Raw genomic sequence first — 288,358 nt, forward strand, 5'->3', positions numbered from 1 at the left:
CTTGAATAGAAGTGGCATGAGTGGGCATCCTTGTCTTTTTCCTGATCTTAGAAAAAGCTTTCAGTTTTTCTCTATTGAATCTAATACCTGCAATCTTGTCATATTTGGCATTTATTATATTGAAGTAGTTTCCTTCTATTACTAGTTTTTGAGCAATTTTGTCATGAAAGGGTATATCAAATGCTTTTTCTGCATTGATTGAATGCTCATGTGGTTTCTGTCCTTCATTTGTTAATGTGGTATTATATTGACACGTGTTTGTATGTTGAAGCATTTTTGCATTCCAGAAATAAATCTCACTTGGTCATGGTGTATAATCCCCTTATATGCTAGTGAATTTAGTTTGCTATTATTTTGTTGAGGAGTTTTGCATTAATATTCATCAAAAATATTGGTCAATAACTTATTTTTCTTACAGTATCTTTGTCTGGCTTTGGTATCAGGGTCAGGGTAATGCTGGCTTCATCATATGAGTTTGGAAGTGTCCCCTCCTTTCCAAATATTAATATTTAATTATTCTTTAAATTTTTGGTAGAATTCTGCCGGGGTCCAACCCCAGCGGGTCCAGGGGTCCCCAAAGGTGTGGACGGAGTCGGCGAAGAAGGAACGATACAGAGATAGCGTTCAGTTGATCATCATAGCCGGGTTCGCTTGTCAGGGTCTCCAGCCAGGTTCTGTACAGGTACTCCAGTCAGGTTCAGTGTCCAGGTTCCAGTCAGGTTCTCCTGCCAATCTCTGTAGTCAGGTTCAGTCCAGGATCCCTTGCCATGTTCTCCCGCTAGGCTCTGTCTCTAGGCTCCAAGGCCAGTCCCTCTCCAGGATCTTCTGGCATGCTCTCTCCAGCGAAGTTCTTCTGTCTCTAGAGAACGTTCTGTGTAGGTTCTGAGCCTAGGCTCTGTCTCTCTTGGTCCTGTCTTCCAAGCCCTGTGTTCTCAGTTCTGTGTTCTGAGTTCTGTGTGTTTCTGTCTTGTTACAACTGTATTTATACCAGTTGATTCAATCCTATCAATCTCTATTACAAAGGTTAGGGCGTTTCTTATCTCCATTCCAGGGAGAAAAGATTATGTAGTTTAAGCATGATTGTTCATAGTTAAAGTGATTAATTACCCACCTGGCACTTAGTTGAGGGGTTTTATTCCCTCCCTAACTTCAGGGGAAAATCCCTACCTGGGGATTCAACCTTTCTAGGAGAGGTGACCTTGGTTAAAACACAACGCCAAGAAGGTGAGCAAACATATAAAGAAAAGTATGCCATATATGCCAGGTCCCTTGAAACAGCAAGGATGGACCGGCTCCCGGCAAATTCCCCCTTTTTTATTTTTTAAATGCTCACGCATGCAAATCAGTGGCCACCTCTCAGATTGGGCCATTTAAGTCTCGGAAGAAGAGTGGCAAGCAATGATAGTGAGCATAGCTATAAACATAGTGGATGGAGCGCAGAAGGAGCCCCATTCCTGTAGAAGGTTGCCAGCCTCTTCAGTCAAGGGATTTCAGCTGTCCTCAAGTTATTGGTTTGATTGTCTTTGTTGGTCTGGCTAGCGGGCGGCGTCACTGGCGACAGGCTTCCCGAAGCGTCAGCAAGTTGAAGGGCTGCATCAAATGGTCCATCAGGGCTGTGGTTGATGGTGGTGTCGATGTCCGAGGAGGAGTAAGCTGTGCCCTCTGGATCCAGCTGATATTGAAAATGGAGGGTAGTAGAAAAAGAAGAGAAAGCAAAAGAACTACAAGGCATGGAAGTGTTTAGAAAAAAGAGGGAGAAGAAAGGGAAGAAGGCAGCATCCTGACACAGCCCTTTCCTTCAGCTTCCCCTTTCCCTGTGGTCCCAGGTAGAAATGGGAAACAAGTCCTATTGCAGTGAGAGGGCAGCTGCTGTCAGCCAGTCTCTGTCTTTACCTGGGTCCCGATCTGAGCTGGGCATGGGAAGCAGGGAGCAGCCATGGGGACAGGAGACCTTCATCAGAAGGGGCGAGTGTTCAAGCCCCTGCACCATTGGGGAGGGGGGTCTGTGCCCCACCTTTGTTGCACCCCAAGTTTTCTCCTACTGGCCCCCGACTGTGCCTGTCTTAGGTTGCCCCACCCTGTGGACTCTTACCCGTCGTTGACTACCAGCCATCTCTGGGCCAAGTAGGGTGATGTGAGGTTCAGTTTTGTCTCCTTGATATCCTATGTCCCTCTGGCCTCCATGCCCAGCAACTGCCTTTGGATTCCCTCGCCTGCTGGCGGGGCTCTGGCATTGATCATAGGGAACTCAGGTTTCTTCTCTAGAGAGGGCCCAGCTTACGCCATTGGGCCAGAGACAGATCCATGGTACCAGCCACCATGAGGCTTCAACCTCAGCATGAACAGAGAGCTCAGGCAACAGCTATGGGCAATTGGATTGTAAGAAGAGGGTCCCTCTTGGCACAAGGGTAAGAGGCGCCAATACAGGACAAAGGAGAGTCCTGGAACAGGGCTTTCTCAGCCCAGGATGTCAGGCTCTTGGCACAAGACAACTCCATGTATGGGACATATACTAGACACCCCCTAGTCATGGCAGAAAAGGGAGGTGCCCTTCCTGGAACAGTAGGGTAGGGAGATTCTAGAAAAGGCTGTGTTCAGGAAAGAAGGAGAAAGGCCAAAGAACCAGCAAACAAGTAGTTAGATTTTTAAAAAAAGGAAAAAGGAAAGGAGATGTGGGGCAAAGCTGAGACATGTGGAAAGACAAAAAGGAGGCACATGTGATCCTCCCAATGGACAGATTGTTCCAGCTCAGGGCTGCACATCTGCTGCAGACGGGCACTGGTCAGGTGTGCTATGATGAGGCAGAGATGGCGGGCGGTGAGACATAAGGTCGGACTAGACGGTCTGGAATCCACACAGGTGAGTCTGCGTCCTGTGGAAATATACAAGCATATCCTCTCCCCCAGGTTAAAAGTACATCAGGTCCCTTCCAGGCTCCTGTAAGCAAGTCTTTCCATTTGACGAGGGCTTTAGGTTTAGATAGATCAGGGTTCCAATGCCTGTACATCGGGGAATTTCCCTCAGAATCTACATTTAGTATATTAATTACAAATTGAGCATGTTGTAGAACATGATGAGGAGAGGAATATTTAAACTCATTTTCTTGTAATTTTTTAATTTGTGTTTTTAAAGTTTGGTGAGCCCTTTCTACTATTGCTTGGCCTTGAGGATTGTAGGGTATTCCTGTAGTATGTGCGATGCCGAATGTAGAGCATAAGTTTTTAAAAGCTCTAGAGGTATAGGCAGGCCCATTGTCAGTTTTAAGTGCCCTTGGTATTCCTAGGTAGGAAAAGCATTGGAATAGATGTTGACTTACATCTTTAAAGGCTTCTCCTGTACGTGCAGAAGCAAGGATAACATGAGAAAAGGTATCAATACAAACATGCACATAGCAAAGTTTGCCAAAAGATGGGACATGAGTAATATCCATCTGCCATAAGTCACAGGGTCTAAGTCCTCTCGGATTAACTCCAGTAGCAGGGCTAGGAAAATGAGTAGGACAATGGCCGCAGTCACGCACAATACTTCGAGCAGCTTCTCTAGATATGCGATAATATAGACGGAGAGCAGAAGCATTTTGATGGTGAATGGCATGAGACCGCCGGGCTTCTTCTAGAGCTGTACAAACTACTGGGCGAGTTAGTAAATCCGCCTGATAATTTCCTTCACTTAAGGGTCCTGGTAGGCAGGAATGAGCTCTAATATGTCCAATATAGAAAGCCTTTTCTCATTTGTGAATGCAAGTTTGTAGCTGAGTTAACAAAGAGAAAATGGCTGTTCTTCCTTGTGGGAGAGAGGCGGTCTCAATATGAGGAAATAATTTAACTATATATTGAGAGTCAGTGTACAAGTTAAAGGGAACCTCTTGCAATTGTTCAAAAGCATAGATGACTGCCAAAAGCTCTGTTCTCTGAGCTGACGTCTCTAGAGTTTGTTGAACATGGGTTATTGAGTCAATGATTGTTACTGCCCTACCATTAGAGGAACCATCTGTGAATACTAAGGAGGCAGGAGGTGATAATGGTTCTTTTGAACATTTAATAGGAAATATAAATGGATGTAGGGAGAGAAATTGCAATATAGGTGATCTTGGCAAATGATGTAAAATTTGTCCTGGGAAGTTACCTATAGCTATTTGCCACTCTTCTTCAAATTGTAATAGTGTGTCTAATTGTTCTCTTTTATAAGGTATTATTATCTCAGTAACTTCTCTTCCAAAGAGTTCGATACTGCGTCGTCTACCTTTGATAATGAGAGTGGCCACTAGGGAGGGATAGGGTGGTACAATCTTCCTAGGAGTGACAGGTAAATGTATCCATTCTAATGGTCCTTCCTGCCACAAGCATCCTGTAGGAGTATATTTAGTGGCTAGAATAATTAAGGCCCAAGATTTGGAATAATCTAGATACTGTAGTTGCTGTTTATTGATGGCCTGTTCTATTTTTGCTATAGCCTTTTCTCCTTCTACAGTTAATTGTCGGGGAGACTTAGGGTTAGAATCTCCCTTTAAAATGTCAAATAGAGGTTTCAAGTCAAGAGTGGTTATTTTTAGATATGGCCTGACCCAGTTGATATCACCTAATAGTTTCTGATAATCATTCAATGTGTTTAAATGATCTTTTCTTAATTGTAGAGGCTGATGGGTGATAGTAGAGGTATGTAATATTCTGCCTAAGTATGAAAAAGAAGGTTCAGTCTGAATCTTTTCTGGGGCTATTTTTAGACCATGTTCTTCTAAAGCAAGGATGGTCTGAGTAAGAATTTCCTGTAAAGTAGCCCGATCTTTATGAGCTAGTAAAATATCATCCATATAATGAATAAGATATAGATCTGAAAATTTCTTTCTAATAACTTGCAATGCCTGATCTACAAACTTTTGACATAATGTAGGACTATTTTTCATCCCTTGTGGGAGAACCTTCCATTGGTATCTCTGATAAGGCTGTTTAAAGTTTTCTGATGGTATGCTGAATGCGAATCTTTGACAATCAGCTGGGTGAAGAGGTATAGTGAAAAAACAATCCTGTAAGTCAATAACAACAACACAATACTCCTGTGGAATTGCCACAGGGGAGGGCAATCCAGGTTGTAAGGAACCCATATCTTCCATGGTGGCATTTATGGCTCTTAGATCTTGCAAAAGTCTCCACTTGCCTGATTTCTTTCTTATTACAAATATGGGTGTGTTCCAGGGACTATTTGATGGCTCTATATGTCCCTCTGCTAATTGCTGATCAATTAATTGTCGGGCTGCTGATATTTTCTCAGATGTTAAGGGCCATTGCTCAACCCATACTGGTTGTGACGATTTCCAGACTATGGGATCAGCAGTCCTAAGGGCAATGGCCCCAATTACAGATCCTGTCGAGGAGTGTGAGGTATTACTTTCCTTTCCTAATCCCTTTCCTGGATTAAATCTCGTGTCTAGCATCTGTGATGTTACTCTATCACTGGGGCTATATAATACAACTCCCATTTGAGACAAGATATCTCTTCCCCATAATGTAAAGGGGATAGTCGTAATTACATAGGGACAGAATGTTCCTGAATGTTGATCTTCATCAGCCCAAGTTAGAATCTGAGAACTCTTTTTTACATTAGATGCCTTGCCTAGTCCTACTAGGGAAGTGGAGGTGGTGTGCGTGGGCCATGAAGAGGGCCAATCCTTCTCTGCTATGCAGGAAACATCTGCTCCTGTATCCAATAGACCTTCAATTGGTTTTCCCTGAATTTGTAAAATTTTTGTAGGTCTAGTAGCATGGATTTCTTGTATCCAAAATGCTGCATCACTAGATCCAAAGCCTCCAGCCCCTCTAGCTTCCTGGGTAACAGCTGTCCCTATTTTATGTATTGGTAACAGGAGTAATTGGGCAATTCTCTGGTTGGGCTGAATCTGTATAGTTGTGGTGGGTGGGGAAAGTAAAATCTGTATTTCTCCTGTGTAGTCTGCATCAACAACTCCTGGGATGACTAAGATCCCCTGTAAGGAGGTGGAGCTCCGCCCTAATATTAAACCTACGGTTCCCTCAGGCAGCGGCCCAGACACTCCTGTAGGAATGGCTGCTACTGGCGAGTCTGGGGTTAGTATTGCGTGGGTGGTTGAGTGGAGGTCCAATCCTGCACTGCCTGGGGTTGCCCTGAAGAGGTCACTGACTGATCGAAATTTGCAAAGGGGTTGAAGGTTGATGCCCCTATTATTGCAGGGGCCTGGGGCTGGCCCCTTCTCAAGTTTCCCAATTGAGGTGATGGGATATAACCTCCTTGGGAGCTATTTGTAGAGTTTAAAGGCCGACCATTTTTATGGTATTTTGATCTACATTCCTTTGCCCAATGGAATCCTTTCTGACATCGGGGACAAATGGTTTTTGGAGGATTAATATTATTCCCTAACGTATTTCCAGGCTGTCGAGGAGCTTGCCATCTGGCCTGAGTATTATTATTATTTTTATTTGGGCATTCTCTGCTAAAGTGCCCAGATAAGCCACAAGAGTAGCAGTTCATATTTCTTTTATTACCTATATTATTGCTGGCTTGTCCTATAGCCTGTACATATTGAGGGTATGTCTCCCCTTTGAGAGCTGCAGCTATAGCTACACCCTGTATAAATGCTGGACTTACATCAGCACACTGTTTTATAAAATCATTTATAGTTCCTGTTCTGCGAATCGGCCTTAATAAAGCCTGACAGGTATTATTAGCATTTTCAAAAGCCAGTTGTTTGATTAGGATATCGGCTGCCTCTTTGTTATTGATTACTCTCTTGACTGCCTGCATGAGGCGAGAAAGGAAATCCTGATATGGTTCCTCGACCTTCTGTTTAACCTCTGTAAGGGTGGTTGTTTTTCCTGCTGTACACGGTAGGGATTTCCAGGCACTTACTGCACAACTGGTTACTTTGGTAAGTGCCTCTGTGGGCATATTCATTTGCTCCTCAGCCGTGTTAAAATCACCTTCTCCTAATATCATGTCTAGGGTTATTCCTTTTCTGGTTTTTCCGCTAGTGGCTACAGCTTTCTTAGCAAGATCATCATATTCAGTTTTCCATAATAAGTAATCGCCTCCTGAGAGACAGGATTTACAAACCTGTGACCAATCATAAGGAGTCATCCATTTACTGGCTAGGGTTTCTACCAAGGTTTGTGTGTAAGGAGCTAGAGGTCCATATTCAGAGCAGGCCAATTTTAATTCTTTAAGCACTTTGTAAGGTATAGGCTCCAAGGTGGGGTTTCTATTCCCACCAGACTCATTCTCATATGTAACTGGGAAGCAGAGTGAGAATTCAAGATCTCCATTAGCTTCAGCTTCTCTTATCGCCCTTTGAAATTTAGACATGGAGCTCCTAGGAGCCACAGGACCTGGTTTAGGCTTCCTTTCTAATTTGGGGAGCCTGTTTTGAATGGGAGGGCCACTCTCCTCTCTACTGACTGGAAAGGACCAATGGTCATGTTTATGATATTTATTCTCCTCCCGATCAGTAGGCATAGCTAAATTGCTTTTAGATTGAGCTGAAGACAATGATGATGTATCCTCTCTGGGTGGAGCTGAGGGACTATTTAAATTTTGAGAAAGTTCAACCGTTTTTGCCTCTGGTGCCAAGGTGTCACAGATTGATTCCCAGAGGGAAAAGAAACATGGCAGGACCTCGTCAGATTCATGGTGTTTCTTTAATTGCTTTCCTACTTCAACCCAAGTTTTTAAATTAACAGTTCCATCCTCTGGAAGCCATTGACATACTTCTTCTATAAAACTTTCTGTCTCACTGGGAGTAACCTTAACTCCAATTCTGCTAGTAAGCATATGCGTTAAAAGATTAATACAAAGTCTTTTTTCTTTAGACTCAGTATGACCCATCCTGTCAATCTAAGTTTTGTACTAACTACCCGCTTAGGCTCGCCTCTCCTCCGGGACCTCCCCAGCCCCGCCGTCCGCGTGGGGGAGTGGACTTAGCGAGGAATACCGGTCTTCACCCGCAAGCGCGGGCTGGCGCTGGCGCTCCCCTATTGGTGGGGGGCTCTAGGCTACTTTTGCCGCTGGGCCGCGCTCTGACCGCTGGGACCCGGGGTCGGGCTCGGGTCGGTCCAGTCCCTCGCCCTGCCCCCACCCCGGTCTCTGCCCCCCCTTCTCCGAGGCCAGTCCCTCTCCAGGATCCTCCGGCATGCTCTCTCCAGCGAAGTTCTTCTGTCTCTAGGCTCTGTGTAGGTTCTGTCTTCTTGATTCTGTTCTAAGTTCTGAGTGTTTCTGTCTTGTTACAACTGTATTTATACCAGTTGATTCAATCCTATCAATCTCTATTACAAAGGTTAGGGCGTTTCTTATCTCCATTCCAGGGAGAAAAGATTATGTAGTTTAAGCATGATTGTTCGTAGTTAAAGGGATTAATTACCCGCCTGGCACTTAGTTGAGGGGTTTTATTCCCTCCCTAACTTCAGGGGAAAATCCCTACCTGGGGATTCAACCTTTCTCGGAGAGGTGACTTTGGTTAAAACACAGCGCCAAGAAGGTGAGCAAACATATTAAGAACCGTATGCCATATATGCCAGGTCCCTTGAAACAGCAAGGATGGACCGGCTCCCGGCAAATTCCCCCTTTTTTATTTTTTAAAAGCAAGCATTAAAAAGAAAAACCCTGAAATGCTCTCTTGTATCCATTTTAAGAGTAGGATTAGCGCTTTCCGCTATTACCTGAGTCCTGATCTATCAGACCAGGGAGAGCTTGCCAATCCTGCACTTTCCCAGGGTGGAAAGGCTGCAGTGGGGTTAAGGATAAGGCTCCTTGGGCCTACCTTCTCCCATGCCTCTACAGTTACCTTTCCGGCACCTTTCCTTCCTCAGAAAAGCATGGACGTATTTCTTGTATAAAATGTTCTTTCTGACTGGGAGTAACCTTAATTCCTCTGCTAACAAGCATATACGTTAAAAGATCAATACGGAGTCTTTTTTCTTTAGACTCAGTATGGCACATCTTCTTAATCTAAAGATCAATACAGATTCTTCTTTCTTTGGACTCAGTATGGCACATCTTCTCAATCTAAGAATCAATACAGAGTCTTCTTTCTTTGGACTCAGTATGGCACATCTTCTCAATCTAAGTTCTGTACTATCCACCTTCTTACCCTACTTATCCTCTATAGGGGGGTCTGTAGCACCCTGGTGGAGTCCTATCCGTCCCGAGTGTGGGGTTCTCAATGGTGGGGGGGCTTACCTAAGGGAATCCTGCTCCAGGGGTTCCCAAAGGTGTGGACGGAGTCGGCGAAGACTATCCACCCTCTTCCTACGGTGGAGTCCGTTCCGTCCCGAGTGTGGGGGGGCTTACCTAAGGGGTCCCTGTTCGGGCGCCATATGCCGGGGTCCAACCCCAGCAGGTCCAGGGGTCCCCAAAGGCGTGGACGGAGTCGGCGAATAAGGAATGACACGGAGACAGTGTTCAGTTGATCAGCAGCCTAGCCAGGACCTCCAGCCAGGATCTCCAGCCAAGTTCTGGTCTGGATCTCCAGAGAGGTTCTGCTTCAGATCTCCAGCGAGGTTCTGTAGCCATGTTCCCTCGCTAGGTTCTCCAGCCAGGTTCTGTCCAGGCTCTCCAGTCAGGTTCAGTGTCCAGGTTCCAGTCAGGTTCTCCTGCCAATCTCTGTAGTCAGGTTCAGTCCAGGATCCCTTGCCATGTTCTCCCACTAGGCTCTGTCTCTAGGCTCCGAGGCCAGTCCCTCTCCAGGATCCTCCGGCATGCTCTCTCCAGCGAAGTTCTTCTGTCTCTAGGCTCTGTGTAGGTTCTGTCTTCTTGATTCTGTTCTAAGTTCTGAGTGTTTCTGTCTTGTTACAACTGTATTTATACCAGTTGATTCAATCCTATCAATCTCTATTACAAAGGTTAGGGCGTTTCTTATCTCCATTCCAGGGAGAAAAGATTATGTAGTTTAAGCATGATTGTTCGTAGTTAAAGGGATTAATTACCCGCCTGGCACTTAGTTGAGGGGTTTTATTCCCTCCCTAACTTCAGGGGAAAATCCCTACCTGGGGATTCAACCTTTCTCGGAGAGGTGACTTTGGTTAAAACACAGCGCCAAGAAGGTGAGCAAACATATTAAGAACCGTATGCCATATATGCCAGGTCCCTTGAAACAGCAAGGATGGACCGGCTCCCGGCAGAATTCTCCAGTGAAACCATCTGATGCTGGGCTTTTCTTTGTTGTGAGGTTTTTGTCTATTTATTCAGACCCTTACTGGTTATAGGTTTGTTCAGATATTTATTTGTTCATGATTCCATCTTAGTAGGTTGTATATTTCTTGGAATTTATCCATTTCTTCTAAATTATCTAATTTGTTGGCATTTAATTGTTCTTAATAGTTTCTTATAATCTTCTTCTCCCCCTGTAGAATACAACCCCTGTTGCAATGTCTCCTCTTTCATTTCTGATTTAAATTATTTGATTCTTCTCCCTTTTTATCTTAATCTAACTAAGGGTTTATCAGTTTTATCAATCTTTTTTTAAAAAACAACAACTCAGTTTTATTAACTCTTTTATTGTGTTTTATTTCTACTCTCCAGTTTATTTGTTTCTACTCTAATATTTGTCATTTCCTTCCTTCTGTTAATTTTGAGCTTGGTTGATCTTTTTCTAGTTCCTTGAGGTGTAAGATAGGTTACTGATTTGAGGTTTTTGTTTTCTTTAATGGACTTATTTATCACTATAAACTTACCTTTTTGTACTGCTGTCATGACATCCTATAAGTTTTGGTATATTTTCATTTTTATTTGTCTCAAGATGTTTTCTAATTTTCTTTTTTTAAAATATATTTTTATTGATTTCAGAGAGGAAGGGAGAGGGAGAGAGAGATAGAAACATCAATGATGAGAGAGAAACATTGACTGGCTGCCTCCTGCATGCTCCCTCTCCGCACCCCCCCCCCCTTCACCCACACACACACACTGGGGATCGGGCTCACAACTCAGACATATACCCTGACTGGGAAGTGAACCATGACCTCCTTGTTCATAGGTCAACACTCAACCAATGACCCACACTGGCCGGGTTCTAATTTTCCTTGTGATTTCTTTTTGACCCATTGGTTGGTTAAGAGTGTGCTATTTAATTTCTACACAACTTTTAATTTTCCAGTTTTTCTTCTGCTACTGAATTCTAGTTTCATTCTATTGTGGTCAGAAAAAGAAATTTTGTATGACTATTATGAGTTTAAACAGCCAGTCTCCATAAGTTAGATAGATACTGATTTCATTTATGTAGCCTTCTAGAAATGACATTACACAAATGGAGAACAGAACAGTAATTGCCAGAAGTTAGGGATAGTGTGGGAGGGAAGTGAATGTGGCTATAAATGAGTAGCAGAAAGGAACCTTGTAATGGACTTTTTTATTTTCATTATATCAATGTTGTTATCCTGGTAATGATATTATACTATAGTTTTCAATATATTGGGGAAATGAGTAAAAGGTACACAGGATCTTCTCTGTATTATTTTGTATAATTGTATGTGAACCTATGATTATTTAAAAATTATAATTTAATTTCCAAAACCTTTAGAGAGGCAACTATAGCAGTTGAGAGTACAGAGTTTGCTGTCAGGCAAAGCAAGTTTCCAGTTCCAATTCCATCATTAACAGTTGTCTGACTTTGGCTAATGTCTTAACTTCCCTGTGTCTTAGCATGAATATGTCATATGCATAAAGGCTTAGCATGAATATGTTATATGCATAAATTATAATGAAACATAAATACATTTATAATTAAACTAAGCCAATTTTATGAACTAGAAACAAAATTACTGCCCAGGTTAATGCATCTTTTTTCTTTTTAATGAAACAGAGAACCAATTAAACAGCCTGAATAAAAGCCTGAATGCGCATTAAACAGAAACACAGAAGTGATAAAGGTAATTCCTTGCTAGTTTCTCAGTTGCTAGCAATACTAAGAAAATCAATTAAAGTTTTCCTAAGATGATCTTTTCTCTTACTTAGAAAGAAATTTTGAGATATTCCCATTTATATGAATTGAATCCCCCAGGTTTTTGTGTTGCCTTTCTTTAAAGAGGATTCTTTTCAAAGTCAGGAGCACTGGAAGGTAGTCAAGGTATGTGGGCCATCTCTTTTTCAGCATAGTGGTGGATGGGATAACAGTGCAAATTTGTTTAGCAATTGTTTTTGTATTCTTCCCTACCAAGGAGCTAACCATGAATTAAATGGAATGATCAGAATTTGCATATTCATTTAACTCTGATCACCAAGTGCTTAAAAGGGAGAGAAAGAAGCACTCCACGTGTGGATAAAATTTAAGCATCTGTAGAGTCATGGATATCATGACATTCTTTCTACTTTAAACCATCATGGATTCAAGAATCCATAGAACACAAGAATCCTATCTAATAAAAGAGAAACATGGTAATTGGCATACGACTGCTACCCTTCCCATTGGCTAATCAGGGCAATATGCAAATTAACTAACACGAGGCTTGCTTGCTTCAGTGACGGAGGACTCCAACGTTCCCCGCCTGCCACTGCAGGCCTCTGAGCTGCAACTCTAAGCAACTATGTAACAAATATAGAAGCTAAACAAAACCCCAGAAACCGGCTTTAGTCTGCCAGGCTTCAGCCAGCAGGATCGCAACATTGTAAGCAAAGGCCAGAAACCTACTTTCAGCAGCGGAGGCCTAAGAGCTGGAGCCAAGCCTCAAAGCTAAAGCTGGCCCAGAATAAAAAAAGAAAAAAGATAAAAAGGAGCGGTTGGGAGCTTCAGTCACCCCCAGCCTGAAAACAGCCCTCAGCCCCTCAACCAGACTGGCCAGGCACACCAGTGGGGACCCCCACCCTGAAGGGTGTGTGACCAGCTGCAAACAGCCATCATCCCCTCACCCAGGCTGGCAAGGCACCCCAGTGGGGACCCCCACCCTGATCCAGGACACCCTTCAGGGCAAACCAGCCGGCACCCACCCATGCACCAGGCCTCTACCCTATATAGTAAAAGGGTAATATGCCTCCCAGCACCGGGATCAGCGTGACAGGGGGCAGTGCCCAAACCCCATGATCGCCCTGCACCTCTGTGTGTGACAGGGGGTGGGACCACAACCTCCCTATCCACCCTGCTCTGTTCATGACAGGGGAAGGCGCCCCAACCCCCTGATCAGCCCTGCTCTGTGCCTGATAGGGGGGAGCTCCCCAACCCCCTGATCTTACTGCGGCTCTGTGTGTGATAGGGTGTGGCGCCCCAACCCCCTGATCGGCCCTGCTCTGTGTGTGACAGGGTGCGGCGCCCCAACCCCCCTCCCCCACAGCCCTGCTCTGTGTATGACGGGGTAGAGCCATAACCTCCCCATCGGCCCTGCCCTGAGTGTGAGAGTGGCGGTGCCCCAACCCCCTGATTGGCCCTGCTCTGTGGGTGATAGAGGGCAGCGCCCCAACCCCCAGATGGGCCCTGATATGTGCGTGACAGGGGGCAGTGCCCCAACCCCCTGATTGGCCCTGCTCTGTGCGTGATAGGGTACAGAGCCCCAACCCCTCTGATGGGCCCTGCTCTGTGAGTGACAGGGGGCAGTGCCCCAACCCCCTGATTGGCTCTGCTCTGTGCATGACAGGGGGTGGCGCCGCAACCTCCCCATCGACCCTGCCTTGAGTGTGACAGGGGACGGTGCCCCAACCCCCAATCGGCCCTACCCTGAGCGTGACTGAGTGTGGCATCACAACCTCCCAATCGGCCCTGCTCTGAGCCCGACCAGGGGCTGCACCTAGGGATTGGGCCTGCCCTCTGCCACCCGGTCGTTATCTCCCGAGGGGTCCCAGACTGCGAGAGGGCACAGGCCAGGCTGAGGGACCCCCCTCCCCCCTGAGTACACAAATTTTTGTGCACCGGGCCTCTAGTTAAAATATAAAACAAAGAACAAAATAATCCTGCATAGCAAGGGGAATATGATTTTCTTCATGAGATTTTACTATTTATGAAGATGAATTTATTACCCTGGCGCAATAGAAAGAACACAGTCATTGGAATCAGGCAAACTTTTGTCAAATCCCAAGCTCCATCAATTATTTTCTGTGTGACAAGTTATTAATCCTTTGAGCAGCAGTTTTTCATCTGTAAAACTGGGGTTAAAGTAGCCATGTGTAGTAGTTCTGCCACCAAGTGAAAGTGTTAGCATAGATAGTTAGTATTGATAAAGGAAAGGAGCAAGTGGACTCAGATATTAAGCCTAATAAATTGAAAGCTGAATCAGATACTGGGCCTGCTTCATTAGGAAGTTAAGGCATTCCATTGAGCTTGATTTACTAAGAAGCCATTGCATTTATAGGCTCATTCACAAACTCCAGGAGACTGTAGTGTTCTCTGTCCTCAGGGCTTAATCCTTGAGGTAGGCAGGAAGAGTCTCCCCTAGGTGCAACTAGGGTGGTGTCAGGATTATGGGGAGCAGAAGAGGGGAAATTCCTCTGGGTACATGAGCAATAGAAAACAGATGACACAACAGAACTTTTGGATATAGCAGTCAAGATGGCACATGGGGAAATGCTTCTACTTTGAGGCATATGCAGTAGAAGCCAAAATGATGAGATGAAGGAGCAGATTCTAGCCTGGGAAAATCTGAGAAAAGGATTGGATTGGATTGGATTGGATTGGATTGGATTGGATTAGGACATGGAACCCCAGAACATCTAGGAAAGAGATTGGTTAGGGGGAGGCCTAACTCAAGCCCAGGAGAACTCAGGAAGTGGGTTGGATTGTTGAAATGACAGCTTGTTCATTACCAAGAACCAAGAAAATATTTGGAGGATTATCAAGAGACTCATGGCAATTGCTGTAGAGCCTACCCACCCTTTGCCTCCCCAAGAGTGCACTATTTCTCTTCATCCCAATACAATCTTACCACTACATTTAAGCTTCTCCACACATGTGCCCTTTGAAATTCTTTTCTCAACACACCGCAAAAGAACCCACTTTCATCAGCTACAAAAGCATGTGAATTACGTGCCTACCTCAGCACTAACTCAAAGTAGGAGCTAAGGATACTGTCAGATCCTTTCTTTCCTTGCTCTTTTACCTTTTGTTTCTCTTGTTATTGTGGCTTATTATAGGCCAAGTTACTCCAAGCTTTTAATTATGAAATTGTTCGTTAAGGACAGAAGCCTGACTTTGCACGGCAATGCTGAAGGTACTACATATGATGTCTGTCATGTCTCGATATTCCATTTCCAAGTGATTATTGACAAGTAAATACTTCTGAATCAATTGCAACCCACACATACCAAAACTCACATAACATTCACTCTGTGTAATATTAAGACAGAGATAGGAGGCTGGAAAAGAGCTCAAATTTACCGACAGGAGGCCCTTCTTAGACAATGGGTTCGTTCTCGTGACCTTTGGAAGTGAATGGTCTCTTCTGTAACCTGAAGTGAAGGTTCCTGACTGATGCCGAGAAGCTCAAAGGTCTGCTTCTAACCCAGTCTCAGCCACCACAAATTCAAAAAATTGCTAGTGGTAAAGTGGTTGTCTCCTTGAAAGAAATAAAGAAAGTAGTAGCTGTGGGTCAAGAAGGAGGAATCTGGGTTTAAGCCAAGGTCTGAGGCTCCTTTGGCTTATTCATTTTGCCTTTACTTTACTTATGATTAACTTTTTCTCAATAGGGGCAACATACCATCGTAGGGCATGTTCTGACATGTGAGCAAATGTTAATAATAATGAGCATGAAACAGTTAAGTCAGAAAACTCGAATCCTTTTATAAGCTTTTGGTTGTTCGTTTTGGTATGTATGACAGATTGTTACAATAATGGCGTCCAATGAATGACGTCTCCCTGTGTCCATTTTCTTTGAAATGTGGCTTGCTACTCTTCCTGTCAAGAAGTAGAATCCATTTCCCCATCATTTGAATGTGGGTTGGCCTTGTGACTTCTCAGATCAATAGAATGTGATGAAGTGAGTGTGTGACTTACTCCCAAGGTGAAGCCTGATGATGCCTTACAACGTCTGCTTTGACCCTCTTAGAATACTTTCCTCATCATGTAAAGTAGCTTGATTTATTGTAATAGAAGATGAGAGACCTTGTGGAGAGACCCAGCCAAGATTCAACACCAACAACAGGAAATGGGAATCTAGGAATGATCAGCCCCTATTGATCAACCAGCTATCCGAAAAGGTGAATGAGCCCACCCAACACTAGAGGAGTAGGAGGATTCCCTAGCTGAGTCCAGCTTTATGATTTTGCGATTAATAACGAAACTGACAGTTAACAGTAAACATGTTTAGGTATCATATCATAGAATCTAGAGATGTAGGTATAAACTTTAACTAAATGTTTCAGTTGTTTGGTTGTCAGGTAGCAGTCAAAGATAATAGAAAGTATGTTAGTCATGTCCTCGAGGCCTGCCTGTAAAATAAGTTCCAGGAAAAATGTTTAAAAGTACACTTTGCTTAGATAATAGAAAAATGTAGCTAGTTAAGCATAACACAAAGCTAGCTTAAACAATGATGGTCACAAGATGTTTGGTTTCTGCCTTTGCTTTAAAGATAACATCATGGACACACAATCAGGAGAAGTTTTTCAGAATTTTGGTTCCTCAATGAGGTTAGATCACCCAACCACAGTGAAGGCTCCAGACAAGATGACATCAGACTCAGGAAAACCACTGAAGCTTGCACAAGGACTCACTAATCAGCTTCACTGGTAACCCCTAACACATAACCTTCAATCTCGGCCTTTAAAAACCCTTGATTGAAAGCCATCAGGGAATTCTGGTTTTAAGCCATAGCTTCCCGTTCTGGCTTGGCACCCAGCCAATAAACCGCTTTAGCTTTTCCACTGCTATACATTGGGTTCAGTAATGATAAGAAGAAATATGTATTTGGCTGTCCTGTTTCTGGCACAGAGCTCCCAGAACCTTTGGAATTTTCTGATGTAAGCTATAAAGGAGTCTTTTATTATGTTAATGAGGTGCCTTTGGAAAGCCCCTAGGTAACCTAAGGATGGGTGCTGGTTGCCAGGGAAACTGACCATGTAATCGCAGAATTGGAACTTTCAATCCCAGCCCCCTGACCTCTGAGAGGGAAGAGGGGCAGGAGATTTAGTTCAATAACCAATAATTTTATCAACTGTGTCTGTGCAATGTGGCCTCCAAAAAACCCAAAAGGACAGAGTTTGGAGACCTTCCCAGTTGGTTAGCCTGTGGAAATTTGGGGACAGTGTTACCCTAGAAAGCATGGAAGCTCCATACCCCTTCCCCATACCTTGCACTATGCATCTTTTCTATGGGCTGTTCCTGAGTTATAGGCTTCTATAATAAACAGGTTATCTAATAAGAAAAGTGTTTCTCCAAGCTCTGTGAACCATTCTAACAAATTAATCAAACTGAAGGAGGGAGTGGAACCACCAGTCTATAGAGAGTCTGTCGGATGTGCGGGCGCTGTTGGCATCTGAGGTAGAGGGAAGGGGGCAGTCTTGTATTACTGAGCCCTTCACCTGTGGAACCTGATGCCATCTTCAATAGCTGGAGTCAGAATTGAGTTGTATTGTAGGACACCCCCTGGTGTCACAGAATTGCTTGATAGTGGTGTTGGGGTGGGACCCACACATTGTAATTGAGTACAGAATAGTAAGCCCAAATTGCCAATGCACACAATTGTGAGCAAATACCCAGTTACAGTTTTAAAGCACTACCTCGGTTTCTTACCCAGCAACAGATGACTGACAGACTAGGTAAAAAGACCTTCATTAAGCTTTTGTTACAAATAAAAGTGAAGCACAGAAAACCTGTCACTCCCACATCCCATTTTTGTTATATCCAGTTGCCTTTCCTCTATTCCTTTATTCCTTGCATTTCTGTAACTTTGAAGTTCCTGACCGCCCTCTTTCTGAAATGCCTTCCTTGATTTTCTTCACTGCTCTTTCCTGGGCATTCCCTACCTCATAGTCTCCTCCTTCTCAATCACTTGTGCCAGTTCCTTTTCCCCTGTATTTTTAGCATACCAGTTCCTGACCCTCTGCTTTTCTCTCCGTGCCTCATTCCTTTGGTGAAATCTCTCACTCTTATGGCTTTATCCTGAGAACTATTGTATTCTAAAGACACATAGGTGTTTATCTATAGCCTTGATCTATGTATATAATTGATTTCCAATAAGTACCTGTGAGCTACTTTTTATATGAAAAATAAAATATGCGCATTGACTGTGATTCCCAGAATTATATTTGACAAAACTAAAAACATCTGGACATTTCTTAAGCGATCCTGATTTCAAGAGATTTCCCACATCATAGCAAGTTTGCATATTTAATTCATGTCAAAATATTTCTCTTCCTCAATGACAAAGCAAAAAATAAAAAACAATGAGAGTCCAACTCTTATTGTACATCCAAGGACAAAAGTTAAATGAAAGATCACACATTAAATGCTCACATGTAACTGCTGCTTAAATACCTTTTGCAATCCGCACTTAAGCTTTCAAAGGTGCTTCTGCCTCTTCCAAATAGGAATCTGCATGTAGCTTGGGCTTCAAAGAATAAAACGATAATTTCACTTTTATAAGTCCTCAGAGTTAAAACAACTGAGACGTAGCCTTTTTCTGGCTGCTGTGCGTTCCAGTCCCTGCAGGCCAATTAAGTTCTTTCAAAGCCCCAGCAAGGGCTTGAAGGTTAATTAAAATGTGTGCTTTAGGAAAAACTGAGGTTAGTATAGAGTGCACATACTCCACCAGCTGTCTTGGAAGCAATATTTAATTAACCAGCAGTGAGGCCCAACACCTACTTTTTCCCCATTTCTGCACAGATACCAGGGATGCAGAGGATGGACCCAAGTCTCCGAAAGGGATGTTTGCAAAGACAGTGAAGAGAATGTCTCTCTGTTCCCCACTCTTACTCAATTTTCTCCTCTTAGACAGGGTCCTGCTTTTTGGTGTCTTTATCATCATGTTGTCCTAAGATTTCCTCCCACAAATAGCAGATCCTTACTCATTGATCCTCACAGAGAAATTTTTCTCTTGCCCCTCCTCCACACACAACTTCACAACTTGTCCATCTATTTTCTGCCTTTCACAGTGGCAGCTACTTAGTTAATCAGCTAAGTACTAGTAATGGGCCGTTAATATGCTAGCCTCTCCAGAAGCACCTGCCTTTTAACTGAAGGCCCATAGGACATGAAAGCCCATTGGGAGAAAGTGGTAGCGAACCTCAATGATAACCCCAATGACCTCTACCCCCAGTATTCACATCGTTATATAACCCCTTCCCACATTTTATCAGGGTTGGTTTGGGTGTTCAATAGTTTACAGTGTGGGCAAGAGTAGGTTTACAGTTGTGAGTATGCAAAACACAGACTTTATTATTGTATTATTATTTATTAATCATTGTATTACTTTCCATACAAACGCCTGTAAACTTACTTTTGCCCCACCTTGTATAATAAAAGTTCTAGTGTGTCACTTTCAAGATTAGGATATTTAAAAATAAAGTAAAATTAAAAAAAAACTTCCATCTTGGGTTTTCTTTCTCCTCTCTCTGACTAATTGCTCTGGGGGAAATCATACGGTATTTCCCTTCGTAGGAAGGAACTGAAGAGCCATGTGAGTGAGCTTGCAAGTGGTTCCTTTGGCCTCGGGTAAGCCTTTGAAGACTGCAGACTTGATTGATCGCTTGGCTGTGACTTCATGGGAGACCTTGATCTAAAACTAACCAGATTCCTAACCTATAGAAACTGTGAGATGAAAATTTTGTTGTTTTATACCACCAGATTTGGGGGTAATTTGTTATGCAGCAATAAGATAGCAAATACAAAAGCCTGGGTCCTTACCACAGGATGGAGCCAGTGAGCAGCACATAAAGTTGACTTGCTGAAGCAGAGTGAGCTTAGCGCCCATTTCTGGGAGCTTCTAAGGAGAGGAGAGCTGACATTTCAGGAAAAGTGTCACATGGAGGGTGGGACCAATAGGAAAATATTTCTGGGCAGAGACAGATGGGTTTGGAGCAAAAGAGCTCACTCACTGCTCAGGAGTCCAGGGTTTCCCCTTGTCAGGCTAGGCTGTGAAGCCTTCTCTGTCCCGCCCTTTTGTTACCGCTCACACTCGGCCACCTGAGGCTGTCGCTGGCTCGGGCTGCTCTCAGCCTGTCCGACTGTCCATTTCACATAATGTCTGTGAAGGTGTGTATCTCCTTTCTCTCTCTTAAGTTTTTCTTTGAGGTGAGGATACTCATCTTTGTTTCTTACCCATCAAATGAGCTTTCATGTGGTTATCCACAAATAGATAGGAGGAAGAACCCTTAGCATGTGAGAGAGGAACAAGATACCAGGCCTATTTGGTGGACTAACTAGCAAAATCATAAGTTTTACTCCAATGTGCCTTTCTCAGTCCTATTCATGCATTCATTCATTTAACACATAGTTGTCAAAAGGTTTTAGACATTGGTGTACATGCCTGATACGAAAGCTTTCATCACAGGTTTTTATTCAGGTCTGACTCCTCCTTCTGTAGTTCTGAGGTGTCCCCAGGCCTAATCCAAATTTAGACCCAGCGCTGTGATTTCATTTTGTATATATTCACTCTTTGTTATTATGACACATTTGATATTTACTACAGAAACCACATATACAAGTTATAGAATACAGTAATAATCTGAATGCCTGTGACCCCACCACAGACTTATGTCCTAAAGCATCACCAGAACTGTCCCATCTACCTTTGCTTTCACTTCTCCCCTTCTCCTGCTTCTGCTGACACAGACCCACCAAAGGTGAATTTCATATTTTCTTGTTTTGTTTTTCAAACAGCTTTATTGACATATTGTTGATATACAAAACACTGCATATATTTAATATATTAACATTTGATGAGTTTAGACATATGCATTGACCTAGGAAACCACCACTATAATCACTGGACATTTCCAATACCTCCCACAGTTTTATTGTGGCACTTTGTTGGGGGGAGTGGGGGGTGGTGGTGTGCGTGTGAAGATCATTTAACTTAAGGTCTACCCTCTTAACAAATATTTAAGTGCATAATAACAGTACTGTACACAATATGCTCTATGTTGAGAGCAGATTTCAAGAACTAATTCATCTTGTATGACTGTGACTTTATACCCATTGAGCAGCTACTCTCCCAATCCCCCTCTTCTTTGCCCTCTGAATATATATATATATATATTCACAACAATCCTATAAAATTCAGGGAACCTAGTGCCCTACATGGCAGGCTCCCATTGCTGGATGGCAGGGATCTGTCCTCTGAGACAGGACAAAGCAGAGACAGCTGGAGCCCCTCTCTGTGCTGTGCTCCTGTCCTGCAGGGCTTTTAGACCCTCCGCTCCTCGCTGCCCTCCTCTACCTGCTCGCAGTTCTTCCGAGCTCTTTCCAGAGTGTCATGCGCAATCACCGGAGCCTTCCAGGTGTGGCTGAGTAAACTAGGGACTAGGTATGCACTCACAAAGAGTGACTCTGTACCTTTACCGACACAGAATCCCATTGTGTTAGGCTGTTTTATCTTTTCTTGTATGTAATATTGTAAGTTCAAACTTATTTGGTGCTAAATATAGGCCTTTATCTCTTAGGTGTGACCTTATTAATTTCATTCCAGTGTTCCATTGGTTCTACTCACAGACTTTGAATAGTCTCTATTTTTTTTTCCACTTTTGTGTCAGCTACAAAGCTACAAACCAGACAAGAGGCTTTCATCCAAGCCATGTGAAACAGAGCATTTTCTTTAACAGCTGCTAGCAGGAGAGAGGAGCACTGCTCCGTCTCAGCGTGTGGAACAGAATGGGGGTGTTGGGCATCCTTGGGACCCACTTATCCTTGGATGGTTTAGCTTACCCGTGTTTTCATTGTTGTTAATAAAAATGTTTGATTTGCGTTTTATACAGAACTACCTGAAGTCTGCATCATGACTTGTTCCATTACCGAGGGGTTAATAGACAATGTGTCCAACTCAGCAGCATGGTTCTGGGAATTAGGGATCCACAGAAACCCAGGCAGGAGTCGTGAGGGGAAAGGCGCACAGCAGGGCAGTATTTCAATTCTTTCTTAAAGAAAAGGCAGTAGCGCATTCTGAGTCACTGAAAACCTGTGCAGATACGGCTTCTAAAACAAACACTATGCTATGAGCTCACAGGAAAAGGGCAGGATGAAGACCTTCACGAAAAAGGGACACATTCCTGTGGCAGGGGATGAGGAGGGAGGGTTACCGTCATCTCTGCAAACCAAGGAAAGCAGTTGATCAACAGAAAAATTAATTAGTTATTCACTCATTAGGGAGAGGCCTGGAGAAATACCCATGCTGAAATTCACAGTGAGCAAGAAATGACCAGTATCAGATTCTCTTTGAGAAAATGTTTTCTTGGAATAAACTGAATGGATTCTGAACAGGGTAGGAAAAAGTGATGCAAAACAGGATAACTGGAAACATTCAATAGAAATTGCAATTACTTCACAATTGACTGGGCTCTACGAATACAAGCAGGATTTCTTTCCCAGTAATCTTGGAGGAAAAAAAAGGCTTTTCTATCTTAAGATAAAGACTTGCAGGTCACATGATTTACACTTTCCATATATGCAAATAACTAAGAGATGCAAAAGACATAAATTCCTTAACTTAGGGATTTTTTTTTAATTAAGGAGAGCAAATTAAAACATGTAAATTGAACATGATAATATTAAACCACAACAAGAAGGCATGGGAGACAGAAAAAGGGAAAATGGGAAGGAAACCAAAATATTAGTGGGAGCTTATTCTATGCTAAGTGCTTCCCATACATGATCTCTTTCATGTTTTCCCAAGATTCTTTAATGTAAAGAAAAACAAAACAAAAAACAAAAAAAAAACAACACATTTTAGTAAGTGAGAAAACTGATATTCAATGAGTTTAACTAATTTTCTCAAGGCACACAGGTAATAAAATGCCAAATATGATTCAAACTAGGTCTGCCTGCTTCTAAATCCTACACTTCCTCAATACAACCATCACCTCCATGGTTTACAGACGATTTGGGGAGTATATATATATATATATATATATATATATATATATATATAAACAATTATGCCAGAGAGAATTAAATTGATAAGTTGATTATTGATAATTTTGTAGCATAGATTAGAAATAGTTTTGGGTATCCAAAAACAAAGAAAACCAATGAAATCTGGAGATGTAAGAGAAGGTGGCTTTGCAGAAGACCTGACCCTATGTTGAGCCTTGAATGATGGGTAAAGAACTTGACTGGTGAGGGAGGGGTGGGTAAGGAAAACAGAAGCCATGTAAGGAAGATAAGGAGAATTATTCCTTAGGAAAATGTGTTAAGACCCAGTGTGGTGTATGATGTGGAATGTGAAGAAAAGAGAAGAAAAAAATTACAACTTCAAAGTATAATGGCAGTACCACTAATAAGAGTCAAAGGAAAAGGAAAAGATGCTTTTAAGTGAAAGATGATAACTTTTGGCAGGGATTGTTGAATCAAGGTGATAATGAACTATAGAAACTAAAATCTCAGTAGAGGAAATGACTAAAACTGATAAGAAAATAGGGCTTGGAATACTAGTAGAAATTTAAGAGGTACTCCAACATAGGTAATATTTGAATTTAAGGATGTTATTTATGAAGAGAAGAGCAAGGATAGGAGACAGAGTATTATTGAAAATCTATCTATATATATAAAAGGCTAGGCGACTGTTTGACCGGTCAACTGGAAGTTATGATGCACACTGACCAACAGGAGGCAGAAACTCAATGCACTGGCATGGAAACATGGAACAGACTGATGAATCTCAGAGGTAAAGGGGTAGGGGAAAAGGTGGGAAGAGATTAACCAAAGATCTTATATACATACTAGAGGCCCAACTGGTGGGGTCCATCGGCCTGGCCTGCGGAATCGGGCTGAAACTGGCAGTCCAACATCCCCCAAGGGGTCCTGGATTGTGCAAGGGCACAGGCCAAGCCAAGGACCCCACCAGTGCACAAATCTGTGCACCAGGCCTCTAGTAGTTATATAAATAGAAGATCCAGTACAAGGTCACCTGAAACCTTATGGGTCTCAGAATGGTACAGTCACAAAAGGTAAATTAGGAGAGGGTCTCAGGTGTGGCAGACTGAATTAATGACTTCAATGCTCTACCACTGCCTACATCCACACCTTGGCCATGATGAGTGTACTTCTCTGCTCCCAAGACTTTGGATTTACACATGTGACTTGTTTTGGTCAACAGCATGTGGGAAGAAGTGACAGTGTGCCAGCTCCAAGCCTAAGCCTTAGGAAGCTTTACATGTTTCCTCTAAGCTTGTTGTGTCTCTGGCATTATCATGATAAGAACATGCCCCAGCTTTCTCTCTAATTATAGGAAGGGGTTGAGGGAATGTGCCGAGTGTCTCCCTGGCCGTCTTTAGTATATAGCAGAGGCATCCTAGCAGCCACAGCCTGAAGAAAGTGCCACCAGCCAAATCCATCCTACATCAGAGGAACCCTAAGAACCTGCAAAATGTGTGAACTATATCTGATATTGTTTCATATCACAGAGTTAGCGGTTGGTTTCTTATGGCAGTTACAGCAAAGCATTAGGTTAGTTGACTTTGGAAGCAAGTAGTCACTTGATCTGTAAGAATAAATGATGATGTTTCAAGAAAATTGCAAAAGCAAAAATTAGATTTCAAGGTATTAAGAATAGCAGAAGAGGCCAGGATATGCAGTTGTAAGTATAGATTACTTACTTGAGAAGTCTTGAGGTTAAAATAAAGGAAGTAATAGTTAGCAGGAAAATCAACAGACACATACCGGGCATATTTGGATGCGTAGAAAGAAGTCTGTGGGGAGGGAGAGGAGGGCATAGGGAAGCTGATGATGGTGGAGCCCGAGAGCCTAAGGACAGGAGGAAGTGTCCACAGAAATCAGACAGGAGTGGGGCACAGCACAAAGCATAACATAAGAGACTCTGCTCTCTCTAAGGGGACATAATGAAGAAACTGAGGTCAGCTCCTGAGTCACAGGCCCCACTTCATGGAGGAGGAATTTTTCTTTTTCTTTGTTCAGTGAAATTCCAAGACTGTGTCAAAAGCAATTATGGGAGTGTTGGCGAGTATCATACACTTGTGTTTGAAATTTCTGTTTCCCTTACATTGAATAGAATTCTGAAGAGTCAAATATCTAATCAAGAGATGTGGTGAGGGAAAGGAGTCGACATTCTACATAAAATTCAAGCCCGTGGCTTTGAGTGTTTCAGGATTCAGGGTATCTCCAAATGACCATCATGGTGTCAAATGAGGAAGTGAAAGCACCTGGGTCACTCTGGGAGGAGAGCTGCACGCTGTGTTGGTGTGAAAAGTATAAAGCAGGGGAGCTGGGAGCTGTTACTAGACCACTCTGGGCTAACAAGAGTGGGGCGATCCTTTTGTTTTGTTAGCCAGGAGTTCATGAGATTTCTTTTGTTGGCTTGACTTCACAGTCTTCAGCCAACTATGTGACTGTATCTGTCTGGAGGCCTTGTAGAAGGACATAATAGCACTATGGAAAATGTCTGTGAGCAATTTATAGCTGAGGCCGGTTCTATTTTTGAATACTTATTTGCAGTGATGTGCCCCAAACTAGCTGAGACCAGTGTGTCAGAGCAGAGCCCTCTGAGCCAAATGGAATAGCAGCATCTTATAAAGGTCTCTTCCTGGCAGGGCTGCTGCTGGCTCACCGGGTGAGATAGTGAGATCCACGGCATCCGTGCCATCACGGGGAGCCATTCTGCTCCATTTCTGCTCTAATGGGGAGTCAGGACAGTGTTTACTTTGCTCACTCTGAGCCCATTGGAGTGTTAGGAAGGCTTCCCCATGGTGCAGCGCTCCCTGCCCCCCACCCCCCACCCTGACCTCAGGCTGTGTCTAGATTGCCAGTTGAAAGTTGAGACCCAGAGGCTTGGTGCCCCTGGCACATTGGCTACAGTCACACCTGTGAGCAACTGAAGCCAAGGTTGTTTCCAGAGCACCCGCCAGGTGGGAGCAGCATGCATTTTAGGGAATGGGATAGTACAAGAAGGTAGAGGGAAGCATCACTTGTGTTTCCCAGGGAAGAAAGAACAAATATTGTGTGGTTTGAGGAAATTGCACAGTATTTGACTACACAAATATTGTGTAACTAGAGGCCCAATGCACAAAAATTTGTGCACTCGGGGGGGGGGGGTCCCTCAGCCCGGCCTGTGCCCTCTCGCAGTCTGGGACCCCTCAGGGTGACCACTTGCTGGCTTAGGCCTGCTCCCCAGGGGATTGGGCCTAAGATGGCAATCAGACATCCCTCTGGCAGCCCAGCAGCCCTCAGGGGATGTCCATTTGCCAGCGGGGAGCAGATCTAAGCTGCAGTCAGACATCCTTAGCGCTGCTGAGGAGGCAGGAGAGGCTCCCACCACCATTGCTGTACTGGCAGCCATCAGCCTGGCTTGTTGCTGAGCAGAGCTCCCCCCTGTGAGAGTGCACTGACCACCAGAGGGCAGCTCCTGCATTGAGCGTCTGCCCCCTGGTGGTCAGTGTGTGTCATAGTGACCAGTCATTCCCAGTCCTTCTGCTGTTAGGGTCAGTTTGCATATTACCCTTTTACTATATAGGATAGAGGCCTGGTGCATGGGTGGGGGCTGGCTGGTTTGCCCTGAGGGTGTCCTGGATCAGGGTGGTGGTCCCGCTTGGGTGCCTAGCCAGCCTGGATGATGGACTGATGGCTGTTTTCAGCTGGTCACACCCCCTTCAGGGTGGGGGTCCTCACTGGAGTGCCTGGCCAGTCTGGGTAAGTGGCTGAGGGCCGTTTTCAGGCTGGCAGGCGACTGAAGCTCCCAGCCTCTTTTTTTTGTTTGTTTTTATTATTCTGGGATTTATTTACCTTCTATAGCTGTCACTGGAGCTGAGAGCCGGCTCCAGCTCTGAGGCTCAGCTCCAGCTCTGAGGCCGTGGCTGGCTGAAAGCAGGTATCTGGGTTTGTTTAGCTTCTATAATTGAAACATTTTTGTTTCCGGAGCTCAGAGCTGGGCTGTGGCAGGTGGGGAACCTTGGCTTCCTCCATCACTGGAGCAAGCAAGCCTCATGTTCGCTTCAGCTGCATGGCTGCCAGCCGCCATCTTTGTTGGCAGTTAATTTGCATATCCTGCTGATTAGTCAATGGGAAGCATAGCAGAGGTATGGTCAATTACCATGTTTGTCTATTATTAGATAGGATTCAGTAGTCGGGCACACTGGACAGTCAGTTCCAGAGGTGCACTTGGAAGTACTGCTTGGGGCAGGGACAAGGCATGTGGAATGAATCTAGTGATGTGTGCTGGGATACCTTTAGGGACCCTGAGTTTACATTTTAAAATGTGCCATTGCAGAATATCAGGTGGCTTTCGATGGACAAGCACAAACTAAACCCTCCATAAATTAGTTCCCTAACCAATAAGTAAACCTTCTGTGCTGGATTTTGTTTGTTGAAAATCAGTATCTTTCCACCTTTTGAAGCTCTCCTCTGTACTGCAGGGATGAGAAGCTCAAAGCCACAGCTCCAAGACGCCCTTGCCAGGAGGCCCACTTAGATTGGATCAGTGAGAAGCATTCGTTTAAGATTTTTGCAGACAGAAGAAGAGCCTTCCCCCCAACCTCCAAGTGGCAGCTGCAGATCAGGATGTGGTTATCTGCAGATGACAGACATGGCAGGGCTGTTACCTGCGGCTTTCATACATCCTCCTGAGAGTCACCCGCTTCTCGGGCACAAGTCAGCTGAGGTCATGGTGTTAGCTTACTGTGTGATAGCCTGGCGATAGCCTGCTCTTCCCGGTCTCTGGCTGCCCTCACTCCCCCAGTCTCCAACTTCTGGCTCCAATTATGCAAGACTCCAGTTCCCTGACTGATATACAATCTATGCTTCTGACTAAAGAATGTTTGCAAATATGGTATTGCCTGGTCCTTGACCCAAACTAATCCCCAGCAAGCCACATCCTCATCTGGGTTGTAAAAGCATAGCTTTTGCTCAAGAGTCCATGAGCAGTATGCCTTCATCCATGAAGAGACTGTTTATTCAGAGCATCTGGGTGTCAGCATGGCTTTAGTAGAACAAGAAGCTTACACTCTAGTGAGAGGAGACAGATCATAAACAAGTAAAAATCTATAGTGTATCAGAGGGTGATGAATGCTATAGTAGAAAGGAAGAGAGACCATTGATTTTTATACTGAGTAAGATGAGAAGCTGCTGGCTAGTTTTGAGTGCATACTATTTTTGTACTAAGGAAAAAACAAATAGGCTTTATTTTTAAAACAACAGAACCTTAACAGGCATCCCACTAAAGAAGATACACACATCATAAATGAGTATAAGAAAAGATGTTCCACTCGTATGCCATCGGGACAATTCAAGTTGAAACAACAGTGAGATACCCCATGCCCACTCAAATGGCCAGAATCGAGAACACTGACCCAGATGCTGGAGAGGATGTGGAGACACAGGAACTCTCATTCACTGCTGGTGGAAATGTAAAAGGCACAGTCACTTTGGAAGACAGTTTGGTGGTTTCTTACAAAACTAAACATACTCTTGCAATACAATCCAGCAATCACAAACTGATGCTCCCACAAAAATCTGCACACAGGTGTTTATACCAGTTTTATTCCTATTTGCCAAAATTTGGAAGTGACCGAGATGTCCCACTATAGGTTAAAGGGTAAAAACTATGATATACCGTGACAATGGAATATTATCCAGCACTAAAAATAAATGAACTATCAAGCCACAGAAAACATGAAGAAACCTTAAATGCTGATTATTAAGTGAAAGAAGCCAGTCCAAAATGGATACATACTGCATGATTCCAACGATAGGACTTTCTGGAAAAGGCAGAACTGTAAAAAGTTCAGTGGGTTGCCATGGGTTAGGGCAGCGGTTCTCAACCTGTGGGTCGCCAACCTGTGGGTCGCGACCCCTTTGGGGGTCAAACGACCCTTTCACAGGGGTCAGCTAAGACCATCGCAAAACACATATATAATTACATATTGTTTTTGTGATTAATCACTATGCTTTATGTTCAATTTGTAACAATGAAAATACATCCTGCATATCAGATATTTACATTATGATTCATAACAGTTGCAAAATTACAGTTATGAAGTAGCAACGAAAATAATTTTATGGTTGGGGATCACCACAACATGAGGAACTGTATTAAAGGGTCATGGCATTAGGAAGGTTGAGAACCACTGGGTTAGGGGGAAAGAGGGATAAATAGGTGAAGCAGATAAGATTTTTAGGACAGTTAAGTACTCTGTGTGATATTATAAGGGTGAATACATGTCATTAGACATTTCTCCAAACATGTAGAAAATGCAACACCAAGAGTGAACTCTAATATAAGCTATGGGTGATAATGATGTGTCATTGTAGACTCGTCAGTTGTAACAAACGTACCACTCTGGTGGGGGATGTTGATAACTGGGAAGGCTATCCATGTGTGGAGGCAGGGAATAAATAGAAATTTTAGAACCTTCTGCTTAATATTGCTGTTTGCAAACTTAAAACTACTCTAATAAATAAAGTCTATTAAAAAAATAAAGCATCAGAAAACACAGACACACCATTCTATGCTCAAAAGCCACACTGCACTACACTTTCCACTGACCAGCTACTCTTCAAATGTAATCTGGCTCCTTGGTTTTTGTTTGAAAACACCAGTTTTTGCCATCCTAACAACCTGGCTTATAAAATGATTATGAATCCTACCTACATCAAGCTCTTAGAATTTTCAACAAATTGCAAAATAAAGGCTTAGTTACCTGGATGGCTACAAGATCATATTGGACATAAGGAGAGGCAAGAAGAAAAAAAAAATAATAACAACTCAATGAAAAGGGAGAAAATGCCTGTAATTTGGCTGAGAGATTTCCCTGGGAAGAACGCCCACTTGAGAGTAGAGAATGTTTCATTGGAAGGGGCCCCAGCACAATGAAAACTGTTCAAGCTTCCAGCTGCACTCAGATTCCACTGTGCTGAGGAAGACATCAAAATAAAGAGGCATCTCTTCCAAGGAGCTCACTTCAGTCCTTGTGAGCTACACAAAGACACTGTGCTAAGTAAGAAGCGCCCATGCTCAAGGCCTCCAGCACAAAGCAGACCCCTGAAACAAGCAGCTGAAAGCCAACTGCAGAGACATAAGAAGAGGAGAGGAGGGGCATATGAAGGGGGAGAACGGAAGGTAGGAGAAGAGGGGAGAAAAAAGAAAAAGAAAAGGAGAATTTAGCCCAGGTACCTCTCAGGGTTGTTGTGAGAGAAAACATCCCTCAAAAAAAAAAAAGAAAAGAAAAGAAAAGAAAAAAAGAAAGAAAGAAAACCCACTGGGAAACAAAGGACAGAAAAATATTTGAGTTGCATTAACTGACCTTATTCAGAGAACTAACACAAAGAGGAATTCTAGTCTGCCTTTAGAAACATTTTTACCTGAAAGGATGAGAGGAGTTTTTAGAGCTTCTATTTCTAGTTTGGTTCAATCAAAGCCTTTTCACAATAAGCTTGCCACCCTAAGCTTCATTTGGGAAAATAACATAGCGATAAAAAATTTCCCAGCTCTGTGTAGACATAAACATAATTTAAAGCATCAATGGTACAGTCAGGATTCAGAGGTGCTGTTAACACGCACCTTTTAAAAAGTCATTCCTGGCTCTAATAGCTTACCTTGTCAAAACCTTCCTGTCCCCCTCTGCCCTCACACAAAGCACATCACCTCCCTTCTCTCCTCCCACTGGCTTTGGGTGTCATCTATATGCTCAGTCACAGCCTGTCCCCTCATCTACTTCAATGTCTGACACAGGTTGAATGGGGTTGTTTAATGTCACGGGTGGTTTTCTGACTCTATAAGTTGAAAAGCATTGCTAGGCCCATGCCCCAAAGTATGGCTTCTGCTCATCTTTTACAGATTCTTGCTATTCAAAGGGGGTACATGGATGTGCCACATCAGCATCACCTGGGGGCTTGTTACAAATAAAGAACCTTGGTTCCCACCCTCAGAACTATTGAATCAGAATATGTGCTTTAAGAAGACCTGCAAGAGTTCTTTGTGCAATTGAAACTTGAGAAGCACTGTTACTCAGGGCCCCACATTTAAGCCATGCAGAGCCCCTCAATGGACAAAAGTGTTGCTCTCTTAAGTGTACTAACTAGAAAGAGTACTGGGCCTTCTTTGATGTCTTCTCTCTGGTATCAACTTACTACGGGCTGTAGAGTAGGCAAGTGTAAGAGATGGAAAGGCAAGCTGCACACGTAAGTTTACATTTCCTAGGAGCCCCATTAAAAAGTAAAAGAAAAAACAGGTGACAATTTTAACAATGCATTATATTTAACTCAACCTATATAAAATATAATTACTTCAACATATCTAAAAGCATAATATGCTAATTAAACCAGAAGACCTTCCGGAAGAAGCCAGGGCTGTGAGGGAAGCCCGGGTCCCGGGTGCCAGAGGGAAGCCGGTGCCAGCAGCCAGAGGAAGGAATGCCTACTCTTGCACAAATTTCGTGCATCGGGCCTCTAGTAGTTAACATAAGAACTTAATAAAAAGATAGTCTATAGTTTTTTGTACTGTGTCCTTGATATTCAGCATATATTTTATACTACAGCACATCTCAGTTTCAGCTAGCCATAATTTCAGTGGGCAATAGCCATCTGTGGCCAGTGGCTTTAGTATAGCCCTGTGTATCTCACAAGATTGCTGTGTATGGTGGATAAGTTATGTGAACACACCTTATAAGCTCTAAATGCTTCATGTGGATGGAACTCATAAATAAAGAGATCTAATTATGTATGATATACCATGTATTATACCAACTCTCATGGGTCCTATTTTCCCTTCGTACTTTCCTCTATGACAGTGAGCAGTGAACAGGACATACAGACACATGCAGTTGTATCTGCTATCACAGTTGTGGTCTCATGGACAGAGCACAGTCTGTGGAGTCAAGATACACAGGGTGGGGGTTTTTTACCACATCCTCGCTCTATGACTTTGGGCAAGTTCCATTTCACTTTTCAGCCTCAGTTTCCTTTACTGTAAAAAATAATATATCCAAAATGACAATGAGATACCATCTCACACCTGTCAGAATGGCAATCATCAACAAATTAACAAATGACAAGTGCTGGTGAGGATGTGGAGAAAAAGGAACCCTCATGCACTACTGGTGGGAATGCAGACTTGTGCAGACACTGTGGAAAACAATATGGAGTTTCCTCAAAAAATTAAAAATAGAACTCCCATTTGACCCAGTAATCCCACTTCTAGGAATATATCCCAAGAAATCAGAAACATCAATCAGAAAGGACATATGTACCCCTATGTTCATAGCAGCACAATTTACAATAGCTAAGATTTGGAAGCAGTCTAAGTGCCCATTAGCAGGTGAGTGGATTAAAAAACGGTGGTACATCTACACAATGGAATACTACGCTGCTGTAAAAATGAAAGAACTCTTACCATTTGCAACAGCATGGATGGACATGGAGACCATTATGCTAAGCGAAATAAGCCAGCTGGAGAAAAATAAGTATCACATGATCTCACTCATTTGTGGAATATAATAAACAATATAAACTGATGAACAAAAATAGATCCAGAGACAGAGCATCAAACCTCAGAGGGAAGGCAGGGGAGGTAAGAAATCAACCAAAAGACTTGTATGCATGCATATAACCATAACCAATAGACACAGACACTAGGGTTGTGAGGGCATGTGTGGGGGTGGGGGTGGCTGGGGAGAGGTCAATGGGGAAAAAAGGAGACATATATAATATTACATGTAATACTTTAAACAATAAAGAATTAAAAAAATAAAAATAAAATAAATAATATCTCTTCTATCCATCCCACAAAGTTGTTGTGAAGATAAATAAATATAACATGCACAAGTAAACTATTAAATTTATAAAATGCTGAATGTTGTCATTCTGGTATTTACTAAACCTAACACACCCTCACATAATTGTTGATTAGGTACTAGGTACCTAATTGCAGATACAGTGGGGCCTTGACTTACGAGTGTCCCAACTAACGAGTTTTTTGAGATACCAGCTGTCTCTCGGCCTATTTTTAATTGAGTTGATAGAGAAATTTGAGTTAATGAGCTCCTTAACGAGCTCCTTAAGGAGCTCAGTCTCGGAACAAATTAAACTCATTAAGTCAAGGCCCCACTGTATTTCAAAATTTAAATAAATTTCCTATTCATTGCCTCCTCTAGCATGGAACTCCTGGTAAGGGTTGGGATGCTGAGCTACACTGTCAAGTGTGATGCCTCCAAAGGCCCCTCTGCTGGGTAATGTGTCCCTGTGTGGACTGTTTCTGCAGGAGGTAGAGAGGATGGCCAAGGCAAATTCGGGTTAGAGTGATGTTATGATGTTAACAACATGCGTTTGGCGTCAGAAAGAGCCAGGTGAGACTAGCAGACCTGCTACTCCCTCTCTGAGTTGCTGTCCTTTATGAACCGTAGTTTTCTCATCTGTGAAATAGGCTACTGCCTAGAACTGTTGTGACGCTTACAAGAAAAAATACAGTAAAACATTTAACACTGTAAGTAGCCTGTAGCCCAGCCCATTCAATGTTAACTGCTCTAATCATTATCTCAGTGCTCCAGATGCCTGACATCCATCCCAGGGGAAAAAAGAGCTGTGGTGACATTCCAAAGTGGCCTCGCCATTCACCTTGTTTCGGGGGTTGGTGTGCAGGCTGTCGGCAGGTTTGTTTAGCAGGGACTGAGCCCTCAGTTGGCACTCAGCTTTATAACTTCAAGCCATTTAGTCACATCCCGCTGGACAGACTCATTCTTCCTGAAGAGCTAGTGAAATAGCTCACAAGATCAATGGTTCCTCCCAGTCCAGCTGGCTCGCCTGGGGCCTTCCTCACAGCATTGGCTTCTCGAGGAGAACCGTTCGGCTTGATCAGCTGGACAGGTTGAGTCCTGCCTCATGAGTCTCACATCAGACAAGCGCTCTCTGAATTAGTGATAGCACTGGTCATCATTCTCCTTGGATATTTGTAAGACGTCCTTTCACCCCAAAGGCTCTCAACTCACTTTCTATAGCTCGCCTCTCGTGAGAAGCCTTGTCTAGGAATGATAGAATCCCTGGGTGCCAGTGGGAGCACTGCAGGGAATGACACGGGGCCAGAGAAGTGACACCTAGCAGCATTTATAGTTGTAACTAACGGTGCCTTGATGGTGGAAGGCTGGGGGACCAACTGCCTCAGCCCAAGAGGCAGGGGGTTGCCTTGAATGCAAAACTTAAGCCAGATTACTGAGAAATCTAGACAATAGGTCTCATCATCAGGGGCAACAGGATAGAGTAATGCTTCTCAAACTTTAACGTGGGTACTAGTCACCTGGGGATCTTGATAGAATGAGGATTCTGACTCAGGAAGTCTGGGGTAGCACCTAAGATTCTTCATGTCTATCAAGCTAAGCTCCCAGTAATACATACTGATGCTGTCACGCCATGGTCACACTTTAGTAGATCTTTATGAGGACTTGAATAGCCCTGGTTTCCATCCTGGCTATACCTGTTCCTAGATGCTAATTCTTTGAAGTTCACTTTCCTTATATCCTCTTCTGCTGCTGTCCCAGAGGATGTCCATTCAGGCCACTGTTTTCATTCACTGTTCAGGCCATTCAGATTTCTGTGTTCCTGATCTCCTAAGCTTCTAACTCCCTATGCAGTGCCTACCCCTTACTGTCTCTTTCTCTTTTTTATGTTTATCTTTATTTTTGAAAGTATTACAAATGTCCTCTTTGTTTTGTTTTTGTTTGTTGTCCTCTCCACACCTGCCTCTCCCAAGTCTTCACCACACTATTATCTGTGTCCATGGGCTATGCATATAAATTGACCAGTTAATAACCCCCACCTGCACCCCCCCCCCACCTTCCCTCTGAAATTCACCAGTCTGTTCATGGTTCTATGTCTCTGGATCTATTTTGTTCATAAGTTCATTTTGTTCATTAGATTCCACATATAAGTGAGATCATGTGATACTTATCTTCCTCTGGCTGGCTTATTTCTCTTAGCATAATACTCTCCAGGTCCATCCATGCTGTTGCAAAAGGTAAGAGCTCCTTTTTTACTACTACATAGTATTCCATTGTGTAAATGTACCACATCTTTTTTATCCACTCATCTGTTGATTGGCACTTGGGCTACCTCCAAATCTTAGCTATTGTAAATTGCACTGCTATGAACATAGGGGTGAATATATTCTTTCTGATTGGTATTTCAAGTTTCTTAGGAAATATTTCTAGAAGTGGGATTACTGGGTCAAATGGGAGTTCCATTTCTAATTTTTTGAGGAAACTCCATACTGCTTCTTCACAGCAAAAGAAACCCTCAACAAAGTGAAAAGAGAGCCCACTGTGTGGGAGAACATATTTGCCAATAATATATCCAATAAGGGGTTAATTTCCAAAATATATAAAGAACTCATACAACATAACAAAAGAAAGACAAACAATCCAATTAAAAAATGGACAAAAGACCTAAATAGACAATTCTCCAAAGTGGACATACAGAAATCTAAGAGACATGAAAAAATGCTCAAAGTCACTAATCATTCGAGAGATGCAAATTAAAATGATAATGTGGTATCACCTCACTCCTGTCAGAATGGCTATCATCAACAAATCAACAAATGACAAGTGTGGACGAGGGTATGAAGAAAAGAGAAGCCTAGTACACTGCTGGTGGGAATGCAGACTCCTCCCTAGTTATACAGGTACTCATACTTTCTAGTAGGGTAGCATATGATCATGCTCAACAAATACAGTTTTCTCTTCCCACTTCTCACACCTCCATTAGTGCTGATTCAAAGTTATCACTGTTCAAATTTCCCTTCTCCTCAACCTTACCCACTTCACCCATGTGCCTCAGGACATTTAGCCACAAACACTCCCCTCAGGCATACAGTGCATTCTAGTTGTTGGTTTTCCCAGAGATAGGCAGAAATCTAAGATGGCCCCCAAGATTCCTGCCCCCTGGTGATATGTACCTTCTCCCAATCAAACACTAATCTAGGTGCTGTTCCAAAGGGATTTTACAGATGTAAAAAATTTTCCTAACCAGTTGACTCTAAGATAGGGGATTATCCTTGGAGGGCCTGACCTAATCAAATGAGTCCTAAAAGAGACTGGACCCTTCTTGGTATAAGAAATTGGAACTCTGAGGAGGCTCTGATGTGAGGAGGATTATCCATAGCTGGCTTTGAAGATAGCGGGTGCTATGAGGTAAAGGGCTACAGGAGACTCTAGAACAGCGGTTCTCAACCTGTGGGTTGCAATCCCTTTGGGGGTCGAACGACCCTTTCACAGGGGTTGCCTAAGACCATTGGAAAACACATATATCATTACATATTGTTTTTGTGATTAATCACTATTCTTTAATTATGATCAATTTGTAACAATGAAAATACATCCTGCATATCAGATATTTACATTACGATTTATAACAGTAGCAAAATTACAGTTATGAAGTAGCAAAAAAAATAATTTTATGGTTGGGGGTCACCACAACATGAGGAACTGTATTAAAGGGTAGCGGCATTAGGGAGGTTGAGAACCACTGCTCTAGAAAGTAAGAGCAGGCCCTGGCTGACAATCAAAGAAACAAAGACCTCAGTCCTCCAAACATAAGGAACTAATTTGGCCAAGCATCTGAATGAGTTTGGAACCAAATTCTTCCCCAGGGCTTCCAGATAAGAACTTAGACCATTCAACACCTTGATTTTGGTTTTTGAGACCCTAAGCAGAGAATTTAGATAATCTATGCCCAGACTTATGAACCACAGAAATTATAGATGATTAAATGGACATTGTTTTAAGCCATCAAATTTCTGGCAATTTGTTATGCAGCAATGTAAAACTAATTACACTAATGTACCTACTCAGATTACCAAAACAGTAGAAAAAATGACTGTGAGTCCATTTGGCTATACTTTCTCTTGTATAATTTTCCCAGGAATCCAAACACACTGGGACAAAGTATGAATACAATTATATGCACTCAGCATATAAAAGAAATATTATTTAATTTGAGAACCATGATTGAGGACACCCCCTGATTCCTCTCTAATCTCACCTCTTACCATTTTTCCCCTCACATCCCCTATTCTCGCCCTACTGGCCACTCTGATTTTCCTCAAATGTATCAATTGTGTATCTGCCTCAGGGCCTTTGCACATGCTGATCCCTCTGTTTCCATCACTCTTCCACCAGATAGCTGCATGACCCTTCCTCATGGGCCTCCTCATCACTTACATTTATGGTGTACATGATTTGTTATTTATATGCTCAGGTCTTCCCTAACCCTACTGTTAATATACAGTATCCTCCAACCCTCCTCCATCAATACCCACCAACAATTATACACACTCCCTTTCCCCCTGCTTTATTGTCTCTCCTTTCTTTTTGTCTTTCCCAAGCAGTTATTTATTTAATTTACTTATTTATTTTTCTTTGCCTCCCTCCACTGGAGCATGAATCCTGGGAGGGCAAAGAGTTTGTCTATTTATTCGCTGCCATGGAGTGCCTTGTAGAGTACCTGACATATGGTAGGCCCTCAATAAATACTAATGAATAGATGACTATTGTAAACTGTGTGACATATTCAAACCTTTAATATAGGAAAATACCCATAATTAGCTAGATTGATGCACATTTCAAATACAAAAAGAAAATGCGTCCTGATTCAAAGCCCTTTGTAAATTCCCTCACTACTTATAACTTCAGCATATGGAATTAAAAATGCCCAGGCGTCTATGAACTGTCACATATGTTTTTGGGCACACACATATGTTCATACACACACATACACACACACACACACACACACACACACACACACCCCTTAATAAGGAATACAAATAATATGCAGAATAAATGTGGGTTTTGTGGGGACAAATGAAATCTGTGAACCATGAATGGCATAGCACTCACTATTTTAGCACAAAGTAGTAGAAACTCCTATTGCAAGGAACAGTGGTTCTGTGACCATATGGCTCTTCAGATGTACACCTGACCAACTCAGTGCAACAGGGATGAATTCACCGAGTCTCTGCATCATGAGAAAGAGAGGAGAAAGTGTGTTTGCATCTAAGAGGTGTCCTGACTGTTTCATGATGGCCTTAATTTAGTGTTAATGGTTTAATTTCCAGGTTGCACGTTCTCTCTCCTTAAATAGCTCTTATTGTAATTGATGCCGTGATAATCACTGTGTCGGCCAAGGAAGTGTCCACAGGGCAGAAACCACATGCTGGTTCACCTGTACTTAAAGAGGAGAATGTCACGCATCTGAAGAAACAATGCCACCTGAAAATAGTGCTGAGTCTCAACGCTTTGGGGAAAATAAAGCATGAAGCCCAACGTGGGAAAGAGACTTAAATTTGCCACTAAGAATTCAGATGAAGATTAAGGCAACTTCTTTTTCTTTATATTAAGTAGTTTCCAAAGTTATAATAGGTATGTATTTTTTAATAATTATTGACAATGTGGTATTATGTAAAAAATAATACACACTATATGGAGCATATTGCCAATTTTAGTTGGGACTTGTCTTAGTCCATTTGAGCTACTATGACAAAATGCCACAAACAATAGAAATTTAATTCTCACAGTTTTGGAGGCTCAAAAGTCCAAGATCAAGTTACCAGAAGATTCAATGTCTGGTGAGACCCCATTTGCTGGTTCACAGGCTGTCTTTTCTCTGTGTTCTCACATGGCAGAAGGGGCAAGAAGGCTCTCTGGGGCCTCTTTTGTAAGGGCATGACTCCCATTCATGAGGGCTCTACCTTCATGAACTAATTGTTTCCCAAAGGCTCCACCTCTTAAATCCATCACATTGCAGGGTAAGCTTCAAGGTATAAATTTTAGAGGGACACAAACATTCAGTAATGGCAAGATTCCAAGGAAATACACTAAAATGTTAGCAGTAGATATCTCTGAACAGTGGAATTATTGTGAAATTTTATACCTCCCCCCCCTTTTTTTCTAGATATTTGACAGTGAGTATAGGTAATCTTTTTAATAAATAAAAGAGAAAGATGGTAATTAGCCGTACCTCCGCTACCCTTCCCATTGGCTATTCAGGCGATATGCAAATTAACTGCCAGCCAAGATGGCAGCTGGCAGCCAGGCAGCTTGAAGCGAACATGAGGCTTGCTTGCTTCAGTGACAGAGGACTCCAACATTCCCCACCTGCTGCTGCCGGCCTCTGAGCTTGCAGTTTGAAACATTGTTACAAATAATGAAGCTAAACAAAACCCCAGAAACCTGCTTTCAGCCAGCCAGGATCTCAGAGCTGGAGTTGAAACAGTGTTTCGATTATAAAACCCAAACAAACCAGATACCTGCTTTCAGCAGCCGAGGCCTAAGAGCTGGAGCCAAGCCTCAGAGCTAAAGCTGGCCCAGAATAAAATTTAAAGAAAAAAAGAAAAAAAGGAGCGGTTGGGAGCTTCAGTCACCCGCCAGCCTGAAAACGGCCCTCAGCCCCTCACCCAGACTGACCAGGCACCCCAGTGGGGACCCCCACCCTGAAGGGTGTGTGACCAGCTGCAAACAGCCATCATCCCCTCATCCAGGCTGGCCAGGCACCCCAGTGGGGACCCCCACCCTGATCCAGGACACCCTTCAGGGCAAACCAGCTGGCTCCCACCCTTGCACCAGGCCTCTATCCTATATAGTAAAAGGGTAATATACCTCCCAGCACCGGGATCAGCGGAGCCGCAAGGCCTCCCGGCACCAGGAGCAGCGTGACAAGGGGCAGCGCCCAAACCACCTGATCGCCCTGCGGCTCTGTGTGTGACAGGGGGCAGGGCCACAACCTCCCTATTGGCCCTGCTCTGTTCGTGACAGGGGAAGGCACCCCAACCCCCTGATCAGCCCTGCTCTGTGCCTGATAGGGGGGAGCTCCCCAACCCCCTGATTGCCCTGTGGCTATGTGTGTGACAGGGTGCGGCGCCCCAACCCCCTGATCGGCCCTGCTCTGTGTGTGACGGGGTAGAGCCATAACCTCCCCATCAGCCCTGCCCTGAGTATGACAGTGGCGGTGCCCCAACCCCCTGTTCAGCTCTGCTCTGTGGGTGATAGAGGGCGGCGCCCCAACCCCCCCCCCCCCACGGGCCCTGCTCTGTGTGTGACGGGGTAGAGCCATAACCTCCCCATCGGCCCTGCCCTGAGTGTGACAGGGTGCGGTGCCCCAACCCCCTGATCGGCCCTGCTCTGTGCATGACAGGGGGGAGCTCCCCAACCCCTTGATCGACCCTGCTCTTTGCGTGACAGGGTACGGAGCCCTAACCCCCTGATGGGCCCTGCTCTATGAGTGACAGGGGGTGGTGCCACAACCTCCCCATCGACCCTGCCTTGAGTGTGACAGGGGCCGGTGCCCCAACCCCCCAATCAGCCCTACCCTGAGCGTGACTGAGGGTGGCATCGCAACCTCCCGATCTGCCCTGCTCTGTGCATGACAGGGGGTGGTGCCACAACTCCCCAATCAGCCCTGCTCTGAGCCCGACCAGGGGCTACACCTAGGGATTGGGCCTGCCCTCTGCCACCCGGGAGCAGGCCTAAGCCAGCAGGTCGTTATCTCCCGAGGGGTCCCAGACTGTGAGAGGGCACAGGCCGGTCTGAGGGACCCCCCCACCCCCCGCCCCTGAGTGCACAAATTTTTGTACACCGGGCCTCTAGTCTTTCTTTTAAAAAAAAAAGCTGGTTTATTTTCTAAAAATTGCTATCATCCTGTTTTTTATAATAACTAAGCATTTTATTTGTTTATTTGCCTGGGGTTTATTTTAAACAGGTTTCATCTCTTAGTCCTGGCATTACATTAAGAGGGGGAAAGTTTTTGTCTTGGAGAGGGAAATGGAGTATTTCTCTTAAAGTGTATAATTTTTAAAATTTTATTTATTTTGTGTATATTTTTATTTATTTCAGAGAGGAAGGAAGAGGGAGAGAGAGATAGGAACATCAATGATGAGAATCACAGATCAGCTGCCTCCTGCACACTCCCCACAGGGGACTGAGCCTGAAACTTGGGCATATGCCCCAACTGGGAATCGAACAGTGACCTCCTGGTTCATAGGTTGATGCTCAACCACTGAGCCACACCAGCCGCCAGACCAGTGTATCATTTTTTTTTTAAAGGAATCTTTCCATCCTGCCCTCTCCTCAGATTTCCCCGTTGTTGAAACAGGGTAGGCATGGAGAGCAGCACCCCTGGCCTTCCATTCCTTTGAATCCAGGGCTGCAGTGACCTTGGAGATCAACCAGGGCCACCGTCCTCCTTCGTGGAGGAAACAGACTTCCTGAGAGAGGACGGGATTTGCTGTGTTGGTGACATCCTCACAAACCCAGGTCTAGAATCCCAGAGAGAACCTGTGTGTCTAAGCTGCTTATTCTTTGGACTCAGAAACAGAATCCTGCTGAATGCCAAGCACAGTGCCTTGTATATAGTAGACCCTCAATAAATGAAGGTTGGAAGATTAGAAAAATGTTTTGAACATTAATGATCAATATGTTACATGAGGAGAAAAGAAGCTCTGGAAGTAAACATCACCCCCCCCCCCCCCGCCACACACACACACACACACTTTTTTTTTAAAGTTGATGAGAGAAAAAAAAGCAGAGACAAAACTATCTTAAAAGTAGAACACCTACCACTGTCTACGACACGTGTTGACATCAGAGGCCAAGGCCTGTCCCCAGCGAGGAAGTCAAAATGACTCTGATGATGGAAATGCACAGGAAGGCCTGCACAGGGCTCTCTTTGGATTCAAGGAGTCCAAAGAATTGGGAAAAAATGTAAAAATGTCTCTGTCTTTTTCTTGGTGGGTCAAGAGAAAACCTAATTCAGTGGCCACAAGGGAGTCCAGTGAGCAAATGCCTGCAGAGCCTCCCTGCTCAATGGGATATCCCTCAGCTCAGCAAAAACCAAAGCAGCCAACACATGATGAACTTCAGGTAGTAAAGGGAGCTTTCAATGTGCCCTGGAGGCAGTCAAAGGAACAGAGAGGATATTTAGCTTCAAAAGTAGGGACAGTTTTAGAAGCAAAGAGAACATTTTCAGGATTTAGTAAGGCTTACTAATAACAGCACACAGGCTTCTTCAGTGACAGCTTGTACCAAAAAATGCAGGGCTTGCTTTGCTTCTGTCATCGTTCCATCATCGGAGCCAACTAGGTCCTCCTCAGGAGCCTGGCTAGCTCTGAGCAGCAGTCATCCCACACAGCTCCGCAAACCACGGCGCTCACAGCACACAGCGCTGCGGAGTCCACGGAGACTCCTCTGTCATCCGCACTAGGAAGGTCTGCAATGCTGGTTTCCATATTTTCCCACCCAGGGATGCCTTATCTGAAGATTCCAAATTGTCTTTTTAATCTGTCTTCACCCCAGTGAGCAGCAACGCAAATATGATAACCATGGCATACCAAGCAGCCTTTCTTTGAACATTTTTCTCACAATTCTGAGACGAGGGATTGGAATTTTCTTTATGGGATGAGAAAACAAAGATCACTGAAGACTATTATGGGCTGGATGCAATGGACACAGATGCGCACCTGGTAGAGCTTCCATTTACTTAGAAGCTTCCCTTACTGGAAGAGAGTCCCCTCTTCTCAAGATAACCTCTGTTTCTTTTCATTTCCTGAAACCATTAACTAGATTTATTTTAATAAAAAGATGGCTTTCCAGACAGAGTTGTTCATACTGAAAGGAAATCTATCATGGGCTTGCATCTTTAGAAAAAGACCTTACACACAGAAATGTCTTAATATGCGTTCATTAGAGAAATAATCAGTGGAAGGCAGAATAATGCCCCCCGAACCTCCACCAAAGATGGCCATGCCCTAATCTCTGGAACCAATAAAAATGTAACCTTATATGGCAAAAGGGACTTTGCAGACGTGATTAAGCAAAGGGTCTTGCAATCGGGAGATTGCTCTGCATTTTCCTGGTGGGCTCACTGTAATCACAAGGGCTCTTAGAAGTGACAGATGGAGGCAGGGTGTTCAGAGTAAGAGAAAGTGGGAAGATGCTACTCAGCTGGCGTTGAAGATGGAGGCAGAGCCAAGAGCTAAGGAATGTAGGCAGACTTTAGATATTGGACAAGGCAAAGAAACAGATTCTTCCCTAAAGCCTCCAAGGGAATGAGGCTCTGGAAACAGTTTAATGTTAGCTGAGTAAGACCCATTTCAAACTCGGACCTCCAGAACGGTAATATACTAAATCTGTGTTGCTTTAAGCCGCTAAATTTGTTATGGAAGCAATAAGAACCTACCATATAACCCAAATCAAAGGAATATTGGGAATCCCCAGTCAAATGATCCTTCACTCTTTTCTTTAAAGAGATGATTAATAGACAGGAAGACTTCTAGTGTGGACTCTTCCACTAACCCTTTCCAACAAAATCCTGCCACAGTGGCCTGCAAGCATGAGCACGCAGAACCATGGACACCCTCACTCTGGCTAATATGCATTTCACAAACCCATATGCAATCAGAACAATCAATTCTAAATTATAGAGCTTTTTGTCCCACAAATCAGCTACCCGGCCTCCTTTTCACTCCCGATTATAACAAATTCAAATACGACAGTAGCACATGAAACAAAGGCATTGCCTAATGTGTAATTTGGGAGGGAATTTAATGATACATCTGTCTGTTTGACAAAACACAGTCTTGAAGTATATATTTAAAATAAAATCAGCAGATTGGCAGCGATTAAAAATGGGAGGCTATAATAAGTTTAGGGGAAAAAAAGCATTAAAGTCTAATAGCTCTTGGTTTATGTGCCAGTACTATAGTAAATATATCCAACACCAAATTTTTCTCCTAAAATATCATCATTAGCTACTGAAAAAAAAAAAAGGCACCATTAAGCACATACCAAAAAAATTATCTTTTGCAAAGGTTAGGCAATGAGTCCATCAGGAATCCAGTAAGACTGGGTATGCATAATATTACAAAATCTGCTACTGGACATTGCTGAGCATTATCTTTCAAACCAGTAAGGTGGAAACAATATGTTATTGCTTTGTATAAAGATTGCCTTAAAATCTTTTTTATACTATACTAATGTTATTTTGCCTGAACAATTTGTTAATGAATTTTGGAAGTTTGTGAGATTGGGATATTTTATTTTATTTTATTTATTTATTTTTTAATATTTTTTATTGATTTTTTACTGAGAGGAAGGGAGAGAGATAGAGAAACATTGATCAGCTGTCTCCTGCACATCTCCTACTGGGGATGTGCCCGCAACCAAGGTACATGCCCTTGACCGGAATCGAACCTGGGACCTTTCAGTCCGCAGGCCGACACTCTATCCACTGAGCCAAACCAGTTTTGGCAGAGTTTGGGATATTTTAAATAATCGTTTGGAAGTATACTAATGGCTATAGATATATTGATATCTATTTTCAAAAGCTTTAATATAGTTTACACCTTAAAGTAATAACGTAATGACCAGGGATAGCTACTACAAGAAGAAACTTTTAAGCAAGGTTAGTCATGAAATTGCAGGAATTACCATTGACTGAATGACACCTGTAAGATTTCCAATGGTCAAAGCTACTACAGTTGAAACAGCCTCGAACCCAGAACCCTACCCTGAATCACATCTCAATGCAGCCCTTAGTTTCTTCCTGAGATTAATCTTCCTTAATATCCAGCTCCAACCATTCTTAATGTCCTCTTAGGTCTCCTGCTTCCTTTCTTCAACTCAACTTACTGAAATTGTTGGAGATTTGGAAGAATCCAACCTTACCTTATATATCTCTTATCTGGTATCAACCTGGTGATATAAATTATCGTGCACAAATTCCTTATGCTATGCTAAAGCCTTACACTCAGTGAGTCTCCCAAGAACAACAAGATTTCAAAACAATTCTGTAGATTTATAAAACTACTTAATACATAAATGGCTAGAAATGACTTATGTCATGGCATGGGACTGTGCAAATGTGGACTTTTAATACCTCTATTATTATAACAACTTCTTTAGCATATAGTTGTCCAAAGCTTCTCCAAAAAGAAAATAAAGGCAGAAGAGAATATAATCAAGGGAATCATGTTTATTTATTTAATATTTATTGTATATCTACTATACACTGTCTTGTGCTAAGTGTTGAAAATACAATGGGGGATAAAATGGACACAGTTATGGCCTTTTTTCTCATGGTCTAAGGTAGCTGTTAAACTCCAGCCATCACAAACGCATTTTAGGCATGTCTCTTCCCTTTAAGGGAGGAATTGTCCACATTATCACTTAAATCTCCTTAACGAAAACTTAGTCACATAGTCATACTGAGCTACAAGGGAGCTGAGGAAAATAGATTCTTAGCTGTGTGGTCTGTTCCCAGCTCCAAGTTAGTATTCTTATTTCTAAGGAAGAAGGAGAAATGGATCTTGGAAGTTAACTAGTATACTCTGACACAGTATCTTTATTTCTTTTATATTCAATGGCATATAGCCTGACTTCAAGCATAGAAAATTCTCCATTTAGTTTGAATAATAATTAAGTGTGACAGTATGAGAAACAGCTTTGTAATGTATAAAGTGCCACATAAATGTAAAATATTATCATTGAAGATAAAAATCTACTAGCTGTTAATTCAGGAAATTGGTTATTTTAACACCCAGAGTCTGAAAGGTGTTATAGGACAGGACCAAGATCGATTCCATAATATATTGACTTCTCTGTTAAATTAACAGTATTTCAATTTCAGATTTATCTGTTACTAATTTTTGTAGAGTTATTTCTAGTAACAAATTGTTTTCTTTTTGATGTATTTAAGTATTGTTCTTATGTAAAATATCTCTCTTCAGAGTTTCTTTTTATAATTCACTATATACTCTTTTTATTTATCAAAATGATTCAGAAATAAATTCACTCACTCAACATGTCTACTGAAGGCCTACTGTGTGCCAAGCGCTATTCTAGGTCCCCGGTGATAGAGCATACAATATAAAAATAAAACCCCAAATGTGCATTCAGAGGGCTTATATTCTATTGGGAGAAGAGAGAAAACAAAGAGCAAAGAATATCTTTCGCTTTCTAGTTTTGCAATTTCCGTGAGTGATGCAAAAACAAAGAAATAAGCTAACAAAAACCACTTAATGCCCCCTTACTTCTATAATGATGAAACAAGAGCGAGCGATGAGAGAGAGAGAGAGAGAGAGAGAGAGAGAGAGAGAGAGAGAGAGAGAGAGTGAGTTAGAGTTGCAGGGCTGAATGAACCACAGTTGAGTAGGAGGAGACTTTAGGTAAGGACAGGAAAAACAATTTAAAAAGTAAAATGTAGATAAATGTTAATGGAGGAAATAAAGCTCACCCCCAATCAATGGAGATAGTGCACAGTATTTTGCTGGTGTGGTTCATTTGGAATGATGTGGGTTCGAAAGTTTCAGAAGCTTCCCAGGTGAAATCAGAAACTGCTCTGCACATGAAGGACCAGGAGACAAGCCACTCCACACTGAGAAGTGGTGGTTTTAAAAAGCAAGGCGCTTACAGGGAGGCTTGCCTTGGCCCCGCAGGACAAGTAGATCTCCGTCCCGCCCTCTGGAATCTTAAATGTTTATTTAGAGGCCTTACCTGGGCTCAGTCATGTTTTCAGTCCGGCTGGTCTCGACACCTTGCCCTCCAAGCCTCTCTCCTGTAAAATGGCTCCAGCCGTGGGGCCTGCGCACAGAGCGCGCATTTCAAGGACACTGGGTGGGAGTGAGGAGCCTCCAATTGCCTGATGGATGGGGCTCGCGGGTCAACCGGAGGTCACGTTTTCTCCACGACCGCCCCCAGGGGATGAGAACGGCTGGAAACGGTAGTTTCTTTTGCCCTGTGGTATCTTAACAAACTAAAAAGTTCCTGCGCCAAGTGAGCAGAGGAAGGCCTGCCCAGTGCAGAAGGAGTGGCACCTCCTGAGGAATTACTGAGTGGGGATTCCCAGTCAGTGCAATTCATTCATTCATTCATTGTGCTGCTGGGGAAAAGGTAAGCCAAACAGACATGGTCCCTGCCCTCATGTGGTGTGTGGTCCAGTAAGGGTGGTAGGCATTACATGGAAACAGAAATAAAAAAAATATCCATAAATCACACGCTGAAGGAAAAGTAACGACTGATGAGAAATTGACAGGTGGTCCTGTGTTAAACTGGGGGAAAGGGCCTGGGGCGGGGCGTTGGGAGGAGTGGTCAGTGGAAACTAAGAAAGAGACATCTGTGCCCAGACAAAAGGATGAATGTTAGCTGGGGAAATAGTGGGCTAATTCCAGGAAAGCATTCAATGTTAGAGATTACTGGTGAGAAACAGACTTTGAAGACTGAAGTCACTCAAAAACTCAGTGTCCATGTGCAGATGACTCATTTGAATTTTAAAACATATTGTGGAACATTTTCCATTAGTTAAATTTAGTACGTATATTCCTAACACCGGTGTGCTGGAGCTAGCTCATATAGGCTCACTAGAGCCTATTCTAAGCATCACTCCCCAAATATGCATTCAGTGACATCAAAGAATAGCTTGAAATTGGCCATGGTGGGAGTCTTTACATCACAGAAAGGGGCAAAGGCTACACATCAGGGTTATTTTTTTTCCTTTCAGAGAGCTGGTTGTTAAACATTTACCAGCATATCATTGCTCTCTTGTCAACTAATGCCAGAATGGCTAGGCAAGAAACACCTGGAAGAAAGCAATAAAAAGCAGTAATTTAATTAAGCCATTCTAATTAAAAACTTGATACAATATTTAGATGTTTCTCTACTGGTTTAGCATCTTCATAAAGAAAGTATCAAGGTTATTTTGGTAACAACATGGAATAATTACACATTTAGTTTGCTGTGTCTGTTGTAAGTTGCTTAATAAAATTGTTCTAGAATTGACGTGTCTGAGAGCATCTAAACACATTACTTCCAAACAAAAAGTAATTTTTTGGAAAGTACAAAATATTTCACTCATTCATATTACTTTTTATTTATTCAACTCTAACTATTAGAAATCTGTTTTCTGATTACTAATTATCAGAAAACCTCAGCAAGGAAAATGCCAAAGGAAAATAAGAATCCTAGGATTAAGAGAGTTTTCAATGTCATTGAAATGAGGAGATTTTTTAAAAATAATTTTTATTGATGGCAGAGAGGAAGAAATAGAAACATCAATAATGAGAGAGAATCATTGATTGGCTGCCTCCTGCATGCCCCCTACTGGGGATTGAGCCCACAGCCAGGCATGTGCCCTTGACTGGAATCAAACCCGGGATCCTTCAGTCCCCAGGCCAATGCTCTATCCACCAAGCCAAACCAGCTAGGGCAAATGAGGAGATTTTTAAAATAAGAAGTAAATATTAAAATACTACAACTGTTAATTAATGGTCAAATATTATGAGATGTCAGATAAAGGTAAGCATTGATAAATATGAGAGGGAGGGTGATGTCACTGACAGCTTGAATTGATCTGTGTTATCAAAGGTGTGTGGAATCTTATTTTATTATTTTAAAACCAATCTAACGTATTGCTGGTGGGAATGTAAAATGATGTAGCCAATCTTGACAAAGGAATGGGATTATTTTACAAAACTAAATATGCACTTATCATAAAACCCAGGAATTGTACTCATTTATCCCAGAGAATGAAAACTTAAGTTCACCCTAAAACCTGTACATAGATGTTCATAGCAACTTTATTATAGTAGCTCAAAACTGAAAAGAAAAAAAAACCACCCCAGAGATTGTTAATCATTTACTTTTCATTGGATTGAATGCATAAACAAATGGTGGTACATCTATACCATGAAATACAACTTATATAAATCTCAGGGAAATTATGCTGAGTTAAAAACCAAGCTCTAAAGGTTACATACTGTATGATTCAATTTATATAGCATTCTTGAAATGATGAAAGTGTGGAGATGGAGAATAGATTAGTGGTTATAAAAGGTTCAGGAGCGGGGAGGAGGAAGGTAGCTGGAGTCATAAAAAGGCTAGTAAGAGAGATCCTTATTAAGATGAAATTGTTTTGTATCTTCATTCTAGTAGTGATAATACAAATTTATACATGTGAAAAAATTGTATAGAAGTAAATGCATACACACACACACACTCACATGCACAAAAATGAGTGCATATAAAACTGATGAAATCTGAATGAGGATCATGCATTGTATCAATGTCAATTTCCTGTTTGTGAGAGTGTATTTTAGTTTTTTCAAGACTACCATTAGGTGAAGGGTGTGTAGGGAACGCTCTGTATTGTTACTTTCAATTGCATGTGAATCTATAATTCTCTCCAAATAAAATGTCTATTCAAAATGATAGCATAAGAGTAGATAGGAAAGTGAAAATAATCTCCATAATGCCATCACACTATTATAATAATGGCCATTTCTTTTATTCGTGTATGTAGTAGTTGGATAAACACAAAATAGAATAGGGTTTATTAGAATATCTCAAATAATGAATGACTCTACCAAGATAAAAAATTTCAGTCTTATTTACACTGTAAATATGAAATATGAGAAGAAAAGAATACAGCATTGGATTGCCAACTCAGTTTCCTCTCTTTTTATCTACTAGATTTATCTACTAGAGGCCCAGTACACAAAAATTTGTGCACTCGGGGTGGGGGGACTCCCCTCAGCCCGGCCTGTGCCCTATTGCAGTCTGGGACCCCTCAGGGGATGACCACCTGCTGGCTTAGGCCCGCTCCCCAGGGGATTGGGCCTAAGCTGGCAGTCAGACATCCCTCTGGCAGCCCAGGATCCCTCAGGGGATGTCCACTTGCCAGCAGGGAGCAGGCCTAAGCTGGCAGTCAGACATCCCTCTGGCAGCCCAGGATCCCTCAGGGGATGTCCACTTGCCAGCAGGGAGCAGGCCTAAGCTGCAGTCAGACATCCTTAGCGCCGCTGAGTAGGCAGGAGAGGCTCCCACCACTACCACTGTGCCGGGGTCCAACCCCAGCAGGTCCAGGGGTCCCCAAAGGTGTGGATGGAGTCGGCAAAGAAGGAAGGACACGGAGACAGTGTTTAGTTGATCAGCAGCCTAGCCAGGATCTCTAGCCCGGATCTCCAGCCCGGATCTCCAGCCCGGATCTCCAGCCAAGTTCTGGTCTGGATCTCCAGAGAGGTTCTCGGAGTCGGCGAAGAAGGAATGACACGGGGACAGTGTTCAGTTGATCAGCAACCTAGCCAGGATCTCTAGCCCGGATCTCCAGAGAGGTTCTGCTTCGGATCTCCAGCGAGGTTCTGTAGCCATGTTCCCTCGCTAGGTTCTCCAGCCAGGTTCTGTCCAGGCTCTCCAGTCAGGTTCAGTGTCCAGGTTCCAGTCAGGTTCTCCTGCCAATCTCTGTAGTCAGGTTCAGTCCAGGATCCCTTGCCATGTTCTCCCGCTAGGCTCTGTCTCTAGGCTCCGAGGCCAGTCCCTCTCCAGGATCCTCCGGCATGCTCTCTCCAGCGAAGTTCTTCTGTCTCTAGGCTCCGTGTAGGCTCTGTCTTCTTGATTCTGTTCTAAGTTCTGAGTTTTTCTGTCTTGTTACAACTGTATTTATACCAGTTGATTTAATCCTATCAATCTCTATTACAAAGGTTAGGGCGTTTCTTATCTCCATTCCAGGGAGAAAAGATTATGTAGTTTAAGCATGATTGTTCGTAGTTAAAGGGATTAATTACCCGCCTGGCACTTAGTTGAGGGGTTTTATTCCCTCCCTAACTTCAGGGGAAAATCCCTACCTGGGGATTCAACCTTTCTCGGAGAGGTGACCTTGGTTAAAACACAGCGCCAAGAAGGTGAGCAAACATATTAAGAACCGTATGCCATATATGCCAGGTCCCTTGAAACAGCAAGGATGGACTGGCTCCCGGCACCACTGTACTGGCAGCCATCAGCCTGGCTTGTGGCTGAGCAGAGCTCCCGCTGTGGGAATGCACTGACCACCAGGGGGAAGCTCCTGCATTGAGCACCTGCCCCCTGATGGTCAGTGTGTGTCATAGTGACCAGTCATTCCCAGTTGTTCTGCTATTAGGGTCAATTTGCATATTACCCTTTTATTATATAGGATAGAGGCCTGGTGCATGGGTGGGGTCCAGCTGGTTTGCCCTGAGGGTGTCCTGGATCAGGGTGAGGGTTCCGCTGGGGTGCGTGGCCAGCCTGGGTGAGGGGCTGATGGCTGTTTGCAGGCTGGCCACAGCCCCTTCAGGGTGGGGGTCCCCGCTGGGGTGCCTGGCCAGCCTGGGTGAGAGGTTGAGGGCCACTTTCAGGCTGGCCACACCCCCTTCAGGGTGGGGGTCCCCACTGAGGTGCCTGGCCAGCCTGGGTGAGGGGCGGATGGCTTTTTGCAGGCTGGCCATGGCCCCCAGCAACCCAAGTTCCCAGTGGAGCCTGGCTGGAAGCAGGTATTTGGGATTTATTTATCTTCTATAATTAAAACTTTCTTGCCTTGAGTGGAGGCCACAGCCGGCCAGGGCAGGCGGGAAGCTTGGCTTCCTCCATCGCGGGGGCAACCAAGCCTCCTGCTTGCTCCAGCTCCTTGGCTGCCAGCCACCATCTTGGTTGGGTTAATTTGCATATAGTTGCTCTGATTGGCTTGTGGGCGTGGCTTGGGGTGTAGCAGAGGTGTGGTCAATTTGCATGTTTCTCTTTTATTAGATTAGATTCCACCTTTGATAAGTATATCATCCTACCTACATCATCTTTGGCTCTCCTATGAACCACCACCTTAGGAGTCATAGCTACATCAGACTGCCATTTAGGGCAGAGTGCTCTGCAAGCCAATTGCTCCTTTCCCCATCCCTCTTAATCTCTTAAAATACAGCGACAATCAGTGACTTTGCAGCAGAATGGATCCCAGGGTCCTGGCCTGCTGCTGTGTTGGATGTGAAATTGCAGGCTGAGTGGCAGTGAAGAATATTTTTCATCGGATAAGGAACAAACCTAAGCAATAATCTAATTGTAAGTCAGAATTGTAGGGTTTGGATATTTATGTATGACACTCTACCAACACATCCAAAACATATACATATTTTAAGTTCTTCTTGTAAACCAATAGAAAATTATGTAAAATTTAATGATGAAACCATTATAAATGCGATATTTGAATGCTCTCTCCTGAATAGCCCCAGATAACATCCAAATGCCACAACTTAATTTTAGACCCATAGTGAAAGGTTTATGACCATGTTATTCAAACAAACACATGTTGCCATGATATACCACCCTGACCACACCATCTGTTAAATGCGATTTCATTTAGTACATAGATCTGACCGATAAACCAGCTGCTTTTTGGCATAACGGGCCTGCAGAGGAGCCTGTAATTCAGCTCTTGCTTATCACCGGTCAAGCAAGAAGCCTGAATGAGAGTAGAGGGGCAAATAGCTGATTGGGAACAGCAGGCAGGGTCTATATTTCTCAAATCTTGCTAGAAGATCCTTCAAGTTACATTAGATACACAATTATACGTATGTCTCTGATGCCTGTATGACCCAACCAGGTATTATCTTGGAGATATTGATTACCGCTATGTTGTTCTGTTGTTATGCTGCTCAATAAATATATCATGTGATACATTTAGTGTATATATGTGTATGTATATGTATGTGTGTATATATATATATGTATGTATGTATATATATATATATATATCTCCTATCTAATAAAAGAGAAACATGGTAATTGGCGTACGGCCGCTACCCTTCCCTGCCGGGGTAGAACCCCAGCAGGTCCAGGGGTTCCCAAAGGCGTGGACGGAGTCGGTGAAGAAGGAATGACACGGAGACAGCGTTCAGTTGATCAGCAACCTAGCCAGGATCTCTAGCCCGGATCTCCAGAGAGGTTCTGCTTTGGATCTCCAGCGAGGTTCTGTAGCCATGTTCCCTCGCTAGGTTCTCCAGCCAGGTTCTGTCCAGGCTCTCCAGTCAGGTTCAGTGTCCAGGTTCCAGTCAGGTTCTCCTGCCAATCTCTGTAGTCAGGTTCAGTCCAGGATCCCTTGCCATGTTCTCCCGCTAGGCTCTGTCTCTAGGCTCCGAGTAGATTCTGTCTTCTTGATTCTGTTCTAAGTTCTGAGTGTTTCTGTCTTGTTACAACTGTATTTATACCAGTTGATTCAATCCTATCAATCTCTATTACAAAGGTTAGGGCGTTTCTTATCTCCATTCCAGGGAGAAAAGATTATGTAGTTTAAGCATGATTGTTCGTAGTTAAAGGGATTAATTACCCGCCTGGTACTTAGTTGAGGGGTTTTATTCCCTCCCTAACTTCAGGGGAAAATCCCTACCTGGGGAAACAACCTTTCTCAGAGACCTTGGTTAAAACACATAGTGCCAAGAAGGTGAGCAAACATATTAAGAACAGTATGCCATATATGCCAGGTCCCTTGAAACAGCAAGCATGGACCGGCTCCCGGCAAATTCCCCCTTTTTTATTTTTTAAAAGCAGGCATTAAAAAGAAAAACCTGAAATGCTCTCTTATATCCATTTTAAGAGTAGGATTGGCGCTTTCCGCTATTACCTGAGTCCTGATCTATATCATCCCAGGGAGAGCTTGCCAATCCTGCACTTTCCCAGGGTAGAAAGGCTGCAGTGGGGTTAAGGATAAGGCTCCTTGGGCCTACCTTCTCCCATGCCTCTACATTTACCTTTCCGGCACCTTTCCTTCCTCAGAAAAGCATGGACGTATTTCTTGTATAAAACGTTCTGTCTGACTGGGAGTAACCTTAATTCCTCTGCTAGCAAGCATATATGTTAAAAGATCAATACGGAGTCTTTTTTCTTTAGACTCAGTATGGCACATCTTCTTAACCTAAAGATCAATACAGAGTCTTCTTTCTTTGGACTCAGTATGGCACATCTTCTCAAACTAAGAATCAATACAGAATCTTCTTTCTTTGGACTCAGTATGGCACATCTTCTCAATCTAAGTTCTGTACTATCCACCTTCTTACCCTATTTATCCTCTATAGGGGGGTCTGTAGCACCCTGGTGGAGTCCTATCCGTCCCGAGTGTGGGGGTTTTCAAGGGGGTGGGCTTTACCTAAGGGAATCCTCTTCCAGGGATTCCCAAAGGTGTGGACGGAGTCGGCGAAGACTATCCACCCTCTTCCTACGGTGGAGTCCTATCCATCCCGAGTGTGGGGTTCTCAATGGGGGGACTTACCTAAGGGAATCCTGTTCCAGGGATTCCCAAAGGTGTGGACGGAGTTGGCGAAGACTATCCACCCTCTTCCTACGGTGGAGTCCGATCCGTCCCGAGTGCAGGGCGCTTACCTAGGGGTCCCTGTTCGGGCGCCAGATGCCGGGGTCCAACCCCAGCAGGTCCAGGGGTCCCCAAAGGTGTGGACAGAGTCGGCGAAGAAGGAATGACACGGAGACAGCGTTCAGTTGATCAGCAGCCCAGCCAGGATCTCCAGCCCGGATCTCCAGCCAAGTTCTGGTCTGGATCTCCAGCCAGGTTCTGTGGCCATGTTCCCTCGCTAGGTTCTCCAGCCAGGTTCTGTCCAGGTTCTCCAGCCAGGTTCAGTCACCAGGTTCTAGTCAGGTTCTCTTGCCAATTTCTGTAGTCAGGTTCAGTCCAGGATCTTTTGCCATGTTCTCTTGCTAGGTTCTGTCTCTAGGTTCTGAGGCCAGTTTCTGTCCAGGATCTTTTGCCATGTTCTCTCCAGCGAAGTTCTTCTGTCTCTAGAGAACGTTCTGTGTAGGTTCTGTGCCTAGGTTCTGTCTCTCTTGGTTCTGTGTTCTAAGTTCTGTCTCTTTCTGTCTTGTTACATCTGTATTTATACCAGTTGATTCAATCCTATCAATCTCTATTACAAAGGTTAGGGCGTTTCTTATCTCCATTCCAGGGAGTAAAGATTATGTAGCTTAAGCATGATTGTTTGTAGTGATTAACTGCCCGCCTGGCACTTAGTTAAGGAGTTTCATCCCCTCCCTGACTTCAGGGAAAAATTCCTACCTGGGGAAACAACCTTTCTAGGAGAGGCATCCCCTCCCTGACTTCAGGGAAAAATTCCTACCTGGGGAAACAACCTTTCTCAGAGAGGTGACCTTGGTTAAAACACAGCACAAAGAAGGTGAGCAAACATATTAAGAACAGTATGCCATATATGCCAGGTCCCTTGAAACAGCAAGGATGGACCGGCTCCCGGCACTTCCCGGCACTTGGCTAATCAGGGCAATATGCAAATTAACTGCCAGCCAAGATGGCGGCCAGCAGCCAGGCAGCTTGAAACTAACATGAGGCTTGCTTGCTTCAGTGACGGACGACTCCAACGTTCCCTGCCTGCCGCTGCAGGCCTCTGAGCTGCAACTCTAAGCAACTATGTAAAAAATATAGAAGCTAAACAAAACCCCAGAAACCTGCTTTAGTCTGCCGGGCTTCAGCCAGCAGGATCGCAACATTGTAAGCAAAGGCCAGAAACCTACTTTCAGCAGCGGAGGCCTAAGAGCTGCAGCCAAGCCTCAAAGCTAAAGCTGGCCCAGAATAAAAAAAAGAAAAAAAAAAAAGGAGTGGTTGGGAGCTTCAGTCACCCCCAGCCTGAAAACAGCCCTCATCCACTCACCCAGGCTGGCCAGGCACCCCAGTGGGGACCCCCACCCTGATCCAGGACACCCTTCAGGGCAAACCAGCCGGCACCCACCCATGCGCCAGGCCTCTACCCTATATAGTAATTTTTGTGCACCGGGCCTCTAGTACATATATGTATATACTAGAGGCCCGGTGCACAAAAATGTGTGCACTCGGTGGGGAGGGGGGTCCCTCAGCCCGGCCTGTGCCCCCTTGCAGTCTGGGACCCCTCGGGAGATAATGACCTGCTGGCTTAGGCCTGCTCCCGGGTGGCAGAGGGCAGGCCCAATCCCTAGGTGCAGCCCCTGGTCGGGCTCAGAGCAGGGCCGATTGGGGAGTTGGGGCACTGGCCCCTGTCATGCACAGAGCAGGGCAGATTGGGAGGTTGCGATGCCACCCTCAGTCACACTCAGGGTAGGGCCAATTGGGGGGTTGGGGCACCATCCCCTGTCACACTGAAGGCAGGGCCGATGGGGAGGTTGCGGCGCCACACCCTGTCACGCACACAGCAGGGCCAATCAGGGGGTTGGGGCGCACCACTGTCACACTCAGGGCAGGGCCGATGGGGAGGTTATGGCTCTACCCCATCACACACAAAGCAGGGCCCGTGGGGGGGTGGGTTGGGGCGCCACCCTCTATCACCCACAGAGCAGGACCGATCAGGGGGTTGGGGCACCGCCACTCTCACACTCAGGGCAGGGCCGATGGGGAGGTTATGGCTCTACCCTGTCACACACAGAGCAGGGCCCGTGGTGGGGTGGGGGGGTTGGGGCGCTGCCCCCTGTCACACACAGAGCCGCATGGTGATCAGGGGGTTGGGGCGCCTTCCCCTGTCACGAACAGAGCAGGGCGGATAGGAAGGTTGTGGCCCCAGCCCTGTCACACACAGAGCCACAGGGAGATCAGGGGGTTTGGGCGCTGCCCCCTGTCATGCTGATCCCAGTGCTGGGAGGCCTCGCGGCTCTGCTGATTCTGGTGCTGGGAGGCATATTACCCTTTTACTATATAGGATAGAGGCCTGGTGCACGGGTGGGTGCTGGCTGGTTTGCCCTGAAGGGTGTCCTGGATCAGGGTGGGGGTCCCCATTGGGGTGCCTGGCCAGCCTGGGTGAGGGGATGATGGCTGTTTGCAGCTGGTCACACACCCTTCAGGGTGCGGGTCCACCCTGGGGTGCCTGGCCAGTCTGGGTGAGGGGCTGAGGGCTGTTTTCAGGCTGGCAGGTGACTGAAGCTCCCAAGTGCTCATTTTTTTCTTTTTTCTTTTTTCTTTTTTTATTCTGGGCCAGCTTTAGCTCTGGCTCCAGCACTGAGGCCTCTGTTGCTGAAAGCAGGTATCTGGTTTGTTTGGGTTCTATAATCGAAATACTGTATCAACTCCAGCTCTGAGATCCCAGCTCACTGAAAGCAGGTTTCTGGGTTTTTTTTTTAGCTTCTATATTTGTAACAATATTTCAAACTGCAAGCTCAGAGGCCAGCAAGGCAGGCGGGGAATGTTGGTTTCCTCCGTCACTGAAGCAAGCAAGCCTCATGTTAACTTCAAGCTGCCTGCCTGCCAGCCGCCATCTTGGCTGGCAGTTAATTTGCATATCGCCCTGATTAGCCAATGGGAAGGGTAGCGGTCATACAGCTAATTACCATGTTTCTCTTTTATTAGATAGGATATATAATGCCCACCCAAAGATATTTTTTTCATTGATTTTACTTTATTCACTTTTTAGAGAGAGTGGATGGGAAGGAGGAGGCGAAAGAGAGAGAGAGAGAGAGAGAGAGAGAGAGAGAGAGAGAGAGAGAGAGAAACATCAATTTGAAGAGACATATTGATTGGTTGCCTCCTATACATGCCCCAACCGAGGCCAATGATCTAGCCTGCAACCTAGGTACTTGCCCTTGATCAGGATTCGAATCTTGACTCTTCAGTCTAAGGCTGATGCTTTAACCACTGAGCAACCTGCTAGGGCTAAATATATATCTTAAAACTAAAAATTTGGAGAGCCAAACAAACTGAGATATTAGATAATTTTCCTGTACTTCTTAGTGTAGGGTAGTGGAAGGAATACAAATTGGAAATTAAATGGGAACATGTTCAAACGTCCACTCTCTTTCTTGTCCACATGTAACTTGGGCAAGTTACTTGCTTCACCTCGCTGAACTTCTCCTCCCTGAATCTATTTCCACATTTGTAAGACACGTTCTCTGAGAATTGACCCCCAAACGGGCACTGAGTAGGTGCTGGATAAATGCTCACTCAAGTCTTTTACTGAGATTTTCTTGGGTAACAGGGTGGAATCATTGAACAGGAACTGTCATCAACACAAGGCATCGTGTGTAGTGGTTCTGAGTGCAGATCCTGAGTCCAGACTGCCAACCTGTGAGTGCCAGCTCCAGAACTTCCTACTTAACTTCCTTGGACAAGTTATTGCACCTCTCTATTCAGGAGTGTCCTCATCTGTAAAATGAGTAATAGCGGTATACCTACCTCATGTGGATTAAATGAGTTCATAAAAAGCACTCAGAGCAATACCTGGCACGTGGCAAGTGCTAGATAAGGATTAGCTGTCAGCATCATTAATACCATGTGTTGTTTTAAAAATTATATTTCATGACCTGTAGTTATTAATTTCAAAGACCTTGTTTTCCTGTCAGTCATTTAATTAAACTATTTTCTTTTTCCATCATTTTACATTAAAAATACCTGCTCAAATCTGGCTCTCTTCCCTCCTGCCTTATCAAGTCTTCCTGGGTGAAAATATGCTTCAAATGAGGGACTCAGTGACCTTTCTGAGTCTGTCTGAAGGGGGAGCCAGATCTAAGGTTCTTTTGAAAGGTCTGAAAAAAGGTGTGGTTTTTTGTGTGCTTTTTTTCTCTAGTAAATCTACCCTCAGGCTTGACATTCTCTAGGGTTCCTTCCTTCATTAGGATTCTGTGAGGAAATCCTTTCCCACTCTCAGAGATGATTAGGGAGAAAGAAACAAGTTTATCTAAATCTCTACGGGAAAGAAATGAATAATAAAAATGGAACATAGATACTCTTACTCCCTCTTCTTCTTCAATAATGAGTCCATTAATATGTTTCAAGGCCATTCTATTACAATAGCTTTAAAAAGCTCCTTTTTGCTTTCCATGTTAATGAAACAGCATACTTAATTATATTAAATAAAAACTTCTACAACCCAGAGTGGCAGTGGTCTCCTTTGCAGAAAGGATGTGGCACTCTTATTCTCCACCAGCAGGACAAGTGTTTTGAGGGAATTTACATGGGGATTTGCACCCTTCCTGAATGCCTTCATGCTCTGCTTCTCTTTGAACATGGTTTTCTCCAGGGCCAAGGCATAGAGCAGAGCTGCCAGTCCACTCCAGCGAAGTCCTGAGTTGATGGCAACCCTTCTGTGCTTTACTGACTCAAAGACAACAGAAGCCAGAGGAGATGAGGGAATAGAGTGTGTGTGTGTTGGGGGGGGGGGGGGGGTGTGTGTGCTCATCTCATTCAGTTTAGCTATCTTCTAAAGTAAGGGAACCAAAACAGAGAACCCTCTTATAAAAGAACATCCTGAAACTCTGTCTGCACTCTCACCCTGCTTCAGATCCTGAGTCACATCGCAGCATCCGTGAGGCATGTGAACCCTCCTAGAACTCATGAAAGACAGTTCACAGTTCAAAGAAAGAGTTCGTAGTCACGAGGCTGACCTTATCCTAGGGAAGGGGGTGCTTACCCACCTCGTGTAGCTCTAGAGGCTGGGCGAAGCCCCCTGAAGTTCCTCCTTTCTTGCCTACTCCCCCATAAGAATTTGTAGTTTGAGATCAACTGTAGTTGGTCTTTGAAAAAATTAAACTACCCCTGTAAACACAGAGAGGGCACATCTGCTTTTATATTGCTTATCAGATATATAGACTATTTTAAAAACTTAGCATCGAAAATACTAAAACTCCTTTATGAGTAAGACTGGAGATGGCTGAAAACTTGCTAGCCTATTAGTTCCTAGGCGGCCAAGTCATTCTGCACCAAGTCCTCACTGGGAGCAGGAGCCTTGGAGGGAAGATAGCACGGCTGCCCACTTAGGGCGGAGTCACCCCACCGGGGCTGGGAGGGAGTCTCCGGGGAAGACCTGGCTGACTTTCCATGGCTTCCCTGGGACAAGCAGCCAGGACAGTGACCATAGAACCAGATGTGCCGCGACAGCTCAATTTCATGCATTTTTTCCTTAATAGAAGCATTTTACTAAATATAACTGAATATGATCTAATTTTCATATTGAAAAGACTTTTCCAAGACAAATTGGGGGAAAGTTGTCCTGTCCCACATGTTCTGGTTTGAGGTTAGGAAAATATAGCCTTTATGGTAAGGAATGCATAAGTCAGAGCCGGGCAGCTTGGTGCCGAGGGGAGAGAAACGCTGCTGAGAGCTACCAAGCCAAGATGAATGCAGGAGCTGTAGGGATTGTTTCAATCAACTAGAACCTGAGAAAGAAAGGTAAGGAGTTTCCAAAGTTGACCTGTAAGGCCTTCCACCTGGAGCAGATCCCCTGAAACCGGGAGGAAGGTAGTATCCAAAAGCGGCATTTTCCACTCCAGCTGCACTGTGGTTCAAGAAGCCCAAACCACATGTGGGCCCGGCCCAGAAAGGCATCTGAGGTTTGCTTCCCTCCGTACTTGCATGCCTGACTCCTCCATCCAGCTATCTAGTCTCTTCCTCCACAAACAAAAGACTTGAGAGCACTTACTCTAGGAAGTTACTCCAAGAAAGTTTGTTTCAAGGAAAACAAAATTTTTACTGGTAATTAGAAGATGCCCGTTGTTCTAGGAGTCCAACACTACTTTCAGTCTTACTGTATCTATTCTGAGTTTACTCATGGTTTCTTTAGTGGAAGTGCCCACAGTTTATGCCCACACTTTTGTGTTGATTTTTTTTTTTTTTGCGGGGGGGTGGGGAGGGGAGGTTCCAGCACAGTGGGCATCATCTGTGAACAGTTCTCTGCAACTCCGCGGGCATCGGCAGGACTCAGTGGTCACAGTCAGCTGCTCAGCTCAAGCTCCAGCACTTTCACTGCATGGGTTTCCTCAGTTAACACATTCTATACCATTGGGATTGCCCTGTTCAGTTGTTCCTCGCACACGAGGAAGCGTGAGTTACACACATAAGTTAGGATGTAATTTCCCAAGCAATGTAACAGGAAAGCCTGCTGACAGATGCACCTTACTCTTCTACCTGCATGAGCCATGCTAAACAGCTCCAGTCGCCAAAGTGTTTACACTGAACTCAAGTCTAATGACCTGTGTGTTTTTAATAATATTGTTAAGACTATAAAAGTAATATATGTTTATTATAGAAAATCTGAGAAAACATAGAACATAAATACAAAATAAAAAATCATTTCTAACCCCATAAAGGAGCATTAATATTTTAATGCATTTATCCCAACCGTATTTATATGATACATATTCAAACACATATACACACTGCAGTCCTTGTGACATAATTGAGATCACAGAATATAGTATTTTAAATCTTACTATTTTCACTTAATAATATATTAATATTTTCCTATAATTTAGCATATTCCCTGAAACCATTACATTGGAAACATTACATTTATACTGTTTTATATTATAAATGCACCATTATATATTAACTTTTCTCCATTAATGAGTTTTCCTATTTTTTCAAATATTTGCTCTTTTAAATAATTGAATAAACATCTTAATACATGAATCTTTGATTATTTTACTATAACTATAGGGTAGATTGCTGAATGGGAAATGATTCAGTCAGAGAGTATGGGTTTATTTTTAGAAAGCTGCATTAGTTTATATTCCTGGAAACAGTGTATGAGAGTGTTATTTTATTATCCTGTTTTCAAACTGAATATTATAATTTAAAAATTCTTTATTACTATAAAGAGTAAAAATGGCATTTCATTGTTGTTTCAAGCCTCCTGGTTTTTAAGAGGTTTCTTCTTTTCTAGGAGAAATGAAGGGTAACTACATGGATGGCATATTTATTCACAAGATCGATAGTAGGGCTATCCACAGTGCTTTCCATCATAAATGGAAGCATTTGGTGGTGACTGATATTCTCAGTGTGTGCTTTGCAGCATCAGCATGTCAGAGCACTGGCTGCAGAAAGGAGAGGAAGAAGGGGGCAGGTCTGAACAGGTGGGGTGCTCAAGCCCAGAGTGGGGCCCTGGGAAGGGCAGACGCCCTCGGAGCGGCTGAGGCAGGAGGACTTTGCACACTGGGAGAGGAGGTGCTCGAGGATAGAAAAGCGTGTTTGAGGATGTGACGGTGTTGAGACTGACACTGTCGAATAGCCATCTTACCGAGATGTTCCTATTGAGAGAAAGGGTGCTGAAGTGGGCAGAAATCATTAGCCATGCTTACAGCAGAAATGAATTGTCAGACCTACCCATCTGGTGAGCAGCCTCCTGTCAAGCAAAGTGGCAAGTGGCAAGATGGCCATCCAGGAAGGCAGAGTATGCATCCAGGGTACAAGGTGGCAGCTATTGCTCAAGCAGACAGCACCTGGCACTGAGGAGTGCCTTGACTGACTCCTGGTGGGGGTCACTGACCTTGATGAGACAGAGAGAGCTAAATACATCGTCTGCACAAACGCGGGGCTAGATCAGGGAGTTGCAACAGGCAGAAGCAGACTGTGGGTTGTTAGCTGTGATTCAGGGAAGGACCAGCAATGTAAGGGGGTGATCTGAGGATCTGAACAAGTTAGGTCAGATCCTTGAACCCTGACACCCAAACAGGAAGCCAGTTGCCAAAGCTTGTGTGCAAGCTGTGGGCTGGATGGAGAGATCCTTGAGATCTATGACACTGACTCCATAGGATCTTCAGGCAAGGTCTGAGATTGAGCCCAGATTCTGCCTCCAGATGGGGGTGGAAAGGTCTCAGTGATGGGGACTGGCAGACGGAGTTGGCAAGGAGCCAGGAATGTCATCACAGAAAACAAGCAGAGAGCTCAGGAGGACACCCCGAATGAAACTCAAAATATCGCATTTCGTTCTCACCATTCAGGTTCGTGAACAACTGGAAACTTCAAATAAGTTGCAAGAGATTTATGGGTGAGGGGAAGATATATATGTATTAGAAGAGGCCCTGTGGGGAATGAACAAAACACATAACCGTAAAAGTGGCCTAAAAGGAATAAAATGAGCAGCCACAATGAAGTGTTTTGATACCAGCAAGGGGGAACTAAAAAGCAGGAGAAGGATTTGTAGGGACACTTTTTTTTTTAAGCCAGCTTGTCGTAAATCAAGAGCATGAGATTACTGATGACTTTAAAATGGCTAAGGTATTGAACTGATTTTCTTAATCTGTCTTTAATAAAAGAAATGGAACCAAGCAGCCGTTTCAATTAGGTGGTAATATAAAGTTTGCAAAAATGTCCACAGCTGGTAAGAAAAACCTGGAGACTGTATAAATACGCAGCTCAGCAGGTCTTGATGAGATTCATCCTTGAAGTGATGCCTGCAAATATTACACATTATGCAGGGAAAGGGGTAGGCAGAGTGGGGGTGGAGGAATACAGAGGGCAGGCAGCCAGCTACTGAACCCCTAGAAGAGTGCCATGCAGGGCTGGAGGAGAGGTGGGTCATATAAGAGATGTGTGTAATGTCCTCATTACAGTGGTAGGGAGCAGGCACTAATGTGTGTTACCACTCCCGAAAATACCCAGAGGGTGAAGGAGTTAGGAACACCGGTAAGGAGCTGTAGGTAGTGGTCAACAGCATCATGCTTTCCCACATGTCTTTAACACATTCAAAACCATTTGTCAGATTACTACCAACGGCATTTTTAGAAAGAGCTACCTTCGTGTTGAAGAGCATAATGTTATGTTTTGTTCAATCCAGGAAATATTTGCCAAGTACATATTACGTGCCTCGCTTGTGCTGGGGCGGGGGGCATGAAGAAGACAAAAATATATTATAGCTCGTCTCTGCCTTTGTGGAGCTTATGCAGTCATAGAGGCACCAAAAAACAAATGAGAAAATCATGCAATATGGTATAAGCTAGATGCTCAGCATATGAGGGGCAGGCCCTATGGGGCAGGCCAGAGAACAGACTTTCAACAATATAGAAGACGTTAAGAAGGCACTCAAAATTGGCCTTAAAGATGGGAAGGATCCAGGCAAAGAAGAGCATGAGCTGCCCTTGCAGAGGTCAGCATAGTGGGTCATGTGTGTTGGGTGGATAGTAAATCAGCTGAGAACTGAGAGCTTGTGCTGGGAAGTGGGAGGAGGTAAAGCAGATAGCATGCCACATTGCAAAATGTTAGAGCGCTTGTCAACTGGTGTGCCGCAAGGATGTTTAAAACATGCAACACCTGATTATTTAGTTCAGGGCACTGACCTCTTTTCCTTAGATGTCAAGTAAAAACTGACAACAACCAACATGACAATAGCCACCTGGTGTGAATGAATCAAAATTATACCTATTTTTTTGTCAGATTGGCAAAAAATATATTTTTTGGTGTGCCAAAGAATTTTAATAATTAGTTTATGTGTGCCATGAGATGAAAATGGTTGAAAATCGCTGCACTAGAGTGCTATTTTTTCTTATTTTAAGATTTGTTCAGCGAGGAGTTATTTTGGTATTCTTCAGTAAGAGTGACATGAGAAGCATGGAATTTAGAAAGAGGTTCAGCTTTGGAGAACACAGAAAGAATAGAGCATGGGCCATATGCCTTCAATATTAACATTACTTTTCTTGCCACCACTCTGATCTAGCCACCACACCTCTCCCCTTGCCCCACTTTGGTCAATTTCAACATGGCAGCCAGAGTGACCTTGTTGAAGGATAAGTGGATTATATCACTCCTCAGTTGAGACCCTTCCAATTGCTCCTAATTCACGCAATAGATAGCCTAGTCCATATAATGCCTCAGAAAGCAGTGTTATCATTGTATTAGCTATCATTAATATTAATGATAGTGAGAGAGCAAAGGGGAGGGCAGGCATGTTAAGCATGGTCATCTGGACAGCTTCACCAGGGAGCTGCAGCTTCATGCTCCCCAGGGGAACCACTGGTCCATTCCCTGCAAATCACTGGGGGAAGGGGTCCAATAAAGGGGAAGATGGGCGCGTGCGCATAGATTGGTGAGGGGGTGACCCCATGATTTCAGAAGCCTGTGAAATCTTGGATAGTTAATTGGTTAGTTTGAAGACGCTCTTGGTTAAAATCCCCAAACAAAGAGTTTCCTCTCTCTTTGTTCTCTCTTGTTCTGTGACCCCTACTCTCCCTGTGTGTTCGCACATTCTCTCTCCATAATCATGTGGCCTTAAGCAGCCACATGGCTCATGGCCATGCCTACCCCATATACCATGGGCTACACCTGGGAACACAAGCTAACCTGGCCAGATACTGGACTGGACTGGACTGGACATTAATAAGGAGAAGAAACTATGGACATTGACCTTTATTCTGGCCCTGCTGAAGACGCTGCTGGACTTCTTCTATGGCAAGATTGTTAGAAATGGGACTGTGGAATGGAACTCCCTTAATTTTACATCATCAATAAAACTTTCCATGAAACTCCATCCTCCAGTGGGAGCCTCAGAAAATTTTTTTCCAAGTGGCACCCCAAGAAGTCTACTTCCACTGATAACAGTAGTATCCCATCCAATGTCCACCTCTCTCATCCCTTCCCAAATCTCATGTTCTACTTCTTTCTCTTCCATCACTCATTGCTATACCTCAAATGCTCTGCTTGCATTGGAGCTTAACTTGGCAGACACTCAAGCCTATGTATTGGATGGATGGAGAGATAAATGGATGGATGGATGGATGGATGGATGGATGGATGGATGGATGCATAAATATCACAGAAAGCTGAAAAGGGTAGTGTGTGTAAAGTGAAAGAGTGCTTAAGAATGGAAAAATGGGGTATTACTGAGGAGAGATAGCATGAAAATGCCAGAGTCTTGAATTTACTGAAGGAATAATTAAGGAAATGCATTCCCTTGCAGCAGAAACCCTGCTATTACTCAGTGTGTCTGAAACAGCTGATAAGGTCAGAGTTTTATGAATGGGAATTATCTTTAAAGCATGATCAACATCTGAATGAGACCCATTAGATGACCTGTGACATGAATAAATCTCAACTTTTTTTTCCCCCAGGATATTTTTAGTGAGGTTTTGAAACATGTACTTTTTCTCTTCTAGCTTTAATTCTGCTTGATATTAATGCAAATAAAATCCATTTTAATACTGGTCAAAATTCTAAAATCAGTTATTAGTAAATTCTATTCATTTTCAGAGCTCATTTTTAAAATAGCATTTTGAAGTTTCTAATGACAAATAGTTTAATCCATTGTTTTACAATGAGAGCTCTCAAAGAACCTAACATGTGGACATTGAAAATAAGGAAAACATATAGAAGTGATATGAAGAAAAGGAACATAAATGTGAGTGGGGAAAATGAGGATAGAAACAAGAAAGGGATGGAGTTAAATTTTTTCTAAAGTGCTGCTATTAAAAAAATACTCATGGGCTAGAGGTGAGGTTTGATCAATACAAGAACAAACAAATGGTGTGGAGGTGGGGTCGGTGTGGGCTTTGAGATGGATGAGAGAGGGGCTGAGGGAGGCTTTGCATAAAGCGCTTAACATCCTCTCAGCATCCACCTGGCAATATGTGGTCCAGATGGTCTAAGGACACAGAAGGTATGTCTGGACGGAACGGAGAGGCTTCGAGGACCTGAGCAATTAAGAGAAAGCGGGGGGGGGGGGGGGGGGGGGAAGGGGGCTGATATGATTGAGGTTTTGTTTTGTTTTGTTTATGTTTGTTTTTGTTTTTTTTTACTGTGCAAAGCAGTCCATACACATAGGTGTGCAAGAAATATCACATCTCTTTATGTTCGTCTAATCAACTTCTAAAGCCATGCTTCCATCCCAACTGGCAAGTTGGAAATTTGAAGCTATTCTTGCAACATTCTTCTGTTACCTTTTCTATTTCCAGGTTGTTTCAAAGTCCTGGAGTTCTATACAGTACCAATGTGGTGGTGGCCGTGATTGAAAATTCTGCCCAGACACCACTGTGTCAGCACGTGGATCTCTAAGCCCACCACTCCGCTGCTTCTGAGCCAGGACCCGGACACGGACAGTCCTGCCTCCCATATTCACTGGGAAACCATTCTCTCGGATATCTGCTACACATACAGGGAAATACCACAGACAACAAGTGTGTCTGTATTCCTTATGGGACCTACCATTCTAGAGCATCTTTTTTAGTTTGAAATAAATGGCCTTCTCTTCAAACTCTATTCTCAGCATACTAGTTTTTTAGGTTTCCAGGGGAAAACCCAGAAAAGAGTGGAATTAAACTCCCCTGAAATGGGGAAAGATGAGAGATCACTGCCCCAAAATAGGGAAGGAGTAAGGTAAAATTAAGGAAGAAAACATAAATTAATAACTTAGATATTATCTTGCCATTTACATAGATTCCCTGCCTACTAGTATAAATAAATGAATAGTAAGAAATCTGAATAAAAGTCACCAGCTTCCTTCCTGGTGTGGGCAGGGGAAACACACTGCCCACATCCCCTTTCGAGAAAGGAATGGCTGCCCCAGCTCTCAGCCTGGAGTAGACCCTGCGCAGAGGCCTCCTCACTCAGGAACATGCCCAACCCTGGGCAGCTCACATCCAGTGACCGAGGGAGGCAGGGTAGGGAAACCCGGCCATTTCAGCCGAATGGGAGATAATGCTAATGGGCCATATGTGCTCCAGACCTCCCTGTGGGTGAACTGAGTGTTTTTGGACCTGCACCACTGTCCTTTCGCCCTCTCCATTCCACAGGTGTGCATCTCTAAAAAAGTGCCCTGCACACCAAAATCATCTCCGCATCTGCTTCCAGAGAACCCAATCTACAGCAATTCATCTAGGAGTGGTCCCAGACAGCAGTCAATAAAACAGGAATCTGGAGTCAAATCACTAGCTGCCAGGCAGGCAATGAGGACCCAATTGGTGGTAGATGGAACACAGTATCCCCTGGCCCAAGAAGACAGTGTGTTGGGTGGTAAAATGGAAAGACATATCCATGGGAAGGAATGCACTAGCAGGTGAAATTCATCAGGTGTTTCCCTAACTGGTTTGGCTCAGTGGATAGAGCATTGGCCTGCGGACTGAAAGGTCCCAAGTTTGATTCCAGTCAGGGGCATGTAGCTTGGTTGTGGGCACATCCCCAGTAGGAGGTGTGCAGGAGGCAGCTGATCGTTGTTTCTCTTTCATCAATGTTTCTAACTCTCTATCTCTCTCCCTTCCTCACTGTAAAAAATCAATAAAAAATATATCCTATCTAATAAAAGAGAAACATGGTAATTGGCATACGACCACTACCCTTCCCATTGGCTAATCAGGGCAATATGCAAATTAACTGCCAGCCAAGATGGCGGCCAGCAGCCAGGCAGCTTGAAACTAACATGAGGCTTGCTTGCTTCAGTGACGGACGACTCCAACATTCCCCGCCTGCCGCTGCAGGTCTCTGAGCTGCAACTCTAAGCAACAATGTAACAAATATAGAAGCTAAACAAAACCCCAGAAACCTACTTTAGTCCACCGGGCTTCAGCCAGCAGGATCACAACATTGTAAGCAAAGGCCAGAAACCTACTTTCAGCAGCAGAGGCCTAAGAGCTGGAGCCAAGCCTCAAAGCCAAAGCTGGCCCAGAATAAAAAAAAGAAAAAGAAAAAAAGGAGTGGTTGGGAGCTTCAGTCACCCCCAGCCTGAAAAAAGCCCTAAGTCCCTCACCCAGACTGGCCAGGCACCCCAGTGGGGACCCCCACCCTGAAGGGTGTGTGACCAGCTGCAAACAGCCATCATCCCCTCACCCAGGCTTGCCAGGCACCCCAGTGGGAACCCCCACCCTGAAGGATGTGTGACCAGCTGCAAACAGCCATCATCCCCTCACCCAGGCTGGCCAGGCACCCCAGTGGGGACCCCCACCCTGATCCAGGACACCCTTCAGGGCAAACCAGCTGGCCCCCACCTGTGCACCAGGCCTCTATTCTATATAGTAAAAGGGTAATATGCCTCCCAGCACCGGGATCAGCGGAGCTGAGATGCCTCCTGGCACCGGGATCAGTGTGACAGGGGGCAGCGCCCAAACCCCCTGCAGCTCTGTGTGTGACAGGGGGTGGGGCCACAACCTCCCTATCCACCCTTCTCTCTTCGTGACAGAGGAAGGTGCCCCAACCCCCTGATCAGCCCTGCTCTGTGCCTGATAGGGGGGAGCTCCCCAACCCCGTGATCGCCCTGCGGCTCTGTGTGTGACAGGGTGCAGCGCCCCAACCCCCTCACCTCCCCTCACGGGCCCTGCTCTGTGTGTGACGGGGTAGAGCCATAACCTCCTCATCAGCCCTGCCCTGAGTGTGAGAGTGGCGGTGCCCCAACCCCCTGATCGGCCCTGCTCTGTGGGTGATAGAGGGCGGTGCCCCAATCCCCTGATGGGCCCTGCTCTGTGAGTGACAGGGGGCAGCACCCCAACCCCCTTATTGGCCCTGCTCTGTGCGTGACAGGGGGCAGTGCCCCAACCCCCTGATGGGCCCTGCTCTGTGTGTGACAGGGGGTGGCACCGCAACCTCCCCATCAACCCTGCCTTGAGTGTGACAGGGGATGGTGCCCCAATCCCCCAATCGCTCCTACCCTGAGTGTGACTGAGGGTGGCATTGCAACCTCCCGATCACCCTGCTTTGTGCATGACAGGGGGCAGCGCCCCAACTCCCCAATCGGCCCTGCTCTGAGCTGGACCAAGGGCTGCACCTAGGGATTGGGCCTGCCCTCTGCCACCAGGGAGCGCGCCTAAGTCAGCAGGTCGTTATCTCCTGAGGGGTCCCAGACTGCGAGAGGGAACAGGCCGGGCTGAGGGACCCCCCTCCCCTCCGAGTGCACAAATTTTTGTGCACCGGGCCTCTAGTCAACACTAATAAAAGAGAAAAATGGTAATTTGCGTACGGCGATACCCTTTTCATTGGCTAATGAGGGCTATATGCAAATTAACTGCCAACTAAGATTGGCAGTTAACTGCCAACAAGATGGAGGTTAATTTGCATATGTAGGCACAATGCAGGGAGGTGAAAGGGAAAGCAGGAAGAAGCCCCCTGCCACTGACAGTGATCAGAAACCCAGGGGGGAGCTAAGAGCTGGGGGGCAGGGCAAAGGCGGCCCTGGGGCTGCCTTTGCCCTGCCCCCCAGCCATGATCGGAGAATCAGGTGCCTTTTCTGCCCTGGCCAGTGAGTGATAGCAGGAAGGAGGGGTGGAGCCAGCGATGGGAGCTGGGCACAGTCGAAGCTGGCAGTCCCAGGAGCTAGGGGTCCCTTACCTGGGCCTAAAGCGGAGCCCACGATCGCAGGGCCGCTGCAGCTGCGGGTCCCCGCTGCCCGGGCCGGACGCCTCAGCCAGAGGCGTCCTGCAGGGGCAGGGGCGGAGCCTGCGCGATCGCGGCGCCCCCCGCTGCCACTGCAGGTCCCGGCTGCCCGGGCTGGACGCCTAGGCCAGAGGCGTTAGGCCTGGGCAGGGGCGGAGCCTGCAACCGCAGGCAGCTGGGGGTCCCCTGCCCAGGCCTGACACCTCTGCCGGAGGCCTCAGGCGTGGTCAAGGGGCCGATCCGGTGATTGGTGATTGGAGGGTGATGAGGGTCAACTCCTCTGGCCGAGGCATCAGGCCCAGGCGGGGGGCAGAGCTGGGGATTGGGGGGATATGATGGTCCCCTTGCCCAGGCCTGAAGCCTGGGTCAGAGGCCTCAGGCCTGGGCGGGGGCCAGAGCCAGTGATCGGGGGGAGATAGGGGTCCCCTGTCCAAGCCTGACACCTCTGGCGGAGGCGTCAGGCCTAGGCAAGGGGCTGATCAGGCGATCGAAGGGTTATGGGGGTCTACGCTTCTGGCCGAGGCATCAGGCCTGGGCAAGGGGCAGAGCCAGCAATCGGAGGGGTCTGGGGGTCCCCTGCCCAGGCCTGATGCCTGGGCCAGAGGCATCAAGCCTGGGCTGGGGGCAGAACCAGTGATGGGGGAAATGAGTGTCCCCTGCCCAGGCCTGACGCCTCTGTCAGAGGTGTCAGGCCTGGGCAAGGGGCCGATCCTGCGATTGGAGGGTGATGGGGATCAACGCCTGAGGGCTCCCAGTATGTGAGAGGGGGCAGGCTGGGCTGAGGGACACTCCCCCCTCCACACACACCCAGTGCACGAATTTCGTGCACCGGGCCTCTAGTATATATAAAAAAAGAAATTTATCAGGTGCTGAGAACTAAGGTAGAACTGTAAGGACAATGGGATTGGGTGAGTATTGCCAAGAGCCATTGACATCCTAAAAATAATGAAAAGCTGCAGGCAAGTAACAGGCAATTGAAAGCCAAATATGAAAGTCAGAGGATCTCCCTGGTAGTTTACAAGGAGGTTCCCATAATTTGCAGTTGAGGTCCAAGCCCAGGACTACATCTAGTGATCTCCAGAGACAATTAAATTTCCAACCCAGAAGGCCCGTTATCCCAGCCTAGTTGGGAAAAATGGGACCCTGACACACACTTGGGATAGAAACACCTATTTTTGAATCCCCAGACTCCTAGGGAGACCAATTGTCCTGGCCTCTGCTGATTGAGGGGTTTCCTGAGATGTGGGACTTTCTCTGCTAAAAGCTATACAATCCTGGGCAAATCGGGGCTATTGTTTGCCCTATAAATCCTGAATTCTCTTGGAGATAGCATGTCCCTTTTGCTTTGTATCAATGCAGTTTCCCCCCTTACAGACAAGCATGTGCCCCACGTAAGATCTCCCTCAACTTCTCCTCCTGGCTTCTAGGCCCATAAGCAGAATTAAGTCACAGCATAATCACTGCAGGACATGCTGGGAGAAAACAGACTCTACACCAAAGGAGCAGCAAGGCCCAGCCAACATATACAGGCAGGTGCCAGGGCAGTAGCAGGGCAACTAGAGTCTGAGGCTGCTTGAAGGAGAGAAGCTGGAACATATCATTGGACAAGGGAGAGTTTACTAGTTGGGGAACACTCTCCTGCGATATACTTTGGCCAGACCACTAGGAGCTGGCGTCTGTCCTCTGTTACTAGGACGATTTCTAGAAGCATGGAAATAGCAATGGCCCGTACTAAGCAAAGTTGGAATGGCAGAATTGTCTTGGGAGATTGAGGAAGAAAGGATGAAAAGGCTCCGGGATGTGGATAGGCTGAGGCCTGAGAGCAGCCAAAGGACGATGCTCCACAGAAAGCACAGAGGACATCCCAGTAACCAAGGCCATCAGGAGCGGCCATCATGGACATGCTGGCGAGGGCTCCAGCATCACTGGCCTGCTTAGCCATGATGAAAGCACAACAAATGGCAATAGGTTACGAGCCCAAGTGATAGGACCCCAAAATAAGAGGGCACGCGTGTCATGCCTGAAGCAAGCCGGGGGGGACACAAGTTTCCAAACGAACAGCAAGGGCATAGTAGCAACCAAAGGTGCTTGGCCTGCAGAGAGCTGTGTAGATTGCAGGGGTCCCCAGAACAGCAGCCTACTGGATCCAAAACTCTTGGGGTGGAACCCAGAAATCTGTGGCATAAAAGCTCTCTAAGTGATTCTAATGCAAGCTCAAGTTTGAGAACCACTGAGTTCACAGACCGCCGGTATGATGGAACTGACTTTGGAAAGCAGGAATATGCCAGGAAACCCAGGAAGTCAGCATCAATCACAGCAGGTGACTTTTATGCTAGAGTGTCCTTTGCATTTTAGAAAAGGCTTTGCTTTCTCTAGCCAACAAAAGAACAAAAAGAGTTACAAAGAAGTCACAGATTCTTCAAGTCACTTTGCCTTATGCCTCTCTCTCTCTCTCTCTCTCTCTCTCTCTCTCTCTCTCTCCCTATTTAATAAAGGTTTATTTTTCAAAATGTACAGCCGGTGAGATCTGTTGTTCATGCATCTCCTCCAGCAGCTGGGGCGGCCGCATCTTTGGTGTTTCTGGTGTAAATCACCTGAGCTCTGTGCTTTGAGACTCCTTTAATAAGTCCTTCACTAAGGAGCTCCTGAAGGGCTGCTCTGGCCAAGGAGCCATGAATCTTTAGCCTCTGGGAGACCACAGCTGGGGTTCCAAGCTTGTAGTTGGGAGCTTCTTTACAGAGCTTGTCATATGTGGCTTTTTCAAACAAGACCAGATTAGTGAGCTTGTCCTGAACTTGGACCACTTCTTCTGTTTGCCCTTGGACCACTTCCTCTATTTGCCCTTGCCCCCCGTGAACAAGGCTTTGTCTTTCTTGGCCAACTTTCCAGCGCCTTTCTTCTTGTCGTCCTTGGGCGGCATCGCCGGACTCGGAGAGCAGGGATGTGCTGCTGCCTTGCCAAGATATCAGCCCGAGAGGCCTTATGCATTTCTACTTAGGAAATGCCAAGCTGTAAAATTAGCAATTGGGAGTCCTGAGCAATGAATGGCTCCCCACTCTGCTTCACTGAGCAGGGGAACATGATGGCCACTTCTGCCCAGCAAAGCTGCTTGTTTCTTTGCTTTGACTTGTGCTGATAAATACAAGGCAAAAGCATTAGTCCTACACTGTGGCTTTGGGCTTTATTATCAGTAGGAAGGAAGAAGTTTAGGAAAAGTAAGGGGAACCCTAGCTGATTTTGTACAGTGGATAGAATGTCGGCCCAAGGACTGAAGGGTCCCAGGTTCAATTCCTGGTCAAGGCATGTACCTTTGTTGCAGGATCGATCCCCAGCCCTGGTCAGGGTGTGTGCAGGAGGCAACCAATCAATGTATATCTCTCACATGGATGTTTCTCTCTCTGTGTGTCTCTCCCCCTCCCTTCCACTCTCTATAAAAATCAATGGAACTATATCCTCAGGTGAGGATTGGGAAAAAAAGTAGGGGGAGGCCCAGGAGATTGTGGACAAGACAATGGATTATTAAACACAGTTCATGAACTAATACCAACTTGGAAACATAGTAGACTTATTTTGTGGATGAGTCACTATCTAATTTCTCTAGAGCCTTCTTGTAGCAATTTCAAGGGCTATGGAAGGAAAATTTTTCTTTCCCTTACAAGTTTTCCTTTTTGGTGAAAACATAAATCTAAAGTTAAGGCTTTTCCCAAAACCTCTTGGGAGAAGAAACAGAGAAAATATCTGATTGCAAGAGTTTACAATTGCATCTCTAACCAGAGACATAGCCTTCCCATTTTTTTTTTTTTTTACCCCCATCTTGGAACTCTTGCACAAACCATTTATATGTGTAGAATGTCTGCTCTTCTGTTTACCTGGACATTTTTTATCCATTCAACACTCAGCTAAAATATATTTTCCAGGACGTCTTCTGGATGGATCAAAGTATATCCCCCTTTATTTCTTTGAAAAATGAATTTGACTAAATCACAATCAAACATGTTTCTATAATGAGGCTTTGACTTTATTCCAATATGTTTTTGACATTCTGGGAAGGGTGCATGTGGAAATGTAGCTATGATTCCAAAGCAATGATGGATGAGAAAGAGCCGGAGGCTATTTGGAAGTCTAACAATACAATGGGTGGGGACAGATACTCTCCTTTCTACTGATTGGTTGTAGGGGTGGAGGAGAAAACCAATGAAAGCCCCGAAGATGGGAGCTGTCTTCCCTGATTACTCTATGTCATACATGCACAATTAGAGATGTTTGACGTCAGTGATGTGCTGGTCAGCTGGCACCACTGGCAGTGTGAATTGTGCATGTCCTTTTCCAACTTCAGGTTCAGTGCTGTCCTGTCATGAGCTCAAAATTGTCCATGGTGTGAATATTTATAGCATCAAACTCAACAAATGCTGCAAACAAAGGTTCCTTATCTAATCCAGTGAGCAGACTTATTAGCACTCCACTGTGCACGTTATTTTATTTTAAATATTTTTTATTGATTTTTAGAGAGAGGGAGAGAGAGAGAAACATCCATATGAGAGTGAAACATCCATTGGCTGCCTCTTGCACACCTCTCACCAGGGATTGAGCCTGAAACCTGGGCATGTGCCCTAACCAGGAATCAAAACAGCAACCTTTTGGTGCACAGGTCATCGCCCAACCAATTGAGCCACACCAGTGAGGGCCACACATTCTTTTTTGATATCCCATATCTACCTCCAACAGGCTCATTCTTTCCTCTACCTTCTTGAACACGGTGTATTTATAGTACCATTTTAATGCGTTTGTCTATTAATTCTATCCTCTAAGTCAGACGTTGGCTAACTGGAGGGCAAATCTAGTATGCAGCCTGTTTTTATATGGCCCAGGAGTTAAGAATGGTTTTACATTCTTAAAGGATTATAGAAAACAGACATCATTAGCCATTAGGGAGATTGAAATAAGAAACAATGAGATAGCACTTTCATTCTTACTAGGATAGCTATAATCTAAAGACAGATAACAAGTGTTGCTGAGAATGTGGAAAAACTAGAACCCTCCTACACTGTTGGTGGGAATGTAAAATGGCGCAGCAGCTTTAGAAAACAGTTCTTCAGAAAGGCTATGTCATAGAGTTTCCATATGATCCAGCTATTCCATTCCTAGGTATAAATGCAAGTGAAATAAACACAGGTTCACACAAAGACTTGTATGTGAATGTGTATAGCAGAATTAGTCATAATAATTCATAATTACTTCCAAAACTGAAACAACTGGACTGGTAAATGAATAAAATGTGGTATGTCCATGCAATGGAATGTTATTTGGCATAAAATAATATTACTGCATGGATGAGCCTTGAAAGAATTATGCTAAGTCAAAGAAGCCAGGCACAAAGGACCGCATATTATATATGATTCCATTCATATGAAATGTCCAGACTAGGTAAATCCACAGAGACAGAAAGACTGCTGGTTGCCAGGGGCCGGGGAGGAGGGTTGAGCATTGGATAAGAGTGGATTTCTTTTTGGGGTAATGAAAATATTCTGAAATTGATTGTGGTGATGGTTCCACAATTCTCTGAATATACTGAAAACCACTTAATTTTATACTTTAAAAGGATGACTTTTATGGTATCTCAATAATTTTTTAAAAGTGGTTTCCAGACTTTAGGATATTATAGACCAGTAAATTATTCATCCCTGAAAAAAAAAAATTAGGGGTCTACCATAGGTGCTAAATTTTCTTGTCTTTCTTTCTTCCTTCTTCTTCTTCTTCTTCTTCTTCTTCTTCTTCTTCTTCTTCTTCTTCTTCTTCTTCTTCTTCTTCTTCTTCTTCTTTTTTTGTAAATAACCACATGAAAAGTTATCACCTAACACCAAAATCATTTCATAAAAGGACATTTTTGTGGGGTGCGGCTACAGTGTTTTGGCCAGGTTCAAGCTTCGGACTAATGAAAGGACAGGGTCCTCTCATTGCCACATGCAAGTCCTAGCTGGAGGGCAGCGCCCTCCCAGCACAATCATAGCCAACAGCTATGGTTGTAAGCTTGAACCTATGGTCCAAACATGTGGCCCCACGTGCCTTGTGCTAGAGTTCAGGTGCATGTAGTTGAGTAGGGCTGAAACTCATGAGAATGCTGTAAACAACTTGATCACACCCCTACTTTGCCTCGTGGCATCTGCTATAAAATAAAGACACGGCTTGTGGGCGCTGGCGCTGTCTCCTCATCAGGGAGCAGCGTCCCACTGAGACCCAGCTTTCATTCTCTTGTCTGTCTTTTCTCAATCCTTTCACTCCCCCACTCAGGATCACCTTTGGCCATAACACATTTTAATATCTAAAGATTAATCAAGAATTAAGTAAACCAAAGAACTTATATGCGTGCATATTAGCATAACCAATGGACACAGACACTAAGGCGGTGGGGGCTTGCCCGGACTGGGAAGGGAAGGGGGAGGGGGTCAATTGGGGAAAAAGGAGACATATGTAAAACTTTAGACAATAAAAAAAAAGAATTAAGTAAATTTCTGTAAGTGGAATAAATTTAACTTCATTGAAAAATGAAGCCCTGTCCAATGCAGTTTAGTTGGTTGAGCATCATCCCATGAACCAAGAGTTCACAGTTCGATTCTTGGTCAGGGCACATGCCTGGGTTTCAGGCTCGATCCCCAGTAGGGGGTGTGCAGGAATCAGCCAATAGATCAGTGATGGCGAACCTTTTGAGCTCGGTGTGTCAGAATTTTGAAAAACCCTAACTTAACTCTGGTGCCGTGTCACATATAGAAAAATTTTTTGATATTTGCAACCATAGTAAAACAAAGATGTATATTTTTGATATTTATTTTATATATTTAAATGCCATTTAACAAAGAAAAATCAACCAAAAAAATGAGTTTGCGTATTACCTCTGACACGCGTGTCATAGGTTCGCCATCACTGCAATAGATGGCTTTGTCTCTTCGATGTTCTCTCTCTCCCTCTCCCTTTCTCTCTCTCTCTCTCTCAAAATCAATAAAAACATTTTTTAATAAAAGCATTATAATATGTAACTTGTCACGTTTTAAAAAACATTTCCAATACTGCTTATGTATAAAAGTACTTTTGCTACTATTATTAAAATACTAGAGGCCCAGCGAGTGATATTGTGTGGCCCCGCCCTGCTGTGCTTTCAGCCCCGCCCACCCGCCTACACCTACTGCTCTCACAGCCCCTCTTGCAGCTGCACCCACATCACTGTGCCCACCCACCTGCTGCCCCGCCCACCAGCCACCAGCCTTGCTACCATCAGAGCCTGTGGGCCGTGTGGGAGGGCCCAAGAGGTGCTCCATGCATCTCTTGCTGGCTGGTCGTTTGGTCATTTTGGTCATGACGCCTCTTGGCCTTTTATTATTATGATTTTTTCAAAAGGATTCCTGTATTTTTTCTATTTTTGCCATTTCTCAATTTTTCTGCATTAACACTTATTATTTCATTATAATGCTGTTTGCTATTACAAAACAGCAAAAGGACTCCTGTATAAAAACTTACCATTTCTATGAAAGATGTTCTTTGAATCTTGAATTTTAATTACTGTACTTAGGTTATTAAATTTTCTATGTATTTTAATCACAATTGATTTATTGATAATAATGTACATGAAAAATTTTAGTTGATAAAAACTTTATTCAAAATATGTCAAGAACCATAGAGTTCAAAACTGTAAAAATAAAAGGCAATTTTTGGTGACTTAAAAATAAAGAATATCTAAAAACCACCACATTAACATCTACTATTTATAATGCAATCTTCAGAATCAAAGGTAACCTTTCTATTTCTATATTTGCAACAATTGAGCTAGAATCCTCCTCCTTATGACACTACACTGTTAGGCAACCCCTTCAGTTTTAACACTTAAAATACAATTTGGGTATTTTCTGACAAGCAATAATATATACTATTGATTTCCTCCTATACATCAAGAGAAAAATAGATTAAATTACTAGAAACTAATTTTCACTAAAAAAAAGAACATATTAGTAAAACATTTCTTTTGAAAATAAGTGGATTAGTCTTCTTCTCCTTTTTTTTTTTTTTTTTTTTTAATTGTGCTACACTAGAACACTCTACCTAAAGACTCTCCCGATTTTTTGCAACACATTCATACAGTACTGGGCATTGGCAAAATGTGTTTCAACATTTATTAGTTAGGACTCACAATACCTAGGTGCTGTGATATTACAGAACTAACCCCTTGTTAATATGGGAAGAACCAAGGCACAGGGTGAGATTTTGCCAGGGCAAGAGTGAGACCTCATTAGCTTCTGGCTTCTTGTTTCCAGAGCCAGATGCATCTTTACAGACGACATTCATTTGTTTAACAATGGAAGCAAAAGTACATGGATTTGTTGTGGGAGAGTTAGTTTTGGCTTTGTAAGTAAATCCTTCAGAGTGTGCATAAGGTAGAGAGAACAATTTCAGTGTGAAAGGGTTAATAGGCAGAAAGTTAGAACCAGAGACTCTATTCAGACAGAAATTGCTTTTCAGAAATAAAAATAGCAATACAGGAATAGTAAAAAATACAATAGCTATAGAGTTTCTCATTTCTAAGCCAAGGTTTTTTTGTTTTGTTTTGTATTTTTATAAAATCACTTTAAAAGTAAGTTCTCTCTTGAAGACAATCATTAAACACCTTCTTTTTCCCTCCATAAAACTCCTATGAGGTAGAGTGCGCTAACTCCCAGGAGTGAAACTGAGAGGTAAAGAAGAGGTTAAGACCACATGGAGAGTGAACAGGCTGGAGCAGATGTTATGTCTTAGAGCACTGGCTTAGAAATAGAAACAGAAGGGAGAGGATAAACAGGAACTTTTCTGGATGGACAAGTGGAATAATCCAGGATCCAGTAGCAATACCAGCTACTTAACATTTTTTACAAAAGACTTGGAATTTCAAATACACAATGAAACCTAAGATGACAAATGCGCTTCTGGGTATTAAAGTGCTCAGTTGATGGGAATATATGTACTAATTCCTCATAAGGCCATGTGAAAACGCAAAGGCATACGTAAGCCACAGTGTGGGCAAGGGCAATCTGGTGCATTTAGTGCAAAATACTGCTGCCTATAGTTAAAACATGATGGATGCTGAGCCATCAACATAGCGTAAGAGAGGAATTTAACTTAGTTGTGTTAGGGTAGATTTAAAAAAATACTGGTGATTGTTAGAAAGAAAACCAAAACAAGGGAACCCGTTCACTTGGAAACTCATGTGCAATTCTGGGCATCATAAATCCTCTGTGAGCTATTAAGGGACAGTGTTTGTGTTTGAAGTACATTCCTGACCTCTGGAGGGGACACATAAAACATCTCCTCGTGACTGTCAGGCATATTTTGTAGCGGGAGAGGCCACAGTTCCAAAGCAGTGTAGAAAATCCAATGTTCTGGATTCCCAGGAAGGCTTCCCTCAAGATCTCCTCTAATCGACTTTCACAGTTAAATCCCAGGCCATGGTAATAAATACACCCCATTTAGGCCACAGGGAACCTGTCATAAAGTCTTTAATGGTAGGGCTGGAGAAAAACCCAAGAGGGCGGCTATTGGTGGAAAGACGGGAGTATCTCTGACTGCTGCTTTCTGTTCATTGAAAATAGTTTGGGACAGCAGTTATAACCCAATAATAATGTAAAGTCCGAGAGTATATCTCCTTGGGTCCAACTGACATGACTCCTGTGTAAAACGCTTGCAAGTGGCAACTGTAAAGGACACAGCTACAGAGTGTGAACACTTAGAGGGCAGGGCCGTCCCCACTTTCAATTCATGGAGATGTTACCATTGGCCATAAATAGTCACAACCTCTGTTCCCCTGAAATTGAGGCATTTATCCCTACAGCTCACAGCCACAGGATACAGACTGTAACTAGCACATGTTGGTGCAGGGAGATATGTAATTTGATACAGATCATGGCCTTAAACTCCCCCAAAGGGATTAGAATATTCTGGAGAATGAACCCATGGAAGGGAATTTTCTCAGCCTATAGAATGAAGAACGCTTTAATTGTCACTGGTGGTTTCTCTCCCCCCTGAGATACAGAAGGCAATTCCAAATCATGGTCTCAATCGATAACGTCTGATAAAAAGGTGCTTAGTATGGTCTGAATTTTTGACATTCTCTCCACAATTGCAATTTAAGAAGAAAATAACTATCTTAATATTGGAAATAGAGTAAAAAAAAAATCCTGATGTTTTAGATATGTTGGCTGTCAAGGTAAATATGGCCTCCCTTTTCCTCTAACCATTTTTTAGAGATGTTAAAACAAATATAATAAAATGGGCTTGAAATAGTGAGATGTTTGCACATGTAAGGGTTCTCTTGTATACATGAATAGCAAATTTTTATTCAGTTGCGAATGTTAAGTAGTCCTTTTTTCCCTCTCACATACCACACACACAAACCCCTAAGAAGGAAAAGGCTGTCACTAAGGAGAAATGCCAGTGACAGTCTACTCAGCAGGTGGCTGACTTTACAGCAGTGAATACATCTACCTCAGCCTAGTGTGAGGAATCCTTAACAAATTGTTCCATTCCATGCATTTTAATTATGTGGGCATATGTTAATTAGTCTTAATAAAGGAGTAGTTATTTAACCTTTGAAGTATCCCGAGTTGGAAACACACCCTCCAAAAGTTGTTATATAGCATTTGAAAATTCTAGTCCTGGGGTGGGAAATTTTTTTTTTTTTTTGCCAGTGGTCATTTGGATATTTATAACATCATCTGCAGGCCTTATAACATTATCAACTTGAAAATTAACCTGCTATATTTGGTCAAACATTTAATTAACTCACCCCTAATGCCTTAGCATGGCCAGACATACCCCACCCCTGCTCTAGTCACTTCAGAGGCTAATACAAGAGCTTTATCTGTAGCTCTAGAGTCTACACAATAGGTTTTGTTAATGAGTAATCATTTTCAATGGTCAAATTGGTGGTGTTAAAGGTACATGGATTGACCCAAATACTGTAGGGCACTCCAGCCCTTCCTTGACAGGTAGGAGACTCTAGCAAGCCCACTAGCCCTGGGACCCCTAGATTCTGTGTCTAGAATTTAAACAGAATTGGGTGCCTAACACTGAGTCAATATTACTGGATTCATTTCTAATAACCCTTTTATTTAAGATATTATTGGATTCCTTAATAGAACAGAGTTGGGACTTTTTCAAGCTTACAGGACAGGTTGACTGTTACAGGATGTCCATTCTAGTGCCTGCTTACGTATAAACATGGATGATGCAAAATTTGGTCTAAAACCTCATGTCGGTGTAAGGTTTGGGGGAAGAATATCTACAGCCCTCACCCACCTCTACTTACTAAAGGCCACTAAAAGCAAATAATTGCAAGTGGCCAAGTTGGCCAAGTCTAGCTTACAACAATTTTCTTTAAATGAGGAAATACAAATGCCTTTTCAAGTGCCATAAGATTAATCCAGTCATATCTACAGCTGAATGGGCTTGCAAAAGGCAGTTTTTAGTTAACAGAAGAACTGGAAGTCCCTGGTTCTCTTATAAGATCTGCAAACAGGCCAAGGACAAAAGACCTTGTTAGTTAAGCACAGGAACAAGAGAAGCACAGAACTATGACATTTCTACTTCACACCCCTCCTCTTCTTCTGGCTTTCCACCAAAGCCAGCTCTCATTCTTGCTGTCCAGTGTAAGAGCGCCACCACTCCTGGGAGTGCAATGAAGGTGAAACAAACTAAACAGAGCAATGAACTAAGTTGAGCAAGAGGTGTTAGAAGTTTGTGCCACTAAAACTGAACCTACTGAAATGGAGTGGTTTTAATTATTTATAAGACTGGTTATTTTTGCTGCTATGGTTAATCTAATGGGTCTGAGCATTTTGAGATGTTCAAAAACTAAAAATGAGTGTGTGTGTATATTCTTGCTGTCATCTTAATAAACATTTCTATGGTTTTGTCCATGTTTCCTCTTATAACTCTGCTTTAAATTTTTCAAGAAAACCTCTTCTCTAACACCATTCCCCAAAAATAGATTTGAAAGAATACCAACGATAGGCATGATCCGTGGGAGTGCAGTATGGGAGTGTGAGCCTTTCTGTCCCCACAGGGACTGCTGGAAAGGGAAGAAAACAGGAGTTTGGTTCTAATCAGTGAGATGATTCATGCAAGGTTCTTGCCCTAGAATCCAGTCCACGCTACGCACTCAGTAATGGTAGCTGTCATTAGTAGTAATTTGAAAAACAAGAGCAACTACTGGTCATGGTAACATGTACTTTCAATTCTAGGCAAAGCCTGAAAGGCTAAAATCTAGGTATCAAGTTTTCTATATGACATTTATTATAGTAAAAGGAATGTCTTCCTTATATTCAAATCAGGTCTGAAATTTTCATTTGCCACTTGGTTCTCCCTGCGGACACTATGGTATTCAAAATGCTGCAAAGGTTCAACATGCAACAATAATAGAGACATAGGCATTTTCATTTGAAGAGAACTTACAATATTCCATCCATTGTTATAAGTCTCACCATATTGCTGATAGGGAAGGTGTTATAATCTCTGCTTTATGGCCATTGGCAACTGATGCCCTGGACTTGTTAAGTGACTTGTCTAAATTTCCATGGCTAAGAAAGGGCGAAGCTTGGAGTAGAACCTGTTCTTTTGATTCTTGGTATAAAGGTCTATCCTCTATGTCCCCAGGAAGTAAAAGGTTTGAGGGGAAGGCTCTATTGTATGTAAAGAATGGCACTAGGAGACCAGCACAGTGCAGGGAAAGACTGCACAATGAGAAACAAATAGTAAATTTTAGACTACTGTTAAAGAGGACTTAGGCAATCATTCTGAAAGATGGACAAACTGCACCATCCTTATGAGTAAACAAGGCCATAAAAATTAATGAGGGCACCTGTTAATGCAGTTTGCAGCACCTTTCTTTAGTATCTACTATAGGCATGTCACAGGGAAGCCTGGCACAGGTAAGACTTTTACATTATGTGCCCCAAAGAGCATGCACTTCTTCAAAGCTAGAACGCATACGAAGGTCAGGGATAGGGGACCCTTATAGGAGACAGAGCAAATCACCATTAAAGATGTAATCTAAATTCTTATCTCATTACGTGGACCAATCCTATGTGGCACAGCTGCTTTATTTTAGTGTGACCTGCACAGAACTGGTTATCTGCTACGGTAGCAACAGGGCACACTCCTGGAGCCTGGGCGGCCCACACGACAGGCAACGAAAGCTGTGTGTTTAAAATGGACACACATACTCCCCCTTGAAATGCAGAGTTGCACCATAAGTGGGTAAGTGCTCTGGGATTCATTTCTGTTTCAGTGTGTTTTAGTAAAACCAGGAGAGTCTCCAGTATCAGCTGTGGCTTACATCCCTAAGCCTCACTTACCGACCTTTAAGAGTCTAACTTCCAATTTTAGATAGCCACCGTCAAGCAGTCTAGGCTCCAAATTTGGAGATTGACAGGCTAATTTTGGAGGGTATATTTTGGTTGAGGGGGCTGGTTGATCAAACCCTTTTAAAGCTCCTTTCAATTCCACTCAGTATTTGGAGAGAACAGATGGGATGCAATTATACAGCTTACGTGACCCATGCAAGGGGCCAGCAGCTATAAAATCAACCATTTGTTAAAGAAATACCATACCTGACAGAGAAGCAAAAAGGATATTGAACTGCCTGGCTGTGAGGGAGGTGTCCACATGCTGAAATTCCTTTTCCATAACTACACTGAGAATCTTACAAATGCAACACTGGGTTCTTCTTGGTAGGGAAGGTGTTATAGAAAGTCAAAGGGCTCCTCAAACCCAGTGCTTCCAAATGGCCTTCCCTTGTGCAAATGAAGACATCTCCATTCCCCACTGGGCCCCAGGTGAGCTTCTGAGACACTGATCCAACAACCTGCTTCCCTGCAGGACCATGGAAACCACCCCCCATGTGTGGGGCGTTTTTAGCTTTCTAAAGGAGGCCATGCCTCACAGTATCTCCTCCTCTGTAACAGCCAGGATTTTATAAAACACTGCCCTGGGAGGAACAGCTCCGACCAGAGGCATGTTTCTGTTGGAAAACAATTGCAGGGATTCTTGTACCTTTAGTTATACCAACTTACTGATGGGATTCCACGCAAAGCAATAAAATCAAATATATCCTTTGTGTGTCAGCTTGCTACAAAGGGCAGCAAAGTCTAGCTCTGTGATACAGCTGTGAGGAGCCTTAGAATTTATCCTTTGATCCCATATCACTTTTAAATTGCTAATTACCTAGCCAAAGCACTGAGTTAGAATTTCCTCCCAGAATAATAGGTCACCCAGGCCATGGGGGTAGTGTATTACTGCTGTAAAACAACCAGGTGATTTCTCTGACCAAGGAAACTAAGGAAAGGAAACAAACGCAGGAGCAAAAACTAGAGCCAGCCCTACATGAATCACCAGGTATCGTTGGTATCTCATTAGAAATCTGTGTTAACATTCTCCCGCCCCCTTGAAGCTTAAGTTGGAAATATGTAATATTTTATAGCACTATGCCACTCTTTCCTAACAGATGACAAGTCTGTAGTGGTGTGTTTTTTTATATCAGTGGCACACCTCTAATCTTCCAGAACCCACAATAAAACAATGCTTCCTCGTGCTGTGAGGGAGGATGATCGACATTTGTACCTGTGCTTCCTCCTCTGCTCACCCCACTCTAATTACCACCTTGAATCTCAGCAAGGAAAAGCTGGCAAAGGGAAGTGAGAAAACTCAAGACTAACATCGACAGGCACCAGAGTGGTGCAGGATACACTGGTATGTTGGTCACTACATTCCTGGCTTTTGTTTTAGCATCTCTTTATTCTTGCTGTTGACCAGGTAACGCAGGGGAGGAGGGATCAAAGACAATTTGTGGGTTCAGCACATATGCCACATTGAAGTGGCTCTTTTGTGTTTTTTTTAAGTTTTCAAATTTTCCACCTGTCATTTCAAAACAGGAGTTATTTCACAGTGGTTTGCCAGTAGGCTTTTCTGAGGTGGATAAGACATGGACAATATGAAGTCTGAAGAATGCAGAGTGGGCAAAGGCCTGTGTGCATGGGATTAGTTTGAAGGAGATTTCAGTAGGGAAAGCTGAGCCTGTCATATACAATACCACAGAAGAGGGAAAAGGCTCAAGGCTGTCCACCATTTAAACAGGGTCTTTAGAATTTAATAGGTGAGAAGTAAGCTAATCTGGCTAGTAAAGAACAGAAGTGTGGGAACAGGGACAGAGCAAGAGACGGACCTCGGTTAGCACTCTGCTAACCAACACTAGGCAGATACCCAGCCTAGGCAGGAAATATGCCCCTCAGGACCTCAGTGATCAAGAAGGAGCATCTCTTACAATGTGGCAAGAGTCTAAAAGCAACCAACACGCTGGAAGGTTTAACTGCCCTTTGTTGTTGTTTTGTGGATAAAGAACAAATTTTGCCTCTTTCCTCAGGCCTCTTATTTGTACACAGGTGTTGCGATTATATTAAGCATATCAGGGAAAGCCAAATTCCAACTAAATAATTAGTGAAATGGATCTTGAACTCCTTTTTCTGCCCGTTTGATTGACGGATGAATAGGCTGGCCTGCCTGAGACCCAGTGAGGTTAACACTCCCAGCTGGGGCCTTTCTTTCTGGAGAATCACTGCTGGCATCCCAGGCAGATGCTCTACTTTAAAATGAACATGCCACTGTAGGCCAGATGTTAGTAGTTAAACATCATCACACCATCGTCACAGAAACACACAAAGCTGCAGTCAAGGTCACAGACACAGCTGGTGGTGAAGGAAGTCTTACTGGAGGAAAGACATTCGCCATTGGCTCCAAGTCATTCATCACGACTTCTGATACTTAGAGGGGGACCGTTTTATATGAGAGAGAGCAAAATAATAACTATTGACCTTGGTTTCTCTCCCTAATCTGGGAATAACATTCGGTAGAACACCCACTAGAAGCAGAGCCGTCACACGTAATGCTCTCGGGGGTTGATGTAGACTCTCTCAGGATCGTTGCTCCTATGATGCTTGCCAGGGCTCCGGTCTTGGTAGCACATCTGGTTGTAGAGAGGGCACATCTGCTGAATCCCATCTTCCCCCACTGGATTCTCATCTTCATACTCAAATCTCCTGCTATTTAGTCCATTCTAAAAATTCAAACATTGCTTACATTAGCAGAACAGCTGTTGGCATTTTTCTAGCACTTCGGTAAAAACAAGCAAGAATAGAATTCATTACAGTCTGTTCCTGATTCCTTAGCCCACACACTATTGAATGGCAAGGTAAAGTTCAACAAATTTTCATTTTCTAGTCCTTCGTTACTTTCCATACCTGAACAAGACTGGTGGTGTCTTCTAAATAGAAAATTGTGACTAATGACTGGAGACTATAGTTAATTTCAGTTTTTGAAATTTGGAATTAGTATCAGTTAAGGTAAACTGGTGAAAAAGAAGGCTGCGAACTTCAGGTGTCCCTCAGCATGACTCAAGCTTGGAATGACTGCGTGAGATATACAGGGTGTTCCCCCCAAAATATATACAGGCTCTAACAGCTGATGGCTCAATTTAAAAAATGAAATGTATTTTAATGAACACTGCCTTTATAATTATTCCAAGTGTGTATATACATTTTTTTGGGGACAAACAAGCAAAAACAATGAAATACAAAAAACAGAATCCCAAAAGAAACCTCAAGATTCAGCACTGGGAAGTTAGGGAAGACACACAGAAAAATGAACTGTTTTTTTGACCATACGCCCAACTTACTGAGAATAAGAAATACTATAAAAAAAATACATGTATTCTTTTTCTCCTGACTGGTATGGCTTAGTGATTGAGTGTCAACCCATGAACTAGGAAGTCACGGTTTGATTCCCAGTCAGGGCACATGCTCGGGTTTCAGGCTCAATCCCCAGTGTGGGGCCTGTAGGAGGCAGCCGATCAATGATTCTCTCTCATCATTGACGTTTCTATCTCTCTCTCCCTCTCCCTTCCTCTCTGTGAAAAAAAAAATTTCTCCTGTATTTTTTACCTTCCTTCCTTCCTTACACAGCTGACACTATAAAATGAACTCCATGATGATCTCTTTGTCTGGATCTGATCCCTCTACCTGGTTATTGGTTTCATAAAAGTTGGTTACTTCTAAGAGGAATAAGCAAGAGCAAGAACTTTATAAAATGATACTGCAGATGCTTAGATATCAGAGAGATGAATAAAATAAAATTTCTTAGAAATCAAGTGATATTTTAATAAGTATGGTGGCCACCGGCTCCACCTCAACAGAAGAACCTCAACAGCAGGACCGAGTTACTCACAGAGGGCTGGAGACCGCCAACCTCTCTTCCTTTGAAGTGACTCTGCAAAGGCAAGCATTCAGTCTGGAGGAAGAAGAGAGAAAAAGGTATGCCCTTTAAAGCACCAAGCACATGGCAAAACAGATAACCAAGACCACTAAGACCCCTGTTTTTATGAGAGGCAACCATGTCTTGTGAAATGTTTGCCAACTAAACAAAATGCTCTACATGAACATGGGGAAAACAGCGACATTACTTGAGAGTTTTGTCTCTCTTTCTCTCTCCTGGCTCCAGGCTACTTCTGGAAGGAAGAAGAGACTCAGAACATCTGCTGCAGAAGTTCTCAGGCAAACTTGTTTACACCTTACATCAGCACCGAAGGTCTCTCACCTTTTCTCAGGGAAGAGTTCCATTTTAAATCGCTAAAAGTAGTTTCATGGTGCTAATGAAAGGTCATTGTTTTGGATTTCTCCATAGATGGTTTACATGGTCACCCTTCTCTTCCTGCTATTACTCCCTGCGGCCAAGCCCCACAGGGATCATAAAGGGGACTTACAGTTTTCAAACCCTGAGAAGGCTCTTTCTCAGTGGCCCTTTGGCTTATACACACATACTTACCCTTCAGCCTCCAGGTCAGATATCACCTCTTCCTGGAAGCCTAGCACTAAGTGCTCAGGCAGACAGCCACTCTCCTTTCTGTGCTCTCACAGCACGTATCATCCCAATTATTTATGTACTAGAGGTCCGGTGCACAAAAATTTGTGCACTTGGGGGGCGGTCCCCTAAGCCTGGTCTGTGCCCTCTCACAGTCTGGGACCCCTCAGGGGATGTCCACCTGCTGGCTTAGGCCCACTCCCTGGGGGATCAGGCCTAAGCTGACAGTCAGACATCCCTCTGGCAGCCCGAGAGCCCTCATGGGATGTCCACTTGCCAGCGGGGAGCAGACCTAAGCTGCAGTCGGACATCCTTAGTGCTGCTGAGGAGGCGGGAGAGGCTCCCACCACCGCTGTGCTGGCAGCCATCAGCCTGGCTTGTGGCTGAGCAGAGCTCCCCCTGTGGAAGCGCACTGACCACCAGGGGGCAGCTCCTGCATTGAGCATCTGCCCCCTCGTGGTCAGTGTGTGTCATAGTGACCAGTCGTTCCCAGTTGTTCTACTGTTAGGGTCAATTTGCATATTACCCTTTTATTATATAGGATATGCCTGTCTCCTCCTCTAGAGTGGGAGTGCTGGTTGGAATATTTTACAAACATCATTTCATTTCATCTTTATAATAATTCTACGAAACTAATATCTCTATTTTACAGATGACTGAAACCAAAGCTCAGAGTGGTTCAATTGTCCCCAGTCACACAGCTGGGAAGTGGTAGACTGTGATTCAAACATGGATTTGTCTGATGCCTAATCCTGTATTTTTACATCATCTGCTTTTATATCAGTGGCTGGAAAATAATGTTCAATAAAGATAACAAAAGAATGCCTAGCCCTGACCAGTTTGGCTCAGTGGAGAGAGCGTCGGCCTACAGACTGAAGGGTCCCAGGTTTGATTCCAGTCAAGGGCATGTACCTTGGTTGCAGGCACATCCCCAGTAGGGGGTGTGCAGGAAACAGCTGATCAATGTTTCTCTCTCATTGATGTTTCTAACTATCTCTCTCCCTTCCTCTCTGTAAACAATCAATAAAAAATATATATATTTAAAAAGAATGCCTAAAAGTCACATAACTATAAACATGCTCTCCATTTTACTGCCTTTCTTATACTGTCCTTTTTGTCTAGAAGGTCTGCCCCTTAGTCTCTGGTAACTAAAATACTACCTATCCATCTTGCCCTGACTAAAGTCATTTTTTTCTCCTACAAGGCTTTTCCACATTGCCCACCAAAGTTAATTTCTCTAGTCCCAGTTTTTCTATTGTTCTTGTTTATATCTCTATCAGAGCACTCATCGAGATCTGTTTGTTCCATTCATAGTTCCTAATGTCTTTATCTTTCAAGGCCATCATCCTCTATCCTCACACCCTGTGGTTCTGTAACAGGAAGAAGTCAACAGCTGACCAATGAATTTACTGAATTCTAAACTATCGATTCTTGATATCACATTCCAGGGTTATCCAAATTATAAATTATCTGTGCCCCCCCCCCTCCCCCGGTCTTATTTTGCATGATTCTGGGTGCTTTCCACATGATCAGTTCATATAGACAGTACACTAAAGTCCAATGCTGGGCCAGTCTCAGGGACGAGTGACCAGTCACACAGGACCTAGTGCTCACCAGGGTCCCACTTTGGGGTTTAATGCTCTGTGGTTGGCATCTTAAGTTTCTTCATGTCACTGTGGGTGTGTATTGGAAGTGATCTAATGTGATAAAGGAGCATGTTTCAGGGACTTGTAGCCTTGGCTCAAGGGTGTCCTGCCACCCGCTGCTGGTCACTGATTTAGTGCTTGGCCACCACTTACCCACTCTGGTGCCATATCCCCTCCCTCTACATACCAGTACATAGGATGTCCCAAATATTTTAAGGACAGTGTTTATTAAAATATATTTTATTTTCAAAATTGAGCTATCAGCTATTAAAGTGCATATGCATTTTTAGGGGACATCCTGTACTTTCCCCTCCTGCCCCTGTCCAGTGACTGCTGCTGCCTTCTGCCTGGCAGGGGCCTGAGTACTAGCACAGGGAAGGCTGGGGTCAGGAGTGCATGCCCTTCTGCTTCATCCCCATCTGGGAGGTGGCTGGAGAGCACGTCTCATGAGGGCAGACTAGGTACCTAGTCTGGACATCTTGACATTCTTAAGCTTAAAGCAAGGGGCCCTGCATTTTCATTTTTCCCCGAGCCTCTCAAATTATGTAGCTGGTCCTGGTCCAAGGAAAACAGACTCAGGGAAAAATACCTAAAGTTAAAATTCACATTTTGTTTGGTCTACTTGCTGTTTTAGACGGTCCTGCTGCTGTTCCCCTTCCATTAATGCAGGTCACTGAGAAATGATTCTACGTTACTGCCGAATGTAATTTGCCAGGAGGCAGAGCACTTAGACGCCTCTGCAGAAAGAGTAAGTGCCCTCTCCCGCTGGTGGAAGTGTGTGGAGAGCAGGGTACAGTCCATATGGAAAGAGATCATGTTCCAGAAATACAGTGATTAGGACCTCAAGAGTTCAAGAGAAGACCTGGTTGAAATATGTGCTGCTTAATTTTTATGCTATAAAATTCCAAATGGTAAATTTAACATGACCATATAATAAATGATCATTCACACTTTACTGAACACTCAGTAAGATCTGCATTTGGTCATTACCAACAAAATACAGTACAACCTTAAGTTCTCCTTAGAAGCCAGTATTCATGGCGGACACTGGATGGCACAGCGTCATGAGTAACAATATAACCAGTGTTAGTTTAATAGTATTGGGCAATTAGAGAGGAAGAAAATTCTATTCTGTTTCAATACAAAGAGATTTCATAGATCCATGGCTTTATAAGTAATGAAAGCATTGCTACCTGTTTCTCATAATAGGAGATATAAAATTAGCCAGAAGCAGTACGCTTGACAATAAAGGACAAGAAAAAAGGGGGTCCTAGACTGGAATGATCTTCACATGCACTAACTGGACAATAAGCAAATACCCAAGCTCATCTTCTATACCCAATATTGTAAACCTTCATCCATACATCACTATGCCTCCCACAAGCCCATGAATTTTTAATTTTGTAATACAATATTTAATCAAAGAGTTTATATAGACAGGAGCCCCACATATCCTAGGGATGCACCCACCTCACCCCTACAACCTGCCCCAGAATCAAGGGCTATTGAAAAGCATGCTTATCTCTATACTGTGTGGCCATCCAATTTCTCACAACATACATGAGGCATAATTTATTCTAACAGTGGGTGGCTACATGTGTTCTCTTTTTGCTAGTCCATAAACTACCTGAAATGTTGCATATTCTGATTTATTTACAAAGTTACTGATCACAGTATATAGAAAACTGTCTTGCATAATACCTCACACATTTGGTGTTTAATACATATGTAATGAATTAATCTATAATACTTTAATTGTTGGATTCATGGCATATATTATTCCTGAATGTTTTTCCTAGGACGACTTGGGCTACTCTGAATCTCTAATACATATTTCAGTTTCCCTATTTACATGTATCCACTATGTTAGAGCCATTTCTATTGAGCTACAACCCATATCATTTTCCTAATTTGCTAAAGTCACAGAGACTTTCATTCCTGGATTCCAAGGTGCTAACAACACTAGTTTTTCAACTTTTATTCTATGTGATCTTAATAAACGTTTTGCCTTTTCTGGCTCAAAATATAAACCAACATCTTCACTTTTTACTATGTATTATATTTTAACCTGTTTCCAAAACAAAGTTTTCAGAGTTGTTGAGGTTTATTTTCAGTAATGACAGAGCAAGATTTCAAGCCCCTATTGCCATGAGGTCAACAATAACTGGACACTCAGCTCACTCCGGCAGTGTTCATGTAGATCCATTATTCCCACTTCCCAATCTGAGTCTTTTCGGCCTCCTATCTTGTTTCATAATTTCATCTTTAGAGAGAAATGAAAAGATAATATCCAGTAAAAATTCAACTTCAAAAAGGTCCTTAGCTTACCTCCCTAAACCTCAGCTTAACAAGTTACCTAAAACTCATTACATCCTGAAGGAGCATCTGTCTTTCCTCTGTTCCTATTGTGAAGATATTCTAAGCACTCCACAACCTCACACCTGCTGTGTAATTGGTGGCTCCTCCACTGCTACTTTCCCAATTCAAGCATTTGCTGCGCTTCCCTATCACATCATTTGGTAACTTTCCGCTGCCACACCAGACATATTAAAATATTTTAATGTGCAGTCACTACTTCATATGGAACCAGAAAATCTCAGAGTATAGATTACATGAATAATGTATGAATAATAAGTTTAATACTCAATTACATTGATTCTGACTGAAATCTTGGCTGGTTCTCTTAGAAATGGAGCAAATTATTACACATTGCCCTATTATGCCTGTATAGAAACTCTGAATCTTAGATAATACAACCTTTTTATGACTCTCTACTTTTTAGTTTGCTTCTATTCTTTTGTTATTTTCTCAATTTCACTGTTGAGCAGGCGAATCTTACCTCCTTCTTTCTGCATCAGAGCTTCAGGTTAACCCAGGATTCACATTGAAATTACCTTTCATTAGACTCTAGAGAAGGTTCTGGAATTGCTGGGTTGCAAGACCCTAGTCATTTTCTCTGAGCTGAGTTCTTGCTCCATGACCTACAATATTTTCCTGGTTTACCTTCTACAAGATGCTCTGCATCCATTGACACACATTCTCTTCCAATTATGCCTCCTTAAAGCTTTTAAACGGGCTTCATCCTATCAACATATTTTACCCTAATGCTTTTTCCTTATACTGACAAGTGACACATTTTTACTTCTGCTTCCAGTCATGATGGAGAACTAATACCAGAATAGCCCTCCTGTCATAAATTACTGAAAAACTGGTCAAAATATATGAAACAACAGTTTTCAGACACTGAACATTTTGCTGCATAGCACTGGCATCTCACATAATGGGAACACACACACACACACACACACACACACACACAAACATACATGCATAGGCACACACACGCACATGCACATGCACCCCTGATTTGGGAAGAGGAAAACGCAAGAAGATCACAGGGTATTGCTGAGCTGAGGAGTAGCTGAGGTGGTTGTAACTGTGGGACAGAGCACGGAAGTGAAGAAGAATCCTCACTGAACAGGTGAGACATTCAGTAGAGACCCCACCATTATACCAGAAGAGCAAGGCTAAGGGAGCTCTAGAGGAGAGACAATTCTAGAACCACCCTAGTAAAGCAGTGTCCAGCATCTAATATAAATATACTGAACATGACAGAAAGAAAAATATAAGTAAAGAGAAACAAAGAGGCTGAAATCGGTTTGGCTCAGTGGATAGAGCGTCGGCCTGCGGACTGAAAGGTCCCAGGTTCGATTCCGGTCAAGGGCATATACCTTGGTTTGCGGGCACATCCCCAGTAGGAGGTGTGCAGGAGGCAGCTGATCGACGTTTCTCTCTCATCGATGTTTCTAACTCTCTATCTCTCTCCCTTCCCCTCTGTAAAAAATCAATAAAATATATTTAAAAAAAAAAAAAGAGAAAAGTGATGAAAATGTATGATAGAATTAGGAGATAAGAACTTTAAAAGAGCTCTTATAAATGTTTGTTTAAGAATATAAAGGAAAATATAAACATGATATGAGAATTGAAAACTCTGAAAAAGAACCAAAGAGAACTTCTAGAACTGAAAAAAATATATATCTTAAATGAAAAAGTCACTGCATGTCCCTAACAGGCTATTTCAAAGTCAAATTGTTGAAAAGCAATGATTAAAAAAAACCAAACAAACCCTGAGATGTAGCCAGAGGAAAAAAGAAGATACAATATGCACAGAGGCCGAAACCGGTTTGGCTCAGTGGATGGAGCGTCAGCCTGCGGACTGAAAGGTCCCAGGTTCGATTCCGGTCAAGGGCATGTACCTGGGTTGCGGGCACATCCCCAGTGGGAGATGTGCAGGAGGCAGCTGATCGATGTTTCTCTCTCATCGATGTTTCTAACTCTCTATTTCTCTACTTTCCTCTCTGTAAAAAATCAATAAAATATATTTTAAAAAAAATATGCACAGAGAAATAAAGATAATAATTATCAATAGCTCCTCAGGAGGAAAAAACGAAGGCCAGAAAACAATGAAGTTAGAATTTTAAAGCACTAAGTGAAACAACAAAGTCAAACTAGAATTATATATCCCATAAAAGTATTTTTTAAATGAAGGTAAAATAAAGAAATTTTAAAACAAAAGCTAAGAGAAGTTGTCAGCAGATCTACACCATAAATAATGCAACAGAAAAATTCTTCAAGTCAAAAAACACTGATTCCAAACAAAACATCAATTTTTAAATGTTTGAAAAATACATATTATAGCCCAAAACAAGAATGTAAGAATGTATTTTTGGGTTTATAACATGTATGAATATAATGTATAAAAATAATAAGAAAGAAAGTGAGGAAATCTAAGTATCTGTTAAAGTTCTTAATGATAAAATAGTATAATGTTATATTAAGACTAGTGGCCCGGTGCACGAAATTCATGCACATGAAAAGGGATTAATTAGAGGAAATATTTTAATATTGCTATTTGCCCTTTCTCTATAATAGAAGTGTCAGAGATGAAAGAAAATTAGTAAAATGTATATGAAAATCTCCCTCCTGTCAGAGTCTAGGGAGCACTGCGGGACCCAGAGTCAAGTCTCCACCGACCCACACGCACCTCGAAATCACATGAGACCCAGACCTGGCCGACCCCACCCACATTGGGCAAGGCCCAGACCTGGCCAGCCCCACTCCCTTTAAGCCCTGGGGCTGGCGCAGAGAGCAGAGACACGAGCCTCAGGTCCTGGGGCCAGCACTGGGAGCAGGGACACAAACCTCATGTCCCCGGGCCTGGTGCCGGGTGGGGAATGGGATGCAGCTTCATGCAAGTCCCCGATGCTGTAAGTCCCTGCCCACCCGTGCCTGCTGCGCAGGCAGCCTCCTACGGATCGGTCGTGACACGTGAGGGTGTCATGACCATTAGCAAATTAGCTTTTTATTATATAGACTAGAGGTCCAGTGCACGAAATTCATGCACAGCGGGTGGGGGGGTCCCTCAGCCTGGCCTGCACCCTCTCCAATCCGGGATGTCCGACTGTCTCTTGCAATCCAGGACCGTTGGCTCCTAACTGCTCACCTGCCTGCCTGCCTGATTGCCCCTAAACCCTCTGCCTGCCTGATTGCCCCTAACTGCTCCCCTGCTGGCCTGATCACCCCTAACCGCCTCTGCCTCACCTTGCACCTGGGACCCAGGATTCCTTCCTCCGGCCAGTCACAGGCACCCGGGACCTGGGCTTCCCTCCCTCTGGCTGGCCGCAGGCACTCAGGACCCAGGCCGGCCCCAGCAGCAGGGGACCATGGGCGGGCAGCTTTACCTGGGCCGCAGGCGCCTGGGACCGCAGGGCAGGGAGCTAGTCCCTCTCCTGAGCCATAGGCGTAGGTGCTGGTGCCCAGGACCATGGGTTGGGTAGCTTGTCCCTCTCCCAGGCCGCAGCCTGGCTGGTCCCCATTCCTCTCTCGTGAGCTGATTTGTGCCTGGCTGGTCACCATTCCTCTCTCCCCAGTGTTGAGTGTCTGAGCAGTTCTGGTGTGAGGACCATTTGCATATTAGCTCTTTATTATATAGGATAGTGGTAAGTTAAAAATGTACATACTAAAACCCAGAGAGATCACTAAAAAAGTAAAAACAAAGAGGTATAGTTAATAATTCAATGGAAGAGGTTAAAATATTAAAAATACTCAGTTAATTTAAAAGAAGGCAGGAGAAGAAGGAAAAAGGAACAAAGAACTGATGGGACAAACAAAACAAGTAACCAGGCCCAAACATAACAAGAAATGTATTAAGAATAGACTAAACTAAAGTGAGGGATTCTGAGACTAGGCAAAAAAGGCAATTCTCAACTAGATGTCATCTATGTGAAATGCGATCCTATATAATAAAGTGATAATATGCAAATTGACCATCACACCCTCACACAAGATGGCCACCCCCATGTGGTCACAAGATGGCCACCACAAGATGGCCAGCAGGGGAGGGCAGTTGGGGGCAACTGGGCTGGCAGGGTAGGGCAGTTGGGGGCGACCGGGCCTGAAGGGGAGGGTAGTTGGGGGGACCCGGCCTGCAGGAGAGGGCAGTTAGGGGTGACCAGGCCAGCAGGGGAGGGTAGTTGCGGGGGGACCAGGCCTGCAGGGGAGGGCAGTTGGGGGTGATCGGGCCGCCAGGGGAGCAGTTAGGCGTCAATCAGATCAGCAGGGGAGTGGTTAGGAGGTGATCAGGCTGGCAAGTGGTTGGGAGCCAGCAGTCCCGAATTGTGAGAGGGATGTCCGACTGCTGGTTTAGGCCCAATCCCACAGGGGCCGGGCCTAAACCGGCAGTCAGACATCCCCCAAGGAGTCCCAGATTGGAGAGGGTGTAGGCTGGTCTGAGGGACACCCCCCAGGTGCACCAGGCCTCTAGTAAAAATATAAAGATAAAAGTAAGAGGATGGAAAAATGCATACCATGAATACATAAATAATAAAAAAGTTTAAAAAACTGAAGCAGCTATCTTAATAACAGACACAGTGACTTCAGAAAAAGGAAAATTATCAGAGATAAAGAATAATCTTTATAATGATGAAAGGGCCATCTTATCAAGATGACATAACATAATAATCTTAAATGTACATGTACCCAATAAGAGGCTACAAAAAGACATGAATAACATTAAAGGAGAAATATATGCATTTATAAATATTCTTGGAATTAATACTCCTCTTTTAGTAATTGATAGAAATATAGACTGAAAATCATTGTGTATAAAGAAGACTTGAAAAACACTAGGCCAATGTGACCTAATTGACATTTATACTTATAGACTACTATATTCAACAATAGCAGAATATACGTTTGTTTCTGTGTTCATAGAATATTTAGTAAGATGGACCATATGCTGGGAAATAAAAGAAGTGTCAATATATTTCAAAGGATTTAAATCTTGTAGATATATTTTCTAAGTGTTATGGATTTAGTAAGAAATCAATAACAAAAACATATTTGGAAAACTCATGTTTGGAAATTAACATACTCAGTGGGCAAAGAAGAAATAAGAAGAGAAGCTAGCAATTATTTTGGAATTGAATGGTAATGAAGTCATAACATACCAAACTTTGTGGGAGTTCAAACAAAAAAAGAGCTTAAAGAAAAATTTATAGCTTGAAATGCTTGCATAAGAAGAAAAGTTCTCAAATTAATGATGCGTCTTCTTTAAGAAGGTAAAAAAAGAAAATAAAATTAAGTTCAAAAAAAGTAGAAAGAAGTAAAAGAGTGAAAAATCAATCAATAAATGGACAAATGTTGAACAAAATAAATGAAACCAAAAGTTGGTTTTTGCAAAGATTAATAAAATTGGAAAATCCTTAGTAAAAAATAAGAGAAACATTGCAAATCAATATCAAAATGGAAATGATGACATTAAATATTGCTCTCACATAAATTAAATGGATAAAAAAAGATGTGCTATAAATAATTTGATGCCAATTAATTTTGACAACCTAGATGAAATGAACAAAGGTGTGAAACACAAAATTAAAATCCTTCCACATAGGAACTCCAGGCTCGGTGGACTCACTGGTAAATTCTATCAAACATTTAAAGGACTAATACTACCCTTAAATTCTTTCTGCAAATGAGAGGAAAGAGAACACTCTGGAACTCCTATTAGATTAGCATCACCCTGATACCAAAACTGGACAAAGACATTACCAAAAAAAAGAAAAAAGAAATCTAAAGATTCTTATTCACAGTATCCTAAAACCTTAAACCAAAACAGACCTCAACAGATGAATAAACAAATTATAGTATACTCAGAAAATGGGAAACTACTCTGCAATAAAAGGAAATTTATTCATGCAACAGTGATTCCCTTTATGTGAAGTTCTTTTAAAAGGGCAGAATTAATATATTGTGATAGAAATCACATTAATGGTTGCCTGAGGCAGGAGGTGTGTGTGCGTGGGTGGGTGGGTTGGTGGTAGAGGGTTTATGCAAGAAATTTTATAGGTAGGTAATTTTTTAGAAATGTTCTTGATTGGGGTAGTGGTTACATCAGTGTGTACATTGGCAACGCTTATCAAACTGTATACTTAAAGTGGGGCATATGTATCTCAGTAAAGTTGAGTTTTTAAAAAACTGTATCTTTGCATTTTATCATAGTTATTGCATTTTGGAGGAGTATGCATGTGGAGGTGAAGTAGCCACTGAGAGTCCAGAGTCTGACATGATATAAGTACATGGTAAATTCTTGATAGTTTACAACAGATTGTCCTTGATGCATGAGGTTCTCAGCTATTGTATCTGATTGTCTATTTGTGTTCTAGTGACTGCATTGCAAACCTATAGAAATGATTTCAGCACACTAAAGGAGTAAGATTTAAAAAAATGGCTACCACACATAACTCACAAAATATGGATTCCTCAAGGCATAAAGATTATTACATTCCTATCCATTAACTACCTCTGAACAAATTTATAAAACATTATTAAAATTATGAACCAAAGGTCAATTTTCCTTTTCACTTTTTTAAATAGTTGTGAGAGTTGCTGACCATGTTGCATAAGAAACAACTATAAAGACTGTGTTCTAACCAAGCAAAATTTATAACATTAATTAGGCAATTGTTTAATGAGATCCATAATTGTTACTGTTCTCCATAATAATTACCCATAAGACTAAGCTATTCACATGAATGTCTCTATTATTAAAGTAGACCCTTGCCATTCACAGATTCAACATTGCTGGTTTTTAACTACTCATGAGTGAGTTTAAAAGGTTATGACAACTACTAATTTGTAATTTTGTTGAGACAAAAATGGAAATCAAGACCTGGGATGTTTTTGCAATGGGATAATTTTTTAGCTAGTTAATGAGCTTAGCAATTGCTCAATATCCATCTTTCAATGTGTCTTTATCATTATCAACCCTGAGTTTTAAAAAAGATGTGGGCATTTAGAGATGTATTAGTAACATTTTCAAAAACCTATGCATGTCAAGGGGGGTACTGTATTATTAATCAACTTTTTAAAAAATTATAAGCAGTTCCTTATTATTTTTTAGTTAGCTCTTTGTTCTCTAGTGTCTGCAATCACTCATGATGGACACAGATTGCCACTACACATTGTACAGGTTAAATGTACAAAGTCTGTGTGACCTTGTCCCCCAAGAATTGAGATTTCCTTACAACTCCTCTTTCTGAAAGTCTGGGAAGTAAGGTTCACGTCTATGTTCTGTGCATGCATTCCATCCTATAAATCATTTCCTATGGACCCCCTAAAGGTTGATAGGGAGGTTCCCCCAAACCTCACATGTTGCTATCACAGAGAAGATGCTCAATGAACACTTGCTGACATACTATCCATGCACAGGAGGTTTTGGTGCTGCAGCATGCTGGGAAACCTGTGCCCGTTGGACTACAAACCTTGGGGCCTGAATCCCTAACTGCAAGGACCACACTCTTCTGATCCCTGTCCCTTTGGTGAGGTGTTGTACAAGATGCTTTATATGGGCTCCTATTCTTATACTATCTCCTTGAAGGTAATTTTATCACTGGTGCCATCATAAAGATGAGGAAAAGCTAAGGCTTAGAGAGATGAAGCCATGATCCCAAATTTATAGAGCTGAGATTCAAACTCATGTCTATGTAATGCCAAGGTCTGTGTCTTAAACCATCACACAAGACTGCCCATCTTGAGTATAACCAGTCTCTTGCCAACTAGACGACAGAAAGGGACTGAAAAGCAGGAAGATGAGCATATCAAAGGAGAGAGGGCAGAAGACTGAGGGGAAGACTGGCCATGCTCAGTACTCGCCAGCATTGCCACCTGCTCTGGGTTCTCCGCATCTGCACTGGCCACGTAGACGCTCTGGCCTGCATTACTCCATCCCCTGCTTTCGCTCCAGCCTCCACTAAAGGAGAACAAAGGCAAGGCTTTTCGTGAGCAGTCTGAGACTCTCAGAGATTTTTTTCTTTTAATCTGCCCCAGCCCATGGTCATTTGCTAGAGGATACTTCAAAAAAATTAATTTAGAGGGCATTTTCCCTACTGTTCTGTTGTTGGTTGATATCCTGCAGTGATGTAGTTGGCACCTTAGAATGCAATGTCTAGTCCCCTCATTTATAATATTAAAGATTGCAATGAGGCAGTAACAAGAAGACAGGGCTACAGAATGTCCTAGTGGCAAATTTCAAATGTAGGCTTAAGACATGAGGTTGATTTATAAACAGAAGAATATTGGATATTTAATCCCACAAGGCAGCACTGGAATTTTCTCAAGTCACTGCAGAATTATAACAAGCCTAGTTGTTGAAAATCTGGTCTTATCCAAAAGGAAGTCGATGTTCTTTCTTATCAATGATAAATAAATTTCATTACTTCTACAGAGTATACATTCCAGATTTTAATTTTCCAAAGTGAAATTTGATGACACATTTTAATAAAATTTCCTATCTTGGTTTTGGCCTTGCTTAATCCTTACATTAAAGTGCACAAGAAAATGATATTTCACCTAAATTGTAATATGTATGCAAAGCCAAATATCTAATTAAAGCAGACAAATGATAAAGGTGATGGAAAATGATTTACAGGCAAACTAGAAACACACAAAGAAGCCTAAAATGTCCCTAACAATAAATCCTAACCGTTTCTAGGTCACAAATCAAATGATTATGTATTCATATGCACTATTTCCCACAACAAGTAAATACCTGCACATTTTAACATCAGAAGGCTACTCTGTCCTTGTCACCTCTGTGCTCTTCAAACCCAAACCCAAATGCTGCACCGGATTACCCACTTTATCTCCAAAATTGCCCACAAGGTAAACTTTCAATTCAGAGCTGATCATGTAGTTTAATCCATGTACCCAAACACCCTCAAAGGTGTTAACCGTCTCTCTGTATCCGGCACAGTATTGTATCCCAAGCCACTATAATATACTAAATGTAGAACACCATTCTCCTTATGTTCTTTCCTATTGAAAGGTGAAACAATACAGGATTGACTTCCCTTACCAATAACCTACATTTTCTATTGAGGGTGTGACTAAAAAAGGTAGAGAATGACATATGGGAGCACTGGTAAATAAATTTCTTTATCTGTTTGCTTAATGATTACTATCCCATAAACTAAATAAGGAATCTCTTGAACATATTTAGTTAATAATTGCATGTATTTTCTTCAGGGTTTTAAATTTATTTATTTATTTACTATTTTCCTGAAAGGAAAAAAAAATAGATAACATAAACTTTTTCTCCTTCTGAAGGAAGATAATCTAGTAACAGCACAGAAAATGAGACAAAGAAAAATCACCTGCTATGGAAAGCTAATATTAATCGCAGGGACACCAATTCTGTACATAGAAAATCCAGAGTAGATAGTTTTACTTGAATTAGAAAAGTAACTATAATCCCAGTTTGGCATTTCCCTGCACATGGTTGCTAAAGTCTTAAGCGACTTGCACAAAGGCACCAAGTGGGAATCCAAGCTCATGAGATAAGCACAGCCAGATGATGCCTCAGTGATTAGAAGGAAGGATCCCAGCACTGTGGTTTGAGGAGGAAAGTGAACCAGAGGATACAGAGGCAGAAATCCTGTCTTGAGATCTGATGGGGATTTTGTTCTGCTGTCTATGAGAACTGAGCGCTACAGAGGTACATTTAAGTCTTCTCTAATGGACTAGAAATTAATAGTCTGCCCTCTGAAACACCCTCACCATGAATAATACTCTACTAATGCGGATGCAAAAGAACTTATGGGCCCCTGCTCTCCAGGAATTTATAATCTCTTCTTCAGTTTGAATGCAACCTCCTTAAAATTGGGAAGCCTGTCCTATGTTTTTACTCTTTCTTTACTATCACCATACCCAGGTCACTGCAGGGATATGAAAGCTGGTGATCTGATCTGCTTAGATGTCCAAATCACTACAGATCCCCAATTTTTATCTGAATCTTTTAGGGATGGATATATTTGGAATTCAGAATTTTTCAGGTTTTTAGAAAGGTAATAGGTACTTATTCCATATATTTATAAAACATCTCTGGTACAAAATCCCATAACCAAGCATATAAATATTTTTGTAGTGGAAATATGAATATCCTCCATTAAGTGAAGAAAGTAGTGGATATATATAATTTCAGGGGAGTCAGCAGTTCAGATCAGATTTTGGTACAAAATGAGTCAGGAAAAACATCAGGTGCTTGGCAGTGTTGATAGCAGATTGTGGAGCTGTAATCCTATCACAGAATGACAGGACTTCAGAGGCCACAATAAGCAAGGTAAGCTACGGAGAGGTGGAGGCTGAACAGGATTAGCGAGGAGCCATGCCTTTACTGGTGAGATGGGGAACCCATGTGACCACACTGAGGACACGACTAGATATGGTGGGGCCCAATCCCCAAGGGCCAGACCCGGAGTTCCAAGTCTCCAGAACAGGGGTGGGGAACCTTTTTTCTGCCAAGGGCCATTTGGACATTTATAACATCATTCAGAGGCCATACCAAATTGTCAACTTAAAAATTAGACTGCCATATTTGGTCAAACATCTAATTAACTCATCCCGAATGCCTTGGCAGGCTTAGACCAACTGATTTTGCAGGTCTTATACGGCCCGTGAGCCAGGCGTTCCCTACCCTTTCTCCAGAGCGACACAGTGAAAGTGGGCTTGATAAATATTAATCTGACCAATGATGATGATGATGATGATGTAGGAGAATTTAGCATTTTACTACTAATAGTAGGGAACAGAGAAGGGGACATGAGAGGAGGCAGAAAACACCAACAGACCTATAGGACTAAATCAAGGCTGCGGATGCTGCAAGCATAGCCAAAGAGAGAGACGAGGAGGGAAAAAAGGAGACATGTAGGCCACATACTTCATTACAATTTTATGGGAGAGAAGTATGTTAATCTGTGAAAAGGAAAAGTGTGGATAACAGCAGAGGCTGTTACTATAGATTGAGTGGAATTGTGAAAAAGGTCACACCCCACCCAGGAAAACAGAACATAGATTTTTCAGAAGCATGATAAAAGGAGAAAGAAATATCAGCCTAACTATAGGAGGGAGTATATACAGGAGCTGGCTCATCTTGATGAGAGGACAGAGGCTATAAAAGTCTCCAGGTAGCTAGTGAGCAGTGCATGTTACAGGTATTGAACCAGTTGTGAGGTTCGGGAGGAGTACAGGGATAGATAGTACCTGGGGAAAAGTGGGTAGGACTTTATGGGCCCCAATGAATGATAAAGGCAAATCAGAGTTGAATCAAGACATTCTTATTGAAAGCATCTGAGTGAAAGATCTAGAAGAGGCGAAAGTTGCTCAAGGCCTGAAAATGACTAGATGCAACAGAATGGGAGGGGTTAAATGTTATCACATGGAGGGAAATGCATGTGGAGATGAGGAGCAGCTGGAGTTTCAGAAATAAACCTCCTTGTTCACAGAGATGAAGCATGTTGTATTAAAGGAGAGTGGCATGCACTTGGAAGAGGAGTCATGTTTTCCTAGCAGACCAGCATGGGTAACCCATCAGAGAGTGAGCACCATCTGTGTATTAAAGGGAAAGGCATAATGTTTGCTTTTGATTGTAGCCTGGTTTAAAAAAAAAAACAAAAACTGTTGCATTTCTATGTAAGGTGCTTAGAGGAGAGGAGGGAAAGAACATATATAATGTAAGTGGCTTCAAAAGCTGCAAACATTTTCTATTACTTTTCCTCCAAAGAAGCTGGGAGTGCTTCGCCAGAATCTCATTTTTAGTTTAAAAGGATTTGGGGAAACTCAGCAATATGGGTGGAACAAATGTTCTCAGGAAGATCTGTCTGGATTTCAGAGTAAGTCTAGGTGCTCTGCTGTGTTAACAGAGCACATGAGGGCTCCAACCAATGTGTATTCCAATTGCAGATCAAAGAAACTGGCCAACAGGACAGATACCCTCCTGGTAACAATTTGTGGGTGGAGAATTCTCTAACAGATATTATGACACCATTAAAGATGAAGGTTTTACTGCTTAGCCTGTTCGATTATTGAACGTAAAGACCCTCTTTAATTGTCTCCTTCTAAAATCAATTTTGAATACTATTAGCATCGTATATTTAGTATGGTTTGGGGAAATATAAAATTTTTAAAACGAGTACATAAGGAAGCTACTTAATACATATTTCTTTTCTGTGACACAGAATCCAGGCTAACTTTAGACCCTTTAAATGTGTACAAGTTAGATGGAAAGGTGTATATTTTCAACCATCCTCATTTAGATTTAAACATGTTTATGACATTTCAAGCTTATCTTCATTGATGAATATGCATTTTAACTTAGCATGATTTAGGCTTTTGCATCAAAGTGACAGGGCCCAGAAGGACACACAATGTGGGGTGATGTGTGTGCACATGCATGTGTAAGCTGAGGTGGGCAACGGTGGTGAGACTCTAGAATAAGGAAGAAAAAAGGATTATGGAAAGCAGCAGCTGCCAGACGCACAAGGAGAAAAGATCAGCACTAAGATTAGAGGGCTTAAAATCTACTTGTAGAACTCATAAAGAAAAGTCATAAAATATGGCAAGTATTCAGGCGAAGGATGTATAACAGTACACCCTTTTATTTTTAAAATACCATTTAGCCCTGGCCAGTGTGGCGCAGTTGGTTAGAGTGTTGTCTGTGTACTGAAAGATTGGGGGTTCAATTCCCAGTCAGGACACGTGCCTAGGTTTTGGGTTCGATCCCCAGTAAGGGCACATACAGGAACTGATCAATGTCTGTCTGTCTCTCTCTCCTTTCCCCTCTCTCTAAAATCAATAAGCATATCCTCAGGTGAGGGTTAAAAAATACTAATAAAATAAAGTACCATTTTAGTTGAATTTGTATTCAGTTCAAAACAAGAAGGGCTCAAAATATTTAGATGGTTAATGCCAACCAAAATGTCTGAATGTTTCCCTACTTTGAAATGTTGGCGGGAGGGGGGCGGGGGATCTACCTCAAGTACTTGGCTACAAATCTGTGCAACAGACTTTAAACAGGCAAGTCGGATGACGAAGTGAGCTGTTCTGAGAAAATACATGCACTTCACATTGTAGCTAAACTCTTTTATTTTTAACTTAGTAGGGGATGACATATATTTCAGCTGTTTTTAATTTAAGAGGTTTTTTTCTCTCCCTATGAGGTTCCACCCATATGTGCACTGGAGTCATATGATATCTCCTTATAAATAGCTTTCAAATGGCAACATGCACTGCATATGGAGCCCTGTTCCATGCAGATGCAAAGGCACCTGATGTGTTGGGAAAGGATAATGTATTAAATTGCAGCAGCTGAGCATCTTCTGGGTACAACCCCAGGGGCTGTGGGCTAACACAGCTACAGAAGTCTAAGACTGTCCTTAATAACTGATGAATCCAAAGCAGCAGACTTGCTTAGCCCTTTTCACCTGAAGAATTCTAAAATGTCAGTGCAAGAGGGCTTCCGCAGTTATTCAGAAACAAATGCCCGTCTTTTACATATGAGGAAACAGAGTTCCAGAGAGAGAGGTATAGGGATTTCCCCAAGGATTCATTCATGACAGAGCTGGGCACGAATCTGGATCCACATTTCTTGACTCCCAGGCCAGGGATATCTCCGGGATTTGCAATGCGGTGGACACTCGATGTGGTGTGGACTCTCAAATACCGGAGAGATCCCTGGTTCTAATCATGGCTCTCCTAGCTGGGCAACACTGGTAGTTATTTGATGCTCTGGGCTCCAGTGTGCTCATCTGAAAGTGGAGGATAATACTAGCATGGTATTACAAAGTTGTCAGGAGGACCACTTGAGTTAATGCATATAAATCACTTAGGACAATGCCTTGCATTTAACAAAAGCTAAATAAATGTAAGCTCTCATTAGTAAGTGCTACTATATGTTCTCTCAAATGGTAGTTAACAGGGAATAGAAGAGCCCAAACTTAGAAGCCCTTTCCTGGAAATGACCTTGGGGAAAAATTTAACCCATCAAAGCCTTCATTTTCTCATCTAAAAAATAAGGAAAATAGTAATTCCTACCTGACAAGGTGACTGTAAGGATTAAGTGAGATACTTCATGCAAAATGTTTACAGTAGTGCATGGCATATAAGTTGTGCTCAATAATTAATAGGTATTATTCACAATACAGTAATTCAATGAAAGCTTTTACCAACCTACTTCCTCCTTTTCACTACCTTTCACCTGTCTCCATCCCTATGCCTCAAAAGAAGAAGAGAGTAGGGGATTTTTTTTATTCTTCAATATTAAATAAGGGAAGGAAGAAAAAAGTTTCAAGAATAGGATTTAATTTACTATATAAACAGCCAAATTAATATATCAGTGGCTAACAGCTGACATTTGAAGATAGGAAAAAGTGGATGCCTGAGCACACTTTCAACTCACCAGCATGCCATTTAGGGCCTTAATGTAGCATAGCATAATTTTGCTAAGTGCAGAACTAGCCAAAAAATGAACAAAAAGACATGCTTTCCTGTCACATGCTGTTAGTGACAGTGTACACTGGTATAAAGTATAAATTTGTTGGCAATAACCATCAAAATAAAAATCCATATACCCATTAATTTTTCACTTAGAGAATTAACAAGTATGCTTCCATGTGTATAAAAATTTGTTTTTACAAGTTAATCAATGCAGCTGAATGTAAAACTGTTTCCCTAATTCTTAGTTCAAGATTCTTGGCATCTTTCCAGTCTCTAGTCATATGTACCTATCATCGAGGATTTTAATGCAGAAGTGATATCCTCCCATTAGACCTTAGAAGTTAAGGAAATGGAATAAACAGCTTTAAAGTATGCTATGCTAACCATGCTTACAATATACTAATTTTCTGTGATAGTGCATTTTACTTACCCTTGAGCACAATTTGCTACAGGAAAAACATATTTATTGACAATATCACAAGATCATGCTGTATCATGCTTAATGTCAAATTTTAATTCTATAGTATCAAACATTTGGGGGAGTAGTGCCGGGAGCCGGTCCATGCTTGCTGTTTCAAGGGACCTGGCATATATGGCATACTGCTCTTAATATGTTTGCTCACCTTCTTGGCACTATGTGTTTTAACCAAGGTCTCTGAGAAAGGTTGTTTCCCCAGGTAGGGATTTTCCCCTGAAGTTAGGGAGGGAATAAAACCCCTTAACTAAGTGCCAGGTGGGTAATTAATCACTTTAACTACAAACAATCATGCTTAAGTTGCATAATCTTTACTCCCTGGAATGGAGATAAGAAACGCCCTAACCTTTGTAATAGAGATTGATAGGATTGAATCAACTGGTATAAATACAGATGTAACAAGACAGAGAGAGACAGAACTTAAGAAGAGAGCCAAGAAGACAGAACCTACACAGAACCTATAGACAGAAGAACTTCGCTGGAGAGAACATGGCAAAAGATCCTGGACTGAACCTGACTACAGAAATATGGCAAGAGAACCTGACTAGAACCTGGTGTCCGAACATGGCTGGAGATCTCAGACAGAACCTGGCTGGAAAACCTAGCGAGGGAAATGGCTACAGAACCTCGCTGGAGATCCGAAGCAGAACCTCTCTGGAGATCCAGACCAGAACTTGGCTGGAGATCCGGGCTAGAGATCCTGGCTAGGCTGCTGATCAACTGAACACTGTCTCCGTGTCCTTCCTTCTTCGCCGACTCCGTCCACACCTTTGGGAACCCCTGGACCTGCTGGGGTTGGACCCTGGCAGAGTAGGAAAGCCCAGTCTTCAACCCCCATTAGATGAACAATTAGACATCCATCCACAAACAAAAACAGCTCAGGGAGTGCTCAGGAGTCCATTTAAGAAACTTCAGCAGAACAAACCACCTGAGGACAGCCGCGGGTAAGCACAGGAAAAGGGAAGGAAGGGCGGCTTCATCCTGCCTGCATCACTCCATCCCCCAGGCCAGTGCTGTTCAACGAGAGAGAACTTTCCAGATAGAAAGAGTTCCCCTTCTTGGAAAGGGAGGGTGGGGTGGACAGCCAGATTCCCCAGCCTTTTGGGACACCCCACAAAACTTTGGTTTCACCCCACCCAGAGACTGGCAAAGCTGAGATGTATAGAGACAGCCAGGAATAAGGAAGAGTGGGGGCTACCAGTATCTGCCCTGCAACCCATGCAACCAGTTCCCAGTGACCAGCTCTGCAGAAAACCCCAGAAGCTTCCATCACCAAAGAAACCAGAGCAAACACAGCCACCAAGGAATCACTGCAGATTTTACCAGTTTTCACTCCCAGTATTCATGTTTGCAGATCACCAGCCACTTACCCATTCCTCAGCCTCCCTGACTTCATTGTAGCCTGAGGTTCCCCTCAACAGCAGCCAGCCCAGGCCTGTGTGGCCACATGAGTACAAGGCACCAGCCTAGACCTCTGTGGCTGAATCCCACCACAATGCATGCACCTGGAGGTAATTCCTCAAGCTGTGCACTTGCATACCACCAGCTCATGCCCATCACTGGCCTCCACTGCTGTGTATGCGGCCCTGGCAAGATCCTGCAGTCACAGACGTACACACTGACAGTCAAGGCCTCTCACAGATGCTTGTGGCCCAGATTCAGCTCTCTCCTGTGTCACTGCCCTATACCACTGGGCTTACCCATAGAACTTACGGGACACCATTACGGTCAACCATCACATATGCATCCCTGGAATCCCAGCAAGAAAAGAGAGAGGGGCAGAATGCTTATGTAAAGAACTAATGACTAAGAAATTCTCAAACCAGGGGAGATTTGGGCATCCAAGTTCATGATGGTAATAGGTCACCCCATCATTTCAATTCAAAATAATTTTGTCCTAGTCACATTAAAATAAAACTACATAAAATCAAAGTCAAAAAGGTCTGTTGGAAAAGCATCTAGATTAAAAAAAAACACACATATGTGCTTGATAATTGCAGTTTAAATGACTTAAAAGAATTTTAGAAATCAGAATCAGGACTAATTAAGTTGATAGTTTAGATTTCTGATTTTCTAGCCATTTTGGCTACCAAAAATGAAATATACTGCATTGTGAAGTAGTTAAGTTGTTTATGCAAGTGTTTTAATTTGACACTGGATGAATACCTTCTTGGAATACTGAAGAAAATTTTGCCTTGAGTGGGAGGAGGAGCTGTGGAACCTCAAATGGTGTTTCAGCTGCAGAGCAATGACTCAGATTTGCCATATGATGCCCTAACAACTATTCACATTCCTCCTTTTAAAAAATTAAGTATGATGGATCATGGGCAGTTAGTTCATTATGGAAAAAACTACCATCCAGAACAGGATTACTCAGTTGTAGAGAACTTTAAAATCGTAATGGGCATGAGGGTGAGAGATTACTCTCTGAAAATAATTTTGATGCTTCTACTTCTAATTACATATAGTATTTTGAAACAGAATGACAGAAAATAATAACTAAAACTAACCTAGTACAAACTGCTTTCATAGAAACTAAATACAAAAGTAGACTTATACAAGGTAAATTGAAGTTATTATTAATTATAATAACAACACTTAGTCAGTCTTTTTTAATCTTTTTTAAAAAATATATTTTATTGATTTTTTACATAGAGGAAGTGAGAGGGATAGAGAGTTAGAAACATTGATGAGAGAGAATCATGGATCAGCTGACTCCTGCTCACCCCCTACTGGGGATGTGTCTGCAACCAAGGTACATGCCCTTGACTGGAATTGAACCCGGGATTCTTCAGTCCCCAAGCCGAAGCTCTATCCAGTGAGCCAAACCGGCTAGGCAAGTCTTTTTTAATCTTAGTCAACCTAATGGGTGTGTAGTAGCATTTTATTGTGGTTTAATTTGTATTTACTTCAGGACTAATGATGCTGAGTATCGTTTTCCTTTGAGCATCTTTTCATGTGCTAATTAGCCAATAGCATATCTTCCTTAATGAAAAGTTTATAAATAAAATATTTCTGTCCACTGAGCTGGCATGGCTCAGTGATTTAATGTCAACATATGAACCTGGAGGTCATGGTTCAGTTCCTGATCAGGGCACATACCCAGGTTGCACACTCTATCCCCAATGTGGGGCATGCAGGCGGTGGCTGATTGATATTCTCTGTCATCATTGATGCTTCTCTGAATCCTTTCCTCTCTGAAATCAATAAAAATATGTATTTTTAAAAATTCTGTTCACTGTTTAAAAATTGGGTTTCTGTCTTCCTGTTATTGTATTTGAATTGTATCTAAATACAATTCCTTTGTCTGATTTATGTGTTGTAAGTATTTTCTCCCAGTCTGTTGTTTGCCTTTGTTCTCTTAATGGTATCTTTCATAACTCAAACAGCTATGAGATTATATTATAATTTGCATTTTAATAAGAACTTTTAACTTAACCAAGTTAAATTTATTATTTTTTATATCTCATTTTGTGTTATAGTACAATTAATTTGTTTGGTGTGTGTGTATGCACAGGCACACATGGTTTCCAGTTTTATATGTAGTTCACATCTCAGAAAGATGTGAAAATTTTCAACTTTGTAAATTACCCTTTCTTTTTATTTTAATATATTTCAATTGATTTCAGAGATGAAGGGAGAAGGAGAGAGATAGAAACATCAATGATGATTAAACAATAAAGAATTTTTTAAAAAAGAAACATCAATGATGAGAGGGAATCATTGATTGTCTCCTGCATGCCGGCGTCTCCACCAAGGAGAGAGCCCACAATCCGGCACGTGTCCTGACCTGGAATAGAACCAGCAACCTCTTGGTTCTTGGGTCGCCACTAAACCACTGAGCCACACCAGGCCAGGCTACCCTTTCTTGAATATAGCCTGTAATTTCTTAGGTTCTGCTTAAAAGTAAAGCTACCATGGAAACACACACATCAGTAATAAGGCATTTAAAATGTTTCAAACAAATACATTTACATGGCATTTCTTTTAATAAATAGGAACGATGGCCTAAATAATTACTGCCCACCAAACATTTGAAATGGAGATTATTATCTTCTGTAAAGTATCAATGCATTTAAAACAGGAATCATTAAAAAGTTGAGTATTTCCTTTTAAAGACCTTTAACAATTCTTATTCTTCCAAAGTTACCTATGTGCATGAAATATTCTGGTTAGCAAGTTTATATCTCATCTAATAGGCACTGTAGTTAAAGCTACTGCAAGGATATCATTCAAAGTGTAGTTCAAGTTTTAGTATTTATGTGAGAAAACAGTCATAATTGTAAACCAAGATAAAAAATGTATAATATTTTTCTTCAAAAAACAGTAAAAAAATTTGAAGTAATTTTTGCTTTTTATAAAGACAATAATATCTGTAAAGGGCAAAAGATCTTGAAATGAAACTTAATTAAACTATGTATAGAATCAGTTACCTCTAAAATACATGCCTTCTGTAAATATTACACTTAGAGTCACATTGAGATATCTATAGAGAACATTGGCTCCTAAGTAACACCAACGTTATTTTGCACTCTACCATCCATATTATTTTCTTAGGAGAAAAAGACTCAAGAGACAGGATGAGAAGGGGCCTTCAAATTCAACATTACTCCAAGTGCAGAAATGATTCCTGTAACATACAACAAAGGTGGCAGAGTCTTTAAACAAGGCCATTAGGAACTATGTATTACTTCTTGATGTATCAGCCTCATTATCAGACAGATCTAATTATTGGAAACATCCTTTAAATGAAAATAAATGTTTTTATTTTTTAACTTATCTTTATGGTTGAAAGTATAACAGATCCCCCTCTTTTTCCCCCCACTGACTCCCTCTACCCTGCTCCCACCCTCTCCTTCTGCCTTCACTGCACTATTGTCTGTCCATAGGTTATGCATATAAATTCTTTGGTTAATCTCTTCGCGCCCCCCACCCCACTTCCCTCTGAAATACATCACTCTGTTGAATGCTTCAATATTTTGTTCCTCAGTTTACTTTGGACCTGGAGAGTATTATGCTAAGTGAAATAAGCCAGTCAGAGAAAGACAAGTATCACATGATCTCACTTATATGTGAAACCTAAGGAAACATCTTTTTTCTATTGAGTATTCAAATCTATGTTCCTATGACCTTCACTTTCTAGTCCTGCTCTGTTTTCTAAAACTACAAAGAAAAAGAATACTTTCCAAATCAGTGGAACAATAGGAAATCATCATGGATAAGCAGCCATGTCATCACAGGAGGGCTAAAATGAACTCTAGCTGGGTCTCCTGAAAAACAAGTAGGCCTAAAAGAATTCATTGTAAGGGATGATCCTGAATGTGTTACACATGTGTTTGGTATTCGTCACCACACAAAGGTAAGGAATGTGAATTGTGACATCTTTGTAAATATGTACAGCAATGATTTCCACAGGCCTACTGATTTCTGAAAAATATTGATAAGGTAGCATCATGATTCAAACTGAAGTACCATTCCAGATACATTGTTCCCTCCAAAAAGTGGGTTTAATGAATTCATCAATGACAAAATGCTTTTTAATCTGAATTATACGATCAACGTTTTAATTTACACGCCCAAGGAAACATATATAGCACTTTGGGGCTTCTTTCTTCTCAGAATCCGAGTCCCACATAGCAAGCCACATATTCAATATAAAACACTGGGCCAACTACTTGCCTGGCACACGTTCCTAATTACGCATAGTTCAGTGAAGCAAGCAAAGGGGGATTGCTGTCTATAGAACTGAGGAGACGAACATCTTGGTTTGAGAATATGTGTCAAAGAATCAACAAAATAAATATGGGATCCTGCCACAACCAAACTTAACCGGTGGTGAAAACATGTCTCAGGGGAAAGAGAGTGGTAACTGTGTCTACTCTTATCCTAGGAACAGAACATTTGTCCTATGGTAGTTTGGTAACTATGGAAACTCATCTGACAAGTTGCCAAGGGCAGACTGGGAGAAAGATTCCCATACTCACGTAAGAAAATGAAATAATTTTGTGGCTCTAGCTCAAATGACTAAGGTTAACTCATCCAAGGATAACAAACCTTTTTTTGTTTTGTTTTTTATATACTGATTTTTTTAAAATTTAATTTTTGGCAGTTTAAAGACTTCTAAACCAATAAGCATCTTGAAATTAACTGAGTATTTCTAGCTGATTTCTAACTTGTAGCATTCAAAAAATTATGGCCTCTGCTTTATTGTTGTTTTGTTAAGCCAATAAACTCTTCAGAAACATTTAAATTAATTCATTCAAACATGCTTTCCCCATATTTAAGAGGTTTCAAACATAAAATACATAAAATTTTATTTTAATGAAAATGTATTCTAATTTAATTTCATTTAAGACATCTGAATAGATTCTAAAATAACCGAAAGTGTATTAAGTATTCAGTAAATCTGTCATTAAATGAACTTTGTTTTAAATGAAGTGATCAATTACCCATTTTCTAGCTCTTCTTAAAAATATATTACACTCTTTTCTAAGTACTCCATCACTACATGAAAGAGAATTAAAGTAAAATATTAAACATATGATATACTATTATACACAGCACATCACAATATTAGAACCCAGGCTGCACTCCAAATAAGATCACCATTTCCAATTACACTTTGGAAACTGACTACATAACAAATACTTTACCTATAGTTCACATTGGTACATTATATTCTAAATTCGATATTCCAATTAGCTTAGGAAATTTTTTTAGAGGTTAAGATATAGGAGTCATTTAATTATGGGAAGAAGGTACTTTGAATTGGAATGATCAGAATTGAGAAAAGGCATGGGGTACGAGTGAGGGTTAGGGATGTCTCTTAGAGAAACAGCAGTCTCAAAATTAGGGGTAAGTGCACTTATATGCATACTGACACTAGGGTACAACTAAGTGAAATCAGGACCAACCTTGAAATTATAAATATAAGACTGCTATACCAACACACAAGGAGAATTCTGATATTAATCAACAGCCTGAGATAGCCTCCCCATCATGTTAACAGGTGATAGTAAAAAATATTACTAAATGTTATCTCTATTAAACTCTATTGTAAGTCTCTATGAATCTATTATTCTCTGATGTGAGGCAATGTGGCAGACATGAGGCCTCATTGGCATTACACACATTACAACATGAAGGTAGATACCCAAAGCAACTCTCCTTTTAGCTCAGTTCAATTTGACCAAGGACTCCATATTGAATTAACTTTAAAGGAGTTTAAAAATAAATCACTATAATTCACTAAATGAATGAATTAATTCTTTAAGTTTAGATGTATGGGTAACATTTATCTTAAATAATATAGCATTTACATCTTTCTCTCAGAAGTCCATATGTGGCCTTTATCATTTATTTTATTTTGTTTTTTTTTTAACATGTCAAAAGAACTTCAATCTGCCAGGACTAAAATCAAGAATAAGTAGCCAAATTTAGAGTTAAATTAGGTTGATAATGTCTGTGTGAAACGATGTACAAATAATGAAAAAATGCATTCTCTGAAAACACTTTAGTTGCTTTGTTCTGAAAATTTACAATAACTCAGCTCTCTGTCCAGACTTCTCTGTACTTAAAATGAATCACTCCCTGAACAGAAAATTATGAGTGCTTTTAAACAAAGAAAACTATTAGATCCTCATAAATTTGGGAGGAAATTTCATTGTACTTAGCTGACTGTATTAAACTTCAATAGTTCTTCTACTTCTACTTACTCATAAGTCAATCAAGAGTCACCTATAATTAAGACTTCTACTTCCTTGATGGCAGTGTGAACTTAACACAGGTCTCAAGTAAACCACTCAAGATTTAATGTTCTGATTGCATCTCAAGTATGAATAGTCTGAATTTAATTCTTTAAAAATCAAGGCAAAAAACATAATTTAAGTAAGTTAATAGTTATAATAATATCTTACTGCATGAATTCCCAAGTAGCGTTGAGCCATTAAAACAGTTTTCTTCCCCAAAGTTTAGCTTTACATCTGAGTTAATGTTTCAGCTTTAACATGGCTTATGAGATGCTTTACAGTATTTTGGCAGTAATGTTAAAAGAATTGAGGTCTGTTTCCAGTTATTATGAGTTGATAGTGATAATTCTTTGGAAATGATATTATAGATTGGCACTTTATCACATCATCTTGTTCAAAGACAATGATGGACTGGCAATACACTTTCCAAATTGTTTAAAATAAATTTCCTAAATGTTACACATGCAGAAGGAGGAGGTGACACTGTCCGATGTCTTCCCTGTTCACCACCAATTCCTGCAATTACCCTCAACAAGCTTGAGAAACTGTGATTTTATAAATAATTTTACTGTAACTGAATCTCAACAGCAATTTCTGAATAGCCTATGTGCAGAGCAGCTTATTAAATATCAAGAAATGTTAGAAAGGCAGTCGTAGTCATGGTTTCCACTTCTAAAGAGCTTATAATCAAGAAAACAGAAAAACAGGAGAACCACAAGTGCATACGTATAAGTACAAATAGTATGTAATTTTTATAATGAATCAGTTATCATAACAGTGCTAAGGATTCAAAGCAAAGACAGAAGATGGGATGTTTTAGCATAGATCGAACCAGGAGGAATTATAATAAAGTCTTACAAAAAGGTGTGAATGCTCAGAACATCTTAAAAAGCCAACATTTAATTCTTTTATTTCAATCATCTACTTTCTTTTATTGGGGACTAGAATGAAGCTAGCTATTTTAGATAATTTAATCTCCATAAAGTAATTCAATCAGTTTGAGAAATAGCTGTGAAGGAACTATTGCATAACTTAGTTTCGTATTTTTGTTTTCCTTTCTTAAGACAGTCCTAACTTCCCTACTCAGACAGTTCAGCCACAAATCAGAAACAGGTAGCAATGAGAATTGAGGTCAAAGGATTTCAAGTCCTTTCTAAAAATCCCACGATTAATGCACTGATGCTGTTGATACCATTAAAAACACTGGAGATGCAATACAACTTGGAAGCTTTGTGTCTAGAAATTACCACTACAGCTTCCCAAGACTATTGTTTTATATTGATTTATTTATATTGATCAATTTATATATATTGATCAATATATATTTATATTGACTTATATATTTACAGTAAGTCTAAAATAAACTTTGAATATTTTTACAATTTTCTGCAAGTCAAATTCATTGGATCTCAATCTTCTTAATTATAACAATATTGTTAGATCACATTTGATTCTACTGAAGATAAGAGTTAACAAGACTCTAAAATAATTGTCCTTCCTATAACTCATTTATGTCCTATTTTAAATTTTTTATTAAGCTTCTTCTCTATGCTAATTACTATGGCTATACAGAGATAAATAGAACATATAAAGAGATACTGGCTACTTTAGTGCCACAGGTTACAAAACACTATTAGAGGTCAAGTCTTTCTAATAATTCCCATTTTTCAGGTGAGATGAGAATTACTCATACTGTTTCTATCTCCTAAGCATACAGAAACTGAAGGAACTTTAGTAGCCAATTTAAACCACTACTGTCTTTGAATTCACTAAATCTCCTTCTTTATAAAATTTACACAGGAAAAATGAAATGATGTATTATAAAAACAACTATTAATAGCAACTGTATTAATAGCAACAAAAAAAGTACTAGTTCCCCATTCCAGAAAGAAAGCGTAGCATTACATTTTCATCATATAAGTTGTACTTCATCAAAATTAAGAACTTCTGTCCTTCAAAAATCACTATTAAAAGAATGACAAGCAAAAGAATGGAAAAATATTTCCAAATCATCTATATCATAAAAGTTCTGTGGTTGTGACGCTGTTAACGGCAGAACGACCAAACAACTGGTCACCAGGCGGTGCATGGAGCACCTCTCACGGGCCGGGACTTGTGGCTTGCCCAGGGCAGGCTGGGCTCGCGTGGGGCTGTTGGGGCTCACACGGGGCTGGCGGGGCTGGCATGGTAGAGGCGGGCCCACAGCCCACACAGGGTGGGTCTAGGGTCCTGCTGCTCACGCAGGGCAGGTCTGGGGTCCCACCAGCGCGGCGGGTCTGGGTCTCACGCCATTTCGCGTGCTGGGCCTCTAGTATATCTGATAAAGGACTTGTATCCAAAATGTCTTTACTGCTAGGGCTGCTATAACAAATTGCCATGGACTGGGTGGCTTAAAGAACAAATTTATTTCTCACAGTTCTGGAGGCTAGGAAGTACAAGCCTCATATTTGTCTAAGATTTTGGCTCTTGGTGAGGGCCCTCTTCCTGGTTTATAGACAGCTGTCTTCTTATATCTTTACACTAGAAGCTCAGCATGCGAAATCACGCGGCCTTGCCCACCCGCGCACATAGCCTGCTGGTGACCAGTCTTTGGTCGTTCTGCTGTGACGGCGTCCCAACCAAGGGGTTTTTATAATAGAGATGGCAGAGAGCAGAGGGAGAAAGGAGCTCTTTCCTGACTCTTCTTAAGAGGGCACAAATCCCATCATGAGGGCTCCACCCTCGTGACCTAATTATCTAACAAAGGCTCCATCTCTAAATACCTTCACATTAGAGATTAGGGTTTCAAAATATAAATTGGGGGGAGGGGGATACACAAATACATAAAGAAATCTCAAAACTAAAAAATTAAAAAAAGAAAGAGAAGTAAATATTTAGACAGTATCTTCACCAAAAAAGATAAATGAATCATAAATCAGCAAATGAAAGAAGTTCTACATATTAGTAACTAAAAAAAAAATTAAAAATACAAATTAAAATCATAATGAAGTACAAACATACATCTATTAGAATGCCTAAAGTTTAAAAAGTCTGATCATAGAAAGTGGTGGTTAGAGTATAGACCAGGGGTGGGCAAACTTTTTGACTTGAGGGCCACAATGTGTTCTTAAACTGGACCAGAGGACCGGAACAAAAGCATGTATGGAGTGTTTGTGTGAACTAATATAAATTCAAAATAAACATCATTACATAAAAGGGTACGGTCTTTTTTTTTTAGTTTTATTCATTTCAAATGGGCCGGATCCGGCCCGCGGGCCATAGTTTGCCCACGGCTGGTATAGACCAACACATGCAAGCCTGGTGGGAACATAAATGGAAAAAAAACACTTAGGATGACATTTTAGCATTTTCTTTAAATACATTTTGCTGGGGTCCAACCCCAGCAGGTCCAGGGGTCCCCAAAGGTGTGGACGGAGTCGGCGAAGAAGGAAGGACACGGAGATAGTGTTCAGTTGATCAGCAGCCTAGCCAGGATCTCCAGCCAGGATCTCCAGCCAAGTTCTGGTCTGGATCTCCAGAGAGGTTCTGCTTAGGATCTCCAGCCAGGTTCTGTGTCCATGTTCTCTTGCTAGGTTCTCCAGGTTCTCCAGCCAGGTTCTGTAGCCATGTTCCCTCGCTAGGTTCTCCAGCCAGGTTCTGTCCAGGTTCTCCAGCCAGGTTCAGTCACCAAGTTCTAGTCAGGTTCTCTTGCCATGTTCTATAGTCAGGTTCAGTCCAAGATCTTTTGCCATGTTCTCTCGCTAGGTTCTGTTGCCAGTTTCTGTCCAGGATCTTTTGCCATGTTCTCTCTAGCGAAGTTCTTCTGTCTCTAGGTTCTGTGTAGGTTCTGTCTTCTAAGTTCTGTCTTGTTACATCTGTATTTATACCAGTTGATTCCAATCCTATCAATCTCTATTCCAAAGGTTAGGGCGTTTCTTATCTCCATTCCAGGGAGTAAAGATTATGTAGCTCAAGCATGATTGTTCATAGTTAAAGTGATTAATTACCCGCCTGGCACTTAGTTAAGAGGTTTTATTCCCTCCCTAACTTCAGGGGAAAATCCCTACCTGGGGAAACAACCTTTCTCAGAGACCTTAGTTAAAACACATAGTGCCAAGAAGGTGAGCAAACATATTAAGAACAGTATGCCATATATGCCAGGTCCCTTGAAACAGCAAGCATGGACCGGCTCCCGGCAACATTTTAAGTTACCTTTACCATATGACCCAGTCATTTCATAGCTAAGTGTTTACCCAAAAGAAATGAAGGCATATCCTATATAATAAAAGCCTAATATGCTAAGTGTCCGGTCAGCCGTTCAACCAATCAAAGCATAATGTACTAATGATATGCTAAGGCTGCTCAACTGCTCGCTATGATGTGCCCTGACCACTGGGGGTAGATACTCCAACTGGTAGGTTAGCTTGCTGCTGGGGTCCAGCGGATCAGGACTGAGCGAGATAGGTCAGACACACTCTGGAGCCCTCCCATGGTTCCTCCCTGGATGGCCAACCTCCCATGTTCCTCCCCAGCCCTGATCATGCACCAGTGGGGTCCCTCAGCCTGGCCTGCACCCTCTTGCAATCTGGGACCCCTCGGAGGGTGTCAGAGAGCCAGTTTTGGCCTAATCCCACAGGCCAGGCCAAGGGACACCACTGGTGCATGAATTCGTGCACTGGGCCTCTAGTATTTACACAAAGACATATGTAAGTGCTCATAGCAGCATTGTTTTGTAATAGCCCAAAACTGGAAACTATTCAAATATCCATCCACTAGTAAATGAATTTCAAAATTTAGTATATTTACAAAGTACACATATCTAGAAGAAATAACTATTGATCAACACAACATGAAGGAATCCCAAAATCATTATGTGGCAAGACCAAAAAAGAGAACGTAACTGTATGATCCTATTATATAAAATTCAAGAACTTGTAAACTAATATATGTAGCCAGAAAGAAGATCAGTGTTTGTTTCCCTAGGGATGTGGAAGGAGAGCAAAGATTACAAAGAGGTGCAATGAAACTTATGAAAATGATGGATCTCTGCATTATCTTTTTTATGCTGATGTTTCCTGGGTCAGTTTGTCATGTATGCATGTATCTATGTATGTGCTTATGAATAATACGTAAAATGTATCAAATTCACACTTTAAATATGTATAGTTTGTTGTATGCCAACTACTACTTCAATAAAATTATTTTTTAAAAAGATGTCATAGTAGGCATTTATTTGTCACTAAATATATGAGTTCCATAAAGACATTAACTTTTTTATTTGCTTAGTTAACTAAGTATTCCCAGTACTGGAACATATTAAGCATTCAGGAAATGTTTGTTTGATCAATGAATGACAGTGAAAAAACAAAACAAAACAGGACTATGAATAAAAAAATATAACTCCATACATTTTTATTTCATTTCAAGCATTACTAAGCTTATAATAAAAGTATAAATAACTTACAAAAGAAGTAGAGGCTGAGTTTATATTAGTCAAAGTAGTATTAGTTTTATTATTCTACTATATATATAATAATAATTTCACTGCTTGCTCTCTTCAATATTTTTATTGGGAATTATATATTTTAACAATAATAATAACATCAAATATATAGAGTTCACTAGATTTCAGGAAATTTTCTAGGGTGTAACATTTGGTAATTTATTAATCTCTATAAATAATCTTATAGAGGAGGTTTATTTTCTCATTTATAAGAATGCTGGAGGCCCACTACACCAATTTGTGCATGGGTGGGGTCCAGCCAGTCTGCCGTGATGGGAGACGATTGGGCTAGGACAGTGGGGGGAGGGGATGTGGGAGGTTGGCTGGCCAGCCCTGACCCTGATCGGGGTGGGGGAGTGATCGGGGGCAGGGCTGGCTGGGGGAAGGGGCAGGCTGGCGGTGGGGTGCTGATCAAGGGTCGGGTGGAGGGGCTGCAGGCCGGTTGGCCGGCCACAGTGCGTATCATAGCAACCAGTTGTTCTGGTTGTTCTAACGTTCAGGTCGCTTGGCTTTTAAATATACAGACTAGAGGGCTGGCCCACGAAATTCGTGCGCAGGTATGGTCCCTAGGCCTGGCCTGCGATCAGGGCCATCTTCCCAGCTGCCCGTTTCTTCCCCCCGTCGTCACCTACCCCCGGTTCCCTGTTTGCCATTGGGCGATCAGAGCCTGACGGCCAGAGAAAGGGACCAAAGGTCAGCTGTTCCACCTGCTCGCCAGCCCCGTCCCCCACCACCACCCACCCCAGTTCCCTATTTTCCATTGGGCAGTTGGAGCCTGCCGGCCAAGGAAAGAGACCAAGAGGTGGTCAGTGTGCCTCATTGTGACTGATGAAGCAGTCATTCTGGTCGTTCTGGTGTTAGGGTCTATTTGCATATTACCCTTTTATTATATAGGAAGAGAGGCCCAGTGCACTGGTGGGGACCAGCCGACCTGCCCTGATGGAGGAATCGGGGGCGGGGGGTCCCTGCTGGGAGGTAGAGCCAGCTGGGATGAGGGCGGTTTGTAGGCTGGCCACACCCCTGATCAGAGTGGGGGTACCCACTGGGGAGCGGGGCTGGCCAGGCAAGGGGCTGTGAGCAATTTTCTGGCTGGTCACACCCCCAATCAGGGTGGGGTCCCCGCTGGGAGGCGGGGCCGGCCGGGGCGAGGGGTAGTGGGTGGTTTTCTGGCTGGCCACACTCCTGAATGGGGTGGGGTCCCTGCTGGGGGAGTGGGGCCAGCCAGGGTGAGGGGCTGCAGGCAGTTTTCAGGCCAACCATGCCCCTGATTGTGGTGGGGGTTCCCGCTTGGGGGCGGGGCCGGCTGGGGCAAGGGGCCATGGTCATTCTGGTCTCTGGTTGTTCTGATCATTCTGCCATTTTGGTCACTGGGCTTTTATCATATAGGATTAGTTAGAGCTTTGATTTAATAAAAATACCAATCTTTTATACTTCAAATGTTGCATCTACAGTGCATTTGAATATGTTATTTCAATATTATCCTATATAATAAGAAGCTAATATACAAATCCACTGAGCAGCGGAATGACCAGTTGCTATGATGTGCACTGACCACCAGGGGGCAGATGCTCAATGCAGGAGTTGCCTCCTGGTGGTCAGTGCACTCCCACAGGAAGAGCGCTGCTCAGCCAGAAGCAGGGCTCATGGCTGGCAAATGCAGCAGCGGTGGGGGAAGCCTCTCCCTCCTTCACGGCAGTCAGACATCCCCCTGAGGGCTTCCAGACAGCAAGAGGGTGCAGCCTGGGCAGAAGGACGCCCTCGTGTGCACAAATTTCATGCACCGGGCCTCTAGTTAGTTTTTAAATCACTATTTCATCCAAGCTTTCTTGCTCACAGAATAAGGCCCCACAATTCTTTGACTACTTGACTTATTAATTGCCACTGCCTATTAAGTGGAGGCAACATGCAAGATAAAACCCTTTTGCTAATCAATGCTAACAATACCCATTTACTTGAAGAATCCACTCAGTCATATAGTTTCCTGTAATTTGGAAGAAAAATGTTAACTCTTCTATCATTTTCCTTCCTCTTTCCCTTCTTCCTGACACCCAAACGGGTAACTACTGGTAGTATCTGGAAACATGTTAAAATATTCAGATCCTGGGGAAAAACCAGATCATCGATGATGATAATTAACACAAGAAATTTCACTCAAAAGTATTATTGGAAAATGGCAGTTGATGTGTTGGAAAGATGAATTTTAAGAAGAAATAATGGGAATCTATAAAACTATAGAGTAGGGGGGTATAAGTAAAAAAGCTTGTAAGTAAAATATGGCATGAATAGTAACTGAAATTAAGATACCCAGAAGGCATATCTCTAACTCTAGAACTTGGTAACAAGTAGGGACATCATGTGTTTCTCAACCACACAGCTTGATAATGTTCTAGTTCTAGTCATAACACAGTTATCCATTTTTATATTCTTATTTTATAAATCAGTGGGATGATATAATTCATCTTACTAAACTTTCTGTATCAAGGAGCAATGTACATACCATTTATGCTAGAATCAAAAAAGGTTTCATATTTACTTAAAAAATGTTTAAATGGCCATAATTTTGTCCAACAAATAAGCACACACAAAAATGACAGCATGCAGAAAAAAAATGACCTTTTATACACTTGTAAAGATGCTGAAACTCACTAGTAATGAGGTTGCAAAGTTACAATAATATCTGTACATACTAAATTTTTACCTTTTAGATTACCAATAACAAAGCAAAATACATATGCTATTGATGAGGATTTAGAAAAGCAGGTACTTTCAAGCATTACTCAAAGGAGTGAAAATGGTACAGTATTTATAGAGGACAATTTTATGGTACTCATCAAAAGTATAAATGCATTTAGTATTTCATGTAAGCAAGATCAAGTTTAAAAATTACCTGCAGATTATACTTGCATAGATGCAAAACACCACATATACAAAGCTATTCACTGCAGTGTTATTGGTTTATTAAAATATTCTGACATTAGAAACTCTGTGGTACATACTCATTAGTATCCTATGCAGACACATGGAAAAATGAGAATGCTCTGCACCCCAATAAAGAAAGATCTCCAGTATATCTTAGGAGTGTAAATATGTTATCTTTGTATAAGATAAAATATGTGTGTGTGTGTGTGTGTGTTCCCTTGTCTATTCTTAAATAGACCATAATATGACCAACAAGAACTCTATAAAAAGTGGTTTTAATGTAGGAGGTGGTTTGGATAGGGTAAATAGGAATGGAAATGGGAGTGATACATTAGAAACTACTCTTTTATATTGTTTTGTATGTATTATCTACTCAAAATAAAATAAGTAGAAACAATCTTCCTTCATAACACTCTGCCATGAACACTTACAAAAATGTGCTAAGGAATGTGATATATGACAGTGAATTATTGGGGGGAAAATCATAATTTTTCCAGACAGTAAATTGTGCTTAAGTACTGCCATAACTCCAGTCTGACTGATTAAACATTCCAGTCCAGTAATTCAGTTCTCAAGAGATCTGTATTTTCCTATGCTAAAAAGCCACTGACAGAGAGGAGAAAAAGCACTATAGAAAACTCAGAAACTATAGAAAAATATAACATAAAACATGATATTCACTTAAAAATCTAATACAAAGATAGTCACTGCCATCACTTTGGAATATTTGTAGAGGGTCTCTTGTTCCATTTTTCATACAAGATATATTCATATTTGATACATGATATTAGATGTATTAACCTTAAATATACTAAAACGTAGTCTCTGGGGTAAGAATATCCTAGAATAAGCACTGTAGAAATTTTGTATACATTGAAAAAAAAGAAATGAATATAAGACCAAAAGATTATTGTCCATACCAAAAAGTTGCTAAAAAAATTAACAAAATTCAAAAAGTAACTGAAATTTTTAAGAATTAAGCAAATAGGTAGGTTACAGAACAACAAATAGGCAATCAATTATAAAACTTTATCAAGTATTCTACACAGCTTTTAAATGAGCTATTTTTTCAATTTTATCAAACTGGCAAACAAAAAAGTTCTACTAAACAGCATTAGAGAGGGAAACGGATTTTAGTATACATAAAACCCATTTTCCCCCTTATCATGGGGGATACTATTAGAGAAGGAAATGTGTTGTAAGATACATAATCACCCCTTTTCCATGGGGCATATGTTTAAAGCCCCCCATATCAAGTGGATGCCTGAAACCACGGATAGTACCACAACCTATATATACTATATATTTTTCCTATACACACATATCTATGATAAAGTTTACTTTATAAATTAGGCACAGTAAGATATTAACAATAACTAATAATAAAATAACTACAATAATATATTGTAATTATTAAGTACAATAAGTGACTAATGGACGAGTACCTTATACAGAGCTGATACACTGGACAAAGAAATAACTCATGTCCCAGGTGAAGCGGAGGCGAGATGAGGTTTCATCACCATACTCAGAAAGAAACACTATTTAAAACTTATGAATTGTTTATTTCTGGAATTTTCCATTAAATATTTTTAGAATGTGCTTACCCTGGGTAACAGAAACCATGAATAAGGGGGACTACTGCACTATTTATCTATATATATAAAAGCCTAAGCGACCTTTACGACCGAACGACTGAAACAATCAGTCAACCAGTTGCTATGATAAGCACTGATCACCAGGGGGTAGATGATCAATGTAGGAGATGCCCTCTGGTGGTCAGTGCACTCCCACAGCCAACCTCCCACAGCTGGCCAACCTCCCGCGGTTCCTCCCCCTGACTGGTCCCTCCTCCTGGCCAGCTGGCCAACCTCCCATGGTCCCTCCCCCTGGCTGGCCAACCTCCTGTGGTCCCTCCCCTCGGCTGGCAGGCCCTGATCAGCCCAGTCCCGATCCTGGCCCCAGTCAACCCTGATAACCAGCCAGGTCTAGGAACCCCACCCGTGCACGAATTCATACACCAGGCCTCTAGTGGGAATATAAATTGATATAGCTAGTTTGGCCAGCACTGTGGCACCTATTTACATGTTAAAAAATCACAGCAACTCTATTTCTTTGCATATATTTTATGAACACATGTGTACTATAAAGTATATAGAAGCATCCTTACTGCAATAATTATAGTTATGGGAAAATATTGGAAACAACCTAGGGAAATAGGTAGGTAATTTGTGGTATGTCAACATGATGGAATACTACTTCAGCCATTAAAATGGATACAGAGACAGCAATATATCTCAAGCTTGAATGTGCATTTAAAATTCACCTGATGTGCTAGGTAAAATGTGCACTGCCTCCAGCCCAGAGATTCTGATTTAGTAAGCCTGAAATTGTGTTAAAAAATCTTCATTTTTAATAACCCAAAGGATTCTAATACATGGTAACATTGGCCACTCTGAAAAACATTGGTCTGTAACAGAGTAGGAAAAACAATTTCTAGAATAATATGTATTGTATGACTACATTTATGTTTTTTTAAGAATATTTGTAGATTTAAATATAAATGATAGATGCATGAAAGTAAATTTGTGGAAAAAGTCTGAGATCACAATGGTGATCTCTGAGGAAGGAAATGATCTATGAGGGGAGGATAAATAAAGGAGGACTTTCACAGTTTATAGATTTCTGTAGTATTTGATTTTTTTGGTACCAAGAATATACTTAAGTATTAAATAAATAATGTTAAGGAAATACAACATAATAAAAAGGTAAAATACATTTTAATGTCATGCGTTAGTATCTGTTTCTTAAATGAAGTTTCACTTTTGTAGTATTATCATCTAAAATCCTGACAAGCTGGTGGTGCTTTTTAATTACTTTTTGACAACATGCAAGACATTCCTTTTTATTTCCCTCATACTTACGCGTGTCTCCATACATTATCTCAGCAATACAGAAATATTCCCATTCAAGGAACTATTCACAATATCAGGCCTCCTTCTCCTGACTAACATATTTAGAATTATCGGGGATGAATTTGGCACTATTCCCACAAAAGCAACGGTTAAGCAGGGCAAATGTAGGTAGTGAGAAACTGCTTCCTGCTGTGGTTTCTCAGTGGTGGAAAACACTGATGGGCAGAACATTTGGGAGCATGGCCTGGCTTATTAGGTCACCAGGCCTAGTTCTGAGGGCTGAGGGCTAATGCCTTCAAGTAGGAATTAGTTTGAAGTTGACACGTTGTCTATTAAGTAGAACATTAGAAGACATTTATTATTATAACATGCTATCTTCGCATGAAACTAATTAGATAGTAATTACACACTTACATATTGATTTCTTAGTAACCAGAAAACAGTTCTATGTAATTTATATTTTGATATCACAACATTACTTAAAACACAAACATACAGTAAATATCTGACATTATAATGCATGAATCATAAATTATCTTGCTGATGGATAATGAGTTTAGCCTAAATTTTTCTTAAAAGCTTTATAGTATTAAGTTATTACATCTCCAACTCAAGTTCTGACTCTTCTAGGCGGAATGATAGCAACTAGTCTACAATTAGCAATATTTTATAGAATGTTTACAGCTAGAAGAGAAAAATAAACAATTACGTTTTTCATCTGCTTAATTTTATAGATGAGGACAAAATCACAATATTCCTAAATGGTCTCTGATTGCCAAAGCCCAATGTTGTTATCCATTGCAGGTGCAATGTTTAATATACCATGACTAGATAATATTTTGAAACAAATGATATATACTGATTAGTACCTTTTATTTTATTCCATTTTATTTTAAGTGCACTCATGAACACTTACCTGATATAGAAGGTCTTTTTGAGGCAAAGGGGGGGATCTTTTTTCATACACAGGCGGTGGTTTATGTGTGGGTGGAAGGTCAATCCTGCATTAAAAAGGTTAAAAAATGTGACTGCCATATTTAGCAAAAATAAAAAAAAAAGAGAAGGGGAAAAACAATCAAGGTTCTCTTAATTTTTGAGGATATTTTCCTCATTCTAACATTTATATATCACTGTGCATTATATATTTAATTTGCTCTATTTCCACTAACCTATCATAGATGGAAAATAAACTAGTTTTAAAGGTTTCAACACTTAAGACAATCTAATAGATGCATATTTTAAAAGCAACTCAAATAGAAACATTTCCTCAAATTATTACTAAGCAAGCAATATAGTACATGGCCAATTTATTTATGTATTGCATATTTTTACAACTACATGCCTACCAACATTTTAAAGGTTGTAAAATATGTATGTGATGGAAGGTACTTGCCCCTAAAGTGTCATAAAAGTGATTTAAAAGACTATATTTTAAAATGATAATGAAAAAAGTTTAGATGGTATTTGGAAATACTTCTAAAACTAATTTTTTAAAAGCATGGCCACTCTTAGAATATTCACAATGCAAATTAATATTTCCAAGCTACAGACCATTATAAACCTTGCAACCTGGAATAAACAAAGGCACCTTCGGGGACCTTCGGTCGTTTCTTTTGCCAAAATGACCTAATCTATTAAAAAAAATAGTATCATGCATGTTAAACACTGTTAAATTACAATAACATTAAATATATCTTGTAGCTTTCTGCATTTTAGAAGGTAATTTTTATATATTCTCATACTCTTGAAGATCACAGGTAAATAATTTTCAGTACTCATAATTAGTAAATCAAATAAGAATGTCACCTATATTAAAGGATAAAGAGAATGAAAACTATAGAGGCCAACGTAATTAAAATTGCAGTCTAATAAACTTCTCAATGAGGGCATGAAATCATATTTTAAATGAACAGAATTCAAATAATAAAATGGTTACATGGATTTACTAGTCCATTAGTAAATTTTGTTTTTGAAATTATAGAAAATCCTGAGATAATTTGGGAACTAAGATGAAGTTAACCACACCCTAGTCACTTGAAATGTTATAAAACTCATCTTATAGGTATTGCACTGAAAGAGTATTTTACGGTCCTTTTATCTAAATTAATTACTTCCTTTCATCTAACAAAAATATCAGCAAATTTATAGCTCCAAGATGTCATAGGTCATTTAGGTGAGAAAACTGAAGCTCATGGAGGTCATGTGAGTTGTTCATGTTCATACCACTAATTTGATCATGATAAAAGATGAGACTAACTCCCAGGTGTCTTCAAAACAAAAAGATCAGTGCTATAACTGTGCCAGATTAGAGGCATATGCAAAACATTTATAAAAATAAGAAATCTATTCTTTGAGAGCCAGCCTATGTCCTAATATGAAAACTGTAATAACACACAAGAAATAATGCCATCTGTGTAAAACTTCAGAGTCTATAAACATTTTATTCTCTGATCACAACCAGGTGAGGTAAGTAGGACAAGTAATTCTCATTTCACAGATGAAGCAACAAAGCTGTTGATGCAATTACATGAATTGGAACATTAGTATTTTAATTTTAAATAAGTGTTTGTATTGATTTTAGAAAGAGAGGAAGGGATAGGGACAGAGTTAGAAACATCAACGAGAGAGAAACATCAATTTGCTGCCTCCTGCAGCCCTCTACTAGGATCAAGCCCACAACCCAGGCATGTGACCTGACCAGGTGATCAAACTGGTGACCTCTTGGTTCATGGGTTGATGCTCAACCACTGCGCCACACTGGCTGGGTGAGACATAGTCTTTTAATTCTACACGAAAGTGCAACTTCTGCTTTATAATTCTATCTCAATGATTAGGCCAAAACCACTACTTTCCCTTTAAATAAAAAAATGCCCATTTTATAATTCACCAAAACAAAAATTCTTTAAGGATAAAAGTTTTAAAATTAGATGTGTTTAATAACTACTGTCAGTTGAAAGTTAAATCATATCTATACATAAGACAGGCATATATAGTCTAAAAAAGCAATTACACTTCTAAGATTTTTTTTTATGTCTATCTTTCAACTACTTCATTAAGAGCTACATTTTTATTCAGAAGGCAGGACAACGTAGAGTGCCATTATGTTACCATATGGAAAGGTGTCTGATGTAGTGTAGGTGAAAAAGCTGTCTAATATACTTGTTTCCAGCAGCCCCTTGACAGTTTATTTACTGAGATGTAATTTGAGACGTTCTGATGAAACCCTGGTCATCACACAAAGATCTAACAATACTTTTATGCACTTTCATCCCTGTCCCTTTCCATATGAGTAGCTATAAAGGTAAATACTGACACATACCAAATATTCACAGCTGAAAACAGGCAAAAAAGTTACCTACACTTTGTCAAGATAGGATGGTCTCTTTTTTCGAGGAGTCAGCAGCACAGTCGCAAAGACAGCAATGATGAGAAGGGCAAGGACAGCTCCAATTACAGCTCCAGCTATGGCTATGGAAGAGGTGGGCTTAAACGGAACATCTGCAAAGTAATAAAAATTTGGCTTTTCAAACAATTTTAGAGTTCTTAAATTTGTGTATCCTAATTTTACAATGTGCAAAGGCTATGTGATCGAAGTATGTCATTCAACAGCAAGCTCAGAGGATCCCAAACTTGATTCTTTTGTAACATTATACTAATACCCTTCTTGCTCTCAAGATACCACCTTAGCAGGCCAGCTTTGCTTTTCTCAAGTTATGAAAATAACCCAGTCACATCTCAACAAGTACATCTGCTCTCTATGGGCAAAGACTATCTGGAGGAGAAAAGGATGAAAATTTGTAAGTTCTGACTTTAAAAGGTGCTAAAACAAAAAAAATTCAGTATTGTTAACCAACAATACAGACATTTACTATCTTTATTCTTTTTAAAAAAATATATGTTTATTGATTTCAGAGAGGGAGAGGAAGATAGAAACATCAATGATGAGAATCATTCATCAGCTGCCTCTTACACGCCCCCTACTGGGGATCAAGCCCATAACCTAGGCATGTGCCCTTGACAGGAATCAAACTTGGGACCTTCAGTCTGTAGGTCAACGCTCTATCTACTGAGCAACGCTGGCCGGCACCATCTTTATTCTATTTAAATATAAAGATATCCTATTAAAGGAACCAAAAACCTTCAAGAAGGGGAAAAACATCAACAACAAAAAATCCCACTTATTTAAAATAGGCAAAAAGTCACATTGTAAAACTTAAACATTTTAAAAATACAAATATTATTAAAATAGAACTGTTATAATTTCCCTTGATAAATGCACATTTAATAAAAAGTAAACTTTAGTATCTCTATTACAACATTAAATGAAAATTCATCCCTGTCTCCTCACTACAGATAACACTAACATTTCTGAATACCAATTTTTCTTCCCCAGCCTTCACCACAAACTTAGGATTTTTAAAACATAGTATTTAACGGTTAGAATTTCACATAATTCCTAAAAATCAAGTCACACTATTTTATTAACTCCCAAATAAGAAAAATTACTAAAATTACTATATATATTTTCAAATATAAGTATTATGGTGACAAAACCACCAATTCTTAATGTGTATTATTTTGACAATGTTAGCCACATTAAATCCAACAATTAAATTTTGTTACAAAGTACCTTCAATATGCATATTTTGTTTTATCTAACTAAAAAGATATTTAACATTTTATCAATGCAGACATTCTTCCCAAGACCATTAAATCCGTAAGTAGTAAAGAATACAGAATAAAATAAAATGAGGTTGGAGTAGGATGGAAGCCTCTATCCTTAAGTTCTTGTTGTGAGAGAATGTTTTTTTGCAGCATCTAATGTAGATGCTCTTTCTGGATCCCCTACTTGATAATGAAGAGCTCTAAGTTTTTAAACTGACATCCACAAGTACTCTTAAATAATTGAAATTACTTTTGGGATCCAGATATGGCAAATTTAACCAGAATTAAAACGCTAACAATTTTGAAATATGTTTCACCTACTTACCATAGTAGTCCATATAAATAAATATTTAGAAATATTTTCCAACTGTTTTTTATTAAAATGTATCATGTGGTGCTTTAGATTGCTAAAAAAAAAAAAAAAATGCTTTCTATCCAATTGTAAAAACTTCTTTACTGAACTAAAAAAAAATTCTGGGTTTAATTGGTCACTTTATTAACTTCATTCTAGAATAAAAATCTTACACCAGTGAGTGCCAAATAACCCATTTCAATCACCTTCTAAACATTGAATATAATCTAACAATAGTAAAACGTACAATTATCCTATATAAAAAAAGCCTAATATGCTAAGTGTCTGACTGTTCATTTAAGCAGTCACTATGACGCACACTGACCACCAGGGACTGGGCAAGATGGGCTGGACATGCCCTGGAAACCTCCTACAGTCCCTCCCTGGCCCTGATCATGCACCAGTGTGAGGGACCCCACCAGTGCACAAATCCGGGCACCAGGCTCTAGTCTATATAATAAAAGGGTAATATGCAAATTGACCCTAACAGCAGAACTGGGAATGACTGGTCACTATGACACACACTGACCACCAGGGGGCAGGTGCTCAATGCAGGAGCTGCCCCTTGGTGGTCAGTGTGCTCCCACAGGGGGAGCTCTGATCAGCCACAAGCCAGGCTGACGGCTGCCACCACAGTGGTGGTGGCGGGAGCCTCTCCCACTACCTCAGCAGCACTAAAGATGTCTGACTGCAGCTTAGGCCTGCTCCCCACTGGCAAGTGGACATCGCCCGAGGGCTCCCAGGCTGTCAGAGGGATGTCTGACTGTCAGCTTAGGCTCGATCCCCTGGGAAGCGGGCCTAAGCCAGCAGGTGGACATCCCCTGAGGGGTCCCAGACTACTAGAGGGCACAGGCTGGGCTGAGGGACACCCCTCCCACCACCAAGTGCACAAATTTTGTGCACTGTGCCTCTAGTTTTAAATAATATAACTGGCTGTCATTCAGGATGTTACCCTCATTTACTACTACATGCCTAGCTTATCTTCCTTGTGTTGCTCATTACTCTACAACCTACTATATCTCCATTTGAATAAGTGCTAGATGAGAAAAAGATTTGAAACCTAGGCCAGTTAAATATTACTCTGGTCTTGCAAAGGTGAGAGATTTGGGATGACTTAGGGGGGTAATCTATTCTACACTATCACTTTTGCCACCATGAAATTATAGCCTTGTATTCAGTCTTTAACAGTAGGCCAATTGAAACCTATTAAGGTTACGTGATCAAGCTCATTTGACCAAGGTCATACGTCTTGGCATTGGCACAAATAAAAAAATCTCAATGTGTCAAGTATGCTTGTTACCTATTTCACACTAGTTATTCTAAAGATATCCTGTTAATGGAAATTTTTCTTTTGCTAAGGGAGAAAGTAGCCCGATGATATTTTGTCCAAGTATACAGAATTGAAATGAATATTGTTTTGCTGATAATGTCAAAGTTGATACTATATTTATAGTAATACTTCTGAAATTATGTTTGAAAAACTCAGGTTATTCTTTTATGTAATTAGTCCAAAGTAAGATTCTGAATGCACAGATTATAAATTCAAACCTCACACCTCAAAAAAAGGTTTTCATTTAGTCTTAGCAATATTAAATTTGTTAGTGCTTTGTAAGTACTAAAACATAATCAGACTTTTAATATCCTAAAGTAATTCCTGACTCTGAATATATACTATTTTTAATATCCTGAATTCTAAAATCCAAATAAGATACAATTTTCTAAACATTTAAATTACGGTCTACTTAAGGTAGCAGACCTGTCCAATTAGTCTTATAATTTATAGCTCTTGCATTCCTTAACTGGGGGCTGACTGTTTGTATACCATAACACTTCCTTCTATCTTAATTTGGGTGTATTTATTTCACCTGGGTCCATACACTATTCATATTTATCCTCTCTTATTTGCACACCTCCTCTGAGGATCAGAGGCTGGAAAGTACTGAACAGCACAATTGGAATGAAAGCTTTCTCTTAATCTGCTCTATATAGGTAAATCAATTGTTAAACATATACATGGGTTATGTTTCATATTTCCACTTTTTCTTCCTCTAATTGACAAAAAAAAGAAAAAATAATATATTTAAGGGCATTAACAGATGATGAACACTAGTATGAAGTGCAAAGAGCTGAAATATTTCCATTAAAGTCAAAGAATTTTGGTGAAAATTTAGAATTTAGCCCAGCTCTGCCTCCCCTATAACCCTGCCCACATAACCTGTATAGACTCTATATTCAACAGAAAGGCCTACATTGAGAAAAAAATTAAGTAACCAATCATATAAAAATGTGGACCTTGAAAACATTAAGCAAGTTTACTGACATGAAGTAACATTACCATCACCTGGGGAGATGATGTACTAAATCTGAGCCTGTGATGATAAGCAGAAAAGAGAACATTAAAGTTTTTAGTATTAAAAAACTAGTGCATGTATCTCTCAAAACAACAGTTTCTTGTCCTCACAGCATTTATATGAACTCAAATACATTGAGAACTCACTTCCAAAACCAGAAAAGTAACATTCCCCCAAACAACTTAAGTACACCACTCATAATTAAAGATATCATGCATATGTCTTATGAGAAAAAATGTTCAAAAATCAGTTACAAATCAGACTGGAAAAAAAAATAACTTTCATTACTTTTTGCAAAAAATACATACATTGTAGATAATAAACTAATATTGTCTTTATTACAAATAAAATATGTGAAAGCTATTCAAACACACGCTCACCTTACATCTGAAACTGACATCTGAAACATGACAATACTTTTAAAAATACTATTCTAGAAAAAACCAAGATGGCGACATAGGTAAACACTGGAAATTGCTGCCTCGCACAACTACTTCAAAAATACAACTAAAAGACAAAACGGACATCATCCAGAACTACAGGAAGGCTGGCTGAGTGGAAATTCTACAACTAGAAGGGAAGAGAAAAGCACACTGAGACTCAGAGGTGCGGGAGTAGAGTGCAGAGGTACAGAGGCACACTTGGAAAGGGCTGGCAACTTAGGACACGGTTGTCTTTTTCAATCAGGAGGGAGTCTCAAGCTCCCAACTGCTCTGAACTCCAGTTCCAGGCAAGTCTCTGGGGACAAAGACTCATATGGGGAGAAACTGGACTGTCTGGCATCGGTCGGAACTCGAGGGTGGCTTTCTCTCAGAGGTGGTTGCAGCGATTACCGGGACACTGACACGCGGGGCCTCTTAGGGTAGGTCTGAGGATCAGCCATAGCTGTTTGCTCCACCCTGTTGATTCCCTGAGACCCTGCCCCACACAAGCTGTGTGCAGAGGCTTTTGCATATGAAAGGCCTGGCCCTTTGCAATCTGAAAATTACCAAGCAAACTGCAGCTGGGTCAGAGAGACCCAGAACTTCCAAAAGAAGGCCCAAGGCCCCACAGCAGCTTGCATTGCTTCACAGCTGGGCCTCATCTGGGCACCTCCAAACCCCAAAGAAGAGGAATCTGGAGATCTCACCATAGCTCCTGCTGTGTAGCCTCAGACAGAGGCTAAATTAGCACCTCCTCAGAGATCCAAGAGCCAGTGTACCCAGTGGTCAGAGTGGGACCATCCAGATTACAACTCCTCAGATCCATACGGGACACACTCAGGGGGCAGACTTAGTGAGCACCAAAGCCCCACTGAAGCAATTCTTGCCTCATAAGGGTGTCCCCAGCACAGAAGTTCTCCCACTGTAGACACAGCTGATTCCCACAGCCAACTGGCCTGGAAGACAATTCCTCCCAGTGATACCTACAACAATCAAGGCTTAACTACAACAAGATTGTGCACAAAGCCCACAAAGGGGTGCACCAAGAGTATCCACCTCAGGTAATTGGGGAGGCTGAGCCACTGGGCCCTATAGGACACCTAGCACAGAAAGCCACTCTATCAACACAGGGAAGCATAAAAAATGCGGAGACAAAGAAACAGGTCACAAATGACAGAAATGGAGGAAAGCAAACTACTGGATATAGAGTTCAAAACCACACTTCTTAGGTTTTTCAAGAATTTTCTAGAATCTGGCGATAAATTTAGTGAGACCCTCAAGAAATCTAGTGAGACCCTTGAGGTTATGAAAAAGGACCAACTAGAAATTAAGCATACACTGACTGAAATAAAGAATATTATACAGACTCCCAACAGCAGACCAGAGGATTGCAAGATTCAAGTCAAAGATTTCAAATACAAAGAAGGAAAAAACACCCAACTGGAAAAGCCAAAAGAAAAAAGAATCCAAAAATATGAAGATAGTGTAAGGAGCCTCTGGGACAAATTCAAGCGTACCAACATCCGAATTACAGGGGTGCCAGAAGAAGAGAGAGAGCAAGATATTGAAAACCTATTTGAAGTAAAAATGACAGAAAACTTCCCCTTCCTGGTCAAAGAAATAGACTTACAAGTCCAGGAAGCACAGAGAACCCCAAACAAAAGGAATCCAAAGAGGACCACAGCAAGACACATCGTAATTAAAATGCCAAGAGCAAAAGACAAAGAGAGAATCTTAAAAGCAGCAAGAGAAAAACAGTCAGTTACCTACAAGGGAGTACCCATACGACTGTCAGCTGATTTCTCAACAGAAACTATGCACGCCAGAAGGGAGTGGCAAGAAATATTCAAAGTGATGAATACCAAGAACCTACAACCAAGATTGCTTTACCCAGCAAAGCTATCACTCAGAATTGAAGGTCAGATAAAGAGCTTCACAGATAAGAAGCTAAAGGAGTTCATCCCCACCAAACCAGTATTGTATGAAATGCTAAAAGGTATCCTTTAAGAAGAGGAAGAAGAAAAAGGTAAAGATACAAATAATGAACAACAAATACACATCTATCAATAAGTGAATCTAAAAATCAAGTGAATAAATAATCTGATGAACAGAATAAACTGGTGAATATAATAGAATCAGGGACATAGAAAGGGAATGGACTGACTATTCTCGGGGTGTGGGAAGAGACTGGACAAAAATCGTACACCTATGGATGAGGACAGTGGAGGGGGGGGTAAGGCGGGGGGGGGGCAGGTAGAGGGGATCTATGGGGGGGAAAGAGGAACAACTGTAATAATCTGAACAATAGAGATTTAATTAAAAAATACTATTCTATACATGGAAATACATGTTTATAGTAATTTTTTAAAAACATTTATAAGCCCCCTTTCACTTACTGGTACATTCCAATACCCAGTCCAAACAATTAAATAAAACATTTACGTTTTGTGTCTTTTTCCTCTTGATCCTTTCATCAAAACTTCAGCAATACCATCATGACTAACAGGTCAATGTGATACTTACCTTCCCACCTTTTATTTGCTTCCATAGTACAGTATGTCACTGTATTGCCATTTTTCTGCATAAATAACCCCATCCTTTTATTTTTTAATTGCCTCTTTTAATACTTATCTTTTCAATATGACATCTAAATATCTATATCCAGCCAATATTTATCTTACTACTTTGTAATAAAAGTCCTCTACTTAGGTCAGGTCAGTCTCAGTCACTCATCCAACAAATTATCTATAGTAATCTGTGTCAGTCTTACACTAAATGATAGGACAGCAAGGATGAGTTTTACATAGTTCCTGTCGTCATAATATAGCACAAAATCCCCAAAGTGGGGCCATACAATCCATTAATATATTTTCCAATAAAGTGTAGAAATTATCACTTATCTAAAAAAAATAGGAGAGGAGAGAGGGCATTTAATAAAAATAAATGTTGTTCTAGTATTCATGGGTAGTTCCAATTTGTCCATGTGTCAGGTGTTCACCTGTCACATGGATTCATATCGTGTTATGTGTGGAGTTCCAGAATGAAATCAAGTAGATAGTTACACCTTCACTTAATTGTTCCCTCTTAGCACAGCCAGCATCCTGTGACAAATTGTGATGTATGAGAGCTCAACTGAGTGAACAAATAACTTATCTACAATTAACTAAGAGTAAAAAATGTAAAGGGGGAATGACATGAGTGCCCTTGTGAGAAGTGACCATCTGATACATGGACCAAGTGAGGGCATCACTGCTAATCCATGTTATATATTATTAGTAAGCATTTATTCCTAGTGAGTGTCATTCCTCTGAAGAATTGGCAGACTGAAGATAATTCAATAATATTGTCACAAGTAACAACAAAAAAACAAAAACTGTCAATGCAAATATGTCACTCTTACTAGTAATACACAAACTTTAGCAGTTACATTGTGAAGTAAAACCATGGCAATCCAATCAACTGTGATGAGTCAACCAACAAAAAAACAAACAAAACATCGAACACATTAGGAGTCCAAATAAAATAAAAATTTATGTTCACTCTTAACAGTAAAGCTCACACCAAACCAGTACTATGTGGGAATAGTAACTAATGTGAGGGCTAAGTTTATTGTGATTAGCAAGACATGGAAATACCAAACATCTTGAACATGAAGATAAGCTCTGAACAGTAGTTGTAATGAAACTGTAGAGGTCCCCAACAATATACCTCCATCTGAATCTACTAGTTTTTGAAAGGTAGCATTTTAACTATCATAGCTAAAAACCAAGTTATCAAAATATATTGAACCTGAATTCACAACTTTAAATCACTGAATCAAAAAGTATAAAATCAAGATTAAAAAAAACAAACACGTTTTTGTGTGTGTGTGTGTTTACCACAATTAAAATGTTTTAGTGAGAACATAAGTTAACTTTTAACATGAAGGACACACTGTTTCCCCAAATATTATTGCTTTAGTGAAACAAGTATTTTTAAAGTATTTTATCAGATGTTAAAACTTCCATTTTTGAATATTTTATAATGCATAGAGCAAACTTCTATAGCTGCACATATATAATTTATACTTATTAGGAGTATATAATAATTTTTAACCAATGGGTACAGAAAAGCCTTTTGAAGACCAATGATATAGAGAAGGCAGGTAAAAGCTAAAATAAAATGTGAAGTTATGATAGCTAAAAGTTGACCTTCAAGAATATGATAGCAGTTAATACTAAAAGGGAAAGAAATTTCATAAAGCTATTATTTGAATAGGACCTTGTATATGGACTGGTTTCCCAGGGTGGAAAAGGGAGGAAAGGGACTTTCAGGTAAAGGGAGCAGCATCAACATAAATACTCAGACATCAAAGCACACTGTATAGTTAAAGAATAGTTAACAGATCTAAATTGAAATGAACATAACTATTATCAAGGTTCAAGAACTGACCCTAATCAATGTGGCTCCATCGACTGAGTGTCCTCCTATGCTCCCAAGGGTTGCCAGTTTGATTCCTAGTCAGGGCACATGCCCAGGTTGCAGGCTCTATCCCTGGTAGAAGGTGTGCAGGAGGCAGCCGATTGGTGTTCCACTCTTATATAAATGTTCCTCTCTCCTTTAACCTTACTCTGAAAATCAATAAAAAAAATTTCTAAAAAACACTAAGATGATATATATATATATATATATATATATATATATATATATATATATATATATCAAAAGCTTTTGTAAGCTATGCTTAGTTTCAAGTTCTTGATGTAAACTTATCACAACTCAATTAAAAAAAAAAAAGAAAAGTACCGCTTACTGGAATATAATAGAAGAAAACAGAAAGCATTTTGAAAAACAGAAAGCTGTATACTGTGTATACTATTCTAAAGATTTTTTTATGCATGAGTTTTTATTGGTATAATAAAAGGAAAACCAAACTTAGTCTAGTCAAAATGTTATTTAAATAAAAAAAACAGCAACTTGCTCTAAAATAACAAAGCTTAGAAAAAATTAATTATAATTTTAAACATCGAAGACACAAAATAAGGTGATTACACACAATTAGAACCAATGGCATTTCAAACCAAAGTAGCTCACAAGCTATAAGTGAAAAACACTAGGCAGAGAAACCAAGATGGCGGCATAGGGAAACACCGGAGATTGCTACCTCGCACAACCACTTCAAAAATACAACTAAAAGACGGAACGGACATCACCCAGAACCACAGGAAGACTGGCTGAGGGGAAATTCTACAACTAGAAGGAAAGAGAAAAGCATACCGAGACTCAGAGGAGGCGCAGAGCTGAAGTAAAATACAAAGGTGCGGAGGTGCGTGCGGAGCTGGCTGGTGGCTGAGGGCACGGTTGTCTGTTTCAATAGGGAGTCCCAGGCTCTGAGCTCCAGTCTGGGCGAGTCTCTGGGGACAAAGACTCGAACGGGAGAAGCGGAACTGTCTGGCATCGATCGGAACTCGAGGGCAGCTTTCTCTCCAAGGGGCTTGCAGCGATTACCGGGACACTGAGAGGCAGAGACTCTGGGGACGGGACTGAGAGCAGCCATAACTGCTCACTCCACCCGCCCTGCCCTGTTGATCCCCTGGGACCCGCCCCGCCCAAGCCTTGCACAGAGGCATTTGCTGGTTAGCCTCAGGCAGAGGCTAGATTAGCGCCGCCCAAGAGATCCAGGACAGAAGTTCTCCAGCTGCAGACACAGCTGATTCTCACAGCCAATTGGCCTGGAGGTCAAATCCCTCCCAGTATTACCTACAACAATCAAGGCTTAGCTACAAGACTGTGCACAAAGATCACAAGGGGGTGCACCAAGAGTGTCTACCTCAGGTAATTGGGACACTTAGCACAGAAAACCACTGTATTGACACAGCAAAGCATAAAAAATGCCGAGACAAAGAAACAGGACACAAATCTCAGAAATGGAGGAAAGCAGGCTGCTGGATATAGAATTCAAAACCACATTTTTGAGGTCTTTCAAGAGTCTTCTAGAGACTGCCGATAAACTTAATGAGAGGTACAAGAAATCTAATGAGACCCTCGATGTTGTGATAAAGAACCAACTAGAAATTAAGCATATACTGACTGAAATAAAGAACATTATACAGACTCCCAACAGCAGACCAGAGGATTGCAAGATTCAAATCAAAGATTTGAAATACGAAGAAGCAAAAAACACCCAACCGGAAAAGCAAAATGAAAAGAGAATCCAAAAATATGAAGATAGTGTAAGGAGCCTCTGGGACAGCTTCAAGCGTACCAACATCCGAATTATAGGGGTGCCAGAAGATGAGAGAGGGCAAGATATTGAAAACCTACTTGAAGAAATGACGACAGAAAACTTCCCCTACCTGGTGAAAGAAATAGACTTACAAGTCCAGGAAGCACAGAGAACCCCAAACAAAAGGAATCCAAAGAGGACCACACCAAGACACATCATAATTAAAATTCCAAGAGCAAAAGACAAAGAGAGAATCTTAAAAGCAGCAAGAGAAAGAAACTCAGTTACCTACAAGGGAATACCCATATGACTGTCAGCTGATTTCTCAACAGAAACTTTGCGGACCAGAAGGGAATGGCAAGAAATATTCAAAGTGATGAATACCAAGAACCTACAACCAAGATTACTTTATCCAGCAAAGCTATCATTCAGAATTGAAGATCAGATAAAGAGCTTCACAGATAAGGAAAAGCTAAAGGAGTTCATCACCACCAAACCAGTATTATATGAAATGCTGAAAGGTATCCTTTAAGAGGAAGAAGAAAAAGGTAAAGATACAAATTATGAACAACAAATACAAATCTATCAACAATGGAATCTAAGAATCAAGTGAATAAATAATCTGATGAACAGAATGATCTGGTGATTATAACAGAATCAAGGACATAGGAAGGGAATGGACTGACTATTCTTGGGGGGAAAGGGGTGTGGGGGATGGGGGAAGAGACTGGACCAAAATCGTGCACCTATGGATGAGGACAGTGGGTGGGAAGTGAGGGCGGAGGGTGGGGTGGGAACTGGGAGGAGAGGAGTTATTGGGGGAAAAAAGAGGAACAAATGTAATAATCTGAACAATAAAGATTTAATTTAAAAAAAACAAAGACAAAACAAACAAAAAAGAAAAACACTAAATGCCAACTTATAAATCATATTAAATATGTTAATTCCAAATTAAAAGTCAATCTATATAATTTGACTTATGTCAAAGTGACAGCAAAAACACTTAAAGCTAGAGCTATAAAGATAATTTGTGACGGTGGAAAACATATTCATGAAGTATATACATGAGATGAGAATTAAATGATTAATTAAAAGCAAAGTTTAAAATGGCTAACATATCAATTTAGATGCTCCCTGAACTTTAAATGTATCCTTAACCTGATACATTCTTATTTGGAAGAGAAATAAGATTCCTAAATCCCACAAAATATCATTAATTAAAGAAAAACTAGGTTACACACACACCAGCAAATATCATAATAAGAACAAAGAAGGTAATACAAGAGCCATAGCTTGTTATAGAAATATGCCTCTATAAATAATTTTTTAAAAAAGCTTTTATTTAAAGATTGTTGTGTGGCTATTGGGGCCAACACTGGATAAGTAACTTGTCAAAAAAATAAAATAAAAATTATTGGTACAAATTAAAATTCAATCCAAACGTGCCAAAAATCTGAGAAACTTTTTTTTTTTTTATAGATGTTACGTTTCTAAACAATAAACAGGAAAAAAAATTTGAACTATAAATCAGTCCACTATTGTAATTAAATTTCAACAGGGGTACTTCCTTTCTTCCCTTTTACATTATTTACTTCTACATATAACAATTTCTTACTTGTTCATATACTTTGGTTTAGCAGTATTCATCAAAAGCAAAATCAAACTCAATTCAGATGTTTTCACATATCAAATGGCTACATTTTTCTACATTTTTGCACTAATACATTGTATTTCTTACAGCCCCTTATGCTAAACATTTAGCCAATGTTATCTTTATAAAACTTTTCACTATATGACTATCAGAAACAATTTACAGTAAGTAGAACTTATTATTGAAAAACCTTAATGTTTTAATTAATGTTAGACTTGTCAAATAGAAACCTTTTAGGCACATGGTAAGATAAATCTTTAAACTACTAGTACTTCTCAAACATCACTTTTGAAGTAATCACTAGCCTATTAAAATTTTGATGTATTTTAATAAAGAATGGCAGGAAGAAAACTAAGATGGCGGCATAGATAAACACCAGGAAATTGCTGCTTCCCACTAGAAGGAAAGAAAAGCACACTGAGAGCCAGAGGAACTGCGGAGGTGGAGTGCAGAGGTACCGGGGCTCGCGCGCTCGCGGAAAGGGTCTGGCACCTGAGGATGCGGCTGTCTTTTTGAATCCGGAGGGAGACACAAGCTCCAGACGGCTCTGAAATCCGGTTCCGGGAAGTCTCTGGGGACCCAGGACTCATACGGGGAGAAACTGGTCTGTCTGGCAGCGGGCGATCTTGAGGGCAGCTTTCCTTCAGAGGTGCTTGCAGCCATTGCTGGGACACTGGGACTCCGGACTCCTTAGGCAGGGCTGAGGCTCTGCCATAGCTGCCTTTGATTCCTTGAGACCCCGCCCCGCCCAGGCTGCTGCAGAGGCTTTTTCATATGAATGCCCCGGCCATTTGCAACCTGTAATTACCTAACTGCAGCCAGGCCAGAAAGATCCAGAGTTTCTAAGAGAAGGCCCAAGGCCCCACAGCGGCTTGCATTGCTACACCGCTGAGCATCATCAGGGCACTTCCAAACTCCAAAAAAAGGAAGGGGAATCTGCAGTTCTCTTCGTAGTTCCTGCTGAGTAACCTCAGACAGAGGCTAAATTAGCACCTCCTTAGATCCAAGAGCCACTGTACCAGTGGTCAGAGGGGGACCATCCAGATCACAACTCCTCAGATCCATAAGGGACACACTCAGGGTGCAGTCTCAGTGAGCACCAAAGCCCCACTGAAGCAAGTCTTGCCCCAGAAGGGTGTCTCCAGCACAGAAGTTCTCCCGCTGCAGACACAGTTGATTCCCACAGCCAATTGGCCTGGAGGTCAATTCCTCCCAGTGATCCTACAACAACCAAGGCATAGCTACAACAAGACTGTGCACAAAGCCCACAAGGGGGTGCACCAAGAGTGTCCACCTCAGGTAACTGGGGAGGCTGAGCCACTGGGCCATACAGGACACCTAGCACAGAAAGCCACTCTATCAACACAGGGAAGCAGCCAAAATGCGGAGACAAAGAAACAGGTCACAAATGGCAGAAACGGAGGAAAGTAAACGACTGGATATAGAGTTCAAGGCCACGTTTATAAGGTTTTTCAAGAATTTTATGGAAACCGCCGATAAATTTAATGAGTCCCTCAATAAGTATAGTGAGACCATGGAGGACATGAAAAAGGACCAACTAGAAATTAAGCATACACTGACTGAAATAAAGAATAATTTACAGAGATCCAACAACAGACAAGAGGATCCCAAGAATCAAGTCAAAGATTTGAAATACAAAGAAACAAAAAATACCCAACTGAAAAAGAAAAAAGAAAAAAGATTCCAAAAATATGAAGATAGTGTAAGGAACCTCTGGGACAACTTCAAGCGCACCAACATCAGAATTATAGGGGTACCAGAAGGAGAGAGAGGGCAAGATATTGAAAACCTATTTGAAGAAATAATGACAGAAAACTTCCCCCACCCGGTGAAAGAAATAGACTTACAAGTCCAGGAAGCGCAGAGAACCCCAAACAAAAGGAATCCAAAGAGGACCACACCAAGACACATCATAATTAAAATTCCAAGAGCAAAAGACAAAGAGAGAATCTTAAAAGCAGCAAGAGAAAGACAGTCAGTTACCTACAAGGGAGTACCCATACGACTGTCAGCTGATTTCTCAACAGAAACCATGCAGGCCAGAAGAGAGTGGCAAGAAATATTCAGAGTGATGAATAGCAAGAACCTGCAACCAAGATTACTTTATCCAGCAAAGCTATCATTCAGAATAGAAGGTCAGATAAAGAGCTTCACGGATAAGAAAAAGCTAAAGGAGTTCATCACCACCAAACCAGCATTATATGAAATGCTGGAAGGTATTCTTTAAGAAGAGGAAGAAGAAAAAGGAACTCTTACCATTTGCCACAGCATGGATGGAACTGGAGAGCGGATAAATACCACATGATCTCACTCATTTGTGGAATATAATGAACAACATAAACTGATGAACAAGGACTGATCCAGAGACGGAGAGGCATTGATGGGACTGTCGGGCTTTGGAGGGAGGGTGGGGGCAAGGGGGAAAGATCAACCAAAGGACTTATATGCAGGCATATAGGCCTAATCAATGGACACGGACAACGGGGGGGGGGGGGGTGAGGGCATGAGCGGGAGGGGGGGTAGAGGGTAACGTGGGGACAAGGACACATATGTAATATCTTAATCAATAAAAATATATTAAAAAAAAAAGAAACAAAGTTAAAAAAAAAAAAAAGAATGGCAGGAAAAATAAGTGTTGCATTAATCTCCATTGTACTATAGAAATATTTTTACCAATGTGAAAGAAAAACCTTACCTAAATACAAAAATGAAAAACCAGTTCAAAGAATATGAAATAAATAGGTATAAAAATGGCCAAAATACTATTCTTTCATTTTTTTCTGAGTAGGATTTTCATATATATCAATTGTCTATGCACCACTGATATTCAAAAATTAAGAAAATTGTTTATTTCCTATAACTACTCATGTTTAAAAACAAGTCTCTATGTACAGTAATCACACACAAAGCTCTAACAAACAACAGTGCAATGCTTCAGAAGGCCTTAAGCATCAGTATCAGATTCTTAAAATTTTGGAATATTTTAGTTTGCCACATAGTTTAAACATACAGAATTATGTCAAATACTTGCAGTTTTACTTGCATCCTCTCCAGCCAAAAACAAAAGAAACAAAAAAAAACCCTAACTGCACAATAGCCATAATATAAAGAAAGTTCATAATCACTTAATTTTTAAAAAAATATATTTTATTGGTTTTTTACAGAGAGGAAGGAAGAGGGATAGAGAGTTAGAAACATCAATGAGAGAGAAGCATCAATCAGCTGCCTCCTGCACACCCCCCATCGGGGATGTGCCTGCAACTAAGGTACATGCCCTTGAGGGGAATCGAACCTGGGACCCTTCAGTCCCTAGGCCGATGCTCTATCCAGTGAGCCAAACCGGTCAGGGCACTAAGTAATTTTTTGAAATACAGTTCTAATTTCCTTCAGCTTATACTTAAGTTGAGATTAATACAGTATTATAAATGTGACTGCTGATTCATATTGCATTGCAAATGATTGTTCTAAAGATAAAATTTGTTCAAAAAGCCACAAATCATCCATGGTAAGAAAATTTAGAACCCATCTTTCTGTGGCTATATCATTGTTGATACTTAATTTTAAAAAAAAAGTTATTTCAACCACCAAGTATTGTCAAGAGTTTTTCTTCCAATGAGTTGGACCAAAGAGACTTAATATTTATTTATCAGTTATATTTAAAATCAGGTATTTTTAACAAGATATCAGTGAACTGGATTGAATCCTTAATGGACATTATAGCCTTATACTAAATGTTTGGAAAAATAGGTTTCTAATTTTCAGAAAATACTGAGTTAAAACAAAGGAAACTGAGTTATACTCATTTAGAATAAAGCCTTAACTACTTGTAAAATCCTATGAACATGTTAGAGCTTTGCCGTATAAACCATTTTTTTAGATTTGACAAGGATGAAAAGGGCGATAGTTGGGATGGTAAAAAAAAAAAGGACCTACTTTGTTTTTTTATTAACAAAATAATTTATTTAATTTATGATTCTCCTACTAACTTCCACTTCAATTCCCTGGCAAAACACCTAAGGCAATTCTATACAGTCCTTTTGTAAATGAATCATCAACAGAAAAAAATACAAAAACCATATTCTTTGGGCTTCAAAATAGTTGTCATTATTACAATTTTATAGGATTCCACAGAAGCAACTTAATTACCTCAAAAGGAAATCCACATTTGAAGATTTATATAACATTTTTTTTCAAGATACATTTCTGGAAAGAATATACTTAATGAATTAGGTAACAAAAACAAAACAAAAACCTCATGATGTTTCCAGTTTTAATTGGAAAAACAAAAATCTTGAAACATATACATACATTTGGGGGGAAAAGGAGGATGGTCTGACAATATCCATCAGCAAGTGTTAGTGATTGGTTTTATAATTCAGATTTTTATTGTTAAATCTCAAGTTCCCAAGTATATCTAAACGTTTTTCTGTATATTTACCCGTTTGAACAATATCAATATAAATGACTAAAACAACATGGTCTAGAAAATTCTTTGTATAGATTCTTGGCTGAAACATCTTATTCCTAAAATTGGCATTCCAATGCTAGTTTGCCCATGTTTATCCATATACTGAAATGCCCTCTCTGTACTATTATTAACTGTGTACCATATTTTATTATTATTCTTATATTTAGGACATAAAGCATCAAAACAAACTAACACTGTACCAAATTTCATGTTCACATGACTACATAAGAAATGTCCTCCAGAGATGAAAAATATTGTAATTACGATGTTTAAAAGGCATGTTTTTATTACTCTTGCATGTATTCTGGCCAAAAATACTGAGTAGCTAATTATGCTCTTCCACACATCATGTTCACTGAGTTTACTAACACAGTTTTAGTGCAACAAAATATCTTTGAAAAGCCATTCTACAGTTATTATGGCAAGGCTCATTAAAATGCAGAGGTAAAGATTCCATTTGTAGAGAAACTTAGAAAATAATGCTTGAAAGGAAAGGTGTTTCATTAGACTGAATATTTTTTGTATACTAAAAATATATATAAACATTTCTTGAATTAGTCAATTTAAATGTAGTATCATTTAGTGGTGATAAATTTTGAGAGGTATGTTTAACAAACATTATAATTGAGATTATAGTCTTAGGTAAACATTTAATACACAATACCAAGGAAGTTTCCTTTCTTTTTTTAAATTTGTGTACCAAAAACGTCATACATTTAATGTTGACATTTCTTCTTACCTGTGTGCCTCAGACCAGTAAAGTACTCTGCATTAAAAATTATATCTTGAGACAGTAGTACAGCATTGAAAAAAAAATTGTAAAGCAGCTCATACACATCGAACCCAGATTTTACATTTGCATCTGTCAAATTAGAATATAAAAAAGCTTGAAAATCAAGGTGTAAAAGCTTATTCTTCCTCAAGAAAAAGTATGAACAATCTGAAAATGATCAACTAGTATGAATGAAACATTGTACATAGTTAAGTCAAATTTAGTGGTTGCTAAACATACCACTCCCTCCTGGAAATTACGGAACCATCTACATGTGAAACTAAATCATCTTCATTTTCGTCATAATGTTCATCACTGACGAACTTCATTCCCATTTTTAGATCTTCATAATAATCCATTGGTCTTTCAAATCTGAGATTTTCTACATTGTTCCACTGCGTTTTTTCAGGCTCTTCTAAATAGTCTTTCCGTATTAGATTATTCACCGGATTTTTGTTTTCTTTTTTTACACTGTCTGGGTAAGAATCAAGCTCATCTTGTTGAAGGACATCTATTTGAGATTCTTTTTGCATATCTGAGGGTGGTATGTAGTTCTTGGCAAAGTAGTCTCCACGAAACGTCCGTCTTCTCCTATAGCAGAATATTCCACCCAAAACACTTACAAGTATTACGAAGAGAGCCCCACCCACTACACTAGCAATGATCGTGCCAATTGCATCATCCTTAATTGTTGCCAAAGTTGACAATGGGAAGGGCAATTTTTTTACGTCTTTTGTTAGATCTTCGATGTCAGCAGTTGAGAGATGCCACTGAACTGTAGGCTGAAGGGTGGTAGTAGTAGGAGGATCTAATGGAAACAGTAAAGATAGACAAGACACAGAAAGGCAAAGAATGTCAATGCAGGCTGATTCAGCAGCAAGTTGAAAAGACAGCACAGCTAATGAATATATATTCATAGTAACAATAGTTTTTCATTCTTAATTAAATTTGAATGTAATGGTATTTCTATATTTTTAAAAAAATAACAAAACTGACAATTACCAATAAAGTAAAAGGAGTTAAAAATTACATACGATGTAAACCTATTCTATTCCAAGTTTAAGCATTATATTGTACTCAGAGAAATGTTGGGAGTTTTTTCTTAGTTTTTTAAATGAAAAGCATTACTTAAGTATCCTATATATATAGCTGGCTTAATAATTATCGTACCAAAAATTAAATCAAATAAATAAAATGTAATTTTTTTTTTGGCCAGTAGCACAAGGAAATAAAAAAAAAGACTGAAAATAATCAAAGTAGGTTTTCTTAATATCCATTTTACCTAATATAGTTTATTTTTATAAGATCTGAATTAATTTATAAAAGAATGAAAAACTATAGAATCTTGTTAAGTGGTCATAGAATAAGCTGTTGGTTTAATAATTCTCTCAAAAATATTTTCCTTAAATAAAGAGAACTTCAATTTTTAAAAAGGATATATACAGTACATGCCATTATTTAATAATTAAAAAAATAAAAAGCATATTTAAACTGTGTTAGCCAAATGGGCTATTATCAAATGAGACTCACAAAGTAAAAACATGTAAACTATAAATTATAAAAATGTCTATAGCCCATGGATAAAATATGTGAACATTTAGAAAATGGAGGAATTTCAACCATATATGCAAAATTTAATGTTACATTGCTTTATGATGGAGTTTCAAAAAAAGTAGCTAATATTTTAGAGAGAACATTCTAATAATACTTAAATATTAGATGCAAATGATCCTGTGTATTGCCATTAGAATACAGAGAAAATAGCCATTAATATTAAAAAGCAACTAAACATAAACAGTAAAAATTAAAGATTGGTTAATTATCAATTAGGTGGTATTCATAGGTCATGTTGCATAAAACTCTAGAGTTTGAAGAAAGGATGAGACAAAAAAATCTTGAATTTCTTCACTGATAAAAATAAATGACCCAAATGGTAATCTCCTATTATTAATTTTTACATGAGTGGTACTGATAGTTTTTAAAAATGATTGTTAGAAAAATACTAAATCTACATGGGATAAGTTATTCTAAAATTACAAGCTAAAAAATATACTTACTGAAACAGGTTTCATCACGGAATGCCATATGTATAGAATGTGGTAAAAATTTAGCAAGTACAGTATAAATTTAATAAGTACAGTATAAGTTATTTCCTATGAGTGTAAACCAATCGAATAGGCAATCCTGTCAAGTACCTTGAATTGGATAATAGTTATATTATATGTAAGTGAATCAAGGAAGAGTTTTAATTTGTGAGAACAAATTAACTTTGTGTTGAACAAATTAAATCTCAAAAAAAAAAAACCCCAATTGTGGAATTGCAGGACCATTTCTAGTATTAAAGTAATAAAGCCTTATAAAACCAAATTCACAGAACCAGGCTATTAAAGAAATAGACTAAAAATTAATCATTTGTAAGACAAGTCATGTATTTTCTGAGGAGGGAGGGCTAATAGAAAAGTCAAGTTTTAAGTATTAAATGTCATTTTTACAATGATTCCCAAAGAAAAAGTATTACAATAAACTGGCACAGCATATTTAAATGAAAGTACAATCACCTAAGTAATTATTTATAATTGAAATTTTTATGCACAGAAAATTTTAAAGTTTTTGATGGCTCTTAATGAAATGCTATTTTTACAGAACAATGCATATACCTGAGCTCTCAACAAGTATAAGACATAAAACATTTTTGCAAAGTGTCCTAAAAAACCCCAACAATCTGACATTTACTACTTCTACATGCAATGTTCTTTATGTGAAAGCTGTTCTTTACAGCTTTTAGATAAATCTAACTCAAAAAAGTACCCCCCAAATGCCAATTAAAAAATCTTGTTATTTAATTTTGTCAGTGGTTCTAGAAATTTTTGAGCAAACCATCCCCTTCTCAACCAATGTTAAAAATAGCATACCTTGACTATTAATATGATTTCATGAAAATGGGACTAGTGTTAATACTTTATTATTTTGTATTTTTAAGCAATGTACATATGGCAATGCATATGACATTTATTCATATTTTTAAATTATTTCCCTCCTCCACGATAAATGAAAGTCACAATTAATGTAAGGAGACAGAAAGACTAGTATTTTGTAATCACCAATAGGTACTTATTTATCATTATTTAATATCTTTCACAACAGCATTTCTTATTTTTTCAGTCAGACTTTTTTTATATTATTTGCTGAATGTGTGTGATAAATGAGTATATAACAAATGCAATGAACTATACAGTGAGTTCTTCACACCTAAATGAAGAACTTCTTAAGTTTCTTTTTCAAATTAATGAGTTCTGCCAAATGGGGAGGAAAAAATTACAGTAAGGCCCTTTAGTGATAAAGTATATATTAGCATAATAATTACTATGTTAAAAATTAAATTTATTACTTTTTCTTTTAGACTTTATATAAAGTCTTTAAGTAAACAAAAATCTACGAATCTTAAAAGTTTAAGGATTGCTAAGAATATGTGGATTCTAAGTCTTATAATATGTCTGGATCCTAAAAATCAGTATGATTTGAAATTCAAGATTTGCTTAGATAAGTACTTGGAGTTTTAGGCAGGGAAGAACTTATGTGACATATAAAAAATGCTTCCCTATTCTTAGAGAGCAATAAGAGGTATCAAGGAAAAAATACAGAGCAAAAGCAACTACAAAAACACATACTGGACAAAGAGCCATTGTATTCCCATGAGTAAGAACTGAAGTCGAATACTGCAATCTTGAATCAATCACCTCTTGTCCAAAATTTTATGCTTACCCACTTAGGAAACGTATAATAAAATTATGAACAATTTCTCTCAAACAGGATTGCTAACTCTACTTTGTTCTGAGTAGAACTTTCAGTCTCCAGTCATAAGACATTCCTTTCACAGATATTTTTAATTATTTCTAAAAATTATAAATACCAATTTTATTTTATTTTTTAAAAAATATATTTTATTGATTTTTTGCAGAGAGGAAGGGAGAGGGATAGAGAGTTAGAAACACAGATGAGAGAGAAACATCGATCAGCTGCCTCCTGCACACCCCCTACTGGGGATGTGCCCACAACCAAGGTACATGCCCTTGACCAGATTCGAACCTGGGACCTTTCAGTCCGCAGGCCGACGCTCTACCCACTGAGCCACACCAGCTAGGGCTATAAATACCAATTTTAATACTGAGGTAAAAAAAAGTTCCAATGAAAAAGATTAATTTTGACAATTTACTCTGTGTGAATTATGACCTTTTATTCTAATAAAAGCCTACTAAGCTTTATCAGTCATTTTGGAAAGGCAGTATTTTATCTAGGAATTTTGATATATTCCTAAGAAGCTCTTAGAAGATTTAAATAAACTCGGCATAATGTATTGTATTAAACACTGTGGATAAAAAAATAAAGTCTAATTCTTGAAGAAAACCATGTCATATAATGCTATCTTTTTCTTAAGTTCTTAGTGGCAATAAAACTGTGATTCTTAGGAGACTTACTAGAAAATAATCAAAAAATGTATGAAGTTTATTACCAGTTACTTTAAAAAAAAAAAAAAAGTTACATAAAATAGATTCTTGATTTTTAATTCTTTCCTGATTGTTTTCTTCTCAAATTTATCCATTCATGCAACAAAAGTTCACTGGACACCTACTATGTGCTAATAAGCATTATTATTATTGCCAATGATGAGAATGTAGCAGTAATTATAGCAAGCAAAAATCCTGCCCTCTTAGGACTTATGTCCTAGTTAGGGTAAAAAGAGACGCATATAAATAAAATAAAATATGTAGTATGTCACACGGCAATAAGTACAGTAAAGAAAAATAAGGCAGAGAAGGAAGACAGAAACTAGTAGCGAGGCAAGAAGAGAGAGGTTTCAATTTTAAATACGATTGTAAAGGTGATATTTGTTAAAGACCTAAAGGAAGTGAGAATGGAAAGTCCATGGAAAGTTTAAAAGAGAGAAGTGGCATGATTTGACATATCCTTTAAAAATATTCTGGCTGCTCATTTGATAACAGATTAAAAGTAGAACAATTAAATGGCTGTTCCAATAGTTAAGTAGAGTTTCTGATGGCTGGGACCAGAATATTTGAAGTAGAAGTAGAGAATTGGTAAGGTTCTGTATATAACATAATGGGAAAGCTGACATTGATTTGTTGATGGATTGAATAGGGTATGAGAGGTAAGTATCAAAGGTAAGTAAGTCTCAAGGATTATATCCTCAGACATAGATGGAAAGAGCAACCAATAAGTGAAGGGAGGAAGACTAATGGAGGAAGAGATTTGGTGGCAAGGGGCAGGAGAAAGATTAGGACCTTAATTTTCAATGTGAAATTGTGTCTATTTATACTTCTACATAGGGTTAATAATCAATTAATAGTCAGTTGGACACAAAAGTCAGGAGTACTAGGAAGTGGATCCAGAATGCCAAAATATATGAATTTAGGATTACCACCAATGTGAGATTTCCCAAATTGAGCCCTAATATTTAAATTACTAGAGCCCGGTGCACAAAAATGTGTGCACTCAGGGGGTCCCTCAGGCCAGCCTGTGCCCTCTTGCAGTCTGGGACCCCTCAGGGGATGTCCACCTGCTGGCTTAGGCCTGCTCCCTGGGGGGGATAGGGCCTAAGCTGGCAATCAGACATCCCTCTGGCAGCCCAGGAGCCCTTGGGGGATATCCACTTGCCAGCGGGGAGCAGACCTAAGCTACAGTCGGACATCCTTAGCGCTGCTGAGGAGGCAGGAGAGGCTCCCACCACCACCACTGTGCTGGCAGCCGTCAGCCTGGCTTGTGGCTGAGCAGAGCTCCCCCGTGGGAGCGCACTGACCACCAAGGGGCAGCTCCTGCATTGAGCACCTGCCCCCTGGTGGTCAGTGTGTGTCATTCCCACTTGTTCTGCTGTTAGGGTCAATTTGCATATTACCCTTTTATTATATAGGATAGAGGCCTGGTACACAGGTGGGGGCTGGCTGGTTTACCCTGAAGGGTGTCCAGGATCAGGGTGAGGGTCCTGCTGGGGTGCCTGGTCAGCCTGGGTGAGGGGCTGAGGGCTGTTTTCAGGCTAACCACACCCAGGTGCCTGGCCAGCCTGGGTGAGGGGCTGATGGCTGTTTTCAGGCTGGCCACACCCGCAGGCTGGAAGCAAGTATCTGGGATTTATTTATCTTCTATAATTTAAACTTTGTAGCCTTGAGCGGAGCTCAGGGCCAGCCAGGCAGGCAGGAAGTTTGGCTTCCTCCTTCACTGGGGCAACCCAAGCCTCCTGCTTGCTCTAGCTCTGTGGCCGCCGCCATCTTTGTGATGGAGTGATGGCGTGAGGGAGTGACAGTTAATTTGCATATTACTCTTTTATTAGATAGGATTACATAATCATAACACATTGGGTCTAAGGTTTACAAGTAATATCTCACACTAAATTTTGTATAACAGAAAAAGGTAAGCAGTCCTTAAATAGGTACATTTTAAATATACATTTCCTGTGGCTTTAAGGTTCTTTTTTTTTAAATAAAAAATCTCTAAGGGAAAAAGGGAGACTAGTATACTAATATCTAATCTTATTTAGATTTCTACCAAAGCACTGCTGCTGGAAGAAAGGGAGAGCTAGGGATGTACATAGCTCTAAACTTCTTGTGAGATTCATGAAAAAAAAAAAAAAAAAATTGAGCCCCTATCATGTGCCAGGCATTAACTAAGTGGTAAATTAAGTGAACACAATTGTTTAAATGTGAGGATAGGCAAGTAAATAAATGAACATATGATTACAAATTGTGATGAGAAATATAGGGGACTTTTCTTAAGTTGAGTGATCATACAAGGACTGAGAATATAACATAAAATTTCTCTAAAATCTCTAATTTAGTTTTAGATTTGAGCAGAAATGAATACTCTACCTACCTATTATAGAATTACCATACAAACCTGTATTTCTCAAGGTTCTCTTCCTTTTGCCTTTAATTTTCCATGTGTTAGGCATGAGGATTGCTGCATTCTTATAGTCAGTAAAGAGATGCTCAAAATAATTTACATAATTGGTATAAATAAGAATTCCACTGAGAATTTATTACTTCTAGCCACACCCAGAAAACAATGTTTTTAGCATTAACTATATTTTGTGAATATTCAAATTTATACTGTCAATTTAACAAGAACTTTCACAGCAAAACAAATGGAATGTGAAATATCTAAGTTCTTAGTGGTTTAAAGACTAACAATAAAAAACATCTAAAATTTATTTCATTAGAACATTTTCAGTAGTATTCCTACTTTACCTCTCAGTAACCAATATGGCATAGTAACATTGAGTGACAATGTTATTTAACTAGCCAGGTCATCAAAGTTGATATCCTACTTTATTTATCATACACTTGTGTGCCGAGTGTCCAACCCAAGACAAAAAAATCCCACTGCTTGTTCTTGGTGTAAAGAACCTAGAAAGGCACACACTACCTATGAAAGTAATAAATAATACTATTTAACAGTAAATTTAACTATATGCATAGGTCTTAAAGTTGTTGCATAGACATTTTGCTATTTCTTTAAGTAAAGGAATGCCACTTTGCACATGTATTTCAGATAGGATTACTTTATTTTATCTTTAGATTATTTGGAAAATCTCAGACTGAGGAATCTATATCTTCACAAGTATAAATTATCACCATAATTATAGTATTATTGTTATGATTATCACTATAGGAATAATTCAAGTAACCCATTTTGTAAGTAGATATTAACTTACCTGAAATGTAGATGACCTTTTGATCACTTCTTTGACCGAGGGAATTAGTGACTTTACAGACATAAACACCAGAATAATTGAAAGTCAGTGGATGGACAAAATGAAGAGTATTGTCTGAAGCCAATAAGCCATCAGGCCATTGTCCATCCAACCTAGATTTGGAAGAGAATGAGATTATTTTATATATCTTTAGTCTCTATTTATTGATAGCTGTTTGAATAAGATATTAACTTTTAAGATGTTAGTGAAAGAACCAGTATCCTATATGTAAAAGTCACTATAAAATGAAGCATGTACTAAATTATGAATTTTTAATTTTATAAAGTTGAACTAATAAAGCCCATTAAGAATTCTTTCAAAATATCAATTCATATAAGTGTACCTAGGTCAACATATTAGAATGGGAGGGGAGGAGAGAACAAAATTATGAGATTCTCAAGAATTATAATCAGAAAACTAGAAAATTAGAAAAACATCTTATTTGAAAACATACTCATATTATCAATGGAATCAAAATACTTATCTATGAATTATGGACCTATTCATGATATATCTACAGTTTTCTTAATGGAACATCATCTCATTTAAGTACATGATATGTTTTAGCAATTTCTGTAATATATTTAAAAGCATCATTTAATGCAGAACAAGTCTGTGCTTTGCTCCATCCAAAGATGGTTAGTTTTTTGGCCCTGGCCAGTGTTTCTCAGTGGTTAGAGTTCCAGCCCATGCATGGAAGCGTCACAGGTTCAATTTCTGGTCCTCGATGGGGTGCTTGCAGGAGGCAACCAATTGATGTGTTCTCTTTCACATAAATGTTCCTCTCTCTCCAACCTTAACTCTCCCTTTCACTCTCTCTAAAAAAATCAATGGAAAAAAATATCCTTGGGTGAGGATTAGCAAAAACAAACAAACAAACAAAAATACACAAAGAAGGATCCTCTAATAAAATAATTTCATTTGTCAGGTGGACATCTGTGACAGTAAAAACCACAGCACCATTTTTAAATGGTACCTACACTAACTTGGCTAGTCCTGTCTAGTATCCTATCTAATAATAGACAAACATGGTAATTAACCATACCTCCGATACGCTTCCCATTGGCTAATCAGGGAGATATGCAAATTAACTGCCATCAAAGATGGCGGCTAATTTGCATACTGCAGGCAGGGTGGGACAGTGCCATCCAGCCTGCTATTTTCTACCTGGGTGGCAGGCAGCCCATATGGGAACAGACCCAGGGCTGGCAGCGGGACCACAGCCATCGGCCACCAGCCACGCCCATAAACAGCCCTCCCGCGGGGATCCTGGACTGGCAGGTGCTAATGCACCAATCAGCCACCAGCCACGCCCACAAACGGCTCTCCAGCAGGGATCCCGGGTTGGCGGGTGCTAATGCACCGAATCTGCCACTGGCCACACCCACAAACGGCCCTGGGGGAGGGGGGGGGAAGAATCCCCAGCTGACAGGTGCTAATGCACCAATCTGCCAAAATGCACACCCAGGCCGCCTTTGCCCTGCGCGAACTATGCAGCCAGGAGAGGGGAGTGGGGCCGCTGGGAGCGGGAAATGAACAAAAAAATTATCCACAGTTGAAAAATACAACTCTCTAGATCAGTGATGGCGAACCTTCTGAGCTCAGCATGTCAGCATTTTGAAAAACCCTAACTTAACTCTGGTGCTGTGTCACATATAGACATTTTTTGATATTTGCAACCATAGTAAAACAAAGATTTATATTTTTGATATTTATTTTATATATTTAAATGCCATTTAACAAAGAAAAATCAACCAAAAAAATGAGTTTGCGTGTCACCTCTGCCACGCGTGTCATAGGTTCGCCATCACTGCTCTGGTTTGAAGGAGCCCCTATATATTGAGAAATATGAATAAAAACTTTATTGTAATAGTTAAAATTTCATAATTAAAGAGAATTATGGATATACATAGTAAGCTACACAAGTAAAAACAAGCCAATTACTAGCCTCAGGGAAAATAGCTTATACAAAAGAAAACAGAATTCCAATACACTACTTAGCTCTCAGTACATAGTATTTACCTGTCACATAAAGGCAAACAACAATTACAAAATTTAACTAAAAGTAACTTAATCTCACCCTAGCCAGTTTGGCTCAGTAGCTAGAGCGTCAGCCTGTGGAAAGGGCCTGGTTTCGATTCTGGTCAATGGCATATGCCTGGGTTGTAGGCTCAATCCCCAGTAGGGGGCGTGCAGGAGGCAGCCGATCAATGATTCTCTCTCATCATTGATGTTTCTATCTCTCTCTCCCTCTCCCTTTCTCTCTAAAATCAATAAAAAATTTTTTTAAAAAAGTGACTTAATCTCATTGGGATTACAAACGGTAGGAATATGTATGTATATGGGTACATACATGTGTGAAGGGGTAAATCTAAAATTAAATTTTCATCAGTCATAATAAGAAGTGAGTAGGTAGCATTAAAAATGACTAAATGAAGAAGGAGCAGTTTAAGACCTATAATAGTAACTATCAGAAGGAACTGCTAAAGTAGCCTCTGAGGAACAGAACTGTGGTTGGTAGAAAGGTGGGGGGAGGTGCAGTAGAACACTTAGAAACCCTTTAATTTAATTTTCACCTATTAATATAACCATGTATTACACTGATAAAAAACAACTTTAAGCACTTAAAAATTCTTTTCACTTTTAAATAAATAAATTTACAAGTATCTAACATTATTACCTGCTCCACACAGATTTGAAGGGTGGTGGATTTGCATCAGCATTACACTTGAGATTAACACCTTTTCTTCCTACAAACCAATTTCCATCATAGCCAGTTACTGAAACTTCGGGAGCATCTATAAAATAAATTCATGACAGAACAGATTATTTTTTGTTAATGATAAATACAACATACAATGGTAAAGCATAAACATAGTAAATTAAACTTTAGAAGAATAGAAATAAATTTTTCTTCTCTCAAAGTACATAACCAATGTGGAAGACAGTACTCAATAAATATTAGTTGACCAAATGAGTAAATAAATGAACAATGAGTACCCAAACATTAAGCAACTACAAGCACTTACAGTTCTTGTTATTATAAACACTGAATGTAAGACTATCCACAAATCTATAATCACCAAAAGCAAAATTTAAAGAACCCTATTATGAAAAATATATATGAAAATACATTTCAGTTCTTAATTTGACAATGAGACATGGCATTTAAACCTATTTACCTAAAATCTATTATGGAAAAGAATAGGATGCTAACAGAGAAGACAAGAGGAAGGGCTTAATTTAAATTGGGGATGAGGTTGGGATGTCATGAAAGACTTCTGTAAGGAACTAATATAAGGTACAGGGACCCTCCATGTTTCTGTGAACGACATAGTAAATTATATGAATAGTACATGGTCAGATGGGAGGTTAGAGAGAGACTATATTAGCCTGTAACTATGCCAGAAAAGCTTGACCTACTATCAAGCAAGATTTATAAAAAAGTAGTAAAAAATTAAACTTTCACTAAGGTACAATTACTTTAGAATTCTAAAAAAGAAATGCCTGCCTCTTATACATTCCAAGAATTAACAAACATTTTTGAAACTTAAAATTGGTACTAAAAATGTTGCTGAAAGAATAGTATAGATATCTGTGAGTTTTATTTTAAAAGGAAGGGAGATATATTAACGTATCCCCAAAGAATACCTCCAGATTTTGAGAGATGAATTTTAGATATAAGATTATATCTTCTTAAACTTTGTTTACATGTTTTATGGTCCCTATTAAGAGGAAAAAGCCATAAGCACTCTAACAACATTTTAGGAGCATGGTAATAAATCTAAATAATAATTACAATATCTTATAGTAGAAAAAATGTATATATTTAGGATTGCATTCAAGCAAACAAAAAATAATATACATAATACAAATGGAAGAAAATTTCAGTAATGATTAGATACAGGAAAAGAAAATATATCTAAGAAAATATCAATAGTGCTTACAATTAACATCTGCATTTTACAAGAAAAGGAAAAAGTTAAGAGTCTGAAAGTAAGGTAAGAAAGGGGGGAAACTTTAATTGGATTCTCCTCAGAAGAAAGGGGACAACAAGGTACTCATATTGAAGAATACAATGGTAATAACATTCACATAGGTATCTTCTCAAGTTTAATCCTATAAATGTTTTTTAAAAATCTTTAGAATTAGCTTTAGAAACCATTACACCAAGTCTAACTAATTTTAAATTCCATGCATTATATAAAAAACCCCACAAAAATTAGAACTTCATAAACCTATCTACATTTATGATTTGTACAATGACCATGAATGACATAAATGACAGTAGAGCCTAAAAAAATTTATTTCTAATATGCTTAATTTTCACTTTCTTTGCCCTTATTGATATGCACCATCAGTTTTTATCTTGCTCAACTTTTAAAATGCTTTGCAAAAATATAAAGGGAAAAGTATACACACACATACAAACATAAGCACAACAGAGTATCCCATAACAAAAAAATACAAGCTAGGCCAACTTTAAACTTATTTATAATGATTATTATCCCAATGATGTGTCAAAATATTGTTTTACCTATATGAGAATCTTACACAATCAATAAAATTAGGTTCGTATACTGAAAGAATATAGATTTTTCAAAATAATTTAAATGCATTTAGGAAGTAAAAGATTTTTGCTGAGAAAAGAGAAAACATTCTGGGTGGCATCAATAAAATTGATTAACAGCTAAAATAATTGGACTGGCGAAGTAGTTTGTCTCTAAGTACTGTACATTTTGAAGTATAAATTTCCACAATTTGCTTAAGTCCACCTTATTTTTAAGGTCTAAAAAAAAATAAAGCTAAATAATTCTAAGTTAGAGAATATCTTTAATATCATTGTCCAACTTTACAAACTGATAAAAACTGTTCTGGTTAAATGAAATTTCCACAAAAATATTTTTAAATTAAGGGGGAAAAATGTCAGTAAGGAAAAGCTGTAAGAATTTCTGAATACTAAATATTAAAATTAAACACAGTTTGATACAGAATAATTTTAAAGGAAGAAAATGAAAACAAAATGCATCACATGTTTAAAAAGCTAATGTTACCATTTACTTACATTGTATATCTAATATGAAAGAATATCGGATGTCCTTTTCCAAGGCTGGATGTTTTACAACACAAGTAATTCGCCTTCCTCGAGCAAATCTGGTTGGAAACAGCTTGTATTGGCTGACAATTGTAACTGTTTCATTTGGAAAGGAAGTTGTAGTGGATTCCATTTCACCAAGATCGCCTTCCCAGTTAATATGTGCAACTGGTTTCCCAGTTGCTGCAATACAAATGGCTGCTACTGTTTCGTTTCCTCCATCAATTAAAGAATCTGGCCCTTTTATCAAGCTCACAGTGGGTTCAACTGTTCAAATTAAAAAAAAAAATTACATGTCAATTAAGAATATATTTATATCCTCCCAAGCCACATCTAGACATATTTCATAAATTTAGGAGTAACGACATATAAAGTATAGACACACACTTTTACGGTAAGTCTTGGAATAAAAGATGATCACGAGCCAGGGCAAATAAGCAACCAAGATTTTATAGAAACACTACAAAGATGGCTCTCCTAGTGACAGATGAGTCCTTCTCAAAATCAGCATGTACAAAAATTACTGTGAAATGGACCATAATTTCCACTATGAAATTAAAGGTATTATTACTCTGAAAGGAAAAAAGTAGTTCTACTACTTAATGATTCATTTGCGCAGCAAAAATATATAAAGCATATTTAAAAGTAAAATATAAGTATAGAACTGACACTGTTAAAACAGAGTATCACTAATACTTACTCAATGGAATGTGCATGCCACCTATTTTTTTCCTGGTATAAGTAACCTTAATGTTAGACACTTTCTATCAAAGGCCTTCAATCATTTTCTGTATCTCCCTTAAAATCTTTTATCTGATAAAAACTACTTACCCAGATGATCCCTAATTTTCTCCAACTCTGATATAAGTCTTGACTCTACATTTTCTAACCATCTGCCTGGTATTTTTTGCCTATATATTTTCAAACTCAAAAAAACAAATGTTGAACTATTTATCATCTTGCTACCAATCACTAACACCTGTTTTTCAAAGAAATTCCCATTTAAATTAATGATAACATAATTTACTCAATCACCAAGGCTTAAGACCTGTTATTTTTCAAACCTCCCTTATTTCTTATATTCAACCAGTTACAAAGATCTGCTAGTTATTCCTTTATAATAGCTCCCTTCTTCAGTCAAGTGGCAGAAATTAGTAAATGAATTTCAAGCCCTCATAACCTCATGGCTACAGCATTATAATTTCAGGACCTCTTCATTTTAATTAATCAAAAACACCAGACTGATGATCCTGAATCACAACTTTTATCACATTACTACCTAAATCAGGTCTAAGTCATGCCTCTAAGCAAGGTGAGAAGGTGGTCAAAGCAGTGTTTCTCAAACTTTACTGTGCACCCAAATCATTTAGGGATCCTGATAAAATGTAGATTTATCACTCAATAAGTTTGATGGGTAACTGAAATTCTGTATTTTAACAAGCTCCAAAGTGATATCAATGCTGTATAGCTCATGAACCACACTTTAAAACAGCAAGAGCCTGAATAGAAGGGAGGTGAGAAGCAGCACAACAATGTACACTGAGTTCAAATTTCTAGTAATATACAAGTCAAATTCCCCGTCCTAACACTCAAGTTACTTTAATGTGGTTCTACACTACCTTTCTAGCATTTAATTCTTTGAATAATCAAGAAATTATTCAATGTTTCAACTAATGGGGGTTCTCAACATTGAGTGTTCTCCTGCTCTCCCCCTCTCCCCAAAGGGCACTTGGCAATGTCTGGTGATATTCTAAGTTAGCACAACTGAGGAACTGCTAATAGCATCTAGTGGGAAAAGCCATTAAGGCTGCTAACCAGTCTACAATGACAGGATAGCACAGTCCGACAAATTCCAGGCCCAAATTTCAACAATGCTGACTTTGAAGAAATTCTGCCCTAGTGTGTATTGTTTTCTACCTGCCTCTGTCAGTTCACTCCCTATACTTCTTTCCTTTTTGCCAACCCCAAACCTACCCACCATTCAAGAACTGGCAACTATTTTTTATACAAAACATTTCTAAACGGACAAGTTCACCAGTCCATTCCTATATCCTTCTTAAATAACATTAATGTATGAGACTGCTATTAACTAGGGACTGTTACAGGCTTGAGGGATATCATGTTAGATTTTAAAGTGCAAAGTTGTAGCCCACCACATGTTTACAGTGGGGGGAAAAATATAATGAACAGTATGGTAACTGCTACAATATAGTCACGCTCTACATACAATGGCAAAAGCAGGGGTCCTCAAACTACGGCCCGCGGGCCACATGAAAATACAAATACTGTATTTGTTCCCGTTTTGTTTTTTTACTTCAAAATAAGATATGTGCAGTGTGCATAGGAATTTGTTCATAGTTTTTGTTTGTTTGTTTTTTTTAACTATAGTCCAGCCCTCCAAAGGTCTGGGGACAGTGAACTGGCCCCTGTTTAAAAAGTTTGAGGACCCCTGGGCAAAAGAATAAAAATCATCAAATTGTGGAGGGAGTAGATCTTTCAAGAACGGCTTCCAAAAGAATGTGTTTTGATGGACAGTGGTTAAATAGAAGAACGTAGGAAGAGAGAGATAGAAGGAATAACAAGGCAATCCAGGCAAAATGACAAACATAAAAACGTGGACAGGTGTTAAAAGAACTACAAATAGTTTATTAGGATTGTAAAATTTGAGTTCTGCAAGAGGAACAGAAAGGAATGAAATAGGTGAAGTTAAAGAAGTAAGCATGGGTAAAATTATAATTACTCTTATACTGTAAACAGTCTTGAGTTTTAAAGCACTGAGTGCTGCATTAATTTAGGAGAAATTCCTAGTTTAAAGCAAAAATAAATTATTCCCACCAGGTTTCTCTTCCATTTACAAACTACCTATTATGTTCTTGACACTGAACTTAATTGGCCTGTACTTGATTTTTCAGATATTTATGCCTTGCCTTCCAATCAAAATATTTCTTAAAAATAGCAATTTTCATAAATGTAAGTTATATTTTCTCACTCGTTAGGATAGGGTCTTAAACATATAAGTTCCTCAAAATTTTTATTTTATTTCTATTTTTGCATACTATCTCTCAATATAAAAATCTATATATAGAGAGGTAATATGCTAATTGGTCCTAATGGTGTCCCAGTCACGACTGTTCAACAGGATGCGTGTGCACAGGAGCTGGTGGGCAGGTACTTGCACCACTGAGACATGAGGGAGGCTGCTGCCGGGGGTAGCGGCCCCCCACCCCCACCCCCACCCGCGGAGGCACACGTCAGGATGGGAGCGGGCCTCGGCAGAGAGCTCTCAGCACTCCTACCTGGGGTCTGAAGGCATGAGAGGAAGAGAGAGCAGATAGGCAGTTAGGGGAATCAGGCCAGGAAAGAAGAGCAGTTAGGAGGATCAGGCCAGGAGGGGAGAGCAGTTAGGAGGATCAGGCTGGCAGGAGAGAGCAGTTAGGCAGTTAGGGGAGCAGGCCAGGAGGGGAGAGCAGTTAGGGCCATCTGGCCGGTCAGGGAGCAGCTAGGGGCATCAGGCAGGCCGGAAAGCAGTTAGGGACATTGGGCAGGCAGGCGAGCACTTAGGAGCCAGTGGTTCTGGATTGTGAGAGAGAGATCCCAAATTGGAGAAGGTGCAGGCCAGGCTGAGCGACACCCCCCCACACCCCCCACACCCCCCACCCCCGCCCATGAATGAATCTCCTGCACCAGGCCTCTACTATATATATAACAAATTTGGACCAAATTGTTTTCCTGCATTCAAGAGACCCTAAAATTACTGCATTAACCCCTAGAGTGCCGGGAGCGCAATCGTGCTCCTCCTGTCTTTTGCCAAAAGTGCCGGGAGCACTATCACGCTCTTCCTGCAGTGTCACTATTATATGTTTTGTTCAAATTTTTTTTTCTAGTAGTATTTTATAATACAATCAGCAAACAATATATGTCAAAGATGAAAACAAAGTTAGTAGAGGTTTCCTTAAGTTTTTGAATATGTAACTTCATTTACTTGCGATTCATAATTTTTTTCTAAACTGCTGTAAAATAAGCAAAAATGCCTTGGCAATTTTAGCATAGTTCCTAGGATATTGGCTGGCACTCAACGGGTTAAATGTTAGGGGCTATGTACTTATTTGTTTCTCTGAAAGCAGACACTGAGACCAAGTGAGGAGTACTAAAGGCTTATTGGGAAGTAACATCTGGGAGAAAAGTAAAGAAAAAGTATGGAGTAGGGGGAGCTATCAGCAGAACTGACAAAATCCTTGACAGGTAAATAGGCAGATCTGAAGCAGAGACTGCCCCACTAAAGGAGTCCCACTTTGGGTGGAAATGTCTAAGGTACTGTAACTCCTTAATCTTTATTTTATTATTCAAAAGTACTCACCAGCATTTCCAAATTGGTTTATCTTTCACTGCAAGTGGCTATCTTAATGCTAATACATTAGCTCATTCTAAATTACACAATAAACTTTAACAGTTATCAGACAGAAAAGATCTTTCATTAGGAACAATAACCCAGGATTCAAATAGCTATGCAAATCCATGACTGCAGAAATAAAATTTTATTTGAAATACAAACCTGAAGTGTCAATGGCTCCAAGAAGAAAGTCCTTTTAAAAAATGGAAAAGCTATTTAAAGGTTTCAATTTAATTACAAGGTGAAAACTTGACAGAAAATAAGTATGACAAAGAGCCCTGACTGGTGTGGCTCAATTGGTTTAGCCTCGTCCCATGCACCAAAAGATCGTCTATATGATTCACAGTTACAGATTTGGTCCCCAGTTGGAGTGCTTACAGGAGGCAACCGATCAATGTTTCTCTCTCACACTGATGTTTATTTCTCTTCCTCTGTGTCTTCCTTCCTCTCTAAAATCAATAAAAACACATATACATATATATGCATATATACACATATATATGCATATATACGCATATATATGCGTATATATACATATACATATGTGTGTGTGTATATATATATATATTGATTGATTGATTGATTTCAGAGAGAAAGGGAGAGGGAGAGAGAGATATAAACATCAATGATGAGACAGAATCATTGATTGGCTGCCTCCTGTACACCCCCTACTGGGGATCGAGCCTGCAACCTGGCATGTGACCTTGACTGGAATGAAACTTGGACCCTTCAGTCCACTGAGCCAAACTAGCTAGGGCAATAAAAACATATTTTTTAAAAAGTATGGCATACCCAGCCAGTGTGGCTCAGTGGTTGAGTGTTGACCTTTGAGCTAGGAGGTCACGGTTTGATGCCCTGGTTGCAGCCTAGATCCCCAGTGGGGACATGCAGACAACAGTTGATCAATGAGTCTCTCTCATCATTGATATTTCTATCTCTCTCTTCCTCTCCCTTCCTCTCTAAAAATCAATAAAAATACTTTTTGGAAGTATGTCAAAAAAACTCAGAACTTAGTATAAATAAAAAATAATCTCATGAAAAAAGTAAAATAGCTAATACCTACATACAATTACATAGGTAGGTAGGTAGGTAGGTAGGGAAAAGAGTTTGTTTAAATTAAGAACTTAGAATCAAAGGATTTTAATACAGAACTTGAAAAACCTATTTTAAACCTAAATTTATATATAATTCCAATAATTTTGAATTCTTTAAAATATTTTTAGTATAATCCTCAGAACTACCACCAAAACACATAATTCAAGCATACCTACCTAATACAGTTACGGTTGTAGAGGACTGAGCATTTCCAAGTGGGAATGTAACAGCTTTGCATATGTATTTTCCAGAATCAGAAAATCCTATGTTATGCAGGGTAATTGTTGCATCGTTAAGTGAATAGTTTTTAAACAAGACTCTTCCCTGATACTCTCCTTGAACAGAGAATCCATATTGAGGATGATGAACTGCAACAGTCTGTGAACCTTTGCCATGTACCTTTTCCCATGAAATTTGGGTTATAGTTTCATTCACTTCAATTAAACACTTCAATGAAACATTCTTTCCCCATACTGCTGTGACATGTGGCTCCACAATAATTGGTCCAGCTAAGGCACCTATAGGGGGGAAAAAATATAGTTCTTAAAAATATATTGTGCTAAAATCATCCTCCCCTTTTTTTACTCTCCCTCCTTTCTTCCCCTCCTATGGGTACACATACTCACACACATGTTCTTGGTGTTGGATGTAAGACCCAAAGAGTGACTTTTAAATAAAGTAAATACCCAACGATATGTGTTGCAGTGGAAAAAACACTAGATTGGGCCAAGGGTAAGCTTGGAAGCAGATCCTGCCCCAGTCAATTCTTCAGTTGAGATCCCAGCCCTGAGCTGACACCGTGACTGCATTCTCATAAGACTCTGAAGCAAAGAACCTAGCTAAGCCATGACTTGATTCCTGGACCAAAGAAACTAAGAGATAATAAGTCTATGTTCTTCTAAAGCTATTAAGTTTTAGAGTAATTTGTTACTCAGCAATATATAACTAATTCATGTATAGATCTGTTAAACCACATATAATACAAAAGTATCTTCCTTTGAAGGTCCTCTCTATCAAAATCTCTATAAAAACTTAATTTAAGATACACCAACTGACAGAAAACATTAATTTAGGAAACAAACAAAAAAGTAAAATAAATTTTCCCATTTCACAGATAAAGAAAAAAAAAATGCCACAAGTGAAAGTTAAAATAAAATTACAACAAACTTCTTCCTTAAAGCAATGGACCAAATCTAAATAATTTTAAGAGAAATAAGACTGATATTCATGAATACTAAAGTCAAATAAGACACTGATCACTGACAACTATATTAAAATATAAAACATAGTCCTTGGAGAGTTTACAACTCACATATGCGTTCTGACTCCTAATTCCCCCCACCCCCAAAAAATCTCAAACTAAGAAGTAAACCAATATAAGCACTCAAAATAGAAAGTATAAACAATACCTTTAAAGTTTAGAGTTATGTCTAAATATTTTTAAATGAATACAGAAATGCGGAAGGGTATCACTGAAGAAAAATCTGCTTAAATACGTTCAAACATTTCTAAGTAACAACAAAAACTTTACAAATTATTTCCATGAACCTTTTTGAGAGAGAAAAAAAAACACATAAATTAATGAATTCATGAAAAATAAATGAGGACGGGCATAGATAGATAGATAAAAGAGGGCAAATTTTACCATCCAAAAAAAAATGACTGAGGATATTACAAAAACGTACTAACAATTCTTATCAGCTATGGAAGAAAGAGGGGTTTTTTAAGCATTGTCTCAAAAAAGTATCATGCTCCAAAAAGTTTACCATCATGCTCTGACATGCTTTCAAGTGTAGATAATTACGAAGTTTTTAAAATTAATCTGAAACATAAAACATAATTATTCTAATGGATTTTAGCAACCTATATCATAAGCCTAGTACTAAACCAGAAAATATAAAGACAATTAAAGAGAAATTTTTGAATATTAATTAAAATACTCACATACTATGAAATAAAAGAAAAAGACTCAAAGAGCAAGTAGAAACTCTAAGAATGTAAGAATATTTGAGGCTACTCATCACACTGAAATCTCACACAACTTTTTCATTTGATGCTAAAAAGGCATTTAATAAAGTTTAACATTCATTAATAATCTGATTTTTTTTAAATTGAACAATTGAGAAAAGGATTCTTAATAATAAAGTTGATTCTTCTAAAATGGTATCACAATAAAATAAAAAGGGGATATAGCTATTAAGAAAAATCAAGTCAAGATGGTTTATCATCACTGTTCAATTGAGACTGAAAAGTACAATGTAAGGAGATAAGAGAAAGAAACAGAAAAAAAAATATTAGAAAGGAACAGACACAATTTGAAAACCCATTACCTGAAAAACTTAAGAAGGCAAGTAAAGGGCATTAGAACCAATAATATGGTTGCTTACAAAGCATGCAAAATATAAAAGCATCGTGTTATAATAGGTGGTTACATTTACAAATTTATTGCAGAAAAAAGCTTAATATTTGCAAAGCATTAATATTTAAAACACCCATAAATAAAGCTGTAAAGAACCTATAAAACTGAATGACTGGAATAAATAAAAGCTATATCATATTCCTAGATAAAAATACATAATACTATATAAAGGGCAAACCTCCCCATATTAACACACAAATTTTATGCAATTGAAGTGAAAAGCCTGATAAAAATTCTTGAAACTAGACAAAGGACCATAACAGCTAAGAAATATTTCAAAAGCAACAAAGGTCCAGTTGGAGAGAGAAAAATATTAAAGTAAAAACAATAAAAATCTTACTATTAGTATCCTAAAACAATTGAAAATTACACAGACCAACATATATAATGGCATCTATATATATGTAAGTCCAAGTGACCATTACAACTGAACGACCAGAACGACCAGTCGCTATGACACACACTGACCAGCAGAGGGCAGATACTCAAAGCAGGAGCTGACCCCTGGTGGTCAGTGCACTACCACAGCCAACCTGCCCCTGGCCAGCGAACCTCCCGTGGTCTCCCCCTGGCCAGCAGGCCCCGGGCTGGGATGAGAAACTGGGGATGGGTGGCGGAGGACACCGTCCTTTTTCCAAGAGGGCGGAGGGCTGACTCCCTCCTCGGGGCCAGCAGCCAACCTCCCACGGTCCCTCCCCCCATCCAGCAAACCTCCCTCAGTCCCACCCCCCCCCCGCCTGCAGGCCTCAGTGGCAGTATGGTGGTGGAGGAAGGAGGATGAAGGGAGGTGGGGAAATGCACAGTGGTGGGGCTCCAGCATGGGCTCGGCGTCTGGCATCCGGGCTCCAGCATGGGCTCAGCGTCTGGCATCCGTTCCTTCCGCGCCCGGCCTGACAACTGTTACCTCCTCTCCTGACCCTGCCGGGGCCTTTGTGCCCTGGGCTGGGATGGGAAATCAAGGCTGGGTGGCAGCAGACGCAGTCCCTTTCTCAGGGGGGCCGAAGGCTAGCTCCCCCATTGGGGCCTGCGGCCAAACTCCCATGCCCTGTCTCTCCCCCCAGCCCCCCCAGCCTGCAGGCCCCAACTGGCCCGGTCCCAATTGGCCCTGATCACCGGCCAGGCCTAGGGAATCCCACCTGTTTGCTGATTTCATGTACCAGGCCTCTAGTATGGTATACAATACAGTTAATTATGTTGTACTAGAGGCCCTATGGATGAAATTCATGCAAGGGGCTTGGCCCTCGCAATCTCGGTGGCTGCCTTGACCTTTACAGCCGCAGAGGCTGCCTCAGCCCTTATAGCCCTGGCTTTGTCCGGAATGTTGTCCAGAAGGTCATTCAGCTGTCCAGTCTAATTAGCATATTATGCTTTTATTATTATAGATGAGTGTGTGGCAGGGGATAATGAATTAGTGAAGACATGCTAAAAAGACAGCTGAATATTTGGAGACATCTCTGCTTTACACTAAACACACACACAGCTTAACTGACGACCTAAATGTAAAATATAAGTTACATATGCATGTTTACATACTGATGACAACTTTTTGTATATACTGGCAGATAATATTAGCTATTCCTAGGAAATGGGATTCCTGAAGATTAAAGAAAGAACTTTCATTATTTGTGTTCTTTGATGTCAGGTGATTTACAGTAATTTTCATAATAAAAATAAATTAAAAATAAACAGAATTACCCTCTTCAGGTGGAAGTAGGCAAGATATAGGATAAAGAAAGTATTATGAACTGAATGTTTTCAGCGCTTTGAAGTTTATGTTGAAGCCCTAACCTCACCTCTAAAGTGACAGTATCTAGAAGTGGGGCTTTGTTTGATTATTAGATTTATATGAGGTCATGAGGGTGGGAACCTCATGCTGGCATTATAACAGGAAGAGAGACTAGAACTCTCTCTCTCTCTCTCTCTCTCTCTCTCTGCCATATCAGAACAAAGTGAGAAGGTGAGGGTCCTCACCAAGAACCAAATCTGCCCTAATGACAGAAGAGCTTGAGTAGATATTGACCAAATAACTATAAATGGCTATTTTAATGTATTCAACTTTACTAGTATTAATGTAAATATCAGGTTTTTCTCACTTTTTGTTTTAATATCTAGGAGGTAATGAGTGATTTTTGCTAATTTTTTCCTACAAAAATATTCTGAGCAGTTTTATGTTAATTGCAAAAGTAAATATTGATGTACATTTTTTTCTTGGTTCCACTCTTAAACCACTGAGCAAGAATATTACCCTACAAAGTATTTATAATTTGGTTCTCTCACTAAACCACTTCTGAATAAGATTTTCCCCCACAGAATCTTAAAACCATGAAACAGATTTTCCATTGTGGTTCTTGGACCACAAAGTCAATATTATAATGCCTCACTACTCAAGGTCTCCTGAACATTTAACCTACTCCCCCTCCCACTACTTCCCCATACACATTGTGTCCTGGAGAAACATAAATCTTTATTACTGAAGAGTTAAATTATTTGAAGCATGTACTTCATTAATGGTGATGTAAGCTTAGAATATAAAGAGCCTAAGGAACAGCAAAGGATTGAACCTTTCATATCTGCAAGACCCTAAACTTGTCATAAGGTGTTCCTGGCTACTGTACAATCTAGGGGCCTTGGAAAAACATGGTAAGATATGATGCTCTGTTTCTGCTCTGTGAGTCTACTTGATTTATGTTAAGTTTTGTATCCTTAACTAATTAATTAAATTGAACTTATCTTTCAGAGAAAAAGAGAAAGGAGTGCTTTTCCACTACATGTAGTTCTCATGAAAACACTATAACTATGGAAATACAACTATTTGGAGTTTTCATGTGTATCTGAATAGTCCAGCAATTTTCAGTGTGCCAGAAGAATTTTTAAAACATACAATTCCTGACCTCTTTTCTCTTAGATTATCAAATTGAAAAAATGACAACAGTCAACACAACAATAGCAGTCCAGTGTGAATGAATCAAAATTATACCTATTTTTTTGTCAGATGGGCAAAAAATATAATACATTTTTGGTGTGCTGCGGAATTTTAGTAATTAGTTTATGAGTGCTATTAGATAAAAAGGGTTGAAAATAACTGGAAGAGTAATTCAGTCAGGATTTAGAATGCCCAGAGGATACAAATCACCTGAAAATATATGTAGTTAAAAATAAGCTTGTGACAGAAAAAGAAAATATAATGACTCATGTACTATAACTTCTATGGGTTATTTAAAAACAAAAAAATATATGAGATTCCTATTAGAGATCACATTAAAGTATTTGAAATGTAAGTGTGAATAAATTGGCATTGATTCACTTTCTTACCTCTCCCACTCCCAGCAATGAACCCAAAAGTAATAGAAGTCATCACAAATCTTTAATACTGTCCTGTTGGTTTTTTAAATTTATCTTTATTGTTGAAAATATTACAGATGTCCTTTTTTTTCCCCATTGACTTCTAGCCCGCACTCCCCTCTCAACCCCCACCAGGATCTTTCAAATGTTAGGATCTATAAAATAGGTATGTGCAAATACTCTACAAATGAAACATTTATTGTATTCTGTGTCCAACTACAAACAATACCTCCAAAGATCTCCTTTCAGACGCCTCAGAATTTAGAATACTTTTTTGAAGCAACTAAAATAAGTATATATTTTTAAGAAACTAGCAAAATCACAGCATCTAGATATTTTTAAAAATTTCAGCATACTTAAATACAATTTAAATTAATCAAATCTACCACCAGCAAATTCAACAATAAATGTGAATTGTTTTAAACTGATGTTTAAGTTATTCAACTTTGAAAATGCAGCAAAAAAGTATTTTCAATAAAATCCACATTCAAAACAGAAATAAGCATGGAAGAGTAGAGCATCAACAACAAAATGAAATTATAAAATGGAAAACTACTGATATAGTGCAAAATCAAATACTATTAGAATATGGAAGAATATCTAACTTCCTGTCATGTCATAACTAGAAAGAATTAACTCTGGGATCACAGAAGATCTTATATTCTAAAGCGAAAACCTGGATCACATACCAAAAAATTGTTGAGATAACTGAGGGCATTCATTTATCAGTATGTATTAAGTATGTACTTCTGCCAGACCCTGTTCTAGAAGCTGGGCATAGTACTGAAAAGATATCAATGTCCTTCTGAAGATATATTCTTATCAGACAAACAGATAATCAAGAAAATAAAAAATATCAGATAGTAAAAACTACAGAGGAAAATAAAGGTAAGAGGAATGGTAATTATTTTAAGGTAGCACCATAGCTTTTTTTTTTATCTAAGAGTGATAAAAGAAAACATTTTGAAGAGGACACTGGAACAGAGACTTGAAAGAAGTGAAAGAGTAAGAGTGTCCCTTGAGTGTCCCTTGAGTAAAAGGAAAGGAAAAATGGCAGGCAGGGGGCCAGGCCACATAGGTAAGACTTGGTTTTAATCCTGAATACAGTAGGAAACCAGGAGAGATTTTTTACCAGAAAAGTGACATTCTAGCGCTTATCTTTTAAAAGGACCATTGTTGAAATAAACTTATACAGCGAAATGATTAATGGTACTTCATGAAACTCCATTTACAATATGTGAGACAGGTTGTATCATAAGGACTTTCCGTGCTGGGTTGGAAGTGAAGATCAGGACTGACAAACTATATGTGAGGACCAGTCCCACAATAGTGTCCAAAAACAACAACAACATGCTGACTGATAATACACAAAACATCTAATCTCCTCAACAGTTTCCTAGTTTTTGCAATTCTATAATACCAACTTAAATAAGCTTAATATTACAGAGCCACTTAATCAAACTTCCTTGAACAAATATTCTGATTCACCTAAAGCAGTGGTTCTCAACCTTCCTAATGCCATGACCGTTTAATACAATTCCCCATGTGGTGATCCCCAACCGTAAAATTATTTTTGTTGCTAATTCATAACTATAATTTTGCTACTGTTATGAATCGTAATGTAAATATGTGATATGCAGGATGCATTTTCATTGTTACAAGTTGAACATAATTAAAGCATCGTGATTAATCACAAAAACAATATGTAATTATATATGTGTTTTCCGATGGTCTTAGGTGACTTGACCCCTGTGAAAGGGTCGTTCAACCTCCAAAGGGGTCGCAACCCACAGGTTGAGAACCGCTGACCTAAAGCCTACTATTTTCCTCTCGTCCTGACTCCTCCTGGTGCTAAGTCTCCATGAATAAAGCCTCTCTCTAATATATAATCTGAATTTTCAATATTAAAATGATACTCTCAAGATAGTAGGGTTCACATTATAAAGAGGAAAAGTTTTGCTTCCTATTTAGAGACAGAATTATAGATTATATAGCTACACACCCCCAGTAATCTTTTATGGTTTATTTCTTTGTTTTTTACTGAATTTATTAGGGTGACAATAGTTAATAAAATTCTATAGGTTTCAGGTGTACAATTCTATTAATACATCTGTATTGTATGTTCACCACCCCAAGTCAAGACCCCATCCATACCATTTTTCTCCCTTATACCTCCCCCCACCTCCCTTTCCCTCTGGTAATCACATACTGCCTGAGTCTATGAGGTGTTGCCCTCTACAGCTGTCAGACTGTATTTAGCAAGGACAGTAGAAGTCCTTATGTAGGACATAGATCAACATGTAAAAATCAGTTTTGTCTTTATGTATTAGCAATAAAAAAAGTGGAGAAAAATACTAAAATACTGCTGTTTAGAATAGTATCACACATACAAAAAGATGAAAAAGGGATATATCTGACAAGAGCTATGAAAAACCTGTACAATTAAAACTACAAAATTTGCTGAGAATTTAAAACCCACATAAATATAAAGATACTCTTTGAAGTATAGAAGAATCAACATGCATAAAAAGAGGTACAAGAAAACCCCAATCAAAATCCAATTGGACATTTAATAAAAATTGACAAACTGTTTCTAAATTTCACATGGAAAACACAAAAATAAAGTTTTTTTAATCTTGGGTTGGTAAATATTTCTCAGATACGTGACCAAAAGCATAATCAGTGAATTTCATTAAAATAAAAAGTTTCTGCCCTAGCCGGTTTGGGTCAGTGGTTAGAGTGTCAGTCTGCAGACAGAGGATCACAGGTTCAATTCTGGTCAAGGGCACATAACTTGGTTGCAGACTCCATTCCTGGCCCAGTTGGGGCATGTGCAGGAGGCAACCAGTGGCTGTGTCTCTCTGGCATCAATGTTTCTCTCTGTCTTTCCCCACACCCCTTCCATATTCTCTCTCTCTCTCTCTCTCTCAATAAATAAATAAATAAATAAATAAATAAATAAATAAATAAATAAATAAATAAATAAGGAAAATATCCTTGGGTGAGGATTAACAAAAAAAACACCACGTTTCTGCACTTCAAAAAGACACTTTTGAAACATTACACTTAATATGGAAAAAAATCTGTGCAAAACATCTTTGATAAAGGAATAATATCTGATAAAGAACTTTAATCCAAAATACATTTTAAAAATTCTCAAAACGCCACACACAAAAAAACAAGCCAATAAAAAATAAGCAAAAGATCTGAACAGACATCACCAAACAGCACAAGGAAAGATGCTCAACATCATTAGGGAAATGCAAAATAGGATCACAAAATATACCATAACACATCCATTAGAGTAGCTAAAATGAAAAACACTGACATTTTCTTTGAGTCTTTTCTCTTTTTTTTTCCTTAGTGAGTCTAGCCAGTTTCATTAATCTTTTCAAAGAACCAGGTATTCGTTGCAGTAATTTTTTTGTATAATCTTTTTATTTTCTGTTTGTCCCATATGCAAAAATTAACTCAAAATGGATAAAGACCTAAATATAAGACCTAAAACAATAAATTACATATAAGAAACCATAGATACTAAACTTATGGACCTCAGTCTTAGACTTTATGAATTTGACCCCATAGGCAAGGAAAATAAAAGTAAAAATAAATGAATGGGACTTTATCAAACTAACAAACTTCTGCACATTGCCCCGGCGGATGTCGCTTGGTTGGTTGGAATGTTGTCAGGTATACCAAAAGGTTACAGTGTTGATTTCCAGTCTGGGCACATACCTGGGTTGCATGTTTGATCCCCATTTGTGGCACATAGGTAAGGCAACCAATCAATGTTCTCTGTTTCATCAGGTTTCGTTCTCTCCCCACCCATACCCCCATTCCTCTCTCTCTAAAATCAATGAGCATAACCTTGGGTGAGGATTAAAAAAATAAATAAGCCCTAGCTGGTTTAACTCAGTGGATAGAGTGTCAGCCTGTGGACAGAGAAGGGTCCCGAGTTCGATTCCGGTCAAGGGCACATGCCCTGGGTTGCAGGTTTGATCCCCAGTGCGGGGGGGGGGGGGCAGGAGGCAGCCAATCAATGATACTCATCATTGTTTCTATCTCTCTCTCCCTCTCCCTTCCTCTCTGAAATCAATAAAAAATATATTAAAATAAGTAAATAAATACATAATAAGAAAAACTTCTGCACAGCTAAAGAAACCGCCAACAAAACAAAACACACAACCAAACTGACACCACTGACTTCAAGACTTACTATAAAGCTAATCAAGACAGTATGGCATTGATTAAAAAGACAAATAGACTGATAAAACAGAGAGCCCAGAAATAGATTCATATAGCTGTGGTCAACTGATCTTTGATGAAGGAGCAAAGGCAATATAATGCAGCAAAGAGAGTCTACAAACAAACGATACTGGAATAATTGGACATTCACATGCAAAAATATGACACAGACTTTACACTCTTCACGAAAATTAACTCAAAACTGATCACCAACCTAAATGTCAAACACAAAACTATAAAACTCCTAGAAGGTTAACATAAAAATAATCTAGATGATCTTGGTTATGACAATAACTTTTTAAATACAATACTGAAGACATGATCCATTAAAGAAATGAGAGATAAGCTGGATAACATCAAAATTCAAATTTCTGCTCTGCAAAAAACAATATCAAAAGAATGAGAAGACAAGCTACAGAGCGGGAGAAAACAATTACAAAAGACGTATCTAATAAAGGACCATTATTGAAAATATAAAATTAACTTTCAAAACTCAACAGTAAGAAAACAAACAATCCAATTAAAAAAATGGGTCAAAACCCTAAACAGATACCTTACAAAGAAGATATACAGATGGTAAATAACCATAAGAAAAGAGGCACCATTATACACCTATCAGAATGGTGGAAATCCAAACACTGACACCACCAAATGCTGACAAGAACATGAAACAATAGGAACTCCCATTCATTGCCGGTAAGAATGAAAATTGGTGCAGCCACTTTGGAAAAGTTTGGCAGTTTCTACAACACCAAATATACTCATATCATAGGACTCAGCAATTGTTTTCCTTGATACTTGCCAAAATGAGTAGAAAGCGTATGTCCACATGGAAACCTGCACTTTGTTTCTAGCAGTTTTATAATTTTTAAAACTTGGAAGCAACCAAGGTATCCTTCTATAGGTGAATGGATAAGCTGTGGTATATCCAAAGGAATACTACTCAGTGCTATAAAGAAATAAGCTATCAAGCCACAAAAAGACATAAAGTAACCTTAAATTGCACCTGTTAAGTTAAAAAAGCCAATCTGTAAAGGTTAAGATTCCAATTATATGATGTTCTGAAAAAGACAAAACTGAAAAGCAAAAAGATTAGTGGTTGTAAAGGGTTTGAGGGGTGGGAGAAATGTATAAGTGGAACACACAATTTTTAGAGCAATGAAACTACTCTGTATACTCTATTGGCAGATGCATGCCATTCAGTATGCATTTGACAAGACACAGAATGTACAACACCAAGAGGAAACTGTAATGTAAACTATGGCCTTTGGGCGATAATGATGTGTAGGTTCACTGTAACAAATGTGCCACTTAGGTAGGGGATGATGATCTGTTGATCATCCTGGAAGGGGAGAGGGAGGTTAGAGTGAGAGGCACCAGGGGTACTTTGTACTTTCAATTTAATTTTACTCTGAACTGAAACTGCTCTAAAAAAAAAAATCAACATCAAAAATGTTTTTAAATATACATGTAACAAAATACTGCTCAGCAATAAAAGAAAATAAACTGATACACACAACAACATGGATGAATTTCACAATAATTATGCTCAAAGAAGACTGAAAAAGAATACAAAGAGTATGATTCCATTCATTGAAAACTCTAAAAAATGCAAACTACTTTATAGTGACAGAAAGCAGGTCAGTGTTTGCTTGAGATAGAGGAGAAGTGATAAGATAGATGATTTAACAGAGGACCTAAGAAAACTCTTGGGATGATGGATAACATTCATTACCTTTATTGTACTGGTAATTTAACAGGTCTACATTTTGTTAAAACTTATAAAAGTGTACACCTTACATATGTGCAGCTTATTATATGTCACATATACCTAGTAAAGCTATTATATAAAAAAGTGAGAAGAGGGATTGGAGAACACTTAGTATACAGGTAACTTTTGTTAGGAATTTTACTCTAAAGTCAGGCAGAGATCAGACAGAAGATCAAGAAAAATGAGGTTAAAGAAAGTATATTTTTTAATGGGACATATTAAAATAATAGAAAAAAAATGTATGACAGAACAGATGGTGCAATTTTTAAAGTGGTATCTTAGAGCAGAGAGGACAGTGTGGAACAGGATTGGAAGGGATACCATCGGCCATTCACTGTGCATCCATCATGGCAGGAAGAGTCTCCCAGTACAGACGGGTAGCCCCACCCCCATCTGTGGTTTCACTTTCTGCAGTTTCAGTTACCTGCAATCAACTGAGGTTAAGAAAATATTAAATGAAAAACTGTAGAAATAATTCATAAGTTTAAAATTGTGCAGTTCTGAATAATGTGATGAAATCTTATGACATCCCACTCCATACCCCCAGTATGTATATCATCCCTTTGCTCAGTATATCCACTCTGAATACACAACAGTCACTTAGTAGCTGACTGTTGGCAGTATCACAGTGCTTGTGTTCAAATAATCCTTATTTTACTTAATAATGGCCCCAAAGTCATTCACATAACTTTTATTACAGTCTAGAGGCCAAATGCACGAAATTCATGCGGGGGGTAGGGGGTGGGGAGGGGAGGAGGTCCCCTCAGCCCAGCCTGCACCCTCTCCAATCTGGGACTGCTGGCTCCTAACTGCTCACCTGCCTGCCTGCCTGCCTGATCGCCCCTACTGGCCCCCCTGCCAGCCTGATCACCCCTAACCGCTTCTGCCTGCCGACCTGGTCGCTCCCAAATGCCCCCCTCCCACCAGCATGGTCATCTCTTACTGCCCACCTGCTGGCCTGGTCGCCCCCAACAGCCCCCCTCTGCCAGCCTGGTCACACCTCACTGCCCCCCCTGCCGGCCTGGTCGCCTCACACAGCCTGCTGTTCAGTCCTTTGGTCATCCCTCATTAACCCTCCTGCCGACCTGGTCACCCCATGCAGCCTGTTTTGTCGTCAATTTGGTTGCGATGGCCCCTGGCTCTTTAAATATATAGATATTATTACAATTGTCTTATTTTACTGTAATTGTTACTCTCTTACTGTATAAAACATAGTATACACAGAGCTCACATTCATGGATAATAGAGACCATTATAAACTTTTGAACAATAATAGATACAGAGGCAGAGCTGCCTCAAACAGATTGTCAAACTGCAGCGGGAAGGCCGGGGAGAGTTGGGGGGCAGGAGGGAGGGGGGTAAGAGATCAACCAAAGGACTTGTATGCATGCATATAGCATAACCAATGGACATAAGACACTGGGGGATAGGGGAGGCTAGGGGACTGTCAAGGGCGGGGGGGGGGGGAAGGACACATATGTAATACCCTTTGTAATACTTTAAGCAATAATAAATAAATAAATAAATAAATAAAAATAAAACATAGTATACAGAGCTTGGTACTATCCACGGTTTCAGGCATCCATTGGGGTTCTTCGAACATATCCGTGGTGGACAAATGGAAACTACTGTAATAAGACAGTGCCATTTATCATAGTCTAGACATCAGGAAATGCTTTGCAAGAGGTGTCATTTAAGCTATGCTCTGAATATTAAGATTTTCATAGGCTAGGAAGACCATTTCAGATTAAGCAAAGATCTGGTAAAGTGCAGTAATTGGAAATTACATAGGAGAGAACTAGAACTCGTATTCAAATTATCCTCTGACACAGTGCTCAGAACTTCCTAGAAGAGCACTGTCCCAGCCACTAAGCCACCTGTGGTTATTTGAATTAAAATTAAATAAAACTTAAATTTCAGGTATTCACTTATACTAGCTACATTTCATGTTCAATTGCCCCATGTGGCTAGTGACTCTAGTCATGAAAAGTACAGCTTATATTGCTTCATTGCAGAAAGTTCTAGACAGCACAATTCTAGAATAGAAGTTCAATAAAAGTTAACTTATTTTCTAATGACAGATCTAGTGTTTTCTACAAGGCTAAAAAAACTCAGTCTCAGAGAGCTAATTTTTTAAAGTTTAGATTTCTATAATAATGACTTACATGTAACCAATAGCAATAAAAGATACAGAAATTACAAACTTCTACTACACTATCTCCTATATATTAATATTAAATAAAGATTTCACCCCACTATATCATATTTACTTCTACTAATCTTTAAGTAGCAACTTCAGCTTTATAAAATGACCCTTCTAAAATGTCATTTCTACCACCTATTCTCAATATCTTTTAATTTCTAATAAAGAAACCTTAATTTAAGCAATCAACATTAATAAAGGTTCTCCTGAATTTACTTTATATTTAAAAGCACAATTCCTTCATATCTATAATTAAAAAAGCATAATATGCAAATTGACCTAACGGCTGAACAGCAAACAACTGTCTGGACTACCAGGCTATGACAGGCACTGGCGCCAGGCCAGCCAAGGCGGGTGCGATGCGATTGGTCGGGGGACCCCACTATTGCCCCATGATTGCCCCGCAGAAGGAGGCACAGGCCACCAGCCGGTGGGGCAATTGATGGGGGGGAAGGGCGTGCTCCATGATCACCCCTCAGAGGGAGGCCCAGGCCACCCTCTCAGGGCGATTGATCGGGGGAACTCCATGATCGATCACCCTGCAGAGGGAGGCCCAGGCTACCCAGCTGGCAGTGCTGCAGAAGGTGGGCAGGGCCTCCCTTTGTGGGGTGATCAATCGCAGGGCTCGCAGATGGCAAGAGGGCACAGGCCGGGCTGAGGGCTCCCCCCAGCCCCAAGTGCACGAATTTCATGCACAGGCCCTCTAATTTTCAGAATAGAAGCACAAAATCTTAGATCAGGAAGAGAAATTAGAGGGCACTTATCTAACCTCATTTTAAATAGTGAAGTGATTGGTCCTCATCATATGGTCAGTGAAAACACACAAACAAGAAGCCTCCTGGCTTCAAAAAGTAATCTTTCCAACTCTATCACGCTGCACACATAAATGTTTAATTGAAAGAAAACCTAGAAGGGCTATTAGTTGAGACAATCAAAAGCTCAGAGATTTTCAAAATAAAATGTTGGAGGAGAACTGTAGTTCTTTAATCAGCACTACTTCCATCAGAGGTGAAATGTATGGGAGAACGGAATCCCCAAAACAGGACACACGGGTTAATAAAGTAGGAAGTAGAGGAAAATGTATGAAATACCACCAAACAAAAACAACAGACAGAAACACAAAGGAAAAGAACCAATGGAGGCACAAAGCTACCAGAAAATAAAAGCTAAAATGGCTAAAGGAAATCCTCATACATCAATAACTACCCTAAATGTAAATGGTCTGAATTCACCAATAAAGAGGCACAGAATAGCAGAGTGGATCAAAGAACAAAACCTAACCATATGCTGCCTACAAGAGACAAATCTAAGTTGCAAAACAAAGGAAGATTCTAAGATAAAGGGTGGAAAATGATTCTTCAAGCAAGTAACATCCACAGAAAAGCAAGTATAAGCATACTTATATCTGACAAAATATATTTCAAGATAACAAGAGACAAAGATGGACACTTTATAATGATAAAGGGGACAATACATCAAGAAAACATAACACTTCTTAATATATATGCACCCAACAAAGGAGTACCAAAACATATAAAAGAGCTACTCACAGAATTAAAGAAAGAATCAGATCAAAACAATCAGAGTTGGTGATTTTTACACTCCACTGACAATTTAGATAGATCAATCAAACACAAAATCAATAAAGTATTGGCCTTAAAGGAAACACTAGACCAAATGGACACAACTGACATTTATAGAAGCTTTCATCTCAGAACATCAGATTATACATTCTTCTCCAATGCACATGCAACATTCTCAAGGATAGACCATATGCTGCATCACAAAACTAGCATCAACTAATTTAAGAAAAGTGAAATTATACCAAGCAATTCTCCGACCATGATGCCTTGAAATTAGAAATCAACAGCAAAAAGGAAGCAAAGAAACCCGAAAACATGTGGAGATTAAACAACATAGTGCTAAAAAATGACTAGATCAAAAAAGAAATAAACGATAAGATTGAAAGATATATAGAGACATATGAAAATGACAATACAACACATCAAAACTTTTGAGATGCAGCAAAAACAGTAATAAGAGGGAAGTTCATATAAGTACAGTCTTGAGATAATAGAGAAGTCCTAAGAAAACAACCTACAACCACATCTTAAAAAACTAGAGGAAGAACAAAAGCAACCCAAAGTCAGCAGAAAAAATAAAATAAAAATTACAGCAGAATTGAATGAAATAGAGAACAAAAAGACTATACAAAAAAATTATTAAAACAAAGAGCTGGTTCTTTGAGAAGATTAATAAAATTGACAAACCCTGGCTAGACTCAATAGGAAAAAAGGGAAAAGACCCATATTAAAAAATCAGAAATGGGAGGGGAGAAGTCACCATAGACATAACAAATATAGAAAGGATCATACTAAAATATTATGACATACTATATGCCACCAAATTACTAACTTAGAAGAAATGGACAGTTTCTAGAATAACATACCTTCCTAGTCTAAAACATGAAGAACTGGAAAATCTAAATAGACCTATCAGTAGTGAGGAAATTGAAACAACTATAAAAAACCTCCCAAAAAACAAAAGTCCAGGACCAGATGGCTTCACCAGTGAATTCTACCAAATGCTTAAAGATTTAAAACCAATCCTTCTCAAATTCTTCCAAAAAAATTGAAAAAGAGGCAATATTTCCTAACACATTCTACAAGGCCAATATAACCCTGATACCAAAACCTGGTGAAGATAACACACACAAAAAAAATTACAGATCAATATCTCTGATGAATACAGATGCAAAAATCCTAACAAAATACTAGCAAATCGAATACAACAGTACATCCAAAAAATAATACATCACAATCAAGTGGGGTTCCTTTCAAGCACACAAGAATGGTTCAACATATGGAAATCAATCAACATAATACTTTACATTAACAAAAGAAAAGATGAAAATCATATGATTGTGTCAACAGATGTGGAAAAAAGCATTTGATAAGATACAACATCCATTTATGATTGATTAAAACACTCAATAAAATAGGAATAGAAGGAAAGGACCTCAACATAATAAAGACCATTGATGATAAATCCTCAACTAATATCATACTCACTGTGAAAAACTGAAAGCTTTTCCCCTAAGATCAAGAACAAGACAAGATGTCCACTCTCACCACTCTCACCTCTAGTATTGGTCCCTACGCCTGGCCAGCGATCAGGGCTGATAGGGGCCTCCTAGCTGCCGTCCGGGGCCTCCCTTCCCCAGCTGCTTGCCAGGGCCTTTCTTCATTCCACACCGCCCCAGGGAGGTCAGCACATGTCGTAGCGAATGATCCAACTCCCAGTCTCTGGGTTGAACTCCCAAGAGGACACTTTGCACTAGAGGTCCGGTGCACAAAAATTTGTGCACTCGGGAGTAGGAGGTCCCTCAGGCCGGCCTGTGCCCTCTCGCAGTCTGGGACCCCCTCGGAGGTGACCACTTGCTGGCTTAGGCCTGCTCCCCAGGGGATTGGGCCTAAGATGGCAATCAGATATCCCTCTGGCAGCCTGGCAGCACTTTAGGGGATGTCCATTTGCCAGCGGGGAGCAGACCTAAGCTGCAGTCAGACATCCTTAGCGCTGCTGAGGAGGCCGGAGAGGCTCCCACCACCACCGCTGTACTGGCAGCCATCAGCCTGGCTTGTGGCTGAGCAGAGCTCCCCCCTGTGAGAGCGCACTGACCACCAGAGGGCAGCTCCTGCATTGAGCGTCTGTCCCCTGGTGGTCAGTGTGTGTCGTAGTGACCAGTCATTCCCAGTTGTACTGCTGTTAGGGTCAGTTTCCATATTACCCTTTTACTATATAGGATAGAGGTCTGGTGCACGGGTGGGGGTCCCGCTTGGGTGCCTGGCTAGCCTGGATGACGGGCTGATGGCTGTTTGCAGCTGGGCACACCCCCTTCAGGGTGGGGGTCCCCACTGGGGTGCCTGGCCAGTCTGGGTGAGGGGCTGATGGCTGTTTGCAGCTGGTCACACCCCCTTCAGGGTGGGGGTCCCCACTGGGGTGCCTGGTCAGCCTGGGTGAGGAGCCGAGGGCCGTTTTCAGGCTGGCAGGCGACTGAAGCTCCCAGCCTTTTTTTTTTTTTTTCTTTTCATTATTTTATTCTGGGATTTATTTACCTTCTAGCTGTCACTGGAGCTGAGAGCCGGCTCCAGCTCTGAGGCCCGGCTCCAGCTCTGAGGCTGTTGCCAGCTGAAAGCAGGTATCTGGGTTTGCTTAGCTTCTAAAATTGAAACTCTGTTGCCATCATTGGCGCTCTAAGCTCTGAGGCCTCTGCTGGCTGAAAGCAGGTATCTGGGGTTTGTTTGGCTTCTATAATTGAAACATTGTTGCTTCTGGAGCTCAGAGCTGGGCCGCGGCAGGCGGGGAACCTTGGCTTTTTCCATCACTGGAGCAAGCAAGCCTCCTGTTCACTTCAGCGTGGCTGCCGAACATCATCTTTGTTGACAGTTAATTTGCATATCCTGCTGATTAGTCAATGGGAAGCATAGCTGTGGTATGGTTAATTACCATGTTTGTCTATTATTAGATAGGATATGTAGTGCTGGAAGTCCTAGCCAGAGCAATAAGGCAAGAGAAAGAAATAAAAGGCATCCAAATCGGAAAAGAAATAAAACTATTGCTTTCCACAGATGACATGATTCTGTATATAAAAAACCCTAAAGACTCTACCACAAAACTACTAGAAACAATAAACACAGTCAAGCTGTAGGATACAAAATCAATGTGCAAAAATCCATTGCCTTTCTACATACTAATAACAAAACTTCAGAAAAAGAAATTAAAAAAGCAACTCTTTTTGCAATTGCAACCAAAAGAATAAAATACCTAGCAATAAACCTAACAAAGAACATGAAAAATCTATATCCTTAAAATTACAAAGCATTATTAAAAGAGATTGAAAAGACACAACAAAATGGAAAAATATCCCATGTTGTTGGATTGGAAGAATCAATATAATTAAAATGGCCATATTATTGAAACCAACATACATATTTAATGCAATCCCCATCTAAATTCCAGTGTCACATTTTTTAAAGAAATAGAACAAGAAATTATCAGATTTGTATGGAACCACAAAATACCCTATATAGCCAAGGCAATCCTGAGAAAAGAGAACGAAGCTGGAGGTATCATGCTACCTGACTTCAAAATACCAGTATACTACAAAGCTACAATCATCAAAACATCATGGTATTGGCAGAGAAACAGACACAGAGATCAATGGAACAGAACAGAGAGCTCAGGTATAAAGCCACACGTATATGGGCTGATAATTTTCGACAAACAAGCCAGAAACACACAATGGAGTAAAGAGAGTTTCTTCAATAAATGGTGCTGGGAAAACTGGAAAGCCACATGCAAATGAATGGAACTGGATTACAGTTTGTCCACATATACAAAAGTCAATTCAAAATGGATCAAAAACCTAAATATAAGACCTGAAACAATAAGTTACATAGAAGAAAATATAGTACCAAACTTATGGACCTTGGTTTTAGAGAAAATTTATGAACTTGACCCCAGAGGCAAAGGAAGTAAAGGTAAAAATAAATGAGTGGGTCTATATAAAACTAAGAAGCTTCTGCACAGCAAAAGAAACTGACAACAAAGCAAAGAGACAGCCAACCAGATGAGAGATATTTGCAAATAGTAGCTCTGACAAAAGTTTAATTTCTAAAATATGTAAAAAAATCATAAAACTCAATACCAAACAAAAAAACTACCCAATCAAAAGTAGGAAGAAGACCTGAAAATACACCTCATCCAAGAAGACATATGAGTATCCAATACATATATGAAAAGGTGTTCAATCTCACTGGCAATTAGGGAAATGCAAGTCAAAACTACAATGAGATACCACCTCACACCTGTTAGAGTGCCCGTTATCAACAAGACAGGCAATAACAACTGTTGGAGAGATTGTGGAAAAAAGGGAGCCTTCATTCACTGCTGGTTGGAATGTAGACTGATACAACCACTATGGAAAGCAGTCTGGCAATTCCTCAAGAAAATTGAGAATAGAGCTACCACACCACCCAGCAATCCCTCTCCTGGGGATATACACATAAACCTCCAAATCAGATATTCACAAAGATACATGTACCCCTATGTTCACTGCATCATTATTCAGGATGACCAAGACATGGAAACAACCAATGTGTCCTGCAATAGAGGACTGGATAAAGATGTGGTAAACATACACAATGGAATATTACACAGCCATAAGAAAGGATGAAATAGCACTATTTGCAACACCATGGATGGACCTTGAGAACATTATGCTAAGTGAAATAATTCAGGAAAAAAACTAAGAACCATATGATTTCACTCATATCTATACTAATAATAGAGGAATATGCAAATTGTCCAGGACACCATCACGTAGTGACCATTTAACAGGCTGCAGACCTGCCCCCTGCTCAGGAAGTTGTGAGGCCCGGGGTAGGTAGGTAGGATAGGATACGATAGGAGGGGATAAGAAAGGAGAGGGAGGGGAAGGCAGGCCTGCATGCAGACAGGCCAAGAGGAGAACCAGAAATACAGAAAGGGAACAACAAAAAGACGCAGGAATGGAAAAGGGAAGGGAATGCGGGGCTGCACGAGGGAGGGGGTGGCGACCCCAGGGTGTGGGGGGAGGAGCAGCTTCACCCAGTGAAGGGTAGGATGCAGGTAATGTGAAGCAGGTAGCCGCTCCCAGACATGGGAAGAGGGCATTGGGACAGAAGGATGGACGGTCCGAGGCCTTCCGGGCAGAAGTGCTCGCAGCGACCGGGCCACGCGGGCCTCGGCCACACTTGCTGGACCAGGCACTGGGAGGGCAGGTGCAGCTTAGGTTGGGCAGAGTCGGACACTAAGTGCCGGGGTCCAGCCCCAGCAGGTCCAGGGGTCCCCAAAGGCGTGGACGGAGTCGGCGAAGAAGGAATGACACGGAGACAGGGTTCAGTTGATCAGCAGCCTAGCCAGGATCTCTAGCCCGGATCTCCAGAGAGGTTCTGCTTCGGATCTCCAGCGAGGTTCTGTAGCCATGTTCCCTCGCTAGGTTCTCCAGCCAGGTTCTGTCCAGGCTCTCCAGTCAGGTTCAGTGTCCAGGTTCCAGTCAGGTTCTCCTGCCAATCTCTGTAGTCAGGTTCAGTCCAGGATCCCTTGCCATGTTCTCCCGCTAGGCTCTGTCTCTAGGCTCCGAGGCCAGTCCCTCTCTAGGATCCTCCGGCATGCTCTCTCCAGCGAAGTTCTTCTGTCTCTAGGCTCCGTGTAGGTTCTGTCTTCTTGATTCTGTTCTAAGTTCTGAGAGTTTCTGTCTTGTTACAACTGTATTTATACCAGTTGATTCAATCCTATCAATCTCTATTACAAAGGTTAGGGCGTTTCTTATCTCCATTCCAGGGAGAAAAGATTATGTAGTTTAAGCATGATTGTTCGTAGTTAAAGGGATTAATTACCCGCCTGGCACTTAGTTGAGGGGTTTTATTCCCTCCCTAAGTTCAGGGGAAATCCCTACCTGGGGATTCAACCTTTCTCGGAGAGGTGACTTTGGTTAAAACACAGCGCCAAGAAGGTGAGCAAACATATTAAGAACCATATGCCATATATGCCAGGTCCCTTGAAACAGCAAGGATGGACCGGCTCCCGGCAACTAAGGAGGGTACTGCTTTCTTCCCCGAGGGCTGGACCCCAGAGACACTGGCCAGGGTTAGGTTGGTGGCACGTTAAGTGTACTTTGTTGACTAGAAGTTGGGGCACCCTGGGCAGGGAATGGGAGGAGGATGGCATCGGGTAGTCCGGAGGGGTTGGTGGCGAAGGCCTGCCTGAGGCTGGGCCCTGGGCTGGGGGTTAATGCCCCCCAAACGAAAGCTTTAATATCAAAGCACACTCAGGCGGGGCTGGAAGCAGGTCCCAGAGAAAGGGGAAGGTTTGGAAGTGAAACCAGTGAACATGGTGGGGTATAGTGGGGGTAATAATAGGGAAGGAAGGAGGGAGGCAGGGTACAGTCTCACAAGGGAAAGGCGAATGGTGGGGGAGGGTGGGAGGAGTAAGAAGGAGACAGACACGGGGAATGAAGGGAAAGAAGGGAGGAGGGAGAGACAGAGAGGGGCCAGGAAAGGTCAAAGGGAGGGAGGAAAAGAAAGCAGGAAAGAGAAGGATGCTAAAATGGGATGAGGCCAGGAAAATCCTATATAATAAAAGAGAAACATGCAAATTAACCATCCCTCTGGTACGCTCAAGCCATGCCCACCAGCCAATGATGCTGGGGTCCAACCCCAGCGGGTCCAGGGGTCCCCAAAGGTGTGGACGGAGTCAGCGAAGAAGGAATGACACGGAGACAGCGTTCAGTTGATCAGCAGCCTAGCCAGGATCTCTAGCCAGGATCTCCAGCCAAGTTCTGGTCTGGATCTCCAGAGAGGTTCTGCTCTGGATCTCTAGCGAAGTTCTGGTTAGCATCTCCAGCCAGGTTCTGTGTCCATGTTCTCTTGCTAGGTTCTCCAGGTTCTCCAGCCAGGTTCTGTAGCCATGTTCCCTCGCTAGGTTCTCCAGCCAGGTTCTGTCCAGATTCTCCAGCCAGGTTCAGTCACCAGGTTCTAGTCAGGTTCTCTTGCCAATTTCTGTAGTCAGGTTCAGTCCAGGATCTTTTGCCATGTTCTCTCCAGCGAAGTTCTTCTGTCTGTAGGTTCTGTGTAGGTTCTGTCTTCTTGGTTCTCTTCTAAGTTCTGTGTTCTAAGTTCTGACTTCTAAGTTCTGCGTTCTAAGTTCTGTCTCTTGCTGTCTTGTTACATCTGTATTTATACCAGTTGATTCAATCCTATCAATCTCTATTACAAAAGTTAGGGCATTTCTTATCTCCATTCCAGGGAGTAAAGATTATGTAGCTTAAGCATGATTGTTCATAGTTAAAGTGATTAATTACCCGCCTGGCACTTAGTTGAGGGGTTTTATTCCCTCCCTAACTTCAGGGGAAAATCCCTACCTGGGGAAACAACCTTTCTCAGAGAGGAGACCTTGGTTAAAACACATAGTGCCAAGAAGGTGAGCAAACATATTAAGAACAGTATGCCATATTTGCCAGGTCCTTTGAAACAGCAAGGATGGACCGGCTCCCAGCACAATGAGTATGCAAATTAACCCAACAAAGATGGTGGGTTATTTGCATACACAGAGCGGAGTGGGAGAGCCGGTAGCTTGGGGGGAAGTGGCTCCCTTGGTCACTGGACGGAGAGCAGAGCAGCAGGAGATCCGGAGTCTTGGGGGAATATGGCTTCCTCGGTTGGGGAAAACCAAGAGCGTGGGGAGCACCAGGAATTCTGGGAATAGCAGTTTTGGTGGCAGCCCCAGGAACGGAAGCGGAAGCCTAGAGTACGGGGAGCACCAGGAATGCTGGGGATCATAGTTCTGGTGGCAGCCCCAGGACCAGAAGTGGAAGCCCAGAGTGCAGGGAGCACCAGGAATGCTGGGAATCATAGTTCTGGTGGCAGATGGATCTCCTAGACCAGCGGTTCTCAACCTGTGGGTCGCGACCCCTTTGGTGGTCAAAGGACCCTTTCACAGGGGTCGCCTAAGACCATCCTGCATATCAGATATTTAAATTACGATTCATAACAGTAACAACATTACAGTTATGAAATAGCAATGAAAATAATTTTATGGTTGCGTCACAACATGAGGAACTGTATTTAAAGGGCCAGAAGGTTGAGAGAACCACTGTTTAGACACTAGAGAGAAGTGAGCCTGGAGCAAGTTACTGTTGTGGTTGGGGATGGAGGGAAAGCAAAGGTGAGAGACATAAGTAAAATCGGAGTGTCTAGAAAAAATTAAAGGGAAGATATCCTAAAACTTACAGGAAATCTCCACCAATGGAGCAAAGAAAAAAAATGCCTCTATTATTCTGTGAACAACAAACCAATCTGGGTTGAGGGTCTCAGACAATTTGCTCATATGATTGCAAAGACAGACAGAAACTCCCAGATTGGAGAGGGCTCCCCTGAGGGCTCCCAGATTGGAGAGGGTACAGGTCGGGCTGAGGGACCCACCCCCCTTCAACCCCCCAAGTGCACGAATCTTCATGCACCGGGCCCCTAGTCCACACTAAGAAAAGAGAAACATGGTAATTGGCGTACGACCGCTACCCTTTTCATTGGCTAATCAGCGAGATATGCAAATTAACTGTCAGCCAAGATGGCGGCCTGCAGCCAGGCAGCTTGAAACTAACATGAGGCTTGCTTGCCTCAGTGACGGAGGATCGTTGGAGGAAACCAACGTTACCCCCCTGCGGCTGCAGGCCTCTGAGCGGGCAGTTTAAGAAACATTGTAGCAAATACCGCCGGTCTTCAGCCAGCAGATTCGCAACATTGTAAGCAAAGGCCAGAAACCTACTTTCAGCCGCGGAGGCCTAAGAGCTGGAGCCAAGCCTCAAGGTAAAGCTGGCCCAGAATAAAAAAAAAAAAAAAAAAAGAAAAAAAGGAGAGATTGGGAATTTCAGTCACTCCCAGCCTGAAAACAGCCCTCAGCCCCTCACCCAGACTGGCCAGGCACCCCAGTGGGGACCCCCACCCTGATCCAGGACACCCTTCAGGGCAAACCAGCCAGCCCCACCCATGCACCAGGCCTCTACCCTATATAGTAAAAGGGTAATATGCCTCCTGGCACTGGGATCAGCGTGACAGGGGGCAGCGCCCAAACCCCCTGATCGCCCTGTGGCTCTGTGTGTGACAGGGGGCGGGGCCCCAACCCCCTGATCAGCCCTGCTCTGTGCCTGATAGGGGGGAGCTCCCCACCCCCCCCCCCAACGGGCCCTGCTCTGTGTGTGATGGGGTAGAGACATAACCTCCCCATCGGCCCTGCCCTGAGTGTGAGAGTGGCGGCGCCCCAACCCCCTGATCAGCCCTGCTCTGTGGGTGATAGAGGGCAGTGCCCCAACCCCCTGATGAGCCCTGCTCTGTGTCTGACAGGGGGTGGCGCCGCAACCTACCCATCGACCCTGCCTTGAGTGTGACAGGGGGTGGTGCCCCAATCCCCCAATTGGCCCTACCCTGAGAGTGACTAGGGGTGGCATCGCAACCTCCCAATCTGCCTTGCTCTGTGCATGTCAGGGGGCGGCGCCCCAAATCCCCAATCGGCCGTGCTCTGAGCCCGACCAGGGGCTGCACCTAGGGATTGGGCCTGCCCTCTGCCACCCAGGAGCAGGCCTAAGCCAGCAGGTTGTTATCTCCCAAGGGGTCCCAGACTGCGAGAGGGCACAGGCCGGGCTGAGGGACCCCCCCGTCCACCCGAGTGCACAAATTTTTGTGCACCGGGCCTCTAGTCCTATCTAATAAAAGAGAAACATGGTAATTGGCGTACGACCGCTACCCTTCCCATTGGCTAATCAGGGCGATATGCAAATTAACTGTCAGCCAAGATGGCGGCCTGCAGCCAGGCAGCTTGAAACTAACATGAGGCTTGCTTGCCTCAGTGACGGAGGATCGTTGGAGGAAACCAACGTTACCCCCCTACGGCTGCAGGCCTCTGAGCGGGCAGTTTAAGAAACATTGTAGCAAATACCGCCGGTCTTCAGCCAGCAGATTCGCAACATTGTAAGCAAAGGCCAGAAACCTACTTTCAGCCGCGGAGGCCTAAGAGCTGGAGCCAAGCCTCAAGGTAAAGCTGGCCCAGAATAAAAAAAAAAAAAAAAAAAGAAAAAAAGGAGAGATTGGGAATTTCAGTCACTCCCAGCCTGAAAACAGCCCTCAGCCCCTCACCCAGACTGGCCAGGCACCCCAGTGGGGACCCCCACCCTGATCCAGGACACCCTTCAGGGCAAACCAGCCAGCCCCACCCATGCACCAGGCCTCTACCCTATATAGTAAAAGGGTAATATGCCTCCTGGCACTGGGATCAGCGTGACAGGGGGCAGCGCCCAAACCCCCTGATCGCCCTGTGGCTCTGTGTGTGACAGGGGGCGGGGCCCCAACCCCCTGATCAGCCCTGCTCTGTGCCTGATAGGGGGGAGCTCCCCACCCCCCCCCCAACGGGCCCTGCTCTGTGTGTGATGGGGTAGAGACATAACCTCCCCATCGGCCCTGCCCTGAGTGTGAGAGTGGCGGCGCCCCAACCCCCTGATCAGCCCTGCTCTGTGGGTGATAGAGGGCAGTGCCCCAACCCCCTGATGAGCCCTGCTCTGTGTCTGACAGGGGGTGGCGCCGCAACCTACCCATCGACCCTGCCTTGAGTGTGACAGGGGGTGGTGCCCCAATCCCCCAATTGGCCCTACCCTGAGAGTGACTAGGGGTGGCATCGCAACCTCCCAATCTGCCTTGCTCTGTGCATGTCAGGGGGCGGCGCCCCAAATCCCCAATCGGCCGTGCTCTGAGCCCGACCAGGGGCTGCACCTAGGGATTGGGCCTGCCCTCTGCCACCCAGGAGCAGGCCTAAGCCAGCAGGTTGTTATCTCCCAAGGGGTCCCAGACTGCGAGAGGGCACAGGCCGGGCTGAGGGACCCCCCCGTCCACCCGAGTGCACAAATTTTTGTGCACCGGGCCTCTAGTCCTATCTAATAAAAGAGAAACATGGTAATTGGCGTACGACCGCTACCCTTCCCATTGGCTAATCAGGGCGATATGCAAATTAACTGTCAGCCAAGATGGCGGCCGGCAGCCAGGCAGCTTGAAACTAACATGAGGCTTGCTTCTTTCAGTGACAGAGGACTCCAACGTTCCCCGCCTGCTTTGCAGGCCTCTGAGCCTGCAGTTTGAAACATCTTAACAAAAATAGAAGCTAAACAAAACCCCAGAAACCAGCTTTCAGCGAGCTGGGATCTCAGAGCTGCAGTCAGAGCTGGAGTTATACATTGTTTCGAACCGAAACAAACCAGATACCTACTTTCAGCAGTGGAGGCCTAAGACCTGGAGCCTCAGAGCTAAAGCTGGCCCAGAATTAAAAAAGAAAAAAGAAAAAAAGGAGCGGTTGGGAGCTTCTGTCACCCGCCAGCCTGAAAACAGCCCTCAGTCCCTCACCCAGACTGGCCAGGCACCCCAGTGGGGACCCCCACCCTGAAGGGTGTGTGACCAGCTGCAAACAGCCCTCAGCCCCTCACCCAGGCTGGCCAGGCACCCCAGTGGGGACCCCCACCCTGAAGGGGGTGTGACCAGCTGCAAACAGCCATCATCCCCTCACCCAGGCTGGCCAGGCACCCCAGTGGGGACCCCCACCTGATCCAGGACACCCTTCAGGGCAAACCAGCCAGCCCCACAAATGCACCAGGCCTCTACCCTATATAGTAAAAGGGTAATATGCCTCCCAGCACCGGGATCAGCAGAGACACGAGGCCTCCCAGCGCCGGGATCCGCGGACCTGAGATGCCTCCTGGCACCGGGATCAGCGTGACAGGGGGCAGCGCCCAAACCCCCTGATCGCCCTGCAGCTCTGTGTGTGACAGGGGGCAGGGCCACAACCTCCCTATCCGGCCTGCTCTGTTTGTGACAGGGGAAGGCGCCCCAACCTCCTGATCAGCCTTGCTCTGTGCCTGATATGGGGGAGCTCCCCAACCTCTGATTGCCCTGTGGCTCTGTGTGTGACAGGGTGCAGCGCTCCAAACCCCTGATCGGCCCTGCTCTGTGTGTGACAGGGTGCAGCACCCCAACCTGCCCCCCCCCACGGGCCCTGCTCTGTGTGTGACAGGGTAGAGCCATAACCTCCCCACTGGCCCTGCCCTGAGTGTGAAAGTGGCGGCGCCCCAACAGCCTGATCAGCCCTGCTCTGTGGGTGATAGAGGGCGGCACCACAACCTCCCACCCCCCCACGGGCCCTGCTCTGTGTGTGATGGGGTAGAGCCATAACCTCCCCATTGGCCCTGCCCTGAGTGTGAAAGTGGCAGCATCCCAACCCCCTGATACACTCTGCTCTGTGTGTGACAGGGGGTGGCGCCCCAACTCCCTTATCGGCCCTACTCTGTGAGTGACAGGGGGGAGCTCCTCAACCCCCTGATGGGCCCTGCTCTGTGCGTGACAGGGGGGAGCTCCCCAACCCCCTGATCGACCCTGCTCTGTGCGTGACAGGGGGGAGCTCCCCAACCCCCCGATGGGCCCTGCTCTGTGCGTGACAGGGGGGAGCTCCCCAACCCCATGATCGACCCTGCTCCGTTCATGACAGGGTAAGGAGACCCAACCCCCCTGATGGGCCCTGCTCTGTGTGTGACAGGGGGCAGCGCCCCAACCCTGATTGGCCCTGCTCTGTGCATGACAGGGGGTGGCGCCGCAACCTCCCCATCGACCCTGCCTTGAGTGTGACAGGTGGCGGTGCCCCAACCCCCCAATCGGCCCTACCCTGAGCATGACTGGGGGTGGCATCGCAACCTCCCGATTCGCCCTGCTATGTGCATGACGGGGGCGGCACCCCAACACCCCAATCGGCCCTGCTCTGAGCCCGACCAGGGGCTGCACCTAGGGACTGGGCCTTCCCTCTGCCACCCGGGAGCAGGCCTAAGCCAGCAGGGTGTTATCTCCCGAGGGGTCCCAGACTGCGAGAAGGCACAGGCCAGGCTGAGGGAACCCCCCCTTCTCCCCGAGTGCACAAATTTTTGTGCACCGGTCCTCTAGTAGTTAAATAAAAAGAAGAAACTGAATGTAAGTGTCAGGGGAGTTTAAAAGGAGGAGTTAGTAAGAATAGTAAGTACAGGGTGATTTTTTAAAAATGTAGTTGGACATCCCCTGAGGGCACTAGGATTGTAAAAGGTTGCAGGCTGCGCTGAGCCGACCCCCCCACCCCCCCACCCCCGCATGAATTTCGTGCACCGGGCCTCTAGTGTGGATATAAAACAAACTCGAGATCACAGACAGCAGTGTGGTGGTTGCCAGAGGGAAGGGGTAAGGGGGTTAAGGGAGTCTTAATATATGGACAGAAGATTTTCCTTTGGGTAAGTTACATGGTGCAATATACAGATCTTTTCAAGTATTTTTCCTTGGATAAAAAAGTATTTTGAGAAGGCCACTACGAGTGTAATGGAGTCCATACTTCTGTACCAGAATATAGTAAACTCGTTTTTTGAACAGTTCAGCGAAAGATTTGACCAATTTAGAAGCCTAGAACAGACCATTAAAATAATTAAGTATCCGGATGTAGTTGTTTACAGTACTTTGGAATTAAAGGATTTCCAATGGATGCAAATTGACGATTTAGAGGTGCAACTTCCAGATTTTCAAGGTAGCATTTGGACTCATGTGTTTGTCGACTTAAGGTCGAAACTTGAAATTCTGGAACGAATCGTTTGAATAATGATGAAGAGTGCAACTACGAACAAGAAATTTTGGGTGCTTGGAACAGAGTACCTGACACTTTTAGCGACATAAAAAATCTAGCGATGGCTTTGCTAACAATTTTTTCATCAACATATTTTCGTGAGACTGTTCTCAGCATTAAATAATATTAAAACAAACAAAAGAAACCGGCTAACAGATGAAGTTAGTGGCGTTTGCTTGGCCTTGAAGTGCACCAAGTATGAGCCTGCAATCAAAGAATTAGCAGACAAACTTCAGCACCACAAACATCGCTAATTTCTAGTTCTGTACCATCTGACTATCATTGTTTTTATTATTTTTTCCTAAATGTACATTGTTTTTCTGTTTTTGTTCATTTTATACATATTTTTTCGTTGATTTTTCTTTGTTAAATGGTATTTAAATATATAAAATAAACACCAAAAATATAAATCTTTTTTTACTATGGTTGCAAATATCAAAAAAAAATTATGGGAGAAACTAAGATGGCAGCATAGATAAACACCGGGAAATTGTCGCCTCACACAACAATTGAAGAATGCCGCAAGGGTCAGAGCAAACATCGTCCAGAACAACAGGAAGGCTGGCTGACTGTAATTTCTACAACTAGAAGAAAAGAGGGGCACGCTGAGAGCCAGCGGAGCTGCGGAGGTGAAGTGCAGAGGTACCGTGGTGGCTCGCGCGTGCGGAAAGGGGGTGGCGCCCGAGGTCGCGGCTGTCTTTTTGAATCACAAGCTCCCGACTGCTCTGAACTCCGGTTCCAGCGGGTCTCTGGGGACCCAGGGCTCATACGGGGAGAGGCTGGTCTGTCAGGTGGCAGCGGGCGAACTTGAGGGCGGCTTTCCCTCAGAGGTGCTTGCAGCCGTTACCGGGACACTGAGACACGCGACTCCGGGCGCGGAGAATCACCATAGCTGCTTTCACTGCCCTTTGACTCCCTGAGACCCCGCCCCACCCAGGCTGCGGCAGAGGCTTTTGCATGTGAATGTACCTAACTACAGCCCAGCCAGGCAGACCCGAAACTTCCAAGAGAAGGCCCAAGGCCCCACAGCGGCTTGCATTGCTTCACAGCTGAGCCTCTTCGTGGCTCCTGCTGTGTGGCCTCAGGCAGGGGCTGAATTAGCACCTCCTTAGATCCAGGAGCCACTCTACCCAGTGGTCAGAGGGGGACCATTCTCCCACTTCAGACACAGCTGATTCCCACAGCCAATTGGCCTGGAGGTCAATTCCTCCCAGTGATCCTACAACAACCAAGGCACCAAGAGTGCACCAAGAGTGTCTACCCCAGGTAACTGGGGAGGCTGAGCCACTGGGCCCTACAGGACACCTGGCGCGCAGGGCCACTCTATCAACACAGGGAAGCAGCCAAAATGCGGAGACAAAGAAAAAGGTCACAAATGGCAGAAACGGAGGAAAGCAAACGACTGGATATAGAGTTCAAGGCCACGTTTATAAGGTTTTTCAAGAATTTTATGGAAACCGCCGATAAATTTAATGAGTCCCTCAATAAGTATAGTGAGACCATGGAGGACATGAAAAAGGACCAACTAGAAATTAAGCATACACTGACTGAAATAAAGAATAATTTACAGAGATCCAACAGCAGACAAGAGGATCCCAAGAATCAAGTCAAAGATTTGAAATACAAAGAAACAAAAAATACCCAACTGAAAAAGAAAAAAGAAAAGAGATTCAAAAAATATGAAGATAGTGTAAGGAACCTCTGGGACAACTTCAAGCGTACCAACATCAGAATTATAGGGGTACCAGAAGGAGAGAGAGGGCAAGATATTGAAAACCTTTTTGAAGAAATAATGACAGAAAACTTCCCCTACCTGGTGAAAGAAATGGACTTACAAGTCCAAGAAGCGCAGAGAACCCCAAACAAAAGGAATCCAAAGAGGACCACACCAAGACACATCATAATTAAAATGCCAAGAGCAAAAGATAAAGAGAGAATCTTAAAAGCAGCAAGAGACAGTCAGTTACCTACAAGGGAGTACCCATTCGACTGTCAGCTGATTTCTCAACAGAAACCATGCAGGCCAGAAGAGAGTGGCAAGAAATATTCAAAGAGATGAATAGCAAGAACCTGCAACCAAGATTACTTTATCCAGCAAAGCTATCATTCAGAATGGAAGGTCAGATAAGGAGCTTCACGGATAAGAAAAAGCTAAAGGAGTTCATCACCACCAAACCAGCATTATATGAAATGCTGAAAGGTATTCTTTAAGAAGAGGAAGAAGAAAAAGGAACTCTTACCAATTGCCACAGCATGGATGGAACTGGAGAGCGGATAAATACCACAGGATCTCACTCATTTGTGGAATATAATGAACAACATAAACTGATGAACAAGGACTGATCCAGAGACGGAGAGGCATTGATTGGACTGTCGGGCCTTGGAGGGAAGGTAGGGGAGGGTGGGGGCAAGGGGGAAAGATCAACCAAAGGACTTATATGCAAGCATATAGGCCTAACCAATGGACACGGACAACGGGGGGGTGAGGGGATGAGCGGGGGGGCAGGGGGGGGAGTAGAGGGTACACATATGTAATATCTTAATCAATAAAAAATATTAAAAAAAAATTATGAATATTTCTATATGTGACACAGCACCAGAGTTAAGTTAGGGTTTTTCAAAATTTTGACATGCCGAGCTTAAAAGGTATGCCATCACTGGCATAGAGGCAAAAAGCAATACAGGGGAAGTAGGATTCTCAGTGTGAAGAAATAACAGGAGCACCTTCAACATGTTCCCACTTACCTTTGGCTTTTCATGTGTGCTCACAAGTTAGGATAATTAAAAAAACAAAACTATGACTACAATATTTAAAAGTATGAAATAAAAGCATAATAAATATAAAATAAGCCAGTACATATAAAATACAAATTCTAAGTGATAGTAAAGCACTGCCATAGTTTTTGTTTTTCTTTATAGTATATAATTTATCTCTTAATGACCTCTTCTATTTGATAAAATATGATTGTCAAAATTTGATATCCTAATACAATAAGCAAGCATCTACAGAATAAGTACACACACAAATTAGAAGTCAATTCAAGGTATGACACCCAAAAAATATAGTAAGAGATTTAAAAAGAATTACGTTTATATTGTTTCTACATTTCATATACTTTCTAAGTATTTAAGTTAAATGTTTTATTTGAATCAATAATTCTCAGTTTCTAGAAAAGCAGTTTATAGACATTTTTCATTGCATTCGACTTAAGAGATGCAAAAAATACATAATAACTTAGTTTCAAATCTTATGTAGGAACTTTAAAGTACCTTTATGCTATAGAGATATATATGTTATCAATTTATTGCTTCTCAACTCCAAATGCACTTTCCATGTATGCTCTGTGATAAATGGAATTCCTTCAAGTATTTCTCCTTTAATATGAACGTGATGTTAAGCTTTCTCAGGAGATGATGGATGCTACAGGGATACTGCAAAAGGAAGACACTCTCCTGCCATGTTCAAAGCATACTAGGAGTCAACAGTGTGGCTATGAGGACCCTGGATCAAGCCAGTGAGGGTATGAAAATATCAGACAGAGCCAGCCCCATCCATGAGTCCAGAACTCAGTCCCTCTACAACCTTGAAACCATGGTCTAGCAATAACCATTCCTCAGAACTCACAACACAAAAACCAGAGACCCCAAGCAGCCCAAAATAATGGATTGGTCATGGGACAGAATACTGAACAATTGTGTACAAAAAGAAAAAATTAACCACTGCTACATGCGACATATGGAAGAATCTCTGAAAACCAACAAATTTATATAAACTTCAAAAACAGGATAAATTAACTTATGATGTTATAAGTCAGAACTGTGGCTATTACTGGAGAAGAGAGAAGGAATTGTGATTAGAAAGGATTGTGAGGTGCTTCTGCAGTACTGGTAATGATTTATTTCTTGACCAGGGTGATGGTTTCATAGATATACTCACTTGGTAGTAGTTCATCTGACTGTACACTTATATACCATGAATACATATATATCAATAAAAAAAAAGTTATAACATTTCATGAATCCAAATCTTGCTCAAACCAGCTCATACTAAACATCTTCAAATGCTGTGTTTACCTGGAAGTATGACTTGAATCAAGCCTCAAATCTCACAGTTAACACAGTGAAAACCAAAATCATTACTGCTTTATTATGAGTTGAGTTGTCCCCCTTAAAAAAGTTGGTTGGCCTGACCGCCCTGGCTCAATAGTTGAGCATCGACCTATGAACCAGAATGTCATGGTTCAATTCTGTTAGGGCACATGCCCTGGTTGCGAGCTTGATCCCCAGTAGGGGACGTGCAGTAGGCTGTTGATTGACTATTTATCCTTCTCCCTTCCTCTCTCTGAAATCAATAAAAACAGTAAAAAAATAAATAAATAAAAAATAAGTGGCTTGAAGCCCTAACTCTAAGTACCTGTGAATGTGATCTTGTTTAGAAATATGGTCTTTGCAGATGTAGTTAAGATATAAATTAAGATAAGGTCATACTACAGTAGGATGGACTTAACACAATATGACTGCTGTCCTTACAAGATAACAAGCCATGACAGAAACACATAGGGAGAACACCATGTGACAACAGAGGCAGACTCTGTAGTGATGCAGCTGCAATCCAAGGAATGCAATGGATTGAAGGCTACCACCAGAAGCTAGAATGAGGCAATAAAGGATTCTACCCAAAGTCTCAGACTCCTAGGTTGCAGAGCTATCTATCTATCTATCTATCTATCTATCTATCTATCTATCTACCTACCTACCTACCTACCTACCTATCTAAAAGGCTAAGTGGCCGACCGTCCGCCCGTCCACCTGTCCGACTGTCCAGTACATATGACGCGCACTGGCAATCTATATATATAAAAGGCTAATATGTTAAGTGTCCCTCCAACCATCCAACTGGTCGCTATGACGTGCACTGACCACCAGGGGGCAGACGCTCAACGCAGGAGCTGTTGTGACGCACATTGGCCACTTACAAAGAAATGGCACTGTGGACTTGGCGCCCACAAAGCAACACTTGACTTCCCCCAAGTGGGACACAGGCCCCGCCACCACCCCGGAGCAATAGCCCACCAAATCGCAGCCAATGCTGCCGATACTTCATGGCGCAAAATGCAGCCCAGAGCCCAGCCCAGCCCGGAAATGGTCCCTGTGGGCCTAAGGCAGTGATGGCAAACCTTTTGAGCTCGGCGTTTTGAAAAACCCTAACTTAACTCTGGTGCCGTGTCACATATAGAAATTTTTTGATATTTGCAACCATAGTAAAACAAAGGTTTATATTTTTGATATTTATTTTATATATTTAAATGCCATTTAACAAAAAAAAAATCAACCAAAAAAATGAGTTCGCGTGTCACCTCTGACACGCGTGTCATAGGTTCGCCATCACTGGCCTAGGGTAATGACATCACGTAGCAACGCCTGGATTCCTCTCCCTACCGACTAGCCTTCTTGCAGTTTCTTTAGCCCAGGAACATGATTTGCTTTATAGCCAGGTGCAAACATTTTACACTTTAACCAAATGTCTGTGAAGTATTTTCCCATGCCTCATCTCATTTGATCCTCACAGAAGTCCTGGAGTAGGTAGATAAGAGACTGGGTAGAAACCTATTTTCTTTTCATTAGCTGGAAAACAGAGATTTAGAAAATTTAGAAATTTGACCTGACTGAAAAGAAATAAGAAATGGTGGACCCTGAAAATGACTTCAGGTTTTCTCACTGCACAGAATATAGTCAAACACTGCTGCAGTTATATTTTACCCTTTGTTTTCCCTTTGTGATCTACAATAATAATGTGTTTCGTGTTGATATTTACTGCTGTGTTGCTGACAATTACCTGAAAGAGAAGTTGGGGTGTTTCACTGGGCTGGAAAAAGTTCAGCTAACTCAGAAAGTAGGTCTAATTAAGCAAGTTTATTCTATATATACAGAAGGCTAAGTTGATTCGCACATGCACGATACATATAAAGTTCTTGCTGATGCCAATCACACACATGTGTTTCAAGCTGTCACTGTTGACCATGAATTTGGTTGTTTTTGTTGACATTCTGAACTGAAAGAAAGCAGCGTCGTGGACAGAATATGTCTGAAGACCAACTATTGGCACAACATACCTCTAAAGCTGAGAGAAGCCAGCACTGATGACAGAATGTATCTGAAGACCAACTATTGGCACTTCTATTATAGAGAAATATTTCTTCTAATTAATTTCCTTTCAATGTGCACAAATCTGTGCATCGGGCCACTAGTGAGAGATTAAACTTCTGTTGTTGTAGGCCACCCTGTTTATGGTACTTTGTTATGGCAGCCTTATGAAATGAATATACTCTTCCATGTAACATCTAATTCTTAAGCTCAACCTCCTTTTCAACAATATTTACACTATTCTCCCATCTGCCTAATACAAAAATTCCAAATGCACTAATTTTTCCCCACACCTCATATTCTGGGATCATTAAGAGGTATTATTTTGCCTTTTAATTATCTCGTGTTTTTTAAACCTTTCCCTTTCATTTCTATTACCATCCCAATTCTGGCCTACTAATTCTACATCTAGACCAGTGATGGCGAACCTATGACATGCGTGTCAGAGGTGACACACGAACTCATTTTTTTGGTTGATTTTTCTTTGTTAAATGGTATTTAAATATACAAAATAAATATCAAAAATATAAGTCTTTGTTTTACTATGGTTGCAAATATCAAAAAATCTCTATATGTGACATGGCACCAGAGTTAAGTTAGGGTTTTTCAAAATGCTGACATGCTGAGCTCAAAAGGTTCGCCATCACTGATCTAGACTACCCTTTTTATGATAAGTCAGTATTTCTTAAATACCACTTTCACTATATTATTTCTCTGTTCCCAAACTTCTGACAACACCCTATTACATCATCATATTCAGAAGACACTTGGTAATCTAGCTCTGTTCTATTTCCTTCAATACATAAATACAACTGGTCCCCAAGAATACATTTTCTTTCATCAGCTGGTTTTTCACATTTGTGTTTATAATGTTTCTACTTTCTGTTCCTGCCATATCAATGTGCTTCTCCTACCACCCTCCCAAAGACAGAGAAGTCTCATCATAAAAAAAAGATTTTCTTCAACTTTCTGTAAGGGCCCATGGAAAAGAGATTCCCTTAGACCAGCCGTGGGCAAACTACGGCCCACGGGGCCCGTTTGAAATGAATAAAACTAAAAAAAAAAAAAAAAAAGACCGTACCCTTTTATGTAATGATGTTTACTTTGAATTTATATTAGTTCACACAAACACTCCATCCATGCTTTTGTTCCGGCCCTCCGGTCCAGTTTAAGAACCCACTGTGGCCCTCGAGTCAAAAAGTTTGCCCACCCCTGCCTTAGACTATGGTGACAAAAATATCCAGTTTCTAAGAGCAGCAATACCAGTGTCAGAGGCAATATTATAATATCCTCCTTTCATTATCTTGGCTGTGGTTCTGGATCCCTAGCTTTATTTAGTTCTTGATTTCCATACCTCAACCACCTACTCTCCTTCAATCAATTTTGTTTTAACTAAAGCTAAGTTTTTGATATCTGTAATTAAGAACCTTAACTGATGTCATAGTTCAGGCCGTGTAACAAAATGCCATAAACTGGGTGCCTTAAACAACAAATATTTCTCACAGATCTGGACAATAGAAAGTCTGAGATCGGGATGATAGCATGGTCAGATTCTGGTGAGAACTCTCTTCCTGGCTTGCAGACAGTTGCCTTCTTGCTGTATCCTCAACAGGACAGAGAGAAGGTCTGGTAGTGTCTTCTTCTGAGGGCACTAATCCCATCATGGAGACTCTAACTCCATGATCTCATCTAAATCTCATTACCTACCAAAGAACCATTCCTGGTATCACATTGCAAGTTAAGATTTCAACATATGAATTTCAGAATGACTACAAACATTCAGTCCATACAACTGATACATTATTCTTCCCTTTAAATTACTCTCTCATCTTTCCCCAAAGTGGGACTTACCCTACTACTTTCTTCACCATCCCCTTATTTATTATATTTTTGTAATTTGACTTCTTTCCCCTAACCACATTTGCTAAATTACTGAATCATCAATATACTCCTCTTCACTACTAACCCTACTGGTCTATTTATCAAGTAAGAATTTTTCCCCCACATTATGTCTTCCCTCCCCTTCTTCACACCTACCCAATCAAAATACCTCAATCTTAAAAAAATTTCCAGTCCCCTACTTACTTCGTCTTTTTCCTCTCCTCCTCCCTCCTTCTATCCTCTACCTCTGCCTTCTCCCCTCTCCCTCTCTCTCCTTCCCTCTCTTCCTCCCTCCCTGTCCTTCTCTCTCTCTCTCTACTCATCTAATCCAAATACCTCAATCCTGATAATTCCCAATTCCGAATCCTACCCCCATCCTCTCATAACAAATATCTAACTACAGTTTTAAAATATGCCCCAGAAACAATTAAAATTCTTCTCCAAAACTAATGGATTAATTAATCATTTTACCAACCTTTTCTAGTCATTCAAGTCATTTTCTTTCATCAGCTAGTTTTTCACATTTGTGTTTATGTTTCTACTTTCTGTTCCTGCCATATCAATGTGCTTCTCCTACCACCCTCCCAAAGACATAGAAGTCCCATCATAAAAAAAAAAGATTTTCTTCAACTTTCTGTAAGGGCCCATGGAAAAGAGATTCCCTTAGACTATGGTGACAAAAATATCCAGTTTCTAAGAGCAGCAATACCAGTGTCAGAGGCAATATTATAATATCCAATGTCTCTAGGGGCAGTAAGCAATGAATGACCTTGAAAGACAGCCTCTTTTCATTATCTTGGTTGTGGTTCTGGATCCCTAGCTTTATTTAGTTCTTGATTTATTTAGTTCTAAGTTCATATCAAACTCTTCCTCACCCACAATGATCTCCAAACACCATGTAATTTACTTCTCAGATCCATCCTTCCCCTAAAATCCATCTGCCAAATTGTCTTTACCTCCACAATCTTCTCTTCCCATTACTGACTACAATGGTTTTCTCTTTTGCTTGTCCCTCATGAATCCATACATTGCTGTCAGAGCTATACAATGTTCTCAAATCAGACTTAGTAGTTACCTACATTCAAAAGCTCCTCACTCCCTACCACATAAAGTTTAATCCCTTTAGCAAAAGTATTTAAAAATCCATTACTTCCCTCCATAAAGCTCATGCTTATTAAACCACATGAGAACATTAATTCCCTGCAGAGTCCTCAGTCCAATCTCTTTCCAGTCTCTTTGCAGTCTAGAATGCCCTCTTTTTCACTGATATTCCCTCACAGATGGAAATCTTAATTCTTTCTTCAAGGTTCAGCTAGAAAATTGGGTCCTCTATTAAGTCTTATCCTATTCATAGTTAAACTGCTACTTCTTCTGTAATCCCATAACACTTTGTTTATAGTATTTCTAAGACAATTCATTTTCCCTTGCATTACTATTAGTTGTATTTGTAAAGCACTTTATTGCAATTTAATAAGGATTTAATTTTCACAGAAACTCTGTACATTTTACTGGAAATGAAACAGGAAGAGAGGTTAGTAACTGGGTTTAAAATAGTCTCTCTCTCTCTCTCTCTCCTGATTCCAAATCTCCAAACAATGAAATTTTAAATTTCTTAAGAGAAAAGGCTCCAAGGAGCTTAGCACAGTCCTTTCTGTGTAACAGATGCTTTGTGTTTTAATAAACATTCTCTTCTCTGTTTGAAATAACCCTGCTTTACCTGTCTGAACTCTAATCTATTCTTGAAAACATAGCTCAAAAGTTTCATCTCTAATTAGCTTTCCTTAACTCTTCCAGGGCTTAACTTTTTTAGGCTGAATCATACTACTTGATATGTTGTTACAAATGTCTTTTACATATATATATTTTTTTAATATTTTTTTTATTGATTTTTTACAGAGAGGAAAGGAGAGGGATAGAGAGCTAGAAACACTGATGAGAGAGAAACATCCATCAGCTGCCTCCTGCACGCCTCCCAGTGGGGATGTGCCCGCACCAAGGTATATGCCCTTGATCGGAATCAAACCTGGGACCCTTCAGTCCGCAGGCCGACGCTCTATCCACTGAGCCAAACCGGTTAGGGCTACATATATATTTTTAAATGCATTAGTTGTAGTAATGGGTTTATAAGCTTGGGTGTAACCACCATGTCTTATTCCACTGTGGTATTGTCTATACTACCTAGTATAGGTAGTTGGTGCCCTGTCATTTGTTTCCTGAATAATGCTTAATAGTCCCCAGTCTAGTCCCTGCTCCAATTTCTAAGCCCTTTATTTTTTGCATTACAGGTAGGTATCAACTATTGGAAGAATTATCATATTTAACAGTAAATATTACTCAAACCATTCCTAAAATTTAAAGCTCACAGGTCAAGGAAAAATTTTAATCATCTAATGGGAGAAAAATCTAGAGTATTTTAGATGACTGTAGAGGGCAGCAAAGCAACAGTAGAGTGTCCTCAAAGAAAAATGTGTTCTTAGGGAATTTCAGATTTGTTTTTTTTATTTTCTAGCAAATGCTGTTATGATTAAAGCTTTTAGAACTGAGACCTTTTAGTGTGCTATACACAAATTTCACCAATTACTCATATATTTAAACATTTTCACTATCAATTATAAATATAACAAAAATGTATCAATGCCCAGATCCTTTATACACAATTGAAAAAATTAGTTTCATGAACAATTACATGACTTCAAAATAGCCACCATAATTGCTAACTCATTTACGAATCTAAAAGTTGAAAATGTTTTTCCATCGAAGTGTAAAAATAACGTGTATTAAATACAGAAAACAATGTCACTAGTAAGCAGTCTTATTTCTTGCTAAGAAATAACATGTCTTCATTAGCATAATTCTAGACTTGATATGCCTTTTTTGTTATTCAAAATCAGTCAATGAACTATATCGATTATCCCAGTTTAATAGATAAATAAATAAACCCTCTTACATTGTATTAATGTACAACAAACAGAAGGTAAGACCTTGAAAGATAATAGGAGTGTCTTACTATTATTTCAATATTAAAGTCCATTTTGGTTCTATTATGAACAAGGCAAATGAATTGTATCATCAAAATAATCATATATATAATCTCAGAATTGCTTAAAAGAATGGGGAAAAAGTATAAAAATATATATTCAACACAACTGCATTATTTGCACATGTTTTTCAAGGTTTTTGTTAGAGGTAATTTTTTACCTCTTTTAAGTTTAAAAAGCAGAAATTAGAGATTTAAAGTAGTTGCTACAGTCATTAACATGTGTAGACTCCAGTTTAGTGAAAAAATGCTATGATGTTCTAGCTCTTTGCCAATAGTGAGGATAGAACTGTTAGCTATGTACCTTTCCCTACTTAAATCTCTTCAAAAACAAAGAAAATAAAAAGCTTTAAAAAAAAAAAAAACTTTTTTTTTTTTTTTTAATTTAAAGTAATGGAACCAGATTATCTCTGAGCAGATAAAGCCAGTTTATTGTCTGACTTGGTATTAAACTGAACTTACAGCCACGAACAATTCTCTCTAATCTAAATAAAATTAGAAGGGAATTTGGAGTTCATAATAACGACACTTGTGAAATGAATCTTAATCTCTCTCACAGTAACTATGACTAAATTAGAAATCAAATTAGTAATTTTCAAAAACAATAGTCTAAGATATTTTAGTAATGACAATCATGACTATCATGCATAACATACAGAAATAGTTACTATATGAAATTAATCTTATCACAGTTCACCATACTAACATTTCATTAATATTTTTGTTTTTCCTCTGAATCGAAACCATTAGAAGTGTCAAAACACACTCTTAATTATAAACAATGTTCTTAAACACTGAGTTGAGTCCTAGCTGTGTACACCTATTATGTGTCCCTTGGTATTCTCTTGTCCTCCCCAACATTACAAAATAGATTAGCCACCTTAAATTTACCTATTTTATTACTAAAACTCAAATCCAAAGTAAGGTTTATTGTACATCAAGTGAGGTATGACTGTATCTAAACTGGAGTAAATAAAACACAGCTGATTTTGCAATACCAAAGAACTGTATTCATCATAGTTCAAGTCCGCAAACACTTAAGATTCAAAACGGGTAAGACACTGTGGAATAAAGAAATGGAAGTAAAGCAAGCAAAGACAATTTTTAGAAAAAAGACAACCACAAAGAACTATATCATCAAGCAACTTCTTTAAAATCTACCAACCTTTTCTGTTTAAGTAAATGTGTGTGTGTATTCCCACCCATCTTGGCAGGTAAGAATAGGAGTAATATCAAGACAAGAATAATAACAAGTGTACAGACCTCCCTAAGGGTATGTTTCCTAGATGGTGTTCTGCACAACATAGCTTCTGCAACCTAACAGATATTACACATAAAAAAATAATTTGTTTAGTTTGTAAAACAATATTTTACTGAAGAATTTCTTAGACCATTAACAAACTAATGTACATAGTGACTTTTCATGAGGGTGCTATATGGTTAAGCTTTTCCCATTCCCAAATGTATTCAATTATATTACTTTCTTCCAAAAACATATCTTCTGAGACTAGTATTCCACTGAAATGTTTTGGCAAACATTGCTCTACCAAAAGCATGAAAAAATAAACAGAATTTGCATGCAGTTCCCACTAATGACCACATGTCACGCTGTTAAACACAGAACAGGGTAGGCCTCCAGGGACTAAGGATTTGAAAGATATCTAGGATCAGATAAGAAATAAAGCAAATTCAGAAAAGTTTTTATAGTTATTTATTATAACTATTATTCTACTTTATTATTAATTTCAACATGGAAGATGAAATCATAAACCAAGTACTCTCTGATACCAGTTTACTGTATAATAAATTTGGTCAATTCCTTAAACCATTATAATAGGAGAAAAGCAAATATTGAAATCAATATAACTTAAAAAATAATTTGTGTTTATTCTGGTATGTGCTATGATGTATATAATGAAGCTGAAGCAAAGTCTTTACTGCAAAGAGCACATATTATAAAAAATTTGTAATTAAATACTAACTAATTATAGTATCTAGTCTATACTATGTAGTATAGAAGGTTGCATAGAGAAAATCTAAAACAGGACACTTCAGAATCTGACTAGGTAAGAAGAGTAATATCATTTTAGGCCTTATAAGGAATAGAGGACATACTTACTTCAGAAATAACAAATAATTTAGACCTGCGCTGTCCAATATGGTAGCCACCAGCCACACCTGACTCCTCAGCACATCAAATACAGCGAGTTCAAATTATATTATATACCAGGTTTCAAAGACTTACTATGGAAGCAAATGTATCTCAAATTTTAAATATTAATTGCATGCTGAAATGATATTTTTGGTTATACTGTATTAAATGAAATATTAAGATTAATTTCATCTGCTTCTTTTATTTTTTAATGTGGCATCAGGAAGACTTTATGTTTGTGGCTCACATTTGATTTCTATTAGACAGTGCTGGTTTAAAACTAAGTTTGATTTTGCTGTTAAACTCCTGAAATAAAGAAAATTGAGAGCCTACCCATATCAAGCACATGGGGACACATGAAAAAAATAGTGAAGTATTTTTTTTTTTCAGAAGAGTGACTACATCTGATCAAATCATAAATAAAAATTCTGTAAGAGCACTTTGGAGGGAAAACAGAATCATCTTAGGTCTCTTAAAATTCAAATGCCTCAACTCCCAGGCTCCACTTCCCACCCCTCTTGCAAAAAACTGATGATCTAGTAAGTCCATAGTGAAGGCTGGAATGTTTGAAAAAGATTACCTAGTACCTATAATTTGAATCCATCCACACATCCTACTTTTGCTGACCCTGGCTATCTGAGAATAATGACTTATAGCCCCTCCCTGCTTTAAAAATTTTTTTATTTCTTCTGAAGAAACCTGGGCTGAGAGCCTTTGCTGGGTGTAATGGCCAACCTATTTGAAATAAGAACAAGTTTGATTTTATTTATTTATTTTTTTAAATATGTTTTATTGATTTTTTACAGAGAGGAAGGGAGAGGGATAAGAGTTAGAAACAGCGATGAGAGAGAAACATCGATCAGCTGCCTCCTGCACACTCCCTACTGGGGATGTGCCTGCAACCAAGGTACATGCCCTTGACCAGAATCGAACCTGGGATCCTTGAGTCCGAAGGCTGACGCTCTATCCACTGAGCCAAACCGGTTAGGGCTTATTTTATTTTTAATGATTAAAGTTAAAGGAGACCAAATAAAGTTTTTTAAAAAACTATTATATAAACTTCTCCTATTTATAAAGTCACATTTACTATCTTACACCTAACAAAATAATCATTTAAAGTGTTGAAAAGCATACTGTCATTTCTTATCCAATTAGCCCAGTTATGAGCTGGTATGTTTACACATACCAGTTTATGAGTCAAATTCCAGTTTATGAGTATCTACTCACAATGCAACAGGTAGCTCTTTCCTACTCATCTTAATTAGCAGAATGAATGTTGGATAGTCAATAAGGTTACAAGAAAAACAATCCCCCCGGATGCTGAAAATTCACAATATAAGTATGCAATAAATATAATATCCTTTCTAAAGCAATTACAGTTATCTCCAAATATAGCTTGTATCTATCGGTTCATAAGAAGCAGGTCTTAATAAAATTTTAAAACAGTGATCTATAAGAAGTGAGTCACTTAGGAAAACACTTAAAGCTCACCCTTGATAAAGGTTCACAAGAAATACTATTTAAATATATGACTAGACTATGTCAAAGCCTATTATAAAAATAAAAATTATAAATTTTATAAAATTCTGGAGAGAATACGGGTTCAAGACTTTACAATTTTAGATTAAAATATAAAAGGTAATCAAAAGTACAACATTAAAGATATAAACACTTTTGGATCTGAGTGCTTGGCACACAGAACCATCTTTACTGACTTAAAGATTATTTGATTTCATATTAATAATATTAATTAAATACTGTATCTTTTGTAAACCATATAGTCCTTCTTCTCAATTTTTATGAAGACTTCAATAGGTTACAGAATATGCTATAGCAATATATTATGTACTCACTAATTTTTAAGGAGTAAATTACAAAATGTCAAAACATTAATTTTTAGCAAACACCTCTTCAATAATTTCCAAATATGCAAAAGCCATAAGTTTTATTCCTTGACTTACTATGCAGATACAAAATGTACATCAGAGTTGCCAGGTCACTAAATTATGTACTGGACATAAAAATATGTACATAAAAATATATGTACTGGAAAACATAAGTGACATACACAAGGTAACACACACACACACACAAATATATTTTCCAATTCCTATTTCTGATGCCGTAGCTAAACACAAGAAAATATTTTATCTTTTTTGCTTGCTTTTAAGTTTGGTTCACTTTTCAATTATATCTGTTCAGGATACAGAAAGATTCATACATGCAATATGAATTATAGGCCCCAACCTGATACTATAAGTAACTTGATAAAGTATAAGTGAAGTTGACACTCTCCTCTTCAACTCCACATTTTCAACATAATCACTAATATTCTAAGTGACTCTATGGAACTACCAAGTCCTAAAATGCATTCTACATCACGAAGGGAAGATTCAACTAGGTTTCATATAATTAGTTGATTTCACCATATCCCAATATTCTGAAAATTGGTCATCTATACATTTACTTGAAGTAAATTTAACAGATATCCAAAAAGTACTGGCTGCACTATACACTTAAAATAATGATGTAAAGTACACATACAAGTCACTGAACTTAAAAACTCAATTATTCAAGATATCCTAGTAGAATTTAAGAATGACAAATACCAGGCTGGTTGGTTTTAATGTGCAATACACTAACTAAATGATAACATTTAAATGTTTACTATATTGCATGCACTCTACTAAATATTTTATTTTATTATTTCACTTAATCTTCACAAGAACTCTATAGGCAAGGTAATACCATCCATTTGTTTAAAAGATGAGAAACCTTAACTTTACTGAGGTTAAATAACTTGCCAAAGACTCACACATCTAGTAAGTGGCAGTCTTTCTTCAGAATCAAATTATTTACTCTCTAAACCATAAACTGCAGAGAAGAGACAGAGAAAGAGAAAGAACAAACTTGTACTATCTACCATAAGGTCTAACCTCAATAAGAATATATGACTCAACTTATTTTTGTAAAGTAGTTCCCCCGCCCTCCTCAGTTTAATTCATATATCTTTATCTAATGGGTTAGGTATCCCTCTTCTGGGCATAGTACCTCATGCAGATCTCTTTTATAAACTCCAAACTGTCCTATAATCATCTATTTCCTTTATGTCTACCAAATGCTATAAACTCCTTGAAGTCAGGATTCTGCTTTAGTCATGTTTTATGCCCCCAAGAACCTGTTAACTGCCAGGAATATAAAAAGTATGGAAAGTGCAGTTAGAGGTTCAACATCATTTTAGATCTTTTCTATAATCTTCTAAACATCATCTTAAGATAAAACCTTACTGAAAGTGGAAATAGTAAAATCCTAGATTCAAATAGGAATGTATGAATTAAGGTCAAATAGTATAGCTTCTCTTTCATTAATACTATATCCCTGCTAATACTCTACATCTCAAGAAAAATGTTGGGAAGAAAAGTGAGATAAATCTGATCACCTATGAATTGATCATAAAAAAACATGAAATTCCAGAATTAAATAAATGAGGTTTCTCAAGTCAGATGGTATTGTAAATCTAGTCTCCTTAACCTTTATACCTGGGAATTTGTTAGGCTTAAAAACTATATCAAAACCTGGCAGTTTGTCAACCTGTAAAATTCTCACTTAAAAAGTTCAGTTCTTCAAAGAAGACAGCTAATGTGTATGCCCAAACAGCAAATATGATGTAATTTTTATAGCTTTCAGAATACTGAATCTACCAATCGCAAGGGGTTTTTTTTAGCAGTCAAATTAACATATGAAAATAACCTTGTACTAAAGATGATATTGCAGAAGTTGAGTATAAGACTATGCAAAATGTAAACCACATATCAAAAACACTAGCAAAATGAAAAAAGATCTGTGCATTATAAAAAAGTAAAGCATTCTGTTAAGACAAATCATCAGATAGACATCTCTTTAAAGCCTAAAAATTTTTTCAACTCTGAAACTACTCAAACATTAGTACATGCTAAACCTTGTAAGCAGTATAGGAATGTTTGATCAACGAACAGGTTATATGAAGAAAATTCTGTTCCCATACTTACTAAGCATCCATACATCACAACTGTGCCCTAGTCAGAATGAATTTAAAATAGAGAAAGGTTGATAGAAAAGAATCATCATAAGGGTTCACAAATTAGGGTGTTATAACACTATAAGCCAAAAATGGAAACTCTTAAAATGAGCAGTGCACATGAACACAAAACTAGTGTCTGCCTCTACAACTACAAGCAGAGTTGACTCTAAAAACTTCAATTTACACCTCTCCTAAGTCACAGTCCATGTGCCTATACTGCTTGGATTTTTAGGACTCTAAAAGATGAAGTCCCTTCTATAGCACATTATTAAAGAGATTTTTAAAAATCTCTTTTCTTCTTCCACGAGAAAACCAATGTGTTCCTTCAAAAAGCAAACAACACTTCACTTGCAGAACTGTGAAATTATTACCCAAATTCTATTTCCTTGTACCAGCTGTACGTCTAGCTAGATTCAGTCTTCCATAGGGCTTTTGCCTAGCTAGATAAGCTTTTACTGGGGGTACAAGTAATATTCCTCAGTCCTTAACACAATCTAAGTAAAGACAGTAAAACAGTTAACACTTTTCTCCCACCCAACTGTAATCCACAGTCCTCCCTTAATGGCAAAGAACAGTGCACAAATTCAATCTAGAATCTTGCATCAATTTAAAGAGGCAACAGCATTAAGAATTGGGTGGTGGAACCAAACATCTGGAGCGTGGGGCTACGAAAACACTGTAGACTGGACAACATACCCTTTATCATCGTATACTTTGTAAATCGCAAACTTTCATGGCAGTGCTTGAACCGTGGTGGTGAACTGCTGGCTGGTGGAAATGCTCAGCCTACAAGAGGCACTCCATCTCTTGAAAACTTTGCCTCCCACATAACCAACCACCTTGACACACCTACCTCAACAGGATTCTCCTTTTTCTAAATCGTAATACCCAAGAAATCTGCACACATCTTTCCTTTTAATAAATACTGGTAAAACTCTCCTTGTAATAAATACTGGTTTCATTTAACATTGCATGACACACGAAGGTCCAACAGCTGCCTCATGAACCGGTAAAAAAAAAAAAAAAAAAGTATTGGGTAAACCAATCTCTGAGCAAACGTCAATTTTGCTCCTCCACTTCCTCACCGAGCAGGAGCCTTTGAATGAATCAAGTCCTGCAGTGTTTATGGTATTACCAACGGGCCGATACAGCTAATCCCCGAAGACTGGTGGCCTTATTTTGCCAAATCATCACCTTCTATGAATGATCACTCATGTCCATGTCTCGTGCATGAAAGACATTTCTTACAGGATCCTGAGCAAGCAGGCTTCTAGCTTCCCGTATCTAGGGACAGAACTTACAAAGAGAATCGCTCCCAGGAAAACTGTGCCATCAGCACGAGGGAAGGGATGGGGAAGAGGCTTGGTGTTTGCCGTGATCAGAAGAGCCAAGCACAGTCGATGCCATATTTAACACATAAATCAAAGCCCTGGGGACAAATCGTGTTTGCAAAAATAAACACTGACAGTGTGAGAGAAGTCCCACAAACGGAGGCAGCGACGGGCTCCACGCAAAGCCATCCCGAGGCAGGCAGGCAGGCGGGGCAGAACCGGGCCGGAGGACGGAGGCCAAGGGACTGTAGGGGATGCTGCAGGGTGGGCGCCAAGGATGCCTCCTCCCGGGCGGAAGGCGGGGAGAGACGGACCCGAAGGCTTCATTCCGTCGGACCTTGGTCCCTAAAGGTATCTGGGATCACAGCTCAAGTTTCACCGGGGAACAGGGCGGCGGCAAACGTGCATCCCGGCACCCCAGCCCCAGCCCAGAAAGTCCGCGCTCTCGGTTTCCGGCTCGAATTAGGGAGGGAGTAACGGTGCCCGGAGCACTCCCGGTGGAATCCGGGCAGAAAGCAGCACCGCCCGAGCCTGGCCATCAGCGCGGCCGCGGCGGAGGGAGCGGGCGGCCGGCGTCGCACTCGCCGGCCCGGCCCTTCCCGGGCCTCGCCCCGGGCGCGGCGAAAAGTTTCCAGCCAAAGTCCGCGGCACCCGCTCGCGCAGCCAACCGCCCAACGCAACCGCCTCGCCGCTCGGGAGAGCCGCCCACGCGGGCCCGGCCGCGGTGCCGGGACCCCGGCCGCGCCTCCCTCAGCCCACGCCGCCGCCGAGGTCCACCTACCGCAGAGCCGGGAGAAGAGCAGCAGCGGGAAGAGCAGCAGCAGCAGCGGCGGCGGCGTCGGGGGCGGCAGCAGGAGCCCGGCCCCGGGGGGAGAAGCGAGGGAAAGTTGTGCTTTGCCGCCTCCGGGACACAGCGGAGCCGGCCCCGGGGTCCGCGCCATTCCCCACCCTCCCCCCGGCCCGCTCGCCCGCCCGCCCCCTCCGGTTCCCCGGGACCCAGCGCCTCCGGCTCTGGGCGGCGGCGGCAGCGTCGGCGGCGGAAGGTCGGGCGCGCGCCTCCCCAACTCCTAGCTCCTGAGCCTCGGCCGCCGGCTGACAGTGCGCCGAGCGCTCGCGGCTGCCTCGACACCGCCGTCGCCGACGCCACTGCCGAGGCTGAGGCGGGAGCCGCCCGCCGCCGCCGCCACTCCCCGCCCCCCCGGCACCCGCCCGCTCCGAACTCCTGAGAACTCGGAACGCACCACCCCGCCCGCGCGGGAGGGGAGAGGAAGCCGACCCCCGAGCTGCCGCTGGAACCCGCCCGCCCGCCTGCCCGCCTGCCCCACGCCAACTCCGGCTCCCGTCCGATCCCGGACTGCCTGCCGCGCCTCCTCCCGCCCCACTCCCCTCCACACGCCCCACCCCTTTCAAAAAAAAAAAATCTCTTCTCTCCACTTTGATAACGGGTTTCTCCCAGAGCAGGGCTCTAAAAGGGACAGGGAAATCTGGAATGGGTTAGTAGGCCCCGCCCCTCGCCCCGGCGTCGCACCCCCCCGCCCAGCCTTTCCAATGGTCTCGCCCACTCCGCCCCTAGTGGGTCCACCGCTGCCCCGACGCAGACAGAGGCGGAGGGCGGCGGCGGGACAATCGGCTCGCGGCCGGCCTCGCCCGCGCGGGCGCTCTGTCTGGCGGGGAACCCGGGCCGGGAAGGCGTGGGGAGGGGAGAGCGGGATGGGGTTGACCCCTCCGTTGCCCCTGCGAAAGGTTCCTGTCCAGGAAGCTGGACCAGCCTGCAGGACTAGTTTGTCCTCTCTCCTCGCCGGGGGCGCACGGGGCCGAAAGGAGAGACTTTGTCCTTCCTCCTGCTTCCCGGGACAGCTTTGCTCCCCGAATTCCTCCCTTCCTCCCAGCCTCCCTCCCCCACAGCCCGCCGAGGCACCTTTGCACGGGCTTTTTTTTTTTTTTTTTTTCTTTTGCTCGTTTCACTGGAGGGGCGGCTCGGAGGAAGGGTCAGCGTTGCCGGGCAAGCAGTGGGAGTCCCGGAAGGTTTGCTTTCCCGCTCTGGCTTCTTCCCGGCTGCCAGGCTGTCGGCTCTCCTCGCCTGGCGACTGGCAACAGGAGGCCGTGGATCTCCCCGATCGGAGCGCCCCGAGCGCGGTGGTGTTTTTCTTGGGGTTTGTTTCATTTGCATGTTCGCACGTGTCGTTTTAGTTTTCATTGCTTGCTCTCCTTTGAACTTATGGCGGGGAAAGCGACCTCGGGAACTGTTCAACCCTCTGCCCCGAAGAAGAGCGTCTGGGGTTCACCACCACCCGCCCTCACCCCCGGCGGGTTGCTCGCCCTGCCCTGTTCCTCCGCCCTCGGCGCACAGCTCTGGTGGCCGGACCTCGGAACCACGGCCGCGGGCGGTGCTGCGGCGATGGTGGACGGTGTGAACTGTCCCGAGAGGAACTGAAGGCGGGAGACGCACATCCTCAGCCCTGGCACCATTCATTTTACGTAGATCTTGCCATCTCCACCTATAGTCACAGATACGCTCCAATGAGAAGGAAGTCGAACTAGGATCTAGCCGCCTGTCTCAGCTGAACTAATGCTTGCCTGCCCCCCAGATCACTAAGTCATCCCCCTTCAATCACGAGGGTCTCCCACTCACCAACTGGCTATGTTTTACCTCCAAGGCTACCACCCTTAGGCCCTCCTCTTTTTTTTGTCTTTAACTCCCGCCTCCCATCCTAGTTCTGAGTTTGGAATCTCTCTTCCTCCATCCACCCCCTTGCCTTTCTCCCACTCTGTGCCTGCCTGCCTGCCGCCCGGACCCCTGTAAGCCTGCCTCCAGCAGCCGCTCTTTTCCATCACCTCTAGCCTCAGGATGCATTATAACTAAAACTTGTCCTGCATCTGCTCTGGGAAATCCCCTAATGATGATTAAAACTGACGAAAAGTAGCTATTGTGACTCACCTAAACTCTGCTGACACCGCCGTTTCCCCCGAGAAGATTTATTTTCTACTTTCGCATTCCCTAAACCAAAATTCACTGCTAAATTTAGACAGAGCCCACTGCGCAGTGACTAGTTAATTATCTGTTTAGATAGCACTTTAACAGTTGCAGATACTCAGTAAATAACGAAAATTTTAATATCATTAGCCACCCCCAGCCTGCAGCCTTTCCCTGATAATGCCAGTCTCCAGAAAAAAAAAAGTAATTTAGCCAACATTTGAAAAGGTGCCAAGTGGTTAATGTGGGGGCCAAGGTGCAATTGCTACAGAGACCACGCGGGATTAGCTGGGTTAGTCTTCTCAAAAGGATGATATGGAGCTTTAAAACTATATATCCTTCATATTTTGAAAAATTGGATTAGTAGCATGCTATGGTTATACTTTCCTCTGACCCAAAGTGAAGAGAGAGCTTGGAAGAGTAGTATTCATAGATGTTATATAAGCATTAAAAGAGCACCATGCTGGTGTTTTATGTACTTACAAGCATTATGTTCTAATAATAATAATTTGTGTTGATATAGCATCTTCAGCCAGAGATGTCAAACCGCACAGAAGGTAGCAATTACTACTAGAAACCTAGGCACAGAGGTTAAGTGCAAATACTACAAGCCATGTGTGGTGGTTTTTCTGCCAGAACCAGGTTCTCGCTTTCCAGTGGATACCACTAAGCTTTCAAGATTCCTTCTTAACTTAAAAAACAAATTTATTGAAGAAACTCAAATTTCTACTTTCTAAGTGCCCAGTCATAAATTATGTTCTTAAATAAAGACATACCCACCCCAAGCTTTCGTATTAGAAATTAGTTCCAGAAAAATATTTTACATTACATAGTACAGCTCATTTCTTTCTTTTTAAAAAAGTGTTTTTATTGATTTTAAAGAGAGAAAGAGAAACATCCACCAGAGAGAAACATGGGCAGCCTCCTGGATGCCCCCCACTTGGGATGGACCTCCTCAACCCAGGCATATGCCCTGACCTGGAATCGAACCAGTGACCTCTTGGTGCATAGGAGGACACTCAACCAACTGACCCACACTGGTTGGGCTAAGCTGCTTTTTTTTTTTTTTCAAGGAGCAGAATTATTGTTGGTTTTTAAAAAACCTTTGACATGAGAGCATTACTTGGTTTTATTCTTTTTTTGTGTCTAAATTTATAGATGTTTACCTTTATTGTTTTAGGGACAAACTTATTGAAAGAATGCTTAATTATAGCTAACTTACTAATATTTGTAGTAGCATTGAATCCAAAGTGTGCATGTGTTTTCCAAGAAAAAATTTTATCTGACTATAAAAACAACATGATTCTAATGCCAAAAATGATTTCATTGTTTTGGGTTAAGAATACTTTCCCACTTTCTGCCTCAAAAGACTGCTGGCCAATTGTTGAGTTTCATTAATTCTTAACTCAAAAACAAAGGTTGACATGTTAAAGAAGTAATTGTGTACAGTGCTGGACATTTCTACATTTACTCAAACAATCCAAATTAAAGGTTTAAGACTATTATTAGAATTTTATAGCTGACTCTGAAACAAAGGAAGTATTTTATAGTAGATGTAGGCTACTATGTACTCTAGGTAGTTCCACTTACCATCAGCAAAATTTTTATAACCTGCTATGTGAAGAAGTATAGCTTTTCCCTCAGTGGAAGAGATGAGCAATGCTTTTTGGAATGTTTGAACTTGGTACTATCCTATATAATAAAAGGCCAATATGAAAATCGACTGCATGGCAGTGGATCAAACGGTCGCTATGATGCGCACTGACCACCAGGGGGCAGACACTCAATGCAGGAGTGTTCCCACAGTGGAAGCACTGCTCAGCCAGAAGCCCTTAGCTGGGATCACAGCTGGTGAGCGCAGCAGTGATGGAGCAGTGGTGGCAGGAGCCTCTCCTGCTCTGCTGCAGGGAAGCCATAAGGAGCAAGAGGTCTCGAACTGTGAGAGCCCTGGACTGAGAGCGATGTCTGACTGCCAGCTTAGGCCCGATCCCATGGGCCTAAGCCAGCAGGTGGACATCCCCCAAGGAGTCCCAGACTGGAAGAGGGCACAGGCCAGGCTGAAGAACCCCATCCCCCCAGTGCACAAATCTCATGCACTGGGCCTCTAGTATTTGATAAGCTGGTTTTACCCAGCTATAATCATAATCTTCTAAAGTAGAACTATGCAAATAGTTTTTAAAAAAAACCTGCAACCCCACAGAAAAAGTCCACCCATTTACAAATCTTCACCAACCTCACATTTACCAAATGTATCTATTTCCTACTAAAAAGATCTCCCTACTCCCATAGATTTATACTGTGTTCTTCCTCATATTTCCTTGGGGTCAAATTTTACTCTATCATTGAGATCGTCTATCAAGAGCCCTCCTATCTCAATTCTTATCCTCTCATTTTTTTTCCACTGTACTCACCATCTGACATGATATATCTTTATATATTGTCTGTTTTCCCTTTGCTAAAATTAAAGTTCCATAAGGATGGGTGGGAGCTGTGTATTTTTTCATTGTTCAAACCCAACCATCTAGAATAATATCTACTATATAGGTACCAGTTTGGATGATTAAATGATTATAATGACATAGCATACTCAGATGTACATCTAATGGCAGGTAAACTCAAAAGAATTTTAATGTTTTAAGGTCTTGAGTATATGATCATCTTGAGTTTTTAAGCTGGGTGATAATTACACTGACTAGTGCTTAAGAGACTCCATTTTATTTCTTCTAGTGCTACTTATTAAACTATTGTCTTTCCCCTCCATAGTCACTCTTCCAGATGCCGGATTTGTAATATGGCAGTTGTGGTTCTGCAATCTGCCTCCTTTGCCAACTGACTTCCTGGTAGGTGCTATCAATAGAAGTCACTGAGGGAGGGTAGAAGGCAAGAGGAGGAAGAAGAGACCTGTTCCTTTCTGTTTGCTTACTGCTCCTATCACCATCACCTCAGCAGTAATAGCCCTTCACCCTGTCATCAGCAGCTGGTCCCAGCCTCCCACTTGTTCTATACCCTGAGAACCAGACTCATCACAACCCCTCAGAGGTACCCAGCACCAGCCAGGCTGTGCCCATTTCTCAGGGGTCCAATCCCTAGCTCATCAAGATCTCTCCTCTGAGCTTCTGAGTTCTAATAACCCAACCTTTTCCCTTTGTTCCTCCAGCTCTAAAGGTGGTAATGGATTCCTACATTTCATATCTTTGGATCACCTCAGTTTCCCCTATTTGGTCTGGAGACCTCCCTTCCAACCCCTGTGTAACAATACCCTATTATTAAGTTCCTTCAGTAACATAGTATGGTTTCTCTTTTTCTGATCAGATCTTGATTGATGCTCTCTTTTTCAGTGACTAGTTCTCAAACTTTCTCTTGTAACAGTTATTTTCTCTAAGTCAAATCATTTAAAATAGCGGCAACATCAATCCATCAATTAATGTAAATAACAGCAGTAAGGAAAATGAGCAAAATGTGTTCCTTTAATTGGCAATAATCCAGATTGAGCAAAGGTGGGTTTGAAATAAGTAAATTTGGAGGAAATTATGTTGGTGTTTTAGTCATATATACATATGATTTGTTGATATTCCTCATCTAGATCATGGTAAAAACAAAAGGAAATTTCAAATTTTTGGTGATTTTTTTTTTACAGACCTTGAGTACACTTGAGAATCATTATAGAGCTAAAAGATAATAGGATTATGTGGGGGGGGGGGGGGGGAAGAATTGGACTTCTCTAGTAAGCTTACAATTAAAACAAACATACACTTCACATAACTATCTAAAAGCTAACTTTTTAAAAAATAATATACAACTCTTTTGTAGAACACTAGAGTTCCAAAGAATAAAATTTGAGAAAGGGATATTTAGAGAGAGAGAGAAGAGCTATGCAACTGCATTATGGTAGGTTAAATAAAAGGGAACTGAAAGCAACAAATGAACAAACATGACATACAAACAAAAACAAACACAGACAACAGTATGGTGGTGACTAGAGGGAAGAGGGTAGGGGAGTAGCAATGTGGTGACGGAAGATTTTATTTTGGGTGGTAAAAACACAATGTAGTATACAGATGATATATCATAGAAGTGTACACTTGAAACCCATATGATTTATTAACCAATGTCACTGTAATAAATTTAATTAGAAAATAACAGAGTTCTCAGAAACAAAAATAAAGAGGGAGGTTAAATTTAGGAAAGATGATTGAGCTATTGTGTGCTGGAGTCTATATTAGGTGTTGGGAATGGAAAAACCCAAGTCCTTAACCCTCAAACTATAATATTCTTGCAAATAATGAATGGTTGTACAATATAGGAGAGAGCAGAGGAGGAGTCCTATGTATGCTTAAGGAAGACTTAACAGCAAAGATGACATTTGAATAATCTTCAAGAATGAGTGGGGGGTTTTCATACAAATGGTGTAAAAACAGCCGCGGGAATAGGAGAATCATAGGTGGAAGGGTACAGAGGCATGATAGGGTATAATGTGTTTTGGAAACCACAAGTATTTCTGTGCTGCTAGTGGGTAAAATTCAAAGGAAAATTAGGAGAAAAGGTAAAAAGTGTTAGATGGGTATGCAGGGTGTTTTTAAACCTCATAAAGAAGTTCAGATTGTATCTGGTAAATCATGAAACAAAGACTTTTGAGTAGAAAAGGACAAAATTAGGTTTTCTAGGAAAGTCACAGACCAGTGTAAAGATGAGGATGAATGAATTATCAGGTGATTTGGCAGAAAATTAGTAAGGAAAATGTAAGAACGGAAATAATGAAGGTCTGAATTGAGCGGTGTGATAAAGTGCATGTAAAAAAGAAAATTAATTGAGAAGAACATAGTATTTTAAAATAAACTAGTTTGTTCCCACAGTGGTATGTCTAGTTAAGAGATAGTAATACAGGCAAATGAGGGAAGTAAGACAAAAGAGACATGAACAAGAGGATGAAAAAAGAAGCTCTCAAAAGAAGGTAGTGAAAATGTGGATAGAGGCAGAGTGATATTAGAAGAGAGAATATGGAGAAGAAAATGGGGGCAGATCAAATGACAATGGTTGCAATAACATAATTGATAGTTTTCTAAATTATTGGGAAATTTTTGCAACTTATTTCTACTTTATATTATTCCTTTAATCCTTATGGGCATGTCTCAGATTCATGCTATGTCCAGTACAGTTTCTTTTATAATATCATTAATAAGTATTTATTGAATGGAAGTGGGTGGGAAAAAAAGAATCATTTTGTGAATGGTCTTGCTATTGTTTTTAGATGGAACTGAACTAAATAAGTCTGGTGTCTGTGTGGTTTCAGTACAATGAAGAGCCACTTTTCTCCCCATGAGTGTTTCAATGGATCGTACCCTAGTTAATCTAATTAAGGTTGGTGAACACATAGAAAGTTGGAGCACTCAGAGGAGGTATGGAAGCTCTGCCCCCTTCCATGTGCATTGCTCTATGCATATTTTACCTTTGACCATTTCTGAGTTGTGTCATAATAAACCAGCAATAAGTTATTCGCTGAGTCCTGAGAACCCTTCTAAAAAGTTGTCAAACCCAAGAAGAGAGTCATAGCCAGTTGGTCAAAAATATAAGTGACAACTTGGGACTTGTGATTGGCATCTGAAGTGGGGGTAGGCTTGTGGGACTTATGGGATCTGTGCTAATTCCAGGTAGTTAATGTCATAATTGAATTATAGAACACCCAACTGGTCTAGAGAGTTGGAAAATTGTTTGGTATAGGAACCTCATCACCACATTGCCTTTAACATTCCTATCTTCTAAAACTAAATGGGGGGATGCCCTAGCCTGTGGTCGGCAAACTGCGGCTCGCGAGCCACATGCGGCTCTTTGGCCCCTTGAGTGTGGCTCTTCCTAAGCCTTAGGAGTACCCTAATTAAGTTAATAGCAATGTACCTACCTATATAATTTAAGTTTAAAAAATTTGGCTCTCAGAAGAAATTTCAGTCGTTGTACTGTTGATATTTGGCAATGTTGACTAATGAGTTTGCCGACCACTGCTTAACTCAGTGGATAGAGCATTGGCCTACAGACCAAAGGGTCCCGGATTTGATTCTGGTCAAGGGCACGTACCTTGTTTGCAGAATCTCCTTCCTGGCCCAGGCCCTGGTCAGGGCACATGCAGGAAGGAGGCTGTTTCTCTCACATGGCTATTTGTCTTTCCCTCTCTCTTTCACTCTCTCTAAGAAATGCATGGAAAAATATCCTCAGATGAGGATTAAAATAAATAAATAAACAAACTAAATGGGGGGGGGGCAGATTTTCTCTTAAAAATTTAAGATTTTTTGCCACATCTACAGAAAGCTTCTGGGTGTTTTTTTGTTTGTTTTGTTTTTTACTTCTTCAATCCAGTGTGTCTTGAGCAGGGCTGGGTGTATCTACTTCTAAATTATTGTTCAGTAGCTTTCATTCAATAACATGTTCTCTCTCTCTCTCTCTCTCTCTCTCTCTCTCTCTCTCTCTCTCTTTACTTCTGTGTACATCTTTATCTTCTGTTTCTACTGGAAACCCTTGATAACAGCAATATGTTTCAACCTCCTCTGGACCCTTGGTCTCAGTGGAAATTTCTCATGGAAAAGCTTTTTCTAAGCTAGCCTCCTGTTTTCCTACCAGATTATCATCACTGTTGAATTTACTTTTTCTCTTCCAATTTTTCTCCTCTATTCTATCCAAATCCATTATTCTTCCCTGGCTTTTCCATCTTCTTATCCAAAGTGGGCTCTATGGATAATGGTTCAATAATGCACTCACCAGCCCTTGCCTGAGTTGCTAACCCTCACTAACAGCACTCAGTATTCCTGTGCAGATCAGAACTTGCTTGATAAAATCTTACAGGGCACCTGTTATTATTCTCAAAATCATGGTATCAAATTTCCCCTCAGATTCTCAAAGCTACTCAATAGTACTTGTAATCATCCTTATTGAAATCTTTACAGTGACTGCTCCAAATGTTTTTCTTTCTCCCCAGACTCCCATTCCTTTCCTTGCTTTTTATTTTCCAGAAAAAAAAAATGAAGCTCTCCTAGATTGAATTGCATCAATCATCTTCGAATTTAACTTGTATGTCCTTTCCTCAGCAATAATTTAAAAGTTCATTGACAATAACCTCATCTCCACTTTCTACCACAAATCAGAACCTATAGATATATTCTAAGAAGCTGAGGATGGAAGAGATACAACTTATCTTATAGAAACAGATCAAATACTTTGGGTATTAGAATCCTTAAAATCTTTTTACAGAATCAGGAACTCAGCTTTAAAGATAACAGAGAGTGCTGATAGCTCTGCTACCCAGTTGTACCCTACAATCTGTATGGGAATAAAAAGCCAAACAGCCAAAACCGGTTTGGCTCAGTGGATAGAGTGTCGGCCTGTGGACTGAAAGGTCCCAGGTTCGATTCTGGTCAAGGGCATGTACCTGGGTTGCGGGCACATCCCCAGTGGGGGATGTGCAGGAGGCAGCTGATCGATGTTTCTCTCTCATCGATGTTTCTAACTCTCTATCTCTCTCCCTTCCTCTCTGTAAAAAATCAATAAAATATATTTTTTTAAAAAAAGCGCCAAACAAAGGAGTTGACCTAATGTCTAGAACTAAATTGAGGAGCTATAAGCCACTTATTTGTCAAGGAAATTGGTTCTATCCCTCTCATAATCAAATACATTAATGATTAGCTATTAACTGAAATATGATTTTGGTGCTCCCTTCGATAGCTCAGCTGGTAGAGCGGAGGACTGAAATATGATTTTGGTATAAAGTCTATGTGAGTACTTGGGTAAATAAATGGGTTCATATGTAAGTGTGTAACTAGATGGCTAGAACCTCAGGATTGGGAGAAATCTTTGCTGATTTTCTTTGTCCTTTTTGCCCACTGTATGTTTCATAAGAATTCCATTTATTTAATTTCTTAAATTTGTCTCTATTTTGGTAACTATCTTTACGGTTACTTAAATAACTATGAAATATACTATATTATTGAAAAATATCTAGGCATTCATTCTTCTAAAACAACTCACTTAGAAAAACTGATATGTCATTTCTGCCAATAGCTATACAACAGCATGAGAAAAATCTCTTGGAAACTGACTCTTTTACCTAATAATAAAATAACCTTTCAGAACTATTATATTTGTTGTACCTGGGGGAATTATTGACAATGAATAAACTACCCTTTCAAATGCCATGATAGAAGATACATTTCATTCATTCAGTGAATATTATTGTTCATGCTCCCTGAAGTAGAGATGTCGCAGGAAAGAAGACCTATAGAGGTCCTTCTTCTCAATGACCTTTCAGTTTAGCACGGGAGGCAGATATTTAAATAAATAACTAGGCAACTTTTTAGCCACAATTTTATTAATGTTGTGAGGAAAGGCTATCAGAGAGTGTATATTCGGGACCCAAATTAGTACATGGGGTCAAAAATAGCTTTATTGATGAACTGTTATTTAAGCTAAAACCCCAAAAATAAATTGGTACTAACCCTATGAAAACCAAATCAGTGTGTGTGTGTGTGTGTGTGTGTGTGTGTGTGTGTGTGTGTGTGAAAAGGGTTCAGTGTAAAGCCCACAGTTTGGTCAGTTTTTAAAATGTGCCAGTTATTTGTGTGTAGCTCTTGACTCCATTCATTCTTGACCTTCTTTGTTTTCTGAATCACAGGAGCTGGAAATCAGCAAACTACATGTTGCCGACTCCCCTTTCAGCACATTTCCTGTTAGTTTCTGACACTCCGCAGCACTGGTAGGACATTAGTAGTCAGAGAAATAAGCCTTTTTTTTTTCTGCTTCTGGTGGAACCTCAGGTAGCAGCAACAAAAGTGGTAGAAGACTCCAGTAGTCAGTAAAGGGATTTAGCAGCATCTCTTGAAAGGCAAATGTCCGTTTAGTTCCAACAGCAATAGGTACAGGCCTCATGTCTCCAGCATAGCAAAGAAAAATAAAGGCAAGCAGGCTCCAGCCCAGGGTGGATAGCAGTCTCCTGATCTTGAGTAATAGCTCACTCATTGAAATGGTCCTTGGGTTCGATTTTTCTGGCTGTACACTGATGAACAGAAGAATGACATAAGATACTAGAAAAGTAGAAAAAGTCCAAGTAAAGGAGATTATAGGTAATCTTAAATATTTTGGATTTCATCCTAACATTAATTCGAAGCCATTGAAAGATTCTCAATGGACAAGTGACATGATCAACTTTCCATTTTTAAAAGGAGCAATCTGTCTACCATACACAGAATGGACTGACAAGAATAAGTAAATTCAAGCCGAAACCGGTTTGGCTCAGTGGATAGAGCGTCGGCCTGCGGACTGAGGGGTCCCAGGTTCGATTCCGGTCAAGGGCATGTACCTGGGTTGTGGGCACATCCCCGGTGGGAGATGTGCAGGAGGCGGCTGATCGATGTTTCTCTCCCATCGATGTTTCTAACTCTCTATCTCTCTCCCTTCCTCTCTGTAAAAAATCAATAAAATATATTTTTTTAAAAAAATCTAGACTCTCTAGCCATAAAGCAGTCAGATTTTTTTTTTTAAAAAAAATAGTAAATTCAAGAATTAGTTAAGTAGATATAGAAATTCAAATAAGAAGTGATGATGGTTAGTAACAAAGTGATGAAAATAGAGAAGTTGACAGAGGAGTTTGGTTGGGTTTTGAGGGAAAGAGGAACAAAGTCAAGGATGACTCTAAGGTCTCTAACATCTGCACTGAGTAGGTGTTGATGCTATTCACTGAAATAAGACAATTGAGTTTGAGGTCTAAATGAGATTTCCAAGCAGGTATGTGCAGTATACTATTAGATATCCAGAAGAAAACTCATAACATTGGTCTAGGCTGGGGAAATAAGTTTAGAGTTTATAAGCAAATTGATTGTATTCAAGCCATGTAAGTACTGTATATTAGTTCACTTAGGACATGAGTAGAGCAGATAAGGTGTAATCCTGAGAAATGGAGGAAAAGGCAGCTCTAGCAAAAGAGACTGAGGAGTTGCCAGAGAGAGAGAGAGAGAGAAAAAGGAAACTGCAGATGTGATATCATCAATACCAAGAGACAAAAGTGCTTTTAGAATGAAGAAATAATCAATTAGGTTGAACACTATGGTGTGAATGGGGATATTGGTAATCTTGGGAAGAGCAAGTAACAAAAAATAAGTGGATAATATAAGCATAATTTATTATATTAATATAATACCATGAGATAATATATTAATATAACAGAATTTGTTAAAAGAATTTGTTGGGTAGTTCATTACATTTCTGGGAGGCTTGTTAATCAATATTGGAGATTAGCAGCCGGAAACAATATCCAAAATCACACTGCAAGGGATCAAGAGAAGATACTGTTGCTACAGTCACTGGACGTTAGACAACACATTTGACACCAAGGAGAAGGCTTGAGCTGTACATTAGACACACAGAGGAGGAAAAGTTTTCCTCAGCCCTCTTGGGGACCTGGCTGGGTCTGAAAATTAAACTGACAAAGCCAGATTAACAGGAGAAAAGCGTACAAATTTATTGAATTAAAGTTTTACAGGAGAGCCTTCATGAGGAAGTGAAGATCCAAAGAAATAGCTAAACCTGAGTATTTTATCTGACGTTCTATGAGGAATAGAAGTCATGGAGAAATGTGATAAATTTAGTAAACTGGGGAAAATGAGCAAGGCCTGCTTGTTTAAGCCTTCTTGGTGTCCCTTGTCTTTGGAAGTAAGGATCCTCCTCTCCTCCAGGTATACCGAAGGCACTTTGTATCTGAGGGTCTTATGAGCTGCTTCAGGAGAAAAGAGCAGGGGCAAGGTCAGAATGACCTTCTTGTTTCCAGCATTTTTTAAAACTCCTTCAGATTAAAATATTAAATAGGCCAATGTGCCATATCCTGGGATAGCATGTTCTGAAACCCATCAGACACCATCTATTACACTGCTGCCACTGCCACCACAGACTCAGTCTGCCTGCAACCATCAGCACCACTAAAGAGTTTCTTGAGTACCACAGGATTGATGAACCAGAGCATCTACTCTGCCTAGTGGTGGAAATAGAAACTAGAATGAAATAATGAAGGAATTAATGAAAGAGGAGGATATGAGGAGAACAAGCATAGATAACTTTTTCAAGGCGTTTGGCTTTTGGGGAAAAAAAAGAGGAGAGAGCAATAGCTGGAGGGCAGTGTGGTATCCACAGAGAGGTTTTCATGATTAGAAGGATCTATGAAATAGGGATAAGCTGATGACATTTTAGAAGGTAATCTACAATGTAAGATCACCTGAGTAATAAGACAGGAATACTTACAATCACACTATTGTCTAACATTCTGGGGATACTAAATAGAGAAATGAAAAAGAGAATTTTGAGGCTTAAATATCAGAGAGGGAGATATTGAATTAATGCCTATTCATAGGCAATACTATTGCATGCCTAAAAATCCCAAGATAATTAACTAAAAATCCAATGAAATTAGAGAATTCAGTAAGGTAACTTACTACAAAATTAATATCTAGAAATTAGTAGCCTCTATATAGTGAAATGAATTAGGAGCACTAATAAAATACAGGATCCACTTTCAATAACAATAAAAATGACAAAATACCTAGTAATGATCTTAACAAGAAATATGTAAAATTTTTATGAAGAAAACTTGAAGGCAGAAATCATAAAAATAGTAGAGGAAACCATAAGAATTTTCCCCCTATAAACTTTGAGTAGGAAAGAACTCTCTTAAGTATATCACAAATGCCAGAAGCATAAATGTAAAACTTCAGTAAATCTGACTATAAAATATTTTATTTAAGGCCAAAAAATTTGTAACTCATATTTAAAAAGCTGTCTTTATATATAAATGACTTATACAAATCAGTTTTTTAAAACACAACAACATGAGAAAATGAAAAAAAGATATGAACAGAGTTTTTAGAAAAGGAATAACAAATGACTTTTAAATATTTAAAAAGGTTGTCAATCATGCTCATAATAAATAAACTGCTAATTAAAATTATGAGATCTGCAGGAAACTTAGTGATACCCTTTTGTTGGGTGAATGTTATCACTCATACAGTTTTGATGGGACTGTAGTTTGATTTGACATCTGTGGAGGTTAATTTGGCAATATCTATTCAAATCACAATTATGTTTATGCTTTAACCCTGTAATCCCACTTGTAGGTGTATCTTGACATATGTCAAATAATTTAATCTGCAGGTATATCTTGACATATGCCAAATAATGTATGAAATTGTTTGTTGCAATGTCATTTATAACAATAAAATTTGGAGACAAGTTAAATGTCAATAAGGTTAGGTTAAATAATTTATAAGACATTTATAATTGAGGCTGTATAGCTAAAAAATAATGAACCAGTACTTTATGAATTAATATTATCTCCAAGATACTTTTAATGTAAAAAAAAACACAGATATGTAACAGTGTGTAAAGTGTACTGCTTTAAAAAGAAAACACTTAAGAAAGATAGTGTGCATAATTTACTTGTAGGTGCTTAGAATATCTTTGGCAGGATTCTTGCTCCAAGGATAAGATAGGTAACTGGGACTAGAAATGAAAAAGAGATTTTTCATCATATTCCCTTCTATAACTTTTGAACTTTGAATCATCCTATATAATAAAAGCCTAATATGCTAAGTGTTTGGTTGTCCAGTTGTCCATTCAATCAAAGTGTAATATGCTAATGATATGCTAAGGCCACTCAACTGCTTGCGCGGTTCCTGCTCAGTTGTCTAATTTGTCATATGCACTGACCACCAGGAGTAGACAGTCGGCTGGTCAACCAGTCGCTATAATGTTCACTGACTAAGAGGGGGCAGACGCTCCAATCAGTAGGTTAACTTGCTGCTGGGGTCCTGCCGATTAGGACTGAGCAAGTTGGGCTGGACATGCCCTGGAGCCCTCCTGCAGTCCCTCCCTGGCTGGCCAGCAATTTCCCATGTCCCTCCCCAGCGCTGATCATGGACTGGTGGGGTCCATGATCCCCACCAGAGGCCTGCGCCCTCTCACGATCTGGGACCCCTTGGGGGATGTGGAGAGCCAGTTTCAGTTTAATCCCACAGGCCAGACCGAGGGAACCCACTAGAGTGCATGCATTCGTGCACCAGGCCTCTAGTTTATATATACTGCCTACTCAAAACAATCAAAATTTGAGAATAAAAAGCCTGTGGGATAAAGAAATAAAATAAAGTCAACATGGTAAAGCTGCTAAATTATTAAAGTAGGATGGTGCATCAGAAATGATTTTATTTTTGCCTTAACTAATCTGGGAACTTATATTTCTGAACTGTCCAGTCCTTTTTTAATACCTGAAGGAACATTAGGTTATTGGGCATCAGTGCCTGAACATGCATTAAACCATTAGGTGACCATCAAAATGACCTCAAGAAGAAATTGTTCCATTGTTCATACCACTGGACATCTGAAGATTACCATCTTGGACCAATCCTGAAGCTAAGAATTCAGTACTGATTCTTCTCAAGAATGTACTTTTTACTACAAGCACCCTCAGGTCTTCTTTCTCCTTGAAAATATTTCTAGGTTTGGCTTGGATGTATTTCAAGTTTGCAAATTCAAAGATCCTTGAATAAATTTTTGTTATTTATTTTCTACCAAAGCCTCTCTACTGTTTTTGAGTTTGTTCAACAAGCTACTGAGTTTCGTGGACATATAGAAGGGAATATAATCCAGAGAATATGTGGATATTTTGGCCTTGAATAGTAAGAGGAAACATTTTCTCCATTTTTGTGGGTCAGAAATATGAGATGGTATCATTGATTTGGTGGCAGGAAATTAAAGGGTTAAATAAATTTTCTGTTTGAAACTTTAAAAAAAAGTTTTAATTTTTTAGAGGAGAATGCAGAGTCCTGAGTATGAGTGCACAAGAGGATGGAATCTGAGAAGAGTAGAAGTTCAAAATGATTGTGGAGTATAGGAGATTGAGCTGACCACAGGAATGTGGTCAAATTGCAAGACCACACTGAGGGCCAAGTAGAGGTGGGTTATTAGAGCCAAACCAGTTCCTGCTCAGTTGTCTAATTTGTCTCCAACTCTTAGCTGATTGGAATGAGAGATCAAAGAAAGTGAAGTGTTTACTTTTTCACTTTTGTTTTCTTGCTAATAGGAAGACTGAGGAAGAGATGATCTCTATGAGTTGGAGGACATCCTACGAATGGGTGATTTAGCTGCCTGGACATGCCAATCAGTAGAAAAAGTACCATTTTATTGTTTCCAATCATCTGTCACACAGAGACAAGAATAAATTTACAAGGATTTGCTTACATAGAAGCAACACAAATTCTATTTGATTTTCGTCACTTCTTAGACATTTTGTGAAATTCCAACCAATTTAAACTTCATCAATAAAAACTGTAAACAAGTTGTCAGCTTAGTGTAAACTATTTTTTACTTATTTATGTCTCATGTTAAATCCAGTATAATATGAATCTGATTTGAATTTTATTTTTAAAGGAACTTACAAAAGACTAGTAAACTAAACTGATTTCTTTAAAATTATTCTATCACTTAAACCAAATTTAAAACTATCTCCTGAATCATGCTGATTTATAATGTGGACCCCAAGAAGATTCATTTGATGTAAACCCCAAGAAGAGACTTGTCTGCCAAGGGTCCAAATTTTATAAATAACTAGAGGCCAGTACACGAATTCGTGCATGGGTGGAGTCCCTCGACCTGGCTGGTGATTGAGGCCTATCGGGGAGCTGGCTGGCTGGGGGAAGGGACCCCAGGGAGCTGGCTGGCCCCCTGATCAGGGCTTATTGCAGGGGCTGGCCGGCAGTGGGGAGGGACCTTGGGAGGTTGGCCGACCAGGGTGAGGGGCCGAGGGAGGTTGGCAGGCCAGCCCCCCTCATCGGGGCCAATAGTGGGGGCCGGGCGGGTAGGGGGTGGGAAGGGGCTGTGGGAGGTTGGCTGGCTAGGGGAAGGGGCCCCAGGATATTGGCCAACCAAGGAGAGGATCCAGTCAGCCAGGGGGAGGGACCGCGGGAGGTTGGCCGGCGGCAGGGGAGAGGTGATTGGGGGGGGGAACAGGGGTGTGTAGTGGTGGTGGTGGTATTCATTCCCTGAAACTCTGCTGTTGCAAATCTACTTAAGAAGTGCTTTAAAATCTCTACTTTTCTGCTTTGGCTACTGAGATAGTTCCTTTTCAATGAGGAAGCATGACTTCCAATAGTGATCTTTAAATAGCAACAATAAAGACATTTTTCTTCAAGTTGCCACTAGAAAAGGTATTTTCCTTGTGTTGGCCTTAGAGTAAGAACTGAACTGAGAAGTTTTTTCTAATTGTCTTGTGTATTTTTTGCATCTTTAGTTTTTTTCAGTTAAGGTTCACTTTAAGTATTATTTTATATTGGTTTTATGTGTACGGCACTGAGGTTAGACAATCAGCTAACTGACAAAGCGTTCCCCTCAATATTTGCAGTACCGCCTGTCAGCATACATAGTCATCACAGTTTTATTGACTATATTCTCGAATGCTGTACTTTACATCCTGTGACTATTTTGTAAATGCTAATTTGTACTTAATACTTTCACCTCTCACTGAGTCTCCCAACACTCCTCTTCTCTGGCAACCACCAGTCTGCTCTCTGTGTCTATGAGTCTGTTTTAATTTTGTTTGTTTATTTTGTTCTTTAGATTCCACATATAAATGAAATTATATGATATTCAGCTTTTTCTGACTAACATTTTTCAATGAGCATAATACTTTCTAGGTCCATCCATGCTCATGCACATAGTAAGATTTTATTCTTTTCTATGACTGAGTAATAGTCTATTACATATTTAAGGTGGGGCAAAAGTAGGTTTGCAGTTGGGACTATGTGAAACAGTTTATTCTTGTATTATTATTTATTAATTATTGTATTATTTTCCATGTGAACAATTGTAAACCTACTTTTGCTCCACCCTCTATGTACCATTGCTTTTTTATTCACTTGTCTATTAATGAGCACTTGAGTTGCTTCCATAGCTTGGCTATTGTAAATAGCACTGCAGTGAACATAGGGGTTTTCGGTTTCTTTGGATAAATACCCAGATGTGGAATCACTGGGTCACAAGGCAGCTCATCTATACTGTTTTCCACAATGGCTACACCAATCTGCATCCCACCAACAGTACACAAGGGTTCCCTTTTCTTCACATTCTTGCCAACACCTGTTTTTTGTGGATTTATTGGTGATAGCTAGTCTGGCTATTCTGACAGGTGTGTGGTGATATCTCATTGTGGTTTTAATTTACATTTCTTTGACAATTGATGGCAATGAGCATCTCATTTATCTATTTGCCACCTGTATGTTCTCTTTGGAGAAGTGTCTATTTAGGTCCTGTCCTTAGCCCATTTTTTAATTGAATAGTTTTGGTGGGTTTTTTGTTTGTTTATTTTTTTTGTGTGTGTTGATTTGTTTGAGTTCTTGGTAATTTTGGATATTAACCCCTTATTAGATATATCATTGGTGAATATCTTCTATTTAATAGGTTGTCTTTTTGCTTCTGAATACAACAAGGCCAATATACTTTTTAAATCAGAATTCTTAGATACACAAAGAAACTTAGGTTCAAACTCTTTACATAATTAGTTCAAAACTGATAACTTTTAGTAGTTGAATACCTTTGACTGCATGATAATCTCAGGAATAGTAGCTTAAACAAAGAGGGGCTTACTTTCTCATATAATGAGAAAGCTGAAAATAGCCAGTTATGGCATTAGTTCAGCTGATCAACAACATTTCAGGCCAGGTTTTTTCCAATATTTCTACCAATGATTCCAGAGATTTCTGGCTCTTCACCCTCACAATCTCAATGCTCATGGTCACAAAAGGGCTGGGACAGCTCTAAGCTTTATGATTAAGGTAAAGGCAGGAAGAAAGGAGAATTGGAAGTCAATGTCTGTCTCTTCAACAGTACATTGAAACTACTCAGAAGCCTTCCAGGAGACTTCCCTCATGTTTCTTGGTCTCAAAATGGTTCACAAGGCTACTTCTAGTATGAGCCTTTCTAGCTCTTTGCAAGAATCATTTTAGGAATGATTGTGGGTCTGGCCAACCAACAATGTTAGTCAAACACTGCTACTGTGATTTTAGAAAACAATTTTTATACAGTTAGAAATTAGCTATATTCTCCCTAAATAATCTGAGATGGAAAATAATTCAAAGATGTTTAAGTTGCCTGAAGTGGAGTTAATTCAGAAAAATGGAGAAAATGCCAGTAAAGTGTCCCATTCTCCACACTGCCACTATTATTATTATTAATAATAATAGAGGTCCAGTGCATAAAATTCTTGCACTCGGGCCAGAGGGGAGTCCCTCAGCCCGGCCTGTGCCCTCTCACAGTCCAAGAGCTCTTAGGGGATGTCCGACTGCTGCGGAGGTGGGAGAAGCTCCCACCACGGCCGCTGCACTCACCAGCCGTGAGCCCAGCTTCTAGCTGAGCGACACTCCCCCTGTGGGAGCGCACTGACCAAAAGAGGACAGCTCCTGCATTGAACGTCTGCCCCCTGGTGATCATTGCATGTCATAGAGACTGGTCATTCCGCAGTTCGGTCTATTTGCATATTAGCCTTTTATTATATAGGACTAAAGGCCCAATGCATGAAATTCATGCAAGGGGCTTGGCCCTTGCAGCCCAGGCTTTGTCCGGAAGGTTGTCCAGATGGTCATTCTGCTGTTTGGTCTAATTAGTATATTAGCTCTTTATTATATAGGATTATCATCATCATCATCATCATCATCATTTTGTTTAAGGGCAGGAATTTTTCTTTAAGTGTTGTAATTATTGGGGGACACAAACCTCTTTTTAGAAGGATTTTAGGTCTCCTAAAAAGAGAAAACCAGGCTTATGAAGAACCCTTTCCACTAAATATTGTTCAGGGATGAGATTTCTCAGCATGCTTGCAAGTTCTTACTTTATTCAGGGACCTCTCTCCCCTTTCTTTTGTATCCTTCTTAATGAAAGACCCTCTGACAGAAATTCATCTATGAGATTCAAGTGTGGGTCTCATCTGAGCCAAGTTTGCTTCTGCAGGTACAAGTCACAAAATACCTCAAATGCAAGTTAAAAGTTAAGATTTAACTGATCTTTTGCTTTTGAATGTGTGAAACTATAATTCTTCTCTAAACTAAGATGAGATGAGATTTGGACCCCTTGGTCTCCATGAAGTGAGAGGGTAGAAAGTATGATTATCTGACAGTCACTCCTCACGATAGCCTCAAGGGCTCTCTCACTTACAATAAGGCTGAGCAATGTATGACAGCAGCAAGATAATAGGTTTTGGTGTCAGAAAACCAAGTTTCGAAGCTCAAGTTTCTCCACTCACTAATTCACTACGAGCGTATCATCTACACACTATTTCTTCTTTCAAATGTGGATAAATACTGGTAATAATACTTCAAACTTCTGTTTTGAGAATCAAGTGGAATGGTAATTAAGCATGTCATAAATGAGAAGGCAAGTTTGAATGCATTATTTTGTTAATTAAGCAATTTTATTTGGGGTCGGTCCATTTTGGACCTAATCTGAGGTGGACTATTTTTCATGGATATACAACAAAAGTTCTAAAGTTTAACCAAGATAGTGTCTAGAAAAATTCCTCCTACATGCTTGTATGTTCCTTGTTTCCTTTGATTTGCTTGTAATAGCAAAGGTTTAATAAAAAAAATGGTTTGAGTCTATTGATAATATTAGGCAGAATGTTAAATCTTTCTTTTCACATCTAAAAAAAAGTTCTGATTCACTGCCTTTCTCTTTACCATTTTATTTAGTAATCCCCACTGGCATCAAGTAAAGAGATATTTTCATCTGGGTCTACTTTCATAGTACTAAAAATGCAAGTTTACTGGATAAAGCCAGTTTTAATCCAGGAAAATGAAATAGACCTCTATTTACAAACAAATACTCATACCTTTCCATTACTCTTATGTTGGAGATATATAGATATGCTCAGTGATTTCTTTATATCATAACATTTAGGAGGCTAATTTTCCCAGAATATCTAGAATCATCATCAAATATTTTTCAGATTTATTTATGTAATACTTCCCCAAGAGCCTTTCTGACCCTCCAGGCTAAATTATCTCTCCAAAGAGCAAATATTATTTGATTTAATGTCTAACTTACAAAGGTATAAGCTTCATTAAAACCATATATCTCCAGCAGTGAGCTAATATAGTCAAAGAATATTTGTTAAAGAAACTAATGAATAACAGCAAAGTACAGATAAGGCTTTTAATGAATATGTTTATATTAATTCATGTGTTTACCCTTCCAAAAATGGGAAGTAGGAAAAGAGGCAGGGTGAGGAAAAAAAAGGAGAGGAACTGTACAATTTAAAAGGCATTCTGCATTCATATTTTGCTTTATTTTCAACTTTCAGGTCCCAAACCTGAAAATCTAGTCCAGAGGAAGTGGTATCAGGCAATTCTTGAAAATCCAGTTTAATTGTCCAATGTTTGTGACAAGGTGAAAGACACTTTTTTTATATGTAAGCAAGCAGTCCAAGTTTAGAAGGAAAAGGCAAATAAGGAGAGAGAAGGAAAGAGAGATCTGGGAAACAGGTAAAAAGTGACTGCTGACGAATTCTCCCTTTCCCTGGCCCTCCTATGGAGGACAGACTTACTCTCATCCTCTCTATTCAGCGCCCTTTGCCTGCCCTGGTGAGAACAAGGGCACATCCTACCTCCTACAAATTGTTCCCCAAAGAAAGATGCTGCTGCTAACTATGAAAGTGATTGATGCTTCTGGAGCTCCCAAGTAGTCTGTCTTGGTAGCTGTGGTTATTATCTTGAAATATATATATATAAAAAAGTGTATTTGAAGCAATATTTTCTTGACTTAATGAAAAACCCTCTGACAGAAATCCATCTATGAGACTTTTCTTGACGTGTATGTGAAATAAGTAGAATTAGTATATTTTTGCAAATGTGATTTTTAATTGTCTAAACCAGTGGTCGGCAAACTCATTAGTCAACAGAGCCAAATATCAATGGTACGATTGAAATTTCTTTTGAGAGTCAAATTTTTTAAACTTAAACTATATAGGTAGGTACATTGTTATTAACTTAATTAGGGTACTCCTAAGGCTCAGGAAGAGCCACACTCAAGGGGTCAAAGAGCCGCATGTGGCTCGCGAGCCGCAGTTTGCTGACCACAGGTTTAAAACATAACTCTTTGAGTTACTCTCTTCAGTTTATAAGATAAACAATCTCAGCTGTGTTAATCATTAATAGGATTCTGTTTAAAGCATGGTTTTTATGATTTCAATGATTTACCTCCAATTTCATTTTTCCACAGAGTACTGGATTTCCTGTTACACTTTACAAAGATTATAATACTTGTGCTTGTGGCATACCTTTGTTCTTAAGGATTCCTGCTGTCTGTGTCCTTGGGCTCAGGGGATAAGTAGGAGACCACATGTATCCAAAAGACTTTCTCACAAGGCCAAGAGTGACCTACTGGGTCACTAATCTTCACAATTCAGAAAAGTACACAGAGTAGTTGGAGCCAGAAGAAAGGAATTGCCTGTTCGCCACAATTCAGCTCCTGGTAGTTTGTTTTTCTCAAAACTTGAGAGTATATTTAAAAAGAATCTACCTTGTATGATGCTAAATTTAAGCCACAGAGTTGAAGAAGTACAAGGGAAACAGTAATTTACCAGGCTCCCTAAAGATTCTTTCTCTCAGACCTTTCTCCTAGCCAGTGATTCTCAACCTTCTGGCCCTTTAAATACAGTTCCTCATGTTGTGACCCAATCATAAAATTATTTTCGTTGCTACTTCATAACTGTAATGTTGCTATTGTTATGAATTGTAATGTAAATATCTGATATGCAGGATGGTCTTAGGCGACCCCTGTGAAAGGGTCGTTCGACCGCCAGGTTGAGAACTGCTGTCCTAAGCAGAAAGAAGATAATATCATTCTATAAGAGGTAAGACAACCATAAATAAGATATTTAATTTGTGCAAAGGGAATTATGTAGAACTATACTCAGGTAAAGCAGGAATAACAGCTCTCACAGGTATTACAGCCTAGATACATTGGAGACAAGTAGGACTTTAAGACTAAGCATTTATGCCAGTGTGTGTATTTTGTTAACAAAAACCCTATTCTTGGAGGAATAGTTGGGTGAAAGGTGAAAACTGGTAAGCTAGTCTACCTGCAAAAGATGAGCCCTCATGAGAGCTGCCATGTGCCTACTATAGTGACATACAGGATGACCTTAGAAGTCACTTTTCAGACCAACTACAGTGTAATTTCCATAGGCATGCTGGAAGGAATATATTTTATTTCCTTATTTGCATTATAGTTAAGGAAAAGGGGGGACAAAAGAATGGAAGCCAAATACTACTACCTCTTCCCCCATCTCCATTCCCACATACTTATACACAGCTCACTGACTGATATAATTGTAGAGCTGGAAAGGACTCTAGTGATCTCATTTTAACATATAGGAACTTGCTTTTTATTGATGTAGACTGAGGATACATAAACTGAGTCAATTGATCTGAGGTAATGTATTGTGAGAGGAAGGAAGCTGTGTATAGAATGAGAGAAATGGATTCAAGTCCATTTTTATCTGCAGTCTTCTCTCATAGTACTCGAAAATGCAAGTTCACTAGTTTCAACCCAGTAAAAATAAATAGACCTTTACTTACAAATAAATATTCATACCTTTCTGTTACATTTATTTTGAAGACATATAGATGTGCTCAGAGATATCTAAATAGCTTGGGAAAATCAACCAATGTTTTGAACCTTAGTTTCTTTATCTTAAAATAAAGAGTTTGGATTACAGTAATGGCTCTCAGGGGGATGGGTGGGTGCACGCTTCTCAGCTTAGACCCATTTTATGGTGATCTTAACCTTGATGTTAACCAGATGTGAAATTTCAAATACAATCCTTTACCACTCTCAGCTTCAGTTTCCTATAAAAGCGGGTATGAGAGTGGATGTTCTCTAAGGTTATTTCTAACTCTAATGTAATTTCCTCATTCTCTTTCCTTATCCTGATGACTTTTTACTCAGTTTCTCTCCATCCTATAGCTGTCACATATCTTGGTCAATTTATCTCATGACCATGTGAGCATAGCCTGTTTTGGATCAGTCTCTCTGGAATCAGGCTCAGTCATTACATATAACACTGACAGGATTATCTTCTTGAAATACTACATTTATTATCATATACTTGTGTTCAAAATACAGAATAGTTTCCCTTTACCGCTATGCTAAGCACCAAAAATCAATTCATTTTCTTCTCCTAGGGCCGAAGTTTCAAACTTAAAGCCAACATAGGCCAAGTAGACAAGGTACAGTTAAGCCAACTGGGTGAGTCCTATAGCAAAGTAGAGAATATACATTTTACTGAAAAGGAAGTTGCTAAAACTTGGGCTTCCTCAGACAGCTGCCATGTGGGAAAGTAGATGCTGTGATGTCAGCCAGATCTTTCAATATTTCAACATAAAGGAAATTTAGATTTCTTTGTAAAATGTTCTAATTTTTAAATGTGGACAACTAAATCAATGTGTTCCTTTGTTATCTCATATTATTTGTTAATCCTATTAAAACAATGTTCCAAAGTTAAAACAATATTATAAGTTACATTCACAGAAGTCTTGCTTTCATTCATGTCCATTCTACCCTGTTATCCTTTTCCTTGTAAGTAACTGCTTTCATTAGTTTTTGGTTTGTCTCCTTCCATCTTTCTTCTTGAAACTATAAACATTATACATTTATACTCTTACTAGAGGCCTGGTGCACAAATTTGTGCAGGGGTGGGGTCCCTCAGCCTGGCCAGTGATCGGGACTGATCAGGACTGATCGGGGCCAATCAGGGCTGGCTGGCCAGGGATAGGGACTGCGGGAGGTTGGCCAGCCACAGGAGGTTGTCTGTGGGAGCATACTGACCACCAGGGGGCAGCTCCTGCATTGAGTGTCTGCCCCTTGGTGGTCAGTGCGCATCATAGTGACCAGTTGACCGGTCATTCAGTTGACTAGCCATGTAGGTGACTTAGGCTTTTATATATATAGACTAAAGTCTTGGTGAATGAATTTGTGCATGGTTGGGGTCTGGCCAGTGGGGGGGAAGGGCCATGAAAGGTTGACTGGCTGGCCCTGCCCCCGATTGGGGTAGGGAGACTGATTGGGGGAAGGGCTGGCTGGGGGGAGGGACTGCAGGAGGTTGGCCAGCTGGCCCCACCCCCAATCAAAGTGGGGGAGCCAATCAGGGTGAAGCAGGCCACAGGGAGGGCCCATAGGAGGTTGGCTGGCTGGCTCCACCCCCAATCAGGGTGTGGGGGGGTGCCGGCTGGGTGGAGGGGCTGCGGGAGGTTGGCGGGCTAGTCCCGACCCCATCAAATCAGTTGGCCAGCCGCAGTGCATGTCATAGTGACCTGTCGTTCTAGTCATTCCTGCTGTTCAGGTCGCTTGGCATATATATATATATATATATATATATATATATATATATATATATATATATATATATACCAGTGGCCCGGTGTCCCCCAGCCTGGCCTGTGCCCTCTCATAGTGCGGGAGCCCCACAATCCATTGCCCCAAAGAGGTAGGCCCCACCCACCCATCCGGGCTCCTCCATGGATTGACCCAAAGAGGTAGGCTGGAGCTGGGGGTCCCGCTTCTGTGCCACAAGGAGACATTGGACCCAAAGCCTCACCACATGGAGCCAAGGGACCCCCAGGCCTTGCCACACGGAGGCCTCCACAGGGCCCTGCCTCCAGGCTGTGCAGAGGCCTCCACCAGGCCCTGCCCCCAGGCCGGGCAGCATAGAGGCCTCTGAACCCCCAGCGCAGGCACACAGAGGCCTCCGCTGGGCCCCACCCCTGTGCCAGGCTGCACTGAGGCCTCAGGATTCCTGGTGGAGTTGTGCGGAGGCCCCTGCCAGGCCTCAGGCCTCCTGGTGATGGATTGTGATAGCGTGATGCAAGTTCCTGATGCTGCAAGTCCTCACCCACCCGCACCTGCTGCACATGCAGCTTGCTGATCGGTCATTACACGTGAGGGTGTCCTGACCATTTGCATGTTACCCTTTTATTAGTACAGATAGATTTCCTTCAATTTCTTATACAATCAATAGAATACCATAAATACTATTCTGCCCTTGTTTTTTTCTTATTGAATTCTGGATCCAGTATGTAGACCTCTTCCTCATTTCTTTATGCAATTATACAGCATTCCATTGTGGGGATGTGCTATAGTTTATTCCAGACACTGACAAACTACAGCCTGAGGGCCAAATCTAGCCTGCCATCTGCTTTTGTATACACTTAAAGCTAAGGATGAGTTTTATGTTTCTAAATGGCTAAAAACAAAGTCAGAAGAAGAATTGGTGACACAAAAATTATATAAAAGTCAAATTTCAGCATCCACAAATAAAGATTTACTGAAACACAGCCATACTAATTCATTTATTGTCTTTAGCTGCTTGTGTACTATGATAGTAAAGTTGAATATTACAATAAAGGTCAGATGCCCACAAAGCCTAAAATATTTACTATTGGGCCTTTTATAGAAAAATTTTGCCAACCCTGTTTCATTCAGCCAGTCTACTATTAATAGATGTTTTGGTTGTTTCCAATTTACTGCTATTCTAAGTAATGTCTTTAAGTATAGCTTTGGGCATAAGTCACTTTGTATTTTTGCCAGTATATCTTTACAACAGATGTCTAGAATCGAAATTGCTGTGTTAAAGGGTAAATGCATATGTATTGCACTAGAATTTGGCAAATTCCTCTTTGTGGGGATTGCATGATTTCTGCTTTCCTGCCAACAATGTATGAGAATACCTGTTTAGCTACAGCCTCACCAACAGAGCATAGTGCCAAATGTGAATTTTTGTTTTAACGCATTGGAATCCAGGCTCCAACAAAATATGTCTAAACAAAAAATTTCAAGTAGGAATCAGCAATGTATTATTAGTCAGGTTATTCTCTGAGTGAGGGTGTCTGGTGCTGGCAGTACAAATGGAGACCGAAAGCCACTCCTGTTCACCTAAGTTTGTGCCCTGGTGCAGGCTCGCCTGCATTACTGGGGGAGAGTGCTCTTACTTAATTGGTCCAGCCAAAGAAAGTTGCCATTTTCAGAATTTCCGGAGGATGAGACCCAGAAATCAGGATTTTAAAAAGATTCCCAGGTGATTCTAATGTGCAGCCCAGGTTGAGAACCACTGCTTTAAGACTTAGCTAGCTCAGATCCTGTCTTCTCAGCAAAGTTTTTCTTAGTCACTTCATTCATCCATCCATTCATTCATTCATTCCATCCATCATTTTGTACCTTACAGTTTATCACTCCATCATTCTGTGCCTTACAGTCTACCACTAATTTGGTCCATTTTCTTGATTGTTTAATTTCACCACCTTCCTTTGCCCCTTTTATCGTCTATGAATCAGCTTTCCCTCCATATTCTAGCCCCCTTCCTCTTACATCGTAGAATACTAGGCATATAGCAGATGTTTAAAATCCATAGTGTATAAGAGTGAAAATATACGTTGTGAAGAAATGCACCCAATTTTCTGAAAATGCATTCATAAAACACTTGATTCTTACTGGATAGGGCTTTGCATCTGAATGGGATCTGTAGGTCTCTTCTCTCTGATTAGTAGGAGCAGAAATCATGTCAGAGGTGTGAGCTGTGATTAAGACAAGAAGCTGAGGTCAGAGCCACTGGAGCAACAGCAGCTATTGGGAGAAGGGTGAAGAAGGGTGAGGAGCTGGGGGTCACCATGGTTTGACTGGTGGAATGCGACCTGCTGCAGGGTGACCAGTTTTTAGATAGAGGGGCCACAGTGTGAGAGTGCTAGGATAGTCTCATATACAGTAAGAAGTGAGGACCGATAATCTAATGGGGGTGGGGTTGGGGATGGGAAAACTTTTAAGATACAGATAGTAAATATTTTAGGCTTTTCAGGCCTTAAAGTATCTGTTGTAATTACTCAACTGCTGTTGTAGTGCAAAAGCTACCACAGACAATATGTAAAGGAATGAGAGTGTAGCTGTATTGCGATAACACTATGGACACTGAAATTTAAATTTTATGTAATTTTCATGTCTTAAAATTTTATTTTTTAATCATTTAAGTTATTAAAAGCACAACTATAAATTTAATGTCTACTATGAACATATATATCAACATGCATAAAAATTTTTAATGCTTTCATATCTTAAGCCCATCACCTATCCTAAAAACTAAAGTCAATTACAATCTACATAAAGCACTTGGAATTGGTGAGGGAAAGTGTGCTACCAAATTTTAAAGAGCAAAGAAAGAGTCAATTGGATAAACTGTGACTTATTCCTTATAATTCTTTTCAAATTAAAGTACATATTAAACATATTTATATTAAAGGTATATATGATATTGGCTTTATCAGAAGCTGAATGTAAAGACACATTAATGTTTCATTTTACATATCTGGGAATCAAGTTCAAGTACAAAAAGAAAGTATGCAACTAGTTTAAAAAAGAAATACATATTGGCTATAAAAATGTATTATAGACCACTGAGCTGTATACATTAAAGTTGCTAAGAGACTAGATCTTAATTATTCCCAATACTCAAAGGAATGATAATGTGACATCATGGAGATGTTAGCTAAATGTATAGTGGCATTCATAAATATAAATGTATCAACCAAATAAGTTTAAACGTATACAATTTGTATGCCAAATATATCTCATTCAAAATTAAATACATGTAAAAATCATGCTAACTCACAAGCTGTGCTAAAACAGGAGTAGGCTAATGTTTGTAGGCTAATCTAAAAAAAATTACTTTAGAGTTTCATATTTAAATGTGTTGATAACAATGAATTGTAGCTTCTCTTGTACAAAACACTAGTGTTGAAATAACTCATATATATATATATATATCTAATATATATATTTGAAGCTATGCAATGTCTGTATAGTTATCAATCCATAAAAGAGGTACAATGAAGCACACACCAACCTAATGCTTTTTATCAATGGAACAGGAAAATATTTCATATATACTTCTCCTCTTTACACTCCTATGACTTACGTAGTGCTTATATGTATGTTATTTTTACTAGTATTATTTTTACTACTATTATTATTATGCATAATTCATCATAACCCTGGATGGTTGGAAGGATAGATATTATTATTTCTATTTTAAGTGAGGGATTGAAGATTAGGATGTCTGTAGAGTCAGACCTTCAACCAGGGTCAGCTTCACAGGTTTGCTACCTGTGTGTTTGAACTTAAAAATGGACCCTGAACTTAAAAATGGACCCAGAATTTAAAATTCCCTCATGCTAAGTTTGCTGCTTTACTGTCATTGCTTTGACATTTTAAATAATTTATTAACAATGGGTCCCATATTTTTATTTTGCACTGGACCCCTCAACTTATGTAGCCAGTCCTGCCTTAAACCAAAATATTGTTAGCATGTGGTCTATATTCTTTCATTCTGTAAGAATTTTAAAGAGGCTTATATATGGTGACACCAAAGTAGACCATGGCATGTTTAATCAGCTACTTGGAGTTTATTCATAGCCAGTCATTTATTGTCTTTAGAAGGCAAAAAAGAAATGCCTTCAAAATTCTGATGGAAAATGATTTTCTAACTAGAATTTTATCTGTCGAGTGTTGGGTAGAAAGTAGAAGAAAAACATTTTCTCAAAGACTCAGAAAATTTTCCTCCAGCAATACAGGGAGTAAACTAGGAAGTAGAAAGGCTTGAAATGCAGGAAACAGTGGTTGCCACCCAGCGCAGTAGTCAAGGGTAGTCCCAGGATAGCTGTGCAGCAAGTCTAAAGAGCAGCAGCCCCAAGTGAAGGAGAAAGTTAATGTGCAAACTTTTTGTGCTTGTGGTGGGAGAAAGAGGGGAGGCCTCAATAGAAAAATACATGATATGATAGGAATCCGAAAGAAAAATTATGATGGTTATAAGAAGAAACAGAAAGAACAAATAAAGTAATTAGGAATTCCAGAAACTAAACAAAAAGCTGTGTAAAAAATGAAACGTAACCTTAGTACAACTATTTGACTGAGAGTACAACTATTTCAGCCTAAAGTGAATGTTTGTATATACTCAAAATATCCTGAATACTGAGAGGTTAGATAAGTAAAAGTGATATAATGACAGTGGAAGAAATGGGGGAGGGGTGATGGTGGTTGTGTTGTAAAATCAAAGCTAAATCCTTGTACATCAGAGAAATAGAATGCAACATTGGTAAATCAAGAATAGTAATATAAGCATGCTATTTATTTATTTATTTAAAAACTGTTGATATTTATTATAACCTTTCAGTCCTGTTTTACTTTTATGAGCATGTGCATGCATTCCTTTTATGTAAATATGATTTTTTAAAAATCTACTTCAAAGTTGGAGTTCCACATCAGTCATTAAAATGATAGAAATGAAGATATTGTATAATATTTTCATTTTACTCTGATAAGCCTAGTATGAGCTCCTATTTCTTAAACTGTCCTACATGGTCGTAGTCCATCTGTTTTAATTCTTACTTTACTGATGGAGGTGTTTTAAAACTTAATTAACTAATGCCTATAAAGAGATTCTAGGTGCTTGGATGGAAGACTTAGTCAATGTTGAAGCTATTTTTCTAATGAGAAATTTTAGAGTACATTTAGTTATGACTTTTATTTGACTTCAATTGACAAGGAAATATAGGAACATTAGAACTACCATTGTAACTTTCTTTTACCGTCTGCTTTACTTTTTAAAACTTTATAGATATTTTTGAAAATCAAAGGGAAATTAGCATTTTTACACGTCCTAGAGATCACCAAAATGAAGGAGGAATAAAATGTAGATAATAAAGTTAAACCAATTTTTAAATGAAACTAAATGCACTCTGAAGATATATACAAGATTAAAAGGTTTAATGATTTTTTAAACATATCTTATGTCTTATCTGATTTCCATGGTGTTAAAGAAAGAGAAGAGTACTGTGATATAAAAACTTAAATAACATTTATTGAGAACCTACTATATGCCATGCCTTTTTGCTAGCTTCTTTCAAATATATTCTCTTCCAATCCATCCACCCCATTGTACAAATAGGGAAATAAGTTTCAGAAATAGTAAGAGACTTGTTTAAAATTAGACAGGTATGTAGTGAATTTATAGTTTAAACTCATGGAATCTAATTCTGAGTTTGTGACCAGTTCAACATGCCATGAGATTTTTTCAGATAAAGCACATGAAACAAAAATAAATATAATGAAACCCGACCAGTGTGACTTATTGACCGGTTGAGCATCGACCTATTAACCAGGAGATCATGATTTTATTCCAGGGCAGGACACATGCCCTGGTTGCAGGCTTGATCCCCAATGTGTGTGTGTGTGTGTGTGTGTGTGTGTGTGTGTGTGTGTGTGTGTGTGATGTGTGTAGGGAGGTACAGAAGGCGACCGATCCGTGATTCTCAGTCATCATTGATGTTTTTATCACTACCTCTCCTCTCCTCTCTGAAATCAATAAAAATATATTTAAAATAATAAGTAAGTAAGTAAGTAAGTAAATAAATAAATAAATAAATAAATAAATAAATAAATAACTTCAGTGTAATAATACCCACAGGGTACAGTGGCAGCAATCTCAAATTGCTACCGAATTTAAAAAGCTGAGAATTGGCAAATTGTAACTGAAACATTCATAGTAAAATTGCTTTTAGTTTGGACAAAGCAGAGGTTGAAGCTGAAAATAATTTGGGGAAATTTGGAACAGGTTTTTGTTAGGTAGCAGAAATAATAACTTGAACTTCTAGATTGGTGGTTCTCAATGTGTGGTCGCTGGATCCCAATTCAGACCAAAACAGTGCTTGTCAAACTTTAGGTGTATAGGAGTCACTTGGACAGCTAGTGACAACACGGACTCCTGGGTCCCATCCGGGATTCTGATACAGTTGGTCTCTGTTGGGAACCGGGCATTTGCATTTCTAACAAATTCCTAGGTAATGTTCATACTGCCATATTCTTCAGATCACATTTGTATCTGAATTATAGATCATTGAATCTCACTCTAGGTTACCAATTAATTTTTGTTCAAAGCATGAACTTTTCCCCATGGCAAGGAATTGGGACAGGGGATGGATAGATATAGAGGATAGTTAGAACTGAAGAACCTGGGGAGATTGGTCAAGCTGGTAGCTCAAAGTCAAGAGGCTTGAAGGTCAGGGTTACATCTAGAGGGGATGAGATCTGCATAAAGTATGTATGTTGGGACAGGATCTGGAATTTCCCTTAGCAGCCTAAGTTGGTTTTATCCATTACACTTCTCTTAGGGTTCAGACATGGCAAAGCACAGGGCAGTTTTTTTTAAATCAATGTTTGCAACAAGATTTATCCAAGAGTCCATAAATTATTGAAAGGAAGAGGGAGCAGGTGGAAATTATATTTTTATGTAATTATATATCTGAATATATATATGTTTTTCTCTAAGGCATTCTAAAAATAGATTGATTAGAACCCTGACATCACCTTCTCTAAACTATCTTTTATTTTCATGTCAGCTGCATTCTGTTATTATTATTTCTGCTTTCATAGTTATTATTAGAAAACTAGTGCATGACATTCGTGCACTCAGGTGGGGGTGGGGGTGTGGTGTGGGGGTAGTCCCTCAGCCCAGCCTGCACCCTTTATGTCTGGGAGCCCTCCAGGGATGTCTGACTGACAGCTTAGGCCCGCTCCTTATGGGGAATGGGCCTAAGCCACAGTGGACATCATTAGCGCGGCCACGGAGAGGTTCCTGCCACGGCTGCTGCACTCGCCTGCTATCAGCCCGGCTTGTAGCTGAGTGGTGCTCCCCCTGTGGTAGCACACTGACCACCAGGGGGCAGCTCCTGCATTGAGCATCTGCCCCCTGGTGGTCAGTGTGCATCATAGCAACCGGTTGTTCCACAGTTCAGTCGATTTGCATATTGCCCTTTTATTATATAGGATTATTAATAATAGTTATTAATATTATTATAAATTAAGTTTCATGGTATAAAAATTCTAAAATGAAGATTTAAAACTTAGAAAAATTAAGTATAAAACATGCATTGGTCAAAAATAATCTCATACCCCACTCCACTATACCTTTCCACCATTCTCAAATCAGGGAAGAAATGTTAAAATCACACTTTCAGATTAGGTTGAATATTGTTTTCCAGAACAATCAGAAATCATTGGGTAGTTTCTTTGTAATTTGAAGGTAATATTTAACAAAAAACAAACACCTCTAAAATAGAATTCAGGAATCCATAGAAAAGCATTGCATCTTATGAAATAGGTACAGAACAATTTTCTCTATTCTTTCAGAAAGAAGCCAGCCAGGAGATTTAAAGAATTATAGAGTGGGTAGGGAGCTCTAACATTTTATATTCAAATCAGGGAAGGAGGAAATAAACAAAGGGGAAACTATTAAGGTTGGTTATACATTCTATTCGGTAAAAGGTAAGCAAAAATATAAACCCCACAACCTCTGAATTACAGAGAAAGGACCCCACTCGACTGGAGGTATTTATTTTTTAATTAGGCAAGGATATGAGAAATGTCTCAAATGTTGGCTGATAAATCTATCTTACTTAGGTTTTCTCAAGAAACAGACTTAAAATGGAAATCCAATTGGTTTACTTGGAAGGTGATTAGGAAGCACCAGTGGGAAATAAGACAGTGAGACAGAGAAGGAGAGGCAGCCAGTCAGAGCACTTTATAGAGCAGTTATCACATGGTGAAAGGAGCTGAAGCCTGCTGGGGGACTCAGGAGCCAATGTAGAACACACGCCTCGTAATTCTCCCACCATCCCAACAATCAGTCATTAGCTAAGGGTGGGTGAAGGGTTGGGGTAGACTCAAGTCATCCTCTGGCACTGCTGGTCTGCCATGTCTATGGGCAGAGAGGGTTCCACTAAGTCAACATTAGTGGATTTGCATAGTCCAGAGCAAAACGAGAATGTGGAGTCCCTTGCTCAAAAAGCCAGAAGAAGGACTCTCTCTCTCTCTCCCGCTCTGTCATGGTGAATATATGTGTGTGTGTGTGTGTTTGCTATTTAATGTCACACTCCCTTACATGGATACTCAGAGGCCAACTTCAAATCCTCACAGTGGCCTGGTTCTTCACCCTTCCTTTCCCACAATTGGGCACATGGGATGTGTTGTATGCATGTGCCTGACTCTCACCCAACTTGTGCCAGGGATCACTGGGTCAGAGTAAGGGAAAGGCAGGGAAGCAGCGGGAAGAAGGAGTGCATATGAGTGGAGGCTCCCACCTCCTGTGCATGTTCTATTGTTCCATCGGACTTCACTTACAGAACCCAGAATTAAAGGTAGACTTACTAAGAATTTCAAATAGCAACCACGGATAATTAAACCCCAAGCATGGGGTCACCTTCTGAGTACAGAAACCTATAAAGCTGTGCTGGTCATATACCTAAGACCAAACCTGGATAGCTTCTTATTCTGCCAGCCAGATGAATCCTCTGGCTGGTATTTGGAGACTACAGTGGACTACAGTGGTAAAAGCCCAAGGAGATACAGGTGGGACACCAAGAGTGTACTAGTATACTATAGGTTCAAAGTTTCAAACTGTAGACATCATTTCCTGTAATTACTCTTACCTTTCAAATGAGTTCATAGGAAGTTCATTAATTGGCCTTGAAGAGAATTACTTCAAAATTTCCAGTTAATTTTTCCTTTGGCTCACTCATATATCAGGGACTTATGTTGAGATACATCCAACATCTATGGTTTCCTAAATGGGCTCAATCATGTACTGAATATGTTTGTTGATCTCCTACTATGTGCCAGATACTGTGGCAGGTGCTAATGATGAATGAGACCAAAAGGCTGTCTAATAAAGTGAAAATTATGTCTCAAGCTTCACTTATGGAATCGTCTACTTGTATTTCACTGAGATTCTCCCCACATCTTGGATGCAGTGCTAGTACTTGGAAAAGAGAAGTGGTCTCTTATTTCACGTCAATTACAGCCCTTGAGAGTTATTAATGAAAATGCAATAGCTACATTTGCCTCCCTTTTAAATTCATTTAGAATCTTTTTTAAACTACAAATTCAGAGGAAAGTCCCTTGGGTTAATTATAGATTTTGTACAAATAGTTCTTTATATTCTTTTTCACAATGATAAGCTCACTAGTATATCATCCACAAACACATAAACAGTTGCTTTTAATATGTTGTGGTTCTTAATTGTCACAAGGTTGCTATAAGGAACAATGTGTTTTAATGTCACCTGCAGTCACATTCCTAACTCATAGGGTTCATTTTTTCTTATCAAAGTAAATTAAACCAAAAACTCAATTATCCATTGGAGAATTCATCAGTTATGATCTTAAAGCTACGCACAAACATTTGGCTTTAATTTATCTTCAGTGCTCTTTAAAAATATGAAAATAACACTATACTGATAGCTTCTGTTTCTTTTTTACTCTATCTTGGTGTGAAGAAGATTTGAAGAAATAACTCCTCCACACCAACAAGGCTTTCAGAACTGTGAAAGAAAAATCACATCAGAAAACAAAATAATTCTCACTTTGTTCCTGGAAGAAAATGGTCATTGTTTCTTATCTCTGAGGTAGTTCTTGGTATGATGAGTGAAATGCCAAAATAATAGAGAAAAATAGCTGTGTGTATCACAAAAGCCAAAATGCATTTTTCCTATTATGTAAATGATCATTGGCTCTTACTGACAGTTGAGATCATATATTCAAAGAAGAGGTGTTTATGTTACTAAATACGATATGGAAAGCCTCTATCACTTCTTTACCATATTCATAGTGACTTAAAATACCATTTGCTGTATCTACACAGTATACTGTACACCTAAAATGTGTAATATATCTTAGAACACACCTATTTTAAATAACGCTCTTGGTCGGCTATCTTTACATATCTTAACTCTTAGAAGAGTACTGATAGCTTGCATTAGGAATATAAAAATAAAATCACATGGAAATCTGCTTTGTTGCTTATTAGCGATAAACTATACTAGTACATGTATATATTATTGATAAAATTCATATGCAAAGAATGGTTTTAGACATTTTAAATGCTATTTTGTGGTGCCAGTTTAGAACTTTTATTTTCTGTATCAAAATATAAAAAATAATTAAAAAACATTACACTAATGGAAAATGGCAGCAATGAAAGAAATTTCACATTTTTTTATGTATAACATTTCTAGAACCAGAGAAACACATAACAAATCCAAGATGAGCCCTACCCTATTTGAATGAAGTAAATATCAAACTAACTTTAACCTGTGTTTTAATGGCTCTTTTCCAAATCTGCTATTGGAGAACTTCCTACCCCCTGCAAATTTTCCTAGTTACTTCTAAAGATTCCCTGGCGATGTTTATCATTATCCCCAAGTTCTTTCAGCTATTACTATATGGTGTCATTTACTTATTATCTCCATTTCCCTTATCTCCAGCTCTAACCTGAATCTGAGGATGCTGAAACTGAGGGGTCTGTTGCTTATAGGCCACATGAAGGTGGCCCGTGACAAGCATTTCTGGCTCTAACCCATCACTTGCTCATCCATTGCAGGTTGCTCTGATCGGAATGGCCCTCATTCTTGCTGGACATTGCTCTCTCTTGCTAGTTATTTCTTTCTCCTACTAAGCTCTCCTTCAGATGATATGACAGAGTCCCCCAAGAAGTCACAATTTCCACTAATAATAAAGTACCTCCTGTTGCTCCTGCCATAAGTACTAGTATATTCTTTGCTGTGTTTTCATTCTTCAAGGAATTAAGGCTCAAACCCTCAATCATCCTCAATTCCTTACTTTCTTTCACAGCTCATGCCTTATCCATACGTAAATCCTCTTTGCTCTACCTTTATTATCCCAAATGTGACCAGTTTTCACCAATCTACCTCCATCATTTAACCCAACTCTCCATCACCTCTTGCCTGGGCTATTATAATAGTTTCTAAGAAATGTCCTTGTTTCCAACTCTGCCACGAATAGAGCAGCTAGAGTAATCGTTTCAATACCCATGCCATGTTTCTGCTCTAGATACTTCAATGTTTTCTATCTCACTCAGAATGAAACCCAAAGGATTTACCTTGTTTTACACAGCCCTTAGTGATCTGATTCCTGTCTATCTAATACATCATCTTCTTTAATGCCCAGTCACTTCACTCACCCCTCATTCCCAAATCCTGTGTTCATAAAGTTATTTATCTCACTTAATTCTCAGCTCCTATAACTGTCACATTCTGCCCTCACTAGTTTGACTTGGTGCATAGAGCATTGGCCTCTGGACACAAGGGTCCCAGGTTCATACCTTTATTGCAGGCTCCTCAGCAGCCCCACGGTGTCAGGGCTAGTGCAGGAGGCAACCAACCAATGTGTTTCTCTCACATTGACGTTTGTCTCTGTCTTTCCCTCTCTCTTCCACTCTCCCTAAAAATCAATGGAAAATATCTCAGGTAAGGATTAAAAAATAAAATAAATTCATGCATACATAATCCTATCTAATAAAGAGGTAATATGCAAATTGACCATCACTCCAACACACAAGATGGCCGCCCCCATGTGGACACAAGATGGCCGGCAGGGGAGGGCAGTTGGAGGCGACCAGACCGGCAGGGTATGGCAGTTGGGAGAAACCAGGCCTGAAAGGGAGGACAGTTAGGGGTAACCAGGCCTGCAGGGGAGGATAGTTGGGGGGGACCAGGTCTGCAGGGGAGGGCAGTTGGGGGGACCAGGCCTGCAGGGGAAAACTTCCTTAAAAATTGTCAATTCAAGTTCTTGAATTAGACAACGTCACTAAACAAGCATCCTCAGTTATAATTTCTGCAATGCTCTGATTACAGCGAATGCCATAATTAGAATCTTCAATAGCAAAATAAACACATATTGTAATACTATTGCAATACTTTTCATCTGGAAATTTGACTTCTTTTATCTAAAATAATATAATGCTTAAAGGCTGCTGAATTGCAATTATTTTTGTTGATCTTTATATCCCAGGCTGAATGATTAATCCATCAAAGCTTAAAAATACTTTTGCAGGTGTTTTGGTGGGGAATTCATTTCTATCAATGACCCAGATTTTCACCCCTACCCCCTTTTAAAGCTGTGATTCTCAAACTTTAATGTGTATATGGGTCATCTGGAAGGCTTGTTAAAATTACTGGGCCTATCCTCAGAGTTTCTGATTTAATAGGTCAAGATGGGGCTTAAAAATGTTATATTTCCAAGAAGTTTTTATGTAGTACTTATGCTGCTGGTCTGGGGATTGTACTCCGAGAACAGTGAGTCACTGGTTTAAGTTAAGGCAAGTGTTATCCCACAAATCATTTTGTTTGAATTTATGTCTATTATTTAAATGTAAAGATGTTTATCATGCAAGAAAAAATGTGTAAAATATATTGTTCAGACATTTTTTTTTTTTTAAATGCACGAAGATTTCTAATGTGTCTTCCCAATTCTTACTTGGGACTTACCAACTGCACATGTCCTCAGTGCAGGCCTTTGCAAAGTTTGAATCTCAGCTGTAGAGGGTCATCTATATTTTTAAAAAGCTATTAGCCCATTACTTTTACCTCTTTATATTAATAAAATTAATTAACTCAAGAAAAGTTTAGATTATACTAGAGATCTGGTGCATGAAATTCATACATGGGTAGGGTTCCTTGGCCTGGCTGGTGATCACGGCTAGTCAGGACCTTCCTTCCCCCAGCTGCTGGTTGCTAGCCTGGACCTTCCTTTATTCTGCACCACCCCCTGGTGGTGAATACATGTCATAGTGAGAGGTCAAACTCTCGAGGGGACAATTTGCATATTAGCCTTTTGTTATATAGGATTAAATGAAAAATCTTCTAGTTTGGATTGTATTCATTGATTGTCTAAATACTTTATTTACACTGAACCACTTCTGGAACTCTTTATTAATGCATTGAACCTAGATTACTTTGAAAGAGTCCTTGAACTAGTCTATACTTTTGTTACCTCCTTTGCCTGAAAAAACTTTGTATTATCACATGTACAATGCCAAGCTATTACTACATGATTCACAATGGATGTATTGTCATTGCAAATAAGTTCCTCACCTCTCAACTTTCTTTTGTTCAATTTTAAATATCCAGTTTGAAGGAAGGCACTGATGAAGTAAAGAAGAGGAACAAAGGAGTAGAAAATCCACTTCCAGGGTCATAGCAATAAATTTTTCTTCAATTTGACTTGATTGCATTTGTCTCTTTACACATAGTACTGGAGCTTTTAATTTTTATGCTAGAAAATGGTTCCTGTTGCTCCTTTTCTACACATTGTCTTTATGAAGACACCTAATGCTGCTACTTCTGCTCTCAGCCTGTCTTTTCACCTCAGATATTCAGCAAAACACCCAAGATGATCTGTCTTATCTAGAGGAGACTGGCGGCATCTCCCTGGCCACACTATCATTAAGGATATCTGGGGTGGATGCCCCGCCCCTTCCTGTGTTGACCCAGGGTGACTGTTACTTTCACCTTTCCTGACGACATTGAATTTTATATTCACTAGGCTTTGCCCAGGCTTTGGAGTTTGCAGAAGTGCATCTGAGTTATAAAGCAACCCATATCTTTTTAAGGTTATCTTTTCTGAATAATCTGGATAGAAAATCTCATGCATCAAATAGTCTGATGAAAATTTCAATGTAATGTTATTAAAAATATTATGTATATATATGACATGAAACCTTAGAGCACATGGAGTAGGCAGCATATTCCCCAAAGTTAACCCTTAGGTCATTGCAATTATTTAAGACCCGTTAGAAAAGAGCTGTTCCCTTTCTGTCCCACATTGCATCTTAGAGAACCTGTCCATTTCCGTTCCCAGAGCCCTTCCTCGATCCCTGTGATACACATGCAAATCTAACACTCTGGTACAGATGACTGACTTCAGAGGAGCAATCTGGGATTAAAAAATGTGACTTAGAATGTTTAGGTAGTTGACTGTAGAAGTAAGTCTTGGGAAATAATGTTGTTTCAGAGATGGAGGACACCAACTCTTTTGCACAGAAAAAGATAAGAAAATTGTGTGCACATAGAAAAAGAGAAGCATAAAACAAGCACAGAGAAGCAGGGAAAACAGAGCACTTGAGCTGAAAGTTTCTTGTCAGCTTTCCAATTCCTGGCCATCCCAGATAGACTTTCTGTTCTTGCCAATAGCGTTGCTTAAGCTAGCTTTATGAATATCTGTCTTACAACTAAACAATGCTTAAGTAAGACAATGCTTATTATTAAAAGTTCTTTATTTCCAATTGGAGGGATAATAGGGTAACAGGGATAACAGATTCAATGTCAGAGCCACCATGCTGTCCAACCCAAATATTTCCTAATACAGTTTATTCTCTATTAATAATTTAAATGAGAAAAGTAAAACGTCTTACATGCTCCCTGTTAAAAACTCCCATAATACAGAATAGAAAGTTGAAGATGCATATCTAATTTGTCACTCTCTCCTGATACCATTCCTCAGAAGTCAATTCCTATTAATTGTTGTTACTTAACCTTCTAGATTTGTATACTTACAAACAAAAAACATACATTAATGTACATGTATATCATCATCTATCTATCTATCTATCTATCTATCTATCATCTATCTATCTATCTATCTATCTATCTATCTATCTATCTATCTATCATCAATCATCTATCTATCTACTTAGTCCTCGTTCAATTTAAATACAATGTCTCTTGTTTATCCTTGTCTAGATACAGGAACCTTTGCTCAGGATTCTCCGGAATAAGCCCTCATGGGTCTGAGGTTAGTCATTGTTTTTCAGTTTTCCTCTCCCCAGGTTAAGCAATCCCAATTCCATCACCTTTTTTTTTTTTTTTAAATATGTTTAAAAATACATTTTTCTTTTTTCTCATTACAAAAGAAAATCTGATCTTGGAATTATGTGTTCTAATAAAAAAACTTTAAAGATCGCTAATATAATAATACTGGCTAGTTTTCTATCAAACTCTCACGATCTGAATAGTGGAGTCATTGACTCATCCAGTCAGTTCTGTGGCTTAATTTTGTTTGACATTCAGTTGACTACTCTCAGCTAATAAATATTATAGTCATGTATAGTGGGATGTCATCTCAGTAAATTTATCGTCTCTTTTAAAATTTATACCAGATAGAAACATGAGTTTCTCATTTAAATAATGTGACTATTTTAAGACAAAGAAATAGAACAGATTTTCTTTAGTGATACTCCCCATTCATCTGCACTCCTCCCACGACCATCTAAATTGTACATTAACATCTGAATGCTTATAGACCTAGAGAAAGTTCTTTTTAGGGTAGCTCATTAAAACACATTTTTATAGACTTGTAATTTCTGAGATATACAAATAGAAAAAAATGTCTCCCAATGGCTTCTCCTTAAATTATTTTTTAAACCTTTATTTATAAAATAACTTATTAAATATATCAACATACAAAAAAAAGTATATAAAATCTGTCAAATTTAAGTCATATAAAAATAAATATTTGACCCTAGCTGGTTTTGCTCAGTGGATAAAGTGTCAGCTTGCAGACTGAAGGATCCCAGGTTTGACTCTAGTCAAGGGCACATGCCTGGGTTGCGGGCTCAATCCTCAGTAAGGGGCGTGCAAGAAGCAGCTGATCAATGATTCTCATCATTGATGTTTCTCTCTTTCCCTCTCCCTTCCTCTCTGTAAAAAAATCAATAAAATGTACTTAAAAATATATATATATATATATATATATATATATATATATATATATATATATATATTTTTTTTTTTTTTTCTTATTGATTTCTGAGAGGAAGGGAGAGGGATAGAGAGCCAGAAACATCGATGAGAAACATCGTTCAGCTGCCTCCTGCACGCCCCCTACTGGGGATATGCCCGCAACCAAGGTACATGCCTTTGACCGGAATCGAACCTGGGACCTTTCAGTCCGCAGACCGACGCTCTATCCACTGAGCCAAACCGGTTCTGGCGAGAAGAAAATATATTTTTTTAAAAATTTGTGTACCCACCACTCAGCATTAGGACACAGCACATTATAATCACAAATATATCTCTTTACTCTATCCCAGAGGTAATCTTAATCCTAAATTTTTATTCTCCTTGTTTTTCTTTGTACTTTTGCCACCTACATATCTACCTCTAAACATTTTTATGTTATTTGGTTTCCCTAAGTCTTAAACTTAACACAAATTAAATTATATTGTATGAATTTTTCTGTGGTTTCAGCAAGATAATTTTTGAAATTCATTCATGTTGACGAGTATGAGTCGAGTTCATTGATTTTATTGATGAAAAAATCTCATGAATACTTTATAATTTATTTGTCCATTATACTATTGATGAACTTTGGGGTTCTTCCAGTTTTTGCTATTATTGATAATGCTCATAGACATTCTTAGATATTTTTCTAGCAGAGGGATTGCTTGGTTCCATCAGAAAACTTTTTTTTAACACAAAGCAAAGGTCCTTGCACACAGAAGAACCTAAGGAATGCTTTAGTGAGTTAATTTTAATAGTTTTATAGTTGATTCAAAGTCTTTTTAATATTTTATAGCAAATATGTACCGAAGAGCAAATATGAAAAACATATTGGCAGATGGGATGTAGAGTGAAGGCATAGTAATTATTTAATGTGATTTGCCTGTTCAGAGGGACTTATATCCTCACTGAAGAAAACACACCAGAACAAGAAAAGCATACCTTATTTCCATCATGTGTGTTTCTTGCTAGGCCACCAAGCAAGAACACATTTGTCCAGCTAAGCCCTCTTAAAAACTTCTGGGACAAGGACAGATAGAAACAAGTACAGTAAGACAAATATTTGTCCAGCTGACTTTTTCTGTCAAGTTTGTCTCTATGTGGGTGGCAATCAATTTTCCCTTCAAGTCTCTTTCTGGCCCTTTATTACCATTCAAAACATTCCCATCAACAATCATGTATTAAGCACTTAGTTATTCATTGTCTTTCAAGTTTAATCATGGTTACAAACTGGATTAGTGTAAAAGGGCTGTATGTTTTCTTATTGAAGAAAGTTTAATAATTCTGTTCAATCTATAACTATTTTTAGAACTCTTGTGATATCAATTCTTTCCTTGCAGTGTGAATTATGTATATGCCAACAAAGGCTCACACATCAGAAACACAAGGGTAACTATGATAATGTTTCTGCAATCACCTGCAGCTCCAGGGAGCCCTGAGTTTGCTCATCATCTTCCCTTTTAACAATAAATATTAAGTGGTCAAGTACTACCTGCCTTGGCATTAGGCAGAGATTAGGAATCCATTCCTTAAGGCAAGGTTGTTGATTAAGATTCAGTTTTCTAGATTTCTGATTGGCTTGCCCTGGCATAAATGACCTACCTGATTTATCTTGCTTTACTTATCTGAATTCCTGGCTGACAAAAGCTTGGCTTATTTCTTTTGTTTCTTAGTAGCCATTATTCTTTATTGTCCAAGTAACAGATGATCATTAGGCGCATGACTGGGGATTTCCCAAATTGACAGTTGATGTATGAATAACTGCCTCCTGCAGTAAACCTCATTTCCAAGTATTATATTTGACCTTACCAACTTAGATTAGCAGGTTAGCTGGAAATCCAGTCTCCTTTTCAAGAACACTCATCTCCTCCTCACACACCCTGTTATGTTCCAAGGGTCAGTCCTGTTTTGCTCCTGTCTTGTTGCCAGTTCTATTGCTTTTATATATCTTGCAATTAAACAATGCCTAAAACACTTCCTATGGCTAGAAGTTCTTTAAGCCCAAATTGTAAAAACTTCTAACTCAACCATAACAGGAACCCTTTTACTGGAAGAGTGTCTGAGGTTAGCTGCCTTTTTTCATCTTTTCTCTTGTTTATTATATCAATCTGCTAAAACATTAGAGCTACAATGAGGACTAACTCAAATGTTTCTCATTACATCTTATTTAGTAACATTTTCGGTTAGAAAAATGCAAAGTAATATATGATTATCTTGTTAGAGTGGGGATTTGGACTCATCACCTTAATAGGATTCCCAACTAAAAATGGATTTTAGATACACAATGAACACATCTACTGGCAGCTGTGAAGTTCTCCAGCTTAAAATGTAGTATTGCCATATTTAGAAAACTAAAATACAGGATGGTCAGTTAAAGTTAAATTTGAATTTCAGATGAACAATGAATACTTTTTAGTATAAATTTGTCCCAGCTGCCAGTAGATGTTTTTTGCTCTTTAAAAAGTCATGGCCTCCTCCAACAGGGTGCGATGGCCTTGTGGCTGGCGTTGAGGCCAAAGTTGGAGGCAGCCAGAAGTCCAGGAATCATTAAGCGTGGCTGGTGTCCAAGAGCATGAGGCTTAGGATAGATTTCATGCTGGGTCACTTTTTAATTTTATTCCTCAACTGAGGATATGTTCATTGATTTTAGAGAGAGAGGAGGGGAGGGAGAGAGAGAGAGAGAGAGAGAGATCGATTGGTTGCCTCCCATAAGCACCCCAATGGGGGATTGAGCTGCCATCTAGGTATGTGCCCTGACAAGATGTATAGGACGTTGCTCCAACCACCTGGCCAGAGCTCCAGTAGCTTTTGGATCACTCAGTGCACATCATTGTCCAGTGGTTCTTCAAGATTTCAGGGGAGGATCATCTTTCTCCCTAACATCTTCCTCAGTGCTCTACTAGGACAATGGTGTTCCATGGTAAAATTATCGTGTGGTCCTCATACAGTAGCTTTTCAGATTCATGGACATAATTACTTCAGGAAGACACAGCCTGCCTGTGTGAAGTCTCATTTGGGATAGGTTCACCTACACAGATCCTCTTTTCTGTTAGTCCTGCTATTTGGTCTTTTTCTGCCCTCATGGTAATTGTATTTCTGTGTGTGTTTGTTTTGCTTTTCCTTGTCACTGGGCTTCTGTTGGGGTTATCCTGGTCTATTCTAACAAATTTCAATAATCTTGAACCATGGGCCAAAGTGGTTTGAACTCCTGAACTCTTATGCCCAAGAAGCCACTAATATTATGCAAATAAGTTTCCATAAAGAAATTTCAAAAATATTGATATTAGAAGTAGTTTCTCTTGAGAAGGAAGGAAGGGCCAGAGAGGGGGGAAATGAGGGGTGGAAGGAAAAGGGGGGAAAAAAGAGAGAGAAGAGGAATTAGAAGAGGAAGAAAAAAGCAGAAAGTTCTACCTCCTCTGGGCATAAAAGAAGGAAATAAAAATAAAAGAAAAAATTTGAGATTCATTGGACATGGCTAAATCATAAAATGCAATACATTTTAAAATTAGAGAAAAATACAGCAGCAATGATCTGAAAATTTAGCAATAATCCCTGCTAACAACATCTTTGACCTCCTAAAGATTTTTTCTGTGTGTATGTGTGTATTTCTGTGGGTTGTCTATACGTATATAATCACACAAAAAATGGGTCTAAACTCTACAGACTATTTTACAGCCTCCTTTTTATCTGTGCATTATTGAGCTATACACAGATGGCCAGGGGATGGGTGGCTCCCTTTCAGTGGACCCTGGGTATACCTCATGGAGGGAGTAAGGGAATCCATGAGGACAGTGAGTAATAGCTGGCCAGGTAGGGATTGGCCATGGTGGGGTAACTGTTACTCTGATTTGATTGTCCAGACAGGCAGGGCTTACATTCATAGTTATGAATGGTGTCCTGATGTAAAGAAACACTTTATAGTTTATTATCTTGTCTTTTTGTTCTCTGGGGGGGTCCATGTTGGTGGGGAACATGTTTCCTGAACAGCCTGGCAGGGCCTGAGGCCAAGGGCCATAGGCTCTGGCCTCCTGGGATGCTGGGCCTGTCACTGCTCTCTCAGGGACCTGGGTCACCAAGGCCTCCTCCCAGGGGACCTGCCTGGCAGTTCGGGTGGCTGCTGGGCAAGCGGACTGCTCGTGGGGACATACAGGTTGGGGCAAAAGTAGGTTAACAGTTGTGATTATACAAAACGCAGATTTTATTCCTGTATTATTATTTATTAATTACTGTATTATTTTCCACAGGAGCAATTGTAAACCTACTTTTGCCCTACCCTTTATATTATTTAATTATGTCTCCAATTATTAGAATGAACACTCCATATGAGATAGAGATCAAGATCTTTGTCTGTTTTGTGTTCTGGTAAGTTTCAACATTCCAGGTGAGTCTGGCTGTGGTAAGCACTCCATAAATAGTTGTTAAATGAATGAGTCATTTTAAAAAGAAACGCTTTAGATAGGCAAAGGAGAGACAAAGGAAAGGAAAGTTCCTACTAGAGTACTCTATCTGGGAAACATAAGTATGTTCTAATCAGAGCCTTTTGAAGATGTTGCTGCTCTCTTTGTTGACCATCCCATAGTCACATAGCTCTTCAAATGGCCAGATTCACCATTCACCATGCTAGGGTTATACAAAAAGCCATTCCACAACTAAAACCTATCCAGATTAGAGATTTTCACACTTCAGTGACAAACCATAAGTTTTTACTGGTCTAGGAAATTTCTCTCAGATAATTCTTGACTCCTCAGTACTGAGGATGTTTTGTTTTATACAATAACTAGAGGCCCGCTGCACGAAGATTCCCACAATAGGCCTTCCTTCCCCTGCCTGCCAGCACCGGTTTTCCTCTGGCACCTGGGACCCAGGCCTTTCGGGTCCCGAGGCATGGCTTCTCTGCTCAGGCCGCAGCAGCGAGGTTTGGCATCTCTGCTCAGGCCGCTGCAGCGAGGCTAGACGTCTCCACTCCAGCTGCAGCGGAGAAGCCAAGCCTCTTCAGTCTTCAGTCGTCTTCAGTCTAGATTTTCCAGCACATTTTATGACAATTCCTGTATGAATTCTGTAACTATTCACAAGAGGCTATAGAATAGTTGAAGAGACAATTTATTTTTCAAAGACAAATTTACTTTTAATGCCTTTTTAGAAGGCCCTCTGTTTTATATTCTCCATGTAAACATAATTGCACAGTTAGGAAACATAAACTCAAACATGTTGATTACAATATAATTTCCATCACTTCATTTATGAATTGCCCAAGATTTCAACTTCAAGTTTAAATGCAACAAATATTCAAAAGAGAAAAAAACCAATAACATTTATTCACACTGTTCCTCAGAATTCCAGCTGAAAATATATTGATTATTGAATCAAACTTGGAATTCAACATTAACTCGAATGTGTGCTTTTTCTTTAAAAAGCAACAACCACTTCACATAACTGTTTTCTACCTAAATAATGAGTTAGAAACAACTGACAGTTTGTTTTTTATAAATTATAACTTAAACTTGTGGAGCTGGGAAAAAAGAGAACATAAGCCAGTTAACATTTCTTTTGTTTGTAGGTGATGATGGTTCTAAAATTGAAGGCAATTGCTACCTATATTTGAGCTTTGGTGCAAGAATTTCATGATGTGTCAGTACTCCAGGGAATACTCAGAAGGATAAAAGAAAATCCACAGCATCCATTCTCTCTATCTTATGATCTTCAGATATAAGTTTTCATCAATTAAAAGCTGGTGAGGTAATATAGTTTTCATTTCTCAAGTCCTCCTCAGGGCAAGGATGGTGGTTTTAAATGTCTTTTCTTTTTAAGGTAGTCCTGGATTTTCTCTTTAAGGTACTTTAAATATGTAGAAAAAGTTAGCAGGCACTTGGGTTGATTTGCTGGGGCCCTCATGGTAGTTTAGAGCTAGCCAAAGCTAGACAAAAACAATTTGCTTCAAGAATTAGTTTTTTTTTAATACATTTTCTGGATTAGTAGGACTTCACTTTAATTCTATTGTAATTTGAACATCTAGCAAATTCTCTAAGTATTTTTCTTAGTACCCCCACCCCATTTTTATCATGCTTTTTTTTTTTTTAGTGCAAGAGTAACATATGTTCATTATATAAAATCCAAATATTACAGAAATATGTCTCCTATAAGCTTTCCTAAAGACATTATTATATAGCTTAAAACAGTCTGATGATAGCCTGATTTATGGAAAAAGATAATACTTATGGAAAATTAGGATATAGTTAGAATTTCTCTGAAATTACAAGATGGGTGGCCCTAAAGTTCAATATGTATCTTCTGACCCCTGTTATACCTCTTTCTGAATCTATTTTCTCCTATACCTCCATTTTTAATCCAGTGTAAAGAATAGCTCAAGGCTCAGCTCAAAAATCCAGTGATGATGTCAGCAGTTCCCCAAAAGAACTTCATTTTGTTTGAATTTAGATCTTGGCTCATTAAAAATACCTTCAGTTTACTTTCCAAACGATGAAGAAATACATAGGTTAGAAAGAAAACATCAGAATTGAAAAAGTTTTGGTTTAATATTATTCATTTAAAATTTACTAAAGGTTTATATTTAATAATTTTAATATACAATAACACCTTACCTATCTGAAATTTACTTACGCAACAACCTCACCCATCCAGACCATAGCTTGAAACCAAAAATAAAACCAAAAGTAAATCACATGAACAAGAGTTATTGCTCTCATTTGTAGAAGGTCTTCTCAGACCCTCTCAAAACCAATTTGCTCTTATGTAGCACATAATTTTACTAAGCTTCATAGTCAATGATTTTAATAAGCGTGGCTGTCTGGCTTATAACCCTCTAACAAGTTAGAAGAAACACATTAGGACAGGGGGAAGGTACTTCTATATTTTAGACATTGGCAATTGTAAGAATTGTGAGCTTGAAAACAAAGGAAAATGAATTTAAAAAAAAATCTATATATGACAGACCTAATTATTTAAAAATTTCACTTTAGGTTTGGAATAATAGGTCCTTGAGTGTTCCATAGTAGACCTAAGAATAAAAGAATAAAAAAAAGCCAGAGTCTTTATGGAAGAATTCATCAACTTGACAATAATATTAACTGAAACCTTGCTCTTCTAAAAGATCTCCTCCAAGCTCTCTCAACCCTGTCAGTAGTAGATACCTACTGTCCTACTCTAGCCTCCTGGGGAGTAGGAGTAAGTTGCTCACACATTTTTGATCCTCTAACCTCTTCCTGGGAGGCACCACTCCTTCTTCACCTTCCTTCTCACTTATATCCCAGGTCATCTGGCCATTAGTTTGATATGGTAGAAAGGACACTAATATTTGATTCAAGAAAATACCATTTTGAGTCCAGCCCTTCCATTCACAAACTCTATAACCTGGGGTGAAATACTTTGATGAACTTAAGTTTAATCATGGGTGAAATGAGAATGAGGTAGTAATATCAAGGGTTTATTATGAAAATAGAATATGAAAATGCCTATCCATGCATGGTATAGAATAAATGTCCATGATGACATTATAAGTTAGTTACCCTCACTCTACTCTGGTCATTCTCAACTGCTGAATTTCTGATTATTTCATAATCATTGAAAGCTTTGGCACCTGGCCCACTGGCTTCTTTTCCTTCTTAGTGCCTGACATCATCCATTCGCTATTCCTATACCATTATTACCTCATTGCTTTTCAGCAGCCTATTGCCAGGGACTGATTTGTGCCTTGGTATCAGTCATATTTCTTTCATCTCACTGTTTTCCAGGTCTGCTCTACATCTGAAATCTTAAATTCTAAGGAAGGCTTTTTTCTGATTATTGTCTTCTTTTCCTCCACCCTCATTCTTTTCTTGTGTCTATATTTGTTTTCAGAAAGCACTATAACCTCTAGGCCAATAACTGCTTGTCTTCCAATATATCAAGCCTACATTTTTCCCTATCCAGTAAATATCTGGTGACTCAAGACTTCAAACGCTCATACAGGACTTTCTTCTCTCTTGCTCTTTGTCCTTCTAATGTACCCACTTCAAATTTCTGTTATATGTCCAATCCAGTTTTTCTGTTCATACAAGTCCTTATCAGATACACTTGTTGCAAATATTTTCTCTCAAGCTATATTTTTCTTATTCATTTTCTTAAACAGTATCTTTTGATGAGCAGAAGTTTATAATTATAAAGTCAAATTATCAGATTTTCTTGTTAGTGCTTTCTCTGTCCTAAGAAACCTTTCCATACAAAATAGTCATGAAGAATTTCTCATATATTTCTATTAGATATCTAGCTTTTATACTTAGTTCAGAAATCCATCTCTACTGAATTGTTGTGTATTGTGTGAAGTAAGAAAAAGTTCTTTTTTTTTTGTCATATAGATACCCATCTGTTTTGGCATCATCTGTTGAAAGACTTTTCTACAACCATTGAATTGTTTTGGCATCTTTTCAGACAATCAATTGACCAAATCTGTGCATATCTTTGTGGATGCTCTATTCTATTACATTAACCTATTTACCTATCCTTTATGCCAATACCACTGTTGGAAGATATATATCTATGGATATCTTGCATTTCTAAATGTCTTGTGAGCAGAGGTACTAATGGTCTTCGTCCTAGAATATCTTTTCAAGGGTATTTATATAGTTAACAATCTTGGAAAATGGAGATAGTATCTCCATCCAGAACAAAAGGCAGACTAGTTTTCTTTTCACTCTAATAAATATAATAAAGATAATGCATCTCTCCTAGGTAAAGATCAGGCAGCCTTAGTGTCTATTATAATAAGATTTGGGTTTCCAAAACTCAGAGTTCCTCTCCTGTAATGCTCTTCACTGTGTGGGCAATCATCATCTGATCCTCTGTATATTCCTGTGAGAACTGGTGCTCTGTGAACTGGCATTAATGCTGATACTCTAGCCATAGGTATTCCCATCCTATCTAATAAAAGAGAAAAATGGTAATTGGCGTACGACGATACCCTTTTCATTGGCTAATCAGGGCTATATGCAAATTAACTGCCAACTAAGATTGGCAGTTAACTGCCAACAAGATGGCGGTTAATTTGCATATGTAGGCACAATGCAGGGAGGCGAAAGGGAAAGCAGGAAGAAGCCCCCTGCCACTGACAGTGATCAGAAACCCAGGGGGGAGCTAAGAGCTGGGGGGCAGGGCAAAGGCAGCCCTGGGGCCGCCTTTGCCCTGCCCCCCAGCCATGATTGGAGAATCAGGTGCCTTTTCCGCCCTGGCCAGTGATAGCAGGAAGTAGGGGTGGAGCCAGCGATGGGAGCTGGACACGGTCGAAGCTGGCAGTCCCGGGAGCTAGGGGTCCCTTGCCTGGGCCTAAAGCGAAGCCCATGATCGCGGGGCCGCTGCAGCTGCGGGTCCCCGCTGCCCGGGCCGGACGCCTAGGCCAGAGGCATTAGGCCTGGGCAGGGGCGGAGCCTGCAACCACGGGGAGCTGGGGGTCCCCTGCCCAGGCCTGACACCTCTGCCAGAGGCCTCAGGCCTGGTCAAGGGGCCAATCCGGTGATTGGTGATCAGAGGGTGATGAGGGTCAACTCCTCTGGCCGAGGCATCAGGCCTGGGTGGGGGGCGGAGCCGGGGATTGGGGGGGATATGATGGTCCCCTTGCCCAGGCCTGAAGCCTGGGTCAGAGGCGTCAGGCTTGGGTGGGGGGTGGAGCAAGCGATCAGAGGGAGATGGGGGTCCCCTGCCCAGGCATGATTCCTGGGCCAGAGGCCTCAGGCCTGGGCGGGGGCCAGAGCCAGTGATCAGGGGGAGATGGGGGTCCCCTGTCCAAGCCTGACACCTCTGGCGGAGGCGTCAGGCCTGGGCAAGGGGGCCGATCAGGCGATCGGAGGGTGATGGGGGTCTACGCCTCTGGCCGAGGCATCAGGCCTGGGCTGGGGGCAGAACCAGTGATGGGGAAAATGAGGGTCCCCTGCCCAGGCCTGACGCCTCTGTCAGAGGCGTCAGGCCTGGGCAAGGGGCCGATCCTGCTATTGGAGGGTGATGGGGGTCAACGCCTGAGGGCTCCCAGTATGTGAGAGGGGGCAGGCTGGGCTGAGGTACACTCCCCCCCCACACACACACACACCCAGTGCACGAATTTCGTGCACCGGGACCCTAGTGAATAATAAAGTCCTTCATCTGTGATCTTGGAGTGTTATGTCTTCTGTCAGCACCCTTGAAACTGTGGCAGGCTACATGGTCCAGCATATGCTATGTCTTGGTGAATATTCTATGTGTATTTGTAAAAAAAAATGTTTATTCTCCATTGTTGGATGTAGTGGTCTACAAAATAAATGAATTTAAGTTGGTACCAACTATTATTCAAGTTTTCCATATAGTTACTTTCTTAATGTAGTTGTTTTATCAATGACTTAAGAAGAAGTTTCAGAATCTCACACTAATTTGTCTATTTTTATTTAATTCTTTCAGTTTTTGCTTCATGTATTTTGAACTTCTTTTATTAGGTACAAACACATCAATAACTGTTACATCTTTTTAGTGATTTGATTTATTTTTTAATTATAAAATGTCCCTTTATATCTATGGTAATATTTGTTGTCCCAATGTCTATTTTATCTGCTAATAATATAGACACTTAAGCTTCAATTTATTTTGTATTCATTTATTTTCTTATTTACTTACTTTTGATTTTCTGTAACTACTTATTCACTTTTGATTTTCTATACTTATTTCAAAGACATTTTCTTTAAACAGGATAATTCTGATATTTTTTTTATTGAGCTCGACAATATCTGCTTTTTAATTTATATGTTCAGTGCTACTATGTTTAACATATTTATCTATACTTTGGTGTTTAACCTACCAATCATTTTCTATTTGTCCCATTTGTTCTTTTTTTCTGTTTTTGAGATTAACTTAGTATTTATAGGTATTCCATTGTAACTCTTTCTTGGTTTTTCACTATAACTTGTGTGTGTGTGGTTTCTTTAGGGTTTACTCTATGATCCCTACTGGCGCAGTCACTGTTCCCATTTTTCAGGCTGCTTGTCACTTCCTGGATTTCCAAAAACTGTAGAGAATGACATAGCAACTGAACTTGAAATTGCATCTCCCAGAATGCTTTGCTGGCATGCTCTACTCCAAGGAGAAGTGAGGCAGGGCTCAGTGGCTACCAATAACTTGGTGCAGCTATAGTCACCTGGATGGGTTCTGTTTTATCAAAATTTCAGGTAAAGACCACATGCTTTCTCTTTCGAACCACTTGCTTTACCAAATTCCCTGAATTGGGCTCTGCCTCCCTTTTTGCCTCCACGTTATTCTCTCCTTTAAAAGTTCCAGAATTAGATTATTTTTTTTAAATATCATTTTTAATTTTCAATTACAGTTGACATACATTATTATATTAGTTTCAGGTATATACCCCAGTGATTAGACATTACATAACTTAATAAGTGATAACCCCCATAATTCTTATACCCATCTGATACCATACCTTGTTATACTATTATTTACTACTAGAGGCTCAATGCACAAAATTCATGCAAGAGTAAGCCTTCCTTCCCCCAGCTGCTGCACCAGCTTCCCTCGCAACCCTGGCTTCGTCCAGAAGGTCGTCCAGAAGGACGTCTGGTCTAATTAGCATATTGTGCTTTTATTATTATAGATATTCCCTATGCTGTACTTCACATTACCATGACTATTTTGTAACAACCAATTTGTACTTCTTAATCCCTTCACCTTTTTTGCCCACCCCCCCAACACTCATCCCATCTGGAAATCAATAAAATGTTCTCGGTTTCTATCATACTGTTTCTGTTTTGCTTGTTCATTTATTATATGGTGTTTGTTTTTTTCACATTCAATTGTTGATAGCTGTGTACTTATTGCCATTTTATTGTTCATATTTTTTATCTTCTTTTAAGGAAGACCCTTTGACATTTCATATAATACTGAGTTGTTAGTGATAAACTCTTTTAGCTTTTTCTTGTCTGGGGAGCTCTTTGTCCTTGGCTTTTATATGATAGCTTTTCTGGGTAGAATAATCTTGGTTGTAGGTCTTACTTTTCATCACTTTGAATATTTCTTGCCAATCCCTTCTGGCCTGCAAAGTTTCTTTTGAGAAATCAGCTGACAATCTTCTGGGAGTTTCCTTCTAGGTAACTAACTGCTTTTCTCTTGCTGTTTTTAAGATTCTTTTTTTGTCTTTAACATTTTGCATTTTAATTATGATGTGTCTTGGTGTGAGCATCTTTGGGTTCATCCTGTTTGGGATTCTCTGTGCTTCCTAGGCAGTATGTCTATTTCATTCACTAAGTTAGAGAAATTTTCTGTCATTACTTTTTCTAATAGGGTTTCAACTTCTTGCTCTCCCTCCTCTCCTTCCAGTACCTCCATGATTGCAATGCTGGTATGCTTGATCATATAAGAGGCTCCTTATACTCTTCTCACTTTTTTAGATTCTTTTTTTTCCTGTTCTGATTGTGTGTTTTTGCTTCCTTATATTCCAAGTAGCTAATGTGATTCTCAGTTTCATCTACTCTATTGTTGATTCCCTGTAAATTATTCTTCATTTAAATTAGTGTATCTTTCATTTCTGACTGGTTCTTTTTTGTGCTGTTGGGATTCTCACTAAGTTCATTGATCATCCCTATAACCAGTGTTGTGAACTCTGTACCTAATAGATTGCTTATCTCAATTTTGTTTAGCTATTTTTTTGGAGATTTGTTCTGTTCTTTCATTTGGGCCTTGTTTCTTTGTTTCCTCATTTTGGCAGTATTCCTGTGTTTGTTTCTATGTATTAGGGAGAGCTGTTATATCTCCCAAGCTTGGTAGAGTGGCCTAATGTAGTAGGTATACTGTTGAATGTACCCAATTAGTATCTTGCATGGCAATGAACAGATGAACTGAAAGAATTAATATAATACCATAGGATGCATAATTTAAGAATTTTAGAATATTATTCTTGTACTTACCAGATTATTGTGCTATTGCCATTATCCATTTTACTTTTACATTAATGAGATTCTCCATAATTCATTTTTATTAAATTTTCTTTAAAAATCATTGCCTTTTAAAGATAGTAAGAAACAAGAAGAAAAATGTTATATATTTACCTGAATATTTACTTTTTCTAGTATTCTTCATTTCTTCATCTGTTCTCATTTCATTTCAGCCAGCCTAAGGAACTTCCTTTTTGATTTCTTATAGTACAGGTTTACTGACAAAAGAGTTCTTTTAGTTTTTGTTTATTTGAAAATGTATTTATTTTGCCTTATCTTTCTGAGGGATTTTTTTGAAGAACATGAAATTCTAGTTGATAGTTTTTTCTTTCAGTGCATTATAGATTCCATTCCATTGTCTTCAGGCTTACATTGGTTCTAAGGAGAGGTTAGCTGTTCCTGAGTACTTTGACTGCTTCTAACATTTTTTCTTTGTTTCTTGCTTTCAGCATTATGCCTCTTATTAGTTTATTGAGTTTTTTTGGCTTTTTGTGTTGCTTCTTAAATTAAATTTGGGGAAATTTTGGTCATTATTTAAATATTTTTCTACCCAGTCCAGCCAGCCTGGCTCAGGGATTGAATATTGACCTATGAACCAGGAGGTCATGGTTCAATTCCCAGTCAGGGCACATGTCCAGGTTGTAGGCTCAATCCCAGCGTAGGATGTGCAGGAGATAGCTGATCAATGATTCTCTCTCATCATTGATGTTTCTATCTCTCTCTCCCTTCCTCTCTGAAATAAATAAAAATATATATTTAAAAATATTTTTCTACCCAAACTTCTTTTTATCTCCTCCTGAATTCTGAGTACTTCTATGCTAAACTTTATAATAATCTTCCATAGAGGCCACTGTCTTTCTTTCTTTCTTTCTTTCTTTCTTTCTTTCTTTCTTTCTTTCTTTCTTTCTTTCTTTCTTTCTTCTATTTTTTTGCCATTTTGGATTTTTTCTTCTGTTTCACTTAGGTTATTTTCTATTGATCTATATTCAAGTTTAATGGTGTGTTTTTTTTTGTTTGTCTGTTTGTTTGCAAGTCCAATCTGCTATTAAGACCAGTTACTAATTTTCCCCCTATAATACATAAAGATTCCCCTCAACTTATGATAGGGTTAGGATATGAAAAACCCAACATAAGTTGAAAATATTGTGAGTTGAAAATGCATTTAACATACCTAACACTATAGCTTAGCCTAGCCTCCTTAAATGTGCTCAGAAAAATTATCTGGTGGCGAGGGGGGGGGGGCGCGGGGGAGGACCAAGATGGCGGCATAGGTAAACACCAGAGATTGCTGCCTCACACAATCACATCAAAAATACAACTAAAAGACGGAATGGACATCACCCAGAGCCACAGGAAGGCTGGCCAAGGGGAAATTCTTCAGCTAGAAGGAGGGGGAACAGCATACCGAGACTCAGAGGAGGTGCAGTGCGGAAAATACAAGGGTGTGGAGGTGCGTGCGGAGCGGGCTGGTGGCTGAGGGTGCGGTTGTCTGTTTCAATCGGGAGGGAGTCTCAGGCTCTGAGCTACAGTTCTGGGCAAGTCTCTAGGGACCCAGACTCAAACGGGAGAAGCAGGACTGTCTGGCTTCAGTCAGAACTCGAGGGCAGCTTTCTCTTTGAGGTTTGCAGCGGTTGCTGGGACTCTGAGAGGCAGAGCCTCTGGGGACGGGACTGAGAGCAGCCATAACTGCTCACTCCACCCGCTCTGTTGACCCCGTGATACCTGCCCCTGCACAGAGGCATTTGCCGGATAGCCTCAGGCAAAGGCTAGATTAGCACCTCCCCAGAGGACAGAAGTTCTCTCACTGCAGACACAGCTGATTCTCACAGCCAGTTGGCCTGGAGGTCAAATCACCCCCAGTATTACCCACAACAATCAAGGCTTAACTATAACAAGACTGCGCACAAAGACCACTAGGGGGTGCACCAAGAAAGCATAAAAAATGCCGAGACAAAGAAACAGGACAGAAATGACAGAAATGGAGGATATAGTGCTCAAAACCACAATTTTAAGGTCTCTCAAGAACTGTCTAGAAGCCGCTGATAAACTTAATGAGATCCTCAAGAAATCTAATGAGACCCTCTATGTTGTGATAAAGAACCAACTAGAAATTAAGCATACACTGACTGAAATAAAGAATATTATACAGACTCCCAACAGCAGACCAGCGGAGCACAAGAATCAAGTCAAAGATTTGAAATGCGAAGAAGCAAAAAACACCCAACCGGAAAACCAAAATGCAAAAAGAATCCGAAAATATGAAGATAGTGTAAGGAGCTTCTGGGACAGCTTTAAGCGTACCAACATCAGGATTATAGGGGTGCCAGACAATGAGAGAGAGCAAGATATTGAAAACCTATTTGAAGAAATAATGACAGAAAACTTCCCCTACCTGGTGAAAGAAATAGACTTACAAGTCCAGGAAGCGCAGAGAACCCCAAACAAAAGGAATCCAAAGAGGACCACACCAAGACACATCATAATTAAAATGCCAAGAGCAAAAGACAAAGAGAGAATCTTAAAAGCAGCAAGAGAAAGAAACTCAGTTACCTACAAGGGAATACCCATATGACTGTCAGCTGATTTCTCAACAGAAACTTTGCGGACCAGAAGGGAATGGCAAGAAATATTCAAAGTGATGAATAGCAAGAACCTACAACCAAGATTACTTTATCCAGCAAAGCTATCACTCAGAATTGAAGATCAGATAAAGAGCTTCACAGATAGGGAAAAGCTAAAGGAGTTCATCACCACCAAACCAGGATTATATGAAATGCTGAAAGCTATCCTTTAAGAAGAGGAAGAAGAAGAAAAAGGTAAAGATACAAATTATGAACAAAAAATACACATCTATCAACAAGTGAATCTAAAAATCAAGTGAATAATTAATCTGATGAACAGAATGAACTGGTGATTATAATAGAATCAGGGACATAGAAAGGGAATGGATTGACTATTCTTGCGGGGGGGGGAAGGGGTGTGGGAGATGCGGGAAGAGACTGGACAAAAATCGTGCACCTATGGATGAGGACAGTGGGTGGGGAGTGAGGGGGGAGGGTGGGGCGGGAACTGGGAGGAGGGGAGTTATGGGGGGGGAAAAAAGAGGAACAAATGTAATAATCTGAACAATAAAGATTTAATAAAAAATTATAAAAAATAAAAAATAAAAACAGTGCTGAAAAAAAAATTATCTGAAGCTACAGTTGGGAGAAATCATCTAACACAAAGCTTATTTTATAAATAAAGTGTTGAGCAATTCATGTATTTTATTATGCATATTGCTTTTACACCATTATAAAGCTGAAAAATTCTGAGGTGAAACATCATAAGCTGGCATCCATCTGTATTGTTATTTTGAGGTCAAAATTAATATCAATATTTGTTATAGTTTTCATTTATCTATTCAGATTTTCCATCTCTCTACCATTAAATCCATATTTTCTTTTTAATCACTTAGCATATGCTTATGATACCTGTTTTAAAATCCTTGCTAGGTCATTCTAACATCTTTTTAATATCTTATTCTATTTCTACTACTTTTTATTTAAGGGAGTGGGAGTTATGTACCACATTCTCCCATTGCCTCATATGTATTACTAGTAGCCCTGTGCACAAATCTGTGCGCCAGTAGGTTTCTGCCCTGCCCTCCTGAAGCTCCACCCAGTCTCCCCTCATAGCTTGTTTCCCTACCCTCTCCTGTAGCTCTCTGCCTCCTGCTTGTAGCCAGTAGGTCGCTGCTGCCCTCTTGTAGCTCCCCCTTCTCTCCCCCCGACTCCTAGCTTGCTACCCTGCCCCCTCCTATGGCTCTCCACAGCCCACTTGTACCTCTCTGGCTCACCCTCCTGCTGATCCGTGATCTGGTCATGAGGCGCTTGGTAGTTACGCCTCAGGGTGTAATGGCTAATTAGTGTATTCCTATTATATAGGATAAGTTTTGATTACATGCTTGTTGCTGTGTAACATACATTGTGGAGAATCTAGATTATGTTGTCTTTCTTTAAAGAGTATTAACATTTTGAAGCGTGAGTTAATTTTCCAGCAATTTTGCTTGCTAAATATTTAATTTTTCATTTTAGGCTTTATTAGAATCTAGTATAATCCTTATTTTAGGACTGGTAAAGCCCTACTCCTAAGCATGGCCTTTCTGAGAATCTCAATACGTCTAGAGTGTTCAACAAGGTCTCACTACGTCTGTTGGTTTTGATTTAATATCTTCTAGTGTTGTGCAATTTTGACATCTTCATTGAGTTTACATCTTCCCAGTGCTTGTTCTTTGCTAGGAATAATTTACTCCTTACTTGTGCTTACACAACTTAGAATGCAGCCAAAGATGGAAGCAAAATTCTATGCAAATTTTTGCAGCTTTATCTCTACATAGGTTTCTGCTCTCTGCTATTCTGACTAATTCTAGCCACCTCAAGATCTGTGGACTTTAATATCTCTTCTCACCAGTATGATCATTTATCTCTGTGTGGGCCCTACTAATCTGTGTTACAGTTTATAAAGTGTCCTCAGCCAGAAACCTGGGTTGACTGTAAGCTTATCCTATCTATCTCCATTCTCTCTAAGATCACAGCTCTCTTGTCTCTCATCCATTGCCAGGAAAAACAAATTATGATTGCTTCATATATTTTTCTAGTGTAATAGGCATTTACTGTGGAGAATATGCCCAATATGCCTTACTTTGTAATTGCTGGAACTAGGTAAGTTCTATTATTAACTCATATTCTATTCTTAACTCCCAAATTTATCCTTTTTTTTTTATACTCCAATCCACCCCCATAATTCCAGAGTCATCAGAACCTGCATCACCAGGAATCTTAATTTGCCTTTTTATTACTAGTCTCATTTTCTTGCCATGTATTCTTCACATTTCTGCTAGAATAATCCTTCCAAAGTATGAGCCTGATTACCCAAGTCTCTCCTTAAAGTCTTCAATAGCTCCTAGTAGCCTACATGATAAATGTCAAACTTAATCCTGGCATTCAGAATTCTTCATTATCTCCATCATTAACATTCTTGCAATTCTGCCACCTGTACCTTATTATAGTGCCAAGCAAAACTCCTTTGACTTCCTAGAATTCTCTATGTCCTTCCCTCTTGCCTAATTATGTAACTTCTCTTTATTCTTTGGAACAAAAATTTTCCTATTCCTTATCCCAAAGCACACATTCCATCTTTAGTACCGCTATAGTACCTGTGGTTATCTACAGCACAGTGTAAAGTTGCTCTATAGCTTTTAATTCTCCTGTCTATCTCTGATACTATACTGTAAGTTCATCAAGAAAAGAAAATTTCCTTCCATTGAGGTACTCAGTAATTGTTCATTTAAAGAACGAATAGAGCATGATCCAATAGTTGCTAACAATGGAGATCATGGACCATTACAAATATTTTAAATTACATTTCATATGGTTTATTTAAGGCAGGAAAGTATGTAATATGTCTTAAAAATGCTTCTGTCCAAATTAACATTTTAAGCATGATCCATATCATCAGAAATGCAGAAAAACTTGTTATCTAGAATGATATAAGATATGAAGGTTTTCTGTGATTTATTTTTAGTTCTATGTTTTAAGCAATAGTGAAGGCACCAATTTTTTTGTACAGAATAAAATAAAACAAAGAAAAACTTAGGTTATTAGGCAAAATTATGAAGTACTGTCTAAAATATAGGACAGAGTGGAATAGAACAGATTTCTCCTGAAGAGGTCTGTTGAAGATTTTTTTCACCTAAATGCATCATCTCCTTCATGACAGGCAAGTTCCTGCCCTTTTAACCAAGGACTAGCAAGTCTAGACCCATTAACTTCTACCTCTGCTATACAGGTTAATAATAGTATCGATTGTTATCTGGTATAGTCTGTGCTGTTACTTATATCAACAAACTAAGAAGTGAAGCAACTTGTCTCGGGTAAGGAGCATTCTTTCTGCCAAGACCATTTGGTTAATCCTCACCCGAGGATATTTTTCCATTGATTTTTAGACAGAGTGGAAGGGGAGGGGGGAGAGAGAAACATCGATGTGAGAGAGACACATCGATTGGCTGCCTCCCGCACATGCCCCAACCAGGGCCAGGAATTGAGCTGCAACCACAGTACATGCCCTTGACTGGAATCAAACTCAGGACCCTTCAGTCCACAAGCTGATGCTCTATCCACTGAGCCAAATTCCCTAGGTCCAAGGACCATTTGGCTATTTATAACATCATTTGCGGGCCATACAAAATTATCAACTTAAAAATTAGCTTGGGCCTTAGCCGATTTGGCTCAGTGTATAGAGCCTCAGGCCATGAACCGAAGAGGAATTTAATTCCAGTCAAGGGTATGTACCTCAGTTGCAGGCTCAATCCCTCTGTCAGGTCAGAGTGAGTTCGGGAGGCAACCAATCAATGTGTATCTCTCTGTCTCTCCCCCTCTCTTCCACTCTCTCTAAAAATCAATGGAAAAAATATCCTTTTGTGAGAATTAACAAAAATATTAAATTAATTTGCTACATTTGGTCAAACATTTAATAACCCACCCCTAATGCCTTGGCAGGGCCAGACCAAATGATTTCAGAGGCATGGGCCGGACATTCCGTACCCCTGGCAGAAGTAGTACATCAATATTTAACATCATACCTGTGTGACTAAAGACTGAAAATATCTCACTAGCCGTCCTGAAGTACCAGACCCTTTCTGTTCTCATGTTGTAGACTATTGTTAATCTAGCAACTATCCTACTTTTGATGATAACCATTTATCATAAACACAGAACCTAATGTAAAGATTATTGCTACCTGTTTTAGAACAAAGCATCAATAAAACTGGCATAAATAATCTAGTTTTCTTACCTGTAAAATTTTATTGATAATCACTTCTAATAGAAAGGATAAAACTTCTTTATAATAAAGGTAATGTTTGGTGTTTGTAAGATATTATAAGACATTCATAATAAAAACAAATGTCTTTTAAACTCCTTTTATCTGCTTGAGGAGATGTATAATATGAAGGGAAGTTATTAGTGGTTGAAATATGCTTTCCACAAATCCCACCAGTTTTTTTTAATGCAATCTCATGATAACAATTTGTTCAGCCAAGATTAACATAAGCCATATACACATTTGTAAAAAATTTCAACTCAATTATTTTGAGAAACACTGACATATTACAGATCAAAATGCCAAAAACTCTAATTTTCTTAATAATTAGTTTTTTTAAAAATCACATCTTTTACAGAAAACTGTCCTTAAAAACACCTCTATGCCCTATGTTACATCTGTTATACCAGGTAGTGAGTTACATAAATGGGCAAAAATAAGAAAAGCAACTCATCTCAATAGTTATAGCTTATGTCTTTTTTCTAGTTGACATATGAGGCAATTTGCCTTAAAGGTCCTTAGCCATGTGTTCTGCAGATAAATCTCACAAACTGTTGCTGTTTAACTTGGCAGCATTGTAAAATATTAGAAAGTTGTGATTGCCATTTTGAAACATTCTGTGAAGTTTTAAAACTTTAAAACTTGAAGCTATGATAGGGGTTGGTTATATTTTATTTTGTAAAATCAAATAATAACTTCTGAACCTTTGAACTTCTCAAACACAGTACAAGTATTCCTTTCTTGGTCAAGAGAAACATATCTATATATTTGTGCCAGATAAGAATTAGCGTGTCTATGTGATGTTTCCTGGGACTTTAGGAGAAGGTGGAGAAAGACTTCAGAAAAAATACTTGTTATTTTACTTTATTTTTTTTTAGTCAGAAGATTAAGTAAAAAGTAAGAGACTGTAAGATTGGATGAGTAAGTTTTAACAAAACATTTTGGAGATGAATATTAGGCAGGGACTAGTTAAACATTATCATTTCAGATGCTGTCTGCATAAAAAATTTAAACTACAATATTATAGCAAATCAATTAAAGCATTTTAGGAGTTTTGTATGCTGATGGGTAGGAGAATGAACTTCCGGAATAGATCAATAGATTAAATAGACTCCAATCCTCAGTGTAAAACATGTCCTGGAATTTAGCCTCTTATTCCATTACGATGTGGTGCAATCTTTCAGTCACATAGCTCTTCAGTTCCTGGGCCTGGAACTCAGCCTCCCTTCTTTCTACGGACCCAGAACCTATTGATTTTTTTCACATCAAAGTTGCAGATCACTCAATACTTCATCCAAACAATCATATGACTTCTTGTCTATAGCATTTATTTGTACTTCCTTGTGGCTATTCATGGATTAATATGTAAAGGTGCAATTTAATTATTAAAATTTTCAGGGCAGAAACCAAATTCTTTACTGCTTGGTATGCCATGCATAGCACACTATAGGCATTTTAAAACTCACTGAAACCTGCCAGGTAAACATGACTGATTGAACAAATGTGTTAAACTCTGCTTTTTCCCAAATTTCTAGCAAAATTACTAGTACAGTAGGTTTTATATAATACAAGACAATGGGAATGGGAGAGAAGACAGAAGTGGACAAGAAAGATAAAAATGGGGGGAAACGTGGCAAGTGGATGAAAGAAACACTTAATAGGGCAGGGAAGATAAATCTTAAAAACAAGCAGAGGGATGCCTGGATGGCGTGGCTCAGTGGTTGAGTGTTGACCTATGAACCAGGTTTGATTCCCAGTCAGAGCACATGCCCAGGTTGCAGGCTCCATCCCCAGTGTGGAGTGTGCAGGAGATAGTCAATCAATGATTCTATCTCATCATTGATGTTTCTATTTCTCCCTCTACCTTCTTCTTTGAAATATATATATATATATATATATATATATATATATATATATATATATATATATATATATATATATATATATATAGCAGAGGGAGAAAACAAAGTGCAAACTTATTCCCTTGTCAAACCATGGAAAGACTCAGACATTAGAGGCATCCGTTAATCAGAAGGAAAGCTGCTGTGATCTGAATGTTTGTGTTCCCCACTGTCAATTCACCTGTTGGAATTGTAACCCCCAAGGTATTAGGAGGTGGGGCCCTTGGGAGGTAATTAAGGCATGAGGGTGAAGCTCACATGAACGGGATTAGTTCCATTATTTTTTTTTAAAAGACCCTAGATAACTCTCTTGCCCCTTCCACTATGTGAAGATACAAGTCTTCAACCTACAGTCTGGAAGAGGGCTCTCACCAGAACCTGACCATACTGGCACCTTGACCTTGGACTTTCAGACTCCAGAACTGTAAGGGTAAATTTCTGCTGTTTATAAACCACCCAGTCTTTGTTATAGCATCCTAAATGGACGAAGGCAATGAGTAAAATGGGGGCTAAAAACAAATGAATTGGTTTTCAATATGAATTAGGATTACAAAGACATCTAGATCCCCACCCTACCCCGTGCAGCACCTGCCAATTCTTCTGCCACCTCCAGAGGAACTGACAGTTGGGTTTCAGAAGAAATCTAACTCTTAGGACTCTAGAATTCTGGCTTTCAGGCACAAAAAATGGGGTAAATTGGCTAATTCAAAGCAGAATAGATTAAGTGAAAGTGTATGTAATGAATGATGGAAACACATCCCTCTCCTCAAACCCCACAAAATTATCAGTCACCATCTCCCTGAGGCAAGAATTGGGAGGATCCTTCTCGGAGGCAATTGAAGAGCTACAGAAAAATTAACTACAGATATTGCTTATTTTTATGGTCTAGCAAAAAGGTGAGTGGTCCAGCCAATGACTATAGAGAAGTGAGGACACTCTTACCTAACCTTGCCCACTCATGGAGTTTCCAATAACCTTTAGAGTACATCAATTTTAAATATGAATAAGTCACCAAGAATCACCTGACAGGTGGGAAATTCCTCCAACATGAAAAAGAGTAAAACAGCAAAGAAGAGGAACTTGACGAAAATATAAGTAATCTAGGAATCAGAGGAAACTTGGATGTGTACTTTCACTTATTTCATAGCTGTGCCCTGTGAGACTTGCAAGCAGGGCAGCAGAGTGTAACCGCAGCTCCTCCTGGGCTCACCCCCTGATCCTGTCTCCAAGAACCCGCATCCTAGCCTCTTTTTCTCTACCAAAATAAAACTTGCTTTTGCTCTCAAAAAAAAAAAAAAGTATGATTCACACCCTCAGAGGGGAAATGATACTGTTTTCATATAATACGAACTAGATGCTAAAATTTGAAATTATTTCAAATAAAGTATTAGAAAATAAAAACATGATACCTGAAAAGAAGAAAAATATTCAATATACTAGTTGAGCAATAAAGTCAAAGAAATGCCTCAGAAAATAGAATAAAATGGTAAAAGGAGAGAAAAGATTAGAAAAATCAAGGGTTGGTTTAGTAATTTTAATCGTTAAATAATAAATGATCCAAAGACTGAATATAGAGAAAATGGAGAAAAAATTATAAATGGAAATAATATAAGAAAATGTCCATTAATGAAGAATATCAATATCTAGATTGAAAGTGCCATCGGAGGGACCAGGACAACTAAATATTTTATTTTAAGGAAAATGATAGATCCAAACCAAGGTATTTACTAATGAAATTCAGACAACCAGGATAATGAGAAAAATCCCAAAATTCCCCATAAGAGGAAAAAGATATTTATTAGGATTAAGAATGAAAATGACATCAGATTTTTCAATAGCCATTCAAAGGAGGAATGCCTTAAAAACTTTGGTGAAAATGGTTTTCAACACCATACCCTATTCACAGACACATCATAAAGAAATTGTGAGAACAGCATAACGTCACTTTCAAACATGTAAGATCTAAACACTTTTGCCTCCCATTCTCTAAATTTTAGGTAGTTACTCTAAAATCATGCGTTACTTCAAGAAAAAAAGAATGGCATGAATCTGGGAACAGGAGGCCCAACAGAAGTGAAAGCTGTTCCCAAGATGATGGCAAAGGCACCAGCCAGGACGACAGCTGTGCAGCAAACCTAGACAGCAGCAAATTAAGAGGGACCAGTGATTTCAGGAAAAGCATAGAACTGATGGTTTAAAAATTGGTCTGAGTATGTGGAAAAGTGAAAGAAGAGCCTGTTTCTTATGATTTAGTGTTAATTTTTACAAGGTGAATTTATAAGTTAATTATGCATAATTTAAGCTTTGTAATAAATTATATTCTCTTGAATGAATGTACCAATAACCACTCCCATTACCAGTGTGTGTGAGTGTTTTTTCTAGCAATAGTGGGGGTGAGGCCTGAGCTGGGATGGGCCCTGGGCAGAGGGGAGCAAAAGCGGGGGGGGAAGAGATGAGGGACACCTGTAATACTTTCAACAATACAAATAAACTGAAAAGAAAATTATATTTTAGTATGACAAAATCATTTCCAAGTAAGTGGGTAAAAAGTATGAATTGTACTTGTTTGAATATATGTAAGCTTTGCGGACATAATTTGTGTAATTTTTATTCTTTTGTACTTGGTAAGGTTTGTTTTATAACCCCCCAAATGGCCTATCTTGGAGAATGTTCCATGCACTTTTGAAAATTATGTTTATTCTGTTGTTGTTTGATAGTATATAGATATAAATGAGATTAAATTGGTTGATAGATCTTCCATATCCTTATTGATTTTTTGCCTACTTTTTTTTTCCATTACTGAGAGAGTAGTGTTGAAATCTCCAACCATAATTGTGAATTTATTTCTCCTTTCATTTATATTAGTTTTTGCCCTATGTATTTTTAAGCTGAATGGTTAAGTGCATATACATTTTTAATTATGATATCTTTTTGGATAATTGACACCCCCCATTATTATTATTTAATGTTTCTCTTCATTTCTGTCAATATTTTTGATCTCATGTCTGTTTGTCTAATATTAATATACTCCAATGTTTCTTTCTTAACATTGCATGATATATAATTTTCCATCCTTTCAGTTTTAATCGATCTGTGGCTTTATATTTAAAGTGGGTATCTTGTAGACAGTATATATTTGTGTTGTGCTCTTTTATTCAATATGACAGTTTTTCTTTTAAATTGATGTTTTTGGACCCTTTACATTCAACATAATTGTTTAGATGGTTGGACTATCTAAAAATCTGTCATTTTCTTTGTTGTTTTCTATTTAATACATTGTATTTGTCTTTTCCTCTTCTTCTGCCTTATTTTGGACTGAGCATAATTTATGATTCTATTTTTCACCACTATTCACTTACTTATTATTTGTATTTATTCTTAAAAATTGTAATGGTTGCCCTACTACTTACAATGTTCATCTTTAAGTAGTCAGAGTTTATATAATACAGCACTTTACATAGAATGTAAAGAACTTACAACAGCATATTCCCAGGCCCTGCCTCTCATTGTACCATTATTGTTACACATTTTATTTTTACATTTACTATAAGCACATAATGCATTGCACCTATTATTGCACAAGCAGTCAGTTATTATTTAGAGACATTAAAATTAAGAAAAATGAGTTTTATATTTTATTTATTATTTAATTTCTGGTGATCTTCATGTATTTTTGTAAATGCAAGTTTCTGACTGATATCATCTACCTTCTGCCTAAAGAAGTGGGGCAGGTCTGCTGGCCATGAATTCTCTCTGAGTTTGCCCGAGGAAAGTTTTATTTCTCTTTTACTTCGGTAGAAATCTCATTGGGTGTAACATTGGGCTAACAGTTTTTCTTTCAGCTCCTTTTAAAATGCAACTCATTTCCCCCCCTTGTATTTGCTTCTGATGAGAAGTTTACTGTAATTCCTTGTCTGTTGTTCTGAAGAGTGATTCCTGACCTTTTTAGAGTAGCAACAATGTAGTAAAAGAGTTGGATTTTGCAATAATTCTTGTTTCCAAGTGTCCTTGATAGATGATTTAAAAAGAAGAAAAGAAGAAAAATGATAAAAATACAGCTGAGCTCACAATAGTGCTGAACTGTGCTGGAAAACCTGCTGGCCATTTCAGCTATCTCAGATCACAGTGACTATTTACCCATAATCTTAAAGAATATTTGATCAATTCACATTGTTACTATGCAGTGAGACTGCTGACTGTTTGGCATGCACATTTATACTATCTGGTTACACAAGCATCGAGCCTGTTGATCAGAGGATGGTACAACTATCATTTATTGGGAAGTTTAGCCATCTCATTATAGATGAATGAAACTCAAATCGTCAGAGAATCAAGTACAATAAAAGCTTTATCTGCCTTCCTGTCCTTCCTGCCAAATAGACACGGCAAACACATTTCACTTTAGAAAAAGACTTTAAAGTTCCCTTAAGTGAAAGCTATTCAAAGGTCTCTGGTTTCTGCAGAAAGAACACACAACAGCAAGGCAATTTCAGATCAGACTGATCCTCAAGGTAATAGGATACCCTTTAGGTCCCTTGAACTATGTCTCTTTTGTATATAACACTACGGACTTAACAGAGAAGAGAAAGAATCCCATAGTACCTTTGAATCTTAAGTTTTAAAAATCCAATTCATTTTATATTCAGTCACTCAAATATGTAGGTCCTTAAATACTGATTTGTAAAGTTTACTTGATGGGAGTGTATTGCCACTGAACACTGCCAACGATACTATTTAACTAGTAGTCATCTTTGCTCCACCTGCTCTCTGTCCCTTTTCTGTCACATCAAGGCCCTTCCTTTGTGCCTATAATTTCTATACAAATGCGTCATTTTTATGCAGCTTTCACAGATAGATGGCCTCAGGGCCTGGTCTCTCAGCAACAGCACAGCCCTCATGTCTGATTCTCTGACAGTAGCTGTGTGTTTTAGTATGTGTCTTTATGTACTTATATATTTTTGTTTATCCTGTCTGACAGTAAGTGATATGCTTTTCAAATACTGGAAACATATCTACCCCCTTCACAACACTCTACAGCATTGAGTATACTCCTCTGCTTTATAGTGATCCTTTTAATTAGAAATAGAAAGATATAAATTCAAGCTATGAAAGTACTGACATTTTGAAAAATCTTTCTTGCCAACTACACTGGCAAACTGGCTGGAATATAATATGCAAAATCAGGGTACTGATTTTTATTGAGAACAGGGTAATGGAAGACAGTGACAATATATATTTCTCTTTACAGTCTCTCTATATTATATATTAATTATAGTTAGCATATACATTATATGTATACTATATAAATATAGTGTTTGTGTCTGTGTGTGTAATTCAGGCTTGATTATTCTAATTCTTATAAATGGGAAAAATGAGCTCATAAATTAATAAACCTGTTCAAGGTCACACAAGTAATATTTTGAATAGAAACATTAAACACAGGGTATCTGCCTATAAAGTCAGTGCTCTTATCAACCACTGACTGTTCATATAGACTCACTAGTGATTATCTTGACATCTAGCTGGGATTCCTGTGCCATGAATAACTCATTGGCTACCTCTAGGGTCAGAATTCGGCATATGTGTTTAAATACCAATTTTATAAAAATCCCATATTAGGGTACCAATTATGGAGCAATCTTCTATTGGTCTTATTATTGAGACCTGATGGGTGAAAGAGTCTACCTGGGTTTAGAAATATCTGCTAAAAATAATACTTAACGTTATTATTGTATTGGGGTTTTGGAAATAAAATTATTAGTTGACAATAATTAATACTGATTTACTAAATAGTTATCTTAAGCACACACACAACATCCTTTAACTGTCATAGAAAAACGCTGTTTAAAATAAGAGCCAAATACAGGAGCTTTTGCATACAAGGGGAGCAGCCAGATACATATTGGAAGGATGGCTTTTGATTTGAAAATGAAAGAGATGAAAGATATGAAACATTCACTCTTCCTGAATTCATGGTCTAAAATGGGTTTGGAAGCACCTGGGAAACTTTAAAAATCTCAATGTCTGGGCCTAACACCCAAGCCTCATTATATTCTAAAGCTCTTCAGGTGGTTCAGTGTGCAGTGAGTTTGAAAACTACTGGTTTAGAATCTTGCTACTCAAAGTGTGGTACTGGGTGCTTATTAGAAACTAGAGGCCTGGTGCACAAAATTCGTGCACGGGGGAGGGGCATCCCCTCAGGCCAGCCTGCACCCTCTCCAATCCAGGACCCCTTGGGGGATGTCTGACTGCCAGTTTAGACCAGATCCTGGCCTAAACCAGAAGTTGGACATCCCTCTCACAATCTGGGACCACCGGCTCCTAACTGCTCACCTGCCTGCCTGCCTGATCACATCTAAGTGCCCCCCATGCTGTCCTGGTCACCCCCAACTGCCCCCCTGCAGGTGTAGTTGTCCCCAACTGCTCCCCCGCCAGCCTGGTTGCCCCTAATTGCCCCCACGCCAGCCTGGTCACCCCTTACTGCACCCCCTGCCAGCATGGTCGCCCCCAACTACCCCCCCCCTCCAACCTGGTAGCCCCTCACTGCCCCCCTCTGCTGGCCTGGTCGCCCCTCACTGCTGCCTCCTGCCTGTCTGGTCACCCCCACCTGCCCCCCCTGGTAGACCCACACAGCCTGCTGCTCGGTCGTTCCGTCGTTCCTCACTAACCCACCTGCTGGCCTGGTTGCCACACGCAGCCTGATTTCAGTCATTTGGTCGACCCTCATTAACCCCCCTGCTGGCCTGGTTGCCCCACACAGCCTGCCGCTCAGTCATTTGGTCATCCCTCACTAACACCCCTGCCGGCCTTGTCACCCCACTCAGCCTGTTCGGTTGTCCGTTCGGTTGTGATGGCCCCTGGCTCTTTATATATATAGATACAGAATCTTGGGCCCATCTAAGATCTACCGAATCAGAATCTGCATTTTTAACAAGACACCCGTAGGGTTTCAATGCACCTTGAGACTCAAGAAACACAGGGCTAGAAAAGTTTTCAACTCTAGCTCTACATTACAATCACCTGGGGAGCTTTTAGAACGTAATGATAGTCTGGTCTCATTCACAAATGCTGTAATTCATTTGGTAAAAGGTGGGTCCTGGACATTGATATGCAATATGCTTCTCAGGTGATTCCAATGTGCAGCCACAATAGTGAAAGAGAAGGCCAAGTTGACCATTGAATAACTTTGCAAAAAATATGTAATCTAGAGGTTACTCAGGTAGACTGGGAGATAGAGGTTTAGGGACACTACTAGTATAAACGGTGAAATCTAAGGCTGTCTATGGTGAGTGATGCAGCAATGTGTTAGGCAGCTGGGCTTGGAGAGGAAAGGTTTTCTGGTGAGAAATGTCCACGGTGGCAGCTACAGAAGAGTAGAGGTTGGTTAAAGGGCTTTGAAAACATAAATGTGTAATATCTGATTTTAGGTTGTTGTTCTTTTTATGAAGCATAAGGTCATTTGACTTTAGTAATTCTTGTGAAACATGTAAAATCCTCCCAGGATTTTGAAGGATTGAGGCTTGAGATATGTAAAATATAAACTACAGGATTAGTGACTCCAGAATGTTGGAGGACTCAAGGTTGAAGGCACCTTGTTATCAGTCGTTTGGGAAACAAATATATATATATGCACACAGTTTGTCCTCTGACCACCAGCTGCTTCTTCAGGACTGAGTAGTATCCCCCTAGCCTGAGTCTAGGTCAGTATCTCATTTTTGCTTTTTTGTTCTCTTGCCTTTTCTGCTCACTCATGCTGCCTTCTTCTGGAGTTCCATACTGTCCTTTTATTTGGAGGGACTTTAAAATCCCATGTCTAGCTATTAAGGCATTAAGACTTTTCATTCTAACTCTTTGTCTCTGCTTTCTTTTCTCCCCCCCGCCCCATTATATCCAGTTCCTCCTATGCAATGAAGAAATTCTTCTGACTGCTGAGTGCAGGATGTATATTTTTTAAATAAGGAAACAAACACCAAACAAAGTCAAATGATATACAGGAACTCTCCCCCTAAAATAAGAGGGGTCATTTATTTACCTCTTTCAGAGGGAAGTATGAAAAACTCCCCTTGAGGCATCCAGGTCATTTGTATTAAGCTTGGGCACACATTCACATTCAATGTGACTGTATCTTGTACTTAAGATATTTATTTATCTATTTATATTTTATTATTATTTTAAAATTTATCTTTATTGTCAAAAGTATTACAGATGTCTCCCTTTTTGCCCCCTTGAGCCCCCTCCACCCCGCACCCCCCCAAAACCCACCACACTATTATGTCCATGGGTTGTACCTAAGACATTTAAACCAAAGGAAATATTAGATATAGTACCAAGAGCTTAAGTTATTGTGCAAGCAGTTTCTCAAGAAAGGAAATGCTTTACCTCATTTCATCTAACCTCTCCTGTCTGTCTCCTTTCTGAAATAAGGACAGATGGATAAGAAGTAGGAGTTGTGGAAGATTTTGAGTTTTAGGTGGTGACATGCTTTCCCAAAGTGCCATTTTTTGTACATTCTATCTTGTATCCTATAAAAGAGCAGGGCTTCTTTGGAGCTTCTGTTCCAGCCCAGAAGTAAAAATGTGAAAAGTTGTAAAATGATCAAGTCTAAGTGTGGACAGTCTGAACAGGATGAACGTAGTGGGGTGGGGGAATCAGAGATGAGTGAAGGCAAGGTGATAATACCAAGACACCCTACTCCCTAGCTATCAAGTAGTATATAATTTTCATGATCCAAAATTTAGTAGAAAATATAGCCCCTGAGAGACTCTCATACATTTTTCTACTTAGCAGAGTAGAACTACATGTTCCTTTTGTGAGTCAATATGTCATAACATGACTAAAACTAATTTTCCCTCTGTCAATCTTCATGTTAGGTTACAACCAGAAAGTGAGCAAAGGATGTCTAAGAAGCCAGCTCAGGGACACAGGAAGAACCTGAGTAAGTAACTAACTGGAGGAGCAGAGTCTGAATTCATTTAGTGTAGAGACTGCCCGCCATACCATTGGACTTGCCACCTCGGGAAGGCATGCTAAAAACTGGCAACTAGAATAGACTAGCAGTGGGTAGGAGGAAGTCAGTGAGTCCAGACTGAAGCCAGAAGTTGTCAGTGGCTTTGAGACATTCAGAACATCAGTGTGGTGCTCATGATAAGGACTCTGTGTTACCAAGAAAAGAGTAAATCCTGTTGGGTATGTTTATTTGAGCTGGGAGGAATTTGTATATATCTCAGTGAGATTTTCAGCAAAATAATTACATTGCTTTGTAAGAGGATATAAGGGGATAATCTTCATTATTCTAGATATTCACTTGAAGACCTACCCTCCATCTTCTTGGGACACCACTAAGGTGTTGTGATGTAAACATTTAGTTCTCTTTTAGTTACCAAATGACATGCTTTTCCTTCCTCTGCTCCTTAAATCTGTCCTTTTCAAGCATATAAATATCACCATCGCAAGTTAGCCTAAAATTATGTTTATTTCAATGCTTATAGTATGTTGATTTGAGCTTCTCTCTCTTTTCTTAATCATGCATTGAATCACTTTCCTCTCCCCACATACTTCTCAAACCCTGACCAAAGCTAATTTGATCAGGATGTTCCCCAACCTTCTTTCTAGGCTTTCTGTACTGTTTCTCATCTCCTAAATTGAAACTAACACCTAGGCGATTTGTTTCTTGGTCATTGTCATTGCTCACATCCAATTTGAACTCTTCAAATGATAATCACACCTCCATCAACACACATGCAACTTATTCAGCTATTTGACATGTATACACCTCATGTTTATACAAAACACATTTAAACTTTTGCCTTTCGTTTGTATCTGCATTTCATCCTCTTTAGGAAAAAAATCACACAAGAGAAGCATGGGCCAGGACTCCAATCCTTGGTTCAATTTCATTGTGCTTATTTTTTTCTTTCCTTTTCTGACTCATGTAATAATGAGAGAAACTATACCCTGGTAATGTAATACTTGGCTCTTAACATTTCAAACAAGGTGCCAGTATCTCCTTATTAAATTTATACCTATGTAAATATATTTGGGAATGATACTTCTGTGTGTGTGTGTGTGTGTGTGTGTGTGTGTGTGTATTTCACATGGATAAGTGCACATGCTCATGTAAGTAACATATATTTATAACAAGGATAGAAGATTGGCAGCTAAATTGTTAATTCCTTTCAGACAGGAAACAAAACAGTCTCTTCTTTAGCACAAAACCACCAAAGAGACAGTGCTATCTGGCAGACACTCTCAGGTGAGGGATCAATTGTTTCCTTGCTTCCAGTTCTACTAGAGAAATTTTTACCCTGGACCAGAAATACTCCAAAGCCACAAGTTACCCTTTCAGTACTTTCAGACTTTAGCCCAGGACATAGATTGTTACCTTACCCACACAAGTTTTTTCTTCTTTCATTTAATTGAATTCATACAATAACTTCTTGATCTCTACTTTAGAATTTGCTCAAATATATTTAAACCACTGCAAATGATGTTACAGACAATATGGGGTAAGAAGACAGGCTGGTTTGGTAGCTAAGCAAGAGGCCTAGAAATGATAATTTATAATCTGCACTGCTTTGTGATCCTGAGCCACTTTTTACCTAGTTTTTGTTTCTGGTAAAATGCGGCTTGTGGTCTGATGGTGGGTATTGTCATGACTTATATCAGATAGATAGACAGTAAATAATATGTACTTCTTAAATCACAGAATCCCACTTCACAGCTAATCTTCAGTGAGACTTTCTCAGTACAACTGGATTTTGTGTTCAAGGCTCCCTTTGTGCCCAAAGGATATCTACATAAACATCACTCTACTTGTTTCCCCCCTTCAGACGGCAGGTGATCCATTGACTCTACCTCCTACTAACCTCATATATGACCTCAGGAAATGCGTTAACTCATCCATTCCTTAGAGCTACTGCACAATAGAAATATACAAATCATTTTTTTCTATGTACTTGCTTCCATTCATTTGTCTTTTCCAGCACCTCTGTTTCTCTTTCCCCAACTCTGCAATTATGCAGAGCCTGGGGAACCAGTTGGCTGGA

General features: G+C 40.3%; 1 protein-coding gene and 1 pseudogene across 2 annotated transcripts; both read right to left on the minus strand.

Moving 5' to 3' along the window:
- Positions 1-72,358: 72,358 nt before the first annotated feature.
- LOC132229279 (small ribosomal subunit protein eS25-like) lies at positions 72,359-72,840 on the minus strand (annotated as a pseudogene).
- A 4,658-nt stretch (positions 72,841-77,498) lies between these two features.
- NECTIN3 (nectin cell adhesion molecule 3) lies at positions 77,499-214,178 on the minus strand. 2 transcript variants are annotated; one of them, XM_059687884.1, is made up of 9 exons: positions 213,679-214,178; positions 165,225-165,566; positions 159,534-159,830; positions 157,149-157,266; positions 154,430-154,581; positions 129,162-129,300; positions 126,719-126,803; positions 87,158-87,220; positions 77,499-85,991 (listed from the first exon to the last, which is right to left on the minus strand). In XM_059687884.1, the coding sequence occupies exons 1-9, from the start codon at positions 213,836-213,838 to the stop codon at positions 85,812-85,814; spliced, it is 1,536 nt and encodes a 511-aa protein (XP_059543867.1). In that variant the 5' UTR covers positions 213,839-214,178; the 3' UTR covers positions 77,499-85,811. The 2 variants fall into 2 exon arrangements, with proteins under 2 accessions (XP_059543867.1, XP_059543865.1); XM_059687882.1 differs by lacking the exons at positions 77,499-85,991; positions 87,158-87,220; positions 126,719-126,803; positions 129,162-129,300 and adding an exon at positions 145,028-147,517 and having other exon boundaries at positions 213,679-214,135.
- Positions 214,179-288,358: the final 74,180 nt, after the last annotated feature.

Source organism: Myotis daubentonii, chromosome 3 (genome assembly GCF_963259705.1).
Source record: "Myotis daubentonii chromosome 3, mMyoDau2.1, whole genome shotgun sequence".
Classification (NCBI taxonomy): Eukaryota; Metazoa; Chordata; class Mammalia; order Chiroptera; family Vespertilionidae; genus Myotis; species Myotis daubentonii.

Coding starts and splice junctions, on each gene's coding strand:
- NECTIN3 (XM_059687882.1), bottom strand. CDS start 213,838: ATGGCGCGGACCCCGGGGCCGGCTCCGCTGTGTCCCGGAGGCGGCAAA. Junction 159,831..165,224: donor TACAACCGTAACTGTATTAG/GTAGGTATGCTT, acceptor TAATTTGAACAG/TTGAACCCACTGTGAGCTTG. Junction 147,518..154,429: donor AAAGGTCATCTACATTTCAG/GTAAGTTAATAT, acceptor TGTTTCCATTAG/ATCCTCCTACTACTACCACC.